The sequence below is a fragment of the Rousettus aegyptiacus genome, unplaced genomic scaffold (genome assembly GCF_014176215.1).
Source record: "Rousettus aegyptiacus isolate mRouAeg1 unplaced genomic scaffold, mRouAeg1.p scaffold_m13_p_16, whole genome shotgun sequence".
Classification (NCBI taxonomy): domain Eukaryota; kingdom Metazoa; phylum Chordata; class Mammalia; order Chiroptera; family Pteropodidae; genus Rousettus; species Rousettus aegyptiacus.
Genome location: NW_023416291.1, coordinates 36884193 through 37172550, shown reverse-complemented (window position 1 = coordinate 37172550; position 288358 = coordinate 36884193). Strand labels below are relative to the sequence as shown.

Sequence of the window (288358 nt, the reverse complement as noted above, 5' to 3'; positions counted from 1 at the left end):
TGCCAGTGAATCTCCTTGGATGATTAGCTCTTGCAATGTTAGAGCTTCTCAAAATGCCATTTCATTGTGTGGTCCTTGCCCACTGTGTTGGTTTGCTGGGGCTGTCATAATAAAGTAGCATAGATTAGCGTAAACAACAGAAATATATGTCTCACAGTTCTGGAGGCCGGAAGTTCAAAATCAAGGTGTCGCCATGGTTGGTTTCTGGTGAGACCTTTCCTGGCTTGTAGATGGCTGTTATCTTTCTGTGTCCTCACGTGGTCTTCCCTCTGTGTGTGTCTGTGTCCTAATCACCTCTTCTTATAAGGACACCAGTGGTAATGGAATAGGCCCACCCTAATGACTTCGTTTTACCTTAATCACCTCTTTAAAGACCTTATCTCCAAATACGGTCATATTCTGAAGTACTAGGGTTAGGACCTCAACACATTAATTTTTGAGGGGAACACAATTGTGCCTGTAACAGGAGAGGTGCCCCCTCCTGGTCGTTGTGACAACCAAAAACATATCCTAGATACGTGGTACTACCCCTAGTTAGGCATACTCGATATGGCAATTTCTTTGGACAATCCCTAAATTGTATCCAAGGGTGAGTAGACATTCTCCAAATCAATTTATCTATTTGTTTGTTTATTTATTTATTTTCAGATCAATTTTTTGATCAACGAATAACTATGATTAATAGCAGAATTATTCCTGTTTTGACAGAGCAGGTGATTAGGAAAAGGAAGCTCTGAGCAGTGAGGGGGCATTGGTGAAGGTTGGTGTTTGCGTCACTTCCTGTTCCTTCTATCCTTGTCTCCTGCCACCTACACACTTGCTCCTAACTCACCAGCACCGACTCTAGCCCCCATACACTGTCCATAGACTGCAGAGCGGGTGAGCGTCTTGTTCCAAGTCTTCCACCCAGGGGACCATTGGTTCAAGCGACTGTTTATCTGGGGTCAGGGGAAGTTTCCATATCTCAGAAGAGGAAATTTCAGCTTCCCCTAGTATGTGGGTTGAGAAATGGAGAAGCAGGGGTCTGTGGTCATGTCTCTGAGTCACAGTAAGGGGTGCATGGTGGAGCTGGCCCAAATCTATCTCTCTTTCGCATTTCTCAAGATTGTCTAGTTTCAAGTAGAGATATAAACCTGAGGTACCCTTTACCACTTTGGATCCATGGGAGCAGAGGTCGAACATTCTTGGTGGGGAAAAATAACAAAGTCCATGGTTTTTCAAGGATGCATTGTGTGCTAGATAGACACAGGAGCTCTTATTTAATCTCCACAATGACTCTGTGAGGTTGCATTTTATAGCTGGGAAAACTGAGGCCCAGAGGGGTGTCATGGTTTGTTCACTGTCATTTAGTGGATAAGTAGCAGAGCTGGTATTTGGACTTAATCTGTTCCTCCGATGGTTGATATCTTTTTGTAGCACCTGCAGCCTTTGAGGCACTGTCTGTAAACTTGAATTATTTCTGAGGACCCTGACCTTGTAGCTCTCATTTTAGCTGGCAATTATGGGAAAGGAACAGCGTGATTTGGTGAAAGAGACATCTTGGGCTAAGATAAGAGACCAGGAGTTGAATTCTGGGTCTGATCATCATAATACGTGTGGCTCTCCTGGGGCTATCACCATAATGCAGGTGAGAGATGATGGAACAAGAGAGCTAACTGTGAAGGTAGGAAGATGTATGGATCTATTTTTTTAGTGGGAAGCTGTTTGAACCTTTAATGAGAAAAAAAATATTGAGCTCAAGAACACTGTGTGTGGCATGTTACTGGGTCAAGAGTTGGGGATACACATGATAAAACTAACAAACAGTATATAAACAAAGCTACACACAGTCACAGAATGAAAAACTGGTGCCTGGTCTGGGTTCCCTTCTCATTCCGCAACATGTTGGGGATCCTGTGGCTGATAGGGAACACATGTCCAGGCTCTGGGAATTGCGGGGTGCCCTCCAACACAGCCACCTCCAGCAGCGCATGGTGCATCTTCCTCAGAAATGTCTCATTTTGCTTATACCCTTGAATCAACCCTTCAAGCATCTCGGTCGGATGCACAGTATCGGCCACTTCCAGAAGTCTTGCGCTTTCCATTTTGGGTATCCTACATGCTGAAATCCAGGTTGAACTTCACAGGGCTGATGCAGACCTCGGTGGCTTGGAGGCTCAGGGGGAAGCCACGGGGCTCCATCCTTCTCACATGCGAGCTCAGAGGTTGTGGTTAAGTAGTTTCATGTCTCTACAATCTGTATCTATTTATTTTGAAGATACAGCTAATGGGGTTTGTTTGATTGAGATGTGGGGTGTGAGAGAAACAGAAGAGTAAAGAATGGCCCCCAGGTTTTCAGCTTAAGTAGTATGAAAGATGGAGTTATTGTCGCCTAGAGATGGGGAAAGAAAAAAATGCTTACAAACAACACATTGAAATTTAGGTGGTTCACGGACTCTGGTCAAAATTCTTAGAACTTCTCTTGGGTCAAGGATGAAATCTTGTGTATAGCAGTTGTAGTCATGTCCTGTTTATATCCTCGATGCTCATATTTCAGTGACTTCTAGTGGTCAGCAGCTGCCAGAGTCTATCTGGTCTGGCACGTGGCAGATAAGTGCCAGGGAAAATGCTTTCTGAAACAGCCCTGGACTTGGTAACTACACACCTCAGAACCCTCACCCCTCAGGTGAGAAGAGTATGAGATGTCTGTCCCATGAGATGCCCAGAGATCCCTGCTGGGATTAAGCTCCCATTGCCTACAGCAATAGCCTGCTCCATAACTTATCTTTGAACATATCTTGTACTGACTGCCTTTCCCTCCCTAACGTACCTTGCTGGTGTTTTCTGGGATTACCTCCAAAATAAAATAAACTTGCACTCAAATTCTCATCTCAGAGTTTGTTATTCGGGGAACCCAAACTGAGACACTACAGGACAAGAGAAGACGAGTTTATGACATGGTTCTGGTTTGCTTGGGAGGGAAGAGTTCCTGGGATGTGGGACTTTCAGTCCGGGAAAACTGTGATGAGCTGACCTCCCTTCCAGGAAAACAGTGTGGAATCAGGGAAGTCAAAAGAAGAGAAAGCCTCAAAGAGAAGGGATAATGCAGACATAGATTAGACCATCATATTGCACATTATACCTCAATAAAGCTAGACAAAACCAAAAATACTTGGTTATAAAAATAGAAAAGAAAAGGGAACCATCAGAGTTAAATGTGACCCAACGAGACTGAGAAGCAGCCAGTGGACTTAGCACTGAGGAAACATTTAAGACATTGAGTGATTACTGAGCAAGTAGGAGGCAGAAGTCAGACTGCAGTAGATTGAGCAGTGAGGGGATGGGAGGAAGTCAGGACAGCAGAGTGTAAACAGCTTTTTTAGAATTTTGTCTGTGAAGAGAAAGAGAGAATGTTTATTGCAGCAGTGAGAATTTTTGGGGGTAGAAAGGATCTGAACATGTTTCCTTCTCTACTCTTACAAAATCCCCTATTATTCACATATTAGATCTCCTGGGTCTCCCAGGCTGATTTTTTTTTTCTTCATGATTTTCATCTTTTGGCATTTTGCATTATGCTCTGAGATATTCCTTTCATGGGCTCTTCTAATTTGGGTAATTTGACTTGACAGCAATCATTCTCTTCTTTAATTTATCCAGCAACATTCCTCTTATTTATTTTCGTTTTATTTAGTTCCATAGACCTTTTTGGTGTTGTACTTAAATTTCTTTACATTCTTTTTTTTTTTCATTATTCCTGTTTGAAGTTTTTGTCTGTCTACTCTAGAAGCTTTATTTTGCTGGGTGCCCATTATGTTGGACCATCCATTCTCTTTTTAGGGGCCTTTAGAGCCTCTGATGGGTGTCATTTTCCTTTGTGGCTCAAATCTGGGGATTGAGAATCTTAAGCAGGGGCAGTTTCCTCTCCACCCCAGGGTGACCAGTTGTACACTAGGCAGGATGCGGAGGGGACTCTCTGCTTCTCAGTTCCCTTACTTCTTCCTAGACTCAAGAACAAGGTTCCTCTTGAAGTTGTTGGGGAGCAGAGGAATCAGGCACACATTGATGGGAGTGATGCTGACCTTAATCCAGGAGGTCCATGGGCCCCTGGGCCAGATTCTTCCTAGGATGAACTGTGTCTGATCTTCAGAGGTTTCTTCAGCTTATCTTGGGACTCTCCACCTGGTATGTAGGGGAGAACTTTCACCTCCAGATTTACCATTCATTTATCATGAGTTCCAGCAGACTTTTGGTTCAATCAGCAGATATATTAGGGTATGGAGTGGAGGGGAACTGAGTCATGTACAGGTGGCCATTTTCCTGGAATCTTCTATTTCTCTTTCTTTAGCACAGGAAAAAGCAAACAATAGCTTGGGGAGGGGTGTCAAATCCTGCCTGCAGCCTTTTTTTGTATGCCCAGTGAGTTTTTGTATTTCTAAAAGGACATACACATATCCCTTTACCAATATGCCATATATGTCATGTGTGTATCTATCAATTTCTATCTATCTATCTATCTATCTATCTATCTATCTATCTATCTATCATCTATCTATCTATCATCTATCAATCAATCATCTATCATCTATCATCTCTATCACTATATGTGGCCCTCAAAATCTAAAATATTTATTATCTGGCCCTTTACAGAAAAAGTTTTCTGACCTAGCTTTAGCATATTTAAATGACACTGGAGAAGAGCCAGGAGAGAGAATGGAGAGAGGTTGAAGACTCTGGAAAGACAGAAGATAATCAATGGAGAAAGGTCTGCTGAAGAGACAGGAAGGGACAAGATTCAAAGCACAGAGGGAGGTTTAAAGGTTAGCTTTAAACAAGAAGAGGGACCCTTCTGCTGTTGTGGAAGAATGGAGGGGGAGACAATGGGCATTGATGAGGGAAGAAAGCAAGGATGGGTGTGGAAGTAGACATATTTGTAAGGGATTCCAGAAAGTTGAGGAACTTTCTATCAGTTGGTGTTTAGATAAGAATCAAGGAACCGAAAACAAGAACTCCCCATTGAGAAACTTGACTAGGAACAGGAAGAATAAGTTTCAGGTGGTGTGGAGGGTCTTATTTAGATCAGAAAACATATTTGTAATGGCTTCAAGCTGAGAGATTCTGGGATCTTACTGCTTTGATAGAGGAGTGGAGGAGGAACATTGTTCACAAAGAAAGCTGCTTTGGGCTGTAAGTAACATTACCTGACCCAAAGTGGCTTAACAAATAGAGTTTATTTGTCTTACATAGGAAAAAGTACATAGGTTGGTTCAGCAAATCAACAATATCATAAAAGCCCAGATTATCTCCATCTTTCCACTCTTTCATCCTTAATGTTACAATGACATCTTCTCTCCAAGTATCATAATCATATTATTTATTACATGATAATAGCCCCAAATAAGAAGTCATGGATAGGCTCTCCTTAAATTTGTGTTTGTTTTTATCAAGGAAAAGACATATTTTTCCAGCAGGTTTCTTATATCTCACTAGCCAAAATTGGCCCAAATGCCTATCTTAAACCAACATTTAGCAACTAAATATAAGACCACTATGTTTGTTATAGAAGGTTTTTCAGCCTCAGCACTACTAACATTTGGAGATGAATAATTCCTTGCTCTGTATGTGTTGTCTGCCTTGTGTATTGCAGTGTTTAGCAGCTTTCCTGGCCTCTACCACTTAGATGCCAGTAGCATCTCTCCTTGCCCAAGTCATGACAACCAAAAATGTTCTCTAGACATTGACAAATGTCCCTGTGGGGGGAATCACCCCCAGTTGAGTAGCACTAGGTTTAGACCAATCTCAACTCACCCCCTGGATTCAAGCTCATTACTGTCCCAAATCAGAAAACAATCAAGGTTCTGTTAATAAGGAACATGGGCTAGTGGCAATGGTTGCTGAGTAGACAATGAACAGTGCTTGCCATTTTTAGGTCAGTCCTGGATTTGAGTTTAGGCAGGTAGGAGTGGAATCAGAATGAGAAGGCAAAGGTGTTGAAAATGTGGGAGAGAATCATATGACATGGCTGATCATGAGATCTAGCCTGGATAAAATAGGAAGTAAAACTGTTGGTTTCAGGGAATGGATGCGTTTAAAGAGCAAATTTAGGATAACTGAGAGAAAGAACTTGAGAAAAGGTCTGGAAAGGGACCACTTCATTTATAAAAAGTAGCTGCAACCATCATGATTTGGATATTCAGGGGCAAGCATTAATTGAACATGCCATAGTGAAGAGAAATCCAGTTCAAGACACATTCATTGAGAGTCCATTATACAGAAGAAACACTTTAAGAAGTAAAGGTTAAATATCTCCAAGAATGACACGTATTATGATTCTCCTTGTCCTCAGCCTAATTCATCCTGGTGCCAACCAGATCCATGGGTATGATTTTCCATGTGGACTTGGATGTTCTAATTTTAATATTTTCTCTTCACTTGTCCTGGAAAGATATCCCCCCACACAAAAAAAAGATGCTTAGATTACAGGTAGACATAAGGATAAAACAAACAACAAAACAGAGAGAAGTGACGAGCAGGAGTGGGTTAAAGCCAGAGAGCTCCTTCCAGCAGGCAAGGATGGCATGATCTCTTAACATTTTGGAATCCTAGGACAGGTGCGGCCATTTTTAGCTTATAGTGGGAGACTTACAAAAAATCAAGGAAGAGTTTTTCTCTGAAAAATTTCTGGACATAGTATCCCACTTGAGAATTTCAGCCTCCTGGATCTTGGTTTTTGTCTATGAAAAAATGCTATGTTCTATGCTCTCTGAAGGTAGGGACTTTGTTGGCTTTTTGTATGTCTATTTCCTACTGTAGTGTCTGATACATTGTAGAACTCAACTAATATTCTCTTTGCTCTCTACAAGTTACAACTTGGTTTAGAAACCCTAAACTCCATAGGGGAACCAATACCTCCTGTAGCAGCCCATGAGGCTAGGAGTTCCTGGCCTAGTTATGAGAGCAATTATATGCAAGAAGCCCAAAGCCATGCCTTCTCTCCTGATGTTTATGGTTTATTCACAGAACTCTCTGTCCAGTCAAGCATGACTTTTCCTATAGACAATACTGCCTGGTTACACAACTGACCTTCCAACATTATTAAGTTTATAGGGGAAAAAGCTAGAAAGTTAACTCGAGGCCACATTTATGCATAGAAAGGGTTTTCTTAGCTTTTTACTACTCTGTGCTTAGAAAAATAAAAGCTCAAGAGGTGTTTTTAAATTAAAGAAAATATATTTCTTAAAGGGTGCTAATGTGTTTTATATATGTATTAAAAGTATAAAAAATAAATATAATATATGCAAAATGTAATATAGACATTCCCTTTTTAAAGATACACTCATTCAGTTTCCACAAAGTTAAGCAATAATAATAGTAATAATAATAATAATGTTTCCTTATTCATTGTGAGAAACCAGTAGCTTGAGTGCTGGCAGCTTTGGGAATTATTTCGGATTATCTGGGAAACTTTTTAAAGGTCACAGCCAATGGTTAGCACCTACTACAATTTTACTCTTATTGAGAATGATTAAGCCTAGTATCCATAAAGTTTTCTAATCACTTAACATACCCAAGATTTTTTCCCCCTTGGTTGTTTTCCTCTTGGACATTTTGGAAAAATTTTAAATGAAATTCCTTTACCTCTCTCTAATAAGGGACAGGTATTTCTTCAGTGGCTTTAATATTTCCACTGTTAGAGAAAAATTACATATCATCTCAATAAATATAGAAGATAATGTATCAGAAATTTCTCAATTTTGCTTAGCTTAAAAATAACATATTTTAAGGCTTTTTGGCTAGCAGATATGGTGGGTATGCACATGGGCAGCATAAAACTAAAGGAGACTGGAAGAATTTTTATGGACTTTGAACTTTGAGCCTATTTTGCTCATATAGTGAATAGTTTCTTTTAAGAAAATTCTCTTATTTCTATATAAGAATAAGGGACAACTATGAAGAGGAGTTTCAGATAGTGCTAGAAGCTCATTCTTTGGTGCATTTAGCTTGAGTTAACTCAAAAGAAGAAAGACAAATACCAACAACCAAGTTCCAGAGAAGTTTCCTTTCTAACAGGACCATTTCTTATCTCAGGAAGATCCTATTATTCCATGCATTCCTCCCCTATAATTATGTAGAGCAGCTAGGGTGGAGTCTCTCTCCTGGATTCCTCCCTATGGTATCCACCAACTCCATAGGGCTCACATTGACCTTTCTATGAAATAGTGGGATTTCAGAAGATGACCTCTCTGCTATGTCTATGATCGTAAACCTCTTCCCAAAGGAATTTATTCTAGATGGTAGTGGTGCTGGTGGTATGTTTTACCCATACTTCTTTGAATGACCAGAATATATACCAAGTCGGTTTAAGCATTTTTAGTAAGCTGGGTAGCTAGTGAGCTGAGAATGAAGACTGCCAAGCAGGTAATCAGGAAAAGAGATCTTTCCTTTACCCTCCAGGAAGAGGAGCCCATAGTAACACAAGGAGAGCTCATACAACTTAACATTAAAAAACCAAACAATCCAATTGAAAAATGGGCAGAGGACCTGAATCAACATTTCTCCAAAGGGGACATACATGGCCAATAGATATATAAAAAAATGTTCAATGTCACTAATCATCACAGAAATACAAATTTCTATGTTTCAGAATGGCTATCATCAATAAATGAACAAAAAAGTGTTGGCAAGGATGTGGAAAAAAGGGAACCCTCGTGCACTGATGGTGGGATTGCAAATTGGTGCAGCTACTATGTAAAACAGTATAGAGGATCCTCAAAAAATTAAAAATAGAACTACCTTATGACTCAGCAATTCCATTTCTGGATATTTATCTGAATAAATCTAAAACACTAATTTGAGAAGATATATGCACCTTCTGTTCACTGCAGCGCTATTTGCAATAGCAAGACACAGAAGCAACCTATGTGCCCATCAATAGATGACTGGATAAAGAAGAAGTGGTACATATATACAGTGGAACATTATTCAGCCATAAAAGGAATGAAATCTTGCTATCTGCAATGATATGGATGGACATAGAGAGTATTAGGCTAAGTAAAATACATCAGACAGAGAAAAACAAATACCGTATGATTTTACTTATATGTAGAATGTAAAGAACAAAATCGACAAATAAAACAGAAACAGACTCATAGATACAGAGAACAAACTGGTGATTGTCAGATGGGAGAGGGGTTGGGGGCTGGGTAAAAAAAGGAAAGGTATTAAGAAGTACAAATTTGTAGTTATCGTCATGGAGATGTGAAGTACAGTATAGGGAATATAGTCAATAATATTGTAATAACTATGTATAGTGCCAGGTGGGTACTAGATATATTGCGGGATCACTTAGTAAATTATATAAACATCTAACCACTGTGCTGTACACCTGAAATCAATATAAAATAATATCAAATGTCAACTATAATTGAAAAAAGACAAGGAGAAGAAGTTTGGGTGTCAAGGGGTTAAATATTAGAATAAATCACAAGTCCTCTTACCTCATTGGGTTTTGAGTAAGGGCCAAACCTGCTGGAAAGTGTAAAAGACTCAGACTCAGATTTAGGTTTCATGATATCTCCAAACCACTTTCGGACCTGGAACATCAAAGAAAATAAACAGATGGTTTTGTTAACGTTGGAGAAGAGAAAAGCCTGAGTTGAGAAGAGGACAGTGACATTATGAAAAAACTTTTCATTTAAAATGTAGTCTTATATAAAATGGAATGTTATTTAGCCTTAAAAAAGTAGTTGCAAAATACTCATGGAGATGTAGAGTATATTATGGGAAATATAGTCAGTAGTGTAATAACTATGTATGGTATCAGATGGGTACTGGATTTATTGGGGTTATCACTTTATAAGTTATATAAAAGTCTAATCACTGCGTTGTACACATGAAGCCAATATAATATTGTATGTCAACTATAATTGAAAAAATAAAAATATAAAAATTAAAAAAAAAATGGAAAGCACAAGAAAAAAAGGAATGAAATTCTGATCCATGCTACTATGTAGATGAAATCTTGAAGACATTATGCTGAGTGAAATAAGCCAGTCAGAAAAGGACAAATATAGTATGATTTCACATATATAAGATCCTTATAATAGTCAAATAAATTGAGACAGAAAGTAGAAGAATGGTTACTAGGGCTTGGCAGGGGAGAATGAGGTGTTATTGTTTAGTGGGTACAGGATTTCAATTTTGGATGATGAAAAAGTTCTAGAGGTGAGTGGTGGTGATGGTTGTACGACAATGCGAATATACTTAATGCTTGCGAGCTGTACATTTAAACACAGTTAAATGGTAAATTTTATATTATGTATATTTCCCCATAATTATTTTTTTTTCATATTACAGAATATGTCTTTGTTGTAGAAGACTTATAAAATATGCATGTAATTCCTCAATCTAGTGAAAAATAACTGATGTTCTGGTGGTATCCTTCCATGTGTCTTGACCTGGGATCCCCCAGAAGAAGATCCTGAGAGAGTTCAAGCATAAAGAGTTTATTTGAGGGGTGATCCCAGGAAACACCAGCAGATCAGTGGGAAAGTGAGATAGAGAAAGGAAGGCAGCCACTAAAAAGTGTATAATCCTTTCCACAGCGTTTCTGCTGTGGAAAACTGGGGCTTGGTACCATTGGGGAGCTCTGGGAGATAGTATAGGATACACCTCAGAGTCATTCCACCTCAAAGTCAAGAGATCTGGGCCATTTATCTACCATCTCCCATCAGTCGTGGTTGATGGTTGCTGTTAAGGGCCATTACTCTCTGTAACTACCAGCTTGTCCTGCGCATGGACCAGGCATATCCTGTGGGCAGTAAGAAGTACAGAGTCATAGGTCTTTGCAGTAAGCAGCCCCAGGCATGTAGAGATGAATGCTAAAGAGATATGAAGGGGCCACCAACAGTATCTGCTACATCAAGGTTTTCAGCCTCGGCCCTATCGACATCTTGGGTTGGATCATCCTTTGTGGCGAGCCTGTCCCATCCACTGCAGGATGTTTAACATCCCTGGCCTCTAACCACTAGATGCCAGTAGCACCTGTCCTTGCTCCCAGTCATGACAATCAAAAATGTCCCTAGACATTACTAAATATGCCTGCTGGGGGGATTTTTTGAGAACCACTGTACTTTGCCATTTACACCTGTACCCACACATAGACAAATATATAGCAAAAACAAACACTAAATGTTTATATACATTATGTAAACAAATAAAACCCTTCTGGAGCAACGTTTTTAACTTGCTTTTTCACTAATATATTTTGACTATCCTTCCACTCCTAAAATATTCTTATGTCTGGACATCTTTTGCTCTCCGGGGAGTATCTGATCTGTCAGCTTAGTTTCTTCCTTTCTTAGTTTGGTTCTTTGGGCACCTGGAATCAGAGTAAATAAAAAAAAGAAAGAGGAAGGGAAGAAGGTAGGCAGGGAGGGAGAGAAAGAAGGATGAAGGGAAAGGGGGAGAGAGAGACAGAGGAGATAGACAAAGAGAGAATGGGGAGGAGGAGGAGGAGCAGGAGACTAGTACTAGTACTAGGAAAGAAAGTGTATCTGTCTGGACATGTTTTGCTGCAGTAACAATCTCAAAATCTTAGTGGCTAAACTCAGAAAAGGGATACCATGAACTATGTGTCTTCTTCATGGTATTTGAGAAGTACAAATTAAGACCTTGAGTGATTTTGTGTTTCTTCTGGTTGCTGGACTATGTTTATTTGGCCATCCTACCTCCTGACCTGAACCATGTGGATGCCAGCTTCACTGGAATTTCTGCCTTTTACGACATTAAATTTCATAGTTTCATAGTATCTTGTTGTATAGATGTAGTATAATTTAACTAAATCTAGGTAGAAATATGTTAGCATAGTTTGCTAGTATACATTAGGGTTTTATTCTGTCCCGGGTTCAATTCTAGAGCCAACATGTAGTCCAAATTATCCCTGAGTGTCTCTTAGTAAGTCACCATTTTAGAGACTTATCTCAATAAGCCCAAACAGCCAGTGCTTCCTGAGCATTGGACACATACCACTGTTTCTTTTGTTCAGTTGCAGACACATGAATTGGCTTGTATTTAGTAGCCATATCGAATATAAAATATATATCTTGAAAAACTGGAAGCTAACACTATGTGGTGCCTCAGGAACTGGGATGAACTGAGGGAAGAGTACAATAAGTCTTTTGCATTGTGATCACTCAGGTGCGTGCAGCCACTGAGAAGAGTTGCCTACAATTTTCTTTGACTATACGTGTAAGTGACAGTGGCTTATATAGAGATGGTTGAATGGATGGTTATAAAGATGGATGTGTGGATAGATAATGTGATAAAACAAGTATAGCACAATGTTAATGTAGGTGATTGGTGTACCACAGGTCTTCATGTAATATTTTGTTCATTGTTTTGTTGTAACATTGATGAGGTGCCGTGAGAACTTACTTCTTGCTTACATCAATTAGCCTAAGGTAAAATGGGTTTCATCCTCCATCATTTTGCTTAAAGTTGCCAAACTTATCAACATGTTAAGTGACGACTTACTATATATATGTTCACTGCATAATTCTTTGAATATTTTTGTATGCTTGAAAATATTCACATTAAAATGTTGGGAAAATTAGCTTATTATCATTGTGCTATTGATAATTCTAATGGGTTGACAGACATTAAAACATGTTAGTATGGAGACTATACTACCGCAAGGAATTGTGTGTTTAAGCAGTGTGGTAGATTGTATTATTGATCTCAATTATTCATTACTCTATTGTAGTATTGCACCTTGTCTTAGCCTCATGATAGGTGGAGGGGTCTTCTCTTTTGACTTTGGGCTTGGATATGTGACTTTGTCCAATAGGATATCAGCAGGGATGCTGCAAACAGAATTGCAAGGCTTGAAATGGCCTTGCCCAGTATGGCTTGCCTTCTTGTGATTTTGCCATTGTAACGAGAAGAACTTATGTTGGGGAATGTTGAGGAACTGCTCCCCTTTCTTCTAAGCCTCAGGATGAATAAAAAAAAGCACACATGAATATGATCTACTTTCTAGAGCCAAGCCAATCCAAGCTGAGCCCAGCCAGGATCAGCTGAACTCCAACCAACCTGCAGACTCAAGAATAAGAAAAGTAAATATTCCTGTTTAAGCCACTGAGATTTTTGATATTGTTTGTTATACAGCAATAGCTGACTATTACAAATGGGAACTCTGAAAACTCTGAAAAGCATATTTTCTTAATGTAATAATTATTTACTTTCTTAAAGCCATTAATGAATTGATGTATCTTACAATCAATAGCATCTCAATGTAGAGAAAGTATAGGTGGTATTTACACACTGTTCAGAGAATATTGATTTAAATGCTTATTAAACTACATACCTGCAATTTTTTCTTAACTTTAAAACAATAAAGAAAGGGGTCAATGTTTACCTGATGGCTGAAGAGGCAGTAAACAAGGAAAATAAAGAAACCCTGAAGGCTATTGATGATAGTGAAGAGGTAAGCCATGATCCAGGCAGCTGGGCCCACTTGCAAGATGCCCAGACACCACGTGCAGCCCAGGATGAAGAGCTGAGCCATTGCTTTGAGTGTCAGCATCCTGAGGGGAGTAAAATAAAAAATGTATAAAAGATAATAATGGGCATGGACACCTCCCTAATGCAGTTGTTAATGGTGAGGATTCTGGAGCTAGACCGCCTCGGTTTAAATCCAAGGCATCACTGACTGTCTGTATGACATTGGTCAAGTTACTTTGCCTTTCTGTAACTTGGGCCCCTCATCTTATAATAGCCCTATTTCATAGCGCTGATGCAAAGATTAAATGAGACTAACATAAGTAAAGTATTTGGGACAGTATATAGAACAAAATCAGCACCATATATACATAAAGCATTTCCGAACTAGGTGCTCTTTATCTCTCTCTTTTATAGATAGGAGAGGTCATTTTAATTTGTTATTTAAACAGGGAGGCTTTTGAGATTAAAAGGGTGCTAATGATAATTACAGTGGGTTGACAGACATAAACTGGGACTGTCTCAGGCAAACTGAGACTTAAGGACAGTATACACACACACAAACACACACATATGTGCATATATATCCCTAATTTTAAACTATAATATTTTATGTTATAAAAGCTGGTTGAGGAAAAATTTGTGTAGTGTGATGTTACTGTATGTATGTCTGTGTGTTCTACAGAAATACACAGAAAAAGGTCTAGAGAAAATCTCACACATATCATAGCATACTTATCCTAAAGTTAGTTAATTCTTGCTTTTTTGGGAAGTGGAAGTATCAGGAAAAGAGGGGCAGTTACCATTTTTACTTCTCACCTCACATATTTTGAAAAATTTTGAAAAAAATTTAACGTTATTTTCGTGTTTAAAAGGAAAACAAATTATGTGTTCCAATTGAAGCTGCAAAATAAAAAACTGTTCATAATCCCCAACATTTTGCAATAATATTATACAAAATATATCTTAAACTAAATCCTTCCCGAACCCATGACACACAATTCTTAGATACGTGTTTAAGTTTGCTGTAATTAGCCTAATTGGTCTCTACGGGTTGGAGGAAACTCAGTTTTGTTGGGAGCATATTTCAGAAGTGCAACTCTTAGAGTTTCTAAAGAATTTAAGCTTTCAGTAACTGATGGATTAGCAAACCTAATTTGGTTATTTTTGATAAAGGGAGTACTCCTGTGTGCATCTTGTGTTGTGTGGCAAAAAGTACTGTTTTGTTTTTTTCCCATTCTCCTCCTCTTCTTTTTGGGTTAGATCCCTACCCTCTTTGAGTTTTTTCAAGGACACATGACTACCCAGTTAGAGACTATATTTCACAGCCTTCCTTGCAGCTGGATGTCACCATTTGACTAAAACAATGTGATATGAGCTAATGTGGATATGAGCAATTCTCATGTGACCTCTTTCCCATGAATGAGAAACTGACAGAGAACATTCTAGGGGATGGTGGAGAAACAAAATAGAACCTGAGTCCCTGGATCACTTTGTGGAGCAGACCTTCCCTACTAGCCTCATCTCTGGACTGTGACGTGAGAGTAACATAAACTTCTATTTCACTCTTTTTTAGGGGGATCTTTTTGTTTCATCAGCTTAGCCTCCACTTTAGCTAATACAGCTTCTATTAATTATGACATTGGGAAATGACAGTGGCCTTGCTAGTCTCCGGAGACTGATTGTAGGATATATGTGTGTGGTTTTGTAGGAGGGACAAGAAGGGGGTGAGTAGAGGAAGAGGGGGCCAGAAATACTATTTGCTCCATCTTACCTTATATTCTGGATGGTTGACACTTCACTGTTGAGGGAGGAGAGTTTCCTTTTCAAAATCCAAAAGACCGAGAGAAAAAATACTAAATTTACCTGCAAGAATGACACAATTCAGGAAGAATGAAAGTTAAAATAATGTACTGTGTTTGTTATAAGTTGCACACAACTTTGGATTGAGTTGGTAGCAGGTAGAAAAATCAAACCATACAACAGAGAAAATGCATGCCCCTTGTACTATCTTGAACCCGTTACTTCTGGTGCTTCTTCAATCAGGAACACTGGGGCCATATACTCACTTACACTAATAATGGCACAGACAGGGCCAAGGAAACTCCAGATAAATCCTTGTTTCAGGTGGAGCCAGCAGCTGGGAACAATGGGGAAAAGGAAGCAAAGAAATATCAGAGAAAGCACATGAAACAAACAGGAAGTGACACCTTTTCCTAACAGAAGTTTTCCAAGATCTCCTGAAGTTGTCAGCAGATGACAATGAAGGCTTTGATTGTTTACTACGATCAAAGCACAGTCCATTGAATTTTCACATGAGCATCATCAGGGCGGGACAATGGGGATAATTGTTATCTTCACTTTGCTAATGAGGGGACTGAAATTTGAAAACTCCAAATTATGGGAAGGATAAAGCTGGTACCTAACTATGAAACTCGCTCCTTCCAGAACCGTCCATGTTCTTACTGCCATCTTTCCCTGCTTCACTGAGAAAGGTTAGAGCTATTATGCTCAAGGGAAAAGCAGATTGCATTTGCTGTGGATATCTCAATCACTATCATTAACACTCCATTGGCACAGAGTGAGAGCCAAGCTTACCGATCAGGCGTTCCATAAAGGTGAGGCCTGGATGCTGCGGAAATGGCCACTATCACAGCTGGGACTCCGTAGCCAACTGGAAACATGAGCCACTTTATGAGTCTGTTTGCGCTAGAGTAGTTGACCACTGTCAGGTTGCGTGCAGTGAGGAAAAGGTGCAGGCCCTCCAGCAGCATCCAGGTGAAGGAAGCCAGGTAGAGGTAGTGTAAGGCACCTGCGATGATGGCGCACAGCACCTGGGGGAGGAGTAAAAGTCACTAGGGAAGATTGTTAGAATGCAGAGTGGCCCTAGGACCTCTCTTTTACACTGGCACTGAGTTTGGAGCACATGGTGTTAGACCAAGGTCATCAAACATAAAGGTGCTTAGTAATCAATGCCAGCATTGCCCACCTTGGCACCACCCCCTCCAACCTCTGGCCAGAAACTAAGGCCATTTTATTAAGGTGTCCAATGCAGCATGGCTTCATGGATTCAGCATCCCCTAGGCAGGGCAGGGTGTCCTTTGGGACAGTGTCAGTACCTTGATCTCAGTTCTGTCGACGGCCGTGAGGAAGAGCAGGTGGGCCAGGAAAAGGCAGAGAGAGAGCTGCAGGTGGAGTGAGGTGCTGGTGTTCTGGATGGCTTTGCACAGCAGGAAGGTGAGGGCCGCCAGGAAAAGGCACAGCAGAGAGAGGCTCAGTCCCACGTAGGTCATCACAGCCAGGGTGGGATCCTCCTCCTGGGACCCAGCAAAGAGGAGATCAGTCACACTTTCCAACTCTGGGATTATGGTTTCCCCCTCTGGAATAGGGCATCCCAAACACAAGCATGAAACTGGATGACGGAGAGTGTGAGAGGTGACTGTCATACTAAGTCTTTTCTTTTCAGCTTCATTGAGGTACACCTAATATACAAAGTGTTGTATATATTGAGTGCATACATTTTGGTGAGTTTGGAGATAGGTATATATCTGTGATACCAGCCCTACAATCAAGGTAAAAAAACATAACCAGTACCTCCAAAAAACTTCTTCTGGCCCCTCACTTTTTAAAATTTAAGTGTGATAAGAACACAACATGAGATCTACTCTCTTAATAAGTTATTAAGTGTACAACTCCTTGTTGTTAACTATATGCTCTTGTTGTATAGCAGAATTCATGCTGAAATGAATGGGTACTCCAGACTCGGTCTTGCACCCAAAGAGATGCAGGAAGTCCTATGCAGCAGAGGCTATTAATGTTTTCACACTTACCTGTACCTGCCCTTTGGCTGCTTTCTGTGAATCCCAGTGACCTTGCCTAATGGCATTTCCCCTGCCATGAAAGCATACTCGCATATGCCAGAGCAAGTCACAAGTGCCAGGATGTTAGTGTCCCTGGAAGCTTCCTTTAAATAATAACGGCACACAATGGAATTAAGCCCCAGTTGCCTATGGGGGTAACTTTCTCTTTGATACATCCTTTCCTGGCTGCCTTCTCTTCCCTGTCTCACTTCCCTACTGTCCTACCGATGTGTCCTGGGCTCACCTTCCAGACGAGCTACTTGTCTTCGAATTCTTGTCTCAGGATCTGCTGAGACACCCTGTCTAATTCAGCTTTTGGAAACTCATTTCATTAAAGACTGGAGCCAGGAATCTGGTGAGCCACGCAGACTTAGCCAGACTCACTAATAGGAAGTCATAGTCACCAGCCCTTAGAATTGTATGGGGATTTTCACTTTTTTCAACATTTCACTTTTTTCAACATTACTTTATAGAACTTTTTAATCTTTTGTTTTTTTTAACCTTAAAAATTGTAAAATATAACACAGACAGAAAAAGCATAAAAGTCAACCTATAATATGATTAATAACTTTTAAATGAACACTCTGATCATAAATTAGTCTGTGGACACTATTCCAGAAGCTCTTCCCAATTACAAACCATCTTCTCCCCAAGAAGTAGTCATGATCCTTTTATGATAAGCAATTTTTGCTTTTCTTTGTAGTTTTACCACCTATGTGTACAAAATCCTGATAATACAGTTTAATTGTGTCTGTTTTTCAACTTTATATAGATTGAACAATACGCTGCTCTACAGTCACTCAGAAACCCATGATAACAGAAGCTCCACCATCTTGTAGCTGCATCGTTTGGAGTATGTTGCTTCCTCATCACCCTTGAAGGTCCCACGTTGTCTATGCTTCATCCCAGAAAGGTAGTATTGCTTTTAATAGCCCTCAATCGGAAACAACCTAGATACCCATTAACTGTAGAACGGATAAGAACATTATAGTATAGTCAGGGAATAGAATATTCTACATCATTGAATATAAGTAAAGTAAGGCTATGCCCCACTTGTTGAATTTCATAAATATAATGATGAATGAAAGAAGTTTTTTATGTTTTTAACCTATTTTAGCTGCCTTACGTAATAAGAGAGGTCAGAGATTTCCACCAAATATTGTTCTAGGGGTACCACTTCCATCTGTCTCTGAGAAGAGAAGAGGGATGCAGGACTTCCTGTGTGCGTCTGACCTTTTCCTGCCACCTTTACTGCTGTCATCTGGGCCATTATATCTCTGTGAATCTGCTCTTGACCACTGTCCATTTTTGACCTGAGAGACAGAGGGATCTTCTAATGACATAAATATGAAGCATTCCTGGTAGATATATTCCATTGCCTTCCCATTGCAATTTGAGTGAAATCTAAATTCCTAACCATGCCATTCAACATCTGGCACATTTCTTCTGCTTCCGTCTCTCCAACCTTGTTTCTTTCCAACTCCCTCTCATTCACTCTGCTCCAGCCATGCTTTTTTTTTTTTTTTTGAACATATCAAATTTGTCCTGTGTTCAGGGTCTTTACACATACATGTGTCTCTTCTTTGGGTGCTCTTTCTGAGATCTTTTTCTACTGAATTTTTTTTTTCATTGAGGTAAAATCTAAATACTATAAAGCTCACCATTTTACAGTATACAGCTCAGTGATGCTTTGTACATTCACAATGTTGTGCAACCACTACCTCTATCTAGTTCCAAAACATTTTCATCACCCCCAAATAAAACCCCAGGCCTATCATGCAGTTACCCTCCATTCCTTCCTTCCCCCAGCCCCTGAAACCACCAATTTGCTTTTTGTCTCTATGGATTTGCCTTTTTTCTGAACATTTCACATAAGTGAAATCATACACTTGTGTGCCCTTTTGCATCTGGCTTCCTTCACTCAGCATCATGTTCATTCATGTTGTAGCACTGCTGACTCTCACTATTCAGATTTCAGTTTGAATATTAACCCTCCTGTGACCACTCTGACTAAAGCGGTGTGCCTCTTTGGTCACTCCAGTCCCTTGTTCATTTTAATTTTTTTATTGCACTTACTGCCACCTAGGAAGGGCTCAAAAATGATTAGCTGAAGGAATTAAATGTTTAACATCATACCTGGTTGGTGAAGGCCAAGAGGACTGCAAAACTGGACAGGTGGGTACATCTGCATGTGGTATGACTCTTGTTCACTTGTATCAGGAAACAACCATCCCTGGACCAGTGGCCACCTTCCTCTGTGCTTTTCCAGAAGACACAGAAGGCCTTTTTGCTCAGGGTCTTCATCTGAAAATAGAATGGGCTCATTGTATTCTGCTCAGGAGGGACAAATCTCAGTCATTCTAGCCAGAGTGGTGAATGAGGAGAATCATGGCTTAGAAGTGACTCATGTGATTTCTATTTTAAGTAAAGAGGATGGCCACCAGGGTACCTGTCTCCATAGTCCCAGCTCTATTGGAATTTCACAAAACGTGAAACAAGGTCATCAATATCTGTGGGAGCCAGAATTTTACAAGGTGTCATTCGTTTTAGAACTTTGTCCCCTGCCATGGGAGTCAGATGAAAAAAGAGTGTAAGGCTCCCACAAAGTTTTCTCCCAAATATTCTCTAAACCATATTTCCCTGGTCCCTTCATACCAACTCTGTCCCCGACAACAACACAATAATTGCTCATGCAATAAGCGAGGGTAGCGTGGGAAAAAACATCACCAGGAAAGAGAGAATAAAATTAGCTTAACCTCTTCTCTTTATGCCTCAGGCCTCTAGAGCAATACTTCATGGGGTCAAGGAGATGAGCAAGATGCTTTCTTGTTTGAAGCCTATATCTTCTTTGATAATCCACTAGCCCATTCCCAGATTTCTCACTTCACCCCTGCTGCCCCATGTCATACATTAAAAATTCCATACCCAGATTTTATACATCAGATAGAAAAACCTACATTTCCCCACCTTTCCCCTTTAAATCTTATTTTCTTAAAAAAATTTGATTTTTAGATTAAATGCACTTTTTCAACTTTTCAAGTTTAAGGTATACAATGTAATGATTTGGTATATGCCAATATTGTGTAATAATAATCACAATAAGATTAGTTAACATCCATCACCTCACATAGCTACAATTTTTATTTTGTGGTGAGAACTTTTAAAATCTACTCTCTCAGCGACTTTCAAATATACAATACAGTGATTGTTAACTAGAATCCCTGTGCTTTACATTAGATCCTTCAGGACTTATTCTTCTTATAACTGGAAGTTTGTATCCTTTGGTCACCTTCACCTGTTTCTCTCACACCCTGGCCCCTGGCAACTACCAATCTATTCTGTTTCTATGAGTTTAGCTTTTTTAGAGACCACACATGAGTGAGATCATACAGTATTTTTCTGTCTTTGTCTGATTTATGTCACTTGGAATAATGGTCTCAAGGTTCATTCATGTTGTCACAAACGGTTTACTTATTGTCTTAACAGAGCTGAAAGGAAAGAGAGCAAATTAATTTTACTGCATCTATGTCTGGCTAGTGCCCCTCCTACTTTTAAGAGTTTAGGCAGCCAAGTGGGTACTAGACTTATTTGGGGGAATCACTTTGTAGAAAAAAAAAAAAAAGAATTTGGGCATAGAATGGGAAAAGGCAATGGATTAAATAAGTTTTTTTTCTGATTAAGTTATGTAGTCTTTACAGTTAATACCAGGCTTCCGTGCAGAAATGAATATTATGTCTCACTTCAAATTTCATAGATATAGGAGGTATCTGCAACTAAAATAATTCCACACACTAGAATAATGCTGCCCAAGAGAAATAGCATGTAAGTCACTTATGTAATTTGAAATTTTCTACCAGCTACATTAAAAAAGGTAGAGAAACAGGTCAAATTAATTTTAACAATAGATTTTATTTAACTCATTATATTTGAAGTAGTATTTTTTAATATGCAATTATAAATCAATATATGTAATCAAGGTAAAAATTATTAAGGAGATATTTTACTTTACATTCTCTTTTCTTATTAAGATTTTGGAATCTGGAAATACTAAGTCTTCAAAATACTGTCTTTGAAATCTCAATCTTGACCCATCACATTTTATTTTAATTAATTATTTTAATGAACATAATAAATGAAAATTTTATTCAAGATCTTGTGGAATGTTGGGGAAAAGGGTTAACATTGCCAAGCAAATTGCAAACAATTATGATTTAAAAAAAAAAAACTCCTATGATTTAAAAGATTTAAAAAAAAATCTCTTCTAAGGTCTCTAATATTTCCCCAAAGTTCCCCTTAATTTTTCACTCCATTTTAATCTCTTCTCTGCTACTCTCTCTCAGCTCTACTTCTCCATTGCCTGTCCACCATTTCTTTTTTTCTCTACAGCAATTTTTCTCGCTCTTGGCATCTTTAATATGTATATTCATGCCCACCCTATCAACTGTCCCTTGAAGAACTAGTATTTTAAAACTTGAAAATGGTAATAAGTGGATTCAATGGTGAGCACATCTTATCAGCCTTTAGTCTCCAGGATGACACCATCCTCAACGATTAGAGTTAGCAAGCTATCGTACCCCATTGCCAAGTGGAATTCACCATCCCTTACTGTGTTCACTTTTTTCTTATCTCTTTCTTCCTTATCTCATCCTTTCTTCTTATTTTTTATTTCTGCATTCAATCATCATTACCCATTTCTTTCATATTCTTTTCATAGGAGAACTTGTGCCACTTGCGACTAGAGGCTTTACTGAGATGACCGTTGACAAGCCATGATGGCAAATGAAGAAGTGAAAAGGTCAAGGATTACTCATAACTTCTTCCCCCTTTCATGGGCTGTTCCTTGTCCCTTCCCCCATCTAGACTCTAAGAAACAGTTTCTGTTACAAGCTAACTATTCATTAGCTGGATATGGGGAGAGAACAGGGAACCAAAGTTTAGGATAGTCTGGATGATAAATGCCAAAAACAAAGTTCCTGATTTCAAGGAACATCCAAAATGGTGAGATCAACCACATTTTAAATGCTTGATAGCTACAGGTAGCTCCTGGCAATCATATGGAGCAGAACAAGCCCAGAACCACTAACTGGGAAATTGTTCTATCTCTGTGAAACCCAAGCAAGCCCAAATTGCAGCTTTGACCCACCTTCACGTGCTGAAAACTCAGAATCACAGAGTTGGAAAGAGATGTGTTCCTTTTGGGTCCAATAGCAGCACTCACTACCTGGGAGTTCAGGAAAACTCTATCTTTCTCATTCATCTCGTCAAAAAAAGTTGCATTTATGATGTTTCCAAGAGAAGAGTATGAAATAAAGGCAACTGCACTGGGACCTGAGGAAACAGAAGAACAAAGTGCCACCACCATTCTTTCCATACCTTTTCCTGCCCCACAACTGTCATGCTACTATGATTGACACACATGTGCTCAGGTGTGCCTAGGAAGTTTACTCTTTCTCCCTGAATCCAGCTTATACTTATGACCCAGGTCAGTGCCAGCCTCTGGTTCAGGAAGTCTTCCCCAACTCCTTAGGGGGTTTACGATGCTTTTCTCTGAACTTGTATTTCAAATGTAGCTCCCGTCATTCTGGTGTGAATTCGCCTGTGCACTAATTATTTCATATGGATTGAATTCTGTTTTCCCAACAGGCACTAAATTTACTGTTTGACTATGCAGGAGAATTCATTTGGAAACCATAGGGCCCCCAGCACAGTGTCAAACATCTCCTTAATTTCCTAAAAAAGTTTAACTTATATGTCAAACACTCAGAAAAGTATAACTGACATCTACATCCAAATTTAACATATGTTATCATTTTGCTGTATTGGCTTCAGAATTATTTTTTAAAGAAATAAAATGTTTTAGATATGGCTAAAGCTCTCGCTATTTGTCTTTCTTCCTTCTCCAGAAATAACCATGAACTTGAAATGGAAGTGTAGCCTTTCCACGAATACTTTTGTAATTTTACTACTTATGTTGGTTTCCATAACAATATATATTCTTATTTTCTGTGTTTAAAAATTCACATAAATGTTTTCACACTTGGATATCTTTTTAAAACTTTCTTCTTTTTTTTTAATCATTTTTTTAATGGTTTATTAAGATAGGGACATATGCAACACACCTCGGAAACATTTTCATCAAAATGCAATTATAGTCACAAACTTACAGTGATTAAGTTGCATTAATGTTAAATACTAAGTAGAAAAAAACCCTATTTTTGCTGTCAAATAAATGAGGTGCTGTTCACTATCCATAATGACCCACTGCCCAAAGCTCATGAAACCTCTTGATTATAATCACTTAATAGCTATGTAATCTTTAGTAAACAATGCCTCTGCTTCTTTGACTGTAAAATGGGAATAATAATACATATACCTGAGAGCACTGGGTCTAAGTGAATCAAAACATTTGGAAGATGCTGTGGCACATGGGTGCAATAAATTTTATACATTATTGTTGTTACTACCACAGCTACGATAATTCCTTTCAAATTGCCAATATGAATCAGGGCACTGATTAATATTTCTTAAACAGTGTAATGATATCCAATATTATTAAATAGTTGTATCCTTGAAAAAATTCAAATTTTTAACAAAAACAGCATGCTTTCTTCTTTTAAAAAATAGCTTTATTGAGATATAATTCACCTACTTAAAGTCTTAAATTCAATGCTTTTTAGAATATTCAAAGAATTGCTTTTACAAATTTATTCTGTCAGTCTCATTAGTATTTTCAAGATTTAATTATACCAATACATGTATATTTGGTTTATTTATTTTAGTTACTGTAAAGTGTCATATTATTTGAATGCCACGATTTGGTTGTTATAAAAATAAATGATAAAATTTTGATGAGAAAAAGAGTAAAGAGAAAATGAAATAAAATCCATATAATATTCTACCACTTAGAGATAATTACTGATTAGAACTACATGTACATTCCTATTCAGGATTTTTTCTAGGCATGTATACATGTATCTAAATATATGTGCATGTCCGAGATAGCCAGTGAGAGCTGAGTATTGGAAATTATCTGATTCTATAGGAATGTTGCACTTTTATATTGATTTTTTACTGCCAAGTAACAACTCTATTACACAACGCTGTAGGCATAGAAGATAACACGTAGAAGACTGGTAGTAGCACAGTGCTTTCCATAAACACAAGTGCATTTTGTCTGGTGGATATGCAGTTGCTTACTGCCCTATGGAAAATATAAACCCAAACATTACATGGCATTGCCCTACAGGCTATCAGCCAGGGTGCATCTGTCAGCATAGTGATTTCTGCATTCGTGATTGTCCCGTATATGAATACGCTCATGTGTGTATATCTGTTCTTCACATTGCCTTTGAATTTCTTATCATTTAATTGTTCTCTCCATTAATGGTCAAATATGGTCTTTGACAGCATTTGTTTGCATTTGCCCGAGTCATTATTTACCTTTTCAAAGATGGTGTATATGTACAGATATTTATACACGCACATGTAAACACATACATGTATACACACATATATGTACACACATATAAATATATATGAGGATTGAAATAAGTCGAGCTTTTCAGTGTCTCTTCCCTTCTCATGTTCTGAGACAGACTTTGTAATTGTGGCCCTACATCTTTTTTTGTATTGAATATGGTAAAACTCGGGGGACTAGAACTGGGAAAAAAGAGGTTTATTTGGTTTACATAAAAAAGGTTCTTAGAAGAAAATGATATGAAAGGCGAGAAGAAGGGCAAAGAAGGGGCTGTTTCCTGGGATCACTTCCCAAATGAAATCCTTACACTTGACCTCCTTAAAATTGTCCCAGAAACTGCTTCTGGCTGGACCCAAACTTAGACACAGACAGAACAGCCCCCAAATTTCAAAGAAGTCTCCTCCATGCTGAAAATTATCTATCAGGGAGGAACCTACCGGGGATATTTCCTCATGACTCACACAGTGATATTGCTGTGCATGTCTTATGGATTCTGAATGCAGCCACCATATGTACCTTGTATGTTTCCCTGGATGATGTCATTGCAGTGGATGTCCAGTGAGTTCATGTGGACGTTCAAGTTGAAGATCTTTCTTTTCTCAGAGCAATTGTCTGTAACAACTCGAGTTTCAATAGCTGGTAAGAAAGACACCAGGCAAGCTTACTATTATTATAAGCTTTATATTTTTAAAATTAAGTTTATTGGGGTGATGCTGATTAATAAAATTTTATAGGTCTCAAGTGTACAATTTTATAATACATCATCTATATATTGCATTGTGCATTCACTATCCAAAGTTAAATCTCTTTCCAGTCACCATGTATTTGACCTCCTTAATCCTTTTCTACCTTCCCCACCCTCTTTTCCCTGTGGTAGCCATGACAGTATTTTATAAGCCTTAAAAATGTCCACAGCAATACAAACAGGCCGCAAATGTCTAGGAGGTGCCAGGCACTGCGCTATACATTGCCTTATACATTGTCATCTTATGACAGTCTCATATATCCCCATGAAGGACTGTTAATCAAATCAGGAAACTGAAGTTTCAAATTAGGTGAGACTCCCATGTTGAAACCAAGTTCTAAACTAATATTCTCTAACATTTCTTTCTAGAAATTTATTCTCAGAACAATTATGGTTGAAAGGGTAGATATAGCTACAAGAAAGTTCATAGCAGCACAGATGATGATGGTAAAAAATGGGAAATGACCTAAATGTTCAACAAAAAGGACTTAATTAAATAATCGATGGTTTATCTCTATAATAGGGAACAATGCTTTCAATAAAATTGAAGTCACGAAAAAAATGCAATGAAGAAACAAACTCATAAAAAATATTTAGCTTAAAAAGAAAACTGGCTGTGAGTTAGACGTTTTGAAGCTGAGTTTTTATTGTGCCTTCTTTTGGTTAAGAGGTAAAAAAAGGCAAGTAACAAAATAGCATAACAAAATAGCAAAGAATGATATTATTAGAAATAAAGTAGATAGGAATAGGAAAAAAAGAATACTAATTAAATAAAATTTTGTAATAATAGAGAATGAAAAATAGAATAATCAAAATCATAGGTATTACCAGCCCCGGTTCTAAGTGCATTTTATGCAGTAGTATTATTTTCTTGTTTTATAGACAAGAAGACTGAAGCCCATTGTGGGCACTGGTTACCAATCAATTAGAACCTGGCTAAATCAGGACAGATGAGTTACTTATAACATGAAAAGTGGTTTAATTTAGGATGAAAGTGTCAAGATTCCAGTTTCTCAGATGGTTAGACACTAGATTTTACCTTTTAAATTTGCTTTCATTATTATTATTTTTACAGAGCATAAATTGGTGAAACGGAAATGGTTCGTTAGACATACACCAATCCTTTGATGTCCTTGAGTGGAATAAAAGCACAACAGACATTTCTGGAGGCCACTAAAGTGATGTGTATCAGAGTCTAAAATGTTTTTTCCTCTTGACTTACTAACTCCTCTTTTATGAGTTGATCCTAAGAAAATATCACACAAATATGTACAGATAAATTTTGAGTGGTCTTTATTACAGGGTTGTTTGGCAAAACCCCACATTTCCCAGAATGGAGAAATGAATAAATTATGGTACACCCATACAATACAACTCTATAAACCGCTGAAGACAATAGCATCAGTAGTGATACTGTACATAATTTACATGGAAAGATGTTAGGGAGATGATAAGTAAAAAAGCAGGTCGTGCAACCGTACATATAAGAAAATGTACACAACAAATATATGTCTCTTCATCAAACATGTGCCTATATAGATATAGGATTGGAAGACTGGGTTGTGGGCAGATTTAGCTGGTCTAAATTTAGTTTTGTTCATTTTTTTCTAATTAAAAAAAATAATATTTAGTCTTGCTTTGGGATTTTATTTATCTTTATTTTTAAAAATAAAAATTATTTACACTTGACGTATACAATATAATTTGACACACACACAGTGAAATGAAAATCGCAGTCAACCTAATTAACATATTACCTCACATGGTTATATAACTAATATGTACGATGTGCATAAAAAAAAAGATTTTTATTTTTAAAACGTGTAGTAAGATGGTCCTTCTACATGTGCTATTAAGTTGTATAGGTACTAGATTAAAAAATACTTTAAGCCAAAATCTGAGATCTAGGACTGGAAATGATTGACAATATATATATATATGTTTTTTAGCAGCTCTATGGAGGTGTAATCGATGTACAAGAAACTGCACACATTAAAGTGTAAAATTTGACGAGTTTTATTGGTATGTACACCTGTAAAATCACCACCACAATCAAGGTAGTGAACATTTTCATTAACCCCAAGTTTCCCCAAATTTTCTCATGCTCCCTTTTCACATCCCCTGGCCTCCTTATAGACTAGTTTGCATTTTCTACAAATGGACACGTACGGTGTATTTAATTTCTAATTGCTTAATCCAGACCCTAGTTAGTAACCAGCCCCCTGTGTGTATCAGGCCATATCGTCTCCTTACCCATAGTGCTGTTTTGAATTTTCTGGATTTCTTGGTCTGGGGCTTTCAAGGCAGTTTCTAGAACATTGGATTCCATAGTCTGGAGAACAGATGTGATCATGGATGCAACTTCTCTTTTCTTTCCTGTTCCCCAGAGAGTCTTGTTGATGAGAAGTGACTCGAAATTGTCAACAACCTGTTGTAGCTTTGAAGATATAAATGATAATAATAAAAATTCACTCTGATAGGTCCCACAGTTCTGAGGGACAGTCAAAAACATGAGAAAACAGGTTCTGGAGCCAGAGGATCTGGTTCGAATCCTGACTCTACCATTCACTGGCTGTGCAACCTTGGAAAAGTCACTCACGCGATCACTCTGTACTTCAGTTTCCCCACCTTAGGATGGGACAGTAATAGGACTCCATAGAGTTTTTGGTAAGATTAAATGAGTTAAGAGATGCTATGTGTCTATGCCTGGTAAATACCAGATAAGGGTTAGTTATTGTGAACCTCTTTTACTAACAGGGAAGTGGCAAGTTTGCTAGAAATAGACCAGAAGTTTTCAAACAGAGGCAATTTTGACACCCAGCGGACATTGGTAATGTCTGGAGACATTTATGATTGTCACCACTGAGGGGGTGCTCCTGATATGCAGTGGATAGAAGCCAGAGATGCTACTCCACATCCTCTAATGCATGAGACAACCCTCATAGCAAAGAATGCTTCAGTCTCTAATGTTATAACATTACCGTATTATACAAAGAGAAACTCTTAGGTAAACTTATAGCTCAGAAGACACTCTAACTGGCCTTTTTAAATCAAGAAATTTGTCTATGAAGGATAGCAAAGAGATGGGCCAGTGGGTGGAGAAGAATGAAGGCCAAGGTGAAGCTTTAAAAACTGAAACATAGATGAATTGGAAGACTGTTTTTATGCTGATTCCCCACATCTTTGTATTCAAAACGTAGACCTCAGTCTGGCAGCATCAGTATCACCTGAGAGACTGTTAGGAATGGAGACTCTTAGTGCACTAAATTCACACTTGCACTTTAACAAGCTCCCCAGGAGATTTGTGGGTCTAGACAGTAATCTCATCAGGATAGGGGCTTTGTCTTGTTCACAGCTCTTTCCCAGCACCTAAAACATCTCTTGGAAAATAGCAGATGCTCAGTAAGTATTCTTGAACTGAATGAATGATCCGAAGAGGAAAATACTATCACACCAAAGAATTATAAGCAGAGTGATATTACAAAGGGCTGGAGGAACATTCAGAACTAGAGGTTCACATAAACCTTCCTAATGTTTTACTCTTTCAATCTGAGTCTTCATGGAAATTCTGAGTGCAGCATGCTAGTTTAGGAGCAACCTGCCTTACCACCCCCGCCTTCTGATAGAGAAAATCTCTCTCTAAATGACAGCTAAAGTCTTCTTGATTCAAATCCATTTGTACAGAGTAGGCACCAAAGTATTGGCTTCAGAACCACTCTGTAGTATCTGACCTATCACAAGATCTTTACACCCACCTTTTCCTGGCAATACATTTTCTTTTTAATTGAGGTAAAATTCACACAACATAAAATTCCCCATTTTAAAGTATACAGTTCAGTGGCAATTTAGTATATCTACGATGTTGTACAACTTGCCTCCCGCCTGATTGCCCTTTATCTAGTTCCAAAATATTTTCATCACTCCAAAATAAAACCCATTAAATTGTCACTTTCCACTCTCCTGTCTCCTAGCCCCTGGCAACCACTAATCTGCTTTCTGTCTCTATGGATTTGCTTACTCCAGACATTTCATATAAATGGGGTCATACATTATACGACCTTTTGGCTTCTTCCACTCAGCATGTTTTTGAGGTTCATTCACATTGTAATATGTATTAGAAGTTCATTTCTTTTTATGGCTGAATAACATTCCACTGTATGGATAGACCACATTTTGTTTATCCATTCATCTACTGATGACATTTGGGTTGTTCTCAGTTTTTGGCTGTTGTGACTAGTGCTGCTGTGAACATGAATGTGCAAGTATTTATTTGGGTTCTTGCTTTCAATTTTCTTGAGTTTATTCTTAAAAGCAGAGTTTCTGAGTCATTTTGTAATTTTTTGTTTAACTTTTTGAGGGACTGGTAATGAAATTTTGTAATGAAATGTTCCCATTGATTGCTCGATTATTTGTTTATTACTTCAGTGAACATTTATGGAACTTCTGATGTGGACCTGCTCTTATTTATGCCCTCAAGAAGCTCACAGTCTAGGTGACAATACATTGTATATATATGTATACACAATGGAATATTACTCAGCCACAAAAAAAAGAATAAAATCTCGCCACTTGGAATGACATGGATGGACCTCAAGGGTATTATGCTGACTGGAAAAAATCGGATAGAGAAAGACAAATACCTTATGATTTCACTAATATGTATAATCTAAAAGACAAAATAAATGAACAAACAAAACAGACACAAACTCATAAAATACAGGGAACAAGTTGATGGTTGCTAGATGGGAGAGGAGTTAGGGGGCTAAGTGAAAAAGGTGAAGGGATTAAGAAATAAAATTGGTAGTTACAAAATAGTCATGGGATGTTAAGCACAGCATAGGAAATATAGCAAGTAAATTGTAACAACTATATATAGTGTCAGATGGGTTCTAAACTTATCAGAGTGATCACTTCATTGTTATATTAATTTCTAATCACTATGTTGTATATCTTAAACTGAATGTCAATGGTAATTGAAAAATTAAGAAAAAAAGCATGTCTTTAAGGAAATGATCATACCCTTATTAGCATATTATACAGTGAGTAGATGTGTCTTCTGTCTCTACTCTCTCCTTTTCACCCTGCACTCCAGGCGACCTGCCCTGGATTCCCTCTCTCCAGTCACCACTGGCAGGAATGCAACATTGTGGCAACCCAGCTTTGATCATGCAGTTAAGAACAAGATGCCAGGGGATGGTGGAGCAATAGTATGGAAAAAATGTTGGAACCCTTAATAGCCTCACGGAGCAGAATCCCTTAACCAGCCTAGACTTTTCACCTCTGGACTGCTAACTCAGAAAGTAATAAAGATCTATCTTTTAAAAACCGTTAAATAATTGGGTCTCTTTGTTGGAGCAGCTAAGCATAGCCTAATACAGTCTTGCTTAGTCTGTCTTTCTTGGTCTGGGATTGATCCTAACTTTAGTGGATAGGATTTCATCTTTAGGGGACAGTACATACACATGTGTACACATATATACGCATATATACATGCTCACTATATCTATTATTCCTATCTACCTATAATCATCATCATCATCATCATTTATTATCTATCATCTATCTACTATCTATCATCATCATCATTATCTCTCTACCTTTATAGTGAGATATATCTATAGATATATATATATACAGATATAGATATATAATGATACACTTAGTGATATACAGTTGACCTTCGAACAACACGGTTTGAACCACACAGGTCTACTTTAGTGAGTTTTTTCCCAATAAATACTGTACATGTATTTTCTCTTCCTTACGATTTTCTAACAATTTTCTTTTCTCTAGCTTACTTTATTGTAAGAATATAGTATATAATAAAAATAACATATAACATGTGTTAATTGGATCTTTATGTTATCAGTAAAGCTTCTGGTAAATAGTAGGCTATTAGTAGGTAAGTTTTTGGGAGAGTCAAAAGTTATAGATGGATTTTTAACTGCACAGGGGATCAGTGCCCCTATCCTCTTCAAGAGTCATCTATGATAAAAGTTTATATTGTGGTTATATATAATACAAATTATATAAGATTATAACATTATAATTAACACATATTATATTATAATTAACATACATTAAAATATATATCATGTATTTGATATACAGTATATCAATATATGATATATAATATGTAGTACACATATAATATATAGTATCCACTGCCATTTGCTAATTTGGGGCTTGTAAACATTTGTTACCTGGCTAGGTTCCAGGATTCAGATTTCACTCACCTCTTTCTTGCCTTTGGTTGTGTTCGAGGAGGTGATCTCTGCAAAAGACATCATGAGAAGTTACTGTTGGAACTGAGAGAGAAAGGGTGAAGAGGTGGGAAGGTAAGGTGGGTAACTGTACATCTAGAAGGCCTGAAGTCATGCTCCTTATGTTCATTTACAGGCTTGTTTGCTGCTTAGGGGAATCAGAGTTCAAGTTCCTTTCACGGTGTAGATCAGTGTTTTTTACCTAGGGGTAATTTTGCCCCCAGGGGACATTGGCAATGGCTGGAGACATTTTTGGTGTTCATGTTTTGGGGCAGGAAATGCTATTGGCATCTGATGGGTGGAGGCCTTGGTTGCTGCTCAACTTCCTGCAAAGTACAGGCAGGCTCTTGATCACAAAGGATTATGACCCTAAGTGTCAATATTGCTGTGATTGAGATACCCTAGCATACAGGAAGCTGAAAGGTATAAGCTCTAAGTTCTTTAATTCAGTCTTGACTGGATATTATAATTGAAATGGCTGAGGAAACAAAATTAGATGCCTCAGATTTTCAAATTCAGCCAGGCCTGGAATTAGAACTGAAAGAAGAGTCCATTTTTGGTTATCAGCTGTTAATGGGACCTCGTCTGTTGCTTACTGTGCTTTGTGAGGACAACCATCTCTGTTTTATAAGACAAAAAGGCTAGCAAATGTTTATATACCTGTTACTATCAGACTAAGGTTAAATCTATTCCTAGTCTATATCTTGGTTTTCAGTCTATTTGTTAAAAAGGGCAAAGAACTTTCTTGTAATATTGATGGTTTTGTCTTAAAGGTACAAGAACTTGGAATATTCCTCAGCCATAAAAAAAAAAAAAGAATGAAATCTTGCCATTCGCATCCACATGGATGGATCTAGAGGATCCATTATGCTAAGCAAAATAAGTCAGACAGAGAAAGACAAATACCATATCAATTTGCTTATATGTGGAATCTAAGAAACAAAATAAATGAAACAAAACAGAAACAAACTCATAGGGACAGAGAACAGATGGTTGTCAGATGAGAGGGGAGTTGGGGGACTGGGTTGAAAAAGATGAAGGGATTAAGAAGTACAACTTGGTAGTTATAAAATAGTCATGGGGATATGAAGTACAGCATAGGGAATATGTCAATAATGTTTTAATAACTATGTATGGTGCCAGGTAGGTACTAGACTTATTGAGGGGGATCATTTTGTAAGTTATGTTAATGTGTGACCACTATGTTGTACACTTGAAATTAATATAATATTCAATGTCAACTATAATAGAAAAAAAGAGTGCAGGAATTCGGATTTACAACTCTTGAGTTCAGAATGTTGTCTGTTATTGGAAACTACATTTGTTGTAGAAAACTGTGCTTTTGGCTGAAAGCTGGATACTTTTTCATGGGTGCTTTCTTTGACCTACCAACTTTGGCAATAAATAACCCCAGATGGATTCAGTTTCTATAAAAGGACTGTGACTTAAAATTAGGAAAACATCCAAAGTCATTTCTCTTCCTTGTAAAATAAAGTAAGTTTAACAGATTAACACCAGAACCCAGGTATAATCTTGGTCCATTTGTACGTTGTCAACAGAGGTCCCCATTGCCTAGTAAAAGATTCATTTGCTTTAAGTTCAATTCTATTCATTCATCCATTCATCAATCAATTTATTCATTCACTCAACAACCATTTATTGATTGTCTGAGCTACTGGTGGACATAGAGTGCAGCAACCCTTTCCTACCCACTTGTGCTCTTCCTATTGCTTTCCCCACCTGGACCCCAGCCTCACATTCAGATCTCATGCATCTCTAAGACCCTTTTGTGGGCTCCAGCTTAGAGCCTGGGGAAATACAGGAACCTGGGCTTGAATCTTGCAGGAGTGTCTCCAGTTGGCAAGAAACATACTCTTGATATAAAAGAGCTACCTGAACTTTCTCACAACCTTTATAGCTGGAGCAGGAGTTTAATCTTTTTTATTTTAGAATCAGATGAAATGCTAGCAATAGTAGCAAACACTTCTAGGCATTGTCCTAAGTGCTTTATATGGCAGCATCTCATTTAATCCTTGCAGCAACCCTGTGAGTTATATCCTCTGAGAGGATGATGATTGTTAGCCCCATTTTACAGATAGGGTTAAGAAAAGTTATTTTGTGCCCAAAGGCATTCTTCTGGGATTTAGCTCCATGGTCCCCGCAAAATGTTCTTAACCATTCTGCTCTGCTGTCTCTTGAAGATGTGGATGCATCTGACAGAATGCATCATGCACAAAAATCATTAGCACTTGCTGAATGCCACCTCACGTGCATGATCTCATTTAATCCTTGCAACAACCCCATGAGTCAGGTTCTGTTGCTGTATCTTTCAAGCAGATGAATAAACAGAGGCACAGGGTGGTTAAGGAATTGTCTACAGTCATGCGAGGGTAAATGGTAGAGTCCAGATTCGAATCCATATTTGTCTAAGTGCAAAGCTTATACCACTCCACAAGTGCAGAAACACACACACAGGAATCGGGATGGGCACCAGCAATTTCAGTCATTCACAGACTTCTGCTTGTGTCCCCTATGCTACCTAAGAACTCTGCTGCAGAACAGCTGGGACTCTATAATCAGCTCATCCTGGAGGAGGTATTCTAATTCTCATGGGGTCTTTGTACCAAGAGAGCCTCTTTCCACTGTCATCTTCCAGTTTGGTCTGAGAGATCCTGTTTTAATATTTTTAGGAAGGTCTTAGACCCCCTGAGTACTCCTGTTTCCTCTTTGGCATAATTGTCCCCCTTTGTTCTGAAACCCCTGGCTTTGTGGAAGAGCCAGGGAGTCTTGGACTCCCCAGTTAACAGGAACTGCAGAACTGACCTAGTGTGAATGTTATCGGTGCAAGGTTGCCCTGATAATTGTCATGTGAGGTTTCTTGATCTCAAGCTGCAGGCTTGTGCTGCTCATGACTTCGAGCTTCTCCGAGGATATGGGGGTGGGTGGGTGGTGGGATGCAATGATCTTTGTCAACCTTCTTCTAAGCTCTCTGCTGTGGGGTCTCCAACCTCACGGCCTTAATGCTGGATGAAGAGGAGCACAAGGGAACAATCTTTCTGGAGCTTTAATTCCATTGTTCTATCAGTCTAAAGAGAAAGTCTCCATTCCAGAGACGTGCACTCTTTTCTCCTCTCGAGATTATCTATGAGACTTTGCAAGAGATGTTCCCCACTATCAATTCCAGGACCTAATATCATGCGCCATTAGAGGGATCTGAAAGTTGGGGGTCATGTCACACTCTAGAGAATGCCTACCCAGCAGCTATGCCTCTTTTCTTCCTTGTTATCAGAACACTCATTCTGTTCAAGTGTGTGAAGCTGACACTGCCCTCAATCCCAGGTTTGAGCCCTGAGATCTTATTCTGTTATTTCAGGAACTACTTTCGTGGTAGGAATTTGACCCCAATCTAGCCAAAGAGACATAAGGGGAAGTCTGTTGGGGTTTCTGAAGACAGCTTTTTTTTTTTTTTTTTTTCATGGCAAAAAGAGGGAGAGTCTCAGGAATACCAATTTTCTTCTTTTTGTTTTTATACAGAGGCATGAATGTGTGAGAATGTGATGTTTGGAGTTGTGGCAGCCATTTTGGGACCAACAGCAGGGAAACCAGAGGGAAAGCTAATAACGGTCAAACCAGAGCTCTATTATTGAAATGCTACATTAACCAAATGAGAAACTATCTATCTCTGGGCTTTTTATTATATTGGGATTTATTGATGATCCCTATTGATAATCACTTTTAGTCAGGTCCATTACTTAAAGCCAAAAGCATCATTAAGAAACCCCGGCCACATTTAAACAACACAGGTTGACATAGACTATCTCTACAGTAAGTCTCACCAGGCTCCCACTTTAATTTACATTTGAAAACAAAATACTTCAGATTTTTGGGAAACAGTAGTCATCGGTCAACTACCAATTTGTCCTCAGAGCCTACTTTTTCTATGCTCTATTCTGTTTCATAAAGAGCTCCAATTGCCAGTATCTTTTGCCCTATTGCTTCCTAGTAGGTTTTGCCAATGGTAAGTGCTGGTAGAATATTGGAGAGGAGAGAAAGGGAGGAGACAGGGTATTTCTTTCTCCTTTTCTATGGTTCTTGTGGTGTCTCCAGCATTGGTTACACCTCTTCTAAGTTTCCACCTTTCTTTAAATGGACCCAATTCTTGGGTCCTAGTAATATTACTTCCTCCCCTGTCCCTCTAGGTATAGAATGGCTTCAGACCTCTGCTATTGCTAATCTCTGGGTTGCCTCCCTATTCCTCTTTTAACCTCTCAGCTCTTCCTTCGCCAGTGCCAATTCTTTCTATAAATTTCCTTATGTTTTTTAGATCTAGTGTGGTTTTTGTTTTCCAGGCTGGATTTTAACTGATTAAGAGGGATAACTTATTATTATTATTATTATTATTATTATTATTATTATTACACTAGAAAAGGACTGCTTTGCCCATTTTATGGCTTCCCTGAGGCCTATGTTGCAGTGTAGTAATTGGTTAAGAGTGTGGACTGTCAATGTATGCTGACTCACATAAAAAGTCTCCTTATTAGCTGGCTGACCTTGGGCAAGTTAATTAACTTTTGGATGCCTCAATTTCTTTACCTGTAATAACAATGCTTATCTCGTGTGATTATTTTAAATGAATAATGCATGTAAAGCATTTAGTGTAGTGTCTGGTACATAGTATAAGTGAAATAAATATTTAGCTATTAGGTTTCTAGAATTTAGCTTTAAAGACTTTCTCTCATAAATAAATAAATAAATAGATAGATAGATAGATAGATAGATAGATAGATAGATAAAGACTCTCTCTCTCTCCCTCTCATCATTCCAACTATTGCCATTACCTCACAGAGAGTCTGCTAAGTCTCATATTTCTTGGGTATAGACTTTCCCCATCTATACAGTTTGTGTGAGAGTGGTCATGATTATAAAACATGGTACCGCCCCCTGGACTCAGATCCAAGGGTGGGCATATGACCCAAACAGGATCAATTTGTACATTTCCAAAGACTTTGCTATTAGGTTCAAGAGAGAGTCAGTTGATCTCTCCTTGGTGGTTGAATCAATAACGATGGTAAGATTTGGAGCTGCTGGCCATATTTCCTGTAGTATGGACTAGGAAGCAGAGAAAGTCCATTTGCAACAAAAGAGAATACAAAGGAGAAGACAGAAGAACAAAGAGTATCAGAGACTAGGGCAGCCTGACAGTGTTGAGTCCCCAGTTTCAGTTCACATCATAAGGTCAGCTGTATTCTTAGCCTTGAGTTCCAAGACATATCCATGGATTCTTAAAATAAACTCATCTTTTCTGCTTGAGTTACCCAAGTGAGTTTCTTTTCTTTGCAATTCAAAGAATCCTGTCTCATTCACCACCTGGTCACCTTCTTAACCCTGTTATTTTTCTGAACTTCTTGCTTTTTTTTCTTCTCTTTCCATTATCTATTTCCTTCCAGGAAATAGAACCACATTCTGTCCCCACCACAAAAAATATCTTTTCTGGTGTTAGACTCAATGAAAAAATGAGGAAGGAAGTTAAGAAGACAAAGAAGACAAGAATTTTCTTACTCCGACAAGTGTTCTCATTGGAATTCTTGAACTGTGTATCCCCAGAGAGGAGTTTATAGCCAATGTTACAGTGACAGTAGAAACTTCCTTCAACATTCTGACATTTAGCATGTGATCCACAATATATACCAAAGGGTGGTTTACATTCATCAATATCTGAAACATAAAGGAGAAATTTGGTTATTCATTAGACCAAGACTTATTGAGCATCTAACATGTGCCACAGGATATACCCTTTTCACTAGAGTCTGTCCTGGCTTTCAAAGACAATCGGTTAAGGTAATGGCTGTCTTTGTTCTTTTCGTTCTCTTTGACTTTGGTTGGGTTCTCTAAGAAAGAGACATTGAGACAAGGATTCAAGTGCAGGGGATCTCAGAAAACACTGGAAGGGAAGTGCTGAAATGAGACAGGGATGGCAGGAAATAAAGGGGATATTATCAAATCAAATAAGTTTCCACTTGAGCAACTGGGGCTCAATTCCTCTGGGAACCTCTGGGAGGCAGTGTAGAGCAAACACTTCAGAGTGACTGCATGCAAGGGTGAGGGAGCTGGGGTATTTATCCACCAAATCTCATCATTTATTTGTGGAGGAATGTTCCCAGGGAGCGCTAACTCCACAATACTTCCACCTGTCCTGAGCATGGGCTGAGTGGTGTCCAGTAGCCAGAAAAAGTCTCAGACTTGGCATGCAAAGGAATAGTGAATGCCAAGGGCATGTAAGTGGGGCATTGACCATGTCTGCTGTTATGGACTAAATGTTTGTATCCGCCCCCTCAACTCATATGTTGTAGCTCTAACCCCAGAGTTGCTGTATATGCAGATGGGTCCTCTAAAGGGGTAACTTAGATTAAATGTAGTCATAAGAATGGGGGTCCTGATCTGATTGGATTAGTCTTCTTATAAGAAGAGACATGAGAGCTCTCCCCTTCCCCTGCTACCATGTGCATGTGGCGAGGAAATTTCATGTGAAGATATAGCAGAAGGCAGACATCTACAAGCCAGGAAGAGAGGACTCGCTAGAAATTAAATCTGCCAGAACCTTGATCATGCACTTCCCTGCCTCCAGAACGGTGAGAAAATAAATGTCTGTTGTTTAAGCCACTCTGTTATATGTTGTTATTGCAGCTCTAGCTGACTAACACATCTGTTAAACTAATTGAGTTAGGATGTCTTTCTTAAAGTCAGGACTCTCTAGTCCTGAGGGTCAGTTGCAGCCAGACCCTTTAAAATTATGTCAAGTGGGTAGCGAAAATGTGTGATTTCTCTGTCTGGTACAGAGAACATGAAGTCTAGTATTTTCAGAGTGTGATAGAGTCATTCTTTACTCAGGAGCCCAGACATGGCAATCTTGTTCCTATTTATGGTATAAACTCTGGCATGTTTTTTCCCTTTTGTAATACAAGTACCTGACTTAAACTTTGACTGCTGAGGCATCCACCTCAAAGCCAGCTATCTCAAAAAACACATTGTCAGCCATAGGACTAGACGAAGTGCCAGGCCACCTCCCCCAACAGAGGTTCCTTTGTTTTAGAGATCTTGGTTGATTTTGGTAATTGATCATTTGGGCTAATTGTTTTTTTTCTCTTCTTGTGTTTTAAATTCCCACCCTAACGTTTTAAATTCACCAGTAACGAGTGAGCCCTTGAAGCCCATGTGCACGCTCTCTCTCTACCCATGAAATTGCTGGGTGGTCCCAGGTGAGCTGTGTAATTTCCAGGTCTTATAAATAATAAACCTGTATCTTTTCAAAATTTCCTAATGGTTATTGCTGAAGGGCATCTTGCAATCATAATATAAACCACAAGAATGGGTCCATTTCTAATATTGACTCGGAAAGGGGAAATGTCTCACCTGAGCCCAAGTGAGTGCCCCTGAGGCATTTCTAGCTTATAGTATTATTATCAACAGACTGAGACCGGCACAAAACACCATTTCTTAGACCAGTGTGGATGCTAAACCAGACAAGCTCAGGGGAGCCTGCATGGCAGACCTTACAAACTCAGAGACCGAAATTAACCACATTGGATGGTCTGAATATAAAAATTCCTAACTAAAAGTGGGTCATGGTGGGTAGTCAGATCCTGGGCCTGTAGTCTTGTTGACAAAGGTTGATCTTTACCTTAATTGAGCCTGTCTACATTCTTTTTTTTGCATCTAAGATAACATACCCTTGGAATGTCAAAATGATCCCTTTTTTTCCAGATCCCTCAGGGGCACCAGGGCAGAAACTGCAGAGTCTCTCATTGTTGTCGTGTTCCCTGAACACCATCCCTATGTGCTGTAGATATTAAATATTAATTATCCTGTACTTACTAATGTAAAAGGAGTACGTGTTTCTCCGTTTTACTTTTTACCCAATCCTAGAGATTTTCCTGCTTTGCTTTCTCCCTTTACACTCTCTTTATGTCTCCTCCTTTGCTTCTAATGTATAAAATAAGCTGCAAAACACCCATTCTTGGGACCATTTTCTTAATCCATTGAGATTTTGCTTCTCAGCAATTGTCATCAATTTGGCTCAAATAAACTCATTAAAACTCTCTACAGGTTTGAATGTTTCTTACATTGACACCTGACATGGCAATCTTGCTCCTGTTTCTCAGGTACAATCTTTCCCAGATTCCTTTTTAGCTTGATTGGTCATGTGACACATCCCTAGTCAATAAAATGTAAGAATGGTCTCTGGAGCTTCTGGGAAGAAACCACGCAAAGTGTAAAACAAGTTACAAATCGCTACAAAGGAAAGAGACTCATATTGATATTGGAATTCTTATCTGCAACCCTGTAAGCTTAAAGCCAGTTTCTGTAATTACTGGGATATGCATTGAGAGATTACTGGGATAAGAGGACCGAACTAAAAACTTCTCTATCAGGGCAAGATATAATTTACTTGTTAGAGTGAAAGAAATGTGAGATTATGCAATAATTGAAAGATAGTACCCATGTGCTCAATTGGAAGAAAACATGCAAGAAAGTGCTCCAAGCAAACAAGTCGACAAGTATGAAATTAACAAGTACAGAAACCTCAGTTTGGGAGAAGATGAAAGGAAGAGGAAGCATGGGTGAGCAATGAACCTTGAGATAAATGTAATATTCATGGGGGCAGTGGGTGGAGAGAGGAGGAAATGAGAAGAATATTTTAAAGGCCTCATCCCTTTACTGGGTGAGGGGAAGTAAAGGAGAAATGAAACATCTCAATAGGGAAAACAATGCATCCTGGTGGGGGAAATCATTGGTGAGTTTTTCAAATAATACCAGAGAAACATGTGTTTGATTATGAAATTAAAAAAGAAGATGATCATTAATAGGATGGAAAAGTATAGAACTATTAATAAATAAAGGAAAAAATAAAGTTAATGGTAATGTGATTAAGCAAAGGCAAATAAAAAGGTAAATGAGAAAATAATAATAATATAAAATTAAGACAAAATGCAGTAAGATGGAGGGGAAAATTGTATCAGTCATTTACACTAAATGTAAATAGAAATCCTCTATTAAAACAAAGATAGACAAATTGAGTGTGGCAGTTTTTAAACATGGCCTCCAAATTTTTTGACACTCTTTCCATTGAGATATGAGCTCATTGTCTTATCCTTTTGTGTAAGAGTGGGCTTGTGACTCCTTCAATCATCAGACTATTGCAGAAGTGCCACAATGGTACTTTGAGACAAGGTATAAAAAATATGTAGCTCTGACTGGGTCTCGGAAGCTCCATGCTGGCGCATTCTCTCTCAGAGAGAATCAACTATGAGAAGCTGAAGCTACCTGGAGGAATCTGGTATAGGGGCTCCAGTTGACAATTTCAGATGATTCCGGTCTTTGAGTCATTCCAGTCCAGACACTAGACATGTGAGCGAAGGTGTCTCTGGATAATTCCAGCTTTCAGTCATTTGAGTCACAACTAGTCATTTGAACACTTTGGCTGAGGATATCATGGATATCATGGGGCAGAGAAGAGTAGTCTCTGCTGTCCTTTGTCTGAATATCTGGCCCACAGTATCCACGAGTCTAATAAAATGGTTGCTTTGTGCCCATAAGTTTGGAGTTTATTACATAGCTATAGAAAACTGGAACTTTGGGCTAAAAAATAATATCCATCTATATGCTGTTTTCAGAAGACTGATAATCTTAAAAATAAAAGGTGTACAAAGAGATACTGGAAGAATTAAAATGGAAATAAAACAGAATGTTTAACATTAATATCAAAGTCAGTGGAATTTAAAGTTCAGAGCTCTAAATGAGGTAAAGGAGGACACTATATATTGATACTTAACAGAAAATTATATCTCAGTCATAAATATGCATCCACCAAACAACGTAGCAGATAAATACAGAAAGCAAAAAGAAGTAGAAATGCTAGAAGTGACAATAAATAAAATATAATTATACTGGATAGTCGATTCACTTCTTTCAGAACTAATAGATAAAAAATAAATAAGGATTGAAACTAAATATCACAATCAATAAGCACACACAAATAGGAAAGATCTAGTGGCTAAAAATTAAATAAGGATAGGGAGAAGTTAAGGAATAAATAAAATCAATAAATACACACACACATCTATAGTCATGGAGACAGACAGACAGATACACACACAGAGACAGAGTGGTAGAAAGACAGAAATAGAGACTGAAAATGACAGATGCAGAGAGAGACTCTTACATTCTTTGAACAGAAAATATACATTTTTCATAGAGTCAATCATATTCTTCAATAAAAAGCTTCTAATAAAAATGTAAAAAGTAGAACATTTCAGCCATTAGTTTAAAATCCCTAATAAATTTTTTAAAATTAAAATGCTTTAAAAATTAAAATGATTAATTTTCAATCATTTTTAATTAAAAATGATTTGTGATCTGATAGAACTAGGAATATATAGTACAAAAATGAACGAATACATAATACAAAAATTTCTTACAACTGTTTCTTAGATATGACGTAAAAAGCACAAGCAACAAAGAGCAAAGAGATACATTAGACCTCATCAAAATAAAAAAAAAAACTTTTGTGCTTCAAAGGACAATGTCAAGAAGGTGAAAACAACCCACAGATGGAAGAAAATATTTGCAAATCAGATATCTAATAAACAACTAGTATCCAGAATATATAAAGAACTACAACTCAACAATAAAAATAAAAATAACCCAATTAAAAATAGGTAAATAATTTGATAGATATTTCTTCACAGAAAATATGGAAATGGTCAATAGGCACATGAAAACATTCTTAACATCATTAGTCACTAGAAAAAGGAAAGCAAAACTAGTGTGATACCACTCCATACCCACTAGACTGGCTATAAGAAAAAAAGACCATAAGAAGTGTTGAGAAGGATGTGGAAAAATTGGAACCCTCATACTTTGCTGGTGAGAATGCAAAATGATGCAACTACTGTGGAAAACTGTTTGGAAATTCTCAAAAAGTTAAACACAGAGTTAATCATATGGCTCACCAATTCCACTTCTAGGTATATACACCAAAGATTTGAAAACAGGTGTTCAAACAAAACTTCTACACTATGTTCTCAACAGCATTATTCATAATACCCCACAAATGGAAACAACCCAAATGTCCATCAATAGATGAATAAACAAAATATGGTCTAGCCACAAAATGGAATATTATTCAACCATAAAAAGGAATGAAGTACTGATAAATGTTATAGGGTGCATTTAGAAAACATTATGCTAAGTGAAAGAAGCCAGACACAAAAGGCCACATAGTATGTGATTCTGTTTATATGAAATATCCAGAATAGGCAAATTCATGGAGACGAAAAGAAGATCAGTGGTTTCCAAAGGTAGGGGGAAGGTATGTAGGGACTGACTACTAATAGGTTTGGGTTTATTTTTGGGGTGATAGGAAGGAATGTTGTGGAATTAAGATAGTGGTCCACAACTTTAGCATATATTAAAACCCACTAAATTGTACACTTTAAAAGAGTGAATTTTAATGATATTTGAATTTTATCTCAATAAAAAGATGATGGTGGCTTTACAAGATTGGTCTCCAACTCTGCCTCCAATCAATGTCCCTACCACTTACCAGGCTACGTATACATTGACTTTATTTCTTTTTTATTAAACCAGTTAGATAGTTTAACTGGTTTAATACAAATCCAAGGATGTTTGTATTTGTGATTGCCTTTGTCAAGTATGCTCAAATATCACCTCCATTCCCTACAGAGTGATGTTTTAAATTGCAAGTAGCAAAGTAATACATTGACAGTAACCTATCATAAAAATGAACATTAAACTAGAAGTTTCAGCATTGACATCAGCTGCAATAGACCCCACATTCTCAACTGAGGAACTGGCCAAGATGCAACATGTACAAAGGAGAAGGTGTCTGGATCTGGTCATATGGTTCTTATATTCTTCATTCATGTTGAGGATTTAAAGAGATTGGGAGCTGGCAGGTAAGAGAGGGAGAATTTATTTGGAGAGAGCTGATGCTGTGCAGTGAGCCCCTTCACCCCCACCCAAGAGAAGTGTGTGTGTGGGTTCTTTCCTCTTTATGTCAATTTAAGAGAGAAGTATCTAAAGGAGTTCACTCAGCTTATAATGCATTGTCTGAATTTTGTGGGAACCCAGTTGATTGGTGCCTATTTCATTCTCAAAGATCTGAAGGATGAGCCACTGGCTTGTATTGGGCAAAGAAGAGATATCAACTGCACCTGTACATTCCAAGTTTCTTGGGTAAAGCTGAATATTTCCCAAGAACTAGAGGTGGGTCAGGTGTGAGAGATTTCTGGTGTGGGGTTGTTTAGGTTCTGTCCAAGAACCACCTGGAGTTGCAAATGGACTTCATCAGGAAGAAGGTGGAGGAATCACAGGAGGGAGGTGTAGGAAAGAATTTGCTGTTATTGAAGGAATTTCAGGGGAGAATTTGGGGGAAATAATTTCTTCAAAGGACCCAGAAGGCTCTCATGAGAGAAAGTATTGTATCTCAGGAACACAGAGGCTACATGGCAACAATAGCATTGGCCAAGTAGAAACTTTCCTACTCCCTTTTCTTTTTTCTCTTGGATTCCAACGGTAGCAAGATTGGGCACAGAAGAGTAGAAGTGTTAGGTGGGGAAGAGGAGAGATGGTAATTATTCCTTCCACAACTGACTGCAGGCTTCCAGCTAGGAGGGAGCTTGAACAACCCATATATATTTAAAAATTTTATAGCATGTTTATTCATAATAACCAAAAACTGAAAAAGAGGAAGGACCTTCAAGAAGTAAATAGATAAACAAGTTGTGCTGCTTTTATACACTGAAATAATATTCAGTAAAGGAAATGAATGGACTGCCGATATTCATGGATAAATCTTACAGACATTATGTTGAGTGAAAGAAGTTAGATATAAAACTGTGCAGACTCTATGATTCCATTTGCATGAAGGCCTAAAGCAATCAAACCTAATTTATAGGTATGAAAATGAAATCAGTGGTTGCTTGGTCCAAGAGGTGAATTTGAACATGATTACAAAGAGGTGACAGATGGTCTCTATGTCAATTGGGGAGGTTATTCAACATATACATTTATTAAAACTTATTTATTAAACAGTACACTTAAATTTTTTTCCACTTTACTGGATGTACATTATAGCTCAAAATAGTTAAAAATAATCTAGAGAGTGGTCACTTGTATTTTTTCTTCAGTTATTAAGTGATAAAATTAATTTAGTGGGTCTCAACCAGAATTTTTTAAATGAAATAGAGATGAAACTAGACTAGAGAATACCAGCATGCACTGCACATAATGTGTATTATTTTATGTAACTTTTGTTTCAGGTATATGCGTGTATGTGTGTGTATGTGTTTTCTAAGTTACACAGTAAAAGAAACAACCCAATATTAACTCAAGTCTTGTGTGTTTATTCTTCTACAGGGTTGGATCTTTTAATTATTGAATTGAGATTACATTTTGCATAATAGGGGACCATAGAAATTTATATTAGAGAAATTTCTGCCCAAACATTTATTCTCTGTTTGCCATGACTTTAACACATATTTTTTCTACTTAAAAATATATTTATATGATGCTTTATGACTATGAAGTACCACCACATTCATTACCTTATTCAATTCCCCTACCACCTTCATGAAGTCATCATCATTATCACCCCCATGTTATAGAGGAAAATACTGAGACCTAGCGAGGTTCCGGAAGAGCCCTTCTTTTCTGACTTCATGAAAGCATTTCTTTCTTGGTGAAGGTTGAGTGGTAGAGTTTCCAGCATTGCACATGACTGTTACCTCCCCACAGCTCTTTTATGCTGCTTTCCTTCCACTTCCACTTTTGGGTGATTTGAAAATTACCCCTTTACCTTGACATATCTCCAAGGGGAATGTGAAGAATTTCTGCCCAGACTGAGAAGTATATCCAGGGTTGCAGGTACAGTAAGTATCATTGACACAGAAAGAATTTTGGGAGCACGGAGGACAGGTACCTGTGAGGAAAAGAGAGGCAGGTCAGATGTCACCAGGGTCAGAAGCTCTGCTGTTGCCATTTTGCTTTGCCTCTAAACAGGGCTTCTCAGAAGCTGAAGAAGGCTGCACCTTTTTCCTTTTCTGAGATCTCAGTATATATGAAAAAATTGGAGATACCATTTATGTACCTTACAAGGTGATCACTCCAATAAGTTTAGTACCCATCTGACACCATACGCAATTATTATAACATTATTGACTATATTCCCTATGCTGTGACTCTTTTTATATCTGACAATTTGTACATCTCAATCCCTTTCACCTTTTTCACCCATCCCGCCAACCCTCTCCCATCTGGTGACCATCAGTTTGTTCTCTATATCTATGAGTTTGTGTCTGTTTTGTGTTCATTTATTTTGTTTCTTAGAATCCACATATAAGTGAATTCATACAGTATTTGGCTTTTTCTGTCTGACTTATTTTACTTAGCATAATACCCTTTAGGTTTATCTATGTTGTTGTATTGCAAGATTTCATAAATGTCTAACCACTGTTGAATGCCTGAAACTAATATACTATTGTATGTCGACTCTACCAGAAAAAAATTTTTTTTTAAATCTAAAAAAAATTAGAGATACCAAAGCCAAGTTCTAGAAAAAAGTGGGATTCCTGCACACAATAAAGGATTAGGGTTAGCATTAAACAGATTAATTTTAACACAAAAATTTCAATGCAATGTAATTGTGCTATTCTTAAGATCATTGCAGAATTTATAAAGGAGAAATAAGTTGATTAAGACTTGGGACCCTGGGTTCAGTTTTGGTTTCACCACTTAATAGCTGTGTCTTTGCACAAATGTCTTAAACTCTCTGTGCATCAATTTCCTCACCTGTAAAATGGGTTGTTGTGAGGAATAAGTGAATTAATACATATAAAGTGCTTTGGGCAGTGTCTGGCACATAATGAATGTAAGCTATGATTATAAAAATTTATATTTAAAGGGCACCACAGGAAGCATATTCTGTTAATGGTATATGTTTTGTCTCCATAACCCTATGGATAACTTCATTTAGATGGAGATATACTAAACATCTTAATTTAAGCCCCCTTGAGAATGAATGGAAAGAATGAGGATGAGGAAAATCTCAAGCTTTGGGTCTAGCGGAGAGACATGGGAACTGTGCAGGGTTCATAGGGAGTGGGTGCTGGGAACGAGATGGGAGAGTACTGTGCTGAGCTTGGCTACTCAGAATGAATCTTTTGGCTAGAAATGCAGAATCTCAGTCCCCACCCTAGACCTGCTGAATCGGAATTTAGTTTGTAAAAGTGGAAAATTTTCCAGTAAGCTAGTCACAAAGACAAGACAGGAAATGATATCTTCAAGTGCCAGCTCCCAAAGAAAAAAATATATATATCACCGCCAGGATGCAGATAACAGAACTGTCTACCAGGCCATGTTTGCTGTAAGATTTAAGAGTCCCCTAGAAACAACATTTTTGCACCAGATGATAACAGCCAACTTCTGCTTCTATAATCTGCTTAATGTATAACTAGGGTGTAGTTCTAGGCGATGTCCTGTGCAAAGATGTACTAATGGCTAACTTCTGCTTCCATAACCTGCTTGCTTGTTTGATGTGGTTTTAGGCTTTATAAGCTACCTCCTCTGAAAGCTCAGGGCTGACTCTCTAGTGGGGAGAGTCAGTCGCCGGCTGGCTAATAAAGGCTCATAATTAATCTCAATTGGCTCCGTGGGTCTTGGATTCGAATGTGCCACAACAAGTTGAGATTTCCAAGGGATGTAAACTAACCTGAAATGATTATGTTCATATTTTGTTGACTTATGATCAGAATGAAATGGTTACCAGAGTGCTGTCTCTCCCCACTTGAATGTTTACTTCATGAGACTTTGTGTTTTATTCACTATTTTATCTCCATACTGGGTAAATTGTGGTTACTAAACGCAAACAAATAGCCAAACAACAGTAAAATAAAAAGATAAAAGATATCCAAATTTGATGAAATGATCAATTAAAAAAACAACATAGGAGCAAACTTGACCAAGTTCTGTTCCCAAAACGGGTCCTTTTCTCTAGCCTGTTGGAGGATTTGGGTGGTTCATCCTTGGTCCCCACCCTCCCTGGTCTCTGGCTGTAGAAGAGCCAGGCTTTCTTTGAACACTCACCTTCGGCCTTCTGAAACACAACTCCTGACAAACTCAGCAGAATGCAGAGCTCTGGAATAAAGAAGCAGAAGGGAGAGACATAAAACTATTGAAAGATTCCAGGAAATTCTCCGAGGGCTACATGTTATCAGTTATTTACCACTGCATAGCAAACTATCACAAAATGTAGTGGCTTAAAATAACAATGTTCTTTGTTCTTATTATCTCTCATTTTACTATGATTTCTGTGGGTCAGAAATCTGGGAAGGAATTAGCTGGGTGATTTTTTACATTGTTTCAGTTAGATAGTGGCTGGAGCTAGAGAGGCTGGGAAATGGCTGGACATTACTGTCCCTTTGTGGAATCTCAGGGCCTGGAGTAGTTTGGACTTTCTCCCAACATGGAGACCTTGGTCAGGCTGCAGAGGAATCAAGAGTTTATCCCTGCTCACCAACTAGTCTACTGTTGTCTCTGCCCATCACCCCACTTGGCAAACAGAGATCCTTATATTACTGAGAGGGGACATCACTTGTAAAATTCTTAATCTTTTAGCAGGAAATGAAATGGGACATCTCTTGTAGAGCTAATCTTTTTAGTAAACCTAGTTTTCTTCCCTCCTTTCTCTGGAAAAAGGCCCTCTCCCTCAAATCTTGATAATTGGCCTGGTAACTCAGATCCTCTGGGTATCGATAAGGGTCATCAGCCCATTGTTAAGCAGAAATGGTGTTAAGCCAGGCAGGACCCTTAGAGTTTGGGGTGAGGGACTTTAAGTCAAAGTTCTTTCTTTTTTTACTCTTTAAGAAACATATTAACCAAGCCTGTTTCCCTTTACTCACTTAATAGGCAAATCAATAATAGAAATTAATAGATGTATGATTTAAATAACAAATTTGTATCTTCTTTTCCTTGTCTAGGGACCGAGGTGACACTTTAGCAGGAAACCCAAGACCCCACCCTGACTGAGGCAGAAAGGGAAAAAGCTCCATGAAACCCCTGTAGGCAGGGACTAGGGCCATTCTCAGCAGGAAGCAGGTACAGAAGAGACCTCCTGTCCCTCAGCATCCATACTGATAATAAAAGGGTTAATGGCTCTTAGGATAGAGGTAGGCAGAAAGTTAGTAAAGGGGTTTTGGGTCTGCCTTCGAAGTCACTGAGGTCACCCTATCTTAGAAGGGGTCGGCCCTAATCTGCCCACAATTAAGCAAGCCAGAAGGCATTTTTTTTAAAACTCACACAAAGAAATCAGTACAGAGATTTAGATACCAATTTAAGTCAGTAGCTCGCACCTGCACGATGAGATGAAGATCCCAACGACCTTCAACTCACCTGAGTCTCATTATACCTTCATTATAATATGATGCATACGCCTGGAAGTTCATTAATATCATTATAACAGACTGAATTCTGGGAACGAACACGTGCAGAAATCAAAATGGTGAATGGTCCTGTCAATCTTAGTTGTCAATCAAGAAGCCCCACTCCTCTAAGAAAAGTAACCACCCACAGCAAAAGAGGGATAAAAACCCTGAAGTCTGTGTTACCAAGCCTTATAAGCCAGGCTTCTCTTGCTCAGGCCTGCTTTCACTTCTGGAAGTGGACTTTCCTTTCTAATAAAACTTTTTTTTTCTACTGTATTTCGGTGTCTTGCTCAATTTTTTGTTCGAGACATCAAGAACATGGATAACGCGCTGGGAGAAGACCCCACTCTCCGGCAACATTACCGGGACCCACTTTTAAAAATCTTTATTGAGGTATAATTGATATACAAAAAATTACACACATTTAAAATCTACATCTTCATGAGTTTGGACATATGCATATGCCATATAGCTATGATACCATCACTGCAATTAAGGTACTAAAACATATCCATTACTTACAAAGATTTCCTTATGTTCTTTTGTGTTTTCCTTCTTTTAGTAAGAATATTTACCAGGGAATCTAACCTTTTAACATACTTTGAAGTGCACAATGCTATATTGTTAACTATAGGTTCTATGTTTTACAGTGCATCTCTAAAATTTATTCATCTTGTGCAACACAAACTTTATATCCATAGAAAGAAAACTCTTCATTTTCCCCTCTCCCATTCCCGGCACCCACACTTTATTTTCTGCTTCTATGAGTTTGACTACTTTAAATACTTCATCTAAGTGGAATCATGCAGTGTTTGTCCTTCTGGTCTGGCTTATTTGACTTAGCATTATATCCTCTAGGTTCATCCATGTTGTCACAAATGGCAGGAATTCTTTCTTTGTAGAGGAAAGATTCCATTGTATGTATATACCACATTTTCTTCATTCATTGGCAGGGCCCACTTTCTTAGGGGGTAACCAAAATTGTAAATAAGGTTACTAGTCACCAGAGCTAAATTTCAACCAGTGCATAATAAAAGAGCCTTAGTGGTTGTTCACAGTGAAATGCTTCCATACCATTTGTCAATAATCATGGCTCAGAACCAGCTCCCAACTAATAAAACATATGGCTGAAGTGTTTTCCGGTTCCTAAAACTCAGCCATCTGGGTACTGTAACATTTCCTCAAGGTTAGTCTTCGGGGTCTCCTTTCAGCCCAGCCAGCAACCCTGTGCTCAGTATTATGAGTCATCAGCATGCTGGAACCACAGATTCTAAGAGACTTTAGAAATTACCCACTGACTCTTTTTGTTGAGGAGGAAATTGTTCCTCATTTTCAGTTTGCTTAGACACCAGCTGTGCAAATTAGGGCAAGTTGCTTAACTTCTTTAGATTTCCTTATATGAAATATGGTGACAACATCGTTGTTTATCTCCTGGGTTTGGGGTGATGACCTAAAAGAGGAAATTCATAAAGCGCAGTATCTGTCAGAGATAACTCCATACATGCTAGCTGCTGCTATTGCCATTTTATTTGCATGAGAATCCTATTCTAATTATTGACCTGATGCTCATTCTATTACACTGCCTGTTCGACCCAGTAACGAGAGCAGAGAGTTCATGGACAACTGAAATTCACAACTAATCCATCTCAGATGTGTCTAGGACTCTCCTTCCAGTTGCCCTGAAGCAGGAAACATCTTGTTTGAGCTTCTCTCATTTAAATTGCACACTCTCTTGTATATATACCACATCTTCTTTATCCAATCATTATTGAAGGGCATTTTGGTTATTTCCATATCTTGGCCACCATGTATAATGTGACAGTGAACATCGGGGTGCATATATCTTTACAGATAAATGTATACACAATGTATACTCAGCCATAAGAAAAGTGAAATATTGCCATTTGTGACAACATGGATGGATCTTAAGATAATCACGCTAAGTGAAATAAGTCAGATAGAAAAAGTTAAGAATCATATTGATGCAGGACAAGACAAATTTCCCCAAGTGACGGGAAACCAAGCCTTGCACTGAGAGAAGAAGAGTGTCCTTTGGCAGAGTGTAGAAAGAGTTCAACACACACACCAAAGTTGGAGTCAACAGACTGTGGTTTCCATTCAGAGGCAGAATAAGAGAGATGTGAGAGAGACAGTGAGAGAGAGAGAGAGAGAGAGAGAGAGAGAGAGTGTGTGTAAAGGCACCAAGAGGGACCTGGAGTGTTCAGAGAATTCAGTATATGTCATTCTTTAGTTCCCATTTCCTTTCCTTTGATATGGACATACAGTGGGGAAGGGGAAGAGTGTGTAGCATAAAAAGGTAAGAATGTGTAGAGTGAAAGGCCTGCTGGCAGTTCCTAGCCTTTACTCCCTAGGTTCCCCTTGGTTTTAGCCAGAGGGAATGACTCTTTGTTCTTGTTTCCCCTTCACAGGTGTGGGGAATGGGTTGTTAGCAGTCCCAGCAGAAATCATCCTTTGTTCTGCAGGTATCCTCCCGGCCTGGCTGCTGGGCTGATCAGCACATTGCAGTCTCTTAATGTAGCTTTATTAACATTTTAATTCTCTTGCCTCCTCCCTACATTAATATGATTTCACTCATGTATGGGATATACAACTGAAAGCAACAAATGAATTAGACAGAGACTCATGGATAGGGACAACAGTTCCGTGGTTACTAGAGAGGAAGGGGTTTAACATATGGTGATGGAAGATTTGACTTTGGGTGGTGAACACACAATGAAATATACAGAGGATGTATTATTGGCTTATACACTTGAAATCTATGTAATTTTATTAATCAATGTCACCCCGATACATTTAATAAAAATAGTTACATGCTCTCACTTGTTAGGTAGTTAGGCATAAGCAACAGGAGCTAAGGCCCAGCTCTGTAACCACAGAAACTTCCCTTGAAGGCCTTCCTTACGCACCTCCCAGAAATACTTCCCTTTTAGAGTTATAAATTACCCCAAATCCTAAAGCACAAAGCCCATAAAACCTGCTGGCTAAACCAGCTATAAACGCATACGCAGAAAGTACTGCCTATTCCACAGGTATATACTGGACACCCCTTCTATGTACGATGTCATGAAAGGGGATGCAAAGGTAAGAGGACATGGCCTTTGCCTTCAAGTAGCTTATATTATTTTGATAGAATTCATGGTGTATTGGTCCCTGTGCAACAAAGTCGTATAACCTCTTCGTGATGCCATTTTCCACCTGTAATGTGGGGATGCTGTGTGATAATGAGTGCAAAACAATTTTAACTTGATGCCAGGCTAACGTGGATGCTTGATAAATGTAAGTTTTGGTTGATATTGTGGCCGTTGATAGTTATTTGATCTGGAACCAGAAGGATCAAGTGGATTTCAGAGTTGGAGAACCATCTGCATAGAAGTGGGGGTTGAAGCCTTGGGATCATTAGATCCCTCAAGGGAGAGGGTGTAGAAAAAGAGAAGACCCCAGGCAGAATCCTGTGGAAAGAGCATTATAGCAAAGATCTGGAGCCAGGTGACTTGGGCTGAACCCTGGCTCTGCCTTTTAAAAGCTGTATGACTTTGAATATATAACACAATCTCTCTGGCTCCAGTTTTCTAAATTATAAGATGGATATAATAATAGTACCTACCTCATGGGCCTATTATGAGGATTGAACGGGTTAATACATATAAGGTACATAGCGAGTTTTCAGAAATGTTCATTGTTATTATTAATAATATTCTTGTTACAAGAAAAGAAGAGGGTAGGGGAGAAAAGAATAGCAAAAGAGGCAGAGAAAAGTCAGGGCAATCCTAGGTCACAGAAGTTATCAAGGAGGAGAGGGATTAATAAGAAAACAAAACATGTAAAGAAGATGAACAACTCATTGGATTGGACCATATGGAAAATTTTAGGGACATTTGAGAGTATAGTCTAAATAGGGTGGTAAGGAAGGAAACCATATCCAAGAGAAAAGAAAAGGAGAGTGTTCAAAGCGGAGCAGAGGAAAGAGAAGGAAAAGACAGCTAATCATTAAACCAAGTAGTTCATGATAGGGAGCAGGTTAAGGTACGGTTATTGTCAAGGTTACACATACCTGGAAGAAGTGATGGCTCTTGCATTCCTGCATGTAGGTAACCCTTGTTAGCCAGTTCTCGAAGGTCCCTACTGTGCCGCTTTTCCTAGCTCAAGGAAATCTCATGAGAATTTTCTTAGGTCTTCTGACTTAGGAAATGGTTCTCAGAAAAGTGAACTTCTTTCATCATCAGACCATGGTTCTGCTTTTTCTAAAAATTAAAATGTTACATTTATTTCAACACAACTGAATTTAGTGTGGAAAAGTTAAACAAATACGCAGTAGCATATAAACAGTATATTAAAGAGGCAGCCTTCAAAAAATCATGCTTCAGAGAAACTAAAGAACTTGACAATGGGGAATGTACTTGGTTTAATAAAAAAAAAAATTTATGACGTTTCGTCTCAAGCCACCTGTAAATACAGTTATCAGATTTGTCAGATTTATTTTTCCTATTTCCAATCTTTTAAAGTAGATGCAGATTTTCTTAGAATAAAGCTGATTCTAAGAACGCGTGAAAATTGAGCATGGTTGATGAGCCTAAATTCAGCAATCTCGAGTGGGAAACAAGAAAGATGCTCAGCAGGTGTCAGCCTCATCGTCCAAGGTGGTCACTAACAGTTGTCTCCCTGCAACACCGAGCAGGCAAGTGTCTGTTATGTACAGGGGGCCTGGATTGTATTTACAATATAACTAAGAACAACTAGTAGTAAAGTGAGTCTTCTGTAGGTAACCTACACCCATTTACTGTATGTCCTACAAGAGTGTAGGAATATAAGGCCATAATATTGATTTGGGATAAACCTTTATGTAGTCATTTTAATATCAACATTATTCATTCTTTTGAAATATGAAGTGTTTTAACTGAATTAAGGTTACAGATAATTTTGGTTGAAATACTATATCTAAGTATAAAATTATACTTAGATACTTATAATATCCAAAAAAAATTTACTACCAAATTATTACAGTAGATATTAATGACATGTTTCTTAATGGATCCAATAGGTATGATTATAGGTTAGCATGGTTTTGGTGCCAAGCCTTTCATCTCATTAAATTAGGAACGCAGCACCTGCAGAACAAATAAACATGAGTGGTTCCGCAGCCAAGGACCAAGACAGCTCTTCAGCAGTCTGTGGTGCAAGCTCTGCTATAAATTCTTCATGACACGTTCCTCATGGTAAGTGTGGCCGCGGCTCTTCGGGTGCTTGAACAGGAACACTCCTGTGTGTGTGCGGCGGGGCAATTCCATATTCAGTCTGAGTTTTTCTTTAAGATGCTTTTCTTTAAGATGCTTTTGACTTCTTTCCTTCTCTCAATATAATCTTCCTCAGAGATCTGCTTTTTTCTCCAATGCTATGGGTATCTGTTTTAGAAGCTCTATTAGTATCTTGTGGGGTCTGTGGGCAAGGAGGACTGTCACGGTGAGGACTCTTAGTGTTTATTGCGTCCAAATTCAGCTGGGCATCCAGCAGTATTTTTTTCATGCCACCCTTATAAATAGAAAGTGAATCTGAAACACTGTTCCCATTGCCACTATTGCTCAAGTGCAGTTTTACCCAGGAGCCTTGCAGGCTCTCATCCCTGCAGTCCTGGGGTTCTGCCCTGCAGCGGGGGGGGGGGGGGTGTGGGGGGTGGGGGGGGAGGGGGCATTGGGCCCGGTGGGTGCCAGGCACTTGGAAGCAGACAGGTTGGAGCCAAGGCACCAGCTCAAGGCCAGGTGAATGAGGAGGTATCAGTTCAGGGTCCCAACTGACTGGTTCTGCTTTTTGTTTATATTCTACACTTTTTCTGCACTGTTTCATGTTTCCTTGATAGTAGGTTTTCCTAGCTATTGTTGATTGCCTTTGGGTGACAGAATCAACTGACCCTAGGAAAAAAATGCCTTTCCATTACATAGTATTGTTTGAGGAGCATGAAATGACTTTGGAGTCAGAATAAACCTTAAATAGCCCTATGGTTTTTGAGTGGGATAGGTCAGAATTTAGGGCTTTCTGGAGTTTCTGGAGGAATCATTTTCACAAATCTTGGGATATTTGTCCCCCCAGAAGACGGCACTCACCAGATCTGACTGGAGTCTGAAAGTCTGGTAAGGGATGATATGTAATTTGGTCATTTGGGGCAATCCGGGCAGTTAAAGAAGTATAACCTGGTAGGAATTTAGAGAAAAGGCCTCTAAGTCACTCTCTCCTCTAGCAAATATTATTAAGTGACAGAATCTGCACTACCTTATAGGGATACAACAGTGAACAAAATTAACACAGTCTTTCCTATTTAGAACTTAGAGTCTAGTGGAGAAGCCAGACAGTTAAATAATTATAATCCGTATATAAAGCTGACCTACTTCATGGTGTTTCTTTGACCATCCAGCAATCCAAAAAGTCCAACAGCCAAGTGATAAACCAAAAAGCATTTACTGAAGTATCACAAAAATATAACTGGGGATTCTATTCATAATATACCTCTCCCCCCCAAAAAAGTCTTAAAATCACTTCTTTCTTGTTTCTCAAGTAAAGAGCCTCCTCCTAACACCTTTCGTCTTTTCTTTGAGTTGTGTTGGAGAAAAGTTTGGAAGAAATTTGAATGACTGAAGGTTTTTAAAGCAGTGTGGTCACATGATTGGCTTTGTTTTGGGGGAGTTTTCTGGATGCCTTATGGATCGGAGGCAGGTGTGGATATGGAGGCCTAGGCTGGACACTCGTCCAGGCAGAGGTAATGTGCTCCGGCAACATTCTTCTGTGTGGTCTCCCTGCTTCTTTTCTTACTCTGCTTGAAAACATTCTCAACCAAGCAGCCAGACTTCTTACTATGGCCTATAAGTCGTCCTATGATTTTTCCTCATCTATACCTTAAACTTCATTTGCTATGACTTCCTCTTTGCTCCCTGCACCTAAACAACAGCGATCTTTTCTGTTCCTTGAGCACATCAAGTTCTTTTCTATCTCAGGGCCTTTGCACATTCTTTTGCATTGCCTAGAATGTTTTCTACCTTAATATTCACGTTTGCCTCCTTCTTGTCTTTATGTCTCGATCCCAAACTCATTCCAGACTGTTCCCCCAACTACCCCACTAAAGGAAGTCCTGCCAAATTACATTCAATCACTCTCTTTACTTCTGTAATTATGTTATCCAAATAAGTGATTGTCTTGTTTATTTGTCTCTCCTTTCTAGAATGTAAACCCATAAAGCTTTCTTATCTACCCTGCTTCCTGTAATATCTTTGCTAAATGAATGAATTGCTGGATCAATTAAAAAGAAGAATCTATAGGACTTAGAAGCAGGTGGGGGGGTTGATAAGTGAGAGAGAAGAGTTAACTCCTAGTTTTTTTTTCCTCCCCCTCCTCTTCCCCCTCCTCTTTTTCTTTTTCTTTTTGCTGAGGCAACTGGGTATGTATGTCATCACCATCACTACCATCACTAGCACCCCATCTACTATCTTCATTGCCATCATCATGTTTACCACCACACCATCCTCCTCATCGCTGCAACTGCTCTTGTTAAGGATATAAACAACCTCCTTAATGCTCTGTCCTGTGAATATTTTCCAGTCTTAATTCAGTCTGGTCTCTCTCTTTGCCCTCCATGACTCCATACTCTACTCATTTCCCCCCATTTCTCTGTCCCCTCTCGCCTTGTCTTCTCTACTATCCACTTCGCTACTACTTGATTTTCAAATCCTTACTCAGGGCTCCTTTCTCATCCTACAATCTCTCCCTATATGATTTAATCTATTACCATGGTTTTAATTATCTGTTGACTGAGGGATTGGAGAACCCTCTCTCCTGTGATCCAGGGTATGTATATTCAAATCACAGCACCTCAAAATCAACTTGTCCCAAACTGAATTCTTTCTCTCCCCCTAAACCAGCTTTCTTCTAATGTTCCCCTTCTCTACAGCAAAGTAGCACTGTTGTTCTTTCTCCCTAGTGGTCCTCTGGTTGGGGTGATAGCTGGAGGTAAGAGCTGATCAAGAAAGACAGGTGGTGCCACCTAATGGTCAGGCCAGAGCTATTACAGCGTGTTAACTCTAGAGCCATACTGCGGAGGTTCAAATCTTGGCTCTGCCTCTTAATGTATTGTGTGACTTAGGGGAAAATTATTCAACTTCTCTGATCTTGTTAAGGGTGGAAAATCTTCAAAGTGAGCCAACTAGCTAAGTAAGCTACAGGGAAGAAATATCTTTAGATACCAGAAGTTGTCCTACTTGCTTGGGTGTGGGTTTAGGAAATGTATTGTATAGGATATGAAGATACAGTGTCTGCTTCTGTAATCTGCTCACTTATTAACCAGAGTGTAGTACGAGGTGATGTACTTGTATTGCGGTCGATTTCTGCTTTCTGTAAACTGCTTGTTTAATGTAGTTTTGGGCTTTGTGAGGTGCCTCTTTTGAAATTGTAAGAGGGAAGACTTCCCAGTAAATTAGTAACAAGGAGGTGATTCCTTGGGACACCAAAGTCCCAGGAAGAGGCACAACATTCCAAGATACAGATAACAAGACTGTCTACCAGGCTATGTTTGATCTAGCAATTCCCCAGATACATTTATCTTTGTAAAGGACATTAACTGTTAACTTCTGCTTTCTGTAATTTCCTTACTCTCTCTTTGTTCTAAGATGTAGTCAGAGGCTTTATAAAACTGCCTCAAACAAAGACCCGGGGCTGATTCTCTTGTGGGGAGAGTCAGTCGCCGGCTGGCTAATAAAGGCTCATAATTAATCTCAATTGGCTCCGTGGGTCTTAAATTTGAACGCACCACAACAATCTGGGGTAATTTCGACAGTTTCCTAACTGGTGTCTTTCTGTCCCACCCTCCCACTCTACAGTCAGGAGAGCTTTCTGAAACTTGTCTCTGAGTGCCTCACACCCATTTCACAGCCCCTGGATACTTCGTAGGCTAAATGAGTTTAGTAGGCACATAAAGTCCACCCAATCTCACCCCAGTCCACCTCTCAAGCTTCATCTCCCACCTTTCTCCCTCAGGCTGCCCACCTGCCTTTAGCTTCTTGCTTTTTTCAGCCTCCAGGACTTTGTATGTGTGGTCCCGTCTGCCAGGAATTGCCCCCTTTTTTTCTCCACTGCCCAGCCCCTGGCCAAGCTCTTCAGGTGTGCATTCTTTTGTATATCCTTACTTAATCCTCAAGGTAGATCCCGCAGATCCCCACTCTGGGTTCCCTTCCCTCACCCTAAGGTGGAATTAGCACCTCCCTCCTCTATTCATATAATATTTAATCAAATCTAAGCCATCATCAATTTTAATGTACACCATTATGTACCATGAACTCTAACAATTAAGTTATGACACAATGCTTTCTTATTCTTTAGAACTTTTATTTTATTCTTATTGAATGAAATATTGTAAATTTATTTAGAAATAATTTTAAAAATCATATCATTCTTTTGATTGGATTAAAAGGAAAATAGAAGTGAAAAATAAATTGGTTAAGATAGTCTTGAAACTTCTTTATATTCTAAATCTTCAAAATTACACAGAAGTATCAATGTTCATATTTTTCTAGATCAGTAGTTCTCAAGATAATGGTCACCCAACCAGCAGCAATAGCATCCCTGGGAACTTGTTAGAAATTCAAATTCTTGAGCCCTGCCCCAGATTTGATGAGTCTCTGGGGTGGGCCCAGCAAGTTGTATTTAATAGGTGATTCTGATGCATGCTCAAGTCTGAGAACCCAGCTATGCACTGTATTGTTCTCTGGTCCCTCAAGAGTATGATGATGCGGTATTTATTAAAAGTACTCAAACAAAACCTAAAAGCCATTGCTGGCTATCTACCACCCTCACACTACTTAGTAGGGCATACAGATATAAACTAAACCAAATGTCCATAGCTTTTTGCCTGTGATGACAAGATGAGATTATAACTCCCTCTCCCTCTCTCCCTCTCTCCTCCTCTCCCTCTCCCTCTCCTTCCTTTCATTTTATAACCACGTTGTTACAGCTTAAAACTGCAGCGGCTTTCATGCTGAAAATCAGATCCTCAATATTTCTTCACAGTTATTTCTAAGAATCTCTTGCAAGTGTATCTCATAGATGCTCTTCTTTCTATCTTTCCATCTATCTATCCATCCACCCACCCACCACCCACACTTCCATCCATCCATCCACTCACTCACCCATTTGTGGAGAGTGGGTTGTAAGTTGACAAGGTCTGTGCAATCTGTGAGGCCAACCTGGAGTTGCCTCACCTCCACAAATCCTCCTAAGAATGGGAAATAGGAACTGATGGGAGAACAATGAGGGTGTTGAAATGCAAATGACATAGCAGGGTGTGTAGGGTGGGGGTTACCCTATGGAAATGCAAATAATTATAGTAGGATGTGGAGGTTGGGTTGGGATAATCTCTTTTTAGCCAGCAGATGTATGCTCTAGTATAAAAGCAATTGGTAAAAATAAAATCCGCTCTCTACTCCATCATCAGTGGATAGTGGGCCTCCCGATCTCAGTGTTCTGTCTTCTTTCTTTTCTCATCAATCTCCCACCGTTCCCACTCAGGATTATTTTCTGGGGCCCGCGCTGGACGTGGCAGGATCTACCACTTGCTAGAGGCGGCACCTATAAACCGTTTTTCCTTCCCTCCATCCCAGACTCTTACTGTCAGACAGCTGTCTTTGCTACTGTCGACTTCCATGAACAATTTGTTCACTGTCTTATGTTGGTTCCTATCCCTAACATTCATGCACTAGACTCAGGTTGGAAATGCACATGCTCCTTGCTCTTGAATGCCAGAGGCCACTTGCCCCAAAGCTTTCAATGACACTCATTCCAGGTGACCAGAGTTCATTATTTAACTGTTTTACTGCTATTAGTGCCCCCATCACTTCTATTAGTGCCAACTGGATTTTTACTGCCTTTAGTACTACAGAACCAGTTGGTTGCTTCTATACTGATGGGGAACTTAAAAAAAATGACAAGCTGAAAGTCCTAAAATATTTGCTCAAGTCACTTGTTAGGGAATCAGGGACTTTTTATTACTTCACTAAAAGAATGTCTTATTTCTCATAGCCTGAAGGATAAAATAATCTAAAATTAACCTCCAAATTTTATCTTGCAGATAGGAGAATTACAGCTTCCGTTAAATTCACAGCCTCAGTAGATTCACCATGGTGATACTGTTAGTGTTAGGGAGATTTCATAACTGTCCTAAAATAATATCTGGGAACAAGTAGAACCCTTTGAAAAGATGAAACAAGAATAGTTGCAATAAGAAGGAACCCACAGAGAATAAGAAAGAGCTTTAAGAAATGAAAATAATGGTACCCAACATGAAAATTCAATAGAAGGATTAGGTATAAAGTGGTGACAATCTGCAAGAAAGGAGATGAAAAAGAGAGTTTGAGGAATTTCAGAAAGAAAGAAAATAAAAACCTAGAAAACTATTATTCAAGAAAATATAAAACAATTTCCCAGAGCTGAAAGACATGAATTTCTATATTAAACAAACCTACTGGGTAGACCATAGTGAAAATTTAGAACATGTAGAATATAAACCAATTATTTTCTGATTTCTTAATATTTTCAGACTTCACAATATTTGTATAAATAACATGGATGATTTTAGCAATAAAAAGACAAAATAAAGGCAAAAAGACAAAATGATAACCAGTACCAACTAATTGATAAAAACCAAATAATAATCTTAAATTAATGTGACCACTTTATTAACATCTGTCTTTAAATTAACATACTGAAGAAAAGATGGAGCAAATTGAGAATAAGAATAAAAAGACTTGGCTTAATGTACAACAAATAAACATGATAAATAGAAAACATAAGATAGATGTAAAATAAGGGGTGGAAATACATTAAACATCAATAATTACATTAAATGTAAGTGGATTAGAATATCCTATTAGAAGAGAGTTACTTTTAGACTTCCTTAAAAAACAAAATCCAGTTATGTACTGTTTTAAAAAAATCACTTAAGACAATGGCAAAGAAGCTGAAAATAAGAGACATATCAGATAAGAAGAACAAGAAGTGTTGTGGTGCAATCTAATCTAAGACCCATAGAGCCAATTGAGATGAATTGTGAGCCTTTATTAGTCGGCCAGCGATTGACTCTACTACACAGGGTTAGAGATCAGTCCCGAACCTCCAGAGGAGGTAGCTTATAAAGCCTAAAACCACATCAAACAAGCAAGCAGGTTTACATTAAACAAGCAAGTAGATTTTAGAAGCAGAAGTTGGCCATTTGAAAATTTTCCACCCTTAACATTCCCCACTGGTTTTCTAGGGGAATTCAAATCATTGATTTGTCAACCTGGAGCAGTGGGTGGTGAGTTTTGAGAACACTGAGTTTTACTGTTTGTATCCTTTTTTTTTTTTTTTTTTTTTTAACATATGTAGTTAACCAATTAATTATATAAGGTCTAAATAATAACCCTAGAAATGTTAATATTAGGGGTCCTGCAATAGAGGAAAGCAAAGTAGTCAACCATGGGAACCAGTTAAACACGTTCTCATACCAAAGTCCTGTTGTTTTTCTCTGTTGCTGAGCTGTTGTCTGACTAAAGCTAGGCTATCTCTAATAGTGTCTGAATGGTTAACATAAAAACAGCAGTTTTTACCTAAAGTTATACAATTAAAGCAAGATCTATGCTTTATGAACACATTAGTCTTACATGTATGAATTAATACACAAGATTTTTAGTTAATTTCACAGATTTTGAAACTAAGCTGTACAAAAGGTAAATTCTAAAACTATGGTTGATGCAGTAAATGAATATATCAAAACAAACAAAAACTTCATTTAAATATTTACATTTAAAAAAGACATTTATAACCGGGAAGGGTCTTCTTTAGTGAGGCTCAGGTGAGGCAGGCTGTGGCTGGGCGAGAGACTGAGTTAGGACTCTGGTTGCGGAGACTAACTGGTGAGTTTTTTGCTGCACTAGGTGGAGAGCCTGTAAGGACTTAAGAAGGGAAAAGTTATGGATTTCTGTGAGCTTATTTTCCCTAGTTTGGGGAGAAGTGGAGGAGGTCTTCCAAATATGATTTCATAAGGTGTGATGCCTTTACAGCAGGGGGTTGCATTGTGCCTTTAACAGAGGGGAGGGAAGGAGGCTTACCCAGTTTTTGCCAGTTTCTAATTTAAACTTAGTCAAAGTGGTTTTTTTTTTAAGGTCTTATTCATCCTTTTTACTTGTCCTGAGCTCAGAGGCCTATAAATGGAATGTAACTTTCAATTAATTCCTAGAACCCTGGCTAACAATTGGCTGGTCTGGGCGATAAACGCCGGGCTATTGTCGGACTCCAGTGCTATGGGCAAGCCAAATCGAGGCACTATCTCTGAACCTAACTTCTTTGTTACTATCTGAGCTGTCTCCTGTTTTATAGGGAAGGCTTCAGTCCATCCTGAGGAGATGTCTATGAACCCAAGCAAGTACTTGAATCCGAAGATTCCTGGGCTGACCTCAGTGAAATCCAACTCCCAATGTTCCCCTGGTGTCTGTTTACGCAGATGTGGCACCTGCTGATACCTGCTTCGCTATTCGTTGAATCCCCGGAATGTAATAGTCTCTTTTTAACAGTTTAATTAACTTGGTTTCTCTCAAGTGAGTTTTCTGGTGAACCTGGGTTATAAGGTCTCGGCTCAAGGCCTCAGGTACTACAATGTGGCCGTCCGGGAGCCTAACCCACCTAGTAGATTCCTCTTTGCTTCCTAGCTTGTTGCATAGTTTAACTTTTCCTGAAGTGTAGGTAGGGGCGTCTGTTAGCACTCTGGGCGGTAGGGCCGGCATAATGTCAATTGACTCCACTGGTTTTCTGGCAGCCTCTTTTGCTGTCTGTATAAGTGTTCAGTGTTGTTTTTACCCCACTGCAGAGCTTGAGTCACTGCTACTAGTTCAGCCCGCTGAGCTGAAGTTTTGTGGCTTAGGGCTTGTGCCCAGATGACAGTTTCAGTGGTAACCACTGCAACCCCGGCATACCTGACTCTTTCTGAGATGAAGTCTCGGATTCGGCCAAGGGCTGTCTGTCAGGTCTGGTCTGGTGTAGGTGACGTTTTCTAGGACCTCAAGGCAGTCATGCTGGGTTTGGCGAAGGTCATCGTCAGGCAGTAGGGTAGCTGGGTTGAGTGCAGCAGTTTTCAGGAACTGTATGTGAGGTGGGTTGAGAAGCAGGACCTGATACTGAGTGATTTGAGCATGGAAATCCTCCGGTCCGGTGGACTGCAAAGCTCTTATGTCTACCAAGAAGTTTGCAGGCTTGCCCCTGACTTGTAAAGTTACCGTGGGCTCCCGGAGGCTCATAATGTAAGAGCCCTGACCTCTTCATTCTGCGTCCTCGAAGAGGATGAGGGGGGGCCTTCTTTTTGGGGGCTTTTTCTTTTTCAGGGCATTCATTCTTCCAATGTCCTTCCCCCCCCCCCCCCAATATGTGCATTGGTCTTTTTCTAACCCAACTCTCCTGGGTCCATTGTTCGCCCTGGGTGCCTGTTCTCAGTCTCTGCCTTTTCCTGGCGGTCCCTTTGGCTGGGCTTCTTGCATGGTTGCAAGCAGGACCTTGGTCATCTTCTTAGTCTGCACCATATCTACCTCATCTCTATTGTTGAATACTCATTGGGCTATCTCGACCAGCTCAGACAGGTTCTTTCCTTCAAACCCTTCCATCCTCTGAAGTTTCTTTCTAATATCTGGGGCTGACTGACTGACAAAGGCTAAATTCACAGCCCTCCTATTATTAGGGTCCTCCGGGTCAATGGGTATATAACTGGTACGACTCTAAGAGTTATTCTACGAAAAGCTGCCTGTGACTCATCCTTAGTTTGGATGAGCTCGCTTACCTTAGATAAGTTAGTGGGTCATCGGGCGGCAGACCGGAGGCCATGGAGTAGAAGAAGGTGGTGATACCGTTGGAGAGCCTCCTTACTTTGGTCGGTGTTGGGGTTCGAAGGCAGATAGGTGTTCGGAGGCAGTTGGGTGTTCGGGAGAACATGTTGGATGTGGGCCGGATCAGTGGAAGGTTGCCTGTTGGGCTCTAATATCACTTTTGCAGCCTCCCTCAAGATTTGCTCTCTTTCCTCTGAAGTAAACAGGACCTGGAGGAGTTGCTGACAGTTGTCCCAGGTTGGCTGGTGGGTAAAGCACTGAAGGAGGTTAGGATGATTTGAGGAAGAAGCCTGACACATGTTAGTAAAAACAAGTAAGATCCCCACAAAAGCCAAATAAGCCAGGGTTAGGATCAGCTTCTGACCTAGCGTCCAGTTGGACGGGGCCACGGAGGCCAGATCTAAGGAAAGAATTAAAATACCACACATTGATATATGGAGTAAGCTTATGAAAACCAAGGCAATAAGAGGGTAACAGTACATTATGACCAGTCTGGACAGACAGACACAAAGTAGACAGACAAGACAAACTACAGGTAACACAAAATGCTAGCGCACCCGAGTCTCAGTGGCCGTCCCCTGGACGGGGCAGGTCCTCGCCAAAGGTGGCCAGGGTCGTGGGTCTTAGGAGATCTCCCCCTCTGAAGAGATCTTGCTGGGGCCTCCAAATGTTGTAGTGCAATCTAATCTAAGACCCACAAAGCAAATTGAGATGAATTGTGAGCCTTTATTAGCTGGCCAGCAATTGACTCTCTACTAAGCAGGGTTAGAGGAGATCAGTCCTGAGCCTCCAGAGGAGGCAGTTTATAAAGCCTAAAACCACATGAAACAAGCAAGCAGGTTTACAGAAGCAGTGGTTGTTCATTAGCATATCTTTGTGCAGGATATCTCCCAGAGCTACACCCTGGTTTACATTAAATAAGCAAGTAGATTTTAGAAGCAGAAGTTGGCCATTTGAAAATTTTCCACCCTTAACAGAAGCTGGTATGACAATATTAGAAACACACTAAATGAAAGTCAAAGCCAAATTTAAAAAGGGGAGAGAGGAGATATAATATTGATATAAAGTGACTTCATAAAAAACAGTAGCGATAATAGCCAATATTTACTGAGCACTTATTACATGCACCATGGTAAGTGCTTTGCGTACAAGCATTATATCATCCAATCTTAGTACAATCTCATTATTGCTCCCATTCAACAGTTTAGGAAGCTGAGTCACAGAGAAGTTAGGTAGGTGACTAGGTGGTAAGTACCAAAACAAGACTCTTAACCATTGTGCTATGCAACTACTACCATACCTTTAAAAAATATAAAGCAAAATCTGTTAGGAATACTCATTTTTATTCTAAAAGCTTACAGTTGTTTGTTGTGTTGATCCAATCTATTTGGAATTAAATTTTTGAATTATTTTTGTGAATGATGTGAAATAGGGATCTAACAACTTAATCTTTTAGCCAATTGTCCTAACAGCTTCCTTTCCCCATTGACTTGAAATACTACCTGTAACATCCTGGATGTTCATAAATGCCAGAATCTGCTTTTGTTTTATTTCTTTGATCTATTTATCTATTTCTACAACATGTGCTCCCTCCATGCCTCTGTGTTTTTGCTCACACAATACCCCCAACTTGCAATGTTTCTTACCCACTGAACTAATCATTCTCCATGACTCGATATTCATCCTTCAAGATTCACTTTCAACCAATTATGCCAATTTTTTTGAGCTCTTCCTATCTCTGTCAGTTTTTTAAAAAATAAGGGTTCTGTTAATACGTCCCATGCAACAATATGGAATGGGTCAAACTCATCTCTCTCACTCATCTTCCTTCTTGCAGGTAGGGGCTTTGTAACCTTAGCACCTAGAATGTAACAATCAATCAATATTGTATGGCTATTTATTAGAAGAAATAATATGCATATGCTTGATCTATAAACAACATCAGGGAACAGGTTATAGTGGTTGTTTCTGGAAAGAAAAACTTAGGGATGGAGTGAGACCCCCATTTGAACTTTACTTATATGTATTATCTATATTACATAACAAATGAATTTTAAGAAGAGTCAGATTTCCTATCTACTGCCTTAAACTGATTTTTCACATCTTATTTTTAGTGAGCAAGGCAAGCTGAGGATGAAATGAGATATAGTCATGCTTTGCTTAATGATGTGGATACCTTCAGAGAAATGCATCATTAGGGGCCATCATAGAGTGCACTTGCACAAATCTAGATGGTATAGCCTACTACACATCTAGGCTATATATGGTATAGCAGATTACTTCTAGGCTATAAACCTGTACAGCATGTTACTGAACAGACTGCTGTAGCCAATTGTAACACAATAGTATTTGAGTAATGCCTTGTTCTACAACATTAGGACTGCTACTGTTGTACCTTCCAGCCCCCAAAAGACACACAGACCACTGGAACTCAGTGAGTTATAGGAAACACTCTTTATTCAGCCAGCTGGGTCTGCCAGGGGTATGCAGAACCCCAAATTAAGCAGCAGCGAAATGTAGAGGTACAGGGTTTTTAAACCCTTAATTCTGTCTAAACAAAAGGTCTACTTTTCTTCTATTCACTACCTGTCCACCCACCAGTTGGGTGTGCAAGTGGGGGTAGAGAAGCAGAAAGCTTATTTTTAGAATGTTATGTTCCTATGGGTGACAGCCTATGTTCTCATGGACATAGCCAAGCAATAATTTTCCAGTAAGAGTCACTTTTTTCAGTCACTACACTACTATACTACATCACATACCACAGGAATTTTACAAGTCCATCATAATCTTATGGGACCACCGTGGTACACTAGGTCCTTCTTTGACTCACGCGTCTTTATGTCACGCATCTTTATGTCACGCATGACAATATAATCCTACTTCTAAAAGAAATCATTGACTGAAAAATAAATCTTACCTAAGACATGTTTTTGTAGGGAAATTGATTAAACCAAAGGAGAAAGGTGAAAGACAGAGAAGGTGAATGAAGGGTAAATACTGAGGTCCCAACGAGCCAGCGAGGCCCGGTCCCATCCCTCCAATCAAGCCCAGGACCCACCCTAATTCTCGCTCATTGGACCTAAGCCTCGACTCCAGCCCGTGCATCATGCAGAAACCCCCGCCCCTCAGTCCTACTCACCAGGTCCCTCCCCCCAACCTTTCAGTCACTGCCTGAAATTTCACCGAAGGGGAAAAGCGGAAGCCGATCACTTCCGCCCTCGGCGTCCCCCCCAACCGGAAGCGGAAATGAGCGGAGACAGTGGCAGCAGCAGCGGCGGCGTCAGGGGCGGCGGCAGCGGAGGCATTAGTCCAAGCGCCTTGCAGCGTGTGGCGGAGGGAGTATCTCTTGCGGATTTGCAGGTCCCGATCCGACCCTGGAGAGGGCGGGTAGGGTAGGGAGGGGCCGACGGCCTAGGATAGCCTGCCCAGTCGAGGTACTTCCTCCCCGCTGTGTCTCGGTGCCAGATGCGGCACGCACACCTGGGCCCCGCAGCCGCGCCCCACCTCCCTGGCGGGGTTCTCGCCCTCAGGTAACCCCCTTCCGGGCAGACGGGACTATCATTCATCTATTGGAAGGAAAATCACGAAGTACAATCCAGGTCCTGCAGTTGAGGAATGGTGACGCCGGCCAGCCCCAGCCCTCACCTATACTCCCCATCCCCCATTCCCTATCCCCTCTCTCCCTCTCCCCACTTGTGGGCCTTGACCCTGTCGCCTACGTGCAAGATAACTTTATAAGCAATTAACATTTTATTTAGTTTGGTATTTCATGTTATCGAGTTCTGCAATTGGAAAGTTAGGTCTGAGTACATGTGCAAATTGGTTTGAATGACTTGTCAAGTAAATTTAATAAGTGCACTCTATCAAGGAATGAATTAGATAACAGGAGGTTTTTTTTTTTTTTTTTTTTTTTTTTGTGACTGACGATTTGCAGATCCTAAGCTTAAGACCTGTTAGCTTTTGTTGCCTTTTTCTTTTCTTTATTTTAAAAAAGCCTTTAATTTGTGATGTTTACTTTGCAAGTATCGGGGTTTTTTTACACTACTAGGTGAAGGTGTCTTAAGAAAGGCTATTTTTCAATTAAGCCACAAGTCTTCATAAAGGAAAAGTAAGACTACTCAGTTCTTTTCACGTGGGCTCCATTATCACAGCCTGTAAATCACCACAAAGCTTCAAAACATGGGACTCTAGAAAGAAGATGACATAGCTTTCTTACTACTGGGAATTGACATAGACTTGACCATAAATGAGATCTTTTTTTTTTTTTTTTAAAGGTTAGAGTTCACTCTACTGAGAAATGAGGAAAAAATTCTGGAGGAAAATTAAACATCACATTTCAATTTTACAAGTGAGATGTTTTCAAAAGGAACACATGTCTCACCTTGCCCTTTTAGAGCGAATTAACATTTCTTAAAGGCATCTGAAATCTGTTGTGGATTGTTATATGAACAGGCATTTTAAGTCATTTTTATATTGACTTGTGGTGTTTGTGTGGTTGTGTGTGTAAGCATGTGCCTTCTTAGGCTAGCTATACAACTGTTCTTGGGGAGGGTTGATAGTTTGGCACATTTCATTGGAGGCACCCTGGATGGATGCAGCCCTGTACAGGGGAAAGCACTGTCACTAATGTGGACACAATGCTCGTCTCTGTGGAGGTTTTATTCTTTCTGAGAGGACAGATTTTAAATTGAACATGGCAAAGGTGATATGGAAACATGGAACCAGGAGAACTTGGGGAGGAGGTCAGGAAAAATGTCTGAAAAGGGACAAACATTTGAACCTTAAAGATGAGTTGTGTGTAGCTGCACAGCTAGATAAAGGGTCGGCAGTGGAGTAGGAGTGGGGAGGAGATTTGAGAGAACATTCCAGATGCATAATCCTTCAGGCAGTAGTACAAAGCCTGATGGGTTCTAGAAGCAGAGAAAAGACTGAGAGAGGTAAGTGGAGAAAATAAAGTATGGAATGGACGAGCCAGGTTGGAGAGGAAGGCACAGCCCTGAAAGTTATGATAAACTTTGGACCTCGTTCTAAGGTTGTTGTAAAGCCACTGAATGAATCTGAGTTTTAAGTAGGGGAGTAACATGATTTTGTTCATGATTTAGGTACCAGCTCCTGGATGGAATGTGGAGTTTGGGATGGACAAGAATGAATGCAGAGTCCATATACATAGGAACTTGGATAAATTCAGGACTCAGATGGTGGTAGTTAGGTCTTTTTTTGTTGTTTATTTCTAAATCATTATTATTTTTTTACAACTCACAGAGACATAATTATATATAAATGTATTAATAAAATCATATACATGGTTTTATTTAAATTATTGGAATCCTTTTCCCCTTTTATTTTTTCAACTCATGGATAAGCTCCCAGAACCAATGTTAACAGCCTAATATATATTAGTCCATATTTTTCCTCCTGTATGTATATAATCCTAATCAGACATATACACATATAGACATAGATACGCATGTGCATTCACATGGGGAGTTCTGTCATTTATATACTTTTCCGTATCTATGTTTTCTCATTGAATGGTATCTCATGGATATCTGTCTAAGGCATCTGGTATACCTTTCTTCATTCTTATTGATGGTAGTGTAACATTCTATTGTATGGGTGGTAGTCGGGTCTTTAGGGTGATTGTGGAATTGGAAAAGATGCAATGTTTGAGACACATATAGGAGGTAGAATTGAGAGAATATGGTGATCGATTCATTCTTTCTCCTGCATGATATAGAGCAGGTATTGGCAAACTATGGCCTTTCGGCCAAATCTGACCCTGTGCTGGTTTCTGTTGGGAACATGTTTATTGGAACACATTTTCTTATGTGTTCTCTGTGGCTGTTTTTGCGTGCTATATCCACAGTTAAATAGTTGACATAGAGTCCTTATGGCCCATAAATCTTAAAATATTTACTATATGGCCTTTTACAGAAAAAGTTTGCCAACCTCTAATATATTAAGTACTTAATATGCATTATGCGCTGTGCTGGTAGCAGAATTTTGGGTCCTGAAAAAAGTGGACACAGGCTTATACTTAGTTTACATCATGGTGGATGAGAGAGGCAAAGTCACCTAAACAAATAAATATAAAAATCACAGCTTGGTGAGGGTAATGGAGGAAAAGTAGAGGGTGTTATAGGTATTTTGAGGGACTGTAAGGAGAAATGATCTTTTCATTAGATGAGAGAGGTAGTAGAAATGGTTAGGTACTATGGTGTGAAAGATGCGTGGGGCTGCGTGTTGCTTATTGAGATAAATTCCCTGTGAGGGTTTTTTCTTGGCCACTTCGATGGTAGCCCACAGAAATGAGATACCTGGGTCAAACCCTTGTTTGGTGTTCTGCTTCCACCCTCATGCCTTCTTATCTTATACTTGGTCTCTCTTTTATTGCAGGGAGGATGCCTACTGAGACCTTAAACCCTGGACCTGGTGTCAGGGTGAGCGAGGGGTTGAGGGAGTCGTGGTGGTGGTGGGGATAATTATGTACCCTGGGCCCCATCTCTTTTCTCACCATCAGCTGAGGAAGAAAGGGGAGGGGAAGTGTGGAGCTTCTGCTCTGCTTTCAGGGACCTGGCGACCTCTTTTAGTGCACGACCTCTGGAGGGTACTGGCTTGGGAAGAGGGTCCCCACAGCGACTTTGGGACTCTGCCTAGTTCTGGAATCTGACTGCAGAGAGGGGCTCATTTGGAGGTGGTAGCAGAACTTTTCCAGGGCCGTCCTTACTCTCCCTGGTGAGACCTACCATAAACACATGTGGCTGTGGAAATTCAAATTTGAATTAATTAAAATCCAATAAAATAAAAAATTTAGTTTCTCAGCCACCCGAGCCACATTTCTTAAGTGATCAGTGGCCACGTGTATGGTGGCTGCCCTTTGGCGGGTGCAGACAGGACATTCCCGTCATCTTAGGGAATTCCATGGCATAGTGCTACTCTAGGGAATTCTGAAATTACAAGGCCATACAAGTTCTCAGATGCAGTGGAAGTCCTATTCTAACAGGCATAAAAGATTACTACATGCTTATTTATGTAAGTCTTGGGATCTCGGGACGGCACTAGAGTTAAGTGATCAAACCTAAACTTCCGATGCCTTAAATAAGGAGTTTAGGAAAAACTCTAAGCTGAGAAATACAGACTCTGCCCTCATTGGTTAACGAAGTGATGGGGAGCCAAAACTTATGCTTTTGATTTTTCCAAATGTTAAATATTTTTGGCTTGGCAGTCCATGTCATCTCTACTGCAGCAACTGCCCAGTTCTGCCTTTGCAGCACAAAAACAGCCTTGGAGATAGGTACACAAATGGGTGTGGCTGTGTGCCAATAAAACGTTGTTTACAAAAATAAGTGGCAGGTGGGCAGGCTTTGCAGAGCCCTGGAGTGGGGAGAGCTCCCTGTCTGATTGTTCTTGCACTGGGTTTCCCTTTACCAGTGGTCGTGCTGCAGAGTGGTGGGGGTGGTCCTTGCTGAGCCAGAATACGTGTGCTGTCTTAGGAATCAGTCACCTTTGAAGATGTGGCAGTGGGGCTTGTCCAGGAGTGGGCATTGCTGGATGGTGTGCGGAGGAACCTGTGCAGATACGGAATACTTGACAACTGCAGCACCCTGGCTCCTAGGGGTAAGGCTGGCACCACTCCAGCCCTTCCTGTACGCAGGTGCCACATGCTTAAGCGTCTGCCACGTGACCACAGAGATGCGATGTGGGCTTAGTGGGGTTCACAGGTTGCCACAGGATAGAGCTCTGACCCTTGCATTGACTCCATAGTCAGGACCTGTGCGGGTCTTATTGACCTTGGCATTGGACTTTAGGGCTTAGATAACCTCAGCCCCATGGGGAGAGGGGAAGATGTTTGTGGTTTGGGCCCCTGTGAAAGTGTTTCACTGAGTTTGTTAGAAATTGAAGCATGATCACTTTGCTACCATTGTACTCACTTCAACGTTATGAGCATAAGTCTGGGTGGAAGCTGGGTGGCCGGAGGGGAAGCCCTTCCTCCCTCGGCACATGTGTCTTTCTCCATGGGCAGGTGCTCCACTGTGCAAACCCAGGCTTGTCTCCCACGTGGGGCCAAGAGGAGAGCTGAGTACAGCAGGACGAGGTATTCTCTGTGTCATGGGTGTGGGTGAGTACGAGGGGGCCCTGGGATCTTGTGACCCACCCCATGAGGGCTGTGCGCTGGGAAGTGTCAGGCTGAGAGTCTTTTTACAGACCCTTTTTTTCTGAGGGGAAATAAGGCTCTTTGGGTGCAGTTTCTCAGGTGAGTAGCCTTAGCTTTTCTACTGTTTTCATGTTCTAGCTCTCCTACTTAACCTTTAGTCTCAGAAAAAGATATATTCCAATTTCTCTTTTTTGAAAAAACTGAGATAGTCACATACTATAAAATTTAACCTTTGAAAGGGTGCAGTCCTTTGGTTTTTAGTATATTCACAAAATTTTGCAACCGTCACCATTCCCTAACTCCAGGACATTTCCGTCACCTTAGGAGTAAACCCTGTGCCCATTAGCAGTTGCTCCCCACCCCCCTCCCCCAGCCCCTGGCAACCATTAATCCACTCCCTGTTTCCATGGATTTGCCTGTTCTGCACATTTCATATAGATGACACAAACAACAAGTGACCTTTGGTATCTGTCAGCTTTTACTTGGCATAATGATTTTGAGGTTCATCCATGTTGTAGCGTTTGTCAGTGCTTCGTTCTTTTTTAAAGTCAAGTAATATTCCATTGTGTGGATGGACTACATTTTGTTTATTCATCCATTGATGGACATTTTGGTTGTTTCTACTTTTTGGTGATTGTGAATAGTGCTGTTGTGAACATTTATATACAAGATTCTATGTGGATATGTTTTTAGTTCTCTTGGGTGTATACTTAGGAGTGGAGTTGCTGGTTCATATTGTAACCTGTGTTTAACTTTTTGAGGAACTGCCAAACTGCTTTCTAAAAACAGGTACAGCATTTTACATTCCCATGAGTGGTGGATGAGGGTTCTGATTTCTCCACATCCTTAACCACACAGATTATCCAATTCCTCTTTAAGTTGAACAGTTGTGTGTGTTCTCTGTCTAACTGATTCTTACTTGTTTCTCTGAAAACACTCTAGCAACATCAGTCTCACTCCTCACCGAATCCTCTCAGAAAAATAGCCTCTTGTTTCTCCTTCTTCTTGTCACTTTCATACCCAGCTGTACTGTTTAGAGTTTTATTTTGCTCACTGATGCCTTCTTCTGTTTTACTACCTTTCTTAGTTTAGGGTCAATGATTTTTTTTTTAAATGTCTTTTTAAAATTTTTATTTTATTTTTAGTTTCAAGCATACAGTACATTGGTTAGACATTTATATGATTTATGAAATGATCCCCCTGATTGCTGTTTCTCTCTGTCTCACATGTAGCCATTACATTACTGTTGACTGCATTCCCTAAAAACTTAATTTTGTGTCAATTTCACACCACTATTTTTTTCTGAAAGAAGTTTTTTTTTTTCTTCAATTCACTTTAGACTGGGAATCGCAACCTAAACCCAAAGAGTCTACTCCTATGCAGGATATTTTGGAGGAAAATTCATCCCATGATTTACAAATGGTAAGATTTAGGGTGGGTGATTCTTCAGTTTGCTCTTATTGGAGAAGTTGAGGAATATGTGCTTGGAAATGCACCCCAGGGCCAGGGAGATGTTTGAGCCAGGGTATTCCTCAAGGGCATCACCCCAGTGTCTGAGGGGACACAGTAATTGTAACTGAGTGTGACTATTTACATAGTCTGTGGCTCATTAATTTTTTTAGTCTGTGGCTCATTAATTTTTTTAAACTCCGCCTGTTGCTCAACACTTTCTTCCTAGAAGGTTCCCCCAAGTAACCATTTCCGACATTGTGAGGCAGACATCAACTTTGCAAAATGTGATTTATTCTGCAACAATCATGAGAAACATACTGTCTGTTAGGGAAGCCCCAGGAAAGTTAAGAATGTGAGAAAACTTGGTTGTGGGGCCCCAGTGTTCTCAAAGAACTCGACTTGTGTGAACAGGGCACACCTCTGAAAATGCCAAAAACATGCCTCTGACGGGAGCATCCCTGGGCAAGGCATGGATGTCAGTGAGCTTTTCGTCATCATTTGCCCCTTGTCAGGAGCAAACTGCTTAGAGAGAAGGCACTTGATGTTTTAACTGTGGCGGCAAAGGCTTTGGAGGAACCATAACCTGAACCTGAAGCCACCGGGGAGAGGGCCACTTTGATTATTAAGAAAATGGGAAAGTTTTCAGGGATTGCTTCCGCTTAGGAGACAGGTCGAGGCCCTAGACTGGAAAGAAGTCCTTTTCAAGTGGGGACAGCCTTCAGAACCAGCTCACACATTACAGTGCATGAGGCCAGACACAAGGAGCCCATCTGCCCTTGCTTTGGCTCTCAGTTCCCACCTCCCCAGCTACAGGAGCTTCCAAGGTTTGAGTTCCCATTTTGGGGATTTTGGGGTTTTGAGGGTTAGGGTTTGGACGAAGGGACACACACAGCCTAGCTTTACCCCTGGTCTGGGCCCGGTTGTCCCAGAGCCACTGGGATCTCTGGGCTCCCTCACTTTGTGCCCCTCTACCCCTGTCATGATGGTGTCGACCTCAGAACATCAGAGATGCTGGCCCAGTTGGGGGGTGCTGCCCACATTGTGGAGACCTCTGTTACATTCCTTTGTCTTGAGCAGGGGAACATCAGTCCTGTATAGCCTGGTGTGGGCCGCGGGGCAGCCAAAACCCTCGCCCCTGCATGCCTGGCAACAGACCCTTGGGCAGCTGCGACCCTTCTCCTCCCGGTGCCCATTGTCCTTGGTTGACTCTCTGGTTTAGGTAGAGGATGTCTCCCCAGTAGCTGCTTGGGAAAGAGTGTGTGGTTTTCGAGACCCCGAGACCTGCACATGTGTTATCTGAGCTGCTGGATTGCAAGGGCCTCATCTGACATGGTGGGTGCGGTACAGAGCATTCCGTGTGTCACCGTAGAGCCCTCAGTTGGTGCTTGTCGAATGAGGGAATGAATAACTAGGTGCTGATGAAGGCATCTCTAGGCCCCCATTGTCCCCTGTCTCGATTAGTAGATAGACCGTGGGAGGGAGCGGGTAGGATGAGTTTTAAGGGACAGGTTCTTTCCAGTTTCTGTGGCTCTTTCAGTATGAGGTTCTAGCATCTTCCATAGCACTCCACTCTGGCTCAGCAGTGAACACCAGGTGTAGGAGAGGAGTGGCCTCCAGCTGCATTTGAGCCCTAGGACACAGTCGGTCACAGAATGTTCTGAGTGGGCAGAGGAGGTCCACTTCAGACACGTGTAGAGAAATTAAGCATTTCACCTCTGAAGGCACACAGCCCACAAAGTGGTAGAGCTGGATTTGGAGTTGGGAGTCAAATCCAGGCCTAATTCCCTAAATTATTGTCTTAGCCACCAGGATCTACTGCCTGAGGTCACATGATCCGCCACTTGGTTGATGGTATTGACCCTTTAGTTAGCCCTTGAGGGCTGTTCAGGTGTCACTGAGTTTTGTCCCAAACACTGAGGTTCCTTATGGCAGTTTTGAGGCCTCCTTGTCATGTGAGAGTAAGTGCTGGCGGTCAGGGACAGACCAAGGCATCCCTCTCATGGTCAGCCAGGCCAGGGGAGGGGAAGGCTCTTAGAGGAGGCCCAGAGGAGACTGAGGGAGGGGCATCTCCAGGCTCAGTCTCCCTATGTTGCCTCTCCCTCAACACCCAGCTCCTGGAGGCTGGGGTTTCACCTTTGTCATTCTCTGCTAGACCCACAGTGTCGGTATTAGCAGTGCTTAGAAAGTATGTGTTGAACAAATAGGCTAAACTTCTAAAACCTTTTTTTCAAGAAGAGTGATCTGTGTCAAAATTACTTCAACAAAATGTTTGTCTCAAAATAATACTCACAGGGTTTTAATTTATGGAGGAGACTAAGTGATGACATGGAGAGGCCCGTGCCGCAGAAAGAACATTTTTTTGACTTATATTTCTTGAGAAGGCTTGCTGTGGCACTTGGGGTCACACAGGGAAAGCGTTGGGGTCACACAGGGAAAGCGTCAGGGTCAGTCAGGCAGAAAGGGGTGAGAAAGAGGTTAGAGCTTTTGTTGGGGTTTGCACAGGGCAAGATAAAGAGGATGGATGAGTTTGAATAATTGTGGGGGCCCTTGGGCACGGGGGCTCTCCCTGGTTGTCTGGTACCTGGCCTGGTGATTTAGGACGGGAGTATTGGTTTATGTGAGAGGTGGTCAAGGAGGTGGTTCAGAGTGTGGGATCTGGGTGGCAGTAAACAATGGTGGCCAATAGTTTGGTGTGATCAACAGATTCCAAATAGGTAAGTGCAGAATCTAAGAAAACACAGACCAATGTTCATATTCAGAGCCAGGGGCTCCCAACTTTTCTGTAGTCAAACGTCCTGCAATGCCTCTGGGCACTTGTGGCCTATCCTTCAGACAGGTCCCCCTGGAACCAGAAGGGGGTCAGGTTTGTCTCTCCTGTGAGACCCTCGGTGGTGGATAGTGCTCTCAGTGGAATAAGGGGGTCACCAGGTCTGAAACTGCTAGAACTGTGTGCCCCAACTACTGACAGCACTACCCCTAAACTGAAGGTCTCTGAGGCTGAGAACAGCCTCAGTGCCACCTCTGTCCTGCTCAGCATCCCCCACACCTTTTCCTAGGGGCTGGGACTGGATCTGCAGACGCAGATCAGGCCCATGATGGGAGGGAAGGAGATACCTTCATCTTCAGAGGACCGGCCAGCTCTCCTGGAGTCGCCTTGGCCTTCCGGATACACAGTAAGCCTAGGTGGTGGTTTGCTGCAGGGCCCCAGTCCTAGCCAATAAGGTTGGGGTGCGGGACTTCCATGAATGAGGAGGCGAAGGGGAGGGAGGAAACTAGGGCCCCTTGCTGGGAAATGGGAGCAGCTGGAGGCCTAAGCTTAGCTCCTGGTAAGAACTGGCCTTAGTGTTTCTGACCCTAGCGTTTTCTGCATTGAGGAAAAATAGTGAAAGTGGCAGTTGCCGGGCCAGGACTTAGGCCCTGGCCCTGCCTTTCCTGGCCCAGCCTTTGTTCCTCTGATTCTTCCACCCTCATTCCCACCCCATGCATGGCCAGGAAACCTACAGGGATAAGTGTTTCCTGTGACCCGAGGGCTGGGTGAGGAGTATCCAGGCTGGGGACAGAGTATCAGAGAGGGTCACTTCAAGGTGTGCTTTGAGCCCTACCCTGAGGAGAAGGGGCCCATCGCCTGCCTCGAGGGACCTGCCTCATTTACTTCTCATCCATCACTAAGTCCTGTCAAATGATAACCTGCCTCTGACCGCTCCTCCTGTCCCCGCTGCCACCACTCTTCCTAGAGCCACCATTAGTTCTGAACCCCTGGGAACTGCTCCTGACAGGCTCCTGCTTCCACTGGGCCCACCCTGGATATGGAGGCCACAGGCCTGCCTTAGGAGTGCAGGGCAGGTCAGACACCTTCTCCATCGGGGTAGCCACCCACGGAGAAGCATTCACATCCTGTCTCCCACAACGGGGCTTCCTTTGGAAATAACTTCCTTACTCCTCTCGTTGCATGGGTCTGCCTCTGCATCCCCCTCTACTCCTCAACCAGCCAGCACCCACTGCCTGCTTTGCTCCGCTCCAGCATTTCCCCTTCTGCTGGAGACTGCTCAGAGGAGGCCTACCCTGCCCGGGATCCCTGTCCCCATCCTGTCTTGCAGTTGCATTTCTATCGCAGTGATTAGCTTTGTCTTGAGGAACTGGGTAAATTTGGACAGGTAGATGGCATCGTCCGACCATTTATCAGTATGTTCCCCAAAGCAGGGCTAGGCATGCAAATTCAGCCAGAGTGAGCAGGTGGAGTGGATTGCATTGACCATTGTGTGCCTCTGATCTGTCCTTGTCACTCTGTCCAGGGGCTGAAGGTGGCTCTGCAGATTCAGAGGGTGGCCACGCCGGAACCTGAGTTGGGCCTCCCTGACCTATGGGTGTCCGGAGGTTCTGGTGAGTGAGTGTCGGGTGGAATGGCAGCCAGAGGGTCTCCTGTCCTGTGGAAACTTGCATCTCCCACCTTCATTTCCTCTGTCTACAGGCATTGCACTGTGCTTTCAAGAGAGAATACATAAAATCCTCTCTTACTATTTATGTATTCAAGGAGAAAGGCACTTTCACAGTCCTCAAAGGCCAGATTTCCCTGGGAGAGATTAAGATCTACTCAATTATGGCAATGTTGAAGATTACAATTGAATTGACTATAAATGGCATATATTTTAACTGAGCTTTTTTTTTTTTTTTTTTTTTAAATGAGGTTAAAAGCCACATTTCCTGAGAAGTAGGGGGAAAAATTAATTCTGGAGGACAACTAACAAGTTTAATTGCAAGGCAGTTTTTTTCCTTTAAGCTTGCCTTATAGTAGGAATAATAAACTTTTCTTAATAATAATGTTCAGTCTTGCATTTGGAATCTGTATTATATCATTGACAGAAAGGGATTCTTATGTATTGCTCTTCTCTATGTGTTTTGGTGGGTCCTCTGGGCCAGGCTCTGCCTTGAAGTGCCCCGTGACTGTCCCCCTGTGGTACGGTGGGCATTGCCCCCCTCCCTTGTGGAGCTCGTAGTCTGGCGGGGCAGTCAGATTTTCAAACGAAGACCAGGATGCAGTGGGAGCATGTAACATGAGGACTTTATCTTGAGGGTAGAGAGGAGTTCTGGGAGTTTCAAGCTTAGATTGAGGTTTCTCAGTTGTAGTACCACTGACACTGGGGCTGTCCTGTGTGCTGTAGAATGTTAGCAGCATCGCAAGCTTTCATCCATTGGATACCTGTATTAGTTCTCTGGGACTCCCATAACAAAGCTCCACAGAGTGGCTTAAACAGCAGAAATGTGTTTTCTCACAGTTCTGGAGGCCTGGAGTCTGGGATCAGGATCTTGGCGGGTTCCTTGTCTCCTGAGGGCCGTGATCTCCAGGCCTCTGTGCATGGCTTGTAGATGGCTTTCATCTTCCTTTATTTTTCTTATGTGTGTGTCTATGTCCAAATCTCCTTTTCTTCTAAGGGCACCAGCCATACTGGATAAGGGACCACCCTGCTGACCTCAGTTTAATTTAGTTATCTCTTTAAAGACCCTGTGCCCAATTACAGTTAAGTCTGAGATACTGGGAGTTAGGACTTCAATGTAGGAATTTTTGGAGGGACACAATTTGATCTACAGTTCCAGCCTCCAGAACTGTGAAAAATAGCTTTCTTTAGTTTATACCCCCTAGTCTATGGTATTTTGTTATGGCACCCTGAGCCAACTAAGACACTAAGCATTGCCACATATCCCCTGGGGGGCAGTCACTGGATTAGATCTTAATTATATCTACCCTTTAGCTCAGCCAGATGTTAGGCCTTTTGGAGAAGGTTTGGAGTGAACAGCAGGCCTAGGAATACCATCAGTGAAATCTCCAGTTGGGGAGAGCCCGGTGAGCCCAGGGTCACAGAAGGCTGTGGGAATGGAGCAGAGCCATGTGGATGGTGGTGTGAGCTGACTGGAGAGCAAGTGGGCTCCAGATAGTTCAGGGCCTGGAAGCATGGGGAAAAGAACCCTGGTCCATCCTGTAAGGCTCCCAGGAGCCGGGGACACATGTAGGTGAGGGGTGTACACCTGTGGTGTGGTTCTAACAGAACCCACCAGCACCTGGGAGAAAGATAGACTTCAGGGAGGATACGCGTGGTGGATGAAGGCAGTTAGGAGTGGAATGGTGGCAGCCTAGACTTGGGGTGAGTGTGGAGTCAGTGTGGCAGAAGTCCTTAAGACCTCCCAGGTTTGATGACTTGCAGGGAGGCTTTATAGGACTCAGCAAACAGTTGTATGGGTAGCCACGGTTTATTACAGGGTAAGGATACAAAACAAAATCAGCCAACGGAAAGGCGTGTGGGACAAAATCTGGAGGGAAGCAGGTGCAAGCTCCCACACTTCTCTCCCGGTGGAGTGGGATGCACTTAATTCCCCACAGTGAGCTGGGATAATGTGTGTGAAGTGTTGTCTGCCAGGGAGGCTATTAGGGACTCAGCACCCAGGGTTTTCACTTAGAGCACGTAGGCTCCCTTTGCCCAGCACGTACCTGCATTCCAGACATTCAGAAGGAAAGCAAGCATTCAGGACAAACCACATGGTTTGTACAAACAGATTAAGCAGAGTGAGCCCCTCTTAGCAGTTAGGGAGGGAGAACCCTCTTGAAATCCAAGTTCTCAGACCCCAGCCAAGGTCCAACCTTGCCAGCAGGCCTTGCTGAGTAGCACAGTCAGGCCTGCTGTGTTAACTCTAGTCTGCATGCTGGGGAAGCATGGAACGTCGTAAGACATGCAAGAAGTCAGGCTGAGACAATTTGGTGAGTCGTGCATACATTCATTTACCAGACAGTCCAGAGCATTTATGTGCCAGGCATTGTATGGGGGATGGGGCAGTGACATCTAAGTCATGAGGGAGTGACATTTAAGTGGATCCAAAAAAGAGAAAACTGTAATGTGATATTAGCAATAGCAGGGTCAGGGTTAGGAGGGAATTTCGGGAGTGGGGCAGGTGGGGGTGGGGAGAGGTGGGTGCTCCGTATAGAGATGTCACCATTGACTTGTTTTTTGGATTAATCGTGGGAGGCTATAGTGTGTCAGGGGTGAGGTTTTTCATCTGAAGCAGGGATGTCACTTCCTGAGATCAGAGACTCTGGAAGAGCAGGCTTTGTGGAGAAGGTGCCGAGCTCATTTTTTTTGGTGAGGGGAGGAATGAAACAAAAATTTCCGTCTCACAGTTTTGAGGCCAGAATTCTGAAACCAAGGTGGCAGCAGGGTCATGCTTCCTGTGAAATCTGCAGGGGAGGGTCCTTCCTTGCCTCTTCCGGCTCCTGGTGGGTGCTGGCATCCTTCCTTGCCTCTTCCGGTTCCTTGATTGTAGGTGCATCGCTCCAGTCTCTGCCTGAATTGTCACATGGCCTTTTCTTCTCATGTGTCCCTGTTTCTGTGTCTCATCTCTTCTTATGACACCAGCCATATTGGATTAAGGGCTTATTCTATTCCACTGTAACTTCATCTTAACTAGTTACAACTGCAAAAACCTTATTTCCAAATAAGGTCTCATTCTGAGGTATAGAGGATTAGGACTTCCTCTTATTTTGGGGGACACAATTCAACCCATAACAGTCTGCCCTGTGTGCCCCCCCACCCCAATTTTTCCTCCCCACTTGCAAAATACATTCATATGATTCCAACATCCCAAAACTCTTCACCCATTCCAGCATCAACTCAAAGTCCAAAATCTTAGCTCAAAAAATCTCAGATTTCATCATGTAAATCATCCAAATCAGGTACAAGTGAAACTGGGGGTGTGGTCCATCCTGGGGACAAAATTCTTCTCCATCTTTGAACCTATGAAACCAGAAAACAAGAATTCTGCTTCCAGAATACTATGGTGGTATAGGCATAGGACGGACATTTCCATTCCCAAAGAGAGAGAAAAGAGATCATGGGTCTCAAGCAAATTCAAAACCCAGTAGGACAGGTCCAAGGCCTGAGAATTATTCTCTGTGACTTGAGGCTATATCCTCTTCCTGCTGGGAATGCAGGCCTGACCTTAGCTCATTCTGGATATTCTCTTCGTGTTCCCTCAGGTAGGTAAATGGAGATTTAGAACTGATGGTTGGGTATCTGGGTCAGGATGTCAGAAGTGAGCCTGGGGATTTGGTGGTGGTGGGAATTGACACCCAGAGGAGTGGGTTGCCAGCCGAGGTAGAGAGTATGGAGGGAGATGAGAAGGGGAAGGTGTATGATATGGGAATGCCAGCCAAAAGCCTAAATGGAAGAGGAGCTTCTACAGGAGACCAAGAAGGAGGCTGGGGGTGTCCCTGAGAGTGTGCATGTGCGTGTGCACACATGTGGGCACTCAATCAGAGTGGGCAGCCCTTGCTCCTGTGAAGGTGCTCACTGGGCCTTACGGCTCCCCTCTCGTCTAGCTCTGCCTGCTCAGGACCCTTTGTGGCTCCAGGAGGAGAGCGTAGAGGAAGATCCTGGGATGCTGACCACCTGTGCACAGGTAAGTAAGAAATCCTTGCTCTTCTTTTTTGCTTTGCTCCCTTGTTTTCTTTCTGTGGTGTGGAGCTTCTCAACCCCACAGGGCTGGTCTCCAGGTACCCAGCCATCCAAGTACTAGGCCTCTTGCATGGGATAAAGGACAGTTCAGGCAACGACTCCACTCCCTCAGTCAAACCTTTCCCAGGCTGTTGAGTGTTATGTTCTGCTGAGTGGCAGGAGGGAAAACAAAGCAAGGATATGAACTGTCCTCATCTCATAGTGTACAGCAGAGTCACATGGAACATATTTTATTCTCTGCACTAAATATTTCTCTTGCCTGCTCAGGTCTGCTAGACCCTGGGGCTGGAGTGGAATAAGACTTCGAGGGCTTCCTAGCTAGTTAATCAGTAGCTAAGTCCTCCCATGAAGTTGAGGCGCTTTGACACCATGCGCCTGGATGCTATCCCTCAGGGAGGGAGGAGTAAAGAGGAGAGTTCTAGTTCTGAAGCTTGAGCTAAAGGGCAGATTCTGAGATAGCTCAGAGCCCTGTCTGCACAAGGTCTCTGGTCTCCAGGCCCGCCAGCCCTCTGTCCACTTGTGTATTGGCAGGGGTGGCCCCTGGCTGAGCTGGGATGGGTGTGCATTTTAGGAACCAGTCACCTTCGCAGATGTGGCTGTGCTCTTTACCCCAGAAGAATGGATGTTTCTAGACTCTTCCCAGAAAAGCCTGTACAGAGATGTGATGCTGGAGAACTACAGGAACCTGGCCTCTGTGGGTAAGGTTGGCCTTATCACTTGATCTGCTCACTTGTGCAGCAAGTATGGGTTCCCAGAACTGTGCTCGTTTGATAACTAAGCTGAGAAAGGCAGATAAATTCTGCTCTCATGGTGTTGAGTCTGGTGGCTTCCCCATGGAAATGAAGATCTGCCCACTGCTTCTGGGCTTCTCAAATGTGTCCCTAGCTAAGCCCTAGGTTTTGGGGACTGGAATGAACCAGTGTCCTCTCTGGGACCCTGTGAGGGAGCTTACACTTTGGTTCCTTAATGAAAGAGCCCTGCCATGCCCATCAAAATTTAGGCACACTCATTTTTGCTGTTCCTATCTCAATGCCCCTAAAGGCTTCAGAATGTCAGCCCTGGTTTCATGGTGGCACAGTCTGCCTACACCATGCGTCTTTCCCCACAAACAGGAGATCAACTATGCAAACCTAGTACCTTTTCCTGTTTGGAGCAAAGAGAAGAGCTGTGGACCACTGAGAGAGGGACCTTTCCACGAGCCCATCCAGGTAAGTACCTGGCAGAGCAGGGGAGCACCAAATCTGATCAGTAAGACGAATGTTAGATTTAGAAAGCATCAGTAAGGGAAACACTTTCCACACCTTTGATGGAGGAGGCTGTTTGGTGGGCTCCCTTAGTGAGTTCCATCTTCTTTTCTTTTTCCCTTTCCTTTTTATCTCTGATACTTTACTCTGGTTTCATCGAATGATTTATCCTACCTCCTCTTCACATTTAGCATTTCCATGTATATATTTCATTCACTTCCTCTTCACTGTAGGTTCTTGTTAATACTTTCTCTCAGTATTAGTCCCTATTGTCATAGAATCCTTTCTTATTAATTGTACTATTTCCATCCTTTGTTTTTATGATTACATAACTCCTCAGATAGCCAAATGCCTTAAAGCTTTCCTTTACTCTTTGATACATCCCTTCTTTTCACAATTTCTTCTGATATTTAAGGTAAGTACTTAAAAAAATCCACACGTGCCTAGCTTGCTTTTTTCGGTCACCTTGATCCTACATTTTCCTCTTCTGTACACTTAATTTTTTCCCCCTTAATTCATTTCAGAACCTCACCTTCAACCCCAGGAAGCAGTTCTTAACCGAGGTATTCTTGCAGAGATGTCATCCACTGTCATGAAAATGGTAAGGTACACAAGGATTATTCTTGATCCTCTATAGTAGGAAAAGTGTGGGGTTACTGTTGATTAGAAAAACAGCACAAGAGACCAGAAGGAGATTTAAGGCAAGAGGGGTTCACCCAGGAAAAAGCAATTCCTTGAGAGACAGTCCGTGAATGTCATGAAGTGGGCGAAAACTTGAAATGGAGAGTGAGACACATCTTCATAGAGTTCTCACAACTAACTATGTTTGTAAATGTGAAACAGATATTGCATTTATTTAAAACTTAGTTTAGCCTCAATTCAGAAAAAATCTTCATCTGAGAAGCCCCTCGAAAGTATGAAAATGATACTTCTTTATGGCAGTGCATCTACTGGACAGAACTTAGGGTAGAAATGGTACAGACACACGAAAATGGTAAAAGCTTTGGTTATAGAAATGTCTCGATCCTACCCACAATTCAGTTGGGGGAGAATGTCTATGAATGTAATACAATCTTTGGTCTTCACATTTTCCTCAATTGACAGGAGCAACCTCGGATGGGAGAAAAACTCTACAAATATAATGAATTCGGGAAACCCTTTAACAGCATCAAACACCTGTTTCAGTACGAGAGAATTCATGTTGGAGGCAACCCCTGTGAATGCCAAGAGAGTGGGAAATCCTTGTTCCAGACCACTCACCTGATAGTGAATGAGAAGATTCGTAGTGGGGATAAAACCTATGCATGTAACAAATGTGAAAAATCCTTCAGATACAGTTCTGACCTTATCAGGCATGAGAAGACCCATACCTCAGAGAAGTGCTTTGAATGTCAAGAATGTAGGCACACCTTCAAGTACTCCTCAAATCTGAGACGCCACATGAGAACGCACACAGGAGAGAAACCCTTTGAATGTAGTCAGTGTGGGAAAACCTTCACGAGGAACTTTAACCTGATTTTGCACCAGAGAAACCACACAGGTGAGAAGCCCTATGAATGTAAGGACTGTGGGAAAGCTTTTAATCAGCCGTCCTCTCTGAGGAGCCATGTGAGAACTCACACTGGAGAGAAGCCGTTTGAATGCAGTCAGTGTGGGAAAGCCTTTAGGGAACACTCATCACTGAAGACACATTTGCGAACTCACACAAGAGAGAAACCGTATGAGTGTAACCAGTGTGGGAAACCCTTTCGGACGAGCACCCACCTAAACGTGCATAAGAGGATCCACACGGGGGAGAAACTTTATGAGTGCAGTACTTGTGGTCAGGTGTTGAGTCGTCTCTCAACCCTCAAGAGTCACATGCGAACTCACACTGGGGAGAAGCCCTTTGCATGCCAGGAATGTGGACGAGCCTTTAGTGAGCCCTCATCCCTCAGGAAACATGCGAGGACCCACAGTGGCAAGAAGCCTTATGCGTGTCAGGAATGTGGGCGAGCCTTTGGTCAGTCCTCACACCTTATTGTACACGTGAGAACCCACACTGCAGGGAAACCCTATGAATGTAATCAGTGTGAGAAAGCCTTTAGACACAGCTCCTCCCTTACTGTGCATAAAAGGAGTCACACCAGGAGAGAAAACATTAGGAATGGCAGCCTGCCTTTATCAGTGTCTCATTCGTATGGTGGGCCCCTTGCTGATTAAGTTTGTAAAAATATGAACATTTGGGCCTATAATCGTCTTGTTTAAGTACATCACATGTTTTGAAGTATAATTTCATTTCATTTTCATTCTAAATATTGTCTTAGTTTCTGTCATCATTAAATCTTTGACACGTGACTTATCTAGAATTATATTTTTAAATAACTACATGGTCATGTTTTTATAGAGGTATAATTATAGTGGAATACATAAATCTTATGAATTGGTTGAGTCTGACAATTGTATACATATATGTAACCAACACTTCATTCAAGATATAGAACATTTCTATCATTGTGGAAAGTTCTTGCATGTATCTGGGCATTTTTAGTTGCCTTTTAATGCTAGTTTCTATTTTAATTACATTGCGAGCAGAGTATATGGTCTTTGTGCTATTGAATAATTGGTGTTTTTTGGAATTGGCTTTTATGTCTAGTATGGTGCATCCTGCTAGTTGCCTACCAAAAGTGCTCTTTTTTCCTTATAATAAAACCTTGGGTTTCTCATGTTGGTAATGTGCACTATTAAAAACCTCCATCTCCCAAGCCTTCTTGTAGTTAGGGGAGGCCATGTCCCCTAGTTCTGGTCAATAGGAGAAATAGCTGAGTGTGACTCCTGGGAAAGATGTTGGAAAGGGATGGTTTATTTAGCCAGATTTCTCTACTTGGCCTTTTGTACAAGTAGACACAATGTCCAGTGCTAGAGGAGCCATCTTGTGACCATGAGGGTAAAAACCATAGGCTAAAGGGAGTGCGGCCAGAAGTCACGACCATTCTAGTTCTCCAGTTAGTATCTTTGTGTGTATGCACCAGCCCTGGACTGTTTATTTCTCTAGATCTTGTTACACAGAAAAGATGTACTTTTGGTTTTTACTTGTTCTCACAAGGGTTCTGCTATCGTGTTTTAAAATTCTTTTCACTGAGGTATAACTTATGTAAAAGTTCATAAATCTTAGTGCAAACCTTGATGGATTTTCTGTATATTTATACACCCACATCAAGATATAAAATATTTTGTCTCACGAAAGGTTCCCTTGGGCCCTACCCAGTCAGTGAGCCCCATCCCTTGAGGTAACGAGTATTCTGACTTCTGTCACCACTGATTTTCCTGCTCATAGAAATGAAACCACATAGCTGCTCTCTTATTTATTATGTGTTTTTTCACTTAATATAATGTCCATGAAGTTTATCTTTGTCATATTATCAGTAGTTTATTTTAATTGCTATGCAATATTCCATCATCTGAATATACCAGAATTTAAAAATTCTGTTGCTTATGGACATTTGGGTTCTTTCCAGGTTTTGCTGTTATGAATGAAGCTATTGTGTATCTTGTGCAAATCTTATTGTGGTCATATGTTCTCATTTCTCCTGGGTATAAACCTAGGAGAGGAATGCCAGTTAATGGGTAGGTTTATCGTTGGCTTCAGTACATATTGCTGAACAGTTTTTTCAAAGTGGTCGAAACAGTTTACCTTCCACCATCAGTGAATGCAAGCAGGTGAGAACTTACGTCCTTGACAACACGTGCTCCTGTCAGTCAATTTAATTTTAGCTATATTAGTGAGTAAGTGGTTTCTTGCATCTTACTTTCCATTTTTTTTGGCGAGTAATGATCTGGTAGATGGTTTCCACAATTTCTCCCATCCCTCTATGTACTCTCCTTTCAGTGTGACTTTTCTGCTCCTCCTATCTGGAGGTGGAGTTTATTTCTCTACCCCTTGAAGATGAGCTTGATCACATAACTTGTTATTTTTGGCCGATGGAACATTATATCCAACATGACAGAAGCAGAGGCTTGAAAAACATATGTTGAGGTTTGTCCTCTTTTAGCTGTGGTTAGAATCTTGAGAGCAAAGTGTGGAGAAGCCTTCTCTAGGATGAGAGGCCACATGGAGAGAGGGTCTTATTGATGATCAGCACCAAACACCAGACATGTGAGTGAGGCCACCTTAAACCATCTGGTCCCAGGCAAGTGACCAGATGACTGAAGTCCCATGAGTGACCCTAGGTGAGACCATCATAATTGTCCAGCTGAGGTCAGCTCAAATTGCTGACTGAGAATTATGAACGCATGAGGTGGTTATGTAGGAATATATAACCGACACAGAAGTTAGGATCAGAAAGAGGATGCTGCTGTAACAAAAGCTTAAAATGTGGCTTTGACATTGGAACTTGGCAGCAAGAAAGCAGTTGAAAAGGGGTGAAGAAACTTTGTGGCTGGAAACATGGTGAAGAAACTAATGAGAGGTTAGGAAAGGGCTATGTGGTAGGGCAACCATAGGCAAAATTGTTGTCTGTGGTAACTTGGAAGATAGAACATGTACTTGATGAACTTGTGGATCTGATGAAGGAAGCTTTCTCTCACTGGCCCTACCCCTAGTCTTCCTCAGGAGGACCTAGTGGTGGTCTAAGAAGAGCCTGCAAGCAGGGGAGAACTTGTGTCTGAGGCTCTCATTCTTTACCCTCATACTGCCCCACACTTGGGCTTTAGCAACTGGTTGGAAATTTTAGCAGAAATCTTTACTCTCTTGTCTTGGTGCTGCTGCTATTTTATCCTGTGCTATAGTGAACCAATGCTTCTGTCCACCTCTCTTAGATTTCAGGCTAGTTGGTTGCCTGTGACTTGAGCTCTCTGATAGGTTCAAGAAAGTTGTTTTTGTCAGTTACTCAGTCTTATTGCTATGGTAGCAGCAATGCCTTCTAGATTTCTATCCAAAACGGAAGCTGGAGACAGAGTTCTTCCTAAATCACACTGGTTCTTAGAATTGTTTATTGCACTTTATCTTCCTCTTCTGTAAATTCGCTGAGATCACAGGCTACATGGAGCCTGTTCAGTGTGACTTCTTTTAAGCCTAGCACTGTGCTGGGCAGAAAATAAGCATTCAATATGCTTGTTAAGTCTATATGACTTAATACTGGGGCAAATACTCCCAGGTAGATTATGTATGGTCTCAGAGCCCATTTGACTGTAGGTTCCTGTGGGCTGCTTCTTCTCACCCTCAGAGTCAAAGTTTCTAGTTCTGAAATTCACCACACTCCAGCTGTCTCTACTCAGTGAAGAGAGTACAATACCCTCATTCATGGAGAATTTTACAACAGGCATTTCCTAGGCATCTGGGTCAGCCTGAGGTTGTACTCTTAGATTCTGGGGCAGAACAAAAGGAATGTGTGTGTGAGGATGAAAGATCACCTTAGGAGACTGATCCACCTGTCAGACCTTCAAAAGACAACTTGTCCCAAAGGGGTAACTTCTGAAATATGAACTAGAGGGTAAGGTGAGCATGCTGGAAAGGCAGGCACTAGGTAGTAGCCAAGGGAAGCAGATCCTGGATAGCCAAACGTCCCTTCCCTAAGTTTCTTTTGTAAGTCTCTACTGCTCTCAGGATAAAGTTCAAGTTCCCTAGCCTGGCTGTGAAGAATCGGTCATGTGATCCCAGTTACTTATCTAGAAGAAAATCTACCTCTGAGATGCTCCCTCATTTCATCATGTAGCCCACAGTGCCTATTGCTGATTCATCCCTCAGGTTTCAACTTAATGCCACAAAGTTTATAGTTGATGACCCACCCTTGTGTGTTGCCAGGTACTGAGCAAGGCTCTCTACCCAAGGTGTTTTCTTTTTCATTTCCTGTTTTTCTTTGTATCCACTCTGGTTATACTAATTAAATGAGAGAGCAATTTGGTAGAGTACAGGCTTTACTGGTTCTGATTCTTGGCCCTACCAGTCACTAGTTGTGTGATATTAGATAAGTATCTTCATTGAATGACAAGTAGATACAGAGTAGGAACCCTTTAGTGAGCTAGTCATGGAGCTTCCTTTTGGGGGCACAATCACATTCTTTACCCCCTTAGCAATAGGAAACCTGAACCACCAGCAAGTAGGCTGGCCGCATAGTCACTGGTAATGCCGAGAATAAAAAGCCGAACTGTGGATCTAATAATAAAACATGAGAAAGAAAGCATCCATGCTAGATGTTTCCAATGTCAGTTTAAGGAACCCACACATGGATTCTAATGTGGTTTATTTGAAGAGGAAATATGTATTTTTTAATGGTAATGACAACATTATTTATATCTATCATCTGTGTCTGTCTGTCTGTCTGTCTGTCTCTCTTGATCTATCTAATGCCTATAGCACCTGGTCTTCCTATGTGGTCTCCCATCCAAGTACTAACCAGGCCTGACCTTGCTTATATTCTGAGATCAGACAGGATCAGGTGTGTTCAGGGTAGCATGGCTATAGACTGAACAGGAAATATTTAGGCCCACCTTGTTGATCTAGTATGATCTCTTTTTTATATCCTTAACTAATTACATGTGCAAAGGCACTATTTTCAAATAAGGTCATATTCTGAGGTTTTCTGTAGACATGATTTTTTCGAGGATACTATTTGTTACAGACAAAATTGTATACCCCTAAAACTCATGTTGAAGCATTAGCCCCTAATATAAGTCTATTTGGAGATAGAGGTTAAATGGGATCATAAGTATGGGATCCTAATCCCACAGGACTGGTGTTTTTATAAGAAGAAACACCAGGAATGTGTTTCCCTGGAGGAAAGGCCACATAAGGCCACGGCAAGGAGGTGGCCATTTGCAAGCCAACGAGAGAGAACTCACCAGAAAACAACCCTGCCGACATCTTGATCTTGGACATCCAACCTCCAGAAATGTGAGAAAATAAATTTCTGTTGTTAAAGCCACCCAGTCTGTGGTATTTTGTTATGGCAGTCTGTGAAGCCCCACTACACTGGTGATCTAAAGTTGGGACGATCCACAGACTGAGTTTGCCATACTGTCGTTCCTCATTTATCCTTTCTTCTCATTGTATTCCATGGGGAACTCATGCAGTTGGGCAACCTCAGGGTCCTTGCACAGGCAGCTAGCTCCATCACCATCCATTGGCAGAGTCTGGGGAGGACTTGAAAGTGGGCTTTCAGATTTGTCAAAGATATTGTACTTCTTTATTGAAGAGCTGAAATTTAGGCTTGGCTTAGAGAAGATGGTGTCTTAGCTGGGGTTGGGGCTCCCTTGAGGCAGGAACAGTGTGAGATAGTTCCTTGCCTTCCAACACTCAGGTGTGGTAGTGAAGCAGATCTGGTAAGGAGAAGGAAATAGGCTGAGAAGGTAATTTAGAACCACATCGAGATGAATTCTGTTATGGGGTATATTAGTTATTAATTACTATATTACAAATTACCCCAAAACTTAGCTTAAAACAACACATTTATATATGGCCTTTCCTGTGTCAGGAATATGGGGGCAGCTTAGCTGGGTCCTCTGCTCAGGGCCTCTCACAAGGCTGCAGTCAGGCTGTTGACTGGGGCTGTGGCCTCATTTCAAGACTTGACTGGGGAAGGATTCATTTCCAAGCTCAATCATATGCTTGTTGGTGGGTATTTTGATGGTCCCAGCCTATGGATAATAATGCTGTCAGCAAGGAATGCCTGAGACACTCTCCTGGGCCCAAATTAGATGTTTATCCCCCATGGACATTTCTCTGACTGGAGCCAAAGTTGTGGCTAGACCTGCCCTTGTGATTCTTATTATGACTGTAAGATGCATTTCGCTGAAATCACTAGGGAACTTTGAAGAACAGTTTATTAATTATAGGTCCTAGAGCTTACACAGAGAGAGAGAGAGATGGGGGGAGAGAGAGAGAGATGGGGGGGAGGAGAGAGAGAGAGAGAGAGAGAGAGAGAGCGCGCGCGAGCTCTCAGTCTCTGCTTTTATTAGGGTCTGAGCTTGGGGTGTCTAAGGTTTGGGGGTTTGCTCTTTACTGGCTATTTTAAAGCCTAAGACTGGAAATTAGGGCATGGGAAGGGAGAAGGATCACTCAGTCAGTTATCTAGGTTACACAGTACTTTCTGAAAGAAGGATCTTCCTAGAAGTAGGGGCAGCCTGGTTCCCTAACTGGTAGTTTTGCTAGTAGCTGTGCCATACAGTTACCAATATATTCATTCAAGATAAATGTTTTTTTTTGAAATGGATGCCTCAGCAATCAAAAGACTAGTGTCAGGCACTTACATTACAGCAGGCTTCAATTCCTCATTGGCAGTTGGCTAGAGGTCTTCTTCAATTTCTTGCCACGGGGCCCTCTCTATGTGGTAGTTCACAACATGGCAGCTGGCTTCCCTCAGAGTAGGTGAAAGAGAAAGCAAGAGAGAGAAAAGAAGATGGAATTTACATTCTTTTTGTAAGCTAATCTCAGAAGTGACATCTTGTCACTTTTGCGTATTTATTGGTTAGAAGTGTTAACTTGAAAATAAAGGCCTTTCGAAGTGAGAAGTAACAGCATTTATTTGAAATCTAAGAGTAGCTGTTTAGGGAGCACTGATTTAGGCAGAAGCCCAAATAGTGTTCTGATTAGGAGACAAAGGCAAGAGGTATTTATAAGAAAGGGAAGCAGAACAAATAAGGCATTTCTATCCATGCAGATAACAAAGCGATGTTAATTCTAAACAATGTGCTTAATTTAAAATCTGGTAGTCATCAGTCTTGTAGTCATAATATTTGTTTTTTTTGTAAATCTTGTGAACAGTTCTTTGGGGTACACTGTTGCCCTAGGTTATATTACATTATTTTTTACAGAAGTCACTAGTCACTAGTAAGTCACTAATTTCCTCATTAGAGGAGATTACACAAGGCATAATGTCCAGGAGGAAAGGACAATCAAGGGTAGAACAGCTAAGAAGATTGAAGTTATTTGGAGCAGTGGCTTCAAAGTGGGGTATGCATACCTCAGGGGGTCATGGAAGTCAACTAACAGGTGCAGCAAGAAATTCTTAAAACTTCTATTTGAATTTACTTTGATCTAAAAATTAGATTGAGATCTTATTAATTTTCAATATATGGATTGACACCACAAATGTATAACCTATAAATAAATATATGTTGTTGATACATACTCTAAAAACATTTACTGGTATGTGGGAACCACTGATACAGGACAATAAGTTCTAAGCTTACATCACCTCCAAATACCTAGGGAGGTGATTAAAACACTGATTCAGCTGTCAATTCTGACCCTGGACAGCAGATCTTCATAGGAGTTTTCCCGGAATGAGTAGGAAGTGAGGAAGTATGGGTATCCAGTTTGGACGCTGATTTTTAGGGATTTGTTGATAAAGGGAAGAAAGAGTAATATAGGTGGGGTGGGGTAGGAAAATGGAGAGAAAAAATATATTTTAAAATTTCTTTCTTTCTTTCTTTCTTTCTTTCTTTCTTTCTTTCTTTCTTTCTTTCTTCTTTCTTTCTTTCTTTCTTTCTTTCTTTCTTTCTTTCTTTCTTCTTTCTTCTTTTTTTCTTTCTTTCATTCTTCTTTCTTTAATTGAAAAAATTATTTACCATTTTTCTACCTCCCCCAATCCTCCTCCCCCCTACCCTCTGGAAGAGAATATTTTTAAGGAATAAACAGTTGTGTTCAAATGAGTTTCAAAGATCAAAGCTGTGGGGTTAAAGGTTATTCCCTCACCTACACATTTATTTTTCTAACTTTTCAATAGTGAATATATACTATATTGTGAATAAAATAATAAAGTTCTACAAGAGAAAAGTATAGTGAGGATAATTTATTAGGCTGCTGTTCTGTTCTACTTGATAATAAAGGGACTCAAGGAGGGTATAACAAAAGCCTAACACTTATGAAGCGCTTACTGTGTGCCAGGCACTCTTCTCCTTGTATATCGTCATGGACTCACACACAGTTAATGAGTAGGGGCTCTTATAATTCTCATTTTGCAGATGAGGACATTGAGGCTTCCCCAATGTCACAGCTAAAAAGTATCAGAGTTGGAGGCTGTGCTCTGGCAACCTTGCTGTGGAATTCTCCCATGCCAACATCAAAGCTGTGCCACACGGGGAAAGATAAAGGAGGGGTCCTGTGCAGAAAGGAAGTCATTAAAAAGGAAGGAATCCTCTCCTTAGGAAAAGTCAGGCTAAGAAAGTCATCAGTGACCAAATTTGTGAGTATGACTCATGGGTCTGAGTCTTAGGTCAGGAAAACGTTATAGGGCAAAAGAGGAAAGACAGCCTTTTCCTTTTCAGTTTTAGCTAGTACTTTCATTTAACATCTCAATTAATCCTGTCAGTATCCTCATATAATAATGGCATTCTATTTTAATTTTTATTATACTCATTATACAGTTGAGCAAATGGAGACTCAAAAGGGTTAAGTGACTAATCTGAAGTCACAGTCAGTAAGTGGAAGAGATAGCACTCAGATTTTGGGCCATCTGACTCCAAAGCCACTCTCCACTTGTATGTCTTGAAATAGAGAGATCACGAATTCTGGGAGAGAAATCCTGAAAGAGGAAGCAGATTTCTACTATTGTGGGGGTCTGGGCAAAGGCACAGATCTGAGGACTTCCTCCTTTAGGACTCACCCCCTCCCTCCATTGGGGGAGGTTGAGGTTTCTAAGATGTGTCACTGTTATCAGCTTTCTGGACATATTCTGTTTCCTTACCTATAGCACCTAAGGTTCCATGAAGGCTTGTGGCTGTTGGTGCCTGATTCCTAGGTGATGCCCAGGAGATGGAGGGAATAAGGCTGAGCCTCAGGCTCCATGCAAAGTGCAGGAACCTGGTGTAAAGAGCCTGGGGGATTCTGTTGAATGCTGTGGGCTGCAAGACCAGCGACACCTGGTAGGGAAGCAGTGGCCAGGTGGACAAGGGTTGCCATTGGAGCTTGATTCCTATCATTTTTCTGTCTTTCTGTCCCAGGGCTTTCTGTACTACTGTTGTTGCCATTGGGAGCTGCAGCCCTGAACCCTGCCCAGGTGAGTCTGCTCAGCCAGCTCCATTAATGACAGAAGCTGGGGAGCACATTCCAAAGTCTGGGTTCCTTCACTAAAAAGAGGGAAATGGGGAGAGGAGTCTTATTCTGAAGCTAAGCCTCAGAAGCGGTCTTCTTCTGGGGATGAGAATCTGTTTATTCTTCCTCAAATTCCCAGTTTGCTGAGCCCTTCCTCTTCTGACAGAAGCCACCCTTCCCCTTCTCCATTCTCTGGTCCCAGTTGACAGATGGAATCCTCCATTCCTCGGGGCTTCTGACCAGTCTCTATCCCACAGAGTTCTGTGGTTGGAGGGGTCCTTGTTATTCCACCTTTTGATGCCTCTGCCTATCATTGTTATCTGGATCTACATCTCCATCTGGGGAGATTCCCAGTAATCCCATGATAGGCTAAAAAGTAAAGAGACTTGAATGTGGTGGAGGGGCATATTGCAGATTGTGGGGCTTCTAGAGTCCTCAGCCCTGGGAGCAGTACAAAAACACTTTTTCAAGGGAATACAGGTTAAAAGAAGAGTGATGGGAGCAGGGCAATGGTGGCATCAGGGCGAAGAGGTATAGAGTGAAGAGCTCGGGCTTTAGAACTAGAGGACACTGGTGGTCTCTTCCTCCTCCTCCTTCTCTCCTTCCTTCTCCCTCTCCCTCTCTCTCTCCCAATTCACACACACAGACACATAGAGGAAAGTTCAGGTAAGAACATGGTGAGAAAGCAGCCTTCTACAAACCAAGAAAGAGCTCTCATCGGAAACAAACGCTTCCAGCCTCCAAGTCTTGGACTTCCAGCCTCCAAAACTATGAGAAAATGAATTTCTGTTATTTAAGATGCCCAGCTTATATAATTTTGTTATGGCAGCCCTAGCAGACATGTACAAAACAAAGGGAATATAAAAAGTGTAGACAAAGAAAATCACCATAATTCCACCACACAGTCTATTAGAATTTTTTTGTTGTTGTTGGGTATATGTTTTTCTCATCTTTTAAAACATACCAGGAATATCTTCCTTTATCAATAAATATGAATCTAAAACTATTTTGAGTATTGTTGAAGAATAAGAACACCTTTAGACCTGCCAGGATTTAAGGATGTTGGTGTAGCATGAGGGAGAGCTTTGGGCTGATAAAATATTTAAGTATCTTGACTGCAGTGAGTGTTAACAGGAATCTACATGTGAAAATATGACATGGAGCTGAACACACATTGTACCAATGTCAGTTTCTTGGTTTAGATATTGGGCTATCGTTACATAAAAATGTAACCCTTGCAGGAAGCTGGGTGAAGGGTATACGGTTTCTCTTAGTACTCTTCTTGCAACTTCCTTTAAACCTATAATTGCTTCAAAATTAAAATTTAAAGATAAAGAAATTTGTTAATAGATACTATATAAGCCTGTTCACTCTGAACTAAGTTCCCATAGGGGCAAAAAAGATCAGTCAAGTGTTTCTTCATGTTTGTAAGGTCTTCCCATATAAAAGGGATATAAAAACGACTCCAAGGGAGGCTTTCAGTATGAATACTAATAATTCTATGCAAATACTTAAGAAGTAGAACTGCGAGTTTCAGAGAAGTTAATCAGTGGACAAAACAGGGACAAGGAAGTATCTAAATTAGCAGTTTCCTGTTACCCAATCGACAGTACAAATCATACTTGAAACAAGAAGTCTTTGTAACATAGACCACATAATAAGATGTCCTCTGTGGCTGGCATTGCTGGTGTCTGCACCGTGAGAAATGGATATCTAAGGTTGCTACCAGGTGGGTAGAATTATAATGATGGCAATAGACGACTGAAGTTATCTGGGAACTCTCTACCCAGTTTGAGAATTTGCTCTATTTCTGGTTTCCCCACTATCTCTGTAAAAGAAAACAGGGAAGAAATATTAAGAAGGGTATCAACTCAATTATATTCAGTTCTGAAAGGAAAAATTCTGAAACTAATTCCTAGGACAAACTTGGAGACTTAACAGATTTCTCATTTTACCACACGTATTCATCCAAATTCTCTAGGAAACAGAACTAATAGAACTAATATATATACAGCAGATCCTCAGATAATGTTGTGTTCAATGTTATTTTGTTGTAATGTTGATGAGATGCTGTAGGAACTTAATTCTTGTTTAGAGCAATTAGCCTATGGTAAAGTTGATTTCATGATATGTCATTTTGCCACAGTTCTAAGAACCTATCAAAGACATTAAGTGAGGACTTACTATACATGTTATTTTAAGGGATGGGCCCATGAGAATGTGAAAGTTGGAAAGTGCAGAATCTACAGGACAGGTTGCAGGCTGGAAGCCCAGGGAAGACCTGATGTTGCATCTCAAATTCGAAGGCAGTCTGGAAGCAGAAATCCTTTAAAGACAGCTTTTTTTCTCTTAAGGTCTTCAGCTGATTGGATGAGGCCCACTGGATTATGGAGAGTAATCTGTTTTACTCAAAATCTACTGATTTAAGCATTAATGTCACCTAGAAAACACCTTCACAGCAGCATCTAGACTAGTGTTTGATCAATATCTGGGTGCTGTGGCCTAGCCAAATTGATTCATAAAATTAACTATCACAGTACCTAATTTTTTTTTTCCAGAAGAGTACATAGCCTAAGTTTCCGAAAACTAATGTGCTAAAGAAAACATCATCCTTTAGTCTATAGGATCTGTGTGTCATGGAATGATTTGAAGGATACTAATGGTGATATATAGTAAAAACTTATATCAGCAAGGTGAACATAATTTTGATTAGCATTTTAAGTGAAAATAAGCACATTTCCTATCGTTTGACCTGTGAAACATGACTTTTTAAAAGACTGGACACGTTTTGGAGGGAAAAGGCTTAGTCTTTGATTTTCAGTAAAGTATAGGAGCCTTGAGGAAGCTGCTGGAAAGTTGAGGGCTGCAGGGCTAGAGCCACCTACTAAGGGGACAATGGCCATGCCAAAGAGGTTGAAATTGGAGCTCAATTTTCCTCTCTTTGTCATCCCTCTGTCTTTCTGCTCCAGGACATTTAGTGCTGCTGCTGTTGACACTGGGCCATGGAGGTGAGTCTGCCAAGCCAGCCTCATTAGTAATGGACAATGGGGAGTGCATGCTGCAGTGTGGGACCTCTCACCAACAAGAGGAAAAAGGAGGCTTGTTCTGCAAGTGAGGCCCAGAGATGGTCCTTTAGAAATGAGAAAAGCTATTTGTTTTTCCCTGAATGTCTAGAATTTTTTGAGCTCTTCCTCTTCTGATGGCCGACACCCCTCCCTTCCCTCCTGTCCTCTACTTTTGGACCACGAGCTGGCATTCTTTATTCTTCAGGCCTTCCTATCATGGCTTTGGACACCAAGGCCTGTGCTCGGTGGTGCCCTCAGGACTCCAAGTGTGTCAGTGCCAGTGCCTGTCGCTGTGATCCAGGTTTCACTTCATCTGAGGAGATCATCACCAACCGTCTGCAAATTTGTGAAGGTACAGAGGCTTGGGGGTGGTGGAGGGGCATATGGAAATTGTGTGTGTGGGGGGGGGGAGTGGTTGGGAGGCATCCAGAGTCATCATCCCTGAGAGCAGCACAGAAGCACTTTGCCAAGGATCAGTGAGAGGGAACAACTCAGGGGAATGTGAGGGAAGTGGGCAGTCAGGTAGTGGGTAGATTGTTGAACGCTTACACAGTGGAGCTGGGCCATGCGGATTTTAAGTCTAGCTCTGCCACTGACTGGCTCTCTGACATGCATGAAATTATTTCTCCTCTCTTTGTCTCAGTTTGCTTGTCTGTAAATTGGGGATAATTAGTTACCTACCCCACATGGATGGTATAAGTTTTAATAGTTACCTGTATGAAAAAAAATTAAAGATGAATACAAAGCAAATTGTCAACAAATTCTAGCTATTACCATTGTTACTACTATTAATAATAATAATATTAATGTTATTATTATTAATTCATCAGGAATTTTACCCACTCACAATTATGTTTTCCACTTCATTCTCACAGCAATCCCTTGAGGCAAGCAGAGCTTGGATTGTTTCTTCAGTGATCAAATTTGGGCTCTAAGAGATTGAGTGGCTTGTCCAAAGTCCCACAACTAATAAGATGGTGGAATCTAAGGTCTAAATCCAAGATGTTCATATTCTTCAATAATACAAGATCACAAAAAATATTATACTACTTAAAACTGATTAAGATAGTAAATTTTATGTACATTTTACCACAATTAAAAAATAGAAAAAGGAAATTATACAGTTTTGCACCAAGAAATAGTCCTCAACTCAAAATAGTCTTAGATGTATATTGTTGATAATAAAGAAAACATTACCAATATGTTCAAAAAGAAAAAAGTACTACTAAAATTTTCAGTAGTCTATGTAGTAGACTTATGGGTGATTTTATTTGTTTCCTTTATTTTACATTTTCTTTGTTTTGTAAGTATCATGTGTTATTTAACATTTGAGAAAAAGAGGCTCTTATCAGAGAAAATAAAAAGATGTCAGGACTACTGCCCAGTCCATCCATGACCCTTAGGGTATTCCTAAAGGGTCCTTTGTGCATTTGCATGTCTGTTTCACGGAGATTCATAGACTAGGTGGAAAATGTGGAGATCCTGCTGCTGCGATAACTGGATACCAATTCCTTGCTGGGAACACACTTGTCAGGTTGAGGAATCTCCCATCATTGTGTCCTCTGTCCTGTATACCTTATTTCCAACTCTCCCTGACTCCACTCCACCCCATCCTGTCAAACTTGGAGGCAGGTCACCAGCCATTGTCACCATCTAAGAACAGAGGAGGAAAGTCCCAATGCCCAGGTGAGGACTAACCATGAATGTCTTAGGATGTTCCTTCTACATCCTGTCCTGTCCTGGTGCTAACACTACAACCAGGGCCTGGGAACTTAGAAAGGAAATCCACAGGTGTGGAGAAGAAACTCATCTGGGAGAGACCAGTGTCCTACCCGTCATGACACTGAGTTCTTTCAGGTTCTAAAGTCTCTGGTCCCCTGATTGGTATATACATAACCTAACATTCTGTCCCTGCAATGTGATTAATTCTTGTGTTGCTGGTTCTTATTAAACTGTTGTCTTCAGCGAACTGTGTCCAGATCCTGCTCAGTAGGTCCTTAAGCTACCAAAAAAAGACATGGCTTATGGGAATTTTACTCTCATATTTAGACAATAGGGAGAAATAAGATGTCAGAAAACACTCCCAGTGACTCAGCTGTGAGCAACTTCATGCTGCTTCCTCATTTCACATATATGATGGACTCTGATAAAGGGGGACTTATCTAAGAGGTGGAGATAGCAATACTTTCCCAGAGACATCCTGGAGCATCTGGAAAAGACCGGACAGTGGGAGCTGTGAGATTGCCTGACGAGTGGTGTGGGGTGCACTTAGGCCACTGTGAGTAATGGGTGGGGGATAGAGATTGTTAATGGGTGGGGCCTTGGTGCCTGGCTTTATTCAATAACTCGGGAACAGCTGGTTCTGCTCAGCCCAGCCCCAGGAGTGCCACACAGGAGCAGGGTCAGGCTGGAGTCCACAGTCTCTGGTCTTTATTCAACAACTCAGGAACAGCTGGTTCTGCTCAGCCCAGCCCCAGGAGTGCCACACATGAGAGGGTCAGGCTGGAGTCCACAGTCTCTGGTCTGTGAGAATTCACACCAAAGGAAAGCGACAATTGTCCTTTGTGTTCCAGACATCGATGAGTGCGGACCACCCATGACAGTGTCCTGTGGAAGATTCGCAGACTGCCAGAACACAGAGGGGAGCTACCACTGCATGTGCAGCCAAGGATATGTGCTTAGTTCTGGGGGAAAAACGTTCAAGAATAAGAGTGAGAACTCGTGTCGTGGTAAGAAGGATCCCACATCTTCCACTTTCTTGTCCGTGAGATATGAGATCATTTGCCCTACTTTCCGCAAGCATGAAAAGGCTGTCCTGAACACCTACATGTCACCCATCCTCTCTGAACCCCAAGGCTCAGAACCCTCCATAGAGGGTCACTTCTAAATATTTGGAATTTCCCTCTTGCCCACCTGTCATCTTATATTCATAAAACAAAAGAGTGAGATGACATTCAAGATAGTTCAGGAGCTCACATTGTTTAGTATTCCAGAACAGCATCTGTCTTCTTCGCCACCATCAGTGACCACCAGAATAAGAGGACCATCCCCCACCAGGGCCCCTAAGGGCTTTAACACTCCAGGTACGCTCTTGAGAACTTCCAGGCAATGATGGATGCAGGGACCCTACTCAGAAACATGGGAATGGAGAGATTGGAGGGCAGGAACACCTTCCCTGGCTAGCCCTGTCCCTGACCAAGAACCCTGGCGCCTGAATTCTCTGTCATTTAAGTCACATATTTCTAGGTCTGTAAGCATATTTTCTGGAGATTTTTCTCTTTCTTTCTGAGCTTCCCTGTCATCTTGGTTGTTCATGGTATTTAGTGGACTATTTCTCTGCCTGTACAGTAATGGAAGTGTATCTTGGTTTTTTCCCAGAAAGAAGATTTATAATATAAAGGTTCTTTTTAGCCTGTTACAAAGAAGGCATTTTTCTTTTGGTTTTTAGTAGGTGGCATCTAAACCTCTTAAATCCCTGCTTTTCACAAAGTTTTCATAATGCCTTTTTTTTCTTATAAATATTCAATCATGCTCACCACCCTTAATCTCAGTTCCTGTCAGTATTAGAGAGAGTTTCAGTAGTGTTCGGATTCCCCTGGGGCTCCATGGTATTCGGTCTACAGGATATGGGGGTAGGAGCTCTCTAGATTGGGGAATAGGGGCTTCAGCTAGCCTGGCATTTTTCCACCACAGCTGGTAATGAACTGTTGTTTCTCTTTCATCCCCACTTCTCTGTTGTCCCCATGTCTCTGCTTTCTGCCCTGATCCCTGTGCACTGCCACTGCACGGAGTTCACCACGCTCTCAGGTAGGGCTGTTCACGGAACTCGCTGCACCTTCTCCCCTCCCTCTCCTCTTGTTGAGAGAAGCAGGTTCTTCGTTTCTCCCAGTCACTGGCCAACTCCTGGGGCTCTGATCTGTGGTAGCTCTTACGTGCAGATCCTACATTCAGATGTGCTGGTGTGCAGGTTGGGTGTTTTTGTTGAGTTTTAGATGTTCAGCTTATTATTGTTTCAAGGGCAGAAATCTAGGAACATTTCTCACTCCTAATGTTTCTGACGTCAGCAAAATTAGATGGTTTTTACATGAAGAAATTCTCTTCATTGACTCAAAATAGTCATAGATGGATGCTTATTAGTAATTTTTAAATAATAATTTTGAAATGAGAAAAAATATCTAAAATTTCCAATTACTTTGTGTAGTGGACTTACAGTTGATTTTCTTCGTTTTCTTTTTTAACATTTTCTTTCTTTTCTAAGTATTCATGTGTTATTTAATATTGAGCAAAAAATAAATTTTACTGAAGGAACAGAAAAAGGTTGTCGGAACAACTTCCCAACCACTCATGACCCTGGGATATTCCTAAAGCATCTTTTGTGCATTCCTATGTGTATGTCATGGGGTTTTGTAGACTGGGTGGATATGAATGGAGATCCTGCTACAATACTGGATCCCAACTTCTTGCTAGGAGCACGCTCATTCCTCAGGTTGAGGAATTTCCCATCGTCACGTCCTCCCTGTCACATACCTAATTTCCAAATGTTCCTCACTTAGCTCCACCTCATCCCCTCAACCTGGAAGACATGTCTCCAGCCATTGCCACCAACTGAGAGCAAAAGCATCCCTCATGCTTCCTCTCTGTCCTGGGGCACCCATGGCCTGCGCATGGGGGCTTAGAAGGGAAATCACAAGTTCTGAGGGAAAACTCTGATCTGGGGGAAACTGGCTGAGGGTTCTATCAGGTTCTAAAGTCTGTGCTCCCCTGATTGATACATGCAGGATCAAATATCCTACCCCTTCATTAAGATTCATTCTTTCAAATGTGGTTCTTATTAAACCATTGCTTTTAGCCAACAGTGTCCAGCTACTATTCTGTTGGTGCCTGAGCTACTCAAAAGGGACTGGATAACTGGCATCTCTATCTAATGTTTAGAGAACAGAGAGAGATATAAGATGCCAGAAGACACCCTGAGTGACTCAGCTATGAGCAGATTTTCTGCTGCTTCTCATTTGACAATCACTGCTACCTCTGATGAGGTAAGAGGGAACTACCCAGGGAGTGGAGACAGGAAGACTCCCTCAGAGACATCCTGGGGCATCTGAAAAAAAGGCCTGATATTGGAAGCAGGGGAAGTACCTGATGAGGAGTGTGGTGCGACCTTGGGCCACTGTGAGTAATGTGAGACGAAGGGGAGCTGTCAATGGCCAGGGGCCTGACCACCTATCTTTATCCTCAGGTGTGAATGATGGTGTCACCTCGGACAGCCCCTAGCCATGACTGCCTCCATTACCTCAGCACAGAGCATGGCCTTCAATGCCACTGTCACCCCGAGTGGAGTCCACCTGAAGACCCAATGACACAAACGACACCATATGGAAATGTTCAGAGCCTGAGTCAGAACCGACCCCCTCAAAGTCTGTAGGGGAGATGCAGATCTCTTTCCGTCCCAGTAATGACACAGCAGAGCGTCTGAATCTAGGCATCCTTAGGACCAGCCAAGATCAGAGATAAGCAGGGCAGTCAGCAGGCTCTGAAACAGTTGACTCTACCCAGAGCGGCCCCAGGAGTGCCACACAGGAGCGAGTTGTGTCCAGTCCCCATGACAGGGTCAGGCCGGAGTCCACGGTCTATGCTCTGTGAGAACTCACACCAAAGGAAAGTGACAATTGTCCTTTGTGTTCCAGACATCAATGAGTGCGGACCACCCACCGCAGTGTCCTGTGGAAGATTCGCAGACTGCCAGAATACAGAGGGGAGCTACTATTGCATGTGTAGCCCAGGATATGTGCCTGTTTCTAGGAAAAAAAAGTTTATGAATGAGAATGAGAACACATGTGAAGGTAAAAACCATCCCACATCTTCCTTCTTCTTGTTCGTGAGATATGAGATCATTTACCCCACTTTCTGCAGGCATGAAAAGGCTGTCCGGAGCACCTACACGTCACCCACCCACTCTGAACCCCGAGGCTCAGAACCCTCCATAGAGGGTCACTTCTAAATATTTGGAATTCCCTCCTTACAACCTGCATCTTATATTCATAAAACAAAAGAGTGAGATGACATTCAAGATAGTTCAGGAGCTCACATTGTTTAGTATTCCAGAACAGCATCTGTCTTCTTTGCCACCATCAGTGACCACCAGAATAAGAGGACCATCCCCCACCAGGGCCCCTAAGGGCTTTAACACTCCAGGTACACTCTCAGAACTCCCAGGCAATTATGGATGCAGCCCTGTCCCTACCAAGAACCGTGGTGCCCTGACCCCACTTCTCAGCCACTCGGCCTCTAGCAACGTTCCCACACAAGTGACCTCCCTGATCGTCCTCAATAATTTCAGTTCACCACAAGTCAGATGATCAGAACCTGGGAGAATATTCTGTCAGATCTAAGTAGAATGACATGGAACATAGAACCCCCCTGCCACACCCTCCCTCCTGCCCCGCCAAACTTGAAGAATCTGGTCAACAGAAGAGACTCTCATCTAGAATACATGGCAACAGAAAGCAAAATCGGGGATCACTGCCTCACTCGGAAGGGTACACAGCTCTATGTCCCTGGTGAGAGAAATCAAGGGGCCAGATGACAGAAACGGGCTGCCACTCCTCAACCATCAGACCCTGCTCCCCTCTCCACCAGCTAGCCCTCACCTTTGCTGGCCTTCCTCAGATGTGGGTTCTCACCACTTCCTGCCAGTCCAGGAGATATCTCATTGGGCATCAGAAAAAGACACCCAGAGATGCCTGGCTGAATGTCAGAGTTCTAGGAACTCTGTCACCTAGTGCCACTCTCTGGTTGGCCCAGCCTGTCTAGCACTTTCTTCATCCTCCCTGCCCTTGCCGTATATCTTTGTCTTCATGGGGAGGATTAGGGGTAGGGGGGGTTGTTTCATAGGCAGTTTTTAGTCCATCTCTATCAAGATGGACTTATATAACCACGGAGCAGAGAGCAGTTCCCTGACAGGGTCAGAGGAATTCTAAGGAGAACTCAGCCAGTGAGCAGCTTCCCTGGGGAATTTAGGACAAAGGCCATAACTAGGAGCCAGTTAGGTCCTGGCCGTGAAATGCATTCTTTCCCCTGCACTCAATTCCCGAGAAGGCCCACTCTGGCCTCTGTCCCAGTGCTCAGCCTGGAGCACAGGCAACTCTGTGATGTTCTCCCACCCGGACTCGGAGCTTCCCAGGAAAGCTAAGGGTGCTGGGGGTGGCCCACAGGTAGGATTCAAACTGATTTCATTCACATCTGGACAAGAGAGCATCTAGGCTACCACATTCACCCATAAGACACCTCCATGTGTGTAAGAAAAGGTACCGACTAACAAGAAGGGAAAGAGTGGGGCTTTCCAGATGCTTTTATTCCCATTCCAGCGGTCGTGAAGTACCAAATGACAATCTGGGAAGCAACCTATTCTGACGGGGCCTCCGACCCTTTCTCCAACACACGCATGCACGCACGCACGCACGCACACACACCTAATGAATCACTGTTTTATCTGCACCAGGGATCTCATTCCCCACCTGGACCTCACCCCCTGGAATCGACAGCAAGGTGAGTGGCTCCAGGAGGGACCAAGAGGTAGAGGATAGCTCCACGCCTCCTGCAGCACCCACCCATTTTCCCCAAGTTCCCCCATTCACCTGTGGGTCTCTCTAACTACCTCATCTCCCCTCTCCCCAGAGGTTCTCCCACTTCTTAAGAAAAATCAATGATCTGAGCAGAGACTACAATTCAGCCTCGAACCCGAATGCTCTACAGGTACAGTCTGGACCCAGGGGAGGCAGATAGAGGCATCCCATAGAGGCCTGGGGAAGCCTTGGTCTGGGAGCAGAGACCCCAGCACAACGGAGCTCTGCTCTGAGACCCTGGCCTCTCCTGCAGTGGGCGGGAAGAGTGGACACGCAGGTATTTGTACTCACTGTGAGATCCATGTGCACCTACTAACACTTTTTCTCTTGCTGTTCCTGCGCATTGGGTTTGCATCATCCTTGGCATTCATGCACAAGGCTGATCTCTTAGTGGCTGGATTCCAGGGACAAAGAACCAGGGAATTCCATTTGGTACCGGTTTATCCCCGAATAAACAGTCTCTAGGTTCTGTTTCCTGTGGCTGAGTGGGCAGGGTCTTCATATAGCCTTTCTGGCATATGCCTACTTGCTCTGTGCCCTCATGTTCCCAGGACATCATACAGGTGGTGGATGACCTGCTTGAGAACCCTGAAGACCTGGAGACCCAGCCCAGTTCAGAGCAGAACTGTGTGGCCGGTAACCTGCTCCTTATCATGGAGCATGTCCTGAGAGAGCTGAGCACTGCTCTGCCCAATTGGGTCATTGACCTCCAGTACAGCCGGAGGCACAGGTTAAGCGCCCCCATCTGTCCCCAGGCTCCGCTCTGGCCTTTTCCCACCCCTTTCCTCCCCCATTCCTCCTGGACCTGGTTTACTGTGCTTGTATCGCAGTGCTACTCTCACAAACAAATTAAAATAAAAGCTTGAAAAAAATGAATAAATTGTGCTAAGTGAAATAAGTCAGACAGAGAAACAAATACTGTATGATATCACTTATATGTGGAACCTAAAAAACAGACTCATAGATACAAAGAACAGATGGGTGATTGCCAGAGGCAGGTCGGGGAGTGGATAAAATGGATGAAGGGAGTCAAAAGGTACAAACCTCCAGTCATAAAGTAAATAGGTCATGGGGATATAATGTACAGCATGGCCACTATAGTTAATAAATTGTGTTGCATATTTTAAAGTATCTATGGAAATAAATATTAAAAGTTCTTATCACAAATTTTAAAAATTTGATAACTATGTATGATGACAAATGTTAACTTGGCTTATTGTGGTGATCCTTTTGCAAGATAAACAAATATTGAAACATTATGTTGTACGCCTGAAACTAATATAATGTTATATACCAAGTATACCTCAATGAAAATAATGAGTAAACCCGTAAATAATATATATTCATTGTAAAATAAATTGTGCAGATGAGATAATTATAATGAAGAATTTAAAATAGATACAAATGGCTTCAAAGGAAACAATTAAATTCGGAAGTATATAAATTTAATATTATTTGATACATAAGTATGATTTCTTTCATTGAAGTAAAATTCATGTAACATAAAATTTACCATTTTAACCAAAGTGTACAATACGGTGGCATTTAGTACATTCCCAGACTGTGCAGCCATCACGTCTATTTCTAACATATTTCATCACCCCAAAAGTAAACAGTGTACCCCCTAAGTAGTTACTTCTCATTCTTCCTTCTCCCAGTCCCTGGCAACCACAAACCTGTTTTCTGTCTCTGTGGATTTGCCTGTTCAGACATTTCATATAAGTAGAATCATACAATATGTGACCTTATAGCCTAGGTTCTTTCACCAAGCATGTTTTTGTGGTTCACCCATGTCATAGCATATGTCACTATTTCATTCCTTTTTATGACTGAATAATGTTCCATTGTATATAGATATACCGCCTTTTGTTTATCCATTCATGCATTGAAGGACATGCAGGTTGTTGTATTCCTTGGACTGTTGTGAATAATGCTGGTATGAATATTTTTATTAAATTTATGAGGGCGGCACTGGTTAACAAAATTACATAGGTTTCAAGTGTACAGTTTAATAATATGTCATATGTAAACTGCAAAATACAAAAATTTAACCCAAAGTTAAATGTTTTTTCTGTTACCATCTATTTGACCCCCTCTCTCCCTTCCTATTAAACTGCTACTATGAATATTGGTGTACAAGTTTTGTCTGAATAATTGTTTCAACTCTTTGGGGTACATAACTTAGAAGTGAAATCTCAGAGTGATATAGTAATTCTATGTCCAACTTTTTGGGGAATCACAAAACTATTTTCCAAAGTGGCTACTTCTTTGTTTACAATGCCACCAGTAAAGTACAAGGGTTCCAAGCTCCACATCCTTAGCAACGCTTGTTACTTTCCATTGCTTTTGGTGTTATCATAGCCTGTTAGTGCATGTCAGGTGACATCTCACTATGATTTTTATTTCCATATACCTAATGAGTAATGATGTTTAAAAATTTACATGTCACTGTTGAACATTTTAAAATCTTTTTTGGAGAAATGTTTATTCAAGTCCCTTGCCTGTTTTTTAATTGGGTCGGTAGGCTTTTGGTTGTTGAGGTGTAAGAGTTCTTGATATATTCTAATAGTATATTCTATAGACAAATGACATGCAAATATATTGCCCAGGTCCATAGATTGTCTTTTTACTTTCTTCAGTCTTTTTTTACTTTTTTAAAATTAAATTTATGGGGGTGACATTAGATAATAAAATTGTGTAGGTTTCAAGTGTACGATTCGATAATATGTCATATATATATATATAGTGTATTCATCATCCAAAGTTAAAATTCCTTCCGTCACCATATATTGACCCTTTTGTACTTATCTACTTCCCCTCTCTCACCTTTCCCTCTGATAACCACTAAACTATTGTCTGTGTCTATGAGTTTTATTTGTTTGTCTTGTTTCTTTGTTGCTTTTGGTTTTATATTCCACGTATGAGTGAAATAACATGGTTCTCGACTTTTCTGTCTGACTTATTTCACTTAGCATGATTATCTCGAGATCCATCCATGTTGTCGCAAATGGCAGTATTTCATCTTTTCTTATGGCTGAGTAATATTCCATTGCATATATGTACCACGTCTTCTTTAGCCAATCATCTATCAAAGGACACTCTTTTCACCTTAATGAATAGATGCATCGGCTATGATGAAGTTCAGTTTATCTCCTTTTTTCTTTTGTTGCTTGTGTATGTGTTGCCATATCTAAGGATCCATTTCCAAATCCAACACCGTAAGGATTTGCGGCTATGTTTTCTCCTAATTGTTCTTGGTTTAGCTCTTAAACATAGGTCTTTGACTCATTTTGAATTAATTTTTATTTATTTTATGAGGTAGGGTACCAGATGTCTTCTTTTGTGTGCGGATAACCCAGCATCTCAGTAGCACCCGTAGAAGAGAGCGTTCTTTCTTCATTGAAGGGTTTTGGCACCCCTTGCCAAAAATCAATTGAACATAGACAAATGGATCTATATCTAGACTCCATTCTGTTTTGTTGGTTTATATGTGTATCATTATGCCAGTACTATACTGTTTTGATCTGTAGGTTGGTAGTAAGTTTTGAAATCAGAAAGTATTATTCCCCTATATTTTCATTTTCAAAATGATTTGGAGAATTTGGGCCCCTTGAGATACCATATGAATTTTAGGATAACCTTTACCATTTCTGCAAAAATAAATAAATAGATAGATAGATAGATAGATAGATAGATAGATAGATAGATAGATAGATAGATAGATAGATAAATAAATAAAGACTCCTGGATACAGACAAGAGTTTAGTGGTTATCCAAGGGAAAGGGGGTAAACACGGGTAGATAAGGGTAAATGGTGTCCAATATATTGTGACAGAAGGAAATTTAACTTTGGGTGGTGAACATATAATATAATATAATATATACATATGACATATTACTGAGTTGTACACTTGAAACCTACATAATTTTATTCATCAATGTCACACCCAATAAATTTAATTTAAAAAACAAATAAATAAAATGATGTCATAATATTGATATGAATTACATTGACCACTTTGGGGACTATTGCCATCTTAACAATGTTAAGTATTCCAAATCGTGAACACAGCATGTCTTTTGTTGTTTAATTTTTATTAGTTTCAGGTATACAGTACATTTGTTAGACATCTATATAGTTAGTAAAAGGATACCCCCCATTTTCTCCCTCCCTCCCTTCACCTTCCCCTGACCTAGCCAATGTATTAATGCTAACTGCATTCCTTATGCCATGCTTCCCATCTCCATGAACATCGTCAGCTGCTATATTGTACTCCTTTAACCCTTCACCCCATTCTCCCAGCCCCCCCCAAACCTGCCTCCCCTCTGTCCATCACCAAATTGTCCACCATATTTATGACTGTTTTGGATTACTTTGTTCTTTTTATTTCTTAAATTCCACATATAAGTGAAACCATAGAGTGTTTATCTTTCTCTGTCTGACTTAAATACCTTCTAGGTTTGGCACAGCAATATCTTTTCCATTTTCTTCTTTTTCATATGTAGGTAATTTATTTTCTTATCCTTTTAGCCACTCCATCCCTTGGTTGAAGCATTTAATTCTTTTTCCTTTAAGGTACTTGTTCATAGGAATGTAGTTGTTACCAGTCTTCATTCCTGTTTTTGATACATGTTTTTTCTTCTTAAAGAAATTCCTTCAACATTTCCTGTAATTCTGGCTTGGTGGTGATAAATTTCTTTAGTTTATTTTTGTCTGGGAAGCTCTTTATCTGACCTTCAACTCTAAATTTAGCTTTGCTGAATAGATGAGTCTTGGTTGTATATCCTAGATCTTCATCCTTTCAAAAATTTTTGCCAAGCCCTTCTGTCCTGCATAGTCTCTCCTCAGAAATCAACTGCCAGTCATATGGGTGTTCCTTTAAATATAATTATTCATTTTTCTGTTGCTGCTTTGAAAGTCTTTCCTTTGTATTTAACCTTTTTAATTACGATGTGTCTTTGTGTGGGCCTCTTTAAATCCCTGATTTTTGGAATCCTCTGAGCTTCCTGGGGTTTTATGTTCATTTCCTTCACCAGTCACCGAAGTTCTCCATCATTATTTTTTCAAATAGCTCAATATCTTGATTTTCTTCACTTACAACAATCAGACGAATATTTGCAGCCTGAATAGTGTCCCATGTCCCCTTAAATCATCTCTATAGTTTTTGGCCTCTTTTTTCTTGCCTATCTGCTTGGGTGTCCTGATTGGCTTTCCTGTCCTCTAGATAGGGCATATAATCCTCTTCTTTATTCACTTTGTTTATTTCTTTGTTTATTCTATTTAATATGCTTCTCATCTCAGATAATGTTTTCCATTTCAGACCGATTCCTTCTTATAACATCCATCTCCATTTTTATCTCTTTTTTGGAGTTCTCTACTTTTCCCAAAAGTTCATCGAGCATCTTTATAACCAAAGTTTTGAACTCTGCATCTGTTAAATTAATTGATTCTATTATATCTGGATCTCTGTTCTGTTCTACCACGTGGTTTCTGCTTCTTTGGCTTCCCATTTTGGCTGCCTTTCCATGTCTGTTTCTATGTACTAAGCAAAGCCTTTATTTAAGTCTCCCAGTCTTATTTGTGTGGATTTGTGACATAGGTGTCCAGTGGCACAGTTCTGAGAGGGGTTCGGCTGCAGGCCAAATTTAGCCCAAACCTCTACCCTGCTGGGGCCACTTGTCAAGATTTGGCAAGCAATCCCCATATGCTAAGCTTATAGGTGCCTCAAAAGGTCACACCATAATCCAAGGCCAGCTGCCTCCAGTGTGAGTCTAGGCACTGCTCAGCAAGGCACATCTGACTCGCTGAGGATACACCTGGATGTTGCTTGGGTGAGGCCCGAGTTGGAGGAGGTGGGGTTTCAAAGAATCCTCTGGCCAGAGCGACCACTGTTATCCAGTTGTTGACATCACAGCTATTGGCAGCACTGTGTCCGTGCGTTGGGAGAGGGGAGGGCTCAAGAGGGAACAATGGATTCTTCTGGTACTTCTCTATAAAGTGAGCCTCGCTTCTGGCCCTCACTCCAGCTACTCAGTGTACCCCTATAAGTCCCTAGTCCCCCTAGGACGGTCATCCCAGTACTCGTGCTCAGAGTGAGCAGGTTCGCTGCTGCAAAAATTCTCTCGCAGATGTGACCCCTTTAAGAGGCATCTGCCTTCTGCCTCTGCCTCTGCCTCTGCCACTGCCACAGGCTCAGCCTCTATCTCACACAGCCACTCGCGACCGGGTGCCCCACGTCCTCACTCCATTATACCTTCTGCCATTGCCGAGTGCTTTTTTGGACTTCTATCTAGTTGTTTGGTTTGTTTATCTAGATCCAGGCTGCTCCTTGTTTTCGTCACAACCTTGATTTGATCACCAGAGGGATGAACAGAGCCTCTATCATCTACATCATTTTGAAGCACTCCCCCAAATACAGAATGTCTTTTGATATACTCAGGGTTTTTACTTTTTGTCAATAATTTTTGTAGTTTTCTATGTACAGGTATTCAGCCTCTCTAGATAAAATTATTCCTAATATTTTGTTGAATTATTTTACATGTCTGTTCATAAGAGATAGTGGTCTACAGTTTTGTTTTCTTGTATGTCTTCATCTGACATACAAGGGTAATGGGGGCCTCATAGACTTATTTAGGTAGTGTTCCTTCCTCTTATACTTTAAGGAGGGCTTTGTAAAGGACCAGTAGTAATTCTTTCATAAATGGCTAGTGGAATTCAAAATGAAGCCCTCTGTTCTAAACTTTTTATTTGAGGACGTTTTCAATTGCTGGTTCAACCTACTATAGGTCCGTTCCAATTTTCTATTTCTTCTTCATTTAGTTGTGGTAGTTTGTGTGTCTCTAGGAAGTTCTCCAATTCATCTGTCATCTGATTTGTTGTTGAATAATTTCATATGATATTCTCTTACAGTCTTCTGTAAGTTCACATAAGATATATACCATTATTACATATAGCAAATATTCTGTGTAATACTATTATTATATGTACCAAATAACACTATTTGTAAATAATATAATTTATAATATTTTTATGTAATATTTATTTATATTATATTAAATATTATACCTAATAATATTTATATATTATATATTTATATATTATAAAGAGAGTATAGAATACATTTATATAATACATTAAAAATATATAGTAAGGTGTTATAGCAACCACGGTAGGCACAATTACTAATCTACTCCCTTATGTAACTCCCACAACTCAGAACTCTCCGTGGAGGTGATGGAGCAAGGACACAGGGATATCACCTTGAGTGTTAATCAGGCAAAGATGCTGCTTAACTTGGATGCGGTGCAGGAATCTGGTGACTCAGGTAATAGCAGCTAAGATGAAAATAAGGTCACAGAGTCTTCACAGCAGAAGAAGAAAACCAACAGCGTGACGAATAGAGCAGCGGTCCCCATACTTTCTGGCACCAGGGGCTGGTGCTCCTATGAGAATCTAATGACCGATGATGTGAGGTGGAGCTGAGGCGGTGATGCTAGCGCTGGAGAGCAGAGGCAAATGCAGATTGCTTCCCCGCTGTTCACCTCTTTGTGTGCAGCCCAGATCCTAACAAGACACAGACTGGTACCTTAGGGTTTGGGACCCCTGAAATAGAGAATTAAAGTTTAAAGAGGAGTGCGCCCTATGGTGAGGCCATGAGAAAATAGTCTACCTGATGAAGAAAGAGTTCTGTTCAGCCCTCCAAGATGTCAGTCTTGGTCTTGTCCTACAGGCCCTTCTGTGGTGAGCCTTGTCTCCACTCCGACGATTGGCAAGCTGATGGCTGAGGCCCCCCTGGTCCTGGACACTGAGGAACAGGCAGTGCTGCATGAGATGCACAAGGGCTTGCTGCATGAAGTCTCTCCCACCCTCCTCTCTGATGTCGTCTCTGTCTTTGTGAGCAATAATGACACTCAGAACCTCAGCTCCACAGTAACCTTCATCTTCCAGCGTGTAAGTCCTAGTGGGATGAGGCTGTTGGTAGAAAAAAAAAAAGGCTGAGATCTGAGCATAGACTTGGGGATCAAGGGATTCCCCCAAGGGAGCATTAGCTCTCCAAGAAAGCTTTTACAAGCTAGATTTGGGACAGCATTTCTGAGTATCCAGAACCACCAGTTGACATCTCTGTTCCTACAGTCAGTGACCCCTGAGCCAAGGCAGAAGGTGTTCTGTGTCTTCTGGGAGCACGGCCAGAATAGGAGTGGTTACTGGTCCACCAAAGGCTGGTCCACCAAAGGCACCAGCACCACCTGCCAGTGCACCCACCTCAGCAGTTTTGCCGTCCTCATGGCCCCCTACGATGTGCAGGTGAGAGCCCCAAGAGGGCCAATTCAGTGTCCATTACTGTGTAACAAATTCTCAGCAGGCAGTGACACCTATAAAAATAAACACTAATTTGTTGTCTTGCGGTTTCTTCGGGTCAGCAATCTGGCATGGTGCAGCTGAATTGTCTGCTCAGGGTCTCACAAGGCTGAACAGACTGTGAACTAGGGCTGCAATCTCACCTGAGGCTTTGTGTCCTACTCTAAGCTCCCTGGTTGCTAGCAGAATTCTGTTCCTTGTGGTTGTAGGACTGATTTCCAACTTTCTGGCTAGCTGGCAGCAGGGGATCTTGCTCAGTTCCTATAGGCTACCTGCATCCTTTCTCGTGTGGTCCTCTACGAGAAGAAGTTCCTATCTGGAGGACAGCAGGAGCCCCCTCACTTCGAAACTCTCTCACACTTTGAATCTTCTTCTCAAGAGCCTAGATCATTTAAGGCCTCTTCAGATTAAGTCGGACCTACCCAGGATAAACTCCCTCTCTTGAAGCGAGTTGATATGAGACCTGAATTCCACCTGAAATAAAATGCTTTGACAGCAGCACCTAGACTGGCATTTGACTGAAAACATGAAAGTAGTGATGTGCACAGAAGCAGTTGGGGATATGGTTGCCAAATTAGAATTCTATTTGCCACAAGGGACTTTAGAACTGAGGTACTTAGGGGCTGCCGAAAGGAAGGTTTGGTGATGGCAGCGTTCAGAGGTGCCAGAGGAGCCTGTGCATACAGGCAGATCCAGAGCCATAGTATCCTCCTCTCCATGGTCAGGCGAGCTGGTTACTTTCTCTGGTTCACTAAAACCAGAAACTCTCTCAGGTGATATCAATTAATGGGGCCTTTATTGAAATTAATGTGGCGCCCACATGAAAACAAGCATGAAAAGGATCATAGCCAAATGGTCAGACTTCATAAAATTCTCCAGAAGTTTGAACATTTCAAGGCCATGTTTCCTCCCACCACATTGCTAGATGACACAATATTCATACTTCTATTTGCATACTGTATTATATTTACAGAAGAGTTAGAATATTTGCATTTCATAGTCAAACAGAATTAAAGTGTAAATGTTGAAGATTCTCTACCTCACCTTTAACCCTAGACACCTAGTTCCTCTCATTCCAAACAGTGAATGTTTTGGTTTCTCTTGCACTCTTCTATGGATGTTTTATACATGTAAAGTGATGCATGCATTCGTTTTTTGGTCCTCCTCATTTCCCTGACATGGGGGGGATTTCTTTTCACTGTTGTGCATTTTGTGTTTATTTATTATGTCTAAGAGATCATTTTATCTCAGTCTACAAAGAGACACTTCATTTGTTTTTATTGCCACATTGCATTTCATTGCATGAATGCGCTGTAAGTTACATATGTAGACCCCTCGTAGTGGGCATTTTGTTTCTGACCATTTGAAATAGAAATAATGTTACAGTTGTTTACACACACTTCATTGTTCTTGTGTTTGAACATGCAGCTGGGACATATACTGGGTCAAATTCATAATTGTATGTTGTAGATATTTCTACAGTTCAGCATATAGAAGTAACACCTGTGAGCACTCCCACCAACATATGTGAATGCGTGTGACTCGTCACACCACACCAAAGGTTATTATCAAATTATTGGATATTTACTTACCTGGGAGGTAAATACTGCATCTAGGAAAATTTTTCCGATTTTTTTTTTGTAATGAACAGAATAAAAAATATTTACTCAAAAGATATTCATATTTCCTTCTCTAAATACCATTTGCTCACATCCTTGGTCTATTTTTCTATTGGCTTGTGGATACATTTCTTATGAGTTTGTGGACTCTTTATATCGTACAAAAATTAGTTTATTTTGTCACACCAAAGAAACTAAAATTTTAGTATGCATCAAAATCATTTGGAGGGCTTCTTATGTATTTATTGGTAACATTTTATTAGAAATCAATTTCAAATTTTCTAGCTTGTAGGGTTGGTGCTGAGAAGTCCGAAGATAATCTAATGGGTTTTCCTTTATAGGTTACCGGCTTCTTTTCCCCAGCTGCCCTGAGAATTCTTTCTTTGTCATTGGTTTTTGATCATTTAAATACAATGTGTCTTGGAGAAGGCCTCTTTGGGTTGAGGTAATTGGGTGTTCTGTTAACTTCTTGAATTCCAAGCTCCAGCTCATACCTTAGATTTGGGAATTCTCGTCAACTATTCGTATGAAGATGCTTTCTAATCTCTGCTCTTTTTCCTCCCCTTTGAGAATGCCTATTATTCTTGTTTCCTTTCCTGGTAGTATCAGCTAGTTCTTGAATTTCTCTTTCATCTTATTTCATTCTTTGGTCTCTCTTCTTCCTTCTGATTTATTTCTAGATTTCTGTCTTCAATACACTGATCCTTTTCTCCTTTTGGTTGACTCTATTTCCCAAGCTTGCTCTTTCATTTTTCATCTCTTTCAGTGTGTTCTTCATCTCCAGAAGTTCTATTTGTATCCTTTTGAGGGTTTCAGTCTCCTTGCTAAAGAACTCAGTCTGCTGTTCTAATTGTTTTTTCTTCAATTCCTGAAATATTTGATATGAATTATTTTAGATCTCATTGAGTTTCTCAGAAACACCATTCTAAGCTCTCCCTCATTTAAGTTGCATATTTCTATGTCTTTAAGCTTATTTTCTGGAGATTTTTCTCTTTCTTTCTGATGTGTCTTGTCGCCTTGGTTGTTCATAATGTTTATTGGACTATTTCTTCACCTGGGCATTAATGGAAGTGTATTATGCATTTTTTTTCCAGAGAGAGGATTTATTATATAAGACCTCTCCTTAGTCTGTTGAAAAGAAGGCATTTTTTTTTTTTATTTCAGGTAGATGGCATCTAAGCCTCTTGGATCTCTGCATTATATATAGTCTTAATAATGCCTTTTCTTTTCTTATAAATATTCAATTGTGCTCACTACCCTCAGCCTCAGTCCCAGTGAGCGTTAACAACAGTTTCAGTAGCATTTGCTCAGATTCCCCTGGGGCTTCACGGTGTTCCATCTAAGAGGATATGGAGGGAGGGTCCCTCTGCATTGAGGCATAGATGCTTTGGCTCAGCCTGGTGATTTGCAACAGAGGCTGGTAATAATTAACTATTGTTTCTCTTCCATCCCCACTTCTCTGTTGTTACAACTTCTCTGCTTTCTGCCCTAATCTCTGGGCACTGCCTCTGCGTGGAGCTCACAGGTCTCTCAAGCGGGGCTGTTCAGGGAACCCACCACAACTTCTCCCCTCCCCATCCTCCTGCAGGGAGCTCTGGTTAAGAGAGGCAGGTTCTTTGTTTCCCCCAGTCTATCACCTGTCTCCTTGAGTTCTGGACTGCAGTACCTCTTTTGCGCATATCCCGCACTCAGACATTCTGGTGTGCACGTTGGCTTTTTTATTGAGTTTTAGATGTTCAACTTATTGTTATTTCAAGGGGAGCGATCTGGGGACATCTCTCAGCAATGTTAAACTTAAAGACAGATGTATTGCAGAAATTAAAATAGTGTAAAATGTATGTTGCTCTTATCCAGATGGACTGACTTTGACATTTTTACGTCTACTATCTTAATCATTAGCACTTTTCCCTCTCCATCTCTACCTTTTTCTCTTCTCTATGTCTTTCTTCTCTCTCCCATCTTTCCACTTTCTCCATCATTCTCCCCTCTCCTCTCTATTGATCCCCTCTGTCCTCATTACACTGGAAAGACTTGGTGACGGTTTTTTCATGCTCTGTTGGATTTGCAAAAAAAAAAAAAAAAGGCAGGAAATATGAATTTTTAGCTACTACCAACAAAAACATAGTAATTTTCCTCCTTTAACCCAGGATCCACTTCTAAGACTGTAAGTATTAGTGACCAGCATGGAACAGGTGTCCTGTGATGAGGTGAGTGGAGTCTTGGGTGAAGAGATGATGCCTCCAGGTACAGACTCTCTCACACAGCACCATGTAATGGAAACAGACCATGGTGCTCAACCTGGAACTTCGTGTCTCTGAGACCCTCACATGATAAACTGTAAGCCTAGTCATGCCTACAAGTCTAAAGGAAAATAAACAATACGAGTTTTAAGCATGTTCTTCAGTAAGTTCTCTTCTATACCTTGCTTCTTCCATGGTCTGAATTAATGAGTTCAGAACCCAGAAAATGTTACCATTACCTAGAACCATCACGAACTTACCCGGCCCCTCCATTCCTGATTTTGTTATACCCCAAAATAAATACAACTGTAAATGGTGGAAGGGTCATTACCCCAGAGCAGAAAAGTGCGACTGATCTCCACTTTTCTGGGTCCCAGGAGAAGGATTCTGCTTTGACTGTGTTCACTTACACGGGGCTGTGCCTCTCTCTGCTGTGCCTCCTCCTGGCGGCCCTCACCTTCCTGCTGTGCAAAGCCATCCAGAGCACCAGCACCTCACTCCACTTGCAGCTCCCTCTCTGCTTCTTCCCGGCCCACGTGCTCTTCCTCATGGCCATCGACAGAACAGAGATCAAGGTACTGACACTGTCCCATAAGACCCCTAACCTGCCCAGGGGATGCTGAGTTCATGGGGCAATGCTGCACTGGACACCTTAATAAAATGGCCTTGGGTTCAGGGAAGGTTAGAGGGGTCAGTAGCCTCTTTCACACTGCCTGACATAACTATGACCAACCGTCTGCTAACAATTCTTTCATATGAATCAGAGTTCTCCCAACGACATGGTGTAGGAGAAGTCCAGTGGGCATCCTCTACCCTGACTACCTGTACCTCTGTGACTCCTACTCCTCACCTGGGTGCTGTGCGCCATCATCGCGGGACCTTATACTACCTCTACCTGGCCTCCTTCACCTGGATGCTGCTGGAAGGCCTGAACCTCTTCCTCACTGCCCGCAACCTGATCGTAGTCAACTACTCCAGTGCGAGCAGATTCATGGTTCCTGTCGAGTATGCAGTCCCAGCTGTGATCGTTGCCCTTTCTGCAGCATCTGGACCTCACCTTCTGGCACACCCACCCAGTAAGTGCAAATTCCCACTGTCTTCATCTTTTCCACATGACCATGGCCCGCAGAGGATCAACTTGGCATTTTAGTTTTACTAGAATATGATAGTCACATAAACACCCAAAGGCATCCTCCTGGTTTTATGATCATATTCTTTGAAGTGACCGCTTTAAGATCTACAACTTTTATTGTTTCAAAAGTATATTATATTGTGTATTAATAATTACATATTGACATGATATTGTGTATTGTTTTAATAACATACACTAACAATAATACATTAATAATATTTTTCAATAATAACTGTTTTTTGTGGATTTACTGAAATATAATAAACATTTAGTTGCTATATTTACAATATACAATTCAATAATTTTTCCCAATTATGTTGGCATACAGAAATATAACATATTCAGTTGTACAGCAAAGTGATCAGAGATCGACATAACTCACAAAGCGATCACCCAACTAAATCTAGTACCCCTCTTCCCCCTTACATGTTTATTACAACATTATTAACCATCGTCCCCATGCTACACTCTACATCTCCATGTCTATTCTGCCATTATCCATTTGTACCTCTTAATCCACTTGCCCTTTTTGTACCCCACAACTCCCCTCTTATCTAGTAGTTCTCAAAATATTCTCTGTATCTATGAGTTTATTTCCACTTTTGTTGTTGTACTTTAGATTTCACATGTATGTGAAATCATGTGGTATTTGACTTTCTCTATCAGACCCATTTCACTCAGCGCAATACCCTCTAGGTCCATCAAGGCAATATCTTTTTCCATCCCTTTTCTTTTAGTCTGTGTGCATCTTTTAATCTGAAGTGAGTCTCTTGTAGGCAGCATGTGTAGGGGTCTTGTTTTCTTATCCATTCAGCCACGCTATATTTTCTATTTTTTTGAAGTACTTGTTGATAGAAATGTAGTCATCACCATTCTTTATTCATGTTTTTGATACATGTTTTTTCTTCTTAAAGAAATCCCTCCAATATTTCCTGTATTACTGGCTTAGTGTTGATGAATTCCTTAAGCTTATTTTTGTCTGGGAAACTCTTTATCTGTCCTTCAACTCTAGCTTTGATAGATAAAGTATTATTGGTTGTAGTATTCTTCCTCAAGTATTCTGGGTTTTCATCATGTTGAATATTTTGTGCCAAGCCCTTCTGTCCTGCATAGTTTGTATGAGAAATAAGCTGCCGGTCATAAGTGCACCCTTCTAGGTAACTAACTGCTTTTCTCTTTCTGCTTTTAAGATTCTCTCTTTGTATTTAACCTTTGGCATTTTAATTATCATGTATTTTGATGTGGGCCTCTTTGGATTCATTTTTCTTCAGACTCTTTGAGTTTCCTGGGGTTGTATGTTTATTTCCTACATCACGTGAGGAAAGTTTTCCATCATTATTTCTGCAAATAGCTCTTCAACGTCTTTTTGTCCTTCAGATACCCAAATGACACAGATATTTTTACATTTTATAGTATCCCATGGGCTCCTTAAATTATTATTATTGTCTTGTCTTCTTTTTTCTTGTCATTCTGATTGAGCGTTCTTGGTTTCCCCATCTTCTATATCAGTAGTTCCATCTTCTTCTTCATCCACTCTGTTTAGTGCATCTAATTTCCTCTTCATCTCAGTTTAAGTGTTCTTCATTTCTGATAGGTTCCCTTTTATAATTTCCATTTCTTTTTTTTATCTTTGATGAAATTCTCACTGAATTCATCTACACTTTTCTTAAGTTCATTCAGCATCTTCAGAACCAGTGCTTTAAACTCTGTATCTGTTAGATTGCTCGACTCCATTATATCTGGATCTATGTTCTGTTCTCTCATATATTTCTGCTTCTTTGTCTTCCCATTTTGGCTGCCTGTGTTTGTCCGTTTCTATGTACTAAGCAAATCTCCTAAGTTTCCTGATCTTATTAGTGCAGTTTGGGTAGTAGGTGTCCAGTGGCGCAGTCCTGAGAGGGGTGCAGCTGCAGGCCAAGTTTAGCCCCAGCCTGTGCTCCTCAATGCCACCTGTTAAGAGTCAGCAAGCAATCCACAGATGCTGTGCTTATAGTTGCCTCAAGAAGCCACACAAGAAACCGAGGCCAGCTGCCACCAGTGTGAACCTTGGCGCTGCTCATCAAGGAGCACCTGACTCTCCGAGGACACAGCTGAATGTGTCAGGTGGGGCTGCGAGTTGTGCGAGCAGGAGTTTCAGGGAACACTCCCAACTGAACGACCTCCGTTATCCAGTTTGATTACGTCTTAGCTATGGTGGCTGCTGCCTTTGCAAATTGGGAGTACGGAAGGCTCAAAGAGGAACAATACATACTGCCAGCACTTCTGTCCAAGAGAGATCCTTGCCTCTCACCCTCAGTCTGACAACTAAGTATCCCTCTGTAAGTCCCTGACCCCCGCGAAGCCAGATGAGCACTGGTGCTTAGAAGGAGCCGTTCCATCGCCACAAAAGTTTGCTCGCGGACATGGCCCTTTTAAGAGGAGTGTGCAGCTGTGCAATGCCACAGCCTCTGTTCCATTCAGCACTCAGGACCAGGAAGCCTCCCGTCTTTGCCTCCTCCTACCTTCTACCCTTGCAGGTTGATTAATTATTTATCTCCCTAGTCCTAGTGCTTCTGTTCATCTAGATCCCACGTGACTTTTCTTGCTCTTTCGTCCTTGTTTCTGTCACAACGTTGATTTGGTCAAAAGAAGATGAACAAAGCCTCTATCATCTGTGCCATTTTTTCCCAATCTAATGAGATATTAATAATTTTAATGTAACATGTAGTGACTGTGTTTCATCTTTTAGATTTATTTTAAATACTAATTGTATATTATAGTAATGACTATAATCACATTATTAACTGCATCTCATATATTAGAACTGTATATTAATGTAATATTCATCCCATTAATTGAGAGAACTGTTTAAGTCTTCTAGAAAGCAAAATGGAAATGAAGGGATGGCACTGGTTGGTATAATCTATTTCACTCTCCTAATTAAAAGTAACAATAGATGCTGATATAGATGATGAAATTATCATGAGCTAAGATTTAGAAATCACTTCTGATGGGCAATTGGTGTTCTAAGTATTTTTCAGATATCAGTCAAAGCATCTTCCCAACAACCTTCTGAAGTAGAACCTAGTAAATTGCAGGTTTTACAGATGAGGAACCTGAGGCACAGAGAGGCCTGACATGGCCAAGATTACACAGCTGTTTACTGGCAGAGCTGGGAATAAACCCAGATAGTTTGGTGTTCACAACATACTCTTATGCTGATAAAATTAATGTTCACTTATGTCAGATGAGGCCTGGCCAACTGGCCTTCCTAGATAGCTTAGCATAAAAGTCAGTAACTTTTTCTGAAAAGGGTCAAAGATTAAATCTTTTCAGCTCTGTGGGCCATATGGTCTCTGTTGCAAATCTTCACCTTCGTTTCTAGCACAAAAGCAGCCAAAGACAACATGTAAGAGAATGAGTGTGACTGTGGTCCAGTGAAACACATTTCCAAAATCAGGTGGCAGGCCGGGTGGGCCCGCATTTTACCAAGTTGGCTACAGTTCACCAACACTGCCTTAGTAGCTTTCTCTTTTGGTGCATCCATCTAACCCTCTCCATGGTCTTCTCACCTCCCTCCTCACTCACATTTCTCCTCACTTGGGATCAAGCTACAATTCTATCATTTCTATCCATGTGGTCCTGGGTTACTGACTCTGCCTCCTTAAGCCTCAAGATGCCTAACCTGTGATCATCTGAGTCCTTGTGTTGTCATGAGGGATAAATTATGTAATGTACATGAGCCCTGCCTTAATACTGTGTCAGCTTACGATAAACATCTTCTCTCACTCTCTTCTTGCATGTCCCAAATTGTTCACCTTCTCCACATCTGCTCATTTGACATATCTCAGCATAAACATGGTGAGTTCCCTCAGGGAGCCCTTCTCAATTATCTAATCTCATGTACCCCAGACAAAGCTATGGTTGCTAGCCACAGGTTCTCATAGCTCCAGATACTTGATCATAAAACTCTTTGTCTTAATTGTTTCTGTTGTCTAAATTCAGTCTATCTTAATCACAAGTGCGTATTCAGGCCAAGAACAAATCTTGACACAGAAAAGACAGTCAATATTTGTTTTAATAAACCAGTTCTTCTGAGAACTTACATTTATTTCTCTAAGCATTTCTGGAGTACAAGATTCAACAGAGATTTTTGAAAAGAATTTGTCTTTACTTTAAAACCATTTTATTAAGAGGTGATTTATGTGTAAAAAGATGTACGTTTTTAACGTGTTCGACCTGATGAGTTTGGGGATAAGTGTACACCCAAGAAACCATCACCACCATCGAAGGCATATAGAAAGTTTCAATTATGAAAGATAACTAAGTTCAGGAGTTGTGCTATAGTTCAGTGCCTACAGCTAACAATACTGTACTGCATATTTAAATATGCACTGAAGGTAGATTTTAGCTTAAATGTTCTTACCAATAAAGCAGTAACAATATTAATAATAAAGGAGGAAGGAGGAAACTATGGTGAGGTGTGTTTATTTATCGATTCCTTATCCACAAAGGTCAACGTAGTCTTCTATCTCTTTCCATCTCTCTCTTAGATGCTGGCTCCACACACACAAAGGATTTATATGGACCTTCCTTGGCCCCGCCTGCATCATCTTCTCTGTGAGTAATGGATGACATCAGCGCATCCTTCCTGCCCAGCTGAGGGCCAATCAAAGAGCAGGTGTCTAAGGAGGGTTACAGGCAGGGAGAGCAGTCATTCCACATGGCCCCAAATTAAGGGGGCTCCCAAGAGGCATGATGTCAGTTTAAACCAGGACAGAGGGGTTTCCTGAGATGTCACTTTCCATGCTAAAACTTGGGACTTCCCACCCCACTTACAGGATAAGAATGTGCCCAGGTTCCTAGATATTTGGTCTGGGTTTCTATGACTGCTGTGTAATAAGAAAGCTTCTTACCTGCTGTGTTAGGTGTGGATAAGGCAGGAGGAAGTTTTATAGATGTGGAATGCATTCAATATGCCTTGTGGGGATTTTGCAGATTAATTTGGCTTTCTTTCTGATGACCTTCTGGATTCTGAAAACCAAGCTCTCCTCACTCAACAGCGATGTGTCCACTCTCCAGAATACCAGGTCAGATGGATCAGAGGGGCTCACCCCCCATACAAAGGATAGTCCATGAGCAAGACCATATGGTTCCAAGGTTCAGGTGTCCTTCCACAGGGGTGCTGTGGAGCTGGGGGAAGAGGTGTAGCCACCTTCCTTGGAAACCAGCTCAGATACTGTGGTTTGCTGCTGACACCCAAGACAAAAACATTTCATCCATTCATAACTCCAGCAGAAAACTACCTCAGCTACCGACAGAACTGACTATGTTTGGATAAACAGGGGTTTCTTTTAAGGTTCTATGAAAGATGTCTAAGGACATTTACATCTTTATAAAGAGCTAGGATATTATAAACTGTTCTGGAACCCGGTGTGTACTTTCTTTCCCACACCTTCATGGATGCTCTTCCCTCAGCCTTCTATACTCCTCCACCTGGTGAAATCAGGTTGATCCTTATCCACATATTACATCTTCTAAGAGGCTAGGGATGTCCTTTGATTTCCTCAACTTAGCAAACCATGAAGGGCCTCTATTTTCTGCAAAGTATGCCCTGGGTCCCATCCTGGAGAGTGAGAAGATGGGAACAGTACTGGATGGGACATGGAGAGATACTTCCTACTTTACAATATTATAAGCGACCCTTTGTTTTAGTCTTTCCACTGCACTGTAAGGTATATGAAACAGAAATCTTGTCTTTGTTGTTTTTAATGCTCAGGACCCATCACAGAGTCAGTACACAGAACATACTCAGACATGTCAGTTGAATGAAATTGGGAATATTTATGAAACATTATGATCTTTTGAAACCCTCATTTTTAAGTGTCACTGCTGTCCTCAGTCCAACTCAAAATACCATCCTAGAGCCATATAGCACTTCTATTTAGGGTATCTTTGAGAGTTAAGTTCAAAGTTGATCACAAATCAGTCAGAGGCATCCATATGGTAGGGATGAAGACGGCCTTGATTCTATTGCTCTGGGTACACCATGTGCCTCCCTTCTCCTCCTACTCAGGATGCTGACATTTAAAGCAACAGCTCAGCTCCTCATCTTAGGCTGTACGTGGTGTCTGGGGATCCTGCAGGTGGGTCCAGCTGCCCACGCCATGGCTTACCTCTTCACCATCATCAACAGCCTACAGGGCGTCTTCATCTTCCTGGTGTACTGCCTCCTCAGCCAGCAGGTACCACTGTCTGACGCCTACCCATGACTCTTTCCATCCTCACCCCTCTCATTGAGCTGATTCAGAGCATGCTTTGCCTCTGTAGGTCCGTGAACAATACAGGAAATGGTTGAAAGGAGTCAAGAAAACCAAAGCTGAGTCTAAGAAGCACACCCTTTCCAGCATGGTTATGTCTGAAGGTTCTAATTCCAGCAGGGTAAGATCACATATTGCTTGCTTTTCTAGAGAACTTCACTGACTGATCCCATTGAGTACCTCATGCCCATCACACTGGATAGATAACCTGGGTATATAGCGGGGATACCCACTGGGTTTTCTTCTGCACTAAATCTTGGCATTTTCCTGTCATGAAAATAGGCATTGTCTACTTTCACTTGCTGTGTTTCTATGTTCACCTTGATCCTTGCCCATTACTATCTTCTCATTCTCCACATGCATAGAACCCCCACTTTGCACTAAATGGTACATATGGTTTTCAATTTTACTTGGTGAGAAAATGGAAAACACTTCCTTGCAATTGGGGGTCTAAGGTCAGTTCAATAAGCAGGAACTAATGATCTGAAGCAGTGATGTTCAAACTGCTCAGAGTCACAGCACTATCCTTTAACCTGCTATTCTATGCAGCTCCTCTATATAAAAAATAATCAATACATGGTAAAATCTAGTTATAAAAGTTAGTAAAATAAGTATTAAGTTGATTTTGAGACTTACTTAAGCATTTGCAATTGTTTTTCGTAGCTTCAACACATACTAAGAATGCAAAACCAGGGAAGAGAGTTATAAAAGGCAGAGGAGAAATCCTGACAGAGTGATCCTAGCAAGCATTTCTATGTTTTGGTTGACAAAACCTTTTCTCTTACTTTTTGTTCACATATTCTTTACACTAGCACTTGGAGGTAAGTATTACATTCCTTTTTTGTAGATGAAGAAAGTGAGGTTCCTGGGATTTGTATGAACCATGTAATGACTTCTGCCTCTTCAACTTTACCCTAACTTCATGTGCCCAGCATCCTGCCTTGCGGGCCTTCTGCATTTCTCTCATTCACCTGATTATTTACCCTCTACAACTGCTATGTCCCCGGCTCTCTACTTCTCAAAGATCTCATCCTTCTAACTCTTTCTTCTTCCAGTGAGTATTCCTACTATCTTCCACTGAAAATCCTGCCAGCAGGATGAAATGAGTTCAACTTTGTGCTCACCAGGCATTTGGCACATGTTTCATTTTCTCCTTGTTTCATCTTGTTACCACAGATAAAATGTGCTTCCTACTTTTTAAGGATAATTCTTCCATTACATTTTGGTTCCCAACACTCTTGACTCTCCATAACTTTACATTAGTGCTCATGCGTTCTCTCTCTGGACATTGCACAGTCTCACCTTCTCAACAGCATCTTTTCCACCTTCATTACAACATACTATATCTGTCTTATTAAAACTTATTAATGTTATACATTCTATCCCTTCCTTCTTCTTCCTCTGCACATTCAAAACTAACTTTTTCCTCCATCATTCTACAAAAACAGCTTTTTAAAGTCTCCATTGACCTTCATATCACTGGATGAAATAAATAGTGTTTGATTATCTTTGCAGGATTGAATGTTGTGGTTACTTCTTTTGTTTTGAAATATTCCTCTTGTGTCTCTGGCTTGTATGACTCAACATTCCTTGGAATTCTTCCTATCTTTCTTGATGACCTTTTTTCATGTACTTTAGCTATTATCTACTCTACATGCTTATTCTAGAAACACTTCTATTCTCACATTATACCGTCTTCATAGGCAGTCTTTTGTACATGGAGTCAATGTGTCCTGCCAAAGGAAATTATGGCCACATATATTTCTCTAGCTCTCAATTACCAATTGCCTACTTGACACCTCTACTTAGATATCTGAGAAGCAGCCCCACATGACCATAAAAGAACTTATCATTTTTTTCATTAACTTATTTCTATTCAGGGTTCTCATCCTCTTTCCTACCCTGTCCCACCTCAAACCGATTCGTTGCTAAATCATGCTAGTATGTCATTTTAGTAGCTCACAAATTTGTCTTGTTGACATTCAGTTGCTGGAGAATTGGGGTTTTCTGGTCTGTAAAACAAGTCCATCTCACTCCAAGTACAGTCAAGAAGCTATAACCCAATTCCTCAGTTGTCTTGGGTTAAGATCTGTGCTTCAAATTGATCTACCACATGATCCAGCAATCCCTCTACTGGGTATTTACCCCAAAGACTGGAAAACCCATATCCGAAAATATATTTGCACGCTGATGTTCATAGCAATATTATTCACAGTGGCCAGGACATGGAAGCAACTGAAGTGTCCTACAATAGATGATTGGCTAAAGAAGCTGCGGTACATATATACAATGAAATATTACTCAGCCATAAGAAGAGTTGAAACACTGCCATTTGCCAAAACATGGATGGACCTCGAGATAATCATGCTAAGCGTAATAAGCTAGACAGAAAAAGTTGAAAACCATATGATATCACTTATATGCGGGATGTAAACCTAAAAGCAACAAATGAACAGGAAAAACAAACAGAGACTCATGGGCATGGACTATAGGCTAGTGGTTGCCAGAGGACTACAGACCAGTGGTTACTAGTAGGGTAGGGGAGGAGGAAGAAGGTAGATGGGGTAAAAAGGGTCAAATATAGGGTTTAGGGGGAAGGTAAAGTGGGTAAAGGGAATCAAATATATGGTAGCTGAAGAAAACTGGACTTTGGGTGGTAATCACACAGTAGAATATACAAATGTCAAATAATAATGTACACCTGAAAACTATATAATTGTATTAACCAATGTTACTCCAATAAACTTAAATAAAAAATTTAAAAAAGATCTCTACTTCAACTTCTTTTTCTATAAAGATGTTCCTCAAGTTAAATATATATACCAAGGAAAACCACCCTCGAAGTAGTTTCTTAAAATAGTATAGAGAGGAAAGTGATGTTTGGTCAAATACCTGTATTTGGTCTTCCTACCTACAGCTTTGATTTCTTCACTCTCCATTTCTAAAGTCTTAAGTAATTATTGATTAAAAACTATTTTTTTTATTACTCACTATGTGGTACACACAGATTAAGACAGATCTAATTCCTGACTCCACAGAGCTTATATGTAAAAAAATGTTTCTTCGGTTACAGTAAAACAAGAACCTTGTGAATGGAGTCTCTACATCTTTATATTTTATAAGTAGAGCTGTGGAAAAGGTGTATGTTGTTACTATACATTGCATAAGTTGTATTTATATGTAATATTTGATCCTCAGCATGTGATCTAGGCAAAATCTAAATCTGGAGCATGTATACCTACAAGAAATTTTTGTGGGCTCCCATTGACCCCATTTGTATAATTTGAACATCATAGAAAATGACTATAAATGGTTATAACATATTAAATAAAAATATCCATGAGTCCATAGTGATACCTAAAAATATTAGCCAATACTTGTAAAAGACATGATAAAATGAGAAAAAATTGTGATTTTTTAATATTCAGTAAATAGCTAGTAAAATACAGGGTGAAAGGCTGTTGGAGAACTGTCTAGTGCTAGAATGCCAAAAAAAAAAATATCACCTCACAGGTTACAGTTAAAGGGCCAAAGAGTGCATTTACAATGTAGAGATCAGACAGTCACCATCGAAAATTAATGATGAAGCTTAACATCCTCAATAGTGGCCAACCTGACATTATATATCTCCTGATATGACATGAAGTTACATCATGTCTGTGGTAAATGAAGAATTATTGACAACAACTATGTATAGTGCCAGGTGGGTATAATAAGCCTAATCAGGGGATCACTTCATAAATTATATAAATGTCTCACCACTATGATGTACTGAAACTAATATAAAATAATATTAATGCTAACTGTAATTGAAAAAAAAAGAATTATTGACACATAAGTCTAAAGTAAATCTAATCTAGTCTTTAGACCAAGGGTTGGAAAACCACAACATGCAGGTGAAATCCAGGCAACTGCCTGCTTTTGTAAATACAATTTTATTGGAACACATCCATGCATAGACAATACATTGATGTATTGTCTATGACTGATCTGATGCTAAAATGTCTGAGTTGAGTAATTGTGGAAGATACTGCAAAGCCCTAAAGCTAAAAATTTTACTACCGGGTCCATTATAGAAAAAACTTGCTGGGACCTGTACTTTCATACTTAACTTTTAGTATACATGAAATGCAGGGAACAGAACAACTTAAATGACTTCAGGAAGAAGCAATCAGGCAAATCAAGAATATAAAACATTCAACAAGCCAACTGATCTGAACTCTTCTAAAGTCAGTATCATTTAAAGAAGTGACTAGAGGCTATTCTAGAAAACAGACAAAAGTAACATAATCAAATTTGGTGTCAATTTTAGTGGGAGTCTGCTTCAGATGTACAGCTATAAAAATATTTTGAATGTAATTGGGACAATTTGAATATGTCTCAGATATTAAAATTATTATCAATAAATGTCTAATCACTATGTCATACACATGAAACTAATATAGTATCATTTGTCTAATATAAATAAAAATAAAATTTAAAAAGTTATTAAATTGTTAATTTTCTTTGGTGTAATAATGGTATGATAGTTATGTAGAGAATATTCTTTAAATTCCTTGATATTTGATGGATAAATAATGAGGAATAAAATGTCATGATATCTGCTACTGACTATCAAATATTTTAGCAAGAAAATGTATATGCATGTATATATACATTAAGAAAGATATTTAATGTGACACTATGTTAATAATTGTGGACAGCCTAACCTAAATTTCTTTCAAAATATCTTTAATTTAAAAATTGTAAGTAAAAAATGTCATAAAAGTAAGTAAATATATTAATTAGTTTTTAATTTATTAAAGATAAACCCTCATGAATTTTTAGATGTGCAGGAAATGTCTTTTCCTCTATATAGAATAAATTTTGTGAATAGATATCTTATAAAACTATGAATTTACATGGCTATGTGGTGATGGATTTAAGATATAAATTAAAAATTAGACAAAATTATTAAAATATTAGGAGAAAATAGAGAGGATCTGCTCTTATGTCTAGCAAATAAAAAATGGAAACAAATATTGCTCTCAATCTAACAATAAGAAAAATCATATTAACTATAAAATCATTACTTTCCTTAAACCCATAAGATAGCTGAGGTAATAGGACAATAAGGTAACCTAAAATCTAAGGAAGACAGGATCATCCAGGAGCAACTATCAGGAGCACTAGCTTATTTATGGTAGAACAGAAGAGGAAGTGATCTGGGTGTGATACAAATGGTTAAGAATAATGCATCTACATTTTTAAATGAATTGCTAAGGGCCAAGAGGGAAATCATGAGAGTATAGAATCTCTGAGGGAGTTACAATAATGTGGAGAGACCCTCTTTGAGATGTAGCCAGACAGGGAAGGCCTACAGCTGACAGAGGAGCAATGATGGAAACCCTCTGTCAAAACAACAGCAACAACAACAACAACAAACAAACAAACAAAAAACCAAAAAAACCCCACCATGAGCACAAGATAACAAGGTAACACTAGAATAAAATGAAGTCCAGGATGAAATGACTTTGACTAGACATACTTAAACTCCCTCAAAAATAATCTAGCAGAAGAATAAGTATGCCTATTGCCAGTAATAAATAATATATATCTTAGTGTCTACTGCTCTATATACATTGTCCAGCATTCAATCACAAATTATGAAATAGCAAAAAGAAACCATGAAAAAATCAACAGAACTAGACTTAGGGATAAACTAACAGACATAGGTTTTTAAATAACTATGATTAATACTCTAAAGCAGTTGTTCTCTCTCAGGGTACAACTTTGCTCTAGGGAACATTTGCCAGTTTCTGGAGACATCTTCAGTTTCACAGCTGGAGGGATATCTACTGGCATTTAGTGAATGAAGGTAAGGGATTCTGCTCTAAATTCTATAGGACAGCCCCAACCACACAGAATTGCACAGCCCCCCAAAATCAACAGTGCTGATCTTGAGAAATTGACCTAGATTCCCTTATATTATACAGATGCTAGAAACAGGAGTCCTCTTTTTTTCCTGTCAGAAACCGAAAAATTTCTACAAAAACATATAAGGTATAAAGAGAAAGTAATTTTTAACAAAAAATTTCATGTTCTCTTCTGTTACCCCCAAATTGAAAAACGATGTTCTACTAGGAAAAGTAGATAGACAACACACATGAACATATGGAAAATTCCAAAAGAAAAGAAAGGCCATAATTAAAAATTTCGTTAACAATGCACTTTTAATTAAAACCCAAAGGCATAGAAAAAAATTGACAAACTTTACTATTTAAAGTTTCTGGATGATAAAAGATACCATTAACAAAACCTGAAGAACATATAAAATATTTTCAATGTTAACAAGAGGCTAATACCCATAATATACAAAGAACTTTTAAAATTCAATAATAAAAAGGATAACAAAATATTGAAAAGAGAAATTCATAGGTCATTAACAGAAAAAGAAAAACAAATGTTAATAAATTCGTAGTAATCAAGGATAGTGATATTAATGCGACAAGGAACTAATACTGTCAAGCATTAGATTACAAAAATCTACAGGGTTGGATAATATTCAGTATTGGTTAGACCAGGGTGAAATGGATATTCCCATTAGGTACTAGATAAATTGATATAAACACTTTGTTCAGCAATTTGTTACTAGCTATGAAAATTTAAGATGCACATACCCTAGAGCCCAGTGATCTTACTTTTAATCTGTTTAGAGAAAGATTCTCATATTTATAGGAAGATATATACGAGAAGGTTTTTTTTTTTGCAGCAAATTTAAAAATGGAAGGTTGAAAAGTATGCAAGCCATAGAATCTACAACACCAAGAGCAAACCCCAATGCAAACTGTGGACTTGGGGTGATTATAAAGTGTCAATGTAGGTTTATTAACTGTAATAAATGTACCACTCTGGTGAGTGATGTTGATAATGAGGGAAGCTATACATGTGTGAGGGTAATGACAGATGGGAAAATTAATGCATCTTCCTCTTAATATTGCTGTGAACCTAAAACTTATCTGAAAAAAATTAGTCTTTAAAAAATAGAGCAATTTTGCTGAGGCTCAGATCTTCTCTGTGGCTTTCCACTGTTCTACTCTCCCCTAAGGTGCTCCTGAAACCGCTACGCTCACAAGGTCGTTCTCACACTGGTTATGAGTGCAGTGGGCTGGGAGAAACCTTCCAAAGGACAGTAGTCTAATCCAAAAACATAAGCTTTTTTTATAGGTATTTAAGAGTGCACATCGCTAGCCATTTATTTTAAAATTAACGAATTACAAATAATATACTTCATGAGTTAAAATATGTGTTCCAAATTTAATGTAATGTTTTATAGAGAGATTTTCTGAATAACTAGTATTCAAGAAGGAGAGGAGAGAAATGGAGCCGAAAAACATGTGAAAAATGACTCAAAATTCCCTATATTTGTTGAGAGATGTAATTTACTGATTCAAGAAGCTCAGCAGACCCTAATCAAAATAAATACAAAGAAAAGCACGCCAAAGCATATGATAATCAAAACTTGGAAACCAAAGATAAAGAGACAATATTAAGTGCAGCCAAGGAAAAATAACATATTATACACAGGGAAACAACGACATAAATTTCTGTGGGCTTCTCATCAGAAGCAACTGAAGCTAGAAGACAGAGTGACATTGAAGGGCAGTAGCAGTAGGAATACAAGAATGCTCTGAATCCAGGGGTTGCCATCACATCTAGCAGCTCCAGACTCAGAGTGGGCTATGATGATATGGCCGAGGCTGCAAGGAGGAGTACCTGCATATTAGCATTGTCTTATCCCATTCAGTTTCTCCTCCTTCATTTCAAACATATAGGCCCCTGAATTCTAACTCTGATCCTAGGACTTACTTTTGCTTATCGTGAAGGTTGGCAAATAATAACTTGTGGGCTGGCTGCCAGTGTTTGTAAATAAAGTTTTATTGGCACACAGCCATGCCCATTTATTGATATACTATTGTCTGTGGCTGCTTTTTTTGCAACAATCAGAGTTGAGTCATTGTGACAGAGACCTTGTGGCTCACAGAGCTGAAAATATTTCCTCTCTGGGCCTTAACAGGTTTGCTGACCCCTGATGTAGTAGGTGAAGGATTTTAGAGATAGACCTCATCCCTTTCCATTATGAGTGCCACATCTAGAACATTAGTCTCTGTTTCCAATGTCCATCAAAATATGAAACATGCAACTTCTATATTCACAATTTTCACTGCTAGGAGGGAACATAAATGCTCATTAATAGAAAGTAATTATGCCAAGGAATATTCTAAAGCTCTATGTGAAAAATAAATTCAACAATCATGCACATAGTATGAACCCATTTTACAACATCCATGGAGATATATTATTACAGATGTATGTATATAGAAATAATGACTAGAAGGATAGGCACATAACTATAGACAGCAGATGCCTATAAAAAGAATGACTGTGTGTGTGTGTGTGTATGTGTAAATGAGAGAGTGGTCAGAAATAGGTTGTGAGAACAAACTTTCAATTCATTTCTGTAGTGTTTAAGTGATTTACAACAAGAAAAAATTTATATATTTCTTGTACAATGAAAAAATATAAACATTAAACTTTTATTAAAAAGAAAAAAAGACCCATGTACATGGATAATTACTTCTGCTATGGCTGCTGATATTCACAGTGAATTTTATGATTCTTACCTCTAGAGCATGGCTTCATCTTTGGGTTTTGAGAATAAAATAAAAAAAATGTTTTAATATTTCGCAGACTCTTTATTTTACCCATCTCTCTCCACAAAACAACAATCCACCAAAAGCAGGAATAAGGAGGGGGATTAAGGATATCATTTTCTTGCCTTATGTTTCTGATTGCTTTATAAGGAAGATGGCATCAAGTTCACACTCCTCTTCCCATAATGTTGCAGATTCTTTCCGAATACCACTCCAAGCAGAATTTCCAAGTTTATCTCCTAGCAACCACTTTTCAGACATTACTTTAGTATATTTTGAACATTGGTCTTTAAGTTTATCTAAGACCGGGAGTGCAGCCTGGCTGGGCTACTTACTAGCTGTGTGGCCATGATGAAATGAGTTCACATCCTTACCTCTTATTTTCTTCATCCCTAAAATGAATATAAAAAGAATACTTGGCTTATAGAATTTTGATGTATAAAATAATCTATTTGGTTATTGAACAAAGAACGATTCAACTATTATGAGTCTGGCACTATGCTGTGTGCTTGGCACTGGAGATCCAATGGGAAAATAGACATAGTTCTTATTCCTGTAGCATTAGAAACCTAGTAAAAGAGATATCTGTGAAATAGTAATTATGCAAGTAAATGGACCTCAGGACAAACTGAGGCAAATTGCTGTGCATAAAATGAGCACCCTTAAAAAATTCTTCCAAAATATAGTCCTTGACATGTTAGTTGATGTGTAAATGAATGTTTTTCTATTTTTATAAATTTGGACTTCTTTTAATGTATATTGGGAGTATAATTCATGACTGCTTAGAACAATGTTAAGTTAAAAAAACCCCCAAGAGTCAAGGTAAAGTTTAATGTAAGTGACAGTGTACACCATGTATAAAAAAAAATCATAATGCTGCCAGAGGAGTGCCCAGAGTTGAGAACATTGACCTAATTCAAAGGGCTTTGTATTCCAAGTGGTTATTCTCAGTGAGAGGAAGTTGTCATTAGTAGAAGCCTCCTGGATCAGCTCTGAGTCATGTTCTTCGGCTTCAGAGTAACATGGAGGGGATGAAAATCAAGTGTGCCCCATCGCCCACCTGAGTGTGAATGACAAGAAAGTCAAAGAATGAAAAATACAGACAGAGAAAAATGTACATCAAGTCAAACTTGACTTTTTCAGTGTGTTATGCATGGCATTTAGTTTTTCTTTGTGCTTTTTAAGCATTTCCATATGTTCTACATTTTTCCTGCATTCTCTTTGAGATCGGAAAACCATCCTATGTTCTCTCCATATGAAGAATCAATACTGCATTTATAATCTAAATGTCAGTTTCCCAAAGGCATTTATATGGCACATCTGTTTATGGATGAGGAAGCAGAGAAGGGTGTGAGCACAGCTGCTTCTTCCCCTTCTCTTTTCTTGGAGGAAATCCTAAGACTAGTCTCTTCACCAGGTTCTTCCCTCTTCTCACTACTTCTCAGCCTTTTTCCCCACCAATACTCTCACCCTAGTCTGTCCTGCAGCCATCACTGTATTTGCCTTTCTTTTTCTCCTTAGTTCTCCCTAAGTCTGCAATTCCCACCCTACCTACCCCCTTTCCATTCCTCATTATCCCATTTCCTCTCCTATTTCAGTCTCCCTAGTACAGTCATTTCCACCAAGCTCAGAATCCTCCTGCCCCCAGCTGCCAGAGCATTGAAAATACTCTGATTCCATTCAAATGCCCATCTCCTATTTCCCTCCTTGGTCTCATATATCAGCCCAACCCTGCCCATTCTCTCCATACTCTCCTATATCCCTGTTCCCGTGGGAGCTGCTCAGCCCCTCACCCAGCCCCTGAGACCTACTGGGTATCCAGCTTCTTCAAGCCTTCCTCTGTCTTTCCCAAACACTCCAGCCCATATCAAAATTACTGTAATTCCTTCCCAAATACTCATGCTTTTCCATTTTTCCAGGACCCTCACATTCATTGCCCATTTTACAATCATACATTTCAGTTTCTCATAGCTCTCCTCTGTACTCACCCTGTTTGTACTCAGTGGTTCCAGCCACCTGAGAACCATAGGACTTCTGTTCATCCCAGATCGCTGGGTCCATAATTCCCAGAGTGCCCATGTTCTCCCAGTCCAGTCAGCTCTCATTTTCCCTCAGGCTCCCAGACTTTCCCGTTTATCACTCCCTCCCTTCCTGTTTCACCAGTTGCTGTACCACCTCAGACCTCTTCAGCTCACCATCCTGAATCCCTACAGGCCCTCTTATCCACCATTTCTGCATGTCTGTTTACCCATGTGCTCTGTACCTCCTAGTCTCCCTTAGCCATCTCCTAACCCCTCTCTGTGACTGCAGTTATCCTTGATGCAGTGTCTCTCCAACTCTCTGTTGCTCCCACTTTCTTCCCAGCCTCTCCACAGCACCTAATGCGTCCCCAAGCCCCCAATACCAGTCTCTTTGAATAGAAGCCAGTTCCTAACAGGTCCCTTCAGCATCTCTTCAATCTTCCCATCTTCATTCACAAAATTTTCCACCCATATATCCTAGGCTCCTGTCCCAATCTCTATCAACCTTTCAAATTCCCACCCCAGAATGCCCCAGAGGAAGATTAACCCAATCTAGCTCAGTTCTCAGCAGCCCCATTAGTCCACTCCATTCATTCCATTTCTCTATTCCTTCTGCAATGCCTCTTCTTCCATTTTACTTCTAAGGTCACCCCTTTAACCCCAAGGAACTTCCATAACCCTAACTCACTCTTGCATGGTCAGAAGGCCAGGACCCAAATGTCTAATCTCTGGATATTGAAGTCACTCCTGGGACTTGAAAACTCCAAGTCTGCAGGTTCTGTTGTTTGTAGTTTTGTGGTCCATCCCTTTTAAACTATAGATTTTATGAAACATGTGCTTTTTAACTTCCGGCTTCCAAGAGCTTTTTGTTATATACTTCCGATATTCAGATTCTGTGTTCTCTACCTTGTAGAGGGGATGCAGTTAATACTGTATGAATCTCTGCTTCCTCATCTGTACAATAACCATCAGATGCAGAAAGGGGGTAACCAGTGAGAGCTACTTACAGCAGACCCTCAAAGTGGAGAACTGGAGGGAGACATCTCTCCAAATGTATATCTTAGTCCCTCCCCACTCTCTTTTAGGGACGTGGTCTTGTACAGAAATGCTAGCCTGATAAGTGGACCTGGCTTCAGAGCCTCATCTCAAGGCACTTTCTAACTCTGTGATACAATGCTAAAAAATAAGCTGAGAAACCCCCATGCCCACTTGCCCTGATTAACTCTGTTTGTCCATGGGTTTTGTACTAGAGCTTAATTTTTATTTTTTCACTTAACAAATAACCTATGAGGAAATTAATACTATCAATCCCATTATAATTAATGAGAATGGATTTAAAAGATCTTATTGTTTTTTATTATTTATTATTTTTATTTTTTTAAATTTTTTATTATAATGACATTGGTTAACAAAATCTAGTAAGTTTCAGGTGTACAATTTAATAGGTGGTTAACATGTGTGTGTTAACAGCCTATAGTTGGATTTCTTTCTGTCACCAATATTTGACACCATCTACCTCTCCCTTCCCCTTCATCCCCTACTCTCTGGTAACCACTTAGTCTATGGTCCATGTCCAGAGTCTCTGTTTGTCCTGTTTGTTTGTTGCTTCTAGATTAATATCCTACATATAAGTGATATGTGGTTTTCAACTTCTTCTGTCTGGCTTATTTCACTTAGCATGATTATCTCAAGGTCCATGCATGCCACAAATGGTAGTATTTCATCTCTTTTTATGGCTGAGTAATGTTCTTTTGTATATTTGTACCACAGCTTCTTTATCCAATCATCTGTTGTAGGACACTTTGGATGCTTCCATGTCCTGGCTACCATGAATAATGCTGCTATGAACATCAGTGTGAAAATATCTTTTTGAATATGGGGTTTTGAGTCTTTGGGGTAAATATCCAGTAGAGGAATTGCTGGATTATATGGTAGATCAATTCTTAGTTTTTTGAGGAACCTCCATACTGTTTTCCATAGTGGCTATACCAATTTGCAGTCCTACCAGAAGTGTATGAAGGTTTTTTTTTCTCCACATCCTCTCTAACACTTGCTATTACTTGTCTTGTTGATAATAGCTATTCTAACAGGTGTGAGATGGTACCTCATTATGGTTTTGATTTGCGTTTCCCTAATAACTAGCAATGTTGAGAATCTTTTCATATGTTTGTTGACCATTTGTAGGTCTTCTTGGGAGAAGTGTCTGTTCAGGTCCTCTGCCCATTTTTTGATTGGATCATTTTTTGTTGTTGTTGTTATTGAGTCGTATGAGTTCTTTGTATATTTTGGATATTTGGCTCTAATCGGAGGTGTTGCTTGCAAATATATTTTCCCATTTGGATGGTTTTCTCTTTACCTTGTTGATGGTTTCTTTTGCTGCACAGAAGCTTTTTAGTTTGATGTAGTCCCCTTCATTTATTTTTGCTTTTACTTCCCTTGCCTTTGAGGTCAAATTCATAAAACCTCTTTACATCTGAGGTCCTATGTTTTTTCCTATGCATTTTATTGTTTCAGGTCTTATATTCAGGTCCTTAATCCATCTTGAGTTAATTTTGGTGTGTAGTGACAGACAACAGTCTAGTTTCATTTTTGCAGATGGCTTTCCAGTTTTCCCAGCACCATTTATTGAACAGGCTTTCCTTTCTCCACTGTATGTTTTTGGCTTTTTTGTTGAAAATTGTTTGCCCATATAAATATGTGTTTACTTCTGGACTTTCGATTCTGTTCCACGGGTCCGTGTGTCTGTTTTGCTGCCAATACCATACAGTTTTGATTACTGTCGCTTTGTAGTATAATTTGAAGTCAGGGTAGAGTGATGCTTCCAGCCTTATTCTTTTTTCTCAGGATGGCCCTGGCAGTTCGGGATCTTTCGTGTTTCCATACAAATCTGATAATTTCATGTTCAATTTCTTTAAAAAATGCCAGTGGGATTTTAATGAGGATGGCATTAAATGTGTATAATGCTTTAGGTAATATGGTCATTTTAACTATGTTGATTCTTCCAATCCAAGAACACAGAATATCTTTCCATTTCTTTGTATCTTTAATTTCTTTTAATAGAGTCTTGTAGTTTTCATTATATAAGTCCTTCACATGTTTCGTTAAATTTATTCCTAGGCATTTTATTCTTTTTGTTGCAATTGCAAAAGGAATTATTTTTTCAACTTATTTTTCTGACACTTTGTTATTAGAGTATAGAAATGCTAAGGATTTTTGAATGTTAATTTTGTATCCGGAGACTTTACTGTATTTACTTATTGTTTCTAATAGTGTTCTTGTGGAGTCTTTAGGTTTTTCTATATAGAGAATCATGTCATCCACAATTAGTGATAGTTTGACTTTTTCATTTCCTATTTGAATACCTTTTATATCTTTCTCTTGCCTGATCACACTTGCTAGAACCTTCGATGTTATATTGAATAAAAGTGGTGATAGTGGACAGCCTTGCTTTGTTCCTGATCTTAGTGGGAAGGTTTTTAGTTTTTCACCATTAGGTATAATGTTGGCTGAGGGTTTGTCATAGATAGCTTTTATTATGTTAAGGTACATTCCTTTTATACCGATTTTATTCAGCGTTTTGATCATAAATGGATGCTGTATCTTGTTGAAGGTTTTTTCTACATTTATTGATATGATCATATGATTCTTATTTTTTAATTTATTTCTGTGATGTCTCACATTAATCAATTTGCAATGTTGAACCATGCTTGTGTCTCTGGGACGAAGACCAGTTGATCGTGATGTATAATCTTTTTAATATGTTGTTGTATTCGGTTCACTAGTATCTTATTTAGAATTTTTGCATCTGTGTTCAAGAGAGATACTAGTCTGTAGTTTTCTTTTTTTGTTATCTTTACCAGGTTTTGATATCAGAGTAATATTGGCCTCATAAAATGAGTTGGGAAGTATTGCCTCCTCTTCTATTTTTTAGAAGAGTTTGAGGAAAATAGGTATTAAATCTTCTTTGAATGTTTGGTAGAATTCACTGTTCAAAACATCTGGTCCTGGACTTTTACTTTTTGGTAGGTTTTGATGATTGTTTCAATTTCCATGCTGCAGATTTTTTAGTTCTTCTTGATTCAGTCTAGGAAGTTAGTATTTTTCTAAGTACTATTCCATTTCTTCTAGGTTATTAAATTTGGTATTATATATTTTTTCATAGTATTCTTGTATGATCCTTTGTATCTGCAGTTCATGTCGTAATTTCCTCTTCTTCATCCTGATTGTTTACATGTGTCCTTTCTTTTTTTTCTTTAGTGAGTCTAGTTTGTCAATTTTGTTAACCTTTTCAAAAAACCAGCTCTTTGTTGCATTTTTTTTCTATTTTTTGTTTTGTTTTCAATTTGATTTATTTCTGCTCTAAAATTGATGATTTCTTTCCTTCTGCTGACTTTAGGCTCCATTTGTTCTTTCTTTTCTAGTTTTTTAAAGATGAAGCGTTAGGTTGTTTATTTGAGCTCATTCTTGTTTTTGGAGATAGGCTTATAATAAACCTTCCTCTTATGACTGTCATTGCTGTGTCCTGAATGTTTTGATATGTTTTACTATCATTATCATTTGTTTCTATGTATCCTTTTATCTCTCTTTTATTTCTTCTCTGACCCAGTTATTCTTCAATAGCATATTGTTTAATCTCCATGTATTTGTGGGCGTTCCTGCTTTTTTTTTTTTTACAGTTGATCTCCAGCTTCTAAGTGTTATGATCAGAGAATATGGTTGGTATAATTTCAACCCTCTTACATTTGTTGAGGCTATCTGTGTGTCCCAGTATGTGGTCGGTCCCTGAGAATGTTCCATGTACACTAGAGAAGAATATACAAGCAGCTGTTTTGGGATGGAAGGTTCTGTAAATGTTAATTATGTCTAGTTGGTCTAATGTGTCATTTAACGATGTTATTTCCTTATTGATTTTCTGTTTGGATGATCTGTCTATATCCGACAGTGGGGTGTTAAGTCCCCTACTACAATAGCATTTGGTCTGTTTTTCTCTTTATTTCTGTTAGTAATTTCTTTATGTATTTTGGGGCTCCCTGATTGGAAGCATAGATATTATTAAGTGTTATGTCTTTCTGGTGGATTATGAAGTGTCCCTCAGTATCTTTCTTTATCTTTTTTATTTTGAAGTCTGTTTCATCCAATATTAGTACTGCTACTCTCGCTTTTCTCTGAATGCCATTTGCTTGAAATATCATTTTCCATCCTTTCACTTTAAGTCTATATTTGTCTCTGGACCTGAGATGTGTTTTCTGGAGCAGCATATGCTTGGGTTTTGTTTTTTGATCTAATCTGCAACTCTATGCCTTTTTATGGGTGAGTTAAGTAAATTTACATTTAGGGTGATTATTGAAATATGAGGTTTTTCTATAACCATTTTATGTTTTGCTCTGGTAGCTTAGTGTTTCCATTGCTTCCTTGTCTTTGTGTGTCTTTTTTTTTGTTGTTGGGTTTTGCATATTTTTCTTCTTGTCTTTTTTGTTTTATGTTATATATTTCAGTTCTGAATCTTGACATGTGGTTACTATTACGAATATGTAAAGGATAATACATATATACAGTTGTTCATTTTCTTCTGCGTGTGTCTTATCTCCATTTTCCTTTGCGAATTTGGATCTTTGAATCCTCCCTTTTTCAGTCATTGTTATCTCAGTTTATCCCTATGTATGCTGAATGTTCATTACTATCTTGCTATAGGAAATCTCTTATTATTGTTTTAAACGTATAATGCCCTGTTCTTAGTAAGGGTTACACTTTTCTTATATCTGCTTGCTAGTTGCCTTATTCCTCGTTATGTATTTTTTTTTGTCATTTTGTTTTAGCTGGGTATTTCCCTTAATGCAGACCTTATAGAGGAGAATTCTCTCAAAAAAAATTTATATATTTTTATTTTTGGAAATGTCTTCATATCTAAAGAGAATTTTGTTACATATATTATTCTCGGTCAGTAATTCTTTTCATTTAATAGTTTGAATACTTGATTTCACTTATTTCTGGCTTGTAAAGTTTGTGCTGAGAAGTCCGATGATAATCTAATGGCTTTTCCTTTATAGACTATCGTCTTCTCTTCTCTGGCTGCCATGAGAATTCTTTCTTTGTTATTAATTTTTGATGACTTTAATACAATGTGTCTTGGAGAAGGCCTTTTGGGTTGAGATAATTGGGTGTTCTTTTGACTTCTTGAATTCCAAGCTCCATCTCATTCCTTAGATTTGGGAAATTCTTGTCCACTGTCTGACAATGCTTTTTAGTCCTTGCTCTTTTTTCTAGCCTTCAATAATGCCCATTATTCTTATGTTTCCTCTTTTGATGGTATCAGTTAGTTCTTGTATTTCTCTTTCATTATTTTTCATTCTTCATTTTTTTTCTCCTTCCTTGTGATTTATTTCTAGATTTCTGTCTTCAATATCACTGATCTTTTCCTCCATTTGGTCGGCTCTATTTTCACCTTTTTTAGTGTGTTCTTTATCTCTGAAAGTTCTATTTGTACCTTTTTGAGGGTTTCAATCTTCTTGCTAAAGAACTCATTCTGCCGACCTCGTTGTTTTTTAAATTCCTGGAATTTTTTATATGAATTGTTTTTTATCTCATTGAAAGTTTTCGGAAACACCATTATGAATTCTCTGTCATTTAAGTTGCATATTTCATGTCTTTAAGCTTATTTTTTGGAGATTTTTCTCTTTCTTTCTGAGCTGCCTTATCGTCTTGGTTGTTCATGGTGTTTAGTGTACTATTTATCCACCTGGGCATTAATGGAAATGTGTTCTGTTTTTTTCAGACAGATTTGTTATATAAACGTCTCTCTTTAGTCTGTTGCAAAGAAAGCATCTTCCTTTTGGTTTCTAGTGGGTGGCGTCTAAGCCTCTTGGATCCCTGCTTTATATAAAGTCTTAATAATGCCTCTTCTCTTATAAATATTTAATCACGCTTGCTACCCTCAATCTCAGCTCCCAGGAGTGTTAGTGACAGTTTTGGTAGTGTTTGATCAGATTCTCCTGGGTTCCTGGGTCTGTGTAGTTTGGTCTTGGAGGATTTGAGGGGAGGTTCTGTCTGAGTTTGGCGATAGGGACTGTGGCTCAGTCTTGCGTTTTACAACCATGGCTGGTAATCATCAACTGTTGCTTCTCTGCTATTAGTACTTTTTTTCCTTCTGCACTTCTCTGTGTTCTGCCCTGATCCTTGGGCACAGCCAAGGCATGGAGTTCACGGCTTTCTCAGGTAGGGCTGTGCAGGGAACCCGCCACACTTTCTCCCCTCCCCTTCCTCCTGCAGGGAGCTTGGGTTGCTTGGGAGCTTGTTTCACTCAGGCTAACACCTGACTCCCAGGGTTCTGATTGTGGTAATTCTTCTGTGCAGATCTTTTGCTCAGACATGCTTGTGTGCAGGTTGGGTGATTTTTATTGAGTTTTAGATGTTCAACTTATTGTTATTTCAAGGGGAGAGATCTGTGGACATCTCTCACTTTGCCATGTTTCTGACATAATAGATTTAAAAAGAAGACATAAGGGTAAATGCTGAGATCTGCCTCCCAAATTATAATCATCTAGGGATGACTCCATTAGCTGATTCTAGAGCTCTCTTTCACCAGTCCTTCCCAACTAGGGCTGTGTTACACTTCCTCCATGTCACCAGAGGGGTTGTGTGTATTCTATATCTCAGTATCTAATCTATATATTGCCCCTTTCTCCTGGTTTTCCATCTTACAGATTATTGTGGACCTAAAGTTTGTGTCTCTCTTCCCCAAATTCATATTGAAACTCTAACTCCCAGTGTGATGGTATTTGTGATTGGACATTTGGAAGATAATTAGGGTTAAATAGGGGTGAGCCTCTCATGATGCGATTAGTACCCTTACAAGAAGAGATACAGAACAGCTTTTTTTTTCTCTTTCTCCTCATGCTTGAGCATGGAGAAAAGGCCATGCAAGCACACAGTGGAAAGGTGGACTTCTGCACACTAGGAAGATCTAAAATTGAAAATTTGACTTTATCAAAACTTGATCTTGAACTTCTCGGCCCCTAGAACTGTGAGAAAATAAATTTCTGTTGTTTAAGACATCCAGTCTATGATATTTTGTTAGGGCAGCCTGAGCTGACTAATACATAGGTCTTCAAGATTCCTGGACATAGGGATCTGTCTGAATTAGTTTATTTTAGTTCCTTTCAGTTAGGCACTATACTTTTCAAAAGAGTAAGCACTCATAAAATATTTGAATAGCTAATAAATAAATTAGTATAAGATAAAGAGCAGAGATCTAGGACAGAGATCAGCAAACTGCAGCTCATGGGCCAAATCTAGCTCACCACCTGTATTTGTACTGCCCACAGGCTGAGAACAGATTTTATATCTCTAATGAGTGAAAAAAGACAGCAGAAAAAAAGACATTTTATATCATGTGAACATCCCATAAAATTCAAATTCAGTGTCCATAAATAAAATTTTATTAAAACACAGACATGATAATTTATATATGTGTCTATAGCTGTTTTCATGCTATGGTGACAGCCTAGTTGTTGCTATTAATACAAACATACTCTCATTTAATAAACTTTACTTGTTGTGCTTTGCACATAATGAATTTTTTACAAATTGAAAGTTTGTGGAAACCCTGAATTAAGCAAGTATATCAGAGCCATTTTTTTGTTTAATAGTTTTTTACTTTTCAATTGTAGTTGAAATACATTATTATGTTGGTTTCAGGTGTACAACACAGTGATTAGACATTATTATAACTTATAAAGTGATCACCCCAGCAAATCCAGTACCCATCTTACACCATACATAGTCATTACAATACCACTGACTATATTATCTATGCTATACTCTACATTCCCATGACTATTTTATAACTACTCATTTGCATCTCTTAATTCCCTCCGCCTTCACCTATCCCCAAACCACCCAATCTGGCAACCATCAAAATGCTCTATGAGCTTATTTTTGTTTTGTTTGTTAATTCTGTTCTCTAGATTCCACATAAGTAAAATCACATGACATTTGTCTTTCTCAGCCTAACTTATCGACTTAGCACAATACCCACTAGGTTCATCCATGTTGTTATGAACGACAAGATTTATTTCTTTATCTGTTTGTCCATTGATGGACAACTAGGCTGCCTTCATATCTTGGCTATTGTAAATAATGCTGCAATGAACATATGGATGCACATATCCCTTCAAAGTAGTATTTTGAGTTTGTTTGTATAAGCACCCAGAAGTGGGATTACTGGGTCCTTCTTTGTCTCTTGTTATAGTCTTTATTTAAACTCTATTTTATCTGGTGTAAAGATTGCTACCTCAGTTTTTTTTTTTGGTTTTTATTTTAATGAAATATCTTTATGCATCCCTTTACTTTTAGTTTATGAGTCTCTTCTTGGCAGCGTATATAAGGATCTTGTTTTCTTATCTATCGGCCACTCTGTCTTTTGATTGGAAAATTTAATCCATTTATAGTTAAAGTAATTGTTGATAGATATGTAGTTATTGCCATTTTATTATTTAAATTTTTGATCTTTTTCTTAAAGAAGACCTCTTAACATTTCTTGCAATGCTGATTCAGTGGTGATGAACTCCTTTAGTTTTTTTCTTGTCTGGGAAGTTCTGTATGTGTCCTTTGATTCTAAATGACCAAGACCCATAGACACAGGCAACAGTTTAGTGGTTACCAGAGGGAAAAGGGTGTGGGAGGAAGTAAATAAGGCTAAAAGGGCTCGAATCTATGGTGATGGAAGGAAATTTAATTTGGGAGGTGAACACAATGCAATATACATGTGACATATTATTGAATTGTACTCTTGAAACCTATATAATTTTATTAACCAACATCACCCCAATAAATTTAATAAAAAAACAAACCAAAAAACTCCCCAATCAAGTACCACCTCACACCTGTTAGAATGTGCATTATCAATCAGACAAAAATAACAAGCATTTGAAAGAATGTGAAGAAAAAGAATCCCTAATATATTGCTAATTACAATGTAAATTGGTACAGCCATTATGGAAAACAGCATGGAGCTTCCTCAAAAACATAAAAATAGAGCTACCATATGACCCAGCAATCACTCTTCTGGTTGTCAAACTCCCAAATTTGAAAACATTTATTTGTAAAGATATATGTACTCCAATGTTCATTGCAGCATTAGTCACAGTAGCCATAACATGGAAACAACCTAAATGTCTTTCCAGGAATGATGGAATAAAGAAGATGTGGTACATATAAATACTACTCAGTCATAAGAAAAGATAAAATACTGCCATTTGCGGCAGACAAAATGGGTAGATCTTGAGAGTATCATGCTAAGTGAAATAAATCAGATGAAAAAAGACAAGAACAATGTGATTTCATTCATATGTGGTATATAAAACAGAAAGCAACAAATGAACAAACAAAAGAAACAAACTCATAGACACAGAAAATCTTATGGTGGATAACAGAGGGGAAGGGAGATGAGGGAGGTTGTAGAGGATAAAGGGGGTCAAATATGTGGTGAAAAAAGGAGATTTGACTTTGGGGTGTGAGTACACAATGCAATATACAGGTAATATATTATAGAATTGTACACTTGAACCTTACATAATGTTATTAACCAATGTTACCATAATAAATTAAAATTTAAAATGTAAAATAAATGATATTGACCATAGATCAGTCTAAATCAATTAGTTTGTTGAATGCTTCATTTTCTAGATTTGTTTATTTGATTCCTCATAATGTTACTTGACTTGGTCATCTGTCTTCTGTATTTCATGAATATTAAAAATTAGGTCTGAAAAAAAGTAACAAAAAGCCTTTTCTATAAAGCACTATGTAGTAAATATTTTTGACTTTGTGGTTTTACAGTCTCTCGACTGACGCTGTAGCAAGAAGGCATAGAGAATGCATCGATTAAGGGGTGTGGTTGTGTTCCAATAGAAATTTATTTACAAAAACAGGCAGCTGCCTGGATTTGTCTTGCATGCTATTGTTGCCAACACTTGGACTCAAGACTGGATTGGATTTAGATTATGCTGATTTGTCAATAATTGTTTATTTACCACAAATGTGATGTTGTAACTTTACAGGTTGTTCATTATCGATGATGTTAAAGTTGATCATTAAGTTCTGATGGAAACTATCAGATCTCTATATTGTAAATGTACATATTTGCCCTTGTAATTAACAGTAATCTCTGAACTGATTCCTCAGCTCTGTGGGCTTTGCCTGTTCTCTAGTAAATATTCCCCTCAATACTTTTAGTGGCCATTTATGAGATATTGAAATAAATCATAATTATCTAATTTTATCATTTACATTTATTGGCTGATATTTTAGATCTCACACTGGATTCATGAATATTTTTTCTTTACTATGATATAATTATTTCTGGTCATTTTCCTTCATGTTTAGATTGATACATATTTGGGCAGTGGGGGCGCACAGGGGATTTCTTTTAGGTATAACTGCTCTGGATTTAGATCTTGCATAGATCACATGCTAAAGATGAAATAATGTTATGTATAAATAAATGCATGTTATAAAATGGGTGTAGCAATATACACATTTTCTTACAGTTCACCTTATAAAATGTCAAGACACAGATTCTATTCATACAGTTTCAATTTTATGCTGAAGGAATTTTTTTTTCACATGGAAGCTCTGTGAAATCAGGAATTAAATCTGTTGTGATCTGAATGAAGCATATTATGAGTAATAAAAACATAATTTTTGAATGAGTATATTAGTAAGTTTTTTGAAATGCAGAGTGAAGAAATTGGGGCCTGAAGGTAGAGTGTCCAACTGTTCCAGTTGCCTGTAACCAAGGTGTTCCCTTGGATGTTAGACTTTCTGTACTAAAACCAGGAAAGTCTTGGACAACTGGGATTAGTTGTTTACCCTATATGCAGATACGGGAAAATTATCTTCTTTCTTATGCAATTTTAAAAAAGTCATTTGAATTTTCCTTGTTCAATATCTTCAAATTGAGGAACATCTTTGTAGAAAAAGAGGTTGAAGCAGAGGGCTTGATCCATGGCAACTGAAGAATTGAGTGATAGCTCTTTGACTGTGCTGGGAGTGAGCTGAGCATGCTGTGTAAACCAGAGAACCCTAATTCTCCAGCAATTAAATGTTAAACCTTTCCTGCATATTTTCTCCCACAATGGTGCCAATATGTCTGTAACAAACAAGAAAAAATGTTTTCTATACTCTAAACTCAAAGGATAACAATTCAGAATTTTCCTTATTTTCCAGGAGACAAGATCATCTGGTTCAGTACTTATCCTACGGCGAAAAGTGTAAAAAAGATACTGTGTTAAAAATGTGCAAGACTTGTACCCTGAAAACAATAAGACATTGTTAAAGAAGTCAAAGAACCTAAGGAAATGGAAAACATCCATGTTTATGGATCAGAAGACTTCATTTAGTTCAGGTGGCAGTATCCTCCAAATTGATATGTAGCTTTAACACAATTCTTATCTAATTCTCAGTTAAATTTTTATCTGAAAATGATGACCACATCTTAAAATTTATATGGAACTTCAAGGGGTCCAGAATAACTAAAGCAATCTTGAAAAAAAAACCCACTAATGTGTAGAGGCAATTCGCCAATTTAAAAACTTCTATGAAGCTACAGTAATTAAGATAGATAACCAGAATAGGCTCAAGAATCCAAAACATAAGATATTCTGTGTTCATGGATTGTAAGAACCAACATAGTTAAATTTACTTTATTACCTAAAGCATTATACAGATTTAATGCAATTCCCATCAAAATCTCATCAACATTTAAAAAAATAGAACAAAAAGCATCAGATTTGTGTGGAAGCACAAAAGAGCTCGAATCACAACAACCACTCTGAGAAAAAAAATGAGGCTGGAGGCATCCCTCTGGATGTTGTAATGAAGGTAGAAGGGATGCAGTTGAGAAGATGAGACCGTGCAAGGTTCAGAGAGAGAACACATGACCACTAATGTAAAGTTATGGAGAGTCAAGAGTGTTGGGAACCAAAATGTAATGGAAGAATTATCCTTAAAAAGTAGGAAGTGGTAACAAGATGGAACGAAGAGAGAATGAAACACATGCCAAATACCTGCTGGTCTGAGAGCACGAAGTTGAACTCATTTCATCCTGCTGGCTTGATTTTCAGTGGAAGAAGTTGATAGGAATACCTGCTGGAAGAGGAAAGAGTTAGAAGGATGAGATCTTTGAGGAATAAATAGCTAGGGAGTAGCAGTTGTAGAGGATGAATAATCAGGTGAATGAGAGATGCAGAAGGCTCACCAAGCAGGGTCGTGGGCACATGAAGTTGAGGTAAAGTTGAAGAGACAGAAGTCATTACATGATTCATACAAATCCCATGAGTCTCACTTTCTTCATTTATGAAAGGGAACGTAATACCTCCCAGTGCCGATGTAAAGAACACGTGAACAAAACATATAAAAAAAGGTTTTGTAAACCTGAACATAGAAATGCTTACTAGGATCACACTGCCAGGATTTCTCCTTTGATCTCTACAATCATTTTTCCTGATTACCATATGAGTATGTGCTGATAATACCAGGAATGATTGCAGAATTACAAAGAACATCTCCAACCCAACCTAAGACTTATTTTACTTAAGTATTATGACTATATAGATTATGTACGTGTTAATGGTTCTTTACATAGAGGAGTAGCATGGAATGACAGGTTAAAGGATGGTGCTGTGACTGAGCAGTTTGAGCATCATTGCTTTAGATCATTAATTCCTGCTTGTTGAGCTGACCATAGACCCCCACTTGTGAGAAAGTGTTTTCCAATTCCTCACCATGTACCATTTAGTGCAAAGTGAGTGCTCAATGCATGTGGAGAATAAAAAGATAGTAATGGGCAAGGATCAAGGTGAACATAGAAACACAGCAAGTGAAAGTAGACAATGCCTATTTTCATGACAGGAAAATGCCAAGATTTAGTGCAGAAGTAAACCCAGCGGGTATCACTGCTATACTCAGGTTATCTATCCAGTGTGATGGTCATGAGCTACTCAATGGGATCAGTCAGTGAAGTTCTCTAAGGGCAATGAGCAATATGTGATCTTACCGTGCTGGGATCGGAAACTTCAGACATAACCATGCTGGAGAGGGTGTACTTCTTAGACTCAGCTTTGGTTTTCTTGACTCCTTTCAACCATTTCCTGTATTGTTCACGGACCTACAGAGGCAAAGCATGCTCTGAGTCAGCTCAATGAGAAGGGTGAGGATGGAAAGAGTCATGGGTAGGCGTCTGACAGTGGTACCTGCTGGCTGAGGAGGCAGTACACCAGGAAGATGAAGACACCCTGTAGGCTGTTGATGATGGTGAAGAGGTAAGCCATGGCGTGGGCAGCTGGACCCACCTGCAGGATCCCCAGACACCACGTACAGCCCAAGATGAGGAGCTGAGCTGTCGCTTTGAATGTCAGCATTCTGAGGAGGATGAGAAGGGAGGCACATGGTGTACTCAGAGCAACAGAATCAAGGCCATTTTCATCTCCGCTCATAGATGCTTCTGACTGAGTTATGATCAACTTTAGTTTTTGCTCTCAATTTTTCTCTCAAAAGGAACGTTATTTGTGTACAGATTGTCATTTGACTTGGAATGACGACAGCAGTGACACTTAAAAATGTGGGTTTTAAATAGATTATGATGCTCCATAAATATTTCCAATTTCATTCAACTGATATTTCTGAGTATGTTCTGTGTACCAGACTCTGTGCTGGGTTCTGGGCATTGAAAATAACAAAGACAAGATTTCTATAAAACAGACCTTACAGTGCAGTGGAAAGACTAAAAGCAAACTGTCACTTACACTATTTGTGAAATGTGAGGTACCTCTGCTAGGTCCCATCCAGTATTGTTCCCATCTTCTCACTCTCCATCAATTGACCAAGATCATGCTATGCCCAAAATACAGGCCATTCGTGGTTTGCTAAGTTGAGGAAATCAAAGGACATCCCTAGCCTCTTAGAAGATGTAATATGTGGATAAGGATCAACCTGATTTCACCAGGTGGAGGAGTATAGAAGGCTGAGGGAAGAGCATCCATGAAGGTGTGGGAAAGAAAGTACACACCGGGTTCCAGAACAGTTTATAATATCCTAGCTCTTTATAAAGATGTAAATGTCCTTAGACATCTTTCATAGAACCTTAAAAGAAACCCCTGTTTATCCAAACATAGTCAGTTCTGTCGGTAGCTGAGGTAGTTTTCTGCTGGAGTTATGAATGGATGAAATGTTTTTGTCTTGGGTGTCAGCAGCAAACCACAGTATCTGAGCTGGTTTCCAAGGAAGGTGGCTACACCTCTTCCCCCAGCTCCACAGCACCCCTGTGGAAGGACACCTGAACCTTGGAACCATATGGTCTTGCTCATGGACTATCCTTTGTATGGGGGGTGAGCCCCTCTGATCCATCTGACCTGGTATTCTGGAGAGTGGACACATCGCTGTTGAGTGAGGAGAGCTTGGTTTTCAGAATCCAGAAGGTCATCAGAAAGAAAGCCAAATTAATCTGCAAAATCCCCACAAGGCATATTGAATGCATTCCACATCTATAAAACTTCCTCCTGCCTTATCCACACCTAACACAGCAGGTAAGAAGCTTTCTTATTACACAGCAGTCATAGAAACCCAGACCAAATATCTAGGAACCTGGGCACATTCTTATCCTGTAAGTGGGGTGGGAAGTCCCAAGTTTTAGCATGGAAAGTGACATCTCAGGAAACCCCTCTGTCCTGGTTTAAACTGACATCATGCCTCTTGGGAGCCCCCTTAATTTGGGGCCATGTGGAATGACTGCTCTCCCTGCCTGTAACCCTCCTTAGACACCTGCTCTTTGATTGGCCCTCAGCTGGGCAGGAAGGATGCGCTGATGTCATCCATTACTCACAGAGAAGATGATGCAGGCGGGGCCAAGGAAGGTCCATATAAATCCTTTGTGTGTGTGGAGCCAGCATCTAAGAGAGAGATGGAAAGAGATAGAAGACTACGTTGACCTTTGTGGATAAGGAATCGATAAGTAAACACACCTCACCATAGTTTCCTCCTTCCTCCTTTATTATTAATATTGTTACTGCTTTATTGGTAAGAACATTTAAGCTAAAATCTACCTTCAGTGCATATTTAAATATGCAGTACAGTATTGTTAGCTGTAGGCACTGAACTATAGCACAACTCCTGAACTTAGTTATCTTTCATAATTGAAACTTTCTATATGCCTTCGATGGTGGTGATGGTTTCTTGGGTGTACACTTATCCTCAAACTTATCAGGTTGTACATGTTAAAAACGTACAACATTTTACATATAAATCACCTCTTAATAAAATGGTTTTAAAGTAAAGATAAATTCTTTTCAAAAAGCTCTGTTGAGGCTCGCACCCCAGAAATACTTAGAGAAATAAATATAAGTTCTCAGAAGAACTGATCAATTATTTTCTGGTTTATCAAACAAATATTGATGTCTTTTCTGTGTCAAGATTTGTTCTTGGCCTGAATACCCACTTGTGATTAAGATAGACTGAAATTAGACCTTAGAAACAATTAAGACAAAGAGTTTTATGATCAAGTATCTGGAGCTATGAGAACCTGTGGCTGGATTCATAGCCTAGTCTGGGGTACACAAGGTTAGATAGTTGAGAAGGGCTCCCTGAGGGAACTCACTGTGTTGATGCTGAGATATGACAAATGAGCAGGTGTCGAGAAGGTAAACAATTTGGGACACGCAAGAAGAGAGTGTAACCTGACACAGTGCAAAGGCAGGGGTCATGTACATTACATGATTTATCCCTCATGACAACACAAGGACTCAGATGATCACGGGTCAGGCGTCTGATGCTTAAGGAGGCAGAGTCGGTAACTCAAGGCCACACGGGTAGAAATAATGGAATTGGAACTTGATCCCAAGTGAGGGGAATTGTGAGTGAGGAGGGAGGTGTGAGGACCATGGAGAGGGTTAGATGGATGCACCAAAAGAGAAAGCTACTAAGGCAGTGTTGGTGAACTGCAGCCAACTTGGTAAACTGTGGGCCCACTTGGCCTGTCACCTGATTTTGGAAGTGTGTTTCACTGGACCACAGTCACACTCATTCTCTTACATGTTGAAACGGAGACTATATGGCTCACAAAGCTGAAAAGATTTAGTCTTTGACCCTTTTCGGAAAAAGTTACTGACTTTTATGCTAAGCTACCTAGGAAGGCCAGCTGGCCAGGCCTCATCTGACATAGGGGAACATTAATTTTATCAGCATAGGTGTATGTTATGAACGCCGGACTGTCTGCTTTTGATCCCAGCTCTGCCAGCAGACAGCTGTGTGATCTCGGCCATGTCAGTCCTCTCTGTGCCACAGGTTCCTCATCTGTAAAACCTGCAATTAACTGGGTTCTACTTCAGAAGGTTGTTGGGAAGATGCTTTGACTGATACTTGAAAAATACTTAGAACACTCATTGCCCATCAGAAGTGATTTCTAAATCTTAGCTCATGGTAATTTCATCATCTATATCAGCATCTATTGTTACTTTTAATTAGGAGAGTGAAATAGATTATACCAACCAGTGCCATCCCTTCATTTCCATTTTGCTTTCTAGAAAATTTAAACAGTTCTCTCAATTAATGGGATGAATATTATATTAATAGATAGTTCTAATATATGAGATGTAGTTAATAATGTGTATTACAGTCATTACTATAATATAGAATTCATACTTAAAATAAATCTAAAAGATGAAAGACTGTCACTACATGTTACTTTAAGATTATTTATATCTCATTAGATTGGGAAAAAATGGCATAGATGATAGAGGCTTTGTTCATCTTCTTTTGACCAAATCAACGTTGTGACAGAAACAAGGACGAAAGAGCAAGAAAAGTCACGTGGGATCTAGATGAACAGAAGCACTAGGACTAGGGAGATAAATAATTAATCAACCTGCAAGGGTAGAAGGTAGGAGGAGGCAAAGACGGGAGGCTTCCTGGTCCTGAGTGCTGAATGGAACAGAGGCTGTGGCATTGCACAGCTGCAGACTCCTCTTAAAAGGGCCATGTCCGCGAGCAAACTTTTGTGGCGATGGAACGGCTCGTTCTAAGCACCAGTGCTCATCTGGCTTCGCGGGGGTGGGACACTTACAGGAAGATACTGAGTTCTCAGACTGAGGGCCAGAGGCAAGGGTCTCTCTTGGACAGAAGTGCTGGCGGTATCTCTTGTTCTTCTATTTATTGAGTCCTCCACACACCCAGTTTGCAAAGGCAGCAGCCACCATAGCTGAGACGTAATCAAACTGGATAACAGAGGTCGTTCAGCCCAGAACATTCCCTGAAACTCCTCTGCACACAACTCGCAGCCCCACCCAACACATCCAGCTGTGTCCTTGGAGAGTCAGGTGCTCCTTGCTGAGCAGCGCCAAGGTTCACACTGGTGGCAGCTGGCCTCGGTTTCTTGTGTGGCTTCTTGAGGCAACTATAAGCACAGCATCTGTGAATTACTTGCTGACTCTTAACAGGTGGCACCAAAGGGGCACAGGCTGGGGCTAAACTTGACCTGCAGCTGAACCCCTCTCAGGACTGCACCACTGGACACCTACTACCCAAACTGCACTAATAAGACCAGGGGACTTAGGAGATTTGCTTAGCACATAGAAACGAACACAGACAGGCAGCCAAATAGAAACATTAGAGAACAGAACATAGATCCAGATATAATGGAGTCGAGCAATCTAACAGATACAGAGTTTAAAGCACTGGTTCTAAGATGCTGAATGAACTTAGAAAAAGTATAGATGAATGTAGTGAGAACTTTCACAAAGAGATTTTAAAAAAACATAAAAAAAGAAATGGAAATTATAAAACAGAACGTGTTAGAAAGGAAGAACTCTTTAACTGAGATGAAGAGTAAATTAGATGCACTAAACAGAGTGGATGAAGAAGAGGATCGAACCACCGATATAGTGGATGGGGAAACCAAGGACACTCGATAGAATGGCAAGAAAAAAGAAGACAAGACTAAAATAATAATTTAAGGAGCCCAGGGGATACTATAAAATGTAAAAATATTTGTGTCATTGGGGTATCTGAAGAACAAAAAGACGTTGAAGAGCTATTTGCAGAAAAAGTGATGGAAAACTTTCCTCACGTGATGTAGGAAATAGACATACAACCCAGGAGCTCAAAGAGTCCCAAGATGAGGAATCCAAAGAGACCCACATCAAAATACATGATAATTAAAATGCCAAAGGTTAAACACAAAGAGAGAATCCTAAAAGCAGAAAGAGAAAAGCAGTTGGTTCCCTAGAAGGGAGCACTCATAAGACTGGCAGCGGATCGCTCACAAGAAACTATGCAGGACAGGAGGGCTTGGCACAAAATATTCAACATGACGAAAACCCAGAGTACTTGAGGAAGAATACTACAACCAATAATACTTTATCCAGCAAAGCTAGAGTTGAAGGACAGATAAAGAGTTTCCCAGACAAAAATAAGCTAAAGGAATTCATCAACACTAAGCCAGTAATACAGGACATGTTGGAGGGATTTCCTTAAGAAGAAAAAACATGTATCAAAAACATGAATAAAGAATGGTGATAACTACATTTCTATCAACAAGTACTTCAAAAAAATAGAAAATATAGCGTGGCTGAATGGATAAGAAAACAAGACCCCTACACATGCTGCCTACAAGAGACTCACTTCAGATTAAAAGATGCGCACAGACTAAAAGAAAAGGGATGGAAAAAGATATTACCTTGATGAACCTAGAGGGTATTGCGCTGAGTGAAATGGGTCTGATAGAGAAAGTCAAAACCACATGATTTCACATACATGTGAAATCTAAAGTACATCAACAACAAAAGTGGAAATAAACTCATAGATACAGAGAATGTTTTGAGAACTACTAGATGGGAGGGGAGTTCTGGGGTACAAAAAGGGCAAATGGATTCAGAGGTACAAATGGACAGTTGTAGAATAGACATGGAGATGTAGAGTGTAGCATGGGGACGATGGTTAATAATGTTGTAATAAACATGTAAGGGAGAAGAGGGGTACTAGATTTAGTTGGGTGATCGCTTTGTGAGTTATGTCGATCTCTGATCTCTATGCTGTACAACTGAATATGTTATATTTCTGTATGCCAACATAATTGGGAAAAATTATTGAATTGTACATTGTAAATATAGCAACTAAATGTTTATTATATTTCAATAACTCCACAACAGTTACTATTGAGAAAAACATTATTAATATATCATTGTTAGTGTGTGTTATTAATACAATACACACTATCATACCAACATATAATTATTAATATACAATATAATAAACTATTGAAACAATAATATTTTTAGATATTAAAATGGTCACTTCAAAGAATATGATCATAAAACCTAAAGGATTCCTTTGGGTGTTTATGTGACGATCATATTCTAGTGAAACTAAAATGCTAAGTTGATCATCTGCAGGCCATGGTCATGTGGAAAAGATGAAGACAGTGAGAATTTGTACTCACCGGGTGGGTGTGCCATAAAGGTGAGGTCTGGATGCTGCGGAAATGGCCACGATCACAGCTGGGACCCCATACCCCACCGGGAACATGAACTTCTTCATGAATCTGCTCACGCTGGAGTAGTTGACCACGGTCAGGTTGCGGGCAGTGAGGAAGAGGTTCAGGCCCTCCAGCAGCATCCAGGTGAAGGAGGCCAAGTAGAGGTAGTGTAAGGTACCTGCGATGATGGCACACAGCACCTGGGCAAGGCATAGGAGTCACAGGGGTACAGATAATCAGGGTAGAGCGTGCCCATTGGACCTCTACTACACTGCGTCATTGGGAGAACTCTGATTCATGTGAAGGAATTATTAGCAGACGGTTGGTCATAGTTATGTCAGGCAGTGTGAAAGAGGCTACTGACCCCTCTAACCTTCCCTGAACCAAAGGCCATTTTATTAAGGTGTCCAGTGCAGCCTTGCCCCATGAACTCAGCATCCCCTGGGCAGGTTAGGGGTCTTATGGGACAGTGTCAGTACCTTGATCTCTGTTCTGTCGATGGCCATGAGGAAGAGCAGGTGGGCCAGGAAGAGGCAGAGAGAGAGCTGCAAGTGGAGTGAGGTGCTGGTGCTCTGGATGGCTTTGCACAGCAGGAAGGTGAGGGCCGCCAGGAGGAGGCACAGCAGAGAGAGGCTCAGCCCCATGTAAGTGAACACAGCCAAGGCGGGATCCTCCTCCTGGGACCCAGCAAAGAGGAGATCAGTCACACTTTTCTGCTCTGGGGTAATGACCCTTCCACCATTTACAGTTGTATTTATTTTGGGGTATAACAAAATCAGGAATGGAGGGGCCGGGTAAGTTCGTGATGGTTCTAGGTAATGTTAAAATTTTCTGGGTTCTGAACTCATTAATTCAGACCATGGAAGAAGCAAGGTATACAAGTGAACTTACTGAAGAACATGCTTAAAACTCGTATTGTTTATTTTCCTTTAGACTTGTAGGCATGACTAGGCTTATAGTTTATCATGTGAGGGTCTCAGAGACGCGAAGTTCCAGGTTGAGCACCATGGTCTGTTTCCATTACATGGTGCTGTGTGACAGAGTCTGTACCTGGAGGCATCATCTCTTCACCCAAGACTCCACTCACCTCATCACAGGACACCTGTTCCATGCTGGTCACTAATACTTACAGTCTTAGAAGTGGATCCTGGGTTAAAGGAGGAAAATTACTATGTTTTTGTTGGTAGTAGCTAAAAATTCATATTTCCTGCCTTTTTTTTTTTTTTTGCAAATCCAACAGAGCATGAAAAAACCCTCACCAAGTCTTTCCAGTGTAATGAGGACAGAGGGGATCAATAGAGAGGAGAGGGGAGAATGATGGAGAAAGTGGAAAGATGGGAGAGAGAAGAAAGACATAGAGAAGAGGAAAAGGTAGAGATGGATAGGGAAGAGTGCTAATGGATAAGATAATGGAAGTAAAAATGTCAAAGTCAGTCCATCTGGATAAGAGCAACATACATTTTACACTATTTTAATTTCTGCAATACATCTGTCTTTAAGTTTAAAATTGCTGAGAGATGTCCCCAGATCGCTCCCCTTGAAATAACAATAAGTTGAACATCTAAAACTCAATAAAAAAGCCAACGTGCACACCAGAATGTCTGAGTGCGGGATATGCGCAAAAGAGGTACTGCAGTCCAGAACTCAAGGAGACAGGTGATAGACTGGGGGAAACAAAGAACCTGCCTCTCTTAACCAGAGCTCCCTGCAGGAGGATGGGGAGGGGAGAAGTTGTGGTGGGTTCCCTGAACAGCCCCGCTTGAGAGACCTGTGAGCTCCACGCAGAGGCAGTGCCCAGAGATTAGGGCAGAAAGCAGAGAAGTTGTAACAACAGAGAAGTGGGGATGGAAGAGAAACAATAGTTAATTATTACCAGCCTCTGTTGCAAATCACCAGGCTGAGCCAAAGCATCTATGCCTCAATGCAGAGGGACCCTCCCTCCATATCCTCTTAGATGGAACACCGTGAAGCCCCAGGGGAATCTGAGCAAATGCTACTGAAACTGTTGTTAACGCTCACAGGGACTGAGGCTGAGGGTAGTGAGCACAATTGAATATTTATAAGAAAAGAAAAGGCATTATTAAGACTATATATAATGCAGAGATCCAAGAGGCTTAGATGCCATCTACCTGAAATAAAAAAAAAAATGCTTTCTTTTCAACAGAGGTCTTAAGACTTAAGGAGAGGTCTTATATAATAAATCCTCTCTCTGGAAAAAAAAATGCATAATACACTTCCATTAATGCCCAGGTGAAGAAATAGTCCAATAAACATTATGAACAACCAAGGCGACAAGACACATCAGAAAGAAAGAGAAAAATCTCCAGAAAATAAGCTTAAAGACATAGAAATATGCAACTTAAATGAGGGAGAGCTTAGAATGGTGTTTCTGCAAAAACTCAATGAGATCTAAAATAATTCATATCAAATATTTCAGGAATTGAAAATAAAAGATAAAACAATTAGAACAGCAGAATGAGTTCTTTAGCAAGGAGACTGAAACCCTCAAAAGGATACAAATAGAACTTCTGGAGATGAAGAACACACTGAAAGAGATGAAAAATGAAAGAGCAAGCTTGGGAATTAGAGTCAACCAAATGGAGAAAAAGATGGTGATATTTGAAGACAGAAATCTAGAAATAAATCAGAAGGAAGAAGAGAGAACAAAGAATGAAATATGATGAAAGAGAAATTCAAGAACTAGCTGATACCACCAGGAAGGGAAACAAGAATAACAGGCATTCTTGAAGGGGAGGAAAAAAAGCAAGGATTAGAAAGCATTTTCATACAAATAGTTGATGAGAATACCCAAATCTAAGGTATGAGCTGGAGCTTGGAATTCAAGAAGTTAACAGAACACCCAATTATCTCAACCCAAAGAGGCCTTCTACAAGACACATTGTATTTAAATGGTCAAAAACCAATGACAAAGAAAGAATTCTCAGGGCAGCTGGGGAAAAGAAGCCGGTAACCCATAAAGGAAAACCCATTAGAATATCTTCGGACTTCTCAGCACAAACCCTACAAGCTAGAAAATTTGAAATTGATTTCTAATAAAATGTTACCAATAAATACATAAGAAGCCCTCCAAATGATTTTGATGCATACTAAAATTTTAGTTTCTTTGGTGTGACAAAATAAACTAATTTTTGTACGATATAAAGAGTCCACAAACTCATAAGAAATGTATCCACAAGCCAATAGAAAAATAGACCAAGGATGTGAGCAAATGGTATTTAGAGAAGGAAATATGAATATCTTTTGAGTAAATATTTTTTATTCTGTTCATTACAAAAAAAAAAATCGGAAAAATTTTCCTAGATGCAGTATTTACCTCCCAGGTAAGTAAATATCCAATAATTTGATAATAACCTTTGGTGTGGTGTGAAGAGTCACACGCATTCACATATGTTGGTGGGAGTGCTCACAGGTGTGACCTCTATATGCTGAACTGTAGAAATATCGACAACTTACAATTATGAATTTGACCCATTATATGTCCCAGCTGCATGTTCAAACACAAGAACAATGAAGTGCGTGTAAACAACTGGAACATTATTTCTATTTCAAATAGTCAGAAACAAAATGCCCACTACAAGGGGCCTACATATATAACTTGCAGCTCATTCATGCAATGAAATGCAATGTGGCAATAAAAACAAATGAAGTGTCTCTTTGTAGACTGAAATAAAATGACCTCTCAGATTTAAGAAATGAACTCAAAATTGCACAACAGTGAAAAGAAATCTCCCCCATGTCAGGGAAATGAGGAGGACCAAAAAACAAATGCATGCATCCCTTTTATGTGTGTAAAACATCCCTAGAAGAGTGCAAGAGAAACCAAAACATTCACTGTTTGGAATGAGAGGAACTAGGTGTCTAGGGTTAAAGGTGAGGTAGAGAATCTTCAATGTTTCCTGTCTAATTCTGTTTGACTATGAAATGCAAATATGTTAATTCTTCTGTAAATATAAGACAATGTGGAAATAAAAGTATGAATATTGTGTCGTCTAGCAATGTGGCAGGAGGAAACGTGGCCTTGAAATTTTCAAACTTCTAGAGAATTTTATGAAGTCTGACCATTTGGCTATCATCCTTTTCATGCTTGTTTTCATATGGGTGCCACATTAATTTCAATAAAGGCCCCATCACCTGAGAGAGTTTCTGTTTTAGTGAACCAGACAAAGTAACCAGCTCACCTGACCAGGGAGAGGAGGATAACATGGCTCTGGATTCGCCTGTATGCACAGGCTCCTCTGGCACCTCTGAATATTGCCATCACCAAACCTTCCTTTCAGCAGCCCCTAAGTACCTCAGTTCTAAAGTCCCTTGTGGCAAACAGAATTCTAATTTGGCAACCATATCCCCAACTGCTTCTGTGCACATCACTACTTTCATGTTTTCAGTCAAATGCCAGTCTAGGTGCTGCTGTCAAAGCATTTTTTTTCAGGAGGTATTCAGTCTCATATCAACTCACTTCAAGAGAGGGAGTTTATCCTGGGTTGGTCTGACTTAATCTGATGAGGCCTTAAATAATCTAGGCTCTTGAGAAGAAGATTCAAAGTTTGAGGGAATTTCGAAGTGAGGGAGCTCCTGCTGTCCTCCAGATAGGAACATCTTCTCGTAGAGGACCACACGAGAAAGGATGCAGGTAGCCTATAGGAACTGAGCAAGATCCCCTGCTGCCAGCTAGCCAGAAAGTTGGAAATCAGTCCTACAACCACAAGGAACAGAATTCTGCTAGCAACCAGGGAGCTTAGAGTAGGACACAAAGCCTCAGGTGAGATTGCAGCCCTAGTTCACAGCCTGTTCAGCCTTGTGAGACCCTGAGCAGACAATTCAGCTGCACCATGCCAGATTGCTGACCCGAAGAAACCGCAAGACAACAAATTAGTGTTTATTTTTTAAGGTGTCATGCCTGTGAGAATTTGTTACACAGTAATGGCCACTGAATTGGCCCTCTTGGGGCTCTCACCTGCACATCGTAGGGGGCCATGAGGACGGCAAAACTGCTGAGGTGGGTGCACTGGCAGGTGGTGCTGGTGTCTCCGGTGCGCACCACCCAGCATCCTTTGGTGGACCAGTAACCACTTGTATTCTGGCCGTGCTCCCAGAAGACACAGAACACCTTCTGCCTTGGCTCAGGGGTCACTGACTGTAGGAACAGAGATGTGGACTGGTGGTTCTGGGTACTCAGAAATGCTGTCCCAAAGCTAGCTTGTAAAAGCTTTCTTGGAGAGCTAATGCTCCCCTGGGGGAATCCCCTGATCCCCAAGGATATGCTCAGGTCTCAGTCTTTTTTCATACCCACAGCCTCATCCCACTAGGACTCACATGCTGGAAGATGAAGGTGACTGTGGAGCTGAGGTTCTGAGTGTCATTATTGCTCACAAGGACAGAGACGACATCAGAGAGGAGGGTGGGAGAGACTTCATGCAGCAAGCCCTTGTGTGTCTCATGCTGCACTGCCTGATCCTCAGTGTCCAGGACCAGGGGGGCCTCAGCCATCAACTTGCCAATCCCTGGAGTGGAGGCAAGGCTCACCACAGAAGGGCCTGTAGGGCAAGACCGAGACTGATATCTTGGAGGGCTGAACAGAACTCCTTCTTCATCAGGTAGACTATTTTTTTATGGCCTCACCGTAGGGCACACTTCTTTTTAAAGTTTAATTCTCTATTTCAGGGTCCCTAACCCCAAGGTACCAGTCTGTCCTGTTAGGAACTGGACTGCACAGAAAGAGGTGAACAGTGGGCCAGCAATCTGTATTTGCCTCTACTCCCCAGCGCTAGCATCACCGACTTAGCTCCACGTCACTTCATCAGGCATTAGATTCTCATAGGAGCACCAGCCCCTGGTGCCAAAAGGTATTGGGACCGCTGGTCTATTTGTCACACTATTGGTTATCTTGTTCCACTGTGAAGCTTCTGTGGTCTCATTTTCATCTTAGCCATTACCTGCGTCACCAGATTCTTGCACCGCATCCAAGTTAAGCAGCATCTTTGCCTGATTAACACTCAAGGTGATATTTCTGTGTCCTTGCTCCATCACCTTCATGGAAAGTTCTGAGTTGTGGGAGTTACATAAGGGGGTTAGATTAGTGATTGTGCCTACTGTGGTTACTATAACACCTTACTATATATTTTTAATGTATCATATAAATGTATTACATACTCTTCATATTATACATAAATATATAATTATATATTATGTTATTTATAAATATCTGTGTTATTTGGTACATATAATAATAGTATTACACAGAATATTTGCTATATGTAATAATGGTATGTATCTTATGTGAACTTACAAAAGATTGTAAGAGAATATCATATGAAATTATTCAACAACAACAGATGAATAACAGAACTTCCTAGAGACACACAAACTACCACAACTAAATGAAGAAGAAATAGAAAATTGGAACGGACCTATAGTAGGTCGAACCAGCAATTGAAAAACGTTCTCAAATAAAAAGTTTAGAACAGAGGGCTTCATTTTGAATTCCACTAGCCATTTATGAAAGAATTAATACTGGTCCTTTACAAAGCCCTCCTTAAAGGATAAGAGGAAGGAACACTACCTAAATAAGTCTATGAGGCCCCCATTACCCTGAAAACAAAGTCAGATGAAGATATACAAGAAAACAAACTGTAGACCACTATCTCTTATGATCAGAGATATAAAACAATTCAACAAAATATTAGGAATAATTTTATTTAAAGAGGCTCAAGACTTGTACATAGGAAACTACAAAAACTATTGACAGAAAGTATAAACCCTGAGTATATCAAAAGACATCCTGTATTCGGGGGAGTGCTTCAAAATGACATAGATGATAGAGGCTCTATTCATCCCTCTGGTGACCAAATCAAGGTTGTGACGAAAACAAGGAGCAGCCTGGATCTAGATAAACAAACCAAACAACTAGATAGAAGTCCAAAAAAGCACTCGGCAATGGCAGAAGGTATAATGGAGTGAGGACGTGGGGCACCCGGTCGCGAGTGGCTGTGTGAGATAGAGGCTGAGCCTGTGGCAGTGGCAGAGGCAGAGGCAGAGGCAGAGGCAGATGCCTCTTAAAGGGGTCACATCTGCGAGAGAATTTTTGCAGCAGCGAACCTGCTCACTCTGAGCACGAGTACTGGGATGACCGTCCTAGGGGGACTAGGGACTTATAGGGGTACACTGAGTAGCTGGAGTGAGGGACACAGGCGAGGCTCACTTGATATAGAAGTGCCAGAAGTATCCATTGTTCCCTGTTGAGCCCTCCTCACTCCCAGTGCACAGACACAGCGCCACCATAGCTGTGATGTCAACAACTGGATAACAGTGGTCGCTCTGGCCAGAGGATTCTTTGAAACCCCACCTCCTCCAACTCGGGCCCCACCCAAGCAACATCCAGGTGTATCCTCAGCGAGTCAGATGTGCCTTGCTGAGCAGTGCCTAACCTCACACTGGAGGCAACCGGCCTTGGTTTCTGGTGTGGCCTTTTGAGGCAACTATAAACTCAGCATCTGAGGATTGCTTGGTGAATCTTGACAAGTGGCCCCGGCAGGGCTTGGGCTAAATTTGGCCTGCAGTTGAACCCCTTTCAGGACTTTGCCACTGGACACCTACATCACAAATTCACACAAATAAGACTGGGAGACTTAGAAGTTTTGCTTAGTACATAGAAACAGACACAGAAAATCAGCCATAATGGTAGGACAAGAAGCAGAAACCACATGGTAGAACAGAATAGAGATTCAGATATAATGGAGTCAAGTAATTTAACAGACGCAGAGTTCAAAACATTGGTTATAAAGATGCTCAGTGAACTTTTGGGAAAAGTAGAGAACTCCAAAAAAGAGATAAAAATGGAGATGGAGATTTTAGGAGGGAATCAGCCTGAAATGAAAAACACATTATCTGAGATGAGAAGTATATTAAATAGAATAAACAAAGTAATAAACAAAGTGAAATAAAGAAGAGGATCATATGCCCTATCTAGAGGACAGGAAAGCCAATCAGGACACTCAAACAGAATGGCAAGGAAAAAGAGGCCAAAGACCACAAAGGATATGGGCCACTATTAAGGGTCCAAATATTCATCTGATTGGTGTAAGTGAAGAAAATCAAGATGTTGAACAGCTGTTTGAAGAAATAATGATGGAAAACTTCTCTTACCTGGTGAAGGGAATGGACATAAAACCCCAGGAAGCTCAGAGGATTCCAAATATCAGGAATCCAAAGAGGCCCACACCAAGACACATCATAATTAAAATGCCAAAGGTTAAATACAAAGGAAAAACTTTAAAAGCAGCAAGAGAAAAACAAATAATTACATCTAAAGGAACACCTGTATGACTGGCAGTTGATTTCTAAGGAGAGACTATGCAGGACAGAAGGGCTTGGCATAATTTTTTGAAAGGATGAAGATCTAGGATATACAACCAAAACTCATTTATTCAGCAAAGCTATCATTTAGAGTTGAAGGTCAGATAAAGAGCTTCCCAGACAAAAATAAACTAAAGAGGTTTACTACCACCAAGCTAGAATTACAGGAAATTTTGAAGGAATTTCTTTAAGAAGAAAAAACATATATCAAAAACAGGAGTGAAGACTGGTAACAACTACATTCCTATGAACAAGTACCTTAAAGGAAAAAGAATTAAATGCTCCAACCAAGGGATGGAGTGGCTAAAAGGATAAGAAAATAAATTACCTACATATGAAAAAGAAGAAAATGGAAAAGATATTGCTGTGCCAAACCTAGAAGGTATTTAAGTCAGACAGAGAAAGATAAACACTCTATGGTTTCACTTATATGTGGAATTTAAGAAATAAAAAGAACAAAGTAATCCAAAACAGTCATAAATATGGTGGACAATTTGGTGATGGACAGAGGGGAGGCAGGTTTGGGGGGGCTGGGAGAATGGGGTGAAGGGTTAAAGGAGTACAATATAGCAGCTGACGATGTTCATGGAGATGGGAAGCATGGCATAAGGAATGCAGTTAGCATTAATACATTGGCTAGGTCAGGGGAAGGTGAAGGGAGGGAGGGAGAAAATGGGGGGTATCCTTTTACTAACTATATAGATGTCTAACAAATGTACTGTATACCTGAAACTAATAAAAATTAAACAACAAAAGACATCCTGTGTTCATGATTTTGAATACTTAGTATTGTTAAGATGGCAATAGTCCCCAAAGTGGTCTATAGATTCAATGTAATTCATATCAATATTACAACATCATTTTATTTATTTGTTTTTTAAATTAAATTTATTGGGGGTGATATTGGTTAATAAAATTATGTAGGTTCCAAGTGTAGAATTCAATAATACGTCATATGAATATTGCATTGTGTGTTCACCAGCCAAAGTTAAATTTCCTTCTATCACCATATTGGACACCATTTACCCTTATCTACCTATGTTTACCCCATTTCCCTCTGATAACCACTAAACTGTTGTTTGTGTCCATGAGTCTTTATCTATCTATCTATCTATCTATCTATCTATCTATCTATCTATCTATCTATTTATTTATTTTTGCAGAAATGGAAAAGCTTATCTTAAAATTCATATGGTATTTCAAGGGCCCAAATATTCCAATCTTGAAAATGAAAATATAGAGGAATAATACTTCCTGATTTCAAAACTTACTACCAACCTACAGATCAAAACAGTATGGTACTGGCATAATGATACACATATAAACCAACAAGTCTAGAAATAGAACCATTTGTCTATGTTCAATTGATTTTCAGCAAGTGGTGCCAAAACCCTTCAATGAAGAAAGAATACTCTCTTCTACGGGTGGTGCTAAGATGTTGGGCTATCCACACACAGAAGAAGGAATCCACCTCATATAATAAACAAAAATTAATTCAAAATGAGTCAAAGACCTATGTTTAAGAGCTAAACCAAGAACAATTAGGAGAAAACATAGCCGCAAATCCTTACGGTGTTGGATTTGGAAATGGATCCTTAGATATGGCAACACATACACAAGCAACAAAAGAAAAAAGGAGATAAACTGAACTTCATCATAGCCGATGCATCTATTCATTAAGGTGAAAAGAGTGTCCTTTGATAGATGATTGGCTAAAGAAGACGTGGTACATATATGCAATGGAATATTACTCAGCCATAAGAAAAGATGAAATACTGCCATTTGCGACAACATGGATGGATCTCGAGATAATCATGCTAAGTGAAATAAGTCAGACAGAAAAGTCGAGAACCATGTTATTTCACTCATACGTGGAATATAAAACCAAAAGCAACAAAGAAACAAGACAAACAAATAAAACTCATAGACACAGACAATAGTTTAGTGGTTATCAGAGAAAAAGGTGAGAGAGGGGAGGTAGATAAGTACAAAGGAGTCAATATATGGTGACGGAAGGAATTTTTACTTTGGGTGATGAATATACGGTGCAATATATATATGACATATTATTGAATCATACACTTGAAACGTACACAATTTTATTATCTAATGTCACCCCCATAAATTTAATTTTAAAAAAGGAAAAAAAAGGCTGAAAAAAATAAAAAGACAATCTATGGAACAGGACAATATATTTGCATGTCATCTTATAGAATATATTATTAGAATATATCAAGAACTCTTACACCCCAACAACCAAAAGCCTACCAACCCAACTAAAAAATAGGCAAGGGACTTGAATAAACATTTCTCAAAAAAAGATTAAAAAATATTCAACAGTGACATGTAAATTTTTAAACATCATTACTCATTAGGTATATGGAAATAAAAATCATAGTGAGATGTCACCTGACATGCACTAACAGGCTATGATAACACCAAAAGCAATGGAAAGTAACAAGCGTTGCTAAGGATGTGGAGCTTGGAACCCTTGTACTTTACTGGTGGCATTGTAAACGAAGAAGTAGCCACTTTGGAAAATAGTTTTGTGATTCCCCAAAAAGTTGGACATAGAATTACTATATCACTCAGAGATTTCACTCCTAAGTTATGTACCCCAAAGGGTTGAAACAATTATTCAGACAAAACGTGTACACCAATATTCATAGTAGCAGTTTAATAGGAAGGGAGAGAGGGGGTCAAATAGATGGTAACAGAAAAAACATTTAACTTTGGGTTAAATTTTTGTATTTTGCAGTTTACATATGACATATTATTAAACTGTACACTTGAAACCTATGTAATTTTGTTAACCAGTGCCGCCCTCATAAATTTAATAAAAATATTCATACCAGCATTATTCACAATAGTCGAAAGAAGACAACAACCTGCATGTCCTTCAATGCATGAATGGATAAACAAAAGGCGGTATATCTATATACAATGGAATATTATTCAGCCATCAGAAGGAATGAAATGGTGATATATGCTACAACATGGGTGAACCACAAAAACACACTTGGTGAAAGAACCTAGGCTATAAGGTCACATATTGTGTGATTCTACTTATATGAAATGTCTGGAACAGACAAATCCACAGAGACAGAAAACAGGTTTGTGGTTGCCAGGGACTGGGAGAAGGAAGAATGAGAAGTAACTACTTAGGGGGTACACTGTTTACTTTTGGGGTGATGAAATATGTTAGAAATAGACGTGATGGCTGCACAGTCTGTGAATGTACTAAATGCCACCGTATTGTACACTTTGGTTAAAATGGTAAATTTTATGTTACATGAATTTTACTTCAATGAAAGAAATCATACTTATGTATCAAATAATATTAAATTTATATACTTCCAAATTTAATTGTTTCCTTTGAAGCCATTTGTATGTATTTTAAATTCTTCATTATATTTATCTCATCTGCACAATTTATTTTACAATGAATATATATTATTTACAGGTTTACTCATTATTTTCATTGAGGTATACTTGGTATATAGCATTATATTAGTTTCAGGTGTACAACATAATGTTTCAATATTTGTTTATCTTGCAAAAGGATCACCACAAGAAGCCAAGTTAACATTTGTCATCATACATAGTTATCAAATTTTTAAAATTTGTGATAAGAACTTTTAATATTTATTTCCATAGATACTTTAAAATATGCAACGCAATTTATTATCTATAGTGGCCATGCTGTACATTATATCCCCATGACCTATTTACTTTATGACTGGAAGTTTGTACCTTTTCTTCATCCATTTTATCCACTCCCCGATCTGCCTCTGGCAACCACCCGTCTGTTCTTTGTATCTATGAGTCTGTTTTTTAGATTCCACATATAAGTGATATCATACAGTATTTGTTTCTCTGTCTGACTTGTTTCACTTAGCATAATTTATTCATTTTTTCAAGCTTTTATTTTAATTTGTTTGTGAGAGTAGCACTGAGATACAAGCACAGTAAACCAGGTCCAGGAGGAATGGGGGAGGAAAGGGGTGGGAAAAGGCCAGAGCGGAGCCTGGGGACAGATGGGGGCACTTACCTGTGCCTCCAGCTGTACTGAAGGTCAATGACCCATTGGGCAGAGCAGTGCTCAGCTCTCTCAGGACATGCTCCATGATAAGGAGCAGGTTACTGGCCACACAGTTCTGCTCTGAACTGGGCTGGGTCCCCAGGTCCTCAGGGTTCTCCAGCAGGTCATCAACTTCCTGTATGATGTCCTGGGGACATGAGGGTACAGGGCCAGTAAGCATAAGCCAGAAAGGCTATATGAAGACCCTGCCCACTCAGCCACAGAAAACAGAACCTAGACACTATCTATTTGGGGATAAATCGGTACCAGATGGAATTCCCTGCGTCTTTGTCCCTGGAATCCTGCCACTCAGAGGTCAGCCTTGTGCATAAATGCCAAGGATGACGCAAGCCCAATGGGCAGGAACAGCAAGAGAAAAAGTGTTAGAGGTGCGCATGGATCTCACAGTGAGTGCAAATACCTGCGTGTCCACTCTTCCCGCCCACTGCAGGAGAGGCCGGGGTCTCAGAGCAGAGCTCCGTTGTGCTGGGGTCTCTGCTCCCAGACCAAGGCTTCTCCAGACCTCTATGGGATGCCTCGATCTGCCTCCCCTGGGTCCAGACTGTACCTGTAGAGCGTTCGGGTTCGAGGCTGAATTGTAGTCTCTGCCCAGATCATTGATTTTTCTTAAGAAGTGGGAGAACTTCTGGGGAGAGGGGAGATGAGGTAGTTAGAGAGACCCACAAGCGAATGGGGGAACTTGGGGAAAATGGGTTCGTGCTGCAGGAGGTATCTCTCCTACCTCTTAGTCCCTTCTGGAGCCACTCACCTTGCTATTGTTTCTAGGGGGTGAGGTCCAGGTGGAGAATGAGATTCCTGGTGCAGATAAAACAGTGGTTCATTAGGTGTGTGTTCGTGTTTGTGTGTGTGTGTGTGTGTGTATTGGAGAAAGGGTCAGAGGCCAGGTCAGGCTAAGTTGTTTCCCAGATTGTCAGTTGGTACTTCATGAACCGTGGAATGGGAATAGAATCATCTGGAAGGCCCCACTGTTTCCCTCCTTGTTAGTGGGTACCTTTTCTTACACACATGGAGGCGTCTTATAGGTGAATGTGGTAGCCTGGATGCTCTCTTGCCCAGATGTGAATGACCTCAGTTTGAGTCCTACCTGTGTGCCAACCCAGTGCCCTTAACTTTCCTGGGAAGCTTCAATCTAGGGTGGGAGAACATCACAGAGTTGTCTGTGCTCCAGGTTGAGCATTGGGACAGAGGCCTGAGTGGGCTTTCTTGGGAACCGAGTGCCGTGGAAAGATTGCATTTCACAGCCAGGACCTAACTGGCTCCTAGTTATGGCCTTTGTCCTAATTTCCCCAGGGAAGCTGGTCACTAGCTGAGTTCTCCTTAGAATTCCTCTGACCCTGTCAGGGAACTGCTCTTTGCTCCGTGATTATGCAAGTCCACCTTGATAGATATGAACTAAGAACTGACTATGAGACAACCCTGCACCTCCAATCCTCCCCATGAAGACGAGGTTATAGGTCAGGGGCAAGGAGGATGAAGAAAGTGCTAGACCGGCTGAGGCAACCAGACAGTGACACCAGGTCAGTGTTGGACTTTGGGGGCTGACATTCAGCCAGGCATCTCTGGGTGTCTTTTACTGATGCCCAAGAAGATATCCCTCGGATTGGCATGAAGTAGTGAGAACCCACATCTGAGCAAGGCCAGCAAAGGTGAGGGCTCGCTGATGGAGAGGAGTCTGATAGTTGGAGGGTGGCAGCTCGTTTCTGTCATCTCTGCCCCTTGATCTCTCTCACCAGAGACACAGACCTGTGTTCTCTTCCAAGTGAGGCAGTGATCCCCAATTTTGCTTTCCGTTGCCATGTGTTCTAGGTGGGGGTCTCTTCTGTTGACCGGATTCTTCAAGTTTATGTGTGTGGGGGATGTTCCATGCCATTCCACTCCGATCCCACACAATATTCTCCTGGGTCCTGATCGTTTGAGTTGTCTTTTGGTGGTGAACTGAAATTATTGGGGATGGTCAGGGAGGTCACTTTTGTGAGAAAGTTGCTGGAGGCTAAGTGACTGAGAAGTGGGGTCAGGGCACCAGGGTTCTTGGTCAGGGACAGGGCTGTACCCATCATTGCCTGGGAGTTCTGAGAGCGTACCTGGAGTGTTAAAGCCATTAGGGGCCCTGGTGGGGGATGGTCCTCTTATTCTGGTGGTCACCGATGGTGGCAAAGAAGACAGATGCTGTTCTGGAATACAAATAAAGTGAGCTCCTGAAGTATCTCGAATGTCATCTCACTCTTTTGTTTTATGTATATAAGATGGCTGGTGGGCAAGGGAGAAATTCCAAATATTTAGAAGTGACCTTCTATGGAGGGTTCAGAGCCTTGGGGTTCAGAAAGGGTGGGTGACATGGAGGTGCTCAGGACAGCCTTTTCATGCCTGCAGAAAGTGGGGTAAATGATTTCCTATCTCACAAACAAGAAGATGAAGGATGTAGGATGATTTTTCCTTTCACACTCTCATTCCTAAATTTTTTTTTCTCCAGAAACAGGCACATATCCTGGGCTGCACATGCAGTAGTAGCTCCCCTCTGTATTCTGGCAGGTTGCAAATTTTCCACAGGATACTGTCGTGGGTGGTTTGCACTCATCGATGTCTGGAACACAATGGATAATTATTGCTTTCCTTTGGTGTGCATTCTCACAGAGCATAGTTGTGGTCTCCAGCCTGATCCTGTCATGGGGACTGGACACAACTCGCTCCTGTGTGGCACTGCTGGGGCTGGGCTGGGTAGAGTCAACTGTTTCAGAGCCTGCTGACTGCCCTGCTTATCTCTGATCTTGGCTGGTCCTAAGGATGCCTAGATTCGGGCACTTGGCTCTGTCATTATGGGGACAGAAAGAGATCTGTATCTCTCCTTTTTCTGTTTCCTCAATAAAATTTATTTTTTGCTCAATATTAAATAACACATGAATACTTAAAAAACAAAGAAAATGTTAAAAAAAATGAAGAAAATTAACCATAAGTCCACTACACAAAGTAGTTGGAAATTTTAGATATTTTTTCTCATTTCAAAATTATTATTTAAAAATTACTAATAAGCATGCATCTATGACTATTTTGAGTCGATGAAGAGAATTTCTTCATGTAAAAACCATCTAATTTTGCTGACATCAGAAACATTAGGAGTGAGAAATGTTCCTAGATTTCTGCCCTTGAAACAATAAGCTGAACATCTAAAACTCAACAAAAACACCCAACCTGCACACCAGCAGATCTGAATGTAGGATCTGCATGTAAGAGTTACTGTAGATCAGAACCCTAGGAGTTGGCCGGTAGACTGGGAGAAACGAAGAACCTGCTTCTCTCAACCAGAGCTCTCAGCAAGAGGAGGGGGAGGGGAGAAGGAGCAGCAGGTACCCTGAACATTCCTGCCTGAGAGTTTGGTGAACTCCATGTAGTGGCATTGCACAGGGTTCAGGGCAAAAAGCAGATATGGGGACAACAGAGAAGTGGGGATGAAAGAGAAACACCAGTTTATTACCAGCTGTGGTGGAAAAATGCCAGGCTAGCTGAAGCCCCTATTCCCCAATCCAGAGGGCCCTTACTTCCATATCCTCTAGACCGAATACCATGGAGCCCCAGGGGAATCTGAACAAACACTACTGAAACTCTCTCTAACACTGACAGGGACTGAGACTAAGGGTGGTGAGCATGATTGAATATTTATAAGAAAAAAAAAGACATTATGAAAACTTCGTGAAAAGCAGGGATTTAAGAGGCTTAGATACCACCTACTAAAAACCAAAAGAAAAATGCCTTCTTTGCAACAGGCTAAAAAGAGACGTTTATATTATAAATCTTTTTTCCTGGAAAAAAGCAGAATATACTTCCATTAATGTACAGGCAGAGAAATAGTCCATTAAACACCATGAACAACCAAGATGACAGGGCAGCTCAGAAAGAAAGAGAAAAATCTCCAGAAAATATGCTTACAGACCTAGAAATATGGAACTTAAATAACAGAAAATTCAGAATGGTAATGCTGAAAAAACTCAGTGAGATCCACAATAATTCACATCAACATTTCCAGGAACTGAGAAAACAACCAGATAAGCAAAATAAGTTCTTTAGCAAAGAGATTAAAACCCACACAAAAGAAACCCAAATAGAACTCTGGAGATGAAGAACACATCGAAAGAAATGAAAAACAAAAGAGCAAACTTGGGAAATAGAGTAGACCAAATGGAGGAAAGGATCAGTGTTATCGAAGAAAAATCTAGAAATAAATCAGAAGGAAGAAAAGAGAAACCGAAGAATGAAAAATAATCAAAGAGAAATACAAGAACTAGCTGATACCATCAAGAGAGGAAACATAAGAATAATGGGCATTACTGAAGGAGCAGGGACTAGAAAGCATTTTAAAACAAATAGTGGATGAGAATTTCCCAAATCTAAGGAATGAGTTGGAGCTTGGAATTTAAGAAGTGAAGAGAATACCCAATTATCTCAATCCAAAAGGCCTTCTACAAGACAGATTGTATTAAAATTATCAAAAATTGATGACGAAGAGAGAATTCTCAGAGCAGCCAGAGAAGACAGTAACCTAAAAGGAAAGCCTATTAGATCATTGTCAGATATCTCAATACCCACCTTACAAGCCAGAAAGAAGTGGAATCAAATATTCTAACTACTAAATGAAAGGAACTACCAGCATAGAATAATGTATCCACTAAACTCTCCTTTAAATATGAAAGAGAAATTAAGACCTTTCCAGACATACAAAAACTGAGAGAATTCTCCAATACGATGCCTGCATTGCAGGACATACTGAAAGGGGCCTGCCCACCTAAAACAAAATGCAAAAAAATAAAAATACATAACTTAGAAATAAGGCTATCAGCAGGCATATAGAAGCAGAGGAGTGCAACCCTTACTAAGAACAGGGTATTATAAACTTAAACAATAAGAAGGGATTTGCTATAGCAAGATAGTAATGAATGTTCAGCACACACAGGGACAAAGTGAGATAACAATGACTGAAAAGGGGAGGATTCAAAGATCCAAATTTGAAAAGGGGAATGGAGATAAGGCGCTTGCAGAAGAAAAGGGATGACTGTATATATATAGCTATGCTTTATATATTTGTAATGGTAACAACATGCCAAAGGGTCAGGACTGAAGTATATAACATAAAACAAGAAAACAAGAAGGACCAGAGGGGAAAACCTTAAAAACACCCCTCCCCTTAAACACACACACACACACACGGACAAGTAAACAATGGAAACAGTGAGCTACCAGAAAGCAAAAGATAAAATGGCTATAAGAAGACCTCATATTTCAATAATCACTCTAAATACAAATGGACTGAACTCACCATTGAAAAAGTACAAGGTTGCAGATTGGATCAAAAAACAGAATCCAATCACGCGCTGCCTCCAGGAGACACATTTCAGCTCCAAAGACAAATATAGATTCAAAGTGAAAAGGTGGAAAATAATATTTCAAGCAAAAGGCATTCAGAGAAAAGTGGGAGTAGTGGTACTAATATCAGACTAAATAGATTTCAAACTAAAAAAAGATAAAGAAAGATACTGAGAGATAATTCATAATGGTAAAGAAAATCATACACCGGGAAGACATAGCACTTATTAATATCTATGCTCCCAATCAGAGAGCTCCAAAATACAGAAAGCAATTACAAACAGAATTAAAGAGAGAAACAGACCAAAACACTATTGTAGTAGGGGACCTAAATACTTTACTGTCAGATATGGACGGATCATTGAAATAGAAAATCAATAAGGAAATAGCCTCCTTAAATGACACATTCAAACAACTGGTCATAATTGACATTTACAGAGCCTTCCAGCTGCTTATACATTCTTCTCTAGTGCACATTGAACATTCTCAAGGATTGACCACATACTGGGACATAGAGATAGCCTCTACAAATATAAGAGGGTTGAAATCATACCAACCATATTCTCTCATCATAATGCTTTGAAGTGGAGATCAACTGCAAGAAGGAAATGGGAAGAAACACAAATAAATGGAGATTAAACAACATGCTACTGAAGAATAACCGGATCAGAGAAAAATAAAAAGAGAGATCAAGAGATATATAGAAATAAATGATAACGATAGTACACCATATTAAAACTTTTGGGACATGGCAAAATGGTCATAAGAGGGAAGCTCATATCATTATAGGCCTACTTCCAAAAACGAGAACAAGCTCAAATAAACAGCCTAATGCTTCATCTTAAAAAACTAGAAAAGAAAGAGTAAATGAAGCCTAAAGCCAACAGAAGGAAAGAAATAATCAAAATTAGAGCAGAAAAATGAAATTGAGAGCAAAATATATATAGAAAAAATAAATGCAACAAAGAGCTGGTTCTTTGAGAAGATTAACAAAACTAACAAGCCCCTGACTAGACTCACTAAAGAAAAAAGAGAAAAGATACAAACAAAATCAAGGGTGAAAGACAGGAAATTGTGACAGACACCACAGAAATACAAAGGATCATACAAGAATACTATGAAAATGTATATAATACCAAATTTAATAACCTGGAAGAAATGAACAAATACTTAGAAACATTCTAGCTTCCTAGACTGAATCAAGAAGAACTGGAAAATCTAAATAGACCGATCAGCAGTATGGAAATTGAAATAATCATCAAAAACCTACCAAAGAGTAATAGTCCAGGACCAGATGGCTTCACCAGTGAATTCTACCAAACATTCAAAGAAGATTTAATACCCATTCTCCTCAAACTCTTCCAAAAAAATCGAAGAGGAGGCAATACTTCCCAACTCATTTTATGAGTCCAATATTAATTACTCTGATACCAAAACCTTGTAAGGATAACATAAAAAAAGAAAACTACAGACTGATATGTCTCATAAACACAGATGCAAAAATCCTAATTAAGATATTAATGAACCAAATACAGCAACATATTAAAGAAGTTATACACCATGATCAAGTGGGTTTCATCCCAGGGGTCCAGGGATAGTTCAACACATGCAAATAGATTAATGTGATATAGCACATAAACAAATTAAAAACTATGAATCACATGACCATACCAATAGATACAGAAAAAGTCTTCGACAAGATACAGCATCCATTTATAATCAAAACACTGAACAAAATCGGAATAGAAGGAAAGTACCTTAACATGATAAAGGCCATCTATGACAAACCCTCAGCAAACATTACACTTAATGGTGAAAAACTAAAAACCTTCCCTCTAAGATCAGGGAAAGGCAAGGCTGTCCACTATCACCACCGTTCTTCAGCATAACGTTGAAGGTCTTACTGAGTGCAATCAGGCAAGAAAAAGATATAAAAGACATCTAAATAGGAAACAAAGAAGTCAAACTGTCACTATTTGCAGTTGACATGATTCTCTATATAGAAAACCCTAAAGACTCCACAAGAACACTACTAGAAACAATAAGCAAATACAGTAAAGTCTCTGGATATAAAATCAGCATTCAAAAATCCATAGCATTCCTACACTCTAGTTATCAAGTATCAGAAGAAGAAGTTGAAAAAATAGTTCCTTCTGCAATTGCAACAAAATGATTAAAATACCTAGGAACAAATCTAATGAAACATGTGAACGACCTATGTAATGAAAACTACAAGATCCTATTAAAAGAATTTGAAGGAGATACAAAGAAATGTAAAGGTATTCCATGTTCTTGGCTTGGAAGAATCAACATAGTTAAAATGACCATATTACCTAAACATTATACAGATTTAATGCAATCTCCATCAAAATCCCATTGGCATTTTTTAAAGAAATAGAACAAAAAAATCATCAGATGTGTATGGAAGCACAAAAGACCCTGAATTGCTAAAGCCATCCTGAGAAAAAAAGAATGAGGCTAGAGGCATCACTCTGCCCCACTTCAAATTATATTACAAAGTGACAATAATCAAAATAGCATGGTATTGGCAGAAAAACAGACACAAAGACCAGTGGAACAGAACTGAGAGTCCAGAAGTAAACATATATTTATATGGGCAAACAATTTTTGATAAAAGAGCCAAAACATGCATTGCAGAAAAGAGTTTCTTCAATAAATAGTGTTAGGAAAACTGGAAAGCCACCTGCCAAAGAATAAAACTGGACTGTTGTCTATCACCACACACCAAAATCAACTCAAAGTGGATTAAAGACTTGAATATAAGCTACGAAACAATAAATTGCATAGAGAGAAACATAGAAAATGAACTCATGGTCCTTGGACTTAAAGAGGATTTTATGAATTCGACCTCAAAGGCAAGGAAAGTAAAAGCAAAAATAAATGAATGGGACTGCATCAAACTAAAAAGCTTTTGCATAGCAAAAGAAATCAACAAGGTAAAGAGACAACCATCTGAATGGGAAAATACATTTGCAAGCAATGTGTCTGATAGGGGCCTAATACCCCAAATATACAAAGAACTCATACCATGCAATAACAACAACAACAAAAATGATTCAATCAAAAAATGGGCAGAGGACCTGAACAGACACTTCTCCCTAGAGGACATACAAATGGCCAACAAAACATATAAAAAGATGCTCAACATCGCTAGCTAGTAGGGAAATGTAAATCAAAACCACAATGAGATACCATCGCACACATGTTAGAATAACTCTTTTCAACAGGACAAGTAATAAGAATTAAAGTGGATGTGCAGAAAAAGGAATCCTCACACACTGCTGGTGGGACTGCACATTGGTACAGCCACTATGGAAAACAGTATGGAGGTTCCTCAAAAGCTAAGGATTGTTCTACCACATGATCCAGCAATTCCTCTACCAGGTGTTTACCCCAAAGTCTCAAAAACTCATATCTGAGAACAAATTTGCACACTGATGTCTATCACAGCATTATTCATGGTGTCTAGGACATGAAAGCAACTAAAGTGTCCTACAACAGACGTTTGAATAAAGAAGCTGTGGTACATACATACAATGGAATATTAGCTGTAAGAAGAGATGAAACACTGCCATTTGCAAAAACATGGATGGACCTCAAGATAATCATGCTAAGCAAAATAAGCCAGACAGAAAATGTTTAAAACCATATGATATCACTTATATGCTGGATATGAACCCAAAAGTAACAAACCAACAGGACAAAGAAACAGAGATTCATGAACGTGGACAATAGACTAGAGGTTACTAGAGGATGGGGGAGAGTGGAGAAGGAGTAGGTAGATGGGTAAAAGGGGTGAAATATGTGGTGACAGAAAGAAATCTAACTATGAGCGATTAACCCATAATGCAATATATATATATGCCTTACTGTTGAATTTTACCCCTGAAACATACTGGATTTTCTTAACCAATGTCACCATAATAAAAATAAAATGTAATGATTAACAAATGTAAAAAAAACTTGGTAATATTTTTGTCACTTGTTAATTGTGGTAAAATGCATATAACATAAATTTACCATCCTAATAGTTTATTTTATTTATTATTTTTAAGTATCTTATTATTTTTATAATAATAAAAGTTTCTTATTATTTTTATAATAATGAAAGTTTTAGAACTGGATTTAGGTCTACCACCTTATTAATTGTATGAGTTTTGATAATTCACTCAATCTCTTAGATCTAAATTATGATCTTTTAAAAAACAATGCTACTTTGAAACCATAAAATTCTTAGAGTAAAACGTAGGGGATGAGCTCTTGACATTGGCAATGATTTTTTTTAAAATTTATTTGACATCAATAGCAGAGGCAAGAAAAGCGAAAATAGATAAGGGACAATGTCAGATAAAAAGCTTCTGTACAGCAAAGAAAATCTTCGACGAAATAAAAAGGCAATCTATAGTTGGGGAGAAAATATTTGCAAATCATATATCTGATAAGAGGTTAATATGCAAAATATATAAAGAACTTATACAACTGAACTAAACAGAAAAGAAACTATACAATCAAATTTAAAAAATGGGCAGTGGTTCTGAAAGGCTAAACAAGAAAACCTGACTGCCCACTTCTCTTACTTCCATGCCCTGTCTTCTCTCTCTGATGTTTGACAAAATGCTTCTGTGCTGCTCTCAGGGCCATGGGGGGTGCCCCACAATCACCCCTCACAACCTCTATATGTCACCATGCCCAAGCCGCTGTACCATCACATCTCTCGAAGCGTCCGGTGATGATCTTTCCAGATGAAGAACTGAATCCCTGAGCGCAGTGACAGGCGGAGTCATTGACACATATAGAGTTCAGGGGGCACCACCAAGCACAGTCTTCTGGGGAAGAGGCTATGTGGATGGACATTTAGAGAGGATGAGACACTTTCTCTTATCTCCAGAAGGCCGTCTCTGGGCCTCACTTGCAAAATAAGCCTCCTTTCTCCCCTTATTGGTGAGAGGGCCCAGACCCCAGGATGCACTCCCCATCTTATGTCACAAATGGGGCTGGCTGGGCAGACTCACCTCTAAGGCTTTCCTCTGCAGCATTCAATGTCAATATCAGCTGAAAAATGAGTTCTAGGGCAGAAAGACACATAGATGATAAAGATAGGAAAGTGATACTCCAATTTCAATCCCTGTGCACATGGTCATTGCTACCTGGGGCGGTGGCTTTGGCCCTGAAGCCCAAAGCTTTCTAGTGACTTCCCTAAGGTTTCTGTACTTTACTTGGAATCAAGGACTCAGTCTTCCCTCTCCATTTCCCGAGAATCCCCAAGGGGTCAGTCACTGACGGCCACAGCCCTCTTTGAACTTCAACTGCTACAATATACATAGAATATACATGAAGCAGTTTCTTAGAAACTCCAGCGTCTCCCAATGTAGAAGGTAAATCTTGAGGGAGAAAGTCCTCAGATTCGTGTGCTTTTCCCCATGCCCAAGTTCTTTGTTTTCTGGCAATGGCAGATATATACTTTGCAAAGGCTCCACTGTCTCTGCCCTAGTAAGTGAATGCTATTTCTTATTCACATGGAGGCATTCTAAAGGTGAATGTAGTGGCCTAGATGCTCTGTTGTCTAGAAGTGGATGAAAGTGGCCTGAGTTCTCCCTGTCTTTCAACCCTGATATCTTTGTTTCCTTGGGAAGCTCTCATGTAAGGCGGGGACATCATGGCCATCTGTGTCCCAGCCTGAGTATTTGGACAAAAGCCAGGGTGGGATTACCTGGGAACCAAGTACAGGGGAAATGCTAAGTTCCCTCAGTGGTACTCATCGTGGCTCCCAGTGATGGCCTTTATCCTGCCTCCTTCAGGGCAGGTGCTCTCTGCCTGAATTCTCGGATTCCTGGTGACACTGGTGGGACAATGTTCTTTCATCCATTCTAACTTTGAGACCCAAGCTTCGAGACACATCTCTGAATCTGGCCCCTCAAGGGGCTTGCAGAAAGGGTCGAGAAGAACGAAGATGATGCCAGACAAACCAGGGCCACCTTGACAATGAGTTCTGTGCCATGGTGTTCAGGCATGAAGCCTTGGAGTAGAGAAGATGCCTCTTCTGATCCCACAAAAGCATCCTCTGGACTGATAGAAAGTGACGAGAATCTACTTCTGAGCAAAGCTAGTAGTGGATGAGGACTGGGTGGCTGAAGAGGGGAGCAAATGCTGATGAGCAGGGTGGCAGGATGGAGCCTTATTTGGGGAAATAGCAGCTCAGGAGAGGGGCCAGGATGCAAGGAAGGGTCCTGGTTGGCCAGGGACAGGGCCAGCTAAGGAACATGGGACGACTCTCTGCTCTTTCCACTCCTACATTTCTGGACAGGATTTCTGGGTCCATCAAAGCCAGAGGGGCCTGGGAGTGCTCCTGGGGCGGCCAATCTTGTGTGGACTCTAGTGGAGAAAGGTCTTTCCCTGGCAGTCACTAATGAAGAAAATAATGGTTATTGCTCTAGAAAAGCAATACTCTGTGCTCTTGAAGTATCTTAAATACCACCTCTCACTTTGATTTATGAAAGTAAGATGACAGGTGGCAAGAGGATGTTCCAAAATTGCATAAGTAGTACTTGGAGAGACATTCAGAGTCTTGGTGTTTATAGAGGGTGGGTGACCAAGTAGGTGCTCAGGCCAATGCTCTGTTGCCTAGAAAAAGGGGTGAGAATCCTAAACCTAATAAATGAGGAGATGGAAGAAACAGGGTCCTTCTTACTTTCACATGATTTTTCAGGATCAATGCTGAACGTTGCTTCAGAAGCAGATCTGTAGCAACCGCAGTAGCTCTTCATGAAGTCCTGACAATCTAAATATATTCCACAGAACATTGTTGAGCTTGGTGCACACTCGCTGATACCTGGATCACAACAAGACAAAATGTTACCTCTCAAAGGGCAGAGACCCTGGTCTCCAATATAACCCCATTATGGAGATGGGGACTAGACAAATACAAGTTCAGGGTGGCACTCTTGGGGCTGGGCTGGCCTGGAGCCAGATGCTCAAGGAAGTCTGCTGACTGCTCTGCTCGTCTCTGCTCTCTGGCTGGGCCTGAGGGCACCTAGATTCAGATACACTGCTGTGTCATGATGGCGATGGAGGGAGGTCTACATTCACTTTTCTGTGCCTTGAGGGGTAGATGGAAGCTGTGACTCAGCTACAGACTCTTCTCTGTGGTGCTCTTTGCATCATTGAAAACCTGGGGTTGGGCTCAGTTAGGACAATAGTGGATTTGAAGGCCACCTTCTATGCTGTGGTAGCGGGGAGATTCATGGCTGGAGGCTGTCCAGGGTGACATCATCATTCACACCATGGATAGAGCTAAGTGGTCAGGCCCTTGCCCGTTGATGGCTTCCACTTCCCATTACTCGTAGTGGCCCAAGGACACCCTACACTCTTCATCAGGCACTCCTCCAGCTCCCAATGTCAGGCCATTTTCAGATGCCCAGGATGTTTCTGAGAGAGTCTTCCTATCTCCACTCCCTGGGTAAATTCCTTCCCACCCCATTAGATGCAGGAGGGGATGTGAAATGAGAAGCAGCAGGAATCTTCTCACAGCTGAATCACTGAAGGTGTTTTCTGACATCTTATCTCTTCTTGTTTCTAAACATGAAAGAAAGGTGCCCATGAGCCATATCCCCTTTGAGTAGCTCAGGGATACAAGGAGCAGAAGCTGGACACAGTTGGCTAAAAACAACAAGTTTAGTAAGAAGTAGCAACAGAAGAATGAATCAGAATTTAGGGACAGAATATTTGATCCTGCACACAGGGGATTAAAGGCTTTAGAGCCTGAAAGGACTCATGGAGTCATGATGAGTCAAGGCAGGCAACTGGTCTTTCCCAGATAAGAATTTTCTCTCTAAACTCATGAATTTTCTTCATAAGGCCCAGGCTGCGGTATTAGCACCAAGACATGAGAGGGAAGGGGAGGGACATACATCTGTGGCATTCGTGTTCAGCCCCGTCTGGCCAATGGGTCTTTCTTCCCTTGTTTTCAGATGACGGCAATGGCTAGAGACCTGTTTTCAAGTTGGTGGGATGGGCTGGAGTTGAGCTGAGTAGAGCTGGGAATAAGGTGTGCAGGATAGGAGTACACGAGGATGGGAAATTCCTCGATCTGACAAGTGTGCTCTCAGTAAGGAGCTGGGACCCAGGTACAATAGCAGCAGGATCTACATTCATGTTCACTTAGTCTACAAATCTCCATGAGACACACATGGAAACACACAAAGAACTTTTTAAGAAAAACTCCAGGGTCATAGATGGGCTAGGCGGTAGTCTCAACAACATCTTTTTTTTTTTCCTGATAAAATTTACTTCTTCAGAAATATTAAACAACACAGAGACACTTAGACAGCAAAGAAAAATGTAAATAATGAAAAAGAATCTTGAGATTATCATGTTAAGTGAGATATGTCAGACACAAAAGTTGAAAACTATACGATTTTATTCATATGTGCAATATAAAACTGAAAGCAACAAATGAACAAGACAAACAAAAATTCATAGAAAGAGACAGCAGTTTATTGGTTACTAGAGGGAAAGCAGGGAGGAGGAAGGTAAATAAGGGTAAAGGGGGTCAAATATATAGTGACGGAAGATTTGATTTTGGGTGGTGAACGCACAATACAATATATAGTTGATATAGTATTGAATTGTACAGTTGAAATCTGTATAATTTTATTAACCAATACCACTTCAATAATGTAATAAGAGAAGATGTAGACCTGAAACTAGTATAATGTTACATGTCAATAATAACACAATAAAAAACAAAATAGTCCACTACATAGATTACTAGAAAATTTTAGGGATATATTTTTTTCATCGTTTCAAATATATTAGAAATACTTTCATTTAGTACCAACAAATTGCATCTAATAGTATTTTGAATAGATAAGGACTATTTCTTGTTTAAAAACAATATCATTTCATTTCCTTCTTATTTTTTTATGGTGGTTAAATGCACATAATCAAATTTTCAATTTGAACAATTTTTAATATTATAATTTCCTTTTATGATTCTCTTTTTTGAAGAATAAAAATCCCTTAGTTTTACACCTGGATCTTGTTCTACAACCTTATTAGTTGTACAACTTTGGAAAAGTCACTCAATCTCCTGAAGCTTTTTTTTGTTTTTCATTCTGGGAAGCTCTTTATCTGTCCTTTGACTCTAAATGATAGCTTTACTGGATAAAGTAGATTCTGGGTTTTCATCACTTTAAATATTTTGTGCCAAGCCCTTCTGTTCTGCAAAATTTCTTTTGGGAATCAGCTGCCAGTCTTATGGGTGCTCCATTGTAGGTAACTAACTGCTTTCCTCTTGCTGCTTTTAAGATACCCTCTTTGTATTTAACCCTTGGAATTTTAATTATGATGTGTCTCGTTGTGCACCTCTTTGAGTTTATCTTTTTTGGGACTCCCTGAGCTTCCTGGGATTGTATGTCTATTTCCTTCACCAGGTTAGGGAAGTTTTCCATCATTATTTCTTAAAATAGGTTTTCAATTTCTTGTTCTCACTCTTTTCCTGCCGGTATTCCTATGACATAGATGTTGTTACATTTAATTTTGTACTTGTCACCACCAAACAACTTTTACAGAAAATGTTGGAGGGACTACTTTAAGAAGAAGAATCATGTATCAAAAACATGAATAAAGGATGGTAATAACTAAATATCTATCAACAAGCACCTCAAATAGAAAATAATTAAGCATTCCAACCAAAAGATAGGGTGGTTGAACAGATAAGAAAACTAGACCCCTGAGTTGATGGCAGAAACATGGCTAAGTGAGAAACATCCCTATATCTCTCCCCTTGAAACAACAATAAACTGAACATATAAAACTCAAAAAATAAAATAAATAAAACCCACCAAAACTGCACACCAGCTCATCTGAGCATGGGATTTGTGCATAAGAGCTACTAGAGGTGAGACCCTGGGTGTCGGGCAGTGGACTGGGAGTAATAAAGAAGCTACCTCTCACTGCCTGCCACCAGAGCTCCATGTAGGAGGAGGAGGAGGGTGAAGGTGCAGTGACTTTCCTGAAAACCCTGCCTGGAAGCACCAGGGCTTGTAAGCAGCCGACCACAGGGTTCAGTCATCAGGGCAGAAAGCAGCGAAGGGGAGCGGGACCACAGAGAAACAATAGTTGATTTTTACTGTTCCCTGTTACAAAACTAAGGCTGAGCCCCCAACCCGCAACCCAAGGCCCCTCCCCCCATAACCTCCGAGACTAGTCACCGTGGAGCCCTAAGGGAATCTGAGCAAATGCTGCTGAGACTGAAGCTACCTCTGCAGCCTCTGGAGCTCCCTGCAGGAGGAAGGGGAGAAGAGACGGAGTGTAAGTTCCTGCAGTGAGTCCCCTGAATAGCTTTGCCTTGGAAAGCTGTGAGCTGTGGCCGGCGGGCTGCAGAGCACAGTCATCAGGGCAGAAGGCAGAGAAGTGGAGTGGGACCGTAGATTTTTGCTGGTGGAGGTTGCAAAACCAAAGCTGAGCTGCAGCCCCTAACACCCGACCTAGAGGGCCCCTCCCCCCATAGCCTCTAAGACCAATCACCATGGAGCCCCAGGGGAATCTGAGCAAACTCTCTCGAAACTGCTAGGGATCCAAGAGGCTTAGATGCCTCCTACTGGAAACCAAAAGAAAAGTGCCTTCTTTGCAGCGAGCTAAAGAGGGACCTTTATATAATAAATATTCATTCTTGAAAAACAACAGAATACACGTCCATTAATGCCCAGGCAGAGAAATAGTCTATTAAACACTGTGAACAACCAAGGTGACAAGGCATCTCAGAAAGAAAGAGAAAAATCTCCTGTAAATAAGCTTACAGACATAGAAAAATGTGACTTACATGACAGAGACTTTAGGATGGTACTTCTGAGAAAACTCAATAAGATCCAAAACAAATCATAGCAACAATTTCAGAATTAAGAAAACAACTAGATGAGCAGAGCAAGGAGATTGAAACCCTCAAGAAGAACAGAATAGATATTCTGGAGATGAAGACAACACTGCAAGACTTGAAAAAAGAAATAGCAAGCTTGGGAAATGGAGCTGACCAAATGGAGAAAAGGATCAGAAATATCGAAGACAGAAATCTAGAAACAAATCAGATGGAAAAAGAGAGATATCAAAGAATGAAAAATAATGAAACAGAAATACAAGAGCTAGCTGTTACCATTAGGAGAGGAAACATAAGAATAATGGGCATTATCGAAAGCGAAGAAAAGGAGCAGAGACTAGAAAGCAATTTCAGACAAATAGTGGACGAGAATTTCCCAAATCTAAGGAATGAGCTGGAGCTTGGAATTCAAGAAGTCAATGGAACACCAAATTATCTCAACTCAGAAAGGCCTTCATCAAGACACATTGTAATAAAGTTATCAAAAATTGATGACAAAGATAGAATTCTCAAGGCAGCCAGGGAGATGAAAAAGGTAACCTATAAAGGAAAACCCATTAGATTATCATTGGACTTCTCAGCACCTACCCCGCAAGGCAGAAAGAAAGGAACTAAATATTTAAACTATTAAGTGAAAGGAACTACCAGCGTGGAATATTGTATCCAGCTAAGCTCTCCTTTAGATATGAAGGAGAAATCAAGACCTTTCCAGACATAGAAAAGTTGAGATAATTCTTCTCTACGAGGCCTGCACTACAGGAAATACATAAGGGGGTCAGCTCACCTAAAACAAAATAACAACAACAAAAATACATAATCAAGAGTAAAGTGACTATTAGGCAAATAGAAGCAGAGGAGTGCAACCTTTATTAAGAACGGGGTTTTATAAGTGTAAATAATAATAAGAGAATTGTTATAACAAGATAGTAATGAACATTCAGAATACATAGGGACAAATTGAGACAATAATGATGAAAGGAGAGGGTTCAAAGATCCAAATTCACAAAGAGCAATGGAGATAAAGCACGCGGAGAAGAAAATAGATGAATGTATATATATATATAAAACTATTCTTTACATATTAATAATGGTAACCACATACCAGAGATTCAGAACTGAAATATATAACATATAACAAGCATAACTAGAGGTAAAACCCACAAAAGCCAACCAAAATAAAGAAAACAGAAACACATAGACAAGTAAGCAATGGAAACACTGAGCTACCAGAGAGCAAAAAAATAAAATGGCTATAAGAAGCCTCATATCTCAATAATTGCCCTAAATGTAAATGGTCTGAACTCACCAATAAAAGGCACAGAGTTGCCAATTGGCTCAAGAAACAAAACTCAAGCACATGCTGCCTCCAGGAGACACATCTCAGCTCCAAAGACAAATATAGACTCAAAGTGAAAAAGAGGAAACTGATATTTCAAGCAAATGGCATTTAGAGAAAAGCAGGAGTAGCAGTATTAATATCAGACAAAATAGACTTCAGAATAAGAAAGGTAAAGAAAGATACTGAGGGATAATTCTTAATGATAAAGTGAATCATGCACCAAGAAGAAATAACACACTTGTTAATATCTATGCTCCCAATAAGGGAGTCTTGAAATATGTAAAACAATTACTAACAGACCTAAAGGGAGAAACAGACCAAAACACTATCATAGTAGGGGATCTAAATACCCCATGGTCAGATATGGACAGATCATCCAAATAGAAAATCAATAAGGAAATAACATTTTTAAGTGACACTTGAGTCCAACTGGACATAATTGACATTTACAGAGCTTTCCATATCAAAACAGCTCCCTAGACATTTTTATCTACTGCACATGGAACATTCTCAAGAATCGATCATATACTGAGACACAGAGATAGCCTCAACAAATATAAGAGGGTTGAAATCATACCAACCATATTCTCTCACCATAATGCTTTGAAACTAGAGGTCAACTGCAGAAAGAAATCTGGAAGAAACACAAATACATGGAGATTAAACAACATGCTACTGAAGAATAACTGGGTCAGAGAAGAAATAAAAAGAGAGATCAAGAGATGTATAGAAATGAATGATAATGATAGTACAACATATCAAAACTTCTGAGACATGACAAAAACTGTCATAAGAGGAAAGTTTATGTCATACAGGCCTACCTCCAAAAACGTAAACATGCCCAAATAAATAACTTAATGCTTCATCTTAAAAAAAACTAGAAAAGGAGGAACAAATGAGGCCTAAAGTCAGCAGAAGGAAAGAAATCATCAAAATTAGAGCAGAAATAAATCAAATTGAAAACAAAAGAATAACGGAAAAAATAATTGCAATAAGGAGCTGATTCTTTGAGAAGGTTAATAAAATTGACAAACCACTGGCTAGACTTACTAATGGAAAAAGAGAAAGGACATGAATAAATAAAATCAAGAATGAAAGCGGGGAAATTATGACTGATATAGCAGAAATACAAATGATCATATAAGAATACTCTAAGAGAGTATATAATACCAAGTTTAATATCCTAGAAGAAATGAACCAGTACTTAGCAAAACAAAACTTTTGTAGACTGAATCAAGAAGAACTGGAAAATCTAAATGGATGGATCAGCAGCATGGAAATTGAAACAATCATCAAACATCTACCAAAAAGTAAAAGTCCAGGACCAGATAGCTTCACCAGTGAATTCTACCAAACATTCAAAGAAGATTTAATACCCATTCTCCTCAAACTCTTCCAAAAAATTGTAGAGGAGGCAATACTTCCCAACTCATTTTATGAGGCCAATATTACTCTGATACCAAAACCTGGTAAGGATAACACAAAAAAAGAAAACTACAGACCAATATCTCTCATGAACACAGATGCAAAAATCCTAATTAAGATATTAATGAACCGAATACAGCAACATATTAAAAAGATTATACACCGTGATCAAGTGAGCTTCATCCCAGGAGTACAAGGAATGGCTCAACATATGCAAATAAATTAATGTGATACAAAACATAAACAAATTATAAATAAGAATCATATGATTATATCAATAGATACAGAAAATTCCCTTGACAAGATACAGCTTTCATTTATGATCAAAACACTTAACAAAATCAGTATAGAAGGAAAATACCTTAACATAATAAAGGCCATCTATGACAAACCCTCAGCCAACATTATACTTAATGTTCCCTCTAAGATCAGGAACAAGGCAAGGCTGTCCACTATCGCCACTGTTATTCCATATAACATTGGAGAGCCTAGTGAGTGCAGTCAGGCAAGAAAAAGATATAAAAGACATCCCAAAAGTAAATGAAGAAGTTAAACTGTCACTATTTGTAGTTGACATGATTCTCTCTATAAAAAACCCTAAAGACTCCACAAGAACACTACTAGAAACAGTAAACAAATACAGTAAAGTCTCTGGATACAACAATCAACATTCAAATATCCATGCCATTTCTATATTCTAACAGCAAAGTGTCAGAAAAATAAGTTGAAAAAATAATTTCTTTTGTAATTGCAACAACAACAACAAAAAAATACCTAGGAATAAATTTAATGAAACATGTGAAGGGCCTATATAATGAAAACTACAAGACCCTATTAAAAGAAATCAAGGAAAATACAAAGAAATGTAAAGATATTCCATGTCCTTGGATTGGAAGAATCAACATAGTTAAAATGACCTTATAACCTAAAGTATTATACAGATTTAATGCAATCCCCGTCAAAATCCCACTAGCAGTTTTTAAAGAAATAGAACAAAAAATCAACAGATTTGTATGGAAGAACAAAAGACCCCAAATTACCAAAGCCATTCTGAGAAAAAAGAACAAGCCTGGAGGCATCACTCTGCCTGACTTCAAATTATACTACAAAGCTACAGTAATCAAAACAGTATGGTATATGCAGGAAAACAGACACATATTTATATGGGCAAACAATTTTCAACAAAAAAGCCAGAAAGATAGAGTGGAAAAAGGAAAGCTCCTTCAATAAATGGTGCTGGGAAAACTGGAAAGCCACCTGCAAAAGAATGAAACTAGACTGTTGTCTGTCACCACACACCAAAATTAACTCAAGATGGATTATGGACCTGAATATAAGCTCTGAAATAATAAATGCCTAGAAGAAGCATAGGAATGAAATTCGAGGATCTTGGACTTAAAGAGGATTTTATGAATTTGACCTCAAAGGCAAGGGAAGTAAAAGCAAAAATAAATTAATGGGACTATATCAAACTAAAAACTTCTGTTCAGCAAAAGAAATCGTCAACAAGGTAAAGAAAAAACCATCTGAATGAGAAAATACATTTGCAAGTAACGCTTCCAATAAGGGCCTAATATCCAAAATATATAAAGAACCCATACCACTCAATAACAACAACAAAAAATGATCTAATCAAAAAAGGGCAGGAATGTGAACAAACATTTCTTCCTAGAGGACATACAAATGGCCAAACAAATATATGAAAAGATACTCAACATCGCTAACTGTTAGAGAAATGCAAATCAAAACACGAGATACCATCTCACACCTGTTAGAATGGCTATAATCAACAGGACAAGCAATAACAAATGTTGGAGAGGATGTGGAGAAATAGGAACCCTCATACACTGCTGGTGGGACTGCAAATTGATACAGCCACTATGGAAAACAGTATGGAGGTTCCCCCCAAAACTAAATTGATCTACCATATGATCCAACAATCCTTCTACTGAGTATTTCCCCCAAAGACTTGAAAACCCATATTCAAAAAGATATTTGCACACCAGTGTTCATAGCATTATTAACAGTGGGCATGATATGGAAGCAACTGAAGTGCCCTACAATAGATGATCGGCTGAAGAAGCTGTGGTCCATATATGCAATGGAATATCACTCAGCCATAAGAAATGATGAAATACTGCCATTTGCAAAAACATGGATGGACCATGAGATAATTATGCTAAGCAAAATAAGCCGGCCAGAAAAAGTTGAAAACTACATGATATCATTTATATGTGCGCTATAAACCTAAAAGCAACAAATGAGCAGGACAAACAAACAGAGACTCATGGATGTATACTATAGACTAGTGGTTACCAGAGGACTATTAGTGGTTACTAGGGGGGTGGAGGAGGAGGAGGGACACAGACAGGGTAAAGGGGATCAAATATATGGTAGCTGAAGGAAACTGAACTTTGGGTGGTGAACACACAATAGAATATACAGATGTCAAATGATAATGTACACCTGAAAATTATGATTGTATTAACCAGTGTTACCCCAATAAACTTAATTGAAAAAAAAAAGAAAAATAGAGCCCTACATATGCTGCCTACAAGAGACTCACTTCAAAGACACACACAGATTAGAAGAAACAGAATAGAAAAAGACACACACAGACTAAAAGGAACAGAATGGAAAAAGAAATTGCCTTGATGGACCTACAGGGTATTGTGCTGAATGAAGTAAGTCAGATAGAGAAAGACGAATACCACATTATTTCACATACATGTGGAAATTAAAGAAGAAAATAAACAATAACAACAACAAAAATGAAAACAAACTCATAGATATAGAGATATTTTGAGGGCTACTAGATAGGAGAGGGGGTTGGGAGTATGGTGAAAAAGGGCAAAAGGATTAAGAAGGGCAAATGGATAGATACAAAATAGTCATGGAGATATAAAGTGTAACATAAGGAAAATAGTTAACAATATTATAATAAATATGTAAGGAGGAAGAGGAGTACTAGATCTTAGTGGGGTGATCATTTTGTGAGTTATATAGATCTCTAAATGAAACTATTATTGTATGCCAACTATAATTGAAAAAAAGTCATTGAATTGTACAATGTAAATATGAGCAACTGACTATTATGTTTTAATAAAGCTGTAAAAATAAGTCACTAAATCTCTTCGAGCCCAAATTTGGTAATTAAAAAAATGACGCTTTCCTGAAATAGTAAAATTCATAGAAGAAAACAGTGGAATTAACTCCTTGACATCTGTCTTGGCAATTATTTTTTGGATTTGACACCCAAAACAAAGACAATAAAAACAAAAATAGTCAAGTGAGACTACATCAAATTAAAAATCTTTTGTACAGCAAAGAAAACTATCACCACAATGAAAAAGCAACCTCTAATTTGGAGAAAATATTTGCAAAGCATGTATCTGCTAAGAGGTTAGCAACTAAAACATATAAAAAACTCATACAACTAAATAGCAAAAAAAACCCCAAAATGATCAGGTTAAAAAATGGGCGGAGGACCTGAATAAACATTTCTCCAAAGAAGACATACAGATGGACAATAGACACATGAAAATATGCTCAACATCACTAATTATCAGGGAAATACAAATCAAAACCACAATGAGCTATATCGCCTCACACCTGTTAGAATGGCTATTATCAAAAAGACAAGGGTTAAAAAGTGCTGGCACAGATGTAGAGAAAAGGGACCTTGGGCACCATCGTGGGGAATTTAAATTGGAGAAGCTCCTATGAAAAACAGTACAAAGCTTCCTCAAAAGATTAAAAATAGAACCATATGATCCATCAATTCTACTTCCGGGTATTCTTCAAGAAGGAAATAAAATTACAATCTTGAGGACATGTCTGCATCTCTATGTTCTTTGCAGCATTACTTACATTAACCAAGATACAAAAACAATGTATAAGTCCATTGATAGATGAATGTATAAAAGTGGTATATGTATACAGTGGAATATTATTTATTCATAAAAGAAAGCACTTCTGCCCTTTGTGACAACATGCATGGACCTTCAGGGCATTATGTTAAGTGAAATGAGTCAGACAGAAAAAGACAAATACAATATGATCTCACTTATATGTGGAATTAAAAAAAAACACAAATACATAGACACAGAGAATGGGTGAAGGTAAGAAAAAAAATCCTAGGCCTGCTTGCTTCGCGGCTCTGCTATAGGATGAGGTGGCAAACCACAATCATGAGTGGGCAGTAATTTCTAGTGAGCTTGAGCTAGTAGGAAAGCCTGAGATTCTAGATCCTGGGTCGTTTTTATCTCCTGTTGCTTCCATTATTTCTTTCCTTTCTTTCTGCCATGAAAATAACCATTACAATAACAGCAGTAGCAATGATAAAAAAATAGCATTTGTCGACAATTTGCTCTGTATTCATCTTTAATTTTTTTTTCATTCAAGTAACTATTAAACCTCACACTACCCATGTAGGGTAGATAACTAGTTATCCCCAATTTATAGACAAGCAAACTGTGGCAAGGAGAGGAGAAATAATTTCATGAATGTTAGAGAGACAGTCAGTGGCAGAGCTAGACTTCAAATCCACATAGCCCAGTGCCACTGTGTAAGCTCCCAACACCCTACCATTGACTGTGAAAACCTGACTGCCTATTTCTTTTACACTTCCTTGTGTTGTCCCCTCTCGCTGATCCTTGGCAAAGTGCTTCTGTGCTGCTTTCAGGGTTGAGGGCTTTGAATGCCCTCCAACCACCCCCCACAATCTCTGAATGACCCTCCACCACCCGCAAGCCTCCGTACCATCACAACTCTCCAAGTGGCCGGTGAAGACCTTTCTAGATGCAGAACTGAATCCCGGAGCGCAGAGACAGGCTTCGGCATTGACACATGGAGGGTTTGGAGGGCACCAGTGAATACAGGCTGTTGAGGAAGAAGAAGTGGAGAAGGAGACCAAGGTCAGAAGGCCTGAGGAATGAATGAAGCCATGGTCAACTGTGAGTTCAAGACTAGAGGAGGAAAAGGAAGAGAGGACGGCTGCTACTGCAACAGGAAAAAAACAAAAAACTCTAGGCATTTAGGGAGGTAAAAACAGCTTCTCTTATCTCCAGAAGACAATCTCTGAGCTTCCATTGCAGAATAAGCCTCCTTTCCTCCCAATTTGTGGGGGACCCAGACCGCAGCATGCACTCCCTAGCTTATATCGCTAATGTGGCTCTGTCTGGGTTGACTAACCTCTGTCATGCAGGGCTGCAGCAATCAATGGCAACAACAGCATCGCTGACAGTCCTGGGGCAGAAAAAGCAGAGAGATTACAAAGAAAAGAGAGTCAGCCTCCAATTTCAGCCCCTGTGTGACCATTGCTGCTGTGGAGACTGTTCTTGTCCTGCAGCCACAGCCTTCCAGCAACTTCTTGTTCTTTATTTAGAATCGAGGACTAAGCCTCCCCCCATCCTATCTTCCAGGACTCCCCGAGGAATTAGTCATCAACGGACATAGTCCTCACAGAACTTCAGGTGCTACAGGTAAGGGGATAGAATATTCACACAGCAGATGACAGAGCATGTCTTAGAAACCCCAACCTCTCTCAATGGAGGGGATAAATCTTAATGGAGAAAGTCCTCAGATTGACATGCCTTTGCCCAGATCCAGGTTCTTTGTTCTTTGTCAATGACAGAAATCTGCTTTGAGGATTTCTCTTCCAGGATCATTTCTTTTGGTTAATGTACATTTTTAGGGCATTCAAGAGGGCCATGGGAATTGGAGTCAGACATTCCAAAGTTTGAGCTCTGGCTCACAATGATATCAGCAGGGATCGGAGCCCTGGAATTGAGAGAGGGGAGTTGATGAGTAGTGAGGAGTGAGAACTAAGGCACCTACGGGTGGAGCCACTATCTCCTGGTCAAGTGTCTTCTCCAGGTACAGCACCCATGGCTCCTATGGCTCCTCCAAAATGATCGCCTGGCCCTCCTAGAGTGCACTGAGGACACAGCCTTTCCCCTTTATCTGCCAGTTCAGTCCTAAATGGGCTTTGTAGTGTGAAAACCATTGCATGTACAAAGGAATGAAATATACCCTACAGGCAATAAATAGACTACCTATTAGTGTCTGTCTTCCCATTTCCATATGTGAGCCAACAAACCCTATAAAAACATTTTCAAATCTGTGAGTCTTTATAGAATTTTCCCCAAATGTACCTGGCATTTAAATAACCATGTCTCACAATTCAGTTGACAAGAAATGAAATAGAAACGATTATTTTTATAAAAATCAGAAAACAAAGTACAAGTAATGAGGACAATAAATAAGGAATATCTAACTCAGTAACAAGTATTATCCTAAGCATTGAAGGAAATAAAGACTAATTATAATTCAGCTAAACTTGCTAATACTGGTTTTAGCTAATTCACTGTTATTGTCTTGTAAATCGTTCCATGATGCAAACACAAGGACAGTGTATTTCTTAGCATAATATAGTTTTCAGATAGTTTGGTTATTTACTCTTCTCAAACAACAACAACAACATAATTTTATGTATCAATTTGGCTAGGCCACAGTACCCAGATATTTGGTCAAACTCTAGTCTAGGTGTTACTGTGAAGGTATTTTTTTTTTTTAAAGATAAAATTAACATTTAAATCAGTAGACTTTGAATAAAGCATATTACCTTCCATAATTTGGGTGGATCTCATCTAATAAGTTGAAGATCTTAAAAGAAAAAAGACTGACCTGCTCTGAGGAAGAGGGAATTCTGCTTCCAAAATGCCTGCGGACTTCAGATGCAACATCAAGTCTTCCTTGGGTTTCCATGCTACTGGCCTATTCTGTGGATTTTAAACTTTCCAACCTGCGCTTTTTCATGAGCCCATTTCTTATGATCTCTCTGCCTCTCTGTCTCTCTCTTTATTGATTCTGCTTCTCTGGAAAACCTGGACTAATACAAGTGGCAAAATGAGAAATTGTTAAGTCCTCAAGTGTGTCCTAGGAATAAGTTTCCCGACTTTCTCTTTCGAGATGTAATATAAGTGAGCTAGTATTCTCAAAATTTCTTCCCTTTGTACCTTATAGAGATAGTGGGAAAACAAGCCAGATATGAAACAAGAACATAAAATATTTTCGAATTAATTCGAGAGTGCTCAGATAGCTTTAGTTGTCTGTCATCATTGTTATGATTCTACTTACCTGGCAGCAATCTTAGATATCTGTTTCTCACAGAGCAGAAATCAACAAGCCAAGCCATGTAGGATGTCTGATCTTGGTCTGTGTGTGTTAAAAACACATCCTATTTTAAGTGTGCTCTAGAGAAACTGACTTAATAAATCTCTGGTCTGGATCTTTTCCCTGACCCCAATCTTCCTCATAATTAACTTCTCAGAGACTCTAGTTCTTCTTTTTACACTTGATTTTAGCCAAAAGGCTGAGAAACAATCCAGTTCTTCTTTTTAAGGATTAAAATAACATTACAAGTGTTTGTACTGAAAGCTTCTTTGAGGGTGATTTTTAAATGTTTTTGATGTATAAAGATGTGATACTGTGTATTAAAAGATGTCCCCAACATGAAGAATCATTCTACCAGTCTTTTTGTCCTTATGAGACCTTTGGTGAGAGTCGATGGAGTTATCTATTTTTTGTTTACTAACAATTTTTATTGAGGTATAATTGACCTACATTATATAGCTTCAGATGTGCAACATGATGATTCAATAATTGTATAAATTGTGAAATGATCATCACAATAAATCTAGGTAACATTTGTCACCATACATAGTTACAATATTTTTTATGATGAGAACTTTTAAGATCAACTCTGTTAACAACTTTCAAATATGCACTACAGTATTATCTACTATAGTCATCATTCTGTACATTTAATTTTATGACTTATTTATTTATAACTGGGAGTTTGTATGTTTTGACTCCCTTCATCTATTTCACACCCCCCCCCCACCCCACACACATCCTGGTTATGGCAATCACCAATCTGTTCTCTGTATCAATGAGCTTTTTAGTTTTTAGATTTCACATGTAAGTGAGATCATATGCTCTTAAGGTCCATCAGTATTATATCAAATAGCAAGATTTCATTCTTTTATGTGGCTGAACAATATTCTTATTCACAAATGGACTCTAGATAGATTCCACATCTTGGCTATTATAAATAATGCTGCAATTAACATTGAGTACATGTATCTTTTTGATTTAGTGTTTTCTTCAGATAAATAGCCAGAAGCTGAACTTCTGTATCACATGGTAAATTTATTTTTAATTTTTTCAGAACTTTAAAATTTATTTTTAAATTGCTATTTTGCAATAAATATCAGTTCGGCTCACAGGAAGTTGCAAAGACAATACCAAGAGGTCTTGTGTACCTCTCACCCAGTTTCCTGCAAAGGTAACATTTTTATGTAACATTTTAGAGTCCTGTAAGTGTCATTTCAATCAAGATCCATAAATGTTTAATTGCCACAAACTCTCCCTTATGCTATCCCAACATTCCTACATCCTGGCAGGTCTAAAATGAAGATATTTTTGGGGAAACATGGTGGAGTGAGAGAAGTCCTCAGATTTCTCTCCTTGAAACAACAGCAAACTGAACATCTAAAAGTGAACAAAAAACGCCCAAATTGCACACCGGCACATCTCAGTGTGGGATCTGAGCATAAGAACTACCACAGGTCAGAACCTCAGGTGTCTGGCAGTGGACTGGGAGAAATAAAAAAGGTGCCTCTTGCAGCCTCCGGAGCTCCTTGCAGGAGGATGGGGGAAGGGTGAAGGCACAGCGATTTCCCTGATCATCCCGGCCTGGAAGTGCTAGGTCTTCCATGCAACCAGCAGAAGGGCCTAGTCATTAGGGCAGAAAGGAGAGAAGCACAACAGGGCAATAGAGAAACAAGAGTTGATATTTACTGACCCTGGTTGCAAAACCGAGGTTGAGTTGTAGTCCCTAACCCCCAACCCAAAGGGCCCCTCCCTCCACACCCTCCAAGACTGAACTCCGCAGAGCCCCAAGGGAATCTGACCAAAAGCTGTTGAGACTGAAGCTACCTCTCACAGACTCTGGAGCTCACTGCAGGAAGAGTTGGAGGGGAGAAGGTGTGGTGACTTCCCTGAACAGCCCTGCCTAGAAGTGCCAGGTCTTCTACGTAGGCAACAGCAGGGCTAAGTCATCAGAGCAGAAAGTAGAGAAGTAGGAGGGAACCTCAGAGAAACAACACTTGATTTTTACCAGCCCTGGTTGCAAAACCGAGGCTGAGCCGCAGCCCCCAACTCACAACCCAGAGGGCCTCCAACCGATCACCCAGGAGTCCCAGGGGAATCTGAACAAATGCTACCAAAACTGTTGCTAACAGGGACTGAAATGGAGAGTTGCAAGTGTGATTAAATACCTACGAGAAAATAAAAAATTACATTATTTACACTTTATATAACGCAGAGATCCAAGAGGCTTAGATGCCACCTACTGGAAACCAAAAGAAAAGTGCCTTCTTTGCAGCAGGCTGAAGGGAGACCTTTATATAATAAACACCCAGGTGGAGAAATAATCCATTAAGCACCATGAACAACCGAGGTGACAAGGCATCTCAAAAAGAAAGAGAAAAATCTCCAGAAAATAAGCTTACAGACATAAGAATACATGACTTAAATGACAGAGACTTCAGGATAGTACTTCTGAAAAAACTCAATGAGATCCAGTATAAATCATGTCAACAATTTCAGAAATTAAAAAAACAGCTAGATGAGCAGAGCAAGGAGATTGAAACCTTCAAAAAGATGAAAAACACACTGCAGGAGTTAAAAAATAAAATAGGAATCTTGGGAAATAGAGTTGACCAAATGGAGGAAAGCATCATTGATATTGAAGACAGAAATCTAGAAATAAATCAGAAGGAAGAAGAGAGAAACTGAAGAAGGAAAAATAATGAAAGAGAAATACAAGAACTAGCTGATACAAGTGGGAGAGGAAACATAAGTATAATGGGCATTACCAAAGGTGAGGAAAAGGAGCAGATACTAAAAAGCATTTTCAGACAAATAGTGGACGAGAATTTCCCAAATCTAAAAAATGAGCTGGAGCTTGGAATTCAAAAAGTCAAGAGAACACCCAATTATCTCAACCCCAAAAGGCCTTCACCAAGACACATTGTATTAAAGTTATCAAAAATTGATGACAAAGACAGAATTCTCAAGGCAGCCAGGAAAAGAAGATGGTAACCTATAAAGGAAAACCCATTAGATTATCATTGGACTTCTAAGAACAGACTGTACAAGCCAGAAAGGAATAGAATCAAATATTTAAACTATTAAGTCAAAGGAACTAGTAGCCTAGAACAATGTATCCAGCTAAGCTCTACTTTAAATATGAAAAAAGAAATTAAGACCTTTCCAGACATACAAAAATTGAGGGAATTCTCCACTATGAGGCCTGCACTACAGGAAATACTGAAAGGGGTCAGCTCACCTAAAACAAAATAACATAAAAAACAAAAATACATAATTAGGAATAAAGTGAATATCAGGCAAATAGAAGCAGAGGAGTACAACCTTACTAAGAACAGGGCATTAGAAGCTTAAATAAGAAGAAGAGAATTGCTATAGCAAAGTAGTAATGAATGTACAGCACATAAAGGGACAAATTGAGACAACAATTACTGAAAAGGAGAGGATTCAAAGATCCAAATTTGCAAAGGGGAAAGGTGATACACACGCAGAAGAAAATGGATGACTATATATGTATACAACTATCTTTTTCATATTCATAATGGTAACAACACACCAAGATTAAGAACTGAAATATGTAACATAAAACAAGAAGAACTTGAGGCAAAGCCCACAAAAGCCAACCAAAATGAAGAAAACAGAAACACAAGGACAAGGAAGCAATGGAAACATTGAGCTACCATAAAGCAAAAAGATAAAATGGCTATAAGAAGGCCTCATATTTCAATAATCATCCTAAATGTAAATGGATTTAACTCACCAATAAAAAGGCACAGAGTTGCAGATTGGATCAAAAACCAAAAGCCAGCCACACGTTGCCTCCAGGAGACACATCTCAGCACCAAAGACAAATATAGACTCAAAGTGAGAAGGGTGAGAAATGATATTTCAAGCAAATGGCATTCAGAGAAAAGTGGGAGTAGCGGTACTAATATCAGATGAAATAGACTTCAAATTGAAAAAGGTAAAGAAAGATACTGAGGGACGCTTCATAATGATAAAGGGAATCAGGAACTAAGAAGATATAAAACTTCTTAATATCTATGCTCCCAATCAGGGAGCCCCGAAATGCATAAAGCAATTACTAACAGAACTAAAGGGAGAAACAGACCAAAACACCATTGTAGTAGGGGATCTAAATACCCCACTGTCAGATATGGACAGATCATCCAAACAGAAAAGCAATAAGGAAATAACATCCTTAAATGACACTTTAGTCCAGCTGGACATACTTGGCATTTCAGAGCCTTCCATTCCCAAACAGCTGCTTATACATTCTTCTCTACTGCACATAAAACATTCTCAAGGATCGAGCACATACTGGGACACAGAGATAGCCTCAACAAATATAAGAGGATTTAAATCATGCCAACCATATTCTCTGATCATAAAGCTTTGAAACTAGAGATGAACTGCAGAAAGAAATCAAGAAGAACCACAAATATATGGAGATTAAATAACACGCTACTGAAGAATAAATGGGTCAGAGAAGAAATAAAGAGAGATCAAGAGATACATAGAAACAAGTGATAATGATAGTACAACATATCAAAAGTTTTGGAACGTGGCAAAAGTGGTCATAGAGGAAAGTTTATATCATCACAGGCCTATCTCCAAATAAATAATGAGCCCAAATAAATAACCTAATGCTTCATCTTAAAAAACTAAAAAAAGGAAGAAAAAATGAGGCCTAAAGTCAGCAGAAGGAAAGAAATCATCAAAATTAGAGCAGAAATAAATCAAATTGAAAACAAAACAAAACAACAGCAAGTCAATACAATGAAGAGCTGGTTCTTTGAAAGGTTAATAAAATTGACAACCCCCTGGCTAGATTCACTAAAGAAAAAAGAGAAAGGACACAAATAAATAAAATCAGGGATGAAAGAGGGGAAATTATGACCGATATCGCAGAAATACAAAGGATCATGCAAGAATACTATGAAAAAGTATATACTACCAAATTTAATAATCTAGAATAAATGGACCAGTACTTAGAAAAATATGATCTTTCTGGACCAAATCAAGATGTGGAAAATCTAAATAGACCGATCAGCAGTCTCGAAATTGAAACAATCTTCAAAAACCTACAAAAGGTAAAAGTCCAAGACCAGATGGCTTCACCGGTGAATTCTACCAAATATTCAAAATAGACTTTATACCTATTTTCCTCAAACTCTTCCAAAAAAATGAAGAGAAGTAATACTTCCCAACTCATTTTATGAGGCCAATATTACTCTACCAAAACCTGGTAAGGATAACACACACACACACACACCACATACCACACACGCACACACACAAAACTACAGACCAATATCTCTCATGAAGGCAGATGATAAATCCTAAATAAGATACTAGTAACCATATGTGGCAACATATTAAAAAGATTATACACCACAATCAAGTGGGCTTCACCCCAGGGGCACAGGGATGGTTCAACAGACGTGTATTGATTAATGTGATACACTACATAAACAAATTATAAATAAGAATTGTATGATCATATCAATAGATGCAGAAAAATCCTTTGACAAGATACAGTATCCATTTATGATCAAAACACTGAACAAAATCTGTACAGAAGGAAAGTACCTTAACATAATAAAGCCATCTATGATGAGCCCTCAAACAACATTATACTTAATGGTGAAAAACTAAAAACCTTCGCTCTAAGATCAGGAACAAGGCAAGGCTGTCCACTATTGGCAGTGTTATTCAATATAACATTGGAGGTCCTAGTGAGTGCAATCAGGAGAGAGAAAAATATAAAAGGCATTCAAATAGGAAATGAAGAAGTCAAACTGTCACTATTTGTGGATGACATGATTCTCTGTATAGAAAACTGTAAAGACTCCACAAGAATACTACTAGAAACAATAAGCAAATACAGTAAAGTCTCTGGATACAAAATCAAGTGTCAAAAATTCATAGTGTTCCTATACTCTAATAATGACATGTCAGAAAAAGAAGTGAAAAAAATAATTTCTTTTGCAATTGCAACAAAAAGAATAAAATATCTAGGAATAAATTTAAAGAAACACGTGAAGGACCTATGTAATGAAAACTATAAGACCCTATTAAAAAAATTTGAAGTAGATACAAAGAAATGTAAAGATATTCCATGTCCTTGGATTGCAAAAATCAACATAATTAAAACGACCTTATTACCTAAAGCATTATATAGATTTAATGCAATCTCTCTGAAAATCTCATTGACATTTTTTAAAGAAATAGAACAAAAAAATCATCAGATTTGTATGCAAGCACAAAGGACCCCAAATTGCCAAAGCCATTCTGAGAAAAAAGAACGAGGTTGGAGGCATCACTCTACCCAACTTTAAATCATATCACAAAGTGACAGTAATAAAAATAGCATGGTATTGGCAGAAAAACAGACACCCAGACCCGTGGAACAGAATCAAGAGTCCAGAAGTAAACACATATTTATATGGGCAAATAATTTTTGATAAAAGAGTCAAAACATACGGTGGAGAAAGGAAAGCCTCTACAATAAATGGTTCTGGGAAAACTGGAAAGCCACCTGCAAAAGAATGAAACTAGACTGTTATCTATTACAACACACCAAGATCAACTCAAAGTGGGTAAAGGACCTGAATATAAGCTCTGAATAAATAAATTGCATGAACAAAAACATAGAAACTAACCTTATGGTCCTTGGACTTAAAGAGGATTTTATGAATTTGACCTCGAAGACAAGGGAAGTAAAAGCAAAAATAAATTAATGGGACTACATCAAACTAAAAAGCTTCTGCTCAGCAAAAGAAATTATCACCAAGTAAAGAGACAACCATTCAGATGGGAAAATATATTTGCAAGTAATGCTTCCAATAAGGGCCTAATATCTAAAATATGCAAAGAACTCATACTACTCAATAACAACAAAAAAACAAAGGATCTAATAAAAAAAAATGGGCAGAGGACCTGAACAGACACTTCTCTCTAGAGTACATGCAAATGGCCAACCAAAATATGAAAAGATACTCAACATCGCTAGCTGTTAGGGAAATGCAAATCAAAACCACATGAGATACCATCTCACACCTGTTAGAATGGCTATAATCAACAGGACAAGCAATAATAAATGTTGGAGAGGATGTGGAGAAATAGGAACCCTCATACACTGCTGGTGGGACTGCAAATATGTACAGTCACTATGGGAAGCAGTATGGAGGTTCCTCAAAAAACTAAGAATTGACCTACCATATGATCCAGCAATCCCTCTACTGGGCATTTACCCCAAAGACTTGAAAAACCATATTCGAAAAGATATTTGCACACTGATGTTCATAGCAGCATTATTCACAGTGGCCATGACATTGAAGCAACCAGAGTGTTCTATGATAGATGATTGGCTAAAGAAGCTGTGGTACATATATACAATGTAATATAACTCAGCCATAAGAGATGAAATACTGCCAGTTGCGAGAACATGAATGGACCTCAAGATAATCATGCTAAGTGCAAAAAAGTCAGATAGAAAAAGTTGAAAACCACATGATATCACTTATATGTGGGTTATAAACCTAAAAGCAACGAATGAACAGGACAAACAGAGACTCAGGGACACGAACAATGGACTAGTGGTTACCAGAAGGTATTGGGTGGGGGAGGAGGGAAGAGATAGATAGAGTAAAGGGGGTCAAATATAGGGGGTTTGGGGGACAGTCAATTGGGTAAAGGGGATCAAATATGTGGTAGCTGGAGGAAACTTTTCTTTGGGTGGTAATCACACAATAGAATATTTAGATGTCGAATTTTAATGCATACCTGAAAATTATATTTATATTAACCATTATTTCAATAAACTTAATTAAAAATAAAAAATAAAAGGAAGGTATTTTTATTTTTCAACAATACTCAAAACAGTGTTAGATTTATTATTGATAAAAGAAAATATTTCTGATGTATTTTAAAAGATAAGGAGGCCTTCTAAGGGATGGATACCTTGTTACTGTTGGGTTGAATTGGAAGTTCTCACTTACAATCAGGCCTCTGCTTGCACCACCATTTCTTGGCATTATAAGGAGGCCTTGTAACTGCTCCCTGCATGGCAGCAAGTGACATGGCTGAAAGGGGCTCTACTAACAGATGTGATGAAAGTTCCAGCTTCTTTTCTGTTGCAACCCTATTGGGGTGGGAGGGAGTGCTTCATTATAATTGGGTTAGGGTAGAGCTCTGGGCTCCTCACTTGACCTTCGTTGGTGAGTGTAATGGCGTAGCCAGTTTTTCTCTGTGGTGTTTGGTTGAAATAGGGAAGTTTCTTTTGAAATATTTTGTTTTGCTAAGCCTGTCCTCTACCGGTCTTTGTCTAAGGGGAACATATGAAACCCAGCTTCCTCTTCCGAATGGAATCTGATTATTAATGGACTGGCCTAGGTCAGGGCTGCACCCAGGGTAAGAATCAAGAACTATGTTGTCAGGGGCAACAGATACTGAGGATGCCAGCAGCCAAAGAGTCGTATACTATGCACTGGGTTCAGGATGACTTGCACACCCTATTCACTGCACAGTTTTGGACCACCATGGATAGGAGTACCTTGAAATAACAGTACCACTTGATGATGCTGTATGTCTATGCTCACGTTAATAGTAAACTGGGTAAATATTCCCATAACAATTGTAATAAAAATAAAATTGAGAGTGGTGTCAGCATAAACTTTTACGTTTATTTTGGTACAGTTTTTCTATTATTTATTCTATGAATTTTGCTTTAGTCTTGCCTAGGATATTATCCTTCATTTTCTAATGTTTTAGTAATTTTGGTAGATTTTAGTATAACTGGAATTTGTTCAGTAAACAATATTTCCCAAATGAATAGACTGTTGTCCTGAGAACATTTATTGGAGAGAATATTGTGACTTCCTTGACTTCACATGCCATCTTTCACACATTGATTTGAAATGCCATTTCTGTTCAACATTATATTGCTATCTATATATGATGTATTCTTTATTTTGTTTCATTGGTTCATTTCTTTATTCCTGAAACAATATCATATTTTTAAAAATGCCATAGTTTTGTTTCTACGGATGTTTTGAGATAAATCTCTATATTTTATGTCAAATAAATCCAAATCTGGACTTAGATAAGGAGAGACTTTTAATTAGAAAGACTGTAACAGTAGGAAGAATGCTGTGATCTCAGAAATCTGAGAGCATCTCAAAACTATACAGAAAAAGATATGTCTTTTATAAGGTAAAGGAGTAAGCCAGAAGAAATTGACAGAAACTGTGGAGGGGAAGTAAGGCAAATAAGGGAAAATGATCAGAGAATTGTGACAGTAAATGGGTCTCTCTGTGGTCAACCAGTTCCCAAGAGAATCTGATGAGCAGGGTATGTTTCGCTTTTTTGTGCTTACTCAAGCTTGCGGGTAAGCAGAGTTCAGGGACCTTTAGGAAAGAGAAAAGCCTGATTAAAGTTTGGTCAAGACAAAGCAGAGGGTAAGAATGGGCAATGTGAACACTTGATCACTTACTATTCTTTATAATTATGCCGTGTCTTCTTTTACACTTTTTCTTATATATAAACTTGAAAGTTTAGTAAGTTTCACAAAAATATTTTTGAACTTTGTGATTGAATTGACTATGTAGATTAATTTGCATTTAGTAGCTTCCTTATAACATTAAGATTTTCACACCCCAGCAATATAATTCTCTATGTAAGTTACGATTTCTTTCTGGTACACTTTGTAGTATTGTCCTTGAGAAATTTATTCATTTCTGGTAGAGATGTTTCTAGATATTGTTGAGTTTTTATTTTAAATATTCAAACATACTTCTTATTGTATTTTAAAATTAGTTTTTCCTTTGGTAAAAACTATTTCATTTTGATTTAAATTTTTTTAAATAAGAAATGTGGTTTTACTTTTGTAATTGAGATGATAATACTGGTTAGTATAATCATATAAGTTTCAAGTGTATAACATTACAATTCAATATATGTATACCCTATAGTGTGCTCACCACCAAAATTCTAGTTTTCATTTATCACCATATCCTTTACCCCCTTTACCCATTTTTTCTTTTCCCATTCCTTAACCTCTGTTAACCACCAATCTGTTGTCTGTATCTATGAATTTGTCTTTGTTCAAAAACCACTGCATTTTGAATGTTGATTTTTTATAGCCATGCTATTAACCTCTCAATATTTTCCAATGAACTCTCTGAAATTTTCTTGGTAGACAATGATGCTATCTACAACATAATGACTGTTTTGTTTCTTTCTTTCAAGTACTTGTACTTCTTTTTTCTTTTTCATTGGGTTTGGTTGATCTTGGAGGTGGAGTAAAGAATTGTGAGCCAATTCCAGTATCAATGTTGCCCTACAGTAAGTCCTGCTTTGTAAACAAAGGTAAAGGCTCAAATGGTTACTGAATGAGAATCTGAAATTTAACAAAAGATGCCAGATATTCTGCAGAAGGAATTTCAAGAAGTGTTGTGGGCAGAGCACCAGTTAAGAATCAAAGTTGGAATATATCACGCCTTAGACTGCTTTTCAGTGACTGTATTTTTTTTTCTCAAATTTTGCAAAGTCAGATGTATTATATATAATTTATATTAAATAAAACTCATCCTTTTTAATTGTACATTTTAATGAGTTTTGAAAAGTGAATATAATCATAATCACAATCAAACTATAGAGAATATTCATCATCTTTAAAAATTCCCTTACCCCCTTGTATTCAATTTCTTCCTCCTACATCTAGTCCTTGGCAACTACTGATTGTTACTATGGTTTTACTTTTTCTAAGAATATATTATAAATGGAAATACAGCATATACAACTTTGAGTCTGGGATTCTTTAGCTTGGTTTAATGTTTTTGAGATTTACCTACAATATTGCATTATATCTATATCTATACCTATATCTATAATTTGTTTCTTTTCATTGATTAGTAGCATTCTGTAATTTATTTGCTTTTCCATTCTCTCAATGATGGGTGTCGGGGTTGTTTCTAGCTTTTGGATATTATAATTAAAATTTCTATGAATACCTTTTCCCCATTTTTATCAAAAATTTTATTTTCTTATTAGTTTCAAGTATATAGTAAATTGGTTAGACATTTATATAGTTTATGAAATGACCCCCCTGATTACTCTATCTTCCCTCTGGCTCTACACATAGCCATTACATTACTACTGATGGCATTCCCTATGATGTGTTTGCCATCCCTGTGACCATCTATCGATTACTAATTTGTATTTCTTTAACACATCACCCCTTTTTCCCAGTCCCCCAATAACCCTCCCTTCTCACCACCACCAGATTGTCCTCTATGTTTGTGAGTCTGTTTTTGATTAGTTCATTCTTTCTGTTTCTTAGATTCTGTGAGATCAAATGGTACTTATCTTTCTCTGTCTGACTTATTTCACTCAGCATAGTAACCTCTAGGTCCATCTGTGTCGATGCAAATGGTAGGATTTCATTTTTTCATGGCTGAGTAATACTCCATTGTATTTATGAACCATAACTTCTTTATCCGGTCATCTGTTGGAAGCATTTAGGTTGCTTCCATATCTTGGCTATTGTGAATATCGCTACCATGAACATAAGGATGCATAGATCTTTCTTTATGTATTGTTTTGGTTTTCTTTGGATTAATACCCAAAAGTGCAATTGCTAGGTCAAAAGGTAGATCCATTTTAAATTTTTTGAGGGACCTCCAGACTGTTTTTCATAGTGGCTATGTGCTGGATGGAAAATTACTGTTTGGCTATCGGCCATGGGAACATAACGCTCTAACAATAGCTTTCTGCTTCTGTACCCCACCCCGCTTGCATAACTGACCTGTGGGTTGACAGTAAAAAGAAGAAAAATAGGCTTGTGTGTTCAAACAGGATGAAGAATAGGAGTTTAGGGCTTAAAAATCCTGTACCTCTACATTTCAGGGCTGCTTAATTTGGGATCTGCATACCCCTGGCAGACCCAGCTGGCTGAATAAAGAATGTGTTTCCTATAACTCCCTGATTTCTGGTGGTCCATGTGTCTATCGGGGGCTGGCGGCTACAACAGCTATCCCAGTAAACTGTATTCTTGCCTTCACTCGAATAGAGCACATTATTAAAATAATTTTTAAAATTTATTTTGATAACAAGCAAAACATGAATATATTCTTGTAAAAATATAATACAAACACAAGAGATATCTTATTGATCCTTACTTAACCTCCCTTTAAATAGGTATTCTCTACCATCACAAAATTATAGTTTGCTCTGATAGACAAAGAATCTATATTTTCATTTTGAAAGTTAACTAAGAATATATGCTTGTAAACATTCAAATGTTAATAAATATATACTTTTATAATTATATACTATTATATACTAAAAACACCCAAGAATTTGACTTCACTTTATATTGGAGATGTTTCTGGGTTAACATAGATAGAAGTAATTCAGTCTTTGTTTCTGTGAGCCAGCATTCCTTAAAATTGAAATAACTTTTCACTTAGCCACTTCTAATTGATCGTTCATTCATTTGAGTGTTTTGTGCTTTTTCCCTGTTAAAGTTCAGCGGTGAACTTACTGTGCTCAGTCTTCTTCCTAGCTACCTACTTTAGAGGCTTTTAAGAGCAGAGAGGACTTTCTGTTGCTTGGTGGATAAAAAACACCTTAGCTAGGATTCGGTCTCTTGCCGCTGAGTCCCAGAAGTTGGTATCCATGGAATCTGGAAACCTGAAGTTTATGACTTGAGGAGCGTGGGAACCAGCCATCGGTTTCCTGTACCAGAAAATTGGAGACGGTGGACGGACAGAGAAAATTGCAGTATTTGATGTCCAGGAATCCAGGTTGAGGATTCGGGTATCCAAAGCTTGGGCGTTGGAGATTCTGAGAACTCTGGAAATAGATGTTCTGTGTGTGGTAGATGTGAGAAACTGGAAGAAAGTAGAGTTTGGAAAGGAACTGGAGAGAATGGGGGAGACTGTTGGGGCCAGAAGAGATGGTGTGGGCCAAAACGGTAATCTGTGGTTGAAGAGTCCTGATGAAAGAATGTGAATGACTAATGGTGGGAAGAGGACAGGGTCCTGTAAGAAGTAGTTGGGTCTAACCTGGAGCGACGCCAGAGAGAGTTCGGGGAGATAATGAGAGGGCTTAGAGATAGGAAATTAAGACATGCCGTTTGACTGGGGAGGGCCCTGTTTTCAGGATCTTCGGATACTGAGAAAAGTTCTGTATGCTGTCTGTCTCAGGAAGCAGCTAGACATTTTCTAGGAGTGAAGACATAATATTGGGGTGACTGGGTGTTGTTGCTCCTCATCCTTACCCTGATCCAAAGGATATTGTATGCCTTATGGGGAACTAATGTTTTCCAGGGAGCGAGATTCCAGGCAGAGTAACTGGCATGGAAAATACAAACACTCCAAGAAGAAAATTGTGAACTGTCCCCATAATCCAGAAAAGAAACCCCATCTAGATATAAACACTTTAAAGTGAGATGTGGATATTTATACACATATATGAGTTTCTTTCTTTTTCCTTTATAGCAATTTAGAATTTTATTTTTTTCAAATCATGGAAATATGAATATGCTTTTAAAATAACTTAATGTATATATATAGCAAAATATGAAAAATTTCCCCAACCCCATTTCAGACTCCTCCCACACACAGGCACATGTTGATGTGCATTTTTCTTTCTCTTTGACAAAGGCATTCATGATTTACACTTTGTACACTTTAATTTTTCTGAGAATTTACATAAATTTGTGTATCTATATTTAAAAATCTTGTATCAAATTATGTGTAAGATTCTGTGACTAATATTTTTAAATGAAAATATAATTTTTTCTATCTTTCATCACAGTTCTCTATATTTTTCTACTATAGTTGAACTCTAATTTGTTTAACTGGCCCTATTAGTAAATATTTTAGTTTTGAGAGAATTACAAATATGAAGTATATGTATAGCTGATTATTCGATGGGCATATGGATGTGAAACGGAGTAGAGGAAGGTAAAGACCCTATATGTGCTGGTGAAATCCTTGAGCAGTTACCTGGATATACAAAAGTAGGGCCCATGGTCAAATACAGAACTCAAGGTTTCAGTACCTAGGATTTGAATTCTTCCTGGGTAGAGAGAGGGAGTGTCTATGTATACTCATAAGTTACTTTCAACTGCTCCACCCACAGCATCATGGCCCCTGCCCTGAGGTGAGAACTGTGGCTCTCTACATTAACACATATAAGGCTGGTTTCTCAGACCTTCCTGTGTTTCCAGACTACTGTTCTTCCTTGTAAGTTTTAGCATTATCATTTTTTCAGTACTTCTTTTTGACTTCATGTCAAAATAAAAATGAGTAGTTATTGAGAAAACTTGAACTATTCATCCTCCGCTATAGGTGATTCAGTGTTCCTGATGATCTCTCCTTGGATGAGCCTGTCTTTCCTTAGATTTTAGGCTACTGTCACCTCAGCCCTCTTATGGGTTCAAGAAAATTATGCTATTTTAGTTAATATGGATTTTTCTTACTGTTAGGTTGAGAGGGATATTCGTTTGAATTTTTATTTCCTAAGAAGAAATACTGATCTCTATTTTCTAATATTTAAATAATTTTATTTCATTTTTAATTTTTTATTTAAATCTATCACCATATAATCATGTAAATTCATAGTTGCATAAAATATCTATTAATAAAATATTTCCTACAGAGTAAAAGCATTTGATCTAGACATCTAGGAATTTTATTATGGTATTACTTTAATGAATTAATAACTAATTAATGTATATGTTTACTTTCCTGACTCATCATTTTACTCTCTTTAAATATAGAATTTGAATAATACAATAAGCACTCACTCATATACGCTCCATCTGGGTTCAACAGTAATCCTCATGTTACCACATTAAAAGCTTTCTCTATTTATATACACATGTATACATTTTCTTGCTAAAACATTTGATAGTCATTGGGTGACATCATGACACTTCAATAGTTCTTCAACAAATATTGAAACATTTAAAGTATTTCCCACATAACCACAATACTATTATTATATCCAAGAAAATTAACAAAAATTTCATAATAACTTTTAATGCCTAATACATATTCAGATTATACCAGTGGCCTCCAAAATGTCATTTATAACCATGTATCTAAACTCAAGTCCCACCGAAATTGACACCAAATTTGATTTTATATCATTTTTTTCTCTTTTAAAGCAGTCACTTTTAAAAATGATAATGACTTTAGAAGACTCCAGACCAATCAGTTTGTGGAATGCCCCATACTTTAAGTGGTCATACAGGATATTGAAAAAACCCCATGGTTTTCTCATTCTATTTTACCTTCTACATTTATTGGCTGATACTTTAGGTATCACTATTAAATCATGGAATTTTAAAATTTAATATGTTGTAATCATTTAAATAGTTTTCCTTGATTTTAAAATGGGTATGGATTTGGTCAGTGGGACCCCACAGGGAATTTTTAAAAAGTGTAACTGCTCTGGATTTAGATCTTCCTAAATCACATGCTGATGCTGAAATAATATGTTTTGTGCAAATACATGCTACAAAATGTGCAGTAGCAATGTACACACCTTTTTCCACAGATTACATTATAAAATGTAAGGATGAGGTATTCTATTCATAATATTCTGACTTTACTCTAACTGAAAAAAAAGTTATTTTTTTATGTGAGCTCTGAAATCAAGAATTAGATTTGTTATGATTTGAATACAGTACATGTGAGTGAGAAAAACATAATTTTTGAGTTAACAAATTAGTAAGTCTTTATAAATGAAGAGTGAAGAAATTGAGGCATAAAGGTAGGGAGATCAACTGTCTTGGTTGCTTGTAACCAGGGTGTTTCTTCAGATGTAGGACTTTCAATATGAAAATGAGGAATGTCTTCAGACTTAAAAGTCTTGAAAGAAAACATATGTGTAGATCTCTGTGCCTTGGATTAGGTAAATCTTTTTAATATATGACACCCAAAGCACAAGTGAACAAAAAATGGATAAATTGGACTTTATCAAAATTAAGAACTTTTGTGCATTAATGTACACTATCAAGAAAATAAAAGTCAAACCACAAAATGGAAGAAAATAATTGCAAATCATGTATCTGACAAGGAATATTAATGAAACATTTTTTTTTGTTATCAGACATATATAGCATTCTTACGACTTGTCAATGAAAGACAAATGACTCAATAAAAATTGGCAAAAGATTTGACTGTTTTCCAAAAAAAATATGCAAATGGATAATAACCACATGAAAAGATCATCATCATTACACATTAAGGAAATGCTAATCAAAACCAGAATGAAAAACTACTTCCCACACCTTAAAGTATAAGAAAGACAAACAATAACAAGTTTTGGAAGGATGAGTAGGAAACTGGAACCCTTGTATATTTTTGTTCTGCTTGTAGGGGCAATGAGAAACCATTCGGAGTATTGTGATGCAAGTGGTACATGATCACATTTTTGTTTTGAGAATATTGCTCTGAATTTTATGTGGAAAACTATTGGAAGAGGGAGAAGAGTAAGTGAGGGAAACCAGTTATGAAGATGTTGTAGTCCAGCCAAGGGAATGTCAGCTGAAATTAGAAAGAAGGTGATAGAGATGGTGTCAATAAGACAGATTTGTGAGCTGAAGAGGAAATTGTAGCATGATTTAGCAATGAATTGGTTTGGGGGTAAAACAGGGTAGGGACAGGATAACATCAAGGATGTTTCAAGTCCCTGATTTTCCAGGTGCAAGGAGATAGGTGGAGTTGCCTCTCAAAGAGATGAGAAATCCTAAAGAGGATTTAGTTGGTAAAAAAAAAAAAAAAAAAAAAAAAAGATAAGTTCTGTTATGGCCATGTTGGGCTGCTTCTGAGATATCTAAGTAGTAGTGTCATGTAGACACTGGGAAATAGTGGTCTGGGCCTGACAGGTAATTCAGGGTTGGAAAAATATGTTGGGCCATCATTTCTTTCTGCATGGCCTACAGTCTCTCCAGACAAGATTGTCTATTTTTTTTTATAATTACCAATTTGCACTTTTACAAGAGTGTAAATGAGAATAGAAATGTTTCCAGAACCAAGCAAGTACAGTGGTTGAAATATAAAGGAGATGAAGAAAGCTCAGCTAGAGAGATAGCCTTATATAGAGAGATAGAAGGTTTTGAGAAATAGAAGCCAGGGACACAAGAAGAGTATTTCAAAAAGGGGAAAGTAACCACAGCATTCAATACTGCTAAGATGATGGAAAAATATTTGTCAATGAAAGTCATTGGAGGCTTAAGAGAGAGGTCTTTTGGTGGAATAATGGAGTGAAAATCCAGTTTTGAGTATGTAGAGGAAGACATGGAGGAATCAAATCTTTAACAATTTTTAATAAGAGAGACTTAGCATGTTGCAATTAAAGTAGAATGGATGCTGTTGAGAACCAGAAACTGAATATACTAAAGAGAGGTTATAAGAACAATAATATAAATTTATTGAGAAGTCAGGAGGGCTGAGAATAAGTGTAGGTGGAAGGATTAGCCTTAAAAAGTGGGAAACATTTAATCTGTGACAGCAAGATAGAATGAGGAGAGAATGAAATATGCCAAATGCTTGGTACTTTGAGAGCACAAAGTGCACCTTGTTTAATCGTGCTGACTTGATTTGCTGTGGAAGAAGCTGGTAGGAGTGTCTGCTGGGAAGAGGAAAAAGTTAGAAAGATGAGATCTTTGAGGAGTAGAGGGCTTGGGAAGTAGCAGTTGTAGAGGGTGAATAATCAGGTGAATGAGAGAAATGCAGAAGACTCGCCAGGCAGGGTAGTGGGCAAACTGAAGTTCGAGGAAAGTTGCAGAGGCTGAAGTCATTGCACGATTTATACAAATCCCATGAGTTTCACTTTATTCACCTGTGAAAAAGAATGTAATACCTCCAAGTGCTGACGTGAAGAGCATGTGAACAAAAAATATGAAAAAGATTTGTAAACATGAATATACAAATGCTTGCTAGGATCACACTGCCATGATCTCTCCTTTGATCTCTGAAATCATCCTCCCTGATACCCATGTGGGTATGTGCTGATAATACCAGGAATGACTGCAGAATTTCAAGGAAAGCCTCAAACCCAACCTAAGACTTATTTCACTGAAGTATTATGATTATATAGACTATGTATTAATTGTTCTTTATATAGAGGAGTAGCATTGGATAACTTTCTGTGACTCTAAGCAGTTTGAACATCACTGCCTCAGATCATTAGTTCCTGCTTGTTGAGCTTGCTAGAGAGGAAGAGTTTTATATCTTCTCATCAAGTAAAATTAAAAACCACATGCACCGTGTCACAAAAAGTGGTGTTTTACATGTGTGGGGAATGAGAAGATAATCATGTGTGAATGTCAAGGTGAGCACTGAAACATAGTGAGTGAAAGTAGAGGAAGATGTCCATTAATAACAGAAAATGTCTTTGAGTGAGTCTAGTATTAAACTAAGTGTAGGTTATCTTATGACATCACCTACTATTGACCCAGGTTGTCCAGTGTGATGGGCATGAGAGTTCAATAAGATTAGTTAGAGAAGTGCCCAGGGAGCAATGTGTGATTTTACCACACTGTGTTTAGGGGCATCTGACATGGCCTTGCTGGAGAGGGTGTATTTCTCAGACTCAGCTTTGGTTTTCTTGACTCCTTTCAACCATTTTCTGTATTGTTCATGGACCTGCAGAGGTAAAGCATGCTATGAGTCAGCTCAATGAGAGGGGTAAGGATGGAAAGAGTTCTGGGTGGGAGTCAGACAGTGGTACCTGTTGGCTGAGGAGGCAGTACACCAGGAAGATGAAGACATTTTGTAGGCTGTTGATGTTGGTGAAAAGGTAGGCCATGGCGTGGGCAGCTGGATCCACTTGCAGGATCCCCAGACACCACGTACAGCCCAAGATGAAGAGCTGAGCTGTTGCTTTCTATGTCAGCATTCTGAGTAGGTGGAGAAGGGAGGCCCATGGTGTACCTAGAGCAACAGAATTAAAGCCATTTTCGTCTCCGCCCATGGATGCCTCTGATTGAATTATGATCAACTTTAGTCTTTGCTCTCAATTATTCTCTCAAAATAAATGCATTTTACTTTGACTGAGGATGGTAGTAGCACTTCAAAATGTGGATTTTAAATAGATTGTGATGTTTCATAAATATTCCCAATTTCATTCAGCTGACATTTCCTAGTATGTTCTGTATGCCTAACTCTGTGCTGGATCCTGGGCATTGAAAATAAAAAAGACAAGATTTCTGTTTCACAGACCTTACAGTGCAGTGGAAAGACTAAATCAAATGGTCATTTATACCATTTGTAAAGTGTGAGGTACTTCTTCCTGGGTACCATACAGTACTTTTTCCATCTCTCCATGAAGGGATCCAGGGCATGCTTTGCCCAAAATAGAGGCTATTCATTGTGTGCAAAGTTGAGGAAATCAAAGCTTATCCCTATCCTCTTAGAAGATGTGATATGTGGATAAGGAACATGATTTCATCAGGTGGAAGAGTGGAGAGGGCAGAGGGAAGAACATTCATGAAGCTGTGGGCATGAAAGTACATGCAGGGTTCCAGAAACAGTTCTATAATATCATAGGTAACTCCTGTTTATCAGAACAAGTTCTCTTGGTAGCTGAGGTAGTTTTATGCTGGAGTATGAATGGATGAAATGTTTTTGTCTTGTGTGTCAGCAGCAAATCACAATTATCTGAGCTGGTTTCCAAGGAAGGTGGCTGCATCTCTTTCCTCCAGTCCCTCAGCATCCATGTGAAAGGAAACTAGGAGCTAGGAACCATGTAGCTTTGCTCACGGACCATGCTTTGTAGGTAGGAGTGAGCCCCTCTGATCCATCTCACCCTGTGTTCTGGAGGGTGGACACATCGCTGCTGAGTGAGGAGAGCTTGACTTTCAGAATCCAGAAGATCATCAGAAAGAAAGCCAAATTAATCTGCAAAATTTCCACAAGGCATATTGAATACATTCCATATCTGTAAACCTTCCTCCTGCCTTATCCACACCTAACCCAGCAGGTAAGAAGCTTTCTTATTACACAGCAGTCATAGAAAACCAGACCAAACATCAAGGTACCCAGGCACATTCTTGTTCTATAACCAGGGTGACCAACTCGTCCCAGTTTGTATGGGAATTGCCAAGTTTTAGCACGGAAAGTCTGACATCTCAGGAAATGCCTCTGTCCTGGTATAAACTGACATCATGCCTACTGGGAGCCCCCTTAGTCTTGGGCAAATGGAATGACAGCTCTCCCACCCTGTATCCCTCCTTATACACTTGCTCTTTGTTTGGCCCTCAGCTGGGCAGGAAGGATGCGCTGATGTCATCCATTACTCACAGAGAAGATAGTGCAGATGGGGCCAAGGAAGGTCAATATAAATCTTTTGTGTGTGTGGAGCCAGCATCTAAGATAGAGATAGAAAGAGATCAAAGACTATTTTTGCCTTTGTGGGTAAAAGATCGATAAATAAATATTTACCTCATCTCCCATAGTTTCCTTCTTCCTCCTTTATTATTAATGTTATTGCTTTTTTTTGGTAAGAACATTTAATCTGAGATCTACCCTCTTAGTCAGTTATAAGTATACAATACAGTATTGTCAGTTTTAACCATATGCTCTATAGATTTTTCAAACTTAATTATCCTTTATAATTGAAACTTTGTATATGCCCTTGATGGTGGGGATGTTTTCATGGATGTATACTTATCTCCAAACTCATAAGGTTTTATACTTAAATATGTACAGCTTTTACATGTCAGTCTTACCTTAATAAATTATTTTTTTAAACATTTAAATTCTATTTAAAACTATCTTTTAAGTCTTGGCTTTCAGAAATTCTGGCAGAAATATCAATTAAAAAAAGATTGATAATTTGTGGTTTAGTGGACAAATATTTTCTCTCTTCTGTATCAGGATCTGTGCTTGGCTCCCAGATGCAATTAAGATAGACTGGTCTCAGTCCTCAGGGTGATCCCAGCTAGATGGGGAGGTTAACAATTAGAGAGTAGAAGCAAATAAGATGATGAGTTTGATCATCAAGTATTTGGAGCTATGAGAACTTATACCTGAATCCATAGTCTAGTGTGAGGTACAGAAGATTCAGATAGTTGAGAAGAGGTCCTTGAGGGAACTTACTGTTTACGCTGAGATACGACAAATGAGCAGGTGTTGAGAAGGTGAACAATTAGGGACATGTGAGGAGAGCATAAAAAGATGTTAACTGTAACCTGACACAGTGTTAAGGCTGGGCTCGTGTGCATTACAAAATTTATTACTCATGACAACACGGACTCAGATGAACACAGGTCGGGCATCTGAGGCTTAGGGAGACAGAGTCAGTGACTTAAGGCCACATGGGTAGAAATGATGGAATTGGAACTTGATCCCAAGTGAGGGGAATTGTGAGTGAGGAGGGAGGTGTGCAGACCATGGATAGGGTTAGATGGATGCACCAAAAGAGAAAGCTAATAAAGCAGTGTTTGTAAACTGCAGCCTGTGGGCCAAGATGGGCCACCACCTGATTTTGTAAATGTATTTTTCTGGAAACAGTTACACTCATTATCCTATATCTTGTCTTTGGCGGCTTTTGTGCTGCAAAAACAGAGGAGAGTAGTTGCAACAGAGACTATGTGGCCCACAAAGCTGAAAAGATTTAGTCTTCAGCCCTTTACAGAAGAAGTTGCTTACTTTTATGTTAGGCTACCTAGGAAGGCCAGCTGGCCAGGCCTCATCTGATGCAGGTAAACATTAATTTTATCAGTTTAGAAATATGTTGTGAACGTCAGACTGACTATCTTCATTTGATCCCAGTTCTGCCACTAACCAGCTCTGTGATCTTGGCCATATTAATAATCTCTGTGTCTCAATTTTCTCTGTAAGACTCACATAATACTAATTCTTACTTCAGAGGGTTGTTCAGAGTATGATTTGAGCTGACACATGAAAAATATTTAGAACAATGACTGAATATTAGAAGTGATTTATAAATATTAGTTTGGGTAATAACAATTATTTCATTATCTAAATTATCTTCTATTTATTTTAGAATTAAGAGAAGTTGGTTACACAAATCAATGCCTCTATTTCAATTTTGCTTTCTAGAAGATTTAAAGCAGTCCCCTTAGTGGGGGGAAGATTAAGAGAAAGATGGAGAATATAGTCAATGATATTGTGATAAATTTGCATGCTGACAGAAGATTACTAAATTAGAGTGATCACATTGTAAGGTCTAGTTAATAGTATTGTGATAAATTTGCATGGTGACCATGATTACTGAAATTAGAGTAATCACATTTTAAGGGATAAAAATGTCAAATCACTATATTGTGTACTTGAAACTAATATAATCAATATAATATTATATTCTAACTATATTTAAATAAATAAATAAAAACAAAAACCAGTCTCTTAATTAAGACAATCAATGATATTAATATACAGTTACTAATATATAAGATGCAATTATTATACCAATAGTCAATATAATATATAATTAATATTTAAAATAATAAAAAATAAAAGAAAAAATTGTCACCTCAATTATTTCAAGTATATATTAATTTATAATCATTAATAATTATTAATATAGTAGTGTATTATTAATATATACACTATTATATAAATATAATAACATTTAAAACAATGTTAAATCTCTAGGACTTAAAAACAGCTAGCTATGTCAATGAACACAATCTTCCACCACAAAGATGTCTTTGGATTGAGTTTTTCTCTGTTTATCATATTCTCATGATATTAAAGTGCTACGTTGGTCCTCTGCTAGCTATCATCATATGGAGAAGATGAAGACTGTGGAAAGTTGCATATACTGGATGGGTGTGCCATAAAAGTGAGGCCTGGATGCTGCAGAAATGGTCAAGATCACAGCCGGTACTCCGTAGCCCACAGGGAACATTAACTGCTTCATGAACCTGCTCACACTGGAGTAGTTGACCACAGTCAGGTTGCAGACAGTGAGGAAGAGGTCCAGGCCCTCCAGCAGCATCCAGGTGAAGGAGGCCAGGTAGAGGTAGTGTAAAGCACCCACGATGATGCCACACAGCACCTGTAGGAGGAGTAAGAGTCACCAGGTGGGACTGTGAGGTGAAGTGTGGTCTCAGGACCTCTCCTGCACCTTGTCATTAGAAGAACTCTGATGTGTATGAATAAGTTGTTAGAAGAGAGTTGGTCATCTAGTTATGCCATTCAGTGTGAAAATAGCTACTCACATCCTCAAACTTTCCCAGAACCCAAGGCCAGTTTTCAAAGGTGTCCATTGCAGCATATACCCATGAACTTAGCATATCCTAGGCAGGATAGAGGTCCTCTGGGTCAGCGTCTGTACCTTGATCTCCGTTCTGTCAATGACCGTGTGGAAGAGCAGGTGGGCCAGGAAGAGGCAGAGAGAGAGAGAGAGCTGCAGGTGGAGTGAGGTGCTGGTGTTCTGGATGGCTTTGCACAGCAGGAAGGTGAGGGCTGCCAGGAAGAGGCACAGCAGAGAGAGGCTCAGCCTCACATAGGTGATCACAACCAGGGCAGGATCTCCTCCTGAAATCCAGCAAAGAGAAGATCACCATCACATTTTTCTACTCCGGGGTAAAATTGTGATTTTCGAAGTGCACGGACTAGAATGGCAAAGCAAAAATAATGGTGTCGAGTATAGGCAAAATGGAAAAATTGGAACTCTCATACACTCTGGGTGAGAATACAAAAAGTAACATCTATTTTGGAATGGAGTTTGGCGTTTCTTACACAGTTAAACATACACTTACTATATAACCCAGAAATTCCATTCCTGGGTATTTACCTAAGAGAAATGAAAATAAATGTTCAGAAAAATGAATGTTCAAAAATGTTCATAACAGCTTTATTCATAATAGCCCAGACTAGAAACAATACAAACGTTCATTGAACTGGAGAACAGATGTAGTCATACATTGTGATTATCTGGAACATTAAAAAAGAATGAACTATGGTTACACAGAACATAACATGGGAAAATCTCATAGACATTATGTTGAGCAAAAGAAACAAGACATGATAGAGAATGACCCCACTGAATGATTCTAGAACAGTCAGAAATAAAGTACTGTGATAAAAATCAGATCCATTGTCCTAGGGGTGAGGATGAGAGCATTGACTGCAATCGTCTTGAGAGGCTTTCTAGAGTTATAGAAAGGGTCTATGTCTTAATTGGGATTGTAGTTACAGAATGGTTTATTATTGTCAAAACTCATGTACTGCATATTTATAATCTAATTTTCTTGCAAATATGTCACACCCCAATAAATTTGATTAACAAAATGAATTACTTGAGGGTCTGAGGTCTAGAAGGGAGATAGGGCTCCTATGAACTTCTTATTCTACTCAATGGAATCCGTGTAATAAGGTAGCCCTCCTTCAAAACACCAAGCCTTTGAACCATATTAGTTGTATTTTGATCTTGAAATCTGTGCATCACTAACTTACTAGGTTTACAGGTTATTTTCCTAAAAATAACACTCCATTTTTGCACCATTTCTTACCCACCCAAATTACCTGAGGTCAGCTTCATGAGTATTTGTACCAGCTCAGCTGAAAAAACATTCCTGGACTGGGAAAAATAAGATGGCCCACAGAAGTACATAGATTTATCTGTCTCTCCTGTTCCCCTCCCATTTTTCCCCATTCCAAATCCTAGTATTTTTCAAGTTTTAAAGGAAACCTTTGGCTGAAAAAAGTCAGTTATTTTGGTATTGAAGATGGTGGCCCAAAGTTGGTGCATATGTGCGCGCGCACACACACACACACACACACACACACCACGCACACACACGCACACACACACACCCCTCTTGGAAATAATCCAAATGCCACAAGTATAATGAGAATCAAAAACGCTTAAAATTTTCTGTGAAACTAGAAAATAATTGGAAGAGATGCTAAAATCAGAGAAAATTGACTGCAGGTGCACAAAGGAAGAAACCTAAATAATCTGTTTCATGATTATTATAGTGGGAAAGATGAGGGCAAGAGTTTCCTTACACTAGTGGGTTTAGAGTTTTAGAGGATTTGAAGCTAAGCATGTAATTTCACAAATAGACCACATTTTCAGGAAGAAATTTGACTCTATGGAGGAAAACACAGATTTTGCACATAAAATGACATTTTATTTTGCTTGGATAAAATTTTAAAACTCACGTAAAATCTTTGTGATATGCTATAATATATCCATGACCATGTTTTCACAGACATATCTTAGAAATAACTCCTCTAGGAAAACCATCTGCTTTCTTTTTTTCTTTTTTCTTTAAAAAATTTTTAATTAAGTTAATTGGGGTAACATTGGTTAATACAATTATATAATTTTCAGGTGTACATTATCATTTGACATCTTTATAGTCTATTGTGTGTTCACCACCCAAAGTCCAGTTTCCTTTAGCTACCATATATTTGATCCCCTTTACCCACTTCACCCTCCCCCTATCCCCTATATTTGACCCCCTTTATCCCATGTACCTCTCCCCTCTTCCCCCACCCTGCTAGTAACCACTAGTCTATAGTCCTGTGGTAACCACTAGCCTACAGTCCATGTCCATGAGTCTCTTTTTGTTTATCCTGCTCATTTGTTGCTTTTAGAAAACTATCTGTTTTAAAGTCAAGTAATCAAAAGAATAAACATTATTTATACAAAATATTACAAGAAAAATGGGAAAAAGAAAAGAAAAAAATGGTAAGTAAGGAAGACTCACCAAATAACTGTTTCCATGGAGCAAATTAAAGTTGTGACATTATTTACCATGAATAAAAATATGTAAGGAAGTTCTTGCCTTTATAAGCAAGAAATAAAAGAGATATAAGACCTCAGAGAAGAGAGGTATTGTGAATTTGTATATTAGAAAAGCTCAGTAAATAAGTGGAAGGGAAAAAACCCTACAGTAATGAAGGCAAAACTTAAGGAGGTTATATGAAGAATGGATCCTGATGGAGACATTTTAAGGGACACAGAAAGTGGGAATAGAAAAAAATGAGCACAATTAACACTAAAAAGAGGTAACAAAGAATCAGAGGAAAAGGAAATATGGGAGTTAGGCAAAGGAGAGCCACAATACATGTAATTGGTATCTTCAATGAAGGAAACCAAATTAATGAAGAGAGCAAATATTGAAAAATAGATTTCAAGAAATAATTTCAAAAACAAAGAAAAGTTGAATTTATACACTTAAAAGAAATGCCTTGCATTAATACAATGGATATTACTCAGACATAAGAAAAGATGTAGTACTGCCACTGTGACAATGTGCATGTGTCTTGAGATTATCACGCAAAGTGAAATAAATCAGACAGAAAAAGTTGAGAACCATATAATTTCACTTATCTGTGGGATATAAAACCGAAAGCAACAAATGAACAAAACAAACAACAGAGACTTATGGACATTGACAACAGTATAGTGGTTACCAGAAGGAAGGGGTGGGGGGAGGTGGATAAGGGTAAAGGTGGTCAAATATATGGTGATGGAAGGAAATTTAACTTTTGGCGGTGAACGCATAATGCAATATACATATGGCATATTATTGAATTGTACACTTGAAACCTATATAATTTTATTAAACAATGCCACCCTAATAAATTTAATAAGAAATGCGAAATTGCAGAAATGAAAATAAAATGATTTCATCTTTAATGAAAAAAGAAAAAGAAATACCTTCTATGGGTGGATGGAGGGAACAGCTAGGAATGACAGTACAGTTGCCAAAATTTAAAATTTAAGGAATCCATTGACCAGCTACAGAAAAGTGTTGAAATATAGCGATATCTATCAAAATTCCAGCTATCGATTTTACCCATCAATGTTATTGCAATACTGTAGAAGCAAAATATTGAAAATAAAATTTTTATCATTAGAGACTTGTTAAAGTATAGAACATCCATAGAATGGAAAGTTATATTGATGTAAAAATAAATGAGTAAGTTCTTTATGTATCGATATAGAATATCTCAATTATTATTATTATTTTTTAAATTTATTTTATTATTTAAATTTTAATTAGTTTCAAGTATACCGTACATTGGTTAGACATCTATATAGTTAGCAAAATGATCCCTCCCAATTACTTCCTCCCTCTCCTGACTCTCCTCTGACCTAGCCAATGTATTAATGCTCATTGCATTCCCTATGCCGTGTTCCCCATCTATTGACTACTAATTTGTACTTTTTTAATCCTTCACCCTATTCTCCTAGCCCCCAAACACCCCTCCCCACTGTCCATCACCAAATCGTCCACTATATCTTTGAGTCTGTTTTTGATTGGTTTGTTCTTTTTGTTCCTTAAATTCCGCATATAAGTGAAGTCATATAGTGTTTATCTTTCTCTGTCTGACTTAAATACCTTCTAGGTTCATCAAAACAATATCTTTTCCTATTCCCTTCCTTTTCATATGTAGGGTCTTGTTTTCTTATCCTTTCAGCCACTCTATCTTTTGGTTGGAACACTTAATTCTTTTCCATTTAAGGTACTTATTGATAGGAATATAATTGTTACCATTCTTTATTCTTGTTTTTAATACATTTTTTTTCTTCTAAAAGAAATTCCTCCAAAGTTTCCTGTAATTCTGGCTTGGTGGTGATAAATTTCTTTAGTTTATTTTTGTCTGGGAAGCTCATTATCTATTCACCAACTCTAAATGATAGCTTTGCTGGATAAATTGTTCTTGGTTGTATATTCTAGGTCTTCACCCTTTGGAATATTTTTTTCCAAGCCTTCTGTCTTGCATAGTTTCTTTTGAGAAATCAGCTGCCAGTCATATGGGTGTTCCCTTAATATTCTTTTTTTGTGTCTAACCTTTGGCATTTTAATTATGATGTGTGTTGGTGTGGGCCTCTTTGGGTCCCTGGATTTTGGAATCCTCTGAGCTTCCTGGGGTTTTATGTCCATTTCCTTCACCAGGTTAGGGAAGTTTTCCATCATGATTTCTTCAAATAGCTGTTCAACATTTTGATTTTTTTCTGTTACGCTGACCAGATGAATATTTGGAGTCTTAGTAGTGTCCCATACCCTCCTCATATTATTTTAATGGTGTTGGCATATTTTTTCTTGCCATTCTGATTGAGTGTCCTGATTGGCTGCCCTGTACTCTAGCTAGGACATGTGATCCTCTTCCTTATTCACTTTGTTTATTCTATTTAATATACTTCTCATCTCAGATAATGTGTTTTTCATTTCAGACTGGCTCCCTTTTATAATTTCTACTTCCACTTTGATGTTTTTTATCTCTATGTTGTAGTTCTCACTGAATTTATCTACACTTCCCTAAAGTTCTTTGAGTATCTTTATAACCAGTGTTTTGAACTCTGCACCTGTTAGATTACTTGACTCTATTATATCTGATTCTCTGTTCTGTTCTGTCATATGGTTTTTGCTTCCTTGTCTTCCCATTTTGGCTGTATTTTCATGTCTACTTCTATGTATGAAGCAAAGCTCCTAAGTCTCCTGGTCCGATTAGTGTTGATTTGTGAAGTAGGTGTTCAGTGGCACAATCCTGACAGGGGTTCAGCTGTAGGCCAAATTAAATTTGGCCTACAATTGAACCTGTTAGGATTTAGCCAGCAATCCACAGATGTTGTGCTTATAGTTGCCTTAAAAGACCACACCAGAAACCAAGGTTAGCTCCCTCCACTAGTGAGTCTCGGCAAGGAGAACTTGACTCACTGAGGATACACCTGGATGTGGCTTGGATGGGGCTGCAAGTTGGGGGAGGTGGGGTTTCCTATATAAAGAATCATGTCATCTGTACAAAGTGACAATTTGACTTCTTCATTCCCAATTTAGCTGCCTTTTATCTTTTTTTCTTGCATGATTGATCTGGCTAGGACTTCTAGTACTCTGCTGAATAACAGTGGTGAGAGTGGCATCCTTGTCTTGCTCCTGATCATAGAGGAAAAACTTTCAATTTTTCATTGATAAGTATGATTATTAGCTGAAGGTTTGTCACATATGGGCTTTATTATATTGAGGTACTTTCTTAAAATGGCCTTATTACCCAAAGCAATATACAAATTTAATGCAATCCCCATCAAAATCTTAATGGCATTTTTTAAAGAAATGGGACAAAAAATCATCAGATTTTTATGAAACCCTGAGACCCCCAAATAGCCAAACTAATCCTGAGAAAAAATACAAAGCTGGAGGTATCATACTCCCTGAATTCAAATTATAGTACAAAGCAACAATAATCAAAACAGCATGGTATTGGCAGAAAAACAGACATATAGACTAATGGAACATAATTGAGAGCCCACATATATATGGGTAAATATTTTTGATAAAGAAGCCAAAAAACATACAATAGAGAAAAGAAAGCCACTTCAATAAATGATGTCGGGTAAATTGGAAAGCCATATGCAAAAGAAACTAGGCTGCTATTTTTCACCATACACAAAAATTAACTCAAAATGGATAAAAGTCTTAAATATAAGACCTGAAACAATAAAATACATAGAAGAAAACATAGGTACTGAACTTATGGACCTTGGTCTTAGAGAAGATTTTATGAATTTAACCCCAAAGGCAAGAGAAGTAAAAGCAAAAATAAATAATTGGACTATATCAAATTAAAAAGCTTCTGCACAGCAAAAGAAACCAATGATAAAACAAAAAGGCAATCAACTGAATGGGAGAAGATATTTTCAAACTACATCTCCGATAAGGGGCTAATATCCAAAATATGTAAAGAACTCATACAACTTAACAACAACAAAAATAAACAATCCAATTTAAAAAATGGGCAGAAGGCCTGAACAGATATTTCTCCCAAGAAGACGTTCAAATGGCCAATAGACACATGAAAGGATGATCAAATTTACCAGCTGTTAAGGAAATGCGAATCAAAATCACAATGAGATACTACCTCATACCTGTTAGAATGGATATTATCAACAAGACAAGTAACAACAAGTGTTGGAGAGATTATAGGGAAATAGCAACCTTCATGCACTGCTGGTAGCAATGTAAATTGGTGCAGCCACTATGGAAAACAGTATAGATGGTCCTAAAAAAATAAAAATAGAATTACCATATAACCCAGGAATCTTTCTTCTGGGTATCTAACCAAAAAAAATTGAAAACACTCATTTTGATAATATATGTACTCCTATGTTCTTGCAGCATTATTCATGGTGGCTGAGACATGGAAATAACTGAAGTGCCCTTCAATAGGTGATTGGCTAAAGATGATGTGATATATATATTAGATTATTACACAGCCATAAGAAGAGGTGAAATACTGCCATTTGCGAAAACATGGGTGGACCTAGAGATAATCATGTAAGTGAAATAATCCAGATAGAAAAAGTTGAAAACCACATGATATCATTTATATGTGATATATAAACTTAAAAGCAACAAACAAACAAGAAAAAGAAATAGAGACTCATGGACATGGACTGTAGAGTAGTGGTTACCAAAGGGGATGGGTGAGAGGGGAGGGTGAAGGTAGACGTGATAAAAGGGGTCGATTATGTGGTGACAGAAAGAAACCTAACCTGACTGGTGAAAACACAATGGAATACTACTCAGCCATTAGAAAAGATTAAATAGTGTCATTTGCAACAACATGGGTGAATCATAAGAATATCAAGTTAAGTGAAATAAGTTAGACAGGAAAAGTTGAGAACAATATGATTTATTTTTACATGTGGGATATAAATAGGAAACCAACAAACAAAAACTCATAGACTCAAACAGTATGGTGGTTACCCAAAGGAAAGGGAGGAGTGGGGAAGAGGCGGAAGAGGTTAAATAGGGTCAAATACCTAGTGATGGAAGGAGGCTTGATTTTCAGTGGTGAACACACAATGCCCTATACAGATGATGTATTAAAGAATTGTACTCTTGAAATCTATGTAATCTTATTAACCAATGTCACCCCAATACATTTAATAAAATTAAAAAGTAGAGACAACAACAAAAACTTAGCTGATCTCTTCAGGAATAGGTATTACAATTTCTGACTTATATATGAGGAAACCAAAACCAGAGATTAAAAAAAATCTTGGCCAATATCAAGGCCAAGTGTTGGGGCCAAAGTGTGATCACAGCTCTGATTATTGTAACAATAGAGCTCTTTCAAGTTATTATTTATACACATTTCTTGAATGCTTTCCATGAAGCAGGCACTGGGGTACAGTGATGAAAGATATTGTGCACCCATGAAGTGGGTGGTTTCTGCATGGTGACTATTCCTTTTCATATTTTTTGATTTATATTGCATTTGTCTGCAGGTCTGTCTGCTCATTGGAGAAAAAGTTCCAGGCAACAGGGTCTATTCTTCACAGTTCTTTTTAAAGTCCCTGACATACAGTTCAGAGCAATAGTAGACAATCAAATCATACCCATGATGAGGTTATTGTCTAAACACCACTAAAAGATATTCGAAGAGTTTTAATATTAAAATATATTCATAAAGTAATGCTCAACATGCATTAAGAAGAAGATTATGGATAAGAAAAGCAATTGGCGCACTATAGGAACCATCTTGAGCATGTTTTTCTATTAAAAAAGAACTTGGAAAGCATTCTAATTAAGTTTATCAAGAGCTTGCTTTCTTTCTTCTTCGGAGGTAGGGGGAGGGAGGGGAGGGAGGGAGGGAGGGAGGGAGGGAGGGAGGGAGTGTAGGGAGGCGTGGGAGGAGGGGACGGGTGGGGAGACGGAGTTGCAGAGGCCTTCGTAATGACGCCGGCCTTCCTCAGGCCTTCCTTTTCCTTCCTTCTTTCTTTCTTTCTTTCTTTCTTTCTTTCTTTCTTTCTTTCTTTCTTTCTTTCTTTCTTTCTTTCTTTCTTTCTTTCTTCTCTCTTCATAATCACCCCGAACCGGAAGCAATCAAATGCCCTTCAATGGGTGAATTATTAAACAAAGTGTGGTATGACCATACAATGAAATATTACATAGCAGTAAAAAGAAATGAAACATTGATACACAAAACAGCCTGGATAAACTTCAAAACCTTTACTCTGAGTGAGAGAAACCGGACTTAAATGCATTGTATTATTCCATTTTATTATATGATATTCTCAAAGTACAATACTATAGGTAAAAGAAAGCAGTTTAAGGATTGCCAGGGGGTGAAAGTAAGTGTGACTGTAAAGAGACAGAAGGAGGGAGCATTTTCGGATAATGGAACTAATTGTTCTGGACCCTGATTATGATAGTGGTAACCCAAGTCTAGATATATGTTAAAATTCATAGAACTGTCCACCAAAAGGAAAAAATAAGTCATGAAAAGGCTTTAAAGCTTATAATTATATGACTAAATCATAATATGTTAAACTACTCTCCATTGTTTCCAATCTTTAACTGCATATTATATTGCAATAAAGAAGCTTCTAAATGTACCCTAATATGTATCTGAACAAGAAAAGGAAATGGGAGGAATGGGTCCTAAGAGACCCAAGGGTGCTCTTTCCTGGGCTCTGAGACCTAGTAACAACAATTCCAAAGCAGTCCTCATTGTTGACAGGATAAGATTGGCATAAGAGTGGAGACGGATGGAGGGAACATGTGACATGGGAAACTACTTACCTTGACAAGTGTTCTCCTTCTCACTTTTGAATTTGGTGCCGCCTGAAAGGAGCTCGTACCCAGAGGTGCACTTACAGTGGTGACTTCCCTCCACATTGTGACAATCTGCAACACTTCCATAAGAAACACATAAAGGTGGGCCACACTCATTGATATCTGGAACATAATTGGGAACTGCTAGAAATGGCCAAAATTCTGGTTTGGATTGGTAGCAATCAGATTTAAATGATTTTACCCCTTGTTTTTTCTTTCTAAACAAAATAATGTGTTTACAGGAAAAAACTGGAAAAGGAGAAAATGCAAAGATACATAAATATGCAACCACTGAGACTAAAGCAATTTTTAACAAGGGGAGAATAGTATAATAAACCCACATGTAGCTATTACTGAGCTCCACCAATTATGAAAACAGCATCATTACTTTTTCATCTGTTCTCTACCTCTCATGGAATCAGACTATAACTTTGGTTTATACAAATTCTTCCAGGGTTTTAAGATATTTTATGACTACTTTTCTATATCAAAATAATAAATAAATATTAATGCCTATAGAAGATTTCACATTTTATTCAACTCATGACCAACTGGACAGAACTCAGAATGCCATAGTTTAAGATGTAGGTCCAGGTTCTCCCACTTCCTAGTTGTGTGACTTTGAACAAGTTACCTCTCAGGGCCCACATTTCCTCATTTATAATATGGCACCAGCATTGACTTTCTCAAGAGGATGCTTTGCGCTTCTTAGGAGACAGTGTTTTGAGAGTTTCTAAACTTCAAATTAATCCTATTTGAATTTCAACTGTATTACTGGCTATAATAGCATGAGCAAGCTACCTCCCAAAGTCTCAGTTTCTTTACTTATAAATAGGGGATAATAACAGTATCCATTCATTTGGTTATTATGTAGTTTAAATTAATTTTAATGTCGGAAATTGTTTTTTACAAAAAAAATTTAAAGCAAACAGGAACTTGATGAGTTGATATTATTACTATCACTGATATATAGATAAGAAAGTTGAGATACTGGAAGGCAAAACAATTTGCTTGGACTCATATAGCTGGTCAGTAATACAGCCGGAATTCAGACAGTTCAGCTCCAAATCTCAAGCTCTTAACACTATACTCTTTGGCCATCAGAACCGATCACTCTGTTTCTTGGCTCTTCTCTCCTACCCTTGGCAAAGAACTTTAGTGCTGATTCAAGGGCTGGGATCTCTAGATACTCCCCACATCCGATGACCCATTTGCCTTCCCTCAGCTTCTTACCTGTACAGATCTCTGAGATGTTGTTAAAGATGGTCTGTCCAGACAGAGAAGTGAATCCAGGATCACAGCGGCGAAAAGTGGCATCGGTACACTGGGCATTCTGTGGGCACTGAGCACAGGGAACTGTGGGAAATGGACATCTGGGTTTGAACCCCTTATAAAATGCCAGCTGTCAATTGGGAACGAAGGGATGAAGGGAGGAGAGAAAAGAGATGCCCATCTTCACACAAGGAAGAACCCTCAGTAATAAACTCTATATCTGGGGAAGAAGCAGCATCAATTTCTCAAAGCCCAAGAGGACCATCCCTCCAAAAAAGTTCTTGTTAGTATGAAGTTCCTTTCCTCAGCTTCAAGTGATTGATGGGGTTTGCCTGAACACACTCACTTCCAGTCTTCTGAGCAACAGCTCCCAATGGTATTAGCAGGACCCAGAGCTCTAGAGCAGAGAGAGAGGAGGTGAATATGGCTGAGAAATGAGATCCAAAACACCCACAGGAATAGCTTCTACCACCTGGTTAGCTGCAGTCTCCCCTAGAGCCCCATGGCTTCTAACAGCATCCCAGTGCTCCCTTTTCTCTTAGACAGGCTCCTAGACTTTCCCACAGGACCCTGGGGGACAAAGGATTTTTCTTTAATCTTCCATAAGCCTCCCAAGGTATCAATAGCAGTAGGCTTTTAGTATAAGGATCTAAATCTACACAGATGGAAAATGTCAGGCACACATATTAGATTGTCTATTCCCATTCATTTTACATGATACGTCTTATGAGGAAACTCCTTGGATCTGGCTATCTTTATTCAGATACAAATATTAGTCTTTTATTATTCAGGATCTTTTTTTTTTTTTTTTTTGAAGTGGCTTGAATCAATTTTCACTTGCAGGCTGCCCTGAGATTACACCATTGTTATTGGAGTTGTAAACAAGTAAATTTGAATTCTAGCTCTGCCATTCACTGGCTCTGTCTCTTTCTTCAAACTGATCTTTAGTAGAAAATTTCTACTATATTTCATACTAAAAAGTAGAAAAACTCATGTATCAATTATCCTGCTGTCATAATTGAAAATTTATGGCCATTTTTTATTTCATCTGTACCTCTACTCATTGTCCTGCTCCCACTGGATTATTTGGAAACAAATTGCAGGAATCGTTATTTCTCAGGACATAGTCTAAGAACAAAAATATTTATAGTTAATAATAAAAAAGATTTATAGATACTACATTAAGAAATAAAACCCCAATTTTCTAGTTTCAAGTTTAATTCATTTTCTTCTTTGAAAAGTTAATAGAAATAAACAAATGTCTTTTTTGTTATTATGCTTCTGAAGAATAGTGCAAGAGCAATCTAGGAATCAAGCAGAGAATATAGACATTTCTCCAAAAGGATAAAGATTAGTAAAATGATTTAAATTAAAGATCATCTCAATTATACCTACCTGGATAAAATGTAAAATATCTATCTATTCTTCTTTGTGCAGAAACATGAAGCCTGAGCACTGGGGAATTTTTATCTTGAGCTGTGAAACAATATTTCCTGTGGAAGCAAATAACATGTTCCCGAGAAGAACTGACTTAGAAAAGAACTAACCTGGATGCTTCCTTCCCCTTTCCCTTCCCCTCCTCAATTTAAACTTATCAGATCTCTCCGTTCTGCTTTGTATCCTTTGGTTAGCATTACTACTGTTTGGACTGCCAGCTTCCTTGCTGATGTTTCTTAATTCTTGATGACAAAAGACTGATGCTGACTCTATTTAGAGGGTCTTTTTAAAACAGTAAATATGCCAGGCCTAGGGCAATGATATAGCCCAGTACTGGTTGAGCAAAAGTAAGACTATCGCTGAGCTAATATTCAGAGTATCTTCTATACCCTGGCTCTTGAGTTATAAATGTTATTCTTTTTCATTCTCGCTCTTCCCTATTGCTTTTACTCTAGTGGTTCCAATAAAACAGGAGTGTGTTGAGATAGAAAAGTGAGAAAATTTACAGTTACTAATTTTATCATATCAGGCACATCCCTTAAGATTTTTGTAAATAGAAATAGTTATTCTCACTAGGGCGTCAGGAAAATTCAATGAGATAAAACAGGCAAAAACACTTAACACATTACATGGTCTACTAGAACTACCTAAAAATAATATCCTTTATACATTTCTTTATGAAAGCAATTAATCATGGAAATTTAGTTATTTCCATTATTTCACCATTACATTACTTCATATAAATTTTTGCTTTTAAATTTCTTAAGTTCCTTAAAATTGTTCAATTGTCTCTGCATCATAATCCCAAGATAAATAGGGCTAGTATTGATAGTCTACTTAATAACTTAAAACCTTTATATCTTATTTTTATTTTTTTATTACTTCACCTTTTGTCAAAATCACTGGATATGTTTGTTTGTTTGTTTATTTACCTTTATTGTTTTTATTATTATTATTATTTAAATATTTTACTTGTTTTCCCCCTTCCCATCTCCCCTCTCCTCTGGTAACTACCAGTCCATTGTCCATGTCCATGAGTCTTTGTATGTCCTGTACGTTTGTTACTTTTAGGTTCATATCCCACATACAAGTGATATCGTGTGGTTTTCGACTTTTTCTGCCTGGTTTATTTCTCTTAGCATGATTATCTCAAGGTCCATCTATGTTTTTGCAAATGGTGGTATTTCATTTCTTCTTATAGTTAAGTAATATCCCATTGTATATATGTACCACAGCTTCTTTAGCCAATCGTCTATTGTAGGACACTTCAGTTGCTTCCATGTCCTGGCCAATGTGAATAATGCTGCTATGAACATTGGCATGCAAATATCTTCTCAGATATGGGTTATCAAGTCTTTGGGGCAAATACCCAGTAGAGGAATTACTGGATCATGTGGTAGATCAATTCTTAGTTTTTTGAGGAACCTCTATACTGTTTTCCATAGCAGCTGTACCAATTTGCAGTCCCACCAGCAGTATTTGAGGGTTCCTTTTTCTCCGCATCCTTTCCAACATTTGTTATTACTTGTCCTGTTGATGATAGCCATTCTAATAGATGTGAGATGGTATTTCACTGTGGTTTTGATTTGCATTTCTCTAATAAGGAGTGATGCTGAGCATCTTTTCATATATTTGTTGGCCATTTGTATGTCCTCTAGGGAGAAGTGTCTGTTCAGGTCCTCTGACCATTTTTTGATTGGATCTTTATTTTTGCTTTTGTTATTAATGAGTCATATGCATTCTTTGTATATTTTGGATATTAGGCCCTTATTGGAGGCGTTGCTTGCAAATATATTTTCCCATTCGAATGGCTGTCTCTTTACTTTGTTGATAGTTTCTTTTGCTGAGCAGAAGCTTTTTAGTTTGATGCAGTCCCATTTATTTAGTTTTGCTTTCATTTCCCTTGCCTTTGAGGTCAAATTCATAAAATTCTCTTAAAGCCCAAGGTCCTTGATTTAGTTCCTATATTTTTTCTATGCATTTTATTGTTTCAGGTCTTATATTTAGGTCCTTAATCCATTTTGAGTTAATTTTGGTGTGTATTGATAGACAACAGTATAGTTTCATTCTTTTGCAGGTGGCTTTCCAATCTTCCCAGCACCATTTGTTGAAGAGGTTCTCCTTTCTCCACTGTATGTTTTTGGCTTTTTAGTGGAAAATCATTTGCCCATGTAAATATTTGTTTACTTCTGGACTCTTGATTCTGTTCCATGGGTCCGTGTGTCTGTTTTGCTGTCCATACCCTGCTATTTTGATTACTGTCACTTTGTAGAATAATTTGAAATCAGGCAGAATGATGCCTCCAGCGTCATTCTTTTTTCTCCGATGGGATTTTGATGGGGATTGCATTAAATCTGCATAACGCTTTAGGTAATAAGATCATTTTAACTATGTCGATTCTTCCAATTCATAAACACAGAATATCTTTCCATTTTTTATATCTTTTTTTATTTTGTTTAATAGGGTCTTATAGTTTTCATTATATAAGTCCTTCGCATAATTTATTAAATTTATTCCTAGGTATTTTATTCTGTTTGTTGCAATTGCAAAAGAAATTATTTTTTCAACTTCTTTTTCTGACACTTTGTTATTAGAGTATAGGAACGCTATAGATTTTTGAACGTTGATTTTGTATGCAGAGACTTTACTGTATTTGCTTATTGTTTCTAGTAGTGTTCTTGCAGAGTCTTTAGGGTTTTCTATACAGAGAATCATATCATCCACAATTAGTGACAGTTTGACTTTTTCATTTCCTGTTTGGGTGGATTTTATATTTTTCTCTTGACTGATTACACTCGCTAGGACCTCCACCGTTATACTGACTATCAATGGTGATAGTGGACAGCCTTGTCTTATTCCTGATCTTAGAGGGAAGGTTTCTAGTTTTTCACCATTAAGTAAAATGTTAGCTGAGGTTTTGTCATAGATGGTCTTTAAGGTACTTTCTTTCTATACCAATTTTGTTAACTGTTTTGATCATAAATGAATGCCGTATCTTGTCAAAGGCTTTTTCTGCATCTATTGATATGAACTTATGATTTTTTTTCTTTAACTTGTTTATATGGTGTATCGCATTAATTGATTTGCATATGTTGAACCATCTCTGTGCCTCTGGGATGAAACCCACTTGATCGTGGTATATAATCTGTTTAATAAGTTGGTTCACTAGTATCTTATTTAGAATTTTTGCATCTGTGTTCATCAGAGATATTAGTCTGTAGTTTTCTTTTTTTGTGTTATCTTTACCAGGTTTTGGTATCAGAGTAATATTGGCCTCATAAAAAGAGTTGGGAAGTATTGCCTCCTACTCAATTTTTTGAAAGCGTTTGAGGAGAATAGGTATTAAATCTTCTTTGACTGTTTGGTAGAATTCACTGATGAAGCCATCTGGTCCTGGAATTTTACTTTTTGGTAGGCGTTTGATGATTGTTTCAATTTCCAGACTGCTGATCGGTCTATTTAGATTTTCAAGTTCTTCTTGATTCAGTCTAGAAAGGTTGTATTTTTCTAAGTACTGGTCCATTTCTTCTAGGTTATTAAATTTGGTGTTATATACTTTTTCATAGTATTTTTGTATGATCCTTTGTATTTCTGTGATATCAGTCATAATTTCCCCTCTTTCATCCCTGATTTTATTTATTCGTATCCTTTCTTATTTTCCACTAGTGAGTCTAGCCAGGGGTTTGTCAATTTTATTAATCTTCCCAATGAATCAGCTCTTTGTTGCATTTATTTTTTCTATAGTATTTTTTTTTTGTTTTCTATTTGATTTATTTCTACTCTAATTTTGATGATTTCTTTCCTTCTGCTGACTTTAGGCTTGATTTGTTCTTCCTTTTCTAGTTTCCTAAGGTGAAGCATTAGGTTGTTTATTTGGGCTCGGTCTTATTTTTGGAGATAGGCCTGTAATAATATAAATTTTCCTCTTATGACCATTTTTGCAGTGTCCCAAAAGTTTTGATATTTTATACTGTCATCATTCATTTCTATGTATCTCTTGATCACTCTTTTTACTTCTTCCCTGACCCAGTTATTCTTCAGTAACATGTTGTTTAATCTCCATGTATTTGTGGTTCTTCCTGATATCTTTTTGCAGTTGATATCTAGGTTCAAAGCATTATGATGAGAGAATATTGTTGATGTGATTTCAACCCTCTTATATTTGTAGAGGCTACCTCTGTGTCCTAGTATGTGGTCAGTCCTTGAGAATGTTCCATGTGCAGTAGAGAAGAATGTATAAGCAGCTGTTTTGGGATAGAAGGCTCCGTAAATGTCAATAATGTCCCATTGGTCTAATGTGTAATTTAAGGATGTCATTTTCTTATTGCTTTACTGTTTGGATGATCTATCCATATTTGACAGTGGGATATTTAGGTCCCCTACGACGATAGTGTCTTGGTCTGTTTCTCCCGTTAGTTCTGTTAGTAATTGTTTCACACATTTCGGGGCTCTGTGATTGGGAGCATAAATATTAATAAGTGTTGTGTCTTCTTGGTGCATGATTCCCTTTATCATTATGAAGTGTCCCTCAGTATCTTTCTTCACCTTTTTTATTTTGAAGTCTATTTCATCTGATATTAGTACCACTATTCCCGCTTTTCTCTGAACGCCATTGGCTTGAAATATCATTTTTCTCCCTTTCGCTTGGAGTCTATGTTTGTCTTTGGAGCTGAGATGTGTCTCCTGGAAGCAGCATGTTGCTGGGTTTTGTTTTTTGATCCATTTTGTACCTCTGTGCCTTTTTATTGGTGAGTTAAATCCATTTACATTCAGGGTGATTATTGAAATGTGAGGTCTTCTTAAAATGGCTATAGCCATTTTATCTTTTGCCTTCTAGTAGCTTGGTGTTTCCATTGCTTCTTTGTCCTTGTGTTTTTTTTTTTTTATTTTTTTGGTTGGCTTTTGTGGGTTTTGCATCTAGTTCTTCTTGTTTTATGTTATACAGTTCTGAATTTTTGGTATGTGGTTACCATTTTGAATATGAAAAGGATACTTACATATATATAGTTGTCCATTTTCTTCCGCGTGTGCCTTATCTCCATTTCCCTTTGCAAATTTGGATCTTTGAGTCCTTCCCTTTTCAGTCATTGTTATCTCAATTTCTCCCTATGTATACTGAATGTTCATTATTGTCTTTCTATAGCAATTCTCTTCTTATTATTTAAGCTTATAATACTCTATTCATAGTAAGGATTGTACTCTTCTGCTTCTATTTGCCTGATAGTCACTTTATTCCTAATTAAGTATTTTGTTGTTGTTGTTATTTTGTTTTAGATAAGCCAACCCCTTTCAGTATTTCCTCTAGTGCAGGCCTTTATAATGGAGAATTCCCTCAATTTTTGTATGTCTGGAAAGGTCTTAATTTCTTCTTCACATCTAAAGGAGTTCTTAGCTGGATACGGTATTCTACATTGGTAGTTTCTTTCACTTAATAGTTTAAATATTTGATTCCATTCTTTTCTGGCTTGTAAGGTCTGTGCTGAGAAGTCTGATAATAATCTAAGGGGTTCTCCTTTATAAGTTATCATTTTCTTCTCCCTGGCTGCCCTGAGTATTCTCTTTGTCATTAATTTTTGATAACTTTAATACAATGTGTCTTGGTGAAGGTCTTTTTTTGGGTTGAAATAATTGGGTGTTCTGTTGACTTCTTGAATTCCAAGCTCCAGCTAATTCATTAGATTTGGCATATTCTCAGCCACTATTTGTTTGAAAATGCCTTCTAGTCCATGCTCTTTTTCCTCGCCTTTGATAATGCCCATTATTCTTATGTTTCCTCTCCTGATGGTATCAGCTAGTTCTTGTATTTCTTCTTCATTATTTTTCATTCTTCAGTTTCTTTCTTATTCCTTCTGATTTATTTCTAGATTTCTGTCTTTGATATCACTGATCCTTTCTTCCATTTGGTTGACTCTGTTTCCCAAGCTTGCTATTTCATTTTTAAACTCTTGCAGTGTGCTTTTTATCTCCAGAAGGTCTATTCGGTTCTTTTTGAAGGTTTCAATCTCCTTGCTCTGCTCATCTAGTTGTTTTTTAAGCTCCTGAAATTGTTGATATGACTCTTTTTGGAAGTTACTGAGGTTTTTCAGCATTATCATCCTGAATTCTCTGTCATTTATGTTGCATATTTCTATGTCTATAAGCTTATTTTCTGGAAGTTTTTCTCTTTCTTTCTGAGATGTTTTGTCACCTTGGTTGTTCATGGTGTTTAATGGACTATTTTATTCTGCTTGAACATTAATGGGAGTGTATTCTTCAAAAAATGCAAAGAAGGCATTTTTCTTTTGGTTTCCAATAGGTGGCGTCTAAGCCTCTTGGATCCTTGCTTTATATAAAGTCTTAATAATGCTTTTAAAAAAAAAGATATTCAATCATACTCCTTACCTTCAGTGTCAGTCCCCATCAGTGTTAGTGACAGGTTTAGTAGCATTTATTCAGATTCCCCTGGGACCTGGCAGTGTTCAGTCTTGGAGGCTATGGAGTGTGGGGTCCTCTGGGTTGGAAGAAGAGGGCCGCGGCTCAGGTTTGCGTTTTGCAACCATGGCCAGTAATAATCAACTGTTGTTTCTCTGCCATTCTGGCTTCTCTGCTTTCTTCTATGATTCCTGGGCACTGCCATGGGCTGCGTGGAGCTCACAGATCTCCCAAGCAGGGTTGTTCTAGGAACTCACCATACCTTCTCCCCTAACTCTTCTCCTGCAAGTATTTCCAACTGTCTCAGCCTATTGCTAGACTCCCAGGGTTCTGACCTGTGGTAGCTCTTATGCACAGATCCCATGCTCAGACATGCTGGTATGTAGTTTGGTGTTTTTTTATTGAATTTTAGATGTTCACCTTATTGTTGTTGCAAGGGGAGAGATCTGGGCACATCTCTCACTCTGCCACGTTTTTGATGTTACTCCAAAAGTAAATCTTTAAAGTCCTCATGTCAGGTCATGCCAAGAAGCAGGTGAGTCCCTTGAATTATTCTGGCTTGCTACTTGCTCCCCAACTCCAGATGTCCCTAAAGGCCACCACCTGGTCCCAGCCTCAGGAGGGCTGTAGCTGGTTGCAATCCAACTCAGGACCCTGGCAGCGACCCACACTTACTTTATTGATACTTCTTCCTGGAGAGTTCTTACCCTCTTCTCCACCTCAAGTCTTGGTAGAATTATAAGCTTGTAAGCACAGGCTTCACTAATCTCCAACTGAAAAAGTTAACCACATTTGGATTCTTTCACCAAATTTCGGTGCCACCTCAGGTAATTGCATTCATTTATTTATATGTCTCTTTCCCTGTTTAGACTGTGAGCTCCTTAAAAGAAGGAACAATTTCTTATACTTTCCTTCATCACCAGGACATAGTGCCTACTATATAGTAATTGCTACATAAACATTTGAAAAATGCCTGAAAAATAAAATGGTTAAGTGATGTTAAACAAATATTGCTTAGAATGAAGAAGAGAGGAGAAGCAGGGAAAAAGTAAAAATGATGTTAAGAGGTGGTGTTTCCATGATTTTGAGCCTATACTAGGAATTGCAGATTGGAGTAAGAAGGTATTTGAATATTCAGGCTCTCCCTTCCAAATCAAGTACTGGACAATTATTATGGGGGACATAATAATCAGAGAACCTACATAGAGATGACCTCTTCCTACGATAAAAAAGTGTAATGGAATAAGAGATGATCATGGAATGTCAAAACTGATTTTCAAGACCAAAATTGAGATAAATTTGCATTTTGCTTTTTTCTCCTTACCTCAGAGAACCAAGTCTCTTAAGGGGAAGAGAGATAGAAGAACATTTCATTAATGAGACTCATGGGAATTCAGCCCCTAAAGCCAAAGAAACTGTAAATACTTCTGCTATACCCATGAAAGTCTCCTCTCCTAATCACAGGTGTCTTCCAGAGCTTTCATGAGTTGGGACTATATCTCTTCTCTCTTCGTGGGCATGATTTCTAACTTCATCAATCATCCATGGAAGAAACTGGACCAGTGATCTCAGACTGCTCTCTGATTACATCTGAATGGGCCATTGCATCTTTATAAGGGTGGAGAGAATATGGTACCGGATGAAGGACCCCTTTTATTGGTAATTACTTTGGGGACATTAATGAGATAATAAATTAAGGAGAATTTAATGCCAAGTCCTGCCAATTTAAAGGTCCAGATTCTGGAGGGAAATTCTAGAGACATAAACATTTTTCCTCTTATCTATATATATATATTTTTTGTTTTGATTCTTAATCAAAAATTTGGTCCTCCATCCCTCACTCATATTTTTCTTTATTTTCCTGTCTTTACTTTTCCGTTGTTGGGAGTATATGTTTCTCCTCATTCAATTATTTGTACCTTCAGCCATTCATCAAACTTTTTTCACAATTATTGTATTGGAGGCACTAAATTTTATTATGCGACTAAAGAAGTGAGTAAGATATTGTTTATTTTCTGAAGGCACTCACTGTGTAAACACAAGAGCTGTAAAAAAAAAAAAGCAACATCTTGAGGTGAAGTTGAAATCTGGTGAAGAGGATCCAGAGAATTTGCTTTATCAATGGGAGGTTAGTGAAGGCTTCACAGACAAGCTCATAATTACACTGAGTCTTGAAGGAGATATTTGCAGTTCTTTCAGGCAAACAAGGGGTATGAGCACTCTGGGATGAGACAGCAGAGAAGGAAATGTGGGGTGAGACTATAAGGTAAGTGTGTTTATGAAATTACAAATATTTCTTAATATCTGACCTACAATCCATTGCAGAGGATGGAAAGTGGAACGTGAGCTTAGCCAGGTAGGCAACAGTCAGATTAACAAAGACTCTTATATTGTGGTTACAAAATTGAAATTTAACTCTGAAATTATAGGGAGTAAGTGCAGGTTTTATGTACCCCTTAGGATGCAACTTTGTCGATTATAGTGTCAACTATAGTGCTTCTACACATTTTCTTTTGCCTTTAGTTTTGCAAACCCTACCCATTTCCAAAATGACACAGTTTAGCACCTTTTCCTGTACCAGCTTCATCAAAGTTGTTTCATATATTTATTATATAGTTAGATTGTTTTTCACATTCTGTATTCATTAGAGATTCTCTCAACTACCTAAATAATTTCTTCTATTTGCATACATTTTTCTCACTCTCAATGCTGTAAAACCGAATGTGTTTTGACAAAAGCTTAATGTCATGTAGCCACATTTACAATATCATGCAGAATAATTTCACTACACTAAAATTATTCCTTGTGTTTCATCTATTCACGTGTTCTTCCCCATGGCTATCATGTATGTTTTTATTGTCTATACATTTGCTTTTTCTAGAATGACATATAATTGGCATATATACTATGTAGCCTTTTTAGACTGGTTTATCATAAGTTAGATATAAGCTTTTAAGATTTATCCATGTCGTTCTGTGGCTTGATAGTTTATTTATTTTTATCTCTGAATAATAATCCATTTTATAGATGTAACACAGTTTCCTACTCCCTTCTAGTCACCTGTTTAAGGATATCTTGGTTGCTTCCAGTGTTTGGAGATTATGAATAAAGCTGATATAAACACTTGCATGACTTTTTTTTTTTGGTTAATATAAGTTTTCAATTCAGGTGAGTGTAATTGCTGAATTTTATGGTATGTCTTTAACTTTGTATGAAATTGCCAAACTATCTTCTAATATGGCTATGTTATTTTGTATTCCCACTGGCAATGAATGAGAGTTTGTGTTGCTGCACATCCTCACTTGCAATTAGTAGCATCAGATTTTTTGATTAGTAATTTTAAAAGGTGTGTGGAGTTATCTCACTGTGGTTTTATTTTGAAATTCCCTAATGATGTATATGATGATCATCTTTCCTTATGTTTATTTTCTATTCATATATATTTTTGTAAGATATATGTTTAGATCTTTTGACCATTTTTAATAAAATTGTTTGTTTCCTATTGTTGCATTTTAATAGTTTTTCATATATCTTGATATGAGTTTTTTATCATATAAGTGTTTTGGAAATACTGTCTGCCAGTCTGTGACTTTTGTTTTTGACTCTCTCAATAGTGTCTTTCACAAAGTAGAATTTTTAAATTTCATAAACTCCAACTTATCAATTTCTTATTAATGAATTATGTTTTTGGTGTTGAATCTAAACACATATCTCTGAACTCAAAGCCACCTAGTTTTTCTGCTGTGTTTTTTCCTGGAAGTTTTATAGTTTGCAGTTTATATTTAGGTCGACAATTCACTTAATTTAATTTTTGTGAAAGATGTAATGTCTGTGTCTAGGTTCATTTTTATTTTTGTATATGAATATCCACCTGTCTCAACACTATTTTTTTAAACACTATCATTTCTCTATTGTATTGCCTTTTGTCCTTCATCAATGATCAGTTTACTACATGTTTGTGGGTCTATTTTGCACTCTCTTTTCTGTTCCATTGAACTACATGTCTATTCTTTTATCAGTACAATGTTGTCTTGATAACTGTAGCTTTATAGTGAGTCTTGAAATTGGGCAAGGTGGCTCCTTCAACTTTGTGTTTTCAGTATGCTGTTGCCTCCTCTAGATCTTTTGACCTTTCATATAAACTTTATTTATTTATTTTTAATTAAATTTATTGAGGTGACATTGGTTAACAAAATTGGTTAATAAAATTGTATTGGTTAATAAAACTGTATAAAATTGATTGTACAGTTCAATATTTTATCATCTGTATATTGTATGGTGTGTTTACCACCCAAAGTCAAATCTCTTTCCATATATTTCACCCCCTTTACCTTTATCTACCTCCCTACCATATAAACTTTAGAATCAGTTTGTCAATATCTAAAAAAAAAGCAGTTTTCTGAGGTCTTCATTGGGATTGCACTAAATATATAGATCAAGTTTGAAAGAATTGACATCTTGACAATATTGAGTCTTCTTATAAACATGGAATATCATTTCTCATTTATTTAGCTCGTTTTGATTTCTTTCCTCAGAGTTTTGAAGTTTTCTGCATGTAGATACTGAGTGTATTTTGTTAGATTTTTACTTATGTATCTATTTTAGGGAGACACTATTTTACATGAGAATAATTTTTTTCTACATTTCTTATCCTAACTGGTTATTGTCAGCATATAGGAAACAACCGACTTTAGTACATTTTACCTATAACCTGAAATCTTGCTATACTTGTTTCCAGGAGTTGGTTGGATCTTTAGGATTCTCTATATAGATATTCTTATTATCTAGGAACAAAGACAACTTTACTTCTTACTTCCGAAACTATTCATTTTACTTCCTTTTTTTGTGTCTTATTGTACAGTAAGACAATGTGAATTAGGAATGGTAAGAGAAGACACCCTTGTCTTGTTCCAAATTTTAGGAATAAAATGTTTAGTTTCTCCCGGTTAAATATGATGTTAGGACATTTGTAGATATACTTTATCAAGTTAAAGAGGTTTCCTTCTATTTCTACTTTGCTAAAAGTTATTGTGTATTGTTTGGCTTTTTTAAGTGCTTTTTCCTGCCCATTTTATACGATTGCATAAGTTTTCTTCTTTAGCTTATGATTTGGTGGATTACACTAATTTGATCTTGGAATGTTGAAAAAGCTTTGCATTTTGGAATAAATTCCACGTGGTAATATTGTATAATTTTCTATTGTTGAATTCAATTTATCAATATTTTGTTGAGTACTTTACATTTACATTCATGAGAACTATTATTCTCTTGTTATTCTTTCTTTTAATTTCTATCTGATTTTACTCAGAATGAATTAAAAAATGTTTCCTCTGTCTGCATTTTCTGAATGAGATTGTCAAGAATTGGTACCATCTCTTCCTTAAATACTTGGAAGAAATTAGTTATATATTTAATTATTTATTATGGTAAAATACATTTAATATTAAATTTATTATTATTACAATTCTTATGTGTATAATTCACTGGCATATGCACGAAAGGCACCAAATCTGAACAATATGTATACAAATTAATGAAGTAATTTTTTAAAAACACAAATCACATCATTTCTTTTAATTTCTTGATCACTGCTTGAGGATACATTTATAATGCTCTTGTCTGTTCCAGAAGTTTCATCAGTTACATGGAACAAAGAAATAAAACTTGTGTCTCAGAATTTATTCTCTGGAACTCTCAGAAGAGGCAGAGCTACAGCCACTGGTCTTTTGTCTGTTCCTGTCCATGTATCTAGTCATCTTCATTGGGAACTCTCTCATTATCTTGGCTGTAATTACTAACTCCCACCTCCACATTCCCATGTACTTATTTCTCTCCAACTTGTTCTTTTCTGATATCTTTTTCACCTCCACCATCATCCCAAAGATGCTGTTGAATATCCAGACACAGAGCGAAGTCATAACCTAGGAAGGTTGCGTCGCCCAGATGTATTTTTACATGCTTTTTGGAGGATTAGACAATTTCCTCTTGACAGTGATGGCTTATGACCACTTTGTGGCAATCTGTTACCCACTGCACTACATGGTTGTCATGAACCCCAAGCTCTGTGGCATCCTGATTCTTGCATCCTTGTTATTGAGTATTCTGGAGTCTTTACTACAGGGCTTAATGATTTTGCAATTGTCTTTTTGCACAGAGATGGAGATCTCTCACTTTTTTTGTGAACTTAATCAGGTGGTCCCCCTTGCCTGTACTGACACCTTCCTCAATGACCTAGTGATAAATTTTGCAACTGGTCTTTTGGGTTTTATTTCACTCACTGGTATCCTTTTCTCTTACTCTAGAATTTTAACCTCTGTTTTGAGAATTTCATCAGCTGGAGGCAAGTATAAAGCTTTTTCTACTTGTGGGTCTCATTTCATAGCTGTCTCCTTGTTCTATGGTACAGGCCTTGGAGTGTATCTTAGTTCCACTGACACACAAAACTCCAAGGCAAGTGTCATAGCCTCAGTGGCGTGCACAGTAGTAACACCTATGCTGAACCCTTTTATCTATAGCCTTAAAAATGAAAACATAAAAAAGGTCCTAAAAAAACTCTTTGGCTGAAAAATATTCTCTACATTCAGTGTCCTGTTTTAGGATTAGAGAGTTAGTCATTAGTAACAGGGCTTCAAAGTACTTGCAGAACTAAACCACATACTGTTACCATTTTTTATAAAGATATCTGCATTTATCTTATTTATAGTCTATTCTATTAGTTTTTTATACATTATAAATAACTCTTTTAGTATTTATTTTAGAAAAATTTTTGAACTCCCTGATTGTGCTCTATAAGGTCAGTATAGAAACGCATTTAATGCATGAACTTTTGCAATAAAATATTTAATACAGGAGATTGAATGCTTATCAAATTATAAAAAAGGTAGAACAGTGAAAAGGTATTGCTGCTCCTGTCAGAGGAAAGCATCTGCCTCTTAGATTATCTGCTTTAGGAAGAAAATAATTTGCCATATCACAGACTGTATACCAAGTATGAAGATTTATGCTAACTATTCTAGAAAAAGATTACATGTATAACTGGAATCGACATCTAATTAACTATAATAATTTACATTTCTCTAAGATTTAATTATCTTTGGGTCATTTGAAAACATAAGTGGAGATAAAAATAAAAATTACAATCTGTGATCCTTCAATTATTCCATCACTAACATATGTGATTCCCTTAGATTTGTATTATTGCTTTTCTTTTAATGTTTTGATAGGCAGGACCACTCTTAAGACATATCTCTTGTCAATTCCTACCATAATAGCCCTCACTTACAGATCAGAAAAGTAATGTGGATACTCTATTAATTGCCAACTTTGTCTTTTCTAAATATGTATCTCAAAAATGAATGAATGAAAGAAAGAAAGAGAAAGGACAGAAGGGAGGATGAACAGAAGGGAGAAATAAAGAAATTATGGAGATAAAAGATAAAGAAAGAAATAGGAATAATGAAAGATAGTAAGAAATCAAAGAAAGAAAGAAAAGTGCTTATTTCTAACATTTACCAGTTTCCGGGGTAAAAATACTCTATGGCCATTGTTAAGCAACCAATGTGATGTAAAGAAGGAATAGGACAGAGATATACACAGCTGGTCCACATGAAGCATTGTAAGCCAGCTCCTCACACAACTGCTTTTGAGTAAGGTGAGGAGGAAAATTATAAAATGAATCTATGCAGTTCAGTATATGTCCCAATTATTTGATTGTTCCCTGACCTGAGAATCTATAATCTCTAGCTTGTCATTTTCTTTCTGTAACCTTTCCAGTGCAATTAAAATCACCTAGCACACTTCACGTTTCTTGAATTCTGATTCCCAACAATATCATTAATCATTATGCCAAAATGTCACTTCAATAAGAAGGTCTTTCTGAGTGACTGCGGTTGGTACATTATGAAACAGTTTCTCCACTGTTAGCTATGGACTACTAGCATACTGTGCAAACAACATCACCATGCTCTTAAACCTATTAGCTGAAATGTCAATTCTCAGATGTTTATCTTGGAAAAGTATATATTTTTTCCAATCCATTCTCATATTAAATTATTTACCTACCTAGGTTATTTTCTTAAAGCAGAAACATCTTTAAACTATTTTGAGCAGAATTTTTGTAAATATGTGTCATAAAATTGTTGCATGGCTGCTGAAATACCTTCCCATATCAGGGAATGACCCTCAGAAGAACATTGTAAAATGGGCTGGCTAAAAAAGTTGGTTTTTCTTTTATCATCAGAAAAGTGGTGATATTAAGAGGACTTCACTGAAATTGTTGACTCTATGAAAACACTACATTTTTTGAAATCCAGGTAATAGAAGACACTTGTGTGCTGCTAGATATGCACTTGTTAAATAAAGGATATGCACCTAGCTTTATAGCACCTACGAAGATATTGCCATAGAAATTTGATTCTATTTTTTTTCTAAACAACTCAACACCTCTCCAACCATGCTTAGTAGGAGCATGAATAAAACATGGAATCTATCTCACTTTTGCCTTCAGAATCCCCCATGTGTACATTTGAACAGTATCCCAATAGTTAAATCTGAAACTTTAGGTTCCTGTGAGACTGAGGACCTACTTCCCCAACTACTATCCTTTGTAGTACAGGAACACAAACCAGAAGGGGAGAGGACTGGATGCTGCCAATTCGCCATATCCCTACACCCTGATAACATGTAGACTAGATGGTGGATGCCAAACTTCCTTTATACTTTGTGTGCATTTTAGGAGAGTGTGTTTGTATCTCTTTCAAAATTTTCTAAGACTCTTATCCATTTCCTTTCTAATAAAAGATGACTTGCAAATTACAAAGTCAATGAAAGATAAGAGACTTTTATAATTCTTTTATATATTCTTATACCACTTTTTATTGTGGTTAAATATACAAAACACAAAATGCCCATTTTAATCATCTTTAAGTACATACTCAATGGCATTCAGTATATTCACAATGTTGTGCAACCATAACCACCAGACATTTTCATTACCCCAAACAGAAATTATCTATTAAGCAATAACTCCTAATTTTCTCTTGTCTCAGGCTCTTATATCCTCTTTTTCTTTATTTGCCTGTTGTCACCATTCTATTTCCATTTCATCATTTCTCTATGATACCAGCAATAGTATGTTCCTCACATTATTCTAAGATGACCTTTCCACAGGGTGAGACAATTCTGGATGTCACCTGTCATAAACTCTACACTGACTCTCCACTAACTTTAGAATTAATCAACAGTCTTATAATCAAAATGTAAGACTCTATGTTATCTGGCAGTGACTCCATAGCTGGGCTCATGTTTCAGTTTTTATCCTCTGCTTTTCATTGTTCGTCATGTACTAGTGTTGTGGCGCGTTCAAATCTAAGACCCACGGAGCCAATTGAGATTAATCACGAGCCTTTATTAGCCAGCCAGCGACTGATTCTACCCACTAGAGAATCAGCCTTCATTAGCCAGCCGGCGACTGACCCTCCCCACTAGAGAGTCAGCCCCGAGCCTGAGCCTTCGGAGGAGGCAGCTTATAAAGCCCAAAACTATGTCCTGGTTGGCCTTGATCAAGCAAGCAAGCAGATTACAAAAGCAGAAGTTAGCTGTGAGTGTCTAGCACAAAGAAATATGGTTTCTGGTGGACAGCTATGTTATCTGTACTCCAGCGGCAATATTGTTTTATTTTTCTTCTTGAAAGCCTTGGAGCTATTTACTCCTAGGCAGCTGGCACCTGGAGATATCACTCTCTGCCCTGTCCTTGGGGCTGACTTACTGAGGAATGGATACCAATAACCATAACAACATATTTTCCAAAGTAGTAACGGCCAGAATAAAGAGGGGAGATGTGAACAAGGAAGATGTTATTGAAATGCATTTTTTTACACTGTTACACCAGTAGCTATTTTTCATTTCCTGCATACACTTTAAAATTTCATTATAATGCCCAGTTCCTCATCTGTAGCATTTTCTTGGTATGTGTTTTTTTTTCTCCTCCTGCACCTTGAATAGCTCCACTCCTCCTTCAAGTTTCGGTACCACTATACACTTGTCTTGTGAAGCTTTCCTTACCCCTCCCAGGAAGTCAACTTTCATTGAGTCAGTTTCACCAGGATTGCAGTGCCATCTCACAATATGGCATTTAATTATTTACATGATGTTGGGAGCCATTTCAAGGCAGTATGAAACTGCCAGTAAAGCTGGGAGTTTTGCAGAGTTGGCAAACTGTACAGTCTGCTGGCTCGGGAGAAGGTGCACCTGGTTTGGGGGAGAGAAAGTGAATGTCCTTTGACCGTGGGAAAGAGTATGTTAAGATAGCTACAAGGTTTCCTGAGTAAATGGCAGCGATTGTTTGCATACTTAGAGGTTTTTGCTTTTTACGCACTCTGTAGGGTATAAATATGCTGTGCTAAATAAACTCAGGGCCGCTGGGTATTGACTGGGGGCCCTCCAGACTCTGTCTCTTCTCTCTGTTTTTTTCTCAATCCTCACTCCCCCTCTCAGGTGCTGTTTGACTTCAGCCGGCTGGCTCCGGCAACATGACTTTCCCCAAGTTTAGACTCTGAGCTCCTTAAGGGAAAAAACAAAGTCTTACCATTTTCTTTTTTCTCGGAATATATTTTAGTGACTACCATACAGTAACAGCTTAATAAATATTTGAATAAGACTGCAAAACCAGATGGCTGATACTTCCTACATGGTGGGAAAATGAGAAGCAGTGAGACAAGGGGAAATACTCAGGTAAGGAGGCCCCACGACTGAGGCCAATCCCAGTGGGAAAAAGAAGATATTTTGGTGTATCCAGAATCTTCCTCTAGAATCAGGGCTAGAGCAGTTATTGTATGGCTCCTGCCTTATAGCAACTACATTTAGAGAGTGATGACCTTCTACTGGGAGGAAAGAGTACAAAGAGATAAGAAACCTAAAGACATCTCTCAGGACTAAATTAGGCACAAGTTTTTATTCTGTTTCTTTCCCCTAGCTCCTGGGAATTAAATCTCCCAGGGAACGCTGAGACAAAAGAAATCTTCATCAATAAGACTCATAGGAATTCAGCTCCTACAGCCACAGAAGTTCTTAAATGCTTGTGCTAAATCCTCCCAGGTCTACTTTACTAATCTCAGATTGTGAGAAAACATAGTGTCTTCAGAGGTCTCATGAGTGGTTCCATCTCCATGCCTTTCTAGAGGAAACTTCAGTCATCACACAGGCAAGAAACTTCATGAGTGAAATCAGACTCTTCCATGTTAATATCTGGGTGACCCACAGCATCTTCATAGGTACTGGGGAATGTGGTAATGGTGCAGAGAACTCTTTGTTGGTAGAAACTTTATGTGATACAAAAAGATAACAAGTAAAGAAAAATTTGAGGATACAAAATTCTGGCAAGTTGAAATCTTAAATTCTGGAGTTTGATGCTAGATGTGTTAGAATACCTTCTTGCTCCCATCTGTCTCCTCTGGTGTTGGCTGTCAATCATGAGGCCTTCCTCTCTCAACAGAAGGTTCCATTGTTTCACTATTTCTCTTTTCTTCCTATTGTTAAGGTGTCTCTTTTTAATGTCACTCAACCACTTGTTCTTTTAGTCATTCACAAATATTTATTGAGAAATCACTGTATGGTAGGCACTAACGTATTCTGCAAATAAGGAAATTAATAAAATGTTGCTTATTCTCTCAAGATGCTTGTGGTCTAAATGGAGAGAAACATAGGTAAAAATAAGTAAATACAATATCCTGACATGGTACTCCAATTTGGAGGAAGTGAATCCTAAAATAGTAGATTGTTCCTAGGAAGACTATGAAGGCTTTACAACCACGTTTATAAATGTACAGAGCTTTGAAGTGAGTGTGGTTATTCAGGGTGGGGAAAGTATGAGAGTATTTCAGGAAGGACAGCAGTAAATGTGGGGATTAAACAAACTCTATGTTGTGTTTAAGAAATGAAAAATGGTTCTTAATGTCTGGCCACTCATGTGAGTTCAGGGATGAAAAATGAAATTTGGGCCTGTCCCAGTATGAGGTGCCAAATAACAGAGAATCTTACATTCTGGCTACAGAATTGGCACATAATTCTGAAAACAGTGATGAGTCAGTGTAGAATTTATAGCAGGTGATGTCCACGATCAGACTTTCCCTGGGTCAATGAGAGGAAGACAACGCTGCTGTAAAAGCCATAAAGTGACAATAAAGGCTGAAAATAAAAGAGTGGAAGGAGAAATGGAAGGTGGCAGATGAATCTATTTGGATTTGAGACATTTATCCAAAATTTTATCGTTAGACATAGAGAGGCATTTTATATTGCTTATTTTGTTTAATTCTTCAGTAACTATGTAATTGGTATCATCCAGATTTAGTGAATAAAGAATGTGAGACTTAGAAGAGTCATGCAGTGACGTCTGGAGTCAGGCTCAGAGATCACTGTTTAGAAGGCTTTTGCAATTCACTAATAATTTTATTTTTAATAAAATATTTTTGAATAGTTTTATATTTATAAGACAGTTATAAAAAGATTACAGTCAGTTCCCATAAACCTGTACCATCTTCCCCTATTGTTAATATCTGTTATTCAGAATGCATTACACTTAGTCATCATTTCCCTTGGGTATAAAAGTTTCTTAGGCTTTTATCGTTTTAAAGAACTCGATAGTTTTGAGGATCACTGGTCAAATATTTTGAAAAGTTTCCTTCAATTGACATTTGTCTGGTGATTATCTCACGAATTGGCTGGAGTTATAAATTAATTTTTTAGGGGAGAGATCACAGAAGTTGCCATTTTTATCACTTCATATCAAGGATGTATACTATTATCAATGACTTCATGCTGACCTTGATCATATGACCGAGATACTGTTTGTCAGGTTTTTCCACTGTAAAATTATTGTTTTTCTCTCCTTTTCATATTTTACTTTTGGTAAGGAAGTTACTATGTGTTGCCCACACTTTGCTAATGGTAAGTTATTCTGCACATCCATGAGCATGGAGTATCTATATAAATGATTGGAATTCTTTTGCATGGGAGATTTGTCCTTTCTCACTCTGCCTATCTATCATCTATCTATCTATCTATCTATCTATCTATCTATCTATCTATCATCTATCTGTCTGTCTATCATCTATCGATCTATCATATATCTATATCTATATCTATCTATCATATATCTATATCTATATCTATATCTATATCTATATCTATATCTATATCTATATCTACATCTATCTATCTATCTATCATATATCTATATCTATCTATCTATCTATCTACCTATTTATTTCATTATTTATCCTTCTGTAAGTTTTAAAAATTTGTTGTGGAGTTTCTGGAATTAGCTCTCAAACATGATTAGATTTAAGGACGTTAATGGCTCTATTTTCAATAGTAAAGAGAGCACTGATAATCCACAGCATAAACTGATAACGGAGATTCACAAAATGTCACCATTGGATACTCCTAATCAGTAAATTACAAGAAGGGAAGATCTAGGTGATTGTGTATATGATACTGTCAAACATTTTTGGCAAACTAATGACTAAAATGAGATTGAGTGATTGCCCCTAATGTCACCGGAAAGAGTGGGAATAGAAAAGGATTAGCTCGGATATTTGGATTCTCATATTAAGTGTCACATGAATGCTCTAAAAACCTGTATATGTGCCCCGAAGGAGACACATATGTATCTGAGATTGCTGAACACCTCTCATCCTGATACTGGCTGAATTATAGTGCAAGTTGAATACCTAACCATAGAGGTGTCTATAGTTAAAGTGAGAGTATCAAATGGGAAGGAATGGGATCCTGAATGTTACAATGGAATCATGTGGGAAGGTCTTGAGGAATCTAGTAACATTAAGCTTATAATTCTGCTGTCTTCTTTGTTATTGGAAGCCATCTCCTCACCCCTAGTGGTAGTGACCTCCACATCCAGAGTGTTATTTCCTCTCCATCTCAGTGTGAGAAGATTAACCCTACTTTGCCTGAAGAAAGTTAGTTTCCTTTAGGAAAGTAATGGCCTTCCCTGCAGTAGTTACTGTGCAAGACAATACTGAGTTTCCTCAGGAACCCCATTGCCCTTCTTTGTTTCTAGATTCATAAGTAGATGCAAGTACTAGCGGGCCCCTGAAAGTAAGGTAAAAAGTGTAATGTATGAGGTGTGCTGCACTACAAAAGAACTACTTGGGTTATCTAATTTATACAGACAGAAATCCAGGGAACATGTGCGAAATGAATATATTAAGAGTGTGGGATAATGGTGGCAGGAACATAAAGTTGGCTCAGGCTGAATTCATTGATATGGGCTCACTAAACAGAGATTCTGCAGCTTAGGAACTTAGATATCTAATAGTTTGTTTGATTGATTGAAACATAGACCAGTGACCAATGGTGAATGAGTTGGAAATGCCAGACCTGCCTTGGTTTAATGTAGAAGAAGAAATTCAAAGGCTTAGGGAGGTTGGAATGTTAGCATGGACCTGTCATTTAAGACCTACTTACCCACATGAAAAGAGTATAGGAGATATGCCTTTTGCCATGACTGTGAGAAATAAATTTTTGAGAGGAGTCCCAATTGCTGTGATCGCTCTTTTCTATAAATCTTACAGTGGAAATTTTGGCCACTGGGTTAGGAAACCTAAATACAATGAAAGTATTTGGATCCTGGGGTGGCAGTAGGGGCCAAGTGGTGGTGTTTCACCACCAAAGACAAAATGGAAGTGGTTACTGTAATGAATAGTGGAGTCAAAGCCACCATTGGAATAGTCTGACTTGTTCAGATGTATAGTGTTGGCTAGCTGATCATGATGTTTGTAGAAGTAAATAAATAGAAAGCCTACTCAATTCTTATTTGATCTCCATGAGCAAAAAAGTTTTAGGTCAAGGGAACAAAAGCGTAATTTGAATCAAAAACAGAGTCACAGCCCCTCAATCAATTTCTATAACCAGTTAACAGACCCCAAACTTCTTGAATGAATGGGAGCAGTTCCTCTTGAAGCAGGACCCTGGCATACTGCCAAATATTTATCCTGTTAATCTTTTTCCTAGCTTTCCCCAATGGGGTATACTTTCAGTCTTTTACCAAGGTAACTGCATTGGGAAAAAGGAAATAATCAGAACTTTCAGACTGGCTTTGAACTGACACTAATTCTAAGAGACCCAAAATGTTACATTGGCCCTCCAGTCAGAGTAGAGGCTGATGGAGGTTAGGTGGTCAATGGAGTTTTAGCTCAGTTTCATCTCACAATGATCCCAGTGGATTCCCAGACACATCTTGTGGTATTGTGTCAGTTCCAGAATTCATAATTGGGATAAGTTTGCTAAGCAGCTGGCAGAATCCCCACACTGGTTTTCTGACCTGTGGAGTTGGGGTTTTTATGGTGAGAAAGGCCAAGTAGAAGTCACTCGAACTGCCTCTACCTAGGAAAATAGTAATTTAAGAACACTACTGTGTTCCTAGAGGGATTGAAGAGATTAGTACCATCATCAAGAATTTAAGGACGCAGGAGTGGTAATCCTCATCATGGCCCCATTCAACTCACTTGTTTGGCCTGTGCAGAAAACAGATAGATCTTGGAGAATGAGTGGATTATCATTGACTTAACTAGATGATGACTTCAATTGTGGGCGATGCAATCATAGCTGCTTATTGATAAGATATTTATAATCCAGAGGGTGGGAAATAAATCTGCCAAAAATTCAGGGACCTTCTACCTCAGTGAGATTTCTATGAGTCCATGTTTTGAGGTATATTGAATTTGATTTCTAACATTTTCATGAAGATTTTTGCATATGTGTTCCTCTGAGATATTGTTCTTTAATCTTCCTTTCTTTTAATGTCTTTGTCTAGTTTGGTATTAGGCTAATGCTCAATGAGTTAAAAAGTGTTACCTCTAGTTCTATTTTCTGGCAGATTGTAGAGCACCAATATCAATTCTTCCTTAAATATTTCATAGAATTTACTAGCTTTTCATTAATCATGTTTTTAAAAGACTTTAATATATGAAAATATTTCTTATCATTATAAGACTGAAAGAAAATAATTAGAAATTTTTTGTTCTAATCTTTAATTTTCTACATGCATTTTCATTTTTTCTTGATGTAAATTTATGAATAAATCTTGATAATGTGAGAATATAAGTCTTTTATGTCATAAAGGTTAAATATTACTATTATTTTTGGGGACGATACATAGAAAATATAATGTTTCCATTGATTCCTCATTGCTCCCTCTCTCAATTCTATGCAATCTTTTATCTCTTCTCTATGACTACCTTCATTAGAATACGTGAATTATAAAATTTAATTTTCAATGGAGAAGAAAGCTGATTCACTCATATTACAGTATGTCTTATAAAGGCCGATCCTTATACCTTATTTGCAAGAGTGCACAATACTATTATCATTGCATTGGATATACGTATACAAAAGATACAGGAGGAGTTATCAGTAAAGGGGACAGAGGTTGACCATATATAACGAACTGAAATTGTATTCCAAAACAAAGTGCATAATTTAGACTAAATGAAGAATTGAACAATAGAGAGTATAGTTTATGGACTGATGACATATTGTTGTGGTGTGATCAAATCCAAGACCCACGGAGCCAATTGAGATGAATTGTGAGCCTTTATTAGCCAGCTGGCGACTGACTCTCTGCCATGCAGGGTTAGAAGAGATCAGCCCCGAGCTCCCAGAAGAGGCAGTTTATATAGCCACCAGCACTTCCCTGAGCAGATCACCACACCCTGGTTAACAGTTGGCCGTTAGCATCTCCTTAATCAGATTACCCCATCCTGGTTAACAGAATAAGAAGTAAATATTTAATACTGGCTTACTGGAAAATTGTCCACCCAAAACATTCCCCACTGGTTTTCTAAGGGAATTCAAATCATTGAACAGTAGGTCTAGGCCTTATCTAAAGCCATACAAAGACCTCCTCATTTTAGGATGAAGAGAATCAAGATGGTCCAGACTGGACCCTTGACAGTCTTATTTTTAGTGGGTCCTCTGTCTGACACAGAGTCCATTGCTCTGATGTCTGTGGTGGATGCGCAGCCTTGATTTTGGTACAGTGAATCCAATGACGGCGTCCAGCTACCTTGACCATGGTGGGTGTCGTGAGGATCCCAGCGGGGCTCAAGAGAAGCAGGCTGTACCTTTCTCACCTGGATCCAATCGCCTGGAGTGTGGTCATGTGGCTGGACTGGCAGCTGTTCTGGTGGCAGAGACCAGTTAGTGGGTCTCCTGTCATGTGTGAGAGAGAGAGAGCTCGCAAAGATTTAAGCAGTGAAAAATTATGAATTTCTGTTCGCCAGTTTCCAGCTTGAACTTAGTTAAGGTTTCTTTCAAGGTCCTATTCATCCTTGCTACCTGTCCTAAACTCTGAGGCCTATAAATGCAAACCAATTTCCAATTGATCCCTAATGCCTTTGCTAGAGATTGGCTGGTCTGGGCAATGAACGCCGGGCCATTGTTGGACCCCAGTGTTATAGGCAGGCCAAATCAAGGCACTATTTCTGAGACTAATTTCTTTGCTACTACCTGAGCAGTCTCCTGCTTGGTGGGGAAGGCTTCAGTCCATCCTAAAAAAGTGTCAATGAACACAAGCAAGTATTTGACTCCGAAAGTTCCTGGGCTGACCTCAGTGAAATCTAACTCCCAATGTTCCTCCGGTGCTTGTCCACGAAGTCTCGTCCCTTGTTGTATTTCCTTGAAGGGCTCTGGATTCACTTGTGTGCAGATGTGGCACCGGGCTGATATCTGTTTGGCCATTCGTTGCAGCCCCAGAATGTAATAGTCTCTTTTTAACAGTTCAGTTAACTTGATTCCTCCCAAGTGAGTGCTCTGGTGAACCTGGGTTATAAGGCCTCAGCTCAAAGCCTCAGGTACTACAATGCTGCCATCCGGGAGCCTAACCCACCCAGCAGATTCTTCTTTGCCTCCTAGCTTGTTGCATAGTTCAATTTCCCCTGGAGTGTAGGTAGGGGTGTCTGTTAACACTCTGGGCGGCAGGGCCGGCAGAATGTCAATTGGCCCCACTGGTTTTCTGGCAGCCTCCTTTGCTGTCCGATCAGCGAAGGAATTGCCCTGGGCTGTCTCAGAGCTTGAGTTCTGGTGCCCTGGGAAATGGATGATTGCCACTTTCTTTGCAGCCAAATTGCCTCAAGAAGGGCCAGTATTTCCTCTTTATTCTTAATTTCTTTTCCTCCCGAGGTCAGTAGCCCCCTTTCTTTATATAATGCCCCATGTACGCGTGCTGTGGCAAAGGCATACCTGCCGTCCGTGTAGATGTTGGGCCATCCTGCTGCCACATAGTCCAATCTTTTGAAGAGGCATGCAACTGGTCACTTACAGGGCCCTAGGGTCTGTGTCAGGACCCTTTTCGCGATTCCCTGCACCTCAGTAACAAAGAGCTGGAATGGTTTTTCCAAGTCGGGCAGGGATAATGCAGGGGCTGTGGTTAGGGCTGCCTTCAGGGTTTCAAATGCCTTTCTTTCTTCTTCTCCCCAGGCTAAGTCCTCTCCTTTCCCTCCGGCACTAGTATACAGAGGCTTAGCTATCCCTGCGAACCCCGGAATCTAAAACCTGCAGTAACCTACTGCTCCCAGGAACTCTTGAACCTGTCGCTTGGTGCGCAGCTGGGTTATCCTCAGAGTAGCCTCGATTTGACTAGAGGGACAGATAAAGGTGTGGTTCTTTTACGTACAGATGCACGCTCTTCTACTATTATCCCCTCTAATCATCTCATAGCTTTTAAATTAAATTGATAGTATACTGGAAGGCTAAGAAGTATACTTTGATTACATTTACTTTCTTTTTAAATTAGGTCTATTGGAGTGACATTGGTCAATAAAATTATATAAGTTTCAAGTGTATGATGCAATAACACATAATATGTACATTGCATTGTGTATTTTTCCATTCAAGTCACATTTCTTCCTTGCTATTCCTGACGATGCCAGCAATTCTATCTCAAGGTCATTAACTGGCTATTTTTCTGCCCTAAATACTCTTCCTAAAGATATAGACTTGACTTGCATCCTCATTCTTTTAAGATTATCTGCTTAAAGGGCCCTAATCAGAGGTGACCATAAGAAAGAAGACTTTCTTCTTCATACTGTATTATCTGTACCTTGCATTCTTTTACTAATGATAATAACGATCACATGAGATAATTTATTGACAGTCTATTGTCACCCCAACACACACCTATGCTGTAATAGAACTTGTTAAAGACAAGTATCAAGGAACTTCAACAATACTTCCCAAAAAAATGATTGGTCAAAAATATTTGATACATGAACAAAGAAAGTCTCAGAGAATTTGTAGGGGAAATTGCCTCAGACAAATGCTGTGGACAAAGGGCTATGGTGGCTAGTCAGTGGTTGGCTAACGAGAATTGTAACTCCACACTAACTATACACAGGCTTCATTTCTTTGATGTAGCTTTTTTCCCTGATTCAAGCAGGCTTTACCTAATATAATAGTATTATAACTTAGTTTTTCTGCCTTTGTTCTTCCACCTTTGTATGCCTACTCCCTTCATTTTCTGATTTATTTTCCTGGATACCATCTGGAATAAAACCTGTCCTAGGAGAAATTATAGAGTTAACTAGATTAGTGTTAATATTAATCTCTTATGGAATGTTCAAAGTAAGCATAATAGGTGTAACTAAATTATGTAGGCAGGCCTAGACAACTAGAAAGCAAATGCATCATAAAGCTCTTTCTCTAACTAGAGGAATTGAACACAATGTCTTACTGCAGTGTTGAGCATTTCATTATAAATTATTGTCTCGTGAGTCCACTACTGGTAGGCCAACAAAACTTCCATAGAAATAGAAATGAGGAGATTACAGTGGAGATTGTAACTGTGATTGTTGCAGTTTTATTCTAGTCTTATGATTGTAACCATTTTAAAAAATATTTTTCCTTTCTGTCTTTACAATGCCTTGTCAACTAAAGTCTAACTTGTGGGAAAACAGTTTGCTTGACTGTTTGTCTAGAGAACTGTAGAAACAGACTTCAAAAGAAGCTAATAGTCTCCAGACCCTTTGGTGCTCAAAGGCTGATTGCCAGATACTCCCCAGATCTCTGCTTGACCAGCTCCAGGTTGCTTATCAGAGAAAACTGTGGAAGGAGGGTTCATCAGGCTGACTGGTACCCTTAAAGGAGCTCCCCATTTCCTCCTTGTTAATTCTCCTGTTTTACTTGCATCTCATCCAGGCAGCATGAGAAACAAGCCAAGGCCAGAAGACAAGATAGATGGCCTTGGTCACCCACTCCCTTCCAGGATACAGCCCTCTTCCTTGCCAGGCCTTCTCCCTATAATAACTCCTGCATGCAGTGAAGGGGTAGGACAGCCTTTGTGACAGAAGTCCTCTGTCCTCCCAGGATGCTGGCTCTCGAATAAACCTGATTTCCTCCTACCAAACTCTCGTCTCCCAAGTTATTGGTTATGGGTAGCAAGCAGCTGAACCTGAGTTCAGTAACAATAGCATCTAATATAAGATGGGGCATTAGAGATTCCCTAATTTTTCAGCTAAAGAACTATCGATCTATACATAACATAGAAATTCATTAACTAAATGTGTGCAAAAAGACAAACAAGAATATTTCTGTTAACTTCTTTCAACATTGCTTGCAGTTAAATTTGCATTGCTTATGTCTCTTTTCTAGCAGATTCATTGGCTCCATGGAATCAAAAAACCAAACACTTGTTTCAGAATTTATCCTCCTGGGACTCTCAGAAGAGATATTACTTCAGCCTCTTCTCTTTGGGCTCTTTTTGTCCATGTATCTGGTTATATTCATTGGGGATCTTTTTATTTTCTTAGCCTTTATCACTGACTCCCACTTCTACACACCCATGTACTTCTTCCTCTCCAATCTCTCTTTTGCAGACATCTGTTTCACCACCACCACCATCCTAAAGATGCTGCTTAATAAATAGACACAGAGAAAAGTCATTACCTACACAGGATGCTTCACATAGATATACTTTTTTATGATTTTTGGAGATTTGGATGACTTTCTCCTGACTGTGATGGCCTATTGTCAGTTTGTTGCCATCTGTCACCCCCTACACTATATGGTCATCATGAACCACCAGCTCTGTGGCTTCCTGCTTATGGCATCCTGGATTATAACTGCCCTGCAGTCATTGACACAGAGCTTAATAGTTTTATGTCTGTCTTTTCATGCAGAGTTGGAGATCTCTCATTTTTTTCTTTGAACTTAATCAGCTGGTCCAACTTGCCTGTTCTGACACCTTCTGCAATGATGCAGCAATGTATTTTGCAACTGTAATTATAGGTGTTTTTCCTCTTACTTGTATCTTCATCAACAACAACAAAAATACATAATTAAGAGTAAAGTGTCTATGAAGTAAATAGAAGCAAAGGAGTGCAACCCTTATTAAGAGCAGGGCTTTATAGCTTAAATAATAAGAAGCAAATTATTATAACAAGATAGTAATAAACATTTAGCATACATAGGAATAAATCGAGACAACAATGACTGAAAAAGAGAGTATTCAAAGACCCAATTTCACAAAGGAAAGTGGAGGTAAGGCATGGGCAGAAGAAAATAGATGACTGTATATATGTAACTATCTTTTACATATTTGTAAAAGTAACCACACACCAAAGATTCAAAACTGAAATATATAACATGAAACAAGAAGAACCAGAGACAAAACCCACAAAAGCCAACCAAAATAAAGAAAACATAAACACATGGACAAGGAGACAATGGAAACATTGAACTACCAGAAAGCAAAAAAATAAAATGGCTATAAGAAGACCTCATATTTCAATAATCACTCTAAATGAAAATGGACTGAACTCACCAATAAAAAGGCACAGAGTTGCATAATGGATAAAAAAACAAATCCCAAGCATATGCTGCCTCCAGGAGACACATCTCAGCTCCAAAGACAGATTATAGACTCAAAGTAAAAAGGGGGAAAATGATATTTCAAGCAAATGGGATTCGGAGAAAAGCAGAAGTACCTATATTTATATCAGATGAAATAGATTCAAAATAAAAAAGGTAAAGAAAGATACTGAGGAACACTTCATAATGATAAAGGGAATCATGCACCAAGAAGATATACCACTCGGTAATATCTATGCCGCCAATCAGGGAGCCCCAAAATATGTAAAGCAATTACTAACAGAACTAAAGGGAGAAACAGACCAAAACACCATTGTAGTAGGGTTATGGACAGATCATCAACCAGAAAATCATTCAGGAAATATCATCCTTAAATGACACATTAGTCCAACTGGACATAAATGACATTTATAGAGCCTTCCACTCCCCAAAAGCTGCTTATACATGATTCTCTATTGAACATGGGACATTCTCAAGAATCGACCACATACTGGGACACAGATATAGCCCCAACAAATATAAGAGGGTTGAAATCACACCAACCATATTCTGTGATCATAATGCTTTGAATCTAGATATCAACTGCAAGAAATCAGGAAGAACTACAAATACATGGAGATTAAACAACATGCTACTGAAGAATAACTGGGTCAGAGAAGAAATAAAAAGAGAGATCAAGAGATACATAGAAACAAATGATAATGATAGTACAACATATCAAAAGTTTTGGGACATGGCAAAAGCGGTCAAAAAAGGAAAGTTCATATCATTATAGGTCTATCTCCAAAAACATGAACGAGACCAAATAAATAACCTAATGCTTCATCTTAAAAAACTAGAAAAGGAAGAACAAATGAAGCTTAAAGTCAGCAGAAGAAAAGAAATCATCAAAATTAGAGCAGAAATAAACCAAATTGATAACAAACAAAAAAAAAACTATAGAAAAAAATAAATGCAACAAAGAGCTGATTCATTGGGGAGATTAATAAAATTGACAACCCCGTGGCTAGACTCACTAGTGGGAAAAGAGAAAGGACACAAATAAACACAATCAGGGATGAAAGAGGGGAAGTTACAACTGATATCACAGAAATACAAAGGATCATACAAGAATACTATGAAAAAATATATAACACCAAATTTAATAACCTAGAAAAGTTATACCAGTACTTAGAAAAATACAACCTTTCTAGACTGAATCAAGAAGAACTTGAAAATTTAAATAGACCAATCATCAAACACCTACCAAAAGTAAAAGTCCAGGACCAGATGGCTTCGCCAGTGAATTCTACCAAACATTAGAAGATTTAATACTTATTCTCCTCAAACTCTTCCAAAAAATTGATTAGAAGGCAATACTTCCCAACTCTTTTTATGAGGCCTATATTACTCTGATACCAAAACCTGGTAAGGATAACACACAAAAAAGAAAACTACAGACAAATATCTTTCATGAACACAGATGTAAAAATCCTAATGAAGACATTAGCAAACCAAATACAGCAACATATTAAAAGATTATATACCATGATCAAGTGTACCTCATCTGAGAGGTACACGGATAGTTCAACATATGTAAATTGATTAATGTGATACACCACGTAGACATAAAAAAAAACTAAGAATCATATGATCACATCAATAGATGCAGAAAAAACCTTCGACAAGATACAGCTTTCATTTATTATCAAAACACTTAACAAATCAGTAGAAGTAATGTACCTTAAGATAATAAAGGCCATCTATGACAAACCATCAGCCGACATTATACTTAATGGTGAAAAACTAAAAACCTTCCCTCTAAGATCAGGAACAAAGCTAGGCTGTCCGCTATCACCGCTGCTATTCAATATAACATTGGAGGACCTAGTGAGTACAATCAGGCAAGAGTAAGATATAAAAGGTATCCAAATAGTAAACAAAGAGATCAAACTGTCATTATTTGCAGATGACATGATTCTCTGTATAGAAAACCCTAAAGACTCCACAGGAACACTACTAGAAACAATAAGCAAATACAGTAAAGTTTCTGGATACAAAATCAACATTCCAAAATACATAGAGTTCCTATACTCTAAAAGTGAAGTGTCAGAAAAAGAAGTGGAAAAAATAATTCCTACTGCAATTGCAACAAAAAGAATAAAATACCTAGGAATAAATTTAATGAAATATGCGAAGGACCTATATAATGAAAACTATAAGACCCTATTTAAAGAAATCAAAGACAATACAAAGGAATGGAAAGGTATTTCATGTTCTTGGATTGGAAGAATTAACATAGTTAAAATGACCTTATTACCTAAAACATTATACAGATTTAATGCAATCTCCATCAAAATCCCATTGCATTTTTTAAAGAAATAAAACAAAAAATCATCAGATTTTTATGGAAGCACTAAAGACCCCGAATCACCAAGCCATCCTGAGAAAAAAGAATGAAGCTGTAGGCATCACTCTGCCTGACTTCAAATTATACTACAAAGTGGCAATTATCAAAACAGCATACTATTGGCAGCAAAACAGACACATGGATCTGTGGAACAGAATCAAGAGTCCAGAAGTAAACACATTTTTATTTGGGCAAGCAATTTTCAACAAAAAGCCAAAAACATACAATGAAGAAAGGAAAGCATCTTGGAAATTTGTAAAGCCACCTGCAAAAGAATGAAATTTGACTGTTGTCTGTCACCACGCACCAAAATTAACTCAAAAGGGATTAAGGTCCTGAATATTAGCTCTGAATCAATAAATTAATAGACAAAAACATAGAAACTAAACTCAAGGACCTTGGACTTAAAAAGGATTTTATGAATTTGACCTCAAAGGCAAGGGTGGTAAAAGCAAAACTAAATGAACAGGACTACATCAAACTAAAAAGCTTCTGCTCAGCAAAAGAAATCATCAAGGTAAAGAGACAGTCATCGGAATGGGAAAATATATTTGCAATCAATGCCTCCGATAAGGGCCTAAAATCTAAAATACACAAAGGACTCATACGACTCAATAACAACAACAACAAGAAAAAACAAACAAACAAGGATCCAGTCAAAAAATGGGCAGAGGACCTGAACAGACACTTCTCCCTAGAGGACATACAAATGGCCAACAAATATTCGAAAAGATGTTTAGCATTGCTGATTATTAGAGAACTGCAAATTAAAATCACAACGAGATACCATCCTACACCTGTTAAAACGGCTGTGATCAATAGAACAAGTAATAACAAATGTTCGAGAGGATGTGGAGAAAAAGGAACCCTCATACACTGCTGTTGGGACTGCAGGTTGGTACAGCCACTATGGAAAAAAATGAGAATTGATCTACCATATGATCCAGCAATCCCTCTCCTGGGTAATTACCCCAAAGACCTAAAAACTCATATCTGAAAAGATATTTATTTGCACACTGATGTTCATAGCAGCAATATTTAGAGTGGCTGGGACATAGAAGCAACCGAAGTGTTCTACAATAGACGATTGGTTAAAGAAGCTGTGGTACATATATACAATGGAATATTACTCAGCCATAAGAAGAGATGAAATACTGCCATTTGTGACAACATGGATGGACCTCGAGATAATCATGCTAAGCAAAATAAACCAGACAGAAAAGTTGAAAATCACATGATATCACTTGTATGTGGGATACAATCCTAAAAGCAACAAATGAATAAGACAAACAAACAGATATTCAGGGACACGGACAATGGACTAGTGGTTACCAGAGGGTAGGGGGTGGGAGAGGAAGGGAGAGGTATATTGGGTAAAGAGAGTAAAATATAGGGGGGTAGTGGAAGGGAAGTGGATAAATGAGATCATATATATGGTAGCTGAAGGATACTGGACTTTGGATAGTAATCACACAATAGAATATATAGATGTCAAATTATAATGTACACCTGAAAATTATATAATTGTATTAACCAATATTACCCCATTAGATTTAATAAAAAAATTAATAGAAGAAAAGAGAGCTCATGGATATAGATAATGGATTAGTTGTTGCCATAGGCAGGGAATAGATGGTAGGGGGGTGGAGGTAGGTCAAATGGGTGATCAGGTCAAAAACTACAAACTTATAATTATAAAATACATAAGTTCTGGGGATATAATATTCTGCATGGAGACTATAGTTAATAATTCTGTACTGTATATTTAAAAGTTGGCAAGACAATTTATGGATATGGATATTAACTAGTCTTATTGTGGTGAATCATGTTGTACATCTGAAACTAGTAAATGTTAATGTCAATTATTCCTCTATAAACACACACACACACACATTATCTTTCAGTTCTTAAGGTCAAAAATACAAAATATACCTCATTTCATCAAAAACCAAGGTGTCTGCAGAGCTGTGTTCTTTTTAGGAGGTTGTCAAGGATAATCAATTTTCTCTTTCTCATTCTGGAGAATGATAGCATTTCTTGGCTTATGGCCTCTTCTCCCATCTTCAAAGTTACCAAAGGGGAGTTGAGTCCTTCTTGCATCACGTCACTCTGGCACGGACTTTTCTGCATTCATCTTCTACTTTTAAGGATCTGTGATTATACTGAGCCAATTCAGATAATCTAGGATATAGTCTCCTTATCAAGGGTTCGCTGATTAGAAACCTTGATTTCATCTATAACCTAATTCATACAGCCTAACGTTTTTGCAGATCTGGGGATTGGGAGGCCATTATTCTGCCTACTATACTGTGTGATACAGTTTTTGCAAAAGATGTGTCAATGGGAGTCTGTTGCGTGGAACGTTTTGGAAAACGTATTTTTTAAATAAAGAAATATGGATGTGCTTGCACAGTGTAGTTGCTGGCACATCTGATTTATACACTGAAGGTCCTGAGTTCACACCCCAGTGGAGCCATCATCTGTGGTCTATGGCCATGCCACCCTAAACAAGCCTGATGTCCTATCTTGGAAGCTAAGCAGGGTCGAGACAGGTTAGTACTTGGATGGGAGACTACTTAAGAACACTAGATGCTGTAAGTATAAACAAACAAACAAACAAATAAATAAATAAACAAACAGAGATAATTTTTAATTAAATGTATTGGGGTGACATAAATAAGATATGGTACATATATACAGTAGAATATTACTCAGCTATAAGAAAGATAAAATACTGCCATCTGTGACTGCATGGATAAATCTTGAGATTATCATGCTATTCAGAATCAGTCAGACAAAAAATAGTTGAGAATCATATGACTTCAATCCTATGAAGGTATAAGACATAAAGCAACAAATGAACAAGACAAACAAGCAAAAAAAAGTCATAAAATATTTTTTAATTAAAAAATACGACTCGCAAACAAAATGTTGAGCAAAATAAGGCAGGCACAAAAAAATACACATTGTAAAATTCCATTTACATGAAGTTCGAAACTGGCAAAACATAATCGATGCTGTTAGAATTCTAGAGAGTGAGGAGGAATTGTGAACGTAATTAGGCACAAAGGAAGTTACTATGTGGCTGGACATGTTCTAATTTGGTGCGATTCATTATTAAAAGGAATATATTTAGTTTGCATAAAATTCATTGAACATTTGATGTAACACTTTCCCATATGTATGTTGCGCTAAAAAAAACTAAGTTAAAAAACACCACAAACCCTTCTCACACTCTCCAATACTAGGCTCTTGATTTTCCTCCCAGTCTTCCTGTATGAGACATGGATGTAATGTGTGGAGGTACAGCAGCTATTCTGTGACCACGAGGACAAAAAGCACACTTTGGGAATGGTGGCACAGAAATAAATAAAAGAGAACTAGTTCCTTAACAATATCATGAAGCTGTCAGAGTGGCCCTGAACTCCCTCCCGAACTCTACACCTGTGAGGTGCAAATAAATGGTTTTAATTTGTTGAAGCCTTTATTGTGGCAGGACTTTCTGTTACTTGCAGCTTAATGCCATTCCTAACTCAACATACTGTGTTAGAATTTTTCTAACATGTCACACCAATAAAAGAACTGCATAGAGATCAAAAATGTTATATTCCATGTGTATTTTGTAATAAACATAACCATTATCTTGTATCTGTAGTTTTGATAATTGCTGCACATAAGAAATGCCTTGACAAATTAGAAGTCCTCTAGGAGATAATCATTAAAATAGAGGGGAAAAAATGCCATGAGGAGATGAAATGAAGAATTTCGAGATTTTTTTTTTGACATAAGTAAATCCTTATTGACCATAAAACCTGTCTTCCACTGAAAAGGAAGTTGGCATAGGCACTTGCAACATCACATGCTGCCATCCCTGCTGGTTATCTTGTAGTCTCCAAAGATTCTCACCTCTCCTCAACCCTTATATTCAGGATATTCACAATGCAACTTATACAGCAACTGTCTCTGTTCTTTCAAATTACAGATGTCTCTGCTGTATCTGCATTTCAAGTGCCACCTGCTTCCAGCAGAACCCCTGAGGACTCCTGCCACCAACAAATAAAGTACCAGATTGAAATCATTATGAAGATGTTAAGTGCAGGTCAATAAGAGAAAAGCAATATTTATACGAGAATGTCAAAAAAGATGGCATGGGGACAGCAACAGTTCTCTAGCTCTCTTAATGAGTTAATTCCCTGGACTTGAAGTATCTAGAAGGAAAAGTTTTATTTATGTATATATGTATGTATGTATGTATGTATGTATGTGTTTATGTATTTATGTATGTATGTATGTATGTATGTATGTATTTATTTATGTATTTTTTCAGCCTAGAATTGGTAAACTGGAGGCAAGGGGCATGGAGGGCTTGATGCTCTAGAGCATTATTTCCACAGCTGCTAATTAAACATATTTTCACTCACTCTTTTTTTCTCTTTAAGATCATTCAGCTGTTGTGGGTAGATGTAGAAATAAAACTTTACCAAACTGAAATTTACAGAAGTGATAGACTGACTACAGACATGGCCCACTTCTCTACCTTTGTCTTGTCGCCATGTGACTGTGAAGTTCCTCCCCAATCAGGAGGTAGACTATATTTCTCCACCTTTAAATTTGGGCTGGACTTAGATTTTATTATTTGTTTGGGCCAAGGAAAATGGTAGACGCGAAAGTGTGCTTTACCACGTCTCGGTGCATTTCTACTGGTCTCACTAGGAATTCTTGCCATATGAACAGATCCAGGTGGGCTTTCTAGAGTTGGAGAGGATGTGGAGACAGAGCTCATTTATTCCAGCCAAGGTCTCTCTAGATCAATCACAATAGCTGAGCCCCTAATATACAAGAAAGCCCAGCCAATGTCAGCTGAGACACCCCAAATGACTCATAAGTGACTACATACTCATGAAGGGACCAGCAGAGAAAAGAACACTTTCCCACTATAGAAACCCATTATAGCAATAGGTAACTGATGCAATAGTCAAAGCAAACAGAACTGAGGGAAATAATAAAAATCTGCTACTTCTTACTTGTGGCATTTGTACTGATTTTAGAGCACAGCATTCACAGTTGTCAAATTTATTTCAGATAACTGTATAAAAGTGGCTCCAGTGAAGTTCCCTTCTAGGGATTCAGGAGAGGGTAGAAGGACATGCATGTTGGTGCAAGATAATTTGCGATCCTTATGCACATGACTGGGCAGGATTTTATTTTGTTTATATCATTTTTATTTTTATCTTTATTTTTATTTATTTTTTTAGGTGAGGCAACCCTTAGTTGACCTCACAGATTGAAAAGATCTTGTCAGCTGACAATCCCTTATTTTTAGTTTTTATACATACAGCATCTGGTCTTCCTAGGTGGTCTCCCATCCAGGTAACAACCAGGCCTGACCCTGCTTAGCTTCTGAGATCAGACGGAAATGAGCTTTCTGAGGTTGGCATCGCCGTAGACAGGATTTTAACTACTGTGTGATTCATCCTTTGATCATGAAGATTGAAGATATTCCTGAGTATAAAGGGAATATATATAATGGATGATATTTATATTGTTTATTCACTCCCTCTTTGGTGGTTATGAAAAAAATTAGAGAAAGGGAGTTATTTAATTTAGAGTACTAGACGCAGTCATGTTTGTAGACAGCATTTGGAAGTTTTAAAGCAGAAACAGAAAAGTAGTTAAGTAAAAAATAAACACATAAAACACTCAAAGTATTTCTTCACCCCAGTAAATAAGGACCCTTACACATGGCCATTGTATTCTACACTTCAGTGAGTAGATGTGCAGCATGAAACTATTTTTGCATAGTAATACAATGTATGACTGTTTTTGCTTGATCGTATTTAAAGTCATCTCTGATTCTAACCGTATTAGGTCAGTCTATTTATTAACATTTATATTTCTGTGTAGACTTTCCTTAGAAACATGTATTTGATAGTCAGGTTTTTTTCTGGTGATTATGGTAGGCATGCAAACACATAGCTGAATAAGAGAATGAAGAGTATACAACCAAGGGAACAGCTATAAAACATACTAGCATGTTAAAGTCTACATTATCAGAAAGAGCAGTGAAGGTAGTGCTGTAGACAATAATGATGAATATATAAGTGAAACTACGGTCTTAGATTTTCCTTTACAATAGAATTATATGAATGATCTTAGTAGCCAAGTGTGGTTTTGTCCATAGGAGTAGTACGATTGATGACTTCTTTTGGTAAAACAACAGAAAAATTACTTGGGATGATATATGTCTTAATAAATTATGCTAAGAAATTCACATTAACACATGAGATAAATGAGAATTTTCAAATACTTATGGTCCAAAGATTAGATTGATTTGTGTCAGAATTTTTGGTCCTGAGGGTTTCAATCCTGAATTCATGGGCACTTCTTCAGCGTAGTACAGTTGGCCCTTGAAAGCTTACTTGCCAAGGAATCTTTTCAGAGCCCCCTTTATGTCTTTGTTCCTCAGACTATAGATGAAGGGGTTCAGCATGGGTGTGACCACAGTGTACATCACGGAGGCTGTGGCACTCGAGCGTGAACTGTGGGTAGCAGCAGAGCTGAAGTACACTCCTAAGCTTGTACAATAAAATAAGGAGACAACTGAGAGATGAGATGCACACGTGGAAAATGCTTTATACTTCCCCTGAGCTGATGACATTCTCCGTATGGAGGACACTATCTTAGAGTAAGAGTAAAGGATACCAGCAAAAGGAACAACACCCAGAATCCCAGCTGAAAAATACATTACTATGTTATTAAGAAAGGTGTCAGAACAGGCAAGTCGTACCACTTGACTGAGTTCACAGAAAAATTGGGGGATTTCCAAGTCTGTACAGAAGGACAGTTGTAAAGCCATTAAGCTCTCTAACAAGGAATTCAGGACACTCATGATCCAGGATACTAGCATCAGCAGTCCACAGAGCTGGGGGTTCATGATGACTGTGTAGTGCAGGGGGTGACAGATGGCCACAAAGCGGTCATAGGCCATCACGGTCAGAATAAAGTCATCCAGCACCACAAAGAGTATATAAAAATACATCTGTGTGATGCAGCTTTCATAGGCTATCACTTTGCTCTGTGTTTGAATGTTCACCAGCATCTTTGGAACAGTGGTGGAGGTGAAACAGACGTCTATCAAGGACAGGTTGGAGAGGAAGAAGTACATGGGTGTGTGGAGGTGGGGGTCTGAGCTGATGGCCAGGATGATGAGCAGGTTTCCAAACACAGTGATCAGGTACATGGAGAGGAAAAGCCCAAATATGAGGGGCAGCAGTTTTGGTTCCTCAGACAATCCCAGAAGAAGAAATTCTGATTTTTGTGTATCATTCCCTATTTCCATGTGTTTGAAGTGACTACAAGTGAAGAGAAATAAGTAAATAAATAAGTTTCACATACACAAGCATCAGTAACCAAGGATAAAGGCCGCATTCATATTTTAGAATCAAGAAAATAATTTCCACATTTGCTGTATGACCTAGTCCCCATTAATGATCTCCAGTGCCATTTAGAATTTCCTTCTCTACCATCAACCTGTTTTTCTAACATAATGCATATTGCTGTTTTATTGAGAATATCTTCCATGCATTTGAGGAATATATATTAAATATAGACCATGGTCCAGGTTCTGTTCAGAGTATGGGATGCTGAAAAACAAGTCTCTAAAATCTAAAGTTGAAGAAAGAATATAATTAAATAAAAAATAATATAATGTACCAATGGTGCAGAGGCTATAGAAAAAGAAATCACATATAACAGAGAGAGTGGATAGAGGGTGTTATTTTTTAGAGTTCAGCCAAGACCTGCCGACAAGGTGACCCTTTAACAGACATCTCAGAAAGACTATGTGGGAAGCACGATTTTATCTCGGGAAGTGTTCGCCTGGCAGAAGGAACTGCCAGTGCAAGTCCCTAAGGAAGATGATTGTCTTAGAAAATCAGGGCTCAAAATGAGTCAGTGTGTTAATGAATGAGGCAGAGCATGATGAGAGCTGATGTCAGAATGCTGAAGAACAGGGAGCTTGCCTATTGCCGTTGAAACTTCAAGTCACAGGGAATTCCTCATCCACACTATGTAAATCTTGCACTTATTAATCTGGTTGTGAAGGTATCCCAGAATTGAAAAGAAACTCCTCTCTAGTATCTTCCCTTGATAGAGTTATGGCTAATCTATTGTAAGTCACCTTGGAATATCAGAGTCCAGGTACCTCTCCTCTGAGAACTGCTTTCAGTTCACAAGACACACACACACAGATGTTCACACACAACACAGCACACCATGGCCTCCTCATCTGTGTTGTTACCATGTCCTTCTCATCCCTCCTACACTCTTTAGGCTATGTGTAGATGCAACTCAAGCTGTTCCTTTCAAGCATCTTTTCCAAAAAGAATTGAAATAGTACCTAAGTATTCTTATCGTAAGCCATCCATGGGAAAATACGCTTGGGGTTCCCTATTGGTATGTCTCTTTTCTGCCCTGTATTTAAAGAAACATAAGCAACATGTTAAATAAACATAGAGGGAGAGAGAAGAAAAATTAGACTTGAAGAAGAAAAAAGATCTAGTAAGCTCAGGCGGTCCCTGAGATGATGAGGAAGAAAAATTTTCATTGAATTCTGGAAGCATTCCAACCCTGATTATACACCCTTGAAGCCAAGCAAAATAATAAAGGAGAAAAAAACAATAAATTTGTCCATGTGACAAAAGCGGCAATAAACATACGGTTTGAAACACCTTACTGTTGAATACCCCAAATGAAAACTGATGAATAAATAAATAAATAAACAAATTAATGATTCGCAAAAGGAAATATTCAAAAAACAACCAAGGTTGGATATTTTCAATATCGAGCAATGGAAGACTAGTTTTTCTTGTGCCTATTCTGTATTTATTTGACCAGTTGGTTTTTATGTGGTGGGTAATAGATGAGGCGAGGTCCTTTGTCGGTGCTTCTTTGAGGCATTTTTTCTTTGTTTTTCTTGGACTTTGGGTCTTGATCTCATTTTTGACAAATCTAGTGGGCAAGTCTAATTCTGTTCTGGCCTTCATCAAACATGCAAGGTCTTCCCAGGCCACACTCTATAAGTCCCGCATACATCTGACAATTTCATCCTTTTACACTGAGGAAATTTTTTCATATTGATTTAAGCCTGAGCACATTATGTCATGCAAACATTTATTTCATTGCAGTCTGACTTCACCATCATAATGCAAGGCCCAAACAAGCAGGGCTTCACTGGTTTTGTCACCTTTGTATTTTCATAAATGTATGTGAATATATGTGCATTTATATGGAAACACATTTAGTAAAGGTGAAGTTACGAAATGAAATGAATGGCAGGAAGAATGAAACCAGACTAAAGAGAGTGATTTCAAATGAACCGTATTAAAGAAAACTGAGCAGAGTATCAAAAACTAATGGAAACAGAGGTTATTATGCTGAGTGAAATAAGTCAGAGCGAGAAAGATAAATACCATAAGATTTCACTTATATGCAGAATCTAAGGGACAAAAAGAACAAACTAATAAAAAACAGACTCACAAATATAGAAGTCAATCTGGTGATGGTCAGAGAGGAGGTGGGTTGGAGGCTGGGAGAAAGGGGTGAAGGGTTAAAGAAGTACAAATTAGTAGCTGATAGCTGGTCACGGAGATGGGGAGCATGGCATAGGGGATGTAGTCAGCAGTAATGTAATGGCTAGGTGTAGAGCCAGAAGAGAGAAAGAGCAATCAGGGGCATCATTACATAAAATATATAAATGTCTAACCAATGTACTGTATACCTGAAACTAATAATAAAATAAGATAAAAACAAACAAACAAACAAAATACAAAAGAGCAATAATTTAATGATATCAACATGGGTTAGTAATTAAGTTGGCAAAGGCATAGATATAGAAGAAAATATATAACGTTCCCAGAAATTACGGCACACGGCAAATGCTCGGTTATTATTTGTTAAATGAATCAGTAATTAGGTCTCAGTATATAAGTACATTTAACACATGGTTAGAGTGCATTTTAATATATTCAAGAAGACTGAATTGTTGAATAACGGCTGGCAAAATAAATATTGATCTGGAAGAAAATGAAGTCGATCCCCTATCTCAGTCACACTACAAATAATCAGAGGGATTACCTTCTCAGTGTAAGAGCAGCCAATGCCTTTTAGGTGAACAGATGGAAGATTGTATATTAATACCTTCAGGTGAGCCAAACCATTTTAACCAAAAGTAAAAAGAGAGACATGTTTAACTAAATAAAATTTAAAATTTTGTATGGCCAAACATCTCCCAAGATTTAATTGAGAAATCATAATTTTTAAAAATTCACTTGAAAGACTCATAATAAAAGAAGAACAAGCATATAATATGTGGGCATGTAATAATGCTTAAAAAGGGAAGGAAACATATGAATCTTCGATTGAACTTGGAAATAGTTCAGAAAACAACAAAAAATTTCTTTCACACCCATCAGCTTGGGAAACACTTTAAGGAGCTGTCACATTAATTGGGGTTGAAACTTTTCAACACATAACAAAGGGGTACTTTAATTTTTCTGTAAGAATTGTAAAGTGTTACAACATTGACAAAATAATCTTGGGACGCTATAAATATTAAAAGTACACATGTTCTTTAACTCACGGTTTCTCAATCTCTGCACTACTGATGTTCTGGACAAGATCATTGTCTGTGGTGGGGTCTCCTGTGCATTGTAGGATAATTTAGAGCATCTCTAGACTCTACTAACACCTCCCGAGTGACAGCCAAAAATGCCTCGGAATATTGATCCATGTCCCCTGAGGGAGCAACATCGCCTCTGGTGGAGAACCAGAGTTCTAGCATAATGATCTCAAAATATTTTTGTATTATTCTCATAAGAGCAAAGTACTGAGAAAGTATATAAAGCTTTCAAAGTGTGTATAGCATAGCCGTACCATGAACTATTATGTAGACATGAAAATGATGGAATGGCCTCATACTTGTTGATTAGGGGGAAGATCATGAGGTATTACTGAGTAAGAAGGAAGAAAGGAGACATAGAAAAATGACTGCACGAACACATAAAGAGATTTTCTGATAGGCACAGGGTGCTATTCATGCATTTGTATAAAAGCATGTGAATATATGTGCATAACATAGGAAGAGAAGTTTTAAAAGAAACTAAGAACTTATGGAATAAAGATCATCGGTAGGAATGAAATCAGGTTAAGTATAGTGGTTACAAAGTAACTGTATGAAAAAAAATTAAGTGAGAATCAAAGTAACTTATATGAGACATCAAATAATCACTTAAAAATGTCAACATGGTCACTAATTCCAGATTAAATTTGTCCTTTCAAAAATATTACAAAGACTTGAAAATGACAGGATATTATAGAAGGGCTTTGAAAATTGGGGAGAAAGCAGTATCTAAGTTAAAATTTCTTCTTATATAGAAATATATGGATTCAAATATGCTTATTGAAGGTAAAGTGATCTTTGGTCAAATATAAAGAAAATATTTTCCAGAGGACAGTATAAGATGATGCAACTTTTAGAAATAAATGCAATTGAAAAGGCCAAAAGGAAAAATAAGGAATAACAGCGATGTGAGAACAGGCTGTCAATATGTACAAAGTGTGATTTATTTACAGAAAGGATTTGCAAGTGAAGTAACAACTGAATTATTTCAGTAAGAAGAGTAAAACATAGAAAAGGAATGGAGAGAAAATGATATGACTGAATGATAGATTTGAGCCTACACCGTTAATAAGTAATCACAATTCCTCACATGCACACATAAAAGGACTCAATGACAAACAAGAATCTTCGTGAAAAAAATCCTCCAATTCTTTGTCGAAAAGAATGCAACTAAAAACAGGAATAAAAACTCTCTGACCCCACTGTACAAATGCAAGAACTTGTACAGACAATGTGCAACAGAGAAAACAAATGAAAAACCCACAACTAGATTCAGACCACGGATAATAAAATAATTGCAAAGCTAATCTAGTTAGCAAATCTCTTTTTATTTATCAAGTAAATTCTTTTTCATGTGAATACCCAGAGTGAAAGAAGATACTGTGAAATGTGTGTCTCATGCACTACTGCTGCAAGTCGATATTTGCAAGCAATATATTGGATCTGGATCTTTCTTGTCAATATGGAACATAGTCGAATATGCCCCATCATAAAAATATAAAGAACTGCCCTCATTCGCTGGACATCCCTCCACACCCAATTCTCTATTTTTCTACTTCTTTTAATTGCAAAACTCATCGGATATGTTCTACTTCTCCGTGAAACATTTTTTGCCTCCTATTGCCACCTCTACTTGGGCTTCCATCAATTAATTGTCAACAATTACCTATGTGTTACTGAGTTCAATGCTGACTTCTCTTTGTAGCATCACGAACAAATAATTAAGTAGTTAATCAGGCAAGCAAAAATCATAGAGATCTCTAGGCTCCGGGCCAGCCTGATGGCTGTCAAGTGACCTCAGGTAAATATGATTGACTTTGATTCTTTCTGACTCTTTCCTGCTGTACCTATAGGACTCTCAGACTTACCTGACTAGTAACTCTGAGGGGAAGGTCTCCGTGTGAAAGCCTAACCTCCTGGGTGGCTGATGATGGAGACTGAAGCACTCTCCCCAGACAAGACAATAGGAAGTGGTCAAGCATTGGTCTCCCAGATAAACTTAGGACTCCCAAAGCAACACCCTGGTTTCATCCAGCCCAAGGTCTCACATGCTGAGGGACTGGAGATGAGGAGATATTTACAGCTCCCTGTGTCTGCTCATTAGGTACATTTCCATCTTGTTACTCCAACCTCTAAGCTTATGATTTCCCTGTGGATCTGGATAGAAGGGGAAGTTTTCCTGGAGGTTCTGCATTCTCAAAAGACCAGCTCAGAAGTCAAGAGAATCAAGTATTTATTAGTTCTTCCTCATGAAGTCTGCCGGCATCCAGAGGACTAGCCCCCTAGCATCTTATTCCAACCCTGATTTAAAATGTTTTCCAAATTGAAGACTGAGAATCCAGTATGGATTAGGAACGTCGAATCTCCAAAATACAGACTTGTAGTAGAGACACAACCCATGATGTCTGTAGAAAATTGTTACTTTTCTTTTCAACAAGGGGGAGCACTGAATTCTTTTGGTATACACTTTCGGTTTACACACTGGGTTTCATAACACACTTGTCAAGACAACTTGGAATTCCATACTCATATCACAAGTTAAGAGATGTCATTTAGTCCCTCACTATGAAATATTTGTTAATTATAAGAAGTATGTTTAGATTGTTTTGCATTATAATCTAAGCTTGGAATAGAAAAGAAAATAGATTCTTCCCTGTGGCCTCCAGAAGAAACAGAGCCCTGTAAGCATTTTGATTTTAGCCAAAATGAGACCTATTTCTTGTTTCTGACCTCAGGAATTATAAGAGCATATAAGTGCTTGTTTTAAATTGCTAGTGTGATAACTTTACATTAGCATTAAGAACTGAATACAGACATTGAAATAGTTTTCAACTGTAGTCAACATTCAATATTATATTAGTTTCAGGGGTAAAGCATAGTGGTTAGACATTCATATAACTTATAAAGTTACCCCTTCCCCCCTTATAAGTTTAGTACCACTTAGCCAACACAATTTTCTTCAGGAAACTGAGATTCAGTGTCTCAGTTCATTCATTTAGCCTCCCCTGGGTAAGGGAATTTCGTGTTCTAATCCCACCCTAATAAAGTAGAAGAAATTTATAATCGGTTTGGAGATATTCAGCTTCTTTAGCTGGTAGAGAATTTCTCATTGTATAAATGTAAACGTGCTTCAGATTTTGATTCCTCTGCAGCATTGAAATAGTGATAGTAATTCATCATTTAAATTTCTGCCTAACATCTACTTTAAATTTTTGTGTCTAAATTTCTACATCTTTTAATTTCATGTCAATTCAAACAGGCATTCTTTTTCACTCTGTCCTCTTTGACTTTCTGTCGTTTCCCTTCAACATAAAGAATGAAACTGGGAGTCTGAGTTTGTGTACGTGTATGTATTTGAGTATTTTTATTTGAAAGAAAAATATATACGATCAAACACAGATATACATATACACCATTTTACTTTTGAACATTTTCTTTGTACAACAAAATGTGCATGCACATTTAATTTATTTCTTGTGACTCTTGTCTGAAGTCATATTTACTATCTTACATTACCTTAAAAGATAAGGAAATTGAAGGTCAGGTATGTTAAATGTATAACAGTACATTAAAAAGCATTAAAGTTTATTGTGTACTTGACTTATACACAAATGCAAACATGAAGTATAGACTGAAATTTTTGTATAGCTTTTTTTATTCATCGACTTGTACATTTTATTTATATGCAGTTCATATTTTGTAATTACATTCCAATAAATTACTTAGAAGGAAAAAACTAGCAGTGCATGGATCAGAGTAGGACCTAGAGCACAAGTAGCTGATTCATACTGAGAAATAGTAGGAGATATCTCTTCTACCTGGGTAAAAAGAGAAATGTCATAAATGGATATGGAGACAGTAGAAGTTAAAGCAATTCACATTTGGTATTTTTTTAAAATAAGAGATAAAACTAAATAGGGAAATAGAGTAAAGCGATATTGCTTCAAGGGAGAACGTACCATGGCCACACACAACATCATGAGTGGGCCTTAGAAACACATGTAAAGACTCACAGCTGACTACAGATTTATAAGGAGACCAGCAGAGTTCAGAACAACCCTCCCTCATGTAATCTCACTTGGTAATAAAGGCATTACATTAAATAATTTGCTTTTAGGATAGTTTGTTATGCAGCAATAGCTAAACGATACAATAATCAAAGCGAACAGAAGTGAGGATAATTATAATAATCTGCTACTGGTTATTGTTGGCATCCGTTCTCATTTTTGAAGACAACATTCACGGTTACTGTGTTATTTCAGTGTATTTCAGACAACTGTATTTCAAGCTCTCTTTGGTGTTCATTTCCAGGTAACCAGGAGAGGGCAAAAGGACACACATGTGTGTATAAGAAAACTGGTGGTCAATTCACATGACTGGACAGGAATGCAAGCTCTCTCTTGAGTCATTCTTTGGTCATAAAAGATGAATAAAATCCTGAGTATAATGGAGATATATAATGGGCGATACCGATGACAATTGTTCACCATCCCTTCTGTGCTATGGAAAATTTAGAAGAGGAAATCCATTTTTTTTACAGTAATGAAAAGTCATGTTATCTGCAGCATCGAAAGTTTTCAAGCAGAAACATAAAGATAATTCAATAAAATGTAGAAAAACATGAACCAATCTTTAAGAATGTGTATAAATGCCATTTACACATGGGCACCATTCCTCCGTACACCAATGAATAGAAGTATAACACGAAGAATAAATATAGAAGTACAATGTGCGATTTAAAATTTTGCTTCATCATATACAAATCATCTGTGATTTTAAGGTGGTATGAGATCAGTCTGTTTATTACAATTTACCTTTCAGTGAAGACTCTTCTTGGAGACATGTATTTGATAATCATTTTGCCAGTGCCATTGTGGTCTCTAAGCTAAAGGAGAACACAATCCTCGTGAGGAAAATAAAACCCAGTGACCATCTACAAAACACACTAGTATGTTATAGTCTATGTTTGCAGTTCAGATAGTGATATAGAAAGGATGGTGAGACATAAAAGTGAAAAACAGTGGTCTCAGAGTTTCCTCTCTTATAAAATTATATAAATTGCCTTGGTCATCAAGTATAGGTTCCCCCCCACCCCATTTGAGTAGTACTGCTCATGATGATTCTTTTAGGAAAACAAAAAGAATTATTTGGTACTGTATATGCAGTTTGAGAAAAATTATTCCTAAATCAATCCATGTTGTCTCATTAGGTAAACAAGAATTTCCAACTATTTCAAATCCACGGTTAATAAATTTGGGAAAGTAGGAAAATAAAGAGGAAAGTTTTTGGGTACCAGAGAGAGCGAAAAGCTTAATGAATTGAGTTACATAAATTGAACAGAAGAGATGAAGTTAAAGAAATAGAAATTCCAGGAAATATATAGAAAGAGCAAGTCCTACTTTGTAGTCTGAAAATAATCACATTATCTGACTCTGAACCTTTGAGCTCTGCGATCATGGGCACTTCTTCGGTCTTAGGACAATTGGCCCTTTTGTAGGTTCCTTCACAAAGAATGCTTTTAGAGCTTGTTTGATGTCTTTATTCCTCAGACTATAGATGAAGGGATTCAGCATGGGTGTGACCACGGTGTACATCACCGAGGCTGTGGCACTCGAGTGTGTGCTGTGGGTAGCAGCAGAGCTGAGGTACACACCCAGCATAGTACAATAAAATAAAGAGACAACCGAGAGGTGAGATGCACAAGAAGAAAATGCTTTATACTTCCCCTGAGCTGATGAGATTCCACGTATGCATGAAACAATCTTGGAATATGAGTAAAGGATCCCAGCAAAAGGACCACCACCAAGCAGGAGAGCTGCAAAATACATCACCACGTTATTAAGAAAGGTGTCGGAACAGGCAAGTTGGACCATCTGATTGAGTTCACAGAAAAAGTGTGGGATTTCCAAGTTTGTACAGAAGGACAGTCGCAGTGCCATTAAGCTCTGTAACAAGGAATTCAGGATACACATGATCCAGGACACCAGAACCAGCAGTCCACAGAGTCGGGGGTTCATGATGACTATGTAGTGCAAGGGGTGACAGATGGCCACATAGCGGTCATAGGCCATCACAGTCAGGAGAAAGACATCTAACACTGCAAAAAGTGTAAAAAAATACATCTGGGTGATGCAGGCTTTATAGGTGCTGACTTTGCTCTGTGTCTGGATGTTCAGCAGCATCTTTGGGACGGTGGTGGTGGTGAAACAGATGTCCACCAAGGACAGGTTACAGAGGAAGAAATACATGGGCGTGTGGAGGTGGGAGTCTGAGCTGACGACCAGGATGATGAGTAAGTTTCCAAACACAGTGATCAGGTACATGGAGAGGAAAAGCCCAAATATCAGAAGCTGCAATTCTGGTTTCTCTGAAAATCCCAGAAGAAGAAATTCTGAAATTTGTGTAAGATTCCCTGGTTCCATGTGGTGGAGGTGACTACCAGAATAGATGAAAATAACATGACTAATTTTCACACAAACTTATATTACTTACATATGTGAAATGCTACAATACATATTTTTCTGTCAAGATGTTAATTTTAATACTTTCTATATGGATATGGTCCCTTTCAGGGATCCCCAGTGCCACCTGTGATAGGGTTGACCATGTTTTAGGCACTGTGTAGGCTGTGGATTGTGTTCTCCTTTAGCTTCTGAGGAACAAAAGTTTCTACAGTTCAGTGATGGAGAAAGAATATAGGAGCTAATAATAAAATTATAAATTATTTTAGATGGTGACAAATGATATAAAGAAAAAGAAAGCAGATCTAAAGGAGACAGTGATTAGGCATAGTATTTTTCATGGGTATATAGGTAAAATCTTCAAACAAGGTGACATTTTAACAGACACCTCAAGTAAATGAGAAAGGAAAAGTTTTCAGATGTCCTAATTAAATTGTAGTAGGGCCAGAGAGTGAGGGAAATGGACAATAGTAGTTAGCCATCGAATAGTTGGGGTCTACCTAAAAAAAAACTGCTCACATTCCTGAATGTACATTGGAGCTTTGAACCAACCACTGGATGCCACTGCATCCTGCATGTGCATGAACTTTCGAGACTGTTGCATGTAAACAATCAAAAGTTGTCAACATTTCTTCCTTATAGATTGTCCTAGAACTGTCCCCATTTCACTTTCCCAAGCCTCCTTATCTGTAGCTCATGTAAATTCTTTCAAAACAATTTACATCTTTCTCCTCTAAAACATTATGTATAAAAGAGTTTGTGAACTTTAAGACAGTGGGCACGTTTGTTTTTTTCTACCTAGCCCTGATGCCGGTGGTTTAGACTTCATGGCCCTGGATCCAGTCTTTTTTTTTGGCTAGAATTTGGCTAGTAAACCTTTTCTTTTAGAAAAGCTTTTTACCCCGATATTTTTTTTAAGTTTAACATTAGACTAGAAGGAAGATGCAAGATTTTATGGAGAAGTGTGTGCCTGGCAGAGGGACTGGACTGTGCAAAGGCCCTGAGGAAGGTGCTTGTTTCAAATGTTCAAATCAAAAAAAGTAAAGCCAGTTTGCAAGGTGAACGAATGTGAGGGAGAGTGATGAGAGATGGTGTTAGACAAGTTGAGGAGTGAAGTGGCCTCTCTGATACTGCTGAAACCTCAGGCACAGGGACTTTCTGGTCCATACTACCTCTTGCATTTTATTGCTCTTATTGCAAAGAAGTCCCATGCATGGAAACAGATCCCTCCTTAGTACTTTCTCTTGACTGAGTTCTGGCCCCTGTAACTGCACGAGTTACCTGGAATATATGATCCCTAGTCCCCCTGTTCTGAGGAACACACACGCACACGTGTGCGCACACACAGCATACCATAGCCTCCTGCATTATGTTATTTCCATTTCGTCTTAGCCTCAGCTATACTGATTGTGCTAGTAAGGCTACAACCTTTGCTGGCCAGATCAGTGTTCTTTCTCCCTTGTCTACTATAGAAAGAGTTCCCAGCAATTCCAATTCTTAAGCTTCCCATAGACAAACTTGAGGTCCAAACTGGGATGGCCATTTTCGCTCTGTATTTAATAAAATATAAAAAAAAATCTGGTCAATAAAGATAAAGGAGAGCAAGAGAGTAGAAGGAAGAATGAAATGGATAGGGATGAATAGAGATTCTGTAAGCATAAGAAGTCCTTAAGAGACAGCAAGGAAGAACTATTTTTTTGATTCTGGCGGCTTTCTAACCCCAATTACATTCACTTGATGTCCAGAAAAATAATAAAAGAACAAAAATAAATTTGTTCAAAAGACCAAAGAGGTGTTATCTATATAGTGTCAAACATTTTACAGATTATACGCCCAAGAGAACATGAGCAAAGTGATGAAGCAACACTTGACAAAAGAAAACACATTAAGTATCATGGAAGTTGGACATTTTTAGTATCGAGCAGTAGAAGACTTGTTTTTCCTGTACCTATTTCATAGTTATTTTACCACTTTGTTCTTATGTGGTCCAAGAGAGCATGAGGTTAGCCCCTTTCTCCCTTTTCCTATGTGACATCTTTTCCGTGTTTTTCTAGGGTTTTGATCTTTTTTGTGACAAACCCAAATCGGCACAACTAATTCTGGTCTAGCCTTCATCCAATATGCAAAAATCTCCCCAGACCAAGCTTTGTAAATCCCACTCACACCATAACGTTCTGTTTTTATTACCGAATACCTTTCTTCACATGGTTCTGCCTGAGGACATTATTTCAAACACAAAATGATTTCACTGTTCTTCGTCCTTGCTGTTATACTGTATGATCTAAGAGAGCAAGGACTTTACCCACTCTGTTCACTTTTGGATTTTTCACAAAGGTGTATAAATATATGTGCACTTATATAGAAGAAAATCTACAGGTATGAAAAGTGATAAAATGAAAAGAATGACGAGATAATGAAGCCAGGTTAAAACGAGTAGTTCCAAAACACCTGCAGAAAGCAAAATTAAACAGAGACTTAAATACTAAGTGAAAGATTTAGAAACAATAATTGAATGTTATCAACATGGATTCATAATTAAATTGTCAAAGACCTGAACATAAAAGAATGTAATAGATAGTTCAGTGTCCCCTGGGGGACAAAATCACCCCTGATTAGAATCACGGTTTGGATTTAATAATTTCAACATATTTTTCTAGCATTGACATAATAGCAATTTAATGATAAAGAATATGGAAGGGCATCAAAAGTGTGAGTAGCAGTCATCCTGTGTACTATTATGTAACCACTGAATTAATACATTAACTAATTAATCAAGCAAACAAACACATCAATCTCTTGCTTCTGCTAAGTTAAATTGGCTCTGAGTTGACAACGGATAAATGGTCTTGGCTTCCATTCTCAATGATCCTCTCTTCTAGGGATACCTGGATGGGAACTCTGAGAGGAACGTCATTGTGGAGGAATCTAAATTGCTCCCTGGATGGTTGATTATGGAGATCGAGCTCTGTTCCACAACAAGACAGCAGAAAGAAGTGAGGTATCAGGCTCCCAGCCAGAGTGAGGACTCCAAACATACAAACAAAAGAACAACAACAAAACAACAGCAACAACAACAACAACAACAGAAAAACCAAAACCATGCCCCTTTCAGTCCCAGGTTATACACTTTGAGAGCCTGGATATGAGATGTTTGCAACTCCCCGCATCTGCTTGTTAGACACATTTCTGTCTTGTTATTCTCACCTGTAAGCACATGATTCCTGTGTGGGAAAATGGTCTGGACAGAAAAGAAATTTTTCTTAATGATTCTCTGTTCCCAAGAAACTAGGTTACAAGTCAAATTCATCTCTTTTTTAATTCTTCTCCATGAATTTCCTCCCTTCCAGATCTCTAAATCTCCTAGCACCTTCCCTCAACTTTGAGTTAAGTTTCCTCCATGTCTAAGACTAGATCCTTTGACTCTTCAAAGCACTGATTTGTGGTGGAAACACAGCCCCTAATATCTCCAGAAATGTTCTGTTCCCCTTTTCAACAGGAGGACAACTGATTCTTGTGGTAATAAACCACGAGCACCACATGCATAGGCTTTATAACACTTTTGCCATAACAGTCAGGAATTTCATACTTACAACACAAGTTCAACTTTGTCATTTAGTCCTGCATTATAAAATGTTTGTTAATTCCAAGAGATATACTTACATCTTTTTATGCACTATAAACTGAGTTTAGCACCTTATAAGGATTGTCTGATTTAATTTTTATAAGCATCTTATGCCTGAGGAGGTACATTTTTGAACTCCATTCTTCATTATAAAAATGGAGAAGTTTAGTAATCTACCTAAAGTTATTCAAAATTATAATGGGCCTTAGAGTTTCTAGACAGTGGTTCTAAACCAGAAATGAATTCTCTCTAGAGATGTTTGGCAACGTCTGAGGGGATGCTGCTAAACACCTACAATGCATAGGAAAGCACCACTCCCCACAACACACACAATTGTTATTCTGTGCTCAATGTCAACAGAAATAGATGAGAAACCTAGTCTACATAAGCACTTCTCCAAATTCAGTGTGCCTATGAATCTACAAGGATACTCCCAGAAATGCAGAGTCTGATTCAGCAGGTCCTGCAGGGCCAGAGATTCTGCTTTTTCTATAAGCTCCCGGGTGGTGCTGATGCTGCAGATCCTGGTCTGTGGACCACTCTCTGGATAGCAAGTCTGAGGTCCTGTGTTAGAGGCTAGTGTAGGTAATTTTAGGGTTTCTGATCCAAATATTATATTTGCATGTAGTTTTGAAGGAATAGTATATTTGCTCATTCCAGAGGTTGTGATTCTTTATATAAGGGCCCTTGAGTGAAAAAATACAATATACGTCTGGAGAAGACTTTGTAGTGGACAGAATAAAGACCTCCAAAAGATGCCTACATCCTAATCCCCAGGGCCTTTGAAAATATTTTTATAGCCAGGGAGGATTAGGGTAGTAGGAGGAACTCGGTTGCTAATATGCTGACTTTAACATAGATGATGAACTAGGATCATTCAGGTGGAACTAAGTTAACCACAATGTTCCTTTAGAAGCAGAAGAGGAGAGAAGATGAAAATGCTACACCACTAGCTTTGAAGATGGAGGAAGGGCCTGAGCCATAGAAACAGATGGTCGGTCATCAATATGAAAAGAAATTGGAAAGAATCAGATTCTCCTCCAAGTCTCTAAAAGGAACACAGCCGTGTAGACACCTTGATAAACCTATGAGACGCACTCAAGCTTCTGATATCCAGAAATGTAAGACCGCATATTTTCATGTTGTAAGTAACTAGTTTGGAAGCATTTTATAGCTACAATAAAATCTAATACAGATATTATTCAATAAAATTGGTTTAAGGAAACTGAGTGCAAGTCTCTTCATTCATTAGTTTTCCTTAGGTAAGGGCATTTTATGTAAAAAACCCACACCAAGTAGAAAAGAAATTTTAAATAAATTTGGAGATATTCCACCCTATTGGGAGATATAATGAAGTCATCATTGCATAAATGTAAACTGACTATGATGCTCTTGTGTCATTAAGATTTAAGTTATGCCGTGATCTTAATTTTGCCATTATTAAACTACACTGACTTTTTTTCTCAGCACGCTACGGCTTTGCCTTGAAGTTAATCAGTTCTAATTTATATTCCCCAAGTGCATGACAGAATTTTTCATTAAAAATACAGAAGACAATGACCACTGGAGGAAAAGGCTGAGTGTGGGATTGCAATTCCTACTAATTGTTCCAACAGAGAAATCAGAATAACAAATCCCAAATATAGGACAATAATGAAATAATTCAAACTATTATTCCTCTTTAGACTTATTACATAATTATTTTCCATATGAATACCCAGCATGAGAGAAAAGCTGTTGCAAGGCAATTTCTGCCTACACTGGTCTGGATCTTTTGGGTGCATACAAAGCAAGTTCGAATACAGCCCATCTTAGAAATTTAATACAAATAATCTCACTTCGCTGCACTGTCTTTCACACCTGATGCTCTATTTCCTGCTCCCTGACCAGCAAAACCCTTCAGATGTGTTTTTATTTTACTGCAACCATTTCATGCATCTCACTCATTCTACAACGTCACCCAAGTGTACATCTATGCCCATCAATTAATTATCAACTCTGGTCCTTGTAGTGCAGATTCAAAGAGACACGTTTTACTAATGTATTAAATAAATTAATTACAAATTATTTACTTAACCAAGAACACAGACACGGTGATCTCTTGTCTCTGGGTGGGGCTGATTAGGATCACTGTCAATCGGGTAAAAATTCTCAGATTGATTCACCTGGACCTTTTCTTGATGTACTTTCTGGGCTCTCAGACTCACCCGGTTTAGGTCTCTGAGAAGAAGGACTCAGTGTGTAAGTCCGAATGTCTACCTGGATGGTTTCTGATGGAGACTGAAGCTCTGTTTACAGACAAGACAGTAGGAGGGAATGAAGCTTCAGTTCTGAGCCAGCTTAGGAGTCATAAGTAACCGTGTCCTGTCTACCGACGCTGTACAAGCTGAGAGACTGCACAGAGGAGGTATTACCACTGTCTCTATCTGCTCATCAGGTGCACCTCCTTCCTGTTATTCCAACCTCTAAGCACATAATTTCCCTCTGGGCCTCTGGAATAAACAGAAAGAAATTTTTTCCTAATGATTCTCTGATCCCAAGAGACCAGGTTAGAAGTCAGGTGAATCCAGTTTTTATGCCTCCATGTCCTTTAGATCATCTGCTTTCCAGATATCTAAATCCCTAGTACCTTATCCCAAAATGAAATTCACATTTTATCTAAAATCTGAGACTAAGAAATCTGTCAGGATCCGGTTTCTTTGATCCTTAAAGCATTGATTTGTTGTGGAGACACAGACCTAATGGCTCCAAAGATTGCTATTCCCTCTTCAAAAAAGAAAGAGCTGTATTCTTTTGATTTGTAATCTTGGGCACCACACTTCTTGACTTCATAACACATTTGTCAAAATAATGAGGAATTTTAGATAGAAGAATGCTGGGAGTTCCGGTCAAAATGGCAGAATAGGTAGGTGCTATGTTTGCCTCCTTTGATAGCCACCTCAAACTTACAACTAACCTACAGAATAGCGATCACTGGGAGTCGCCCAAAATCTAGCTGAACAGAAGTACTGCAACTGGGGACACACAGAAAAGGCCACCTTAAGACTGGTATGAGATGTGGAGATGCAAAACATCTGGTCCTACACCTGCATGTGGCAGTTAAGAATCAAGAGAAATATCTTGGCTGTGATGGTGGCCCTAAGGGGTGAGAGGTTTCTGCCCCACACCAGGGTCCCTGGCCCAGGGTTCCAGTGCTGGGAAGAGAAGTCACTATGACAAACCAGCAGCGATTGTAGTTGAGTGAGAGGGAGGGTAGGTGGAGTTCCAGGCATTCCTCTTAGAGGGCCTACACGTGGACTTAGTCACTGATGGAATCATTCTCTCTGAGCTGCAGCGCTGGGGCAGCACCTCGAAATGCACCAGGGACATACAAGGAGGAGGTGAGTTGTCTGGCTTCAGGGTGAGGGCTGGAGGGGCAGGTTCCTCCCAGACAGAAGGGTTGGCAGAGGGCATTGTTTCTTTGATGAGCCCTCCCCTCCCTAGCTTGAGACCCAGGTGGGCACCATATCTGAGATTCCATCAACATAGCTAACATTGGTCGCCCTGCCTTGGTGATTCCCTGAGACTCTCTGCCTTACCCAACTGGAGAGCTCACCCAAGTCACTTGCATTGAATTTTCCATACAAGGAGCCTATCTTGGCTCATGCCAGAAAATTTTCTAAAATTTCTCAAAGGTTTATAAACCCCAAACAAGAACCATTTGGCCTCAGTATGCCTGTACCTGTTGCTGAGAGCCCAAATATGGACCTAGCGGCAGCTAGAGTCAGTTTGCGGTTCAGCTTCTCCCCGGCATCTCCATGCCTAGCATGAGAGGCAACCAACTTCAGATCACTTCGTAGCTCATACCAATACCAAGTGGCCCCAGGCAAGGCATAGGCTGCAGCTGACCTCGACCTGCACCAGAACTTCCCCAAGAGACTCTGCAACCAACACACTGGTGACCGGCTTTGGACCACCAGAGACCATAGCAGAGTACCACCCAACCAGCTCCACAAATAGAACACCCAAAAGGCAGACTCAGGAGGCACCAGAGCCACAGTAAATAAATCGTGCTCCATAGGGTCAGCCCCTGCCACTTCTCCACTGTTGTCAAAGGCTGTCTTTGCAAACAAGCAGCCTGAGGGGCAATCCCTCCCATTGATGTGCCAACAGTAACCAAGGCTCAACTACAATGGGGGGCACACACAACCCACACAGGGGACACACCTGGAGCACCAAGCTCAAGTGACGAGGGAGACTTAGCCACTGGGCCCCATGGGACACCTACTACATAAGGCCACTCTACCAAGACTGCGAGACAAAGCAGCTCTACCTCATGCATAGAAACAAACCTTGGGAACAGCCAGAATGAGGACACAAAGAAACATGTCCCAAATGAAAGGAGAGAACAAAGCTTCGGGAGAGAACCTAAAGAAAATGGAGACAAGCCATATACCAGATACAGAGCTCAAAACTCTGGTATAAGCATGCTCAAGAATCTCAGGGAGAACTTCAACAAAGAGAATTGAAACATTAAAATGAAGATAGAAATAATGAAGAATACAATAACCAAAGTAAAGAGTACGTGAGAGGGAATCATAGTAGAAGATGAAGCAGAGAGTAGAATTAGCAATTTGAAAGATAAAGTAGTAGAAAAAAGCAAAGAAAAAATCTAAAATATTAGAATAGTTTAAGGGGCTTCTGGGATAACATCAAGTACATCAACATTTGCATCATGGTATACTTGAAAGGGAAGAGCGAGAGCAAGGAATCGAATCTCTATTTGGAGAAATAATGACAGAAAATCTTCCTAACCTGGCTAAGTAAATAGGCATACAAGCTCAGGAAGCACAGAGTCCCAAACAAAGAGAACCCAGGAGGCCCACACCAAGACACATCATCATTAGAATGCCAAAGGTTAAAGACAAAGAGAATCTTAAGAGCAGCAAGAGAAAGGCAATTACTTAGTTACCTACAAGAGAGCTCCCATTAGACTGTCAGCTGAGTTTTCTTTGGAAAAGAAGGAATTAGCACAAAATATTTAAAGTGATGAAAAGTAAGGATCTACAACTAAGATTACTGTACACAGCAAAGCTATCATTTAGAATCAAAGGACAGATAAAGAGCTTCCCAGATAAGGAAAGATAAAGGAGCTAGTATAACAGAAATGTTATAGGACTTCCTTAAGAAGAGGAGTGGGAAAAAGATTTAAAAAATATGAATAATAAATGGCAATAGCTTCAGATCTATCAACATTTATTTAAATGTAAGTGGGTAAGTGCTCCAATCAAAAGACGTAGTGTGGCTGAATGGATAAGAAAATAAGACGTTTACATTTGTTCCCTATAGGAGACTCACTTCAGAAGGAAAGACACCCACAGCCTAAAAACAAAAAGGTGAAAAAAATTTTATGCTAATGGAACAAACAAACAAAAAAAAGGTGGTTGTAGCAATACTTATACCAGACAAATAGATTTTGAAAAAAAGGCTATAATAAGACACAAAGAATGACCCAGCAATTCCACTTCTGGATATTTATCCAAAGGAACCCCAAACACTAATTTGAAAGGATATATGCATCTCTATGTTCATTACAGCATTGTTTACATGAGCCAAGGAGAAAGGGTACATATACACAATGGAATATTACTCAGCCATTAAAAGAATGAAATCTTGCCATCTGCAACAATGTGGATGGAGGGTATTATGCTAAGTGAAATCAGTCAGAAAGAGAAAGACAAATCCAGTATGATCTCACTTTTATGTAGACTCTAAGGAAGAAAATAAACACAGAAAAACAAAGTCATAGATACAAAGAACATTTTGATAGTTGCCAGATGGAATGGGGTTGGGAGATGAGTGAGAAAGGGCAGGCATTTAGATATGCGAATTTCCAGTTATAAAAACAGTCACAGGGATGTAAAGTACAGCATAAGGAATATAGTCACTAATACAATAACTATGTGTGATGTCAGATGGATTGTAGACTTATCGAGACGATCATATTGTATTTTATATAAAAGTCTAAGCACTATGTTGTACACCAAAAAATAATAAAATATTGTATATGATCTGTAATAAAAAATAAAAAATTGTTGTAAAAAGAAAAGAAGAAATATGGTATGAGCCATGAAAAGTAGCATTATGAAATGAATTTAATATAAGGGTGTGTTTGTAAAAATAAACTGCTGTACTATTTCTTTTAGGAAATTAAAAGAATAACTTATGTAAAGAATGTATTTAATATGTGAAAAGTGCAATACCCATGAGCTTTACTTGTCAATTATTTTATCACCTGTGAGGCTGTGTGTGTGTGTGTGTGTGTGTGTGTGTGTGTGTGTATTTATTTATTTATTTATTTATTTATTTATTAGCAATTTACTTTCTGGATGAAAATTGTCTGTGAGAGCCCTTTGCTTTTGCATGGTGGGTTTGAAGTGTTTGCATTTCTGTCTCTGACCACATTCTTTCAAACGTGAATTTTTTTTTTTTTTTTTTTTTTTACAAAATGAATGCTTCCTATTTAGTTCTTTTATGTATGTATAGTTATATTTGTGGAGCCATTTATATAAACATGCAAACACATTTATAATATAAATATACAAATATACATATCTATATGTATCTATATATACAGACTATTAGGAATCTAACTATTAGGAATCTTATTATCAAAATGACAAAAGGTAATAAATGCTGGTGAGGATGTGGAGAAGGGGGAACACTAGTACACCCTTGCTAGGAATAGAAATTTAAATCGAGCTATAATAATATTCAGGAAAGGAAATCACACTCACAAAAATATATCTGTACCCATGACATGTTTTTTGCTTAGTTACTCACAATA

General features: G+C 38.8%; 9 protein-coding genes and 4 pseudogenes across 27 annotated transcripts in view; 6 read left to right on the top strand and 7 right to left on the bottom strand.

The window, feature by feature from the left end:
- CLEC17A (C-type lectin domain containing 17A) overlaps positions 1-229 on the top strand; it is a 12759-nt gene extending 12530 nt beyond the window's left edge. For all 3 annotated transcript variants that reach the window (XM_016144055.2, XM_016144054.2, XM_016144052.2), the window contains one exon: positions 1-229. This exon is cut by the window's left edge and continues 1203 nt beyond it. The gene's annotated coding sequence lies outside the window, so the exon portion shown is untranslated.
- A 79-nt stretch (positions 230-308) lies between these two features.
- LOC107510499 lies at positions 309-2225 on the bottom strand (annotated as a pseudogene).
- A 2308-nt stretch (positions 2226-4533) lies between these two features.
- On the bottom strand, positions 4534-67286 carry ADGRE3 (adhesion G protein-coupled receptor E3). The gene is made up of 18 exons (XM_036234318.1): positions 64171-67286; positions 63317-63481; positions 53392-53581; positions 47983-48033; positions 45698-45820; positions 37381-37536; positions 31795-31832; positions 27812-27995; positions 25330-25449; positions 22480-22664; positions 19473-19640; positions 16596-16793; positions 16075-16310; positions 15550-15616; positions 15251-15342; positions 13394-13562; positions 9474-9569; positions 4534-6413 (listed from the first exon to the last, which is right to left on the bottom strand). The coding sequence occupies exons 3-18, from the start codon at positions 53414-53416 to the stop codon at positions 6405-6407; spliced, it is 1917 nt and encodes a 638-aa protein (XP_036090211.1). The 5' UTR covers positions 53417-53581; positions 63317-63481; positions 64171-67286; the 3' UTR covers positions 4534-6404.
- ZNF333 (zinc finger protein 333) lies at positions 54535-87031 on the top strand. Of its 7 annotated transcripts, none has more exons than XM_016144060.2 (12): positions 54535-54553; positions 70613-70656; positions 71710-71833; positions 72240-72335; positions 73711-73793; positions 76880-76996; positions 78116-78203; positions 82186-82265; positions 82893-83019; positions 83434-83529; positions 84090-84166; positions 84670-87031. In XM_016144060.2, the coding sequence occupies exons 2-12, from the start codon at positions 70618-70620 to the stop codon at positions 85765-85767; spliced, it is 2025 nt and encodes a 674-aa protein (XP_015999546.2). In that variant the 5' UTR covers positions 54535-54553; positions 70613-70617; the 3' UTR covers positions 85768-87031. The 7 variants fall into 7 exon arrangements, with proteins under 7 accessions (XP_015999546.2, XP_036090206.1, XP_015999545.2 ...); XM_036234313.1 differs by lacking the exon at positions 54535-54553 and adding an exon at positions 67454-67576 and having other exon boundaries at positions 84670-86729; XM_016144059.2 differs by lacking the exon at positions 54535-54553 and adding an exon at positions 67498-67746 and having other exon boundaries at positions 84670-86729.
- Positions 87032-89890: 2859 nt separating this feature from the next.
- Positions 89891-90009, bottom strand: LOC118612741 (annotated as a pseudogene).
- Positions 90010-96180: 6171 nt separating this feature from the next.
- LOC118612498 (adhesion G protein-coupled receptor E2-like) lies at positions 96181-105569 on the top strand. 4 transcript variants are annotated; one of them, XM_036234337.1, is made up of 7 exons: positions 96181-96305; positions 97546-97584; positions 97847-97993; positions 100215-100370; positions 102574-102677; positions 103326-103481; positions 105316-105569. In XM_036234337.1, exons 1-6 carry the CDS (start codon positions 96239-96241, stop codon positions 103455-103457), a joined length of 645 nt encoding a protein of 214 aa, XP_036090230.1. In that variant the 5' UTR covers positions 96181-96238; the 3' UTR covers positions 103458-103481; positions 105316-105569. The 4 variants fall into 4 exon arrangements, with proteins under 4 accessions (XP_036090230.1, XP_036090229.1, XP_036090228.1 ...); XM_036234336.1 differs by lacking the exon at positions 105316-105569 and adding an exon at positions 105140-105186 and having other exon boundaries at positions 96182-96305; XM_036234335.1 differs by lacking the exon at positions 105316-105569 and adding an exon at positions 103744-103852 and having other exon boundaries at positions 96184-96305.
- On the top strand, positions 103698-127107 carry LOC107510500 (adhesion G protein-coupled receptor E2-like). The gene is made up of 14 exons (XM_036233356.1): positions 103698-103988; positions 105316-105393; positions 105815-105961; positions 106973-106990; positions 112474-112588; positions 112994-113214; positions 113398-113568; positions 117859-118075; positions 118354-118561; positions 123146-123212; positions 123591-123682; positions 124669-124837; positions 124923-125033; positions 125576-127107. The coding sequence occupies exons 1-14, from the start codon at positions 103698-103700 to the stop codon at positions 125618-125620; spliced, it is 1950 nt and encodes a 649-aa protein (XP_036089249.1). The 3' UTR covers positions 125621-127107.
- A 19057-nt stretch (positions 127108-146164) lies between these two features.
- LOC107505847 (adhesion G protein-coupled receptor E2-like) lies at positions 146165-195010 on the bottom strand. 7 transcript variants are annotated; one of them, XM_036234309.1, is made up of 23 exons: positions 194773-195009; positions 194320-194524; positions 192826-192879; positions 192394-192513; positions 180684-180824; positions 179008-179061; positions 178699-178833; positions 170704-170793; positions 170366-170557; positions 169371-169417; positions 169170-169247; positions 168572-168749; positions 162102-162209; positions 161482-161702; positions 161123-161302; positions 156627-156824; positions 156112-156347; positions 151504-151570; positions 151034-151125; positions 149876-150044; positions 149680-149790; positions 148691-148772; positions 146165-147881 (listed from the first exon to the last, which is right to left on the bottom strand). In XM_036234309.1, exons 3-22 carry the CDS (start codon positions 192866-192868, stop codon positions 148719-148721), a joined length of 2514 nt encoding a protein of 837 aa, XP_036090202.1. In that variant the 5' UTR covers positions 192869-192879; positions 194320-194524; positions 194773-195009; the 3' UTR covers positions 146165-147881; positions 148691-148718. The 7 variants fall into 7 exon arrangements, with proteins under 7 accessions (XP_036090202.1, XP_036090197.1, XP_036090198.1 ...); XM_036234304.1 differs by lacking the exon at positions 194320-194524; XM_036234305.1 differs by lacking the exon at positions 194320-194524 and having other exon boundaries at positions 146165-147774.
- Positions 195011-213329: 18319 nt separating this feature from the next.
- LOC107505840 (adhesion G protein-coupled receptor E2-like) lies at positions 213330-236492 on the bottom strand. The gene is given in 9 exon segments (XM_036233354.1): positions 213330-213476; positions 213562-213730; positions 214639-214730; positions 215133-215199; positions 217622-217857; positions 218137-218339; positions 227351-227506; positions 228617-228739; positions 236474-236492. Coding segments are annotated over 9 exon segments (1212 nt in total).
- A 5655-nt stretch (positions 236493-242147) lies between these two features.
- On the top strand, positions 242148-245179 carry LOC118612390 (annotated as a pseudogene).
- A 12001-nt stretch (positions 245180-257180) lies between these two features.
- Positions 257181-257850, top strand: LOC118612389 (annotated as a pseudogene).
- Positions 257851-267186: 9336 nt separating this feature from the next.
- On the bottom strand, positions 267187-268110 carry LOC107507276 (olfactory receptor-like protein OLF4). Its single transcript, XM_016138315.2, has one exon. The coding sequence runs from the start codon at positions 268108-268110 to the stop codon at positions 267187-267189; it is 924 nt and encodes a 307-aa protein (XP_015993801.2).
- A 7006-nt stretch (positions 268111-275116) lies between these two features.
- On the bottom strand, positions 275117-277877 carry LOC107511377 (olfactory receptor-like protein OLF4). Of its 2 annotated transcripts, XM_036234344.1 has the most exons (2): positions 276967-277877; positions 275117-275230 (listed from the first exon to the last, which is right to left on the bottom strand). In XM_036234344.1, the coding sequence occupies exons 1-2, from the start codon at positions 277869-277871 to the stop codon at positions 275140-275142; spliced, it is 996 nt and encodes a 331-aa protein (XP_036090237.1). In that variant the 5' UTR covers positions 277872-277877; the 3' UTR covers positions 275117-275139. The 2 variants fall into 2 exon arrangements, with proteins under 2 accessions (XP_036090237.1, XP_036090238.1); XM_036234345.1 differs by lacking the exon at positions 275117-275230 and having other exon boundaries at positions 276903-277877.
- Between the last annotated feature and the right edge of the window lie 10481 nt (positions 277878-288358).

Coding starts and splice junctions, on each gene's coding strand:
- LOC107507276 (XM_016138315.2), bottom strand. CDS start 268,110: ATGGAAATAGGGAATGATACACAAAAATCAGAATTTCTTCTTCTGGGA.
- LOC107505847 (XM_036234304.1), bottom strand. CDS start 194,830: ATGGCTTGGCTTGTTGATTTCTGCTCTGTGAGAAACAGATATCTAAGA. Junction 170,794..178,698: donor ACGCTTCGAGAGATGTGATG/GTACAGCGGCTT, acceptor TTTGTATTCCAG/AACAGCATCTGTCTTCTTTG. Junction 156,348..156,626: donor TCGACAGAACAGAGATCAAG/GTACTGACACTG, acceptor TGCCTTGCCCAG/GTGCTGTGTGCCATCATCGC.
- LOC107510500 (XM_036233356.1), top strand. CDS start 103,698: ATGACATTCAAGATAGTTCAGGAGCTCACATTGTTTAGTATTCCAGAA. Junction 103,989..105,315: donor ATAATTTCAGTTCACCACAA/GTCAGATGATCA, acceptor CCCTCTCCCCAG/AGGTTCTCCCACTTCTTAAG. Junction 118,076..118,353: donor GGTACTGACACTGTCCCATA/AGACCCCTAACC, acceptor TGCGCCATCATC/GCGGGACCTTATACTACCTC.
- LOC107511377 (XM_036234344.1), bottom strand. CDS start 277,871: ATGGAACCAGGGAATCTTACACAAATTTCAGAATTTCTTCTTCTGGGA. Junction 275,231..276,966: donor GACATCAAACAAGCTCTAAA/AGCATTCTTTGT, acceptor CTCAGTATGAAT/CAGCTACTTGTGCTCTAGGT.
- ADGRE3 (XM_036234318.1), bottom strand. CDS start 53,416: ATGCAAGAGCCATCACTTCTTCCAG. Junction 31,833..37,380: donor CAATGAGAACACTTGTCGGA/GTAAGAAAATTC, acceptor TGTCTTTTGCAG/AGATCACCTCCTCGAACACA. Junction 16,794..19,472: donor TCTTGGCCTTCACCAACCAG/GTATGATGTTAA, acceptor GCTGGGTCCCAG/GAGGAGGATCCCACCCTGGC.
- ZNF333 (XM_016144057.2), top strand. CDS start 70,525: ATGAGATACCTGGGTCAAACCCTTGTTTGGTGTTCTGCTTCCACCCTC. Junction 83,530..84,089: donor CTTTCCACGAGCCCATCCAG/GTAAGTACCTGG, acceptor AATTCATTTCAG/AACCTCACCTTCAACCCCAG. Junction 84,167..84,669: donor CATCCACTGTCATGAAAATG/GTAAGGTACACA, acceptor CTCAATTGACAG/GAGCAACCTCGGATGGGAGA.
- LOC118612498 (XM_036234337.1), top strand. CDS start 96,239: ATGTCCTCTGTGGCTGGCATTGCTGGTGTCTGCACCGTGAGAAATGGA. Junction 97,994..100,214: donor CCGTCTGCAAATTTGTGAAG/GTACAGAGGCTT, acceptor TTTGTGTTCCAG/ACATCGATGAGTGCGGACCA. Junction 100,371..102,573: donor GAGTGAGAACTCGTGTCGTG/GTAAGAAGGATC, acceptor TCTAATGTTTAG/AGAACAGAGAGAGATATAAG.